Source organism: Phoenix dactylifera, chromosome 3, assembly GCF_051530095.1.
Source record: "Phoenix dactylifera cultivar Ajwa chromosome 3, Ajwa_hap1_PhDact_Kaust_v1.1, whole genome shotgun sequence".
NCBI classification, from domain to species: domain Eukaryota; kingdom Viridiplantae; phylum Streptophyta; class Magnoliopsida; order Arecales; family Arecaceae; genus Phoenix; species Phoenix dactylifera.
The window spans coordinates 48,047,250-48,269,680 of NC_143192.1; the positions used below are offsets into that span (position 1 = coordinate 48,047,250).

General features: G+C 38.4%; 18 protein-coding genes and 2 long non-coding RNA genes across 40 annotated transcripts; 13 read left to right on the plus strand and 7 right to left on the minus strand.

Moving 5' to 3' along the window:
- Nucleotides 1-2,958: 2,958 nt before the first annotated feature.
- Nucleotides 2,959-9,147, minus strand: LOC113463139 (uncharacterized). 4 transcript variants are annotated; one of them, XR_016399941.1, is made up of 7 exons: nucleotides 8,388-9,139; nucleotides 8,254-8,310; nucleotides 8,044-8,129; nucleotides 7,915-7,970; nucleotides 5,081-5,124; nucleotides 4,839-4,926; nucleotides 2,959-4,761 (listed from the first exon to the last, which is right to left on the minus strand). It is a non-coding gene; the product is annotated as an uncharacterized LOC113463139 (long non-coding RNA). The 4 variants fall into 4 exon arrangements; XR_015976537.2 differs by having other exon boundaries at nucleotides 5,044-5,124; nucleotides 8,388-9,137; XR_016399942.1 differs by having other exon boundaries at nucleotides 4,839-5,124; nucleotides 8,254-8,322; nucleotides 8,388-9,147.
- A 3,678-nt stretch (nucleotides 9,148-12,825) lies between these two features.
- Nucleotides 12,826-15,872, plus strand: LOC103713598 (transcription factor KUA1-like). Its single transcript, XM_008800586.6, has 5 exons — nucleotides 12,826-13,196; nucleotides 14,638-14,849; nucleotides 14,959-15,054; nucleotides 15,181-15,300; nucleotides 15,410-15,872. Exons 1-5 carry the CDS (start codon nucleotides 12,962-12,964, stop codon nucleotides 15,683-15,685), a joined length of 939 nt encoding a protein of 312 aa, XP_008798808.4. The 5' UTR covers nucleotides 12,826-12,961; the 3' UTR covers nucleotides 15,686-15,872.
- Nucleotides 15,873-17,267: 1,395 nt separating this feature from the next.
- LOC103713599 (RWD domain-containing protein) lies at nucleotides 17,268-34,018 on the minus strand. Of its 2 annotated transcripts, XM_008800588.6 has the most exons (7): nucleotides 33,703-34,018; nucleotides 32,101-32,139; nucleotides 27,547-27,684; nucleotides 23,566-23,705; nucleotides 23,389-23,480; nucleotides 22,681-22,796; nucleotides 17,268-17,969 (listed from the first exon to the last, which is right to left on the minus strand). In XM_008800588.6, exons 1-7 carry the CDS (start codon nucleotides 33,847-33,849, stop codon nucleotides 17,568-17,570), a joined length of 1,074 nt encoding a protein of 357 aa, XP_008798810.3. In that variant the 5' UTR covers nucleotides 33,850-34,018; the 3' UTR covers nucleotides 17,268-17,567. The 2 variants fall into 2 exon arrangements, with proteins under 2 accessions (XP_008798810.3, XP_038975802.2); XM_039119874.3 differs by lacking the exon at nucleotides 27,547-27,684 and having other exon boundaries at nucleotides 17,347-17,969; nucleotides 33,703-33,993.
- Nucleotides 34,019-43,234: 9,216 nt separating this feature from the next.
- On the plus strand, nucleotides 43,235-52,944 carry LOC103713600 (RGG repeats nuclear RNA binding protein A). 2 transcript variants are annotated; one of them, XM_008800591.6, is made up of 7 exons: nucleotides 43,235-43,653; nucleotides 43,754-44,063; nucleotides 44,152-44,220; nucleotides 44,336-44,471; nucleotides 47,337-47,498; nucleotides 47,592-47,654; nucleotides 52,383-52,944. In XM_008800591.6, the coding sequence occupies exons 1-7, from the start codon at nucleotides 43,455-43,457 to the stop codon at nucleotides 52,563-52,565; spliced, it is 1,122 nt and encodes a 373-aa protein (XP_008798813.4). In that variant the 5' UTR covers nucleotides 43,235-43,454; the 3' UTR covers nucleotides 52,566-52,944. The 2 variants fall into 2 exon arrangements, with proteins under 2 accessions (XP_008798813.4, XP_008798814.4); XM_008800592.6 differs by having other exon boundaries at nucleotides 44,155-44,220.
- A 1,108-nt stretch (nucleotides 52,945-54,052) lies between these two features.
- LOC103713601 (GTP-binding protein YPTM2) lies at nucleotides 54,053-61,911 on the minus strand. Of its 2 annotated transcripts, XM_088718743.2 has the most exons (9): nucleotides 59,809-61,865; nucleotides 59,548-59,682; nucleotides 59,107-59,179; nucleotides 57,437-57,484; nucleotides 57,299-57,346; nucleotides 55,101-55,172; nucleotides 54,866-55,021; nucleotides 54,431-54,534; nucleotides 54,053-54,343 (listed from the first exon to the last, which is right to left on the minus strand). In XM_088718743.2, the coding sequence occupies exons 2-9, from the start codon at nucleotides 59,586-59,588 to the stop codon at nucleotides 54,247-54,249; spliced, it is 639 nt and encodes a 212-aa protein (XP_088574869.1). In that variant the 5' UTR covers nucleotides 59,589-59,682; nucleotides 59,809-61,865; the 3' UTR covers nucleotides 54,053-54,246. The 2 variants fall into 2 exon arrangements, with proteins under 2 accessions (XP_088574869.1, XP_008798815.1); XM_008800593.6 differs by lacking the exon at nucleotides 59,548-59,682 and having other exon boundaries at nucleotides 61,508-61,911.
- A 3,023-nt stretch (nucleotides 61,912-64,934) lies between these two features.
- On the minus strand, nucleotides 64,935-72,936 carry LOC103713602 (monooxygenase 2). 3 transcript variants are annotated; one of them, XM_089929735.1, is made up of 7 exons: nucleotides 72,782-72,936; nucleotides 69,892-72,594; nucleotides 69,667-69,813; nucleotides 69,486-69,551; nucleotides 69,242-69,404; nucleotides 67,307-67,535; nucleotides 64,935-65,807 (listed from the first exon to the last, which is right to left on the minus strand). In XM_089929735.1, the coding sequence occupies exons 2-7, from the start codon at nucleotides 70,089-70,091 to the stop codon at nucleotides 65,284-65,286; spliced, it is 1,329 nt and encodes a 442-aa protein (XP_089785861.1). In that variant the 5' UTR covers nucleotides 70,092-72,594; nucleotides 72,782-72,936; the 3' UTR covers nucleotides 64,935-65,283. The 3 variants fall into 3 exon arrangements, with proteins under 3 accessions (XP_089785861.1, XP_089785860.1, XP_089785859.1); XM_089929734.1 differs by having other exon boundaries at nucleotides 69,892-72,586; nucleotides 72,679-72,932; XM_089929733.1 differs by having other exon boundaries at nucleotides 72,679-72,932.
- A 3,169-nt stretch (nucleotides 72,937-76,105) lies between these two features.
- Nucleotides 76,106-79,278, plus strand: LOC103713604 (HXXXD-type acyl-transferase family protein). The gene is made up of 2 exons (XM_008800597.6): nucleotides 76,106-76,866; nucleotides 78,413-79,278. Exons 1-2 carry the CDS (start codon nucleotides 76,390-76,392, stop codon nucleotides 79,055-79,057), a joined length of 1,122 nt encoding a protein of 373 aa, XP_008798819.3. The 5' UTR covers nucleotides 76,106-76,389; the 3' UTR covers nucleotides 79,058-79,278.
- A 1,786-nt stretch (nucleotides 79,279-81,064) lies between these two features.
- On the plus strand, nucleotides 81,065-89,337 carry LOC103713605 (dynamin). 7 transcript variants are annotated; one of them, XM_026807158.4, is made up of 8 exons: nucleotides 81,093-81,285; nucleotides 83,026-83,048; nucleotides 83,172-83,260; nucleotides 83,348-83,423; nucleotides 86,367-86,416; nucleotides 86,500-86,853; nucleotides 88,369-88,407; nucleotides 88,855-89,337. In XM_026807158.4, the coding sequence occupies exons 1-8, from the start codon at nucleotides 81,245-81,247 to the stop codon at nucleotides 89,041-89,043; spliced, it is 861 nt and encodes a 286-aa protein (XP_026662959.2). In that variant the 5' UTR covers nucleotides 81,093-81,244; the 3' UTR covers nucleotides 89,044-89,337. The 7 variants fall into 7 exon arrangements, with proteins under 7 accessions (XP_026662958.2, XP_008798823.2, XP_088574870.2 ...); XM_026807157.4 differs by lacking the exon at nucleotides 83,026-83,048 and having other exon boundaries at nucleotides 81,065-81,285; nucleotides 88,818-89,337; XM_008800601.5 differs by lacking the exon at nucleotides 83,026-83,048 and having other exon boundaries at nucleotides 81,065-81,285; nucleotides 88,838-89,337.
- Nucleotides 89,338-92,064: 2,727 nt separating this feature from the next.
- On the plus strand, nucleotides 92,065-93,315 carry LOC103713606 (mavicyanin-like). The gene is made up of 2 exons (XM_008800602.5): nucleotides 92,065-92,303; nucleotides 92,716-93,315. The coding sequence occupies exons 1-2, from the start codon at nucleotides 92,150-92,152 to the stop codon at nucleotides 93,129-93,131; spliced, it is 570 nt and encodes a 189-aa protein (XP_008798824.4). The 5' UTR covers nucleotides 92,065-92,149; the 3' UTR covers nucleotides 93,132-93,315.
- Nucleotides 93,316-99,688: 6,373 nt separating this feature from the next.
- On the minus strand, nucleotides 99,689-100,783 carry LOC149768127 (uncharacterized). The gene has a single exon (XM_089929736.1). It carries the CDS (start codon nucleotides 100,626-100,628, stop codon nucleotides 99,963-99,965), a length of 666 nt encoding a protein of 221 aa, XP_089785862.1. The 5' UTR covers nucleotides 100,629-100,783; the 3' UTR covers nucleotides 99,689-99,962.
- A 7,169-nt stretch (nucleotides 100,784-107,952) lies between these two features.
- LOC103713608 (putative glycerol-3-phosphate transporter 4) lies at nucleotides 107,953-113,624 on the minus strand. Its single transcript, XM_008800604.6, has 3 exons — nucleotides 112,347-113,624; nucleotides 108,546-109,100; nucleotides 107,953-108,425 (listed from the first exon to the last, which is right to left on the minus strand). The coding sequence occupies exons 1-3, from the start codon at nucleotides 113,326-113,328 to the stop codon at nucleotides 108,379-108,381; spliced, it is 1,584 nt and encodes a 527-aa protein (XP_008798826.2). The 5' UTR covers nucleotides 113,329-113,624; the 3' UTR covers nucleotides 107,953-108,378.
- A 2,035-nt stretch (nucleotides 113,625-115,659) lies between these two features.
- Nucleotides 115,660-122,113, plus strand: LOC103713609 (protein mago nashi homolog). Of its 2 annotated transcripts, XM_088718745.2 has the most exons (4): nucleotides 115,660-116,016; nucleotides 116,492-116,668; nucleotides 117,055-117,139; nucleotides 121,594-121,729. In XM_088718745.2, exons 1-4 carry the CDS (start codon nucleotides 115,795-115,797, stop codon nucleotides 121,599-121,601), a joined length of 492 nt encoding a protein of 163 aa, XP_088574871.1. In that variant the 5' UTR covers nucleotides 115,660-115,794; the 3' UTR covers nucleotides 121,602-121,729. The 2 variants fall into 2 exon arrangements, with proteins under 2 accessions (XP_088574871.1, XP_008798827.1); XM_008800605.6 differs by lacking the exon at nucleotides 117,055-117,139 and having other exon boundaries at nucleotides 121,594-122,113.
- Nucleotides 122,114-125,146: 3,033 nt separating this feature from the next.
- Nucleotides 125,147-134,452, plus strand: LOC103713610 (vesicle-associated protein 2-1). Of its 2 annotated transcripts, XM_008800606.6 has the most exons (9): nucleotides 125,147-125,285; nucleotides 125,448-125,527; nucleotides 125,634-125,704; nucleotides 125,878-125,959; nucleotides 126,086-126,201; nucleotides 126,313-126,456; nucleotides 126,605-126,631; nucleotides 132,832-132,906; nucleotides 133,900-134,452. In XM_008800606.6, exons 2-9 carry the CDS (start codon nucleotides 125,473-125,475, stop codon nucleotides 134,032-134,034), a joined length of 705 nt encoding a protein of 234 aa, XP_008798828.4. In that variant the 5' UTR covers nucleotides 125,147-125,285; nucleotides 125,448-125,472; the 3' UTR covers nucleotides 134,035-134,452. The 2 variants fall into 2 exon arrangements, with proteins under 2 accessions (XP_008798828.4, XP_008798829.4); XM_008800607.6 differs by lacking the exon at nucleotides 126,605-126,631.
- A 1,497-nt stretch (nucleotides 134,453-135,949) lies between these two features.
- LOC103710813 (Protein kinase superfamily protein) lies at nucleotides 135,950-151,222 on the plus strand. The gene is made up of 16 exons (XM_008796712.6): nucleotides 135,950-138,435; nucleotides 138,519-138,598; nucleotides 139,290-139,923; nucleotides 140,017-140,312; nucleotides 140,447-140,513; nucleotides 140,615-140,677; nucleotides 147,645-147,708; nucleotides 147,825-147,918; nucleotides 147,990-148,073; nucleotides 148,160-148,249; nucleotides 148,368-148,395; nucleotides 149,448-149,978; nucleotides 150,056-150,117; nucleotides 150,189-150,298; nucleotides 150,374-150,461; nucleotides 150,538-151,222. The coding sequence occupies exons 1-16, from the start codon at nucleotides 137,997-137,999 to the stop codon at nucleotides 150,799-150,801; spliced, it is 2,994 nt and encodes a 997-aa protein (XP_008794934.4). The 5' UTR covers nucleotides 135,950-137,996; the 3' UTR covers nucleotides 150,802-151,222.
- Nucleotides 151,223-153,282: 2,060 nt separating this feature from the next.
- On the plus strand, nucleotides 153,283-162,948 carry LOC103710801 (peptide methionine sulfoxide reductase A1-like). Its single transcript, XM_008796700.6, has 2 exons — nucleotides 153,283-154,010; nucleotides 162,557-162,948. Exons 1-2 carry the CDS (start codon nucleotides 153,474-153,476, stop codon nucleotides 162,806-162,808), a joined length of 789 nt encoding a protein of 262 aa, XP_008794922.4. The 5' UTR covers nucleotides 153,283-153,473; the 3' UTR covers nucleotides 162,809-162,948.
- Nucleotides 162,949-163,141: 193 nt separating this feature from the next.
- On the plus strand, nucleotides 163,142-164,198 carry LOC148714422 (uncharacterized). Its single transcript, XR_015976541.2, has 2 exons — nucleotides 163,142-163,274; nucleotides 164,027-164,198. It is a non-coding gene; the product is annotated as an uncharacterized LOC148714422 (long non-coding RNA).
- Nucleotides 164,199-170,944: 6,746 nt separating this feature from the next.
- On the plus strand, nucleotides 170,945-185,584 carry LOC103710800 (uncharacterized). Of its 3 annotated transcripts, none has more exons than XR_604675.6 (10): nucleotides 170,945-171,644; nucleotides 174,476-174,585; nucleotides 178,869-178,937; nucleotides 180,745-180,860; nucleotides 180,960-181,014; nucleotides 183,630-183,750; nucleotides 183,825-183,872; nucleotides 184,802-184,896; nucleotides 184,983-185,200; nucleotides 185,277-185,584. XR_604675.6 is itself a non-coding variant. In XM_008796698.5 (9 exons), the coding sequence occupies exons 1-9, from the start codon at nucleotides 171,572-171,574 to the stop codon at nucleotides 185,082-185,084; spliced, it is 789 nt and encodes a 262-aa protein (XP_008794920.1). In that variant the 5' UTR covers nucleotides 170,945-171,571; the 3' UTR covers nucleotides 185,085-185,204. The 3 variants fall into 3 exon arrangements, 1 of the variants encoding a protein (XP_008794920.1); XR_015976540.2 differs by having other exon boundaries at nucleotides 184,987-185,200; XM_008796698.5 differs by lacking the exon at nucleotides 185,277-185,584 and having other exon boundaries at nucleotides 184,983-185,204.
- A 659-nt stretch (nucleotides 185,585-186,243) lies between these two features.
- LOC103710799 (nucleoside diphosphate kinase B-like) lies at nucleotides 186,244-189,580 on the minus strand. The gene is made up of 4 exons (XM_088718746.2): nucleotides 189,408-189,580; nucleotides 189,163-189,211; nucleotides 188,826-189,057; nucleotides 186,244-186,586 (listed from the first exon to the last, which is right to left on the minus strand). The coding sequence occupies exons 1-4, from the start codon at nucleotides 189,456-189,458 to the stop codon at nucleotides 186,472-186,474; spliced, it is 447 nt and encodes a 148-aa protein (XP_088574872.1). The 5' UTR covers nucleotides 189,459-189,580; the 3' UTR covers nucleotides 186,244-186,471.
- Nucleotides 189,581-203,706: 14,126 nt separating this feature from the next.
- Nucleotides 203,707-207,164, plus strand: WRKY12 (WRKY family transcription factor). 2 transcript variants are annotated; one of them, XM_008796692.5, is made up of 4 exons: nucleotides 203,707-204,039; nucleotides 204,163-204,230; nucleotides 204,348-204,512; nucleotides 206,835-207,164. In XM_008796692.5, exons 1-4 carry the CDS (start codon nucleotides 203,797-203,799, stop codon nucleotides 206,995-206,997), a joined length of 639 nt encoding a protein of 212 aa, XP_008794914.4. In that variant the 5' UTR covers nucleotides 203,707-203,796; the 3' UTR covers nucleotides 206,998-207,164. The 2 variants fall into 2 exon arrangements, with proteins under 2 accessions (XP_008794914.4, XP_008794915.4); XM_008796693.5 differs by having other exon boundaries at nucleotides 204,351-204,512; nucleotides 206,835-207,161.
- Nucleotides 207,165-210,937: 3,773 nt separating this feature from the next.
- Nucleotides 210,938-219,528, plus strand: LOC103710796 (dol-P-Man:Man(7)GlcNAc(2)-PP-Dol alpha-1,6-mannosyltransferase-like). 2 transcript variants are annotated; one of them, XM_089929737.1, is made up of 4 exons: nucleotides 210,938-211,211; nucleotides 211,330-211,415; nucleotides 213,540-213,581; nucleotides 219,261-219,528. In XM_089929737.1, exons 1-4 carry the CDS (start codon nucleotides 211,157-211,159, stop codon nucleotides 219,339-219,341), a joined length of 264 nt encoding a protein of 87 aa, XP_089785863.1. In that variant the 5' UTR covers nucleotides 210,938-211,156; the 3' UTR covers nucleotides 219,342-219,528. The 2 variants fall into 2 exon arrangements, with proteins under 2 accessions (XP_089785863.1, XP_088574873.2); XM_088718747.2 differs by lacking the exon at nucleotides 219,261-219,528 and adding an exon at nucleotides 213,690-213,850 and having other exon boundaries at nucleotides 210,939-211,211.
- Nucleotides 219,529-222,431: the final 2,903 nt, after the last annotated feature.

Below are 222,431 nucleotides of genomic sequence, written 5' to 3' on the forward strand. Positions count from 1 at the left end.
GATGCGCATGCTTAGAAAGCCCTTGGTCTCATCCCCGGCTTAGAGTTTTGTCAACCACCAAAATTAAGATTAGGCAATCCTTTTTGTAGTACATCTAAACCCCCTTCAACTCTGGTGAAGGATAGATCGGAGGATCACGGCTTCATCCGGAAAAAAAAGGTAAAAAAAAATAATGTAGGATGGAACTTAGATGTTAACTTGTATCTGCTTATGCATGTTAGAGATTGTCTGAGGTATATGTATCTAGTTCATCTAAAGAGCAGAGTATTGTGGCAAGGCTTAAAAACCAAATTCTATCTAGTTTGGTCTACTTTTGGTTTTATCGTGCTTCTTTTTCTTAAGTAAAAATTGGATTTATTATACAAATCTATCATAAATATATTCATGAAAACATGAAAATAAAATATTTAATAATTTAGAAGGAATACCTAACATAGCCATCCACACTAGACATTTATCTCAAAAACCAACCTTCTTCGCTATCAACAAATTCTTTGGAAAAGAAAAAAAAAAAACTGGCTATGAGTCTTGTCAGTCCACTGGCCAAGCACTAAAACGTATCACTCAATGGTTAGAATCTCGCGAACTTCATGCGCGCACTCATCGAGCTCGTGCCTCCAAGCTCCGATCCACTCGCTTATTTGCACGTTCCCATGTGGGAGCAGATTTACACGAGTCAAATGCTTATGTTATGTGCATATGTTAGTGGGCAGGGGCAGAACCCACTATTATCAAAACCCATCAACTTAACTTTTGACATTGGAGAGGGTCATCAATTACTTGCCACCAAAAACCAGCCGAGCATGAAGTGGGTCCCCATCTGGGGGGTGGAGGGTATCTCTAGTTTGGCATGAGATTTGTAAGTTTGTGCCTATGATCCTATCTAGATGCAGGTGGTTGATTGGTGATAGCCAGAGGATGGATGTGGTGGAGGATGCATGGGTGGATGAGCTTCCGTTGCAGCAGTGGCCGACCTTAGTTAGTGTCGAGGTTAGGAATGGACTCCGGGTATGTAACCTTCTTCTTCCTAGAGGTGGGGGCTAGGATACCTACCGGATTGATCAGATGTTCGGGGAGCCACTTGCAGAGCGGATTCGGTTACTCCCGGCAATCTTGCCTTGATGTCAGGGTTTGGAGTGCATTCTGCACATCTAGAGTCAGAGTGGCCGACATCTCATGTGTTGTCCAGGATGAAGGATGGTCGACGATGGATTTCGACTGGATTTGGCGGTTTGGGATGCACCCCGGAGTGGCCTTATTCCTTTGGAAGGTCGCTTGGGTAGACAAGACTTCTGCTGTGTAGGAGAAGCATGAGTATCCACCCTCGGTACCCTGAGTGTCAGACTGATGAGTCGCTGGACCATGCCATCTTCCAGTGCCATCGGGCTAGAAGGGTCTGGAGGCGGGCGGAGTTCCCCACGGAGCTCTAGTGTTATGCAGCATCCTTTCTTCGGTTTCTTCGACGTTCGGCCAGGGCCTTGCAGTCTAGATCGGAGATAGTGTGGGCGACCTATACTGCTTATCAGATTTGGCTAGTAAGGAACGTATGGACATTTGGAGAAAGGTGCCCCCCACCGGGGGTTGTGGTGGAGCGGGCGTGGCTGTTGGCGGCAGAGGCCTCTGAGGCAATTCGGTCGAATAGACCTTTCATAGCTTGGGACATTTGGGGCTCCTTATATACTCGTGTAGCGTCTCGTTTGGTATTTTTCACCTGGGAGCCCCCACCTCCGAGTTTTCTCAAGGTCAACTTCGATGGATGTGTCATGCAGGGTGGTAGGAGGGGAGACACGGGCTTCGTTATTAGGGGCCCGGATTCTAGGGTGATTGCGGATGTGGGTTGCCCCTTGTTTAAAGCCTCAGTGCCAGGGGCGGAGTTGAGAGAGCAGCATGGTTTGGTTTGTGCTATGTATTACGTGCCTTGCAGGGGAGAGAGGTCTTTTTGGAGGGTGACTGCAATGATTATTGGGTGGATCCTGCAGGCTTTGGAGGGGGGTCGGCAATTACCACCTGCTGCTGAGAGACATTAGGGCCATGGGCCGTGATGGGTTGATGATCCAGGCGAAGTATGTGTTCAGAAAGGCCAATAGGATTGCGGATTGGGTTGCTTTATTCATGGCCAACTATTCGGGGGACCACCTATAGGTGGGAGAGGCGGAGTTGCCTAGTGCGCTCCAGAATGTTTTGCTTTTTGATTCCTTTGGTTGTATCTGTATACGTTATGTATGATACTTCTATTTTAGCAAAAGAAAAAAAAAACTACCACACAAGCTAGTCCTCGAGGTAAAAAACAAGCCCAACACGGTTTTATTATTTCACTTTTCTTTAGCTTTATTTTTGGCCGGCAAGGTTCTGTTAATTGTTGTTTTTTCTTGACTCCTATTCTTTTGTGGACCTTCTTTCAAAATCTGGCAATGGAATTTCCACACGGGTATGAACAAGAGAGAAGCTCGTATTTATTCAAATGTGTCGCTCAAAATTGACTGCCGCACGGAGCGGTTTGTTTGTCTAAGTAGTAATGACTTATAAAATAAGAGGATCCATGCGGACGTATGTAGAATAAAGGAACTCAAATAATACCTTCTGACTAGCCATTTTGGATAAGATCCTAAATTGTTACAAATGGTATCAAAGCGGACCCGGCCCATAACCTATAGATTAGGGGACACTGGGTTGATCCCTGATCGTGTGTTTGTGATTAGATTTGAATGAATTTGAACCCTTAGCCCGACGATGATGTCAGAGCTTAAATAGAGAGAGTGTGTGAGGACCCGTGCAGGCGTGTGTTTAGTCTCATATTGGTTATTCGCCGAATAGATCCTAAGTTGTTGCATAAAATATATATGATTGGACATGTTAAAGAGCAATCATTAGTTTTATTATTGATACTATTGCTTAGGAAGTTAGATTTGTTTGAAGGGGATATTAGCAATAATAAATGCTCAAAAACAAGAGGCTATCGCAGCGTATTGGTGGTATTGCTTTTTTTTTCGTGCTTGTTAATTTTGGATATCAGCATCATATATTACCAGGCATGATGAGCTAATTTAGTCCTTGGTATTTAAAAGTTCTCAGTTCGAATCAATTGCCACCAGTTGCTGCTTCACAGGTTGTAGTCTTTAGTAATGAATCCTCCTAGATTCACCAAGACAAGAAAACAAATCTGGGACTTCTTTTCCTAATTGGGACATCAGTCCACAATTTTATGTTGTCCCCATGCCAATCTCAAATTTCACGCGTTAAGTAGAGAAATACTTTCTAACACCCAGATTCATTAATTACATAATCGAATTTGCAAGTTCTAAACAGTTAATCTTTAACAAAAACAAGTAATCCCTTGGTGGAAGCACAATACAAAGGTTCCATCTATTCCAGCATCCATATATGATTCTCATCGAGGTAAGATTCTTTAGCTACCAACTACTAAGAAACAATTAATTAGTGGGTTTTACTTTGTCCTGAATGCCTCTAACCTTTTATTCATTAGTTTTATACAAAAAGGATATGTACGTTGATTACAAGTTGAGAAAATATAACAGAATCTGATGCTCAGTTTCAACTAATTACATATAATTTATTTGAAGATTCATAGACAAAATTATCCACCCATTATCTTCATTTCATAAGTCAAATAGTTGAAATTAGAGTTCCAACAGCCGGCATAAGCCACTAAGTAAACCCTTCTACCCATTAAAAGGAAAAGAAATTGATAAACAATGAAAGAGAAGGTGATCGAACTGACCAAGACACCACTAGTTCAAAAATCAATGCAAAAGGGACGGTGAAGTGCTGACGGTTTGTACCATTGCACATGAGAATTCTGGTTTAGTATGTAAAAACGCATTAATATTAAATAAGGCAACATCACACCTCAGAAGATTTTCTTTCCACAATACTTTTCTTTGTAACCTCATCATAAACAGGATCCAAATCATCAAGTGGCTACCATGACTGAAGAATAAAGAAGATTTACAAAATAATGATCTTCTATTTGCAGATAAGAAATTGATATATGATGCCAAGAAAATTTTATGTCTACTGCACTTTCGTTGTAGAGTAGTGTTCTCATTTGCATGCTGTATCAACTACCAACAAGAAACCCTCTGTGTGGAAAACCAGAAAGAAAAAAGTAAAAAAATATTTCTAAAATCGCCACAAATTTAGTAATATCATTATAAAGCTTCTCAACTATACCTCGTGTGTTAGGTTACATTATGGTTTTTCCAAACAAACCAATAACCAGTACTAAAAGAAATGGGAAAAATAGGTCTAAAATATTTAGATAATGTGTGTTTAGATTAATATACAGTCCAAAAAAGAGTCGTAAATAAAAATATCACCTTTAAGCCATTTTGAAGCAGCAAAATTCAGCTTTAGCAGTACAAAATCAATAGACCTTTCTTCCCACCCATAAATTCAGCATTGTTTTTTGTTTGAGATTAGGAGGGGCTAACCAGCTAATCCCCACCTTACTACTCTATACCCATGCAACCCACTGAGAGCAGAATCCAATGGGAATTGAAGCTCCGCTCCATTGCCTAAATGGCAAAGGTTGATACCATCCGACCAAGCACTTGCTGGTATCATCAGACCATTGTAACGAGGAGAAATGTGCATTGATATCAATTAAATCAAAGTAATTTCTTCTTTTTTTTTAAAATGTCAATGAGTTACTGTTACATGTGGTTCATAGTTAACTATATATTTGAGAAATCGAACATACCGATCATATTGATCCTGGAAAGTTAACCTACATAAACTTGCCTGCAGCAGAAGCAAAAATGAACAATAAAATTGATGACTTTATAATAGTAAATCCAGGGATCTTCCAAGATGCTTACCTCTAAGCAATGAAGGCTAGCTTTTTAGGCATAGACACGCGATCATCTAAACTTGGTTCTTTAAAAGCTTTCTTTGGGATCTATCAGACTGCAAGCAAACGGAAGTTTAAATCATTTCACTATATTTTGTAGGTTTGATGAACCACGTACTGGAGATGTTGTCAGAAACATTGAGTTTGAACGCATTGGGTTATAAAGCATTTACTGTTGCTGAGTCAGATTTATCAAAATAATCTCTAAACCTTAGATGTTCAACTGCTTCTAATTTCCAACAACTGTAAATGCACTGCAAAAAAGACAAAATAATTATGTTAAAAACACACATTCTTCTGAAACTCTTCTTAAAGTTAAGCAATAGGAGTTAGAAAGTCTGTAATCTTCCAATATTCCTAATGAAAACTGCACAGTCTATTCCATCCAGGGAAAGGCATCTGCAATATCTAGTAGCTGTACTAAGTTGATTGTATATAATGGCAGGCCAAGCAACATGATAATTAACATCATAATCCTGCATACAAGTAAAAAGGTTATTACGTATATCATACGAGGCACATTATAACTCCTCGTTATATAATATATAATTTTTTTCTCAAAATTGAGATGCACAGAAGCCCATTGCAATATCAGAAGACTCAGAACTCACTATAGAACAATACACTAAACTTCAATTCCGAGGTTACTGTTTCAGATCGATGTAGTTATAGTGCCAAAAGGATCTTAAACTTCAATATGACCAAACATAGAAGATATTTCAAAATGACAGAAGTTGCAGATTTCTCTCCAAGGTCATTCCAGATTACCAATATATCGTCCATCTAGAACATTCTAAACAGCAATGCTGCAAAAAAGATAACCTCAGGAATAAACGCGACCTTAAATAACAAGCCTTCTCTTCATTAGGTATAGAATTCATAAATTGATACAGGAAGTTCATTCATGAACATGAGTTCTAGTATAGAAATAATTAGGCCAGATTCAAGCCTGGACATGCCTAATTTCCTCAAGTTATACTTAAACTAACTAAGAAATAAATAGGCCCACATCGAGCCTATACCTGACCAAACTGAACACTCTTATCAAGCACAGCAAAAGCTTCATGTTGAGCAGGTTTAGGCCCTGTTTGGGGGAGCTTTTGGAGGGCCAAAAAGCACTTTCTGGCCCTCCAAAAGTACTTTTAGGTAAAAAAGAGTGTTTGGTAAAATTTTGGAAAAGCTGTTTCAGCTTTTGCGGGAAGCTGAAAACAGCTTTTTGGCAGAAGCTCTATTTTGGAGCTTTCCGAAAACGCTGTTTTCAGCTTTGTCGGGAAGCTGTATTTTTGACCAAAATACCTCCATTTAAAAGTTCATTTTTCCTCCCAAAAATCTCCATCCCACCGCCTCTTCCTCTCTCACCATCCCCCCTCTCTCTCTCTCTCTCCTTCTCTATCTCCTTCTTCTCCTCAATGTCGCCGGCCCTCCCTTTTTTTTTTTTTTTTTTTTGTTTTGGGAGGCAGCCCGTGGCTGCCCAGCCACCCGTGGCCGTGCTCCCCAGCCATTGCTGCGACCCACCAGAACAAAAAAAGAGGAAGGAGCGGCCATGGCCGCCGCCTCCCCGGCAGGCGCCGCAGCCCGCCGTCCCGGCCCCCTCCCGAGGCCCCCCTCCCCCCGCGGCCCGCCGTCCCGGCCCCCTCCCGAGCCCCCCTCCCCTCGCGGTCGCCACAGCCGGCCGTCCCGGCCTCCTCCCGAGCCCCCCTCCCCCCGCGACCCGCCGTCCCGGCCCCCTCCCGAGCCCCCCTTCCCCCGCGGTCGCCACAGCCCGCCGTCCCGGCCTCCTCCCGAGCCCCCCTCCCCCCGCGGTCGCCGGGGCCCACCGTCCCACTCCCCTCCCGGGCCTCCTCCCGCGGCCGCCGCGACCCGGCCCTCTTCCGGCGCCACCGGCCTCGCGGGAGAAGAAAGGAGAAGAAGGAAAAGGAGGAAGGAAGGAGAAGAAGAGAAGAAAAAAGAAAGGGAAAGAAAAAGAAGAAAAAGGAAAGAAAAAAAAGGAAAAAAAAAGAAAAAAAGAAAATAAATAAATAAATAAATATGTATATAAATGAAAGAATAAATAAATAAATAAATAAATAAAAATATTAGTAATTATTTAACTAATTTTTTCATCTAGCTAGAAAATTTGTTAGAGAAATAAATAGTCATCAAAGGAGTGAAAAATTAATTTATACTAATAATTATAATATTTTATACATTTATTATTGCATTATACTATAAATAAAATAAAATATAATATTATGTTATGTTAAATAATTTAATATTATATCAAATTATTATCCTATAGTATACAATGTTATAGTACTATGTTATAATAATATAATATTATATTACATTAATATTAGACTATATCATATATTTATGTATTAATATATATTATATTTTATTATGCACTATTGTATAATACTACTAATGTCCTTTATGGTCATTTTGTCATACAAAAGTACTTTCTCAGTTTGTTTACCAAACAAATGTTAAAGCGCCACAGCACTTTAGAAATGTAGTTACCAAACAGCAAACAGCTTTTTATAAAAGCTCTACTTCCAACAGCTCTACTTCGAACAGCTCTACTTCCAACAGCTCTATTGCCAACAGCTCCCCCAAACAGGGCCTTAAACTGGTAAAAACTGGCCACAGTACCCTTCCCAAAGAACATGAAACATAAAGTCAAGAAGGATTAAGAAAAAACTTTAGCAATGTTTATATCCTCCTCCATAGAAGAATGTCATCGGAAAAACCTGACCCTCCAAGCCTGACTAGCTAGTGACACAATCAGGAACTTTGAGCAAGCTGCACCAGCAACATAATCAATTTTTTTGATCCCTAGCTAAACTGGATCATATGCTTTTATCAACATGAAAAGATAATTATGCGATATATCTCTTTTTTAAATAAAGAAACATCCAGTTTCCATCTAAGCATCCGCCTGAGATAAGAAGAGTGGAGTATAGATAGATAAATAAGAAATATAACCACGGGATAAAAGTACATTCATATAAATTAAGCAAGAGAACGAGGAGGGAAAATTGGAGATGTTTATAGGGTTTTCATGCCTCTTCACATTCTATCTCATCTTTCCCAATATCCAGCTCGTTAGCAGTGCAGTCTCCTGCAATGAAAACAACAAAACCAATAGCAATAGTAGGTCCTCGAGCAAATGTAAATTAAGGACCTATATTTACCTTAATTCATTTGTACTGATCAATCTTGAGTAGACAACCTACTTAGGAGTGCCCTGCTGACCATCCACTTTCTACCTAAGCATCCACTTGCATAAGAGGAGAGACTAGATATATCAGTAGAAGACATAAACAGGGAATAAAACCTGTATTTAGATAAAACAAGGGGAATGGGAGGAAATAATTTGAGATGGTTATAGGCTTTTTATACACCTCTCCACTCTCCATATCATCTTTTGTTATCTCCAACTCGTTATTCATGTCAATCTCCTGCAGTGAAAACTATTGCAGTAGTCGTAGTTTGAGAAAAGATTGTAGAGGAGGAAGACATGGGAATTAGTAGAAACCTTTGGTGATTTCTCCATAAGAGGGCTTGACTGTAAAACAATTGCGAGCTGGAGAATGGAAGCGTGCGAGCAGTCGAGGCTTAGCGTTTCAGCGACAGAAGCCTGTCGCCTTCCTTTCACGCGAATTCACTGTTGCATCATCGATCGGCTGCTCGCATGCTGACGGATGAATGACAAGAGTTGGGAGCGCTTTGAGTGCTGTGCACAAATCATTGAATCACTCGTTGCACAGATCTTAAAATGCTTCAAACTCGGTCCTTCGTCTATCTGCGGAGCTGAGCTGAGCTGAGCTTCGGCACAGAAAAATTCAAATTTTAAATAAATTTAACTTAAAGTTCAAGTAAAAATGAATATGGTTTAAATCTAAAATTCGGCCTATGATTGGTGTTGCTGCAAAAATCATGTGGCTGATCTGATGTTGGATTCGTGCGGAAAAAAAAAGATGAGGTTTTTTTTTTGTGTGTGTGTGTGTGTGTGGCAGAAGATACAGTCCATTCCTTCTGATGGTTCTCGGCTCCCAGGCCATCCCTTTCTCCCTTTCTCCCCATCCATTATTTCATGCCTCCTGCTATCAATGCCTGTATCCCTTTATCCCATCCTTCCTAGAGCGACAGCACATTGTCCATTTTCCAACTCCTCTGATTTTCATTTGCCTTTTATGACTTGGCTTGCAACACGCGCCTCTGGCACCATCCTTGTTCGAATGGAGCAGAGCACCAAAAGCCTCTTTTATTTATTTCTTCCCTCAAGAATGAAAAGGTTTTTTCTCTTCAAGAGCTCCCTAAATTTCCAATATTTGCGATAAATTTACGTTTTCAATTGAAATTGACTGCTATGTCCTCTCACCGTCTTGTTTTATTGAGCTATGGGCTGTAGCTATGGTGTTTGTTGGGCCATCACGGTCCAAGTTGCGTATATACATTGAATCCATATATTACCAAAGAAAAAGGGAGCATGATTGCTTCCAATCAAACACATGTTAGCTTCAAAAACAGATGATTGTCATTAATATTTATTATGAGACATAGACTACCAAATAGGACCACGTCAGCATGCCTCCGATCTTAAGTTGAGTCAACTTAGGTGATATGATTCGGGTCCCAGGGCGTCAGCTAATGGGTTACTGCTTGCTCGGCACGTCACATCTTTAACTTATGCTGTTTTTGTGAGGATCAGTGGGGTGCATATTTAGTTCCACATCGATTATGCATTAAGTAAATCTTAAGAATTTATCTAAGCTAAAAAAATCTATATATTAATCTTCCAACTAATCTTTTTAGATTAAGTCATGAGTTATGGCAAATGATATCAGAGCAGGTCCAGCCCATGATCTATGTAAACTAGGAGACACTACAATATGATTTTATTTGAGCTGACCGCAGGCTGATTATAGTACATGTAATTGGATTTGAATAATTTTAGACCCGATGAGAATATCAATACTTGAATAGAAGCAGTATGTGACAATGTCTTTTTTCGAATATATCCGACGTGATTGTAATTAAAATATCATCAGCCTATAGGTTCTTGTTTCTTTTTTTGTTTTTGTTTTTTTTTTTTTAATGATGATGATGCCCATAGGTTCTTGTAACAACATAAACAAAACCAAATATTTTGTCCATGAAAATTTGTTAACATGCCAAACAATCACCTGGTACAAAATCAACTCATGATAACCTTCAGGAAAAACCCACACAAGAGAATCACAAAAAGTCTGCTGCCTTTTTGGCATTGTGCACCGGTTTCAGCTAGCTCCAAACGAGAAGCTTCATCCAGAAACATGTACATGTCTCCATCCTTAATCACCCTGAACGTTCCACCCATCTCCAAACTCATAAAATCGAATGAGCCCAGGCGGCACCAGTTCCCGTTACCCTTCAAGTAAAGCAAGGGCATAATTGTAAAACAACGCCCTGACGACCTTAGCTCGACTTGATGGCTACTCTCCGGGTGGTTCTATATACACCCCCCCTATTGCTAAGGACACCCCCCAAAAACCAAAAAAAAAATACCCAAACTAACCTTTAGTGTAATTACCATATTGCCCTTGAAATTTTCTCATACACCCCCCTTCCTCCTCCTCCGTTTCGTTTTGAAAAGAAAAAAAAAACACCCCTCAAACCCCCCTTAAACCCCTCGATCCATTTACATCGTTTAGGCGATCTTTGAAGGAGATTTAAGCCCCATTCGAAGCATGGACAAGCAACTAGTGATTTGGGACGAAGAATCGGCCGCAAAGGTACGTGTTCCACCTTGTTTCGAATTTTTTTTTTTTTCACGGTTCGTGCTCCGTTCGGCACTGGATCGCCGAACAAAAGGCTTCTGTTCGGCTGAACAGTGCCGAACAGAAGCCTTCTGTTCGGCAACCCTCAACCGAACAGATCTGTTCGGCTGCACCGTGCCGAACAGAAGGCTTCTGTCCGGCACGGTTCAGCCGAACAGAAGCCTTTTGTTCGGCGATCCAGTGCCGAACGGAGCACGAACCGTGAAAAAAAAAAAATTTCGGGAGAAGCCGGCGAGGTGGTTCCGGGAGAAGCCGGCGAGGTGGTCGGAGATCGGGAGAATGCCGGCGACGAGAGGGAGAAGGGGGAACGGGGGGGTTTTGGGCGTTGGCGAGGTGTTTTGGAGGGGAAGAGCGGGGTGGGGGGGGTTTGGGGGGTGTAGAGAGCAATTTAGGTGAGGGGGTGGGGAGGGTGGGGGTAATTTAGGAATTTTTAATTTTTTAGGGGTGTCCTTAGCAAATGGGGGGGTGTAGAGAGTATTTAATTTTTTTTTAATTTTTGGGGGGTGTCCTGAGCAATAGGGGGGGTGTATATAGAACCACCCCTACTCTCCACCCATACGTCGTCGAGGGAAACAACCGAGCTTGCATTCTTGGAAATGACGAAAGTGCCCTTACCGGCTCTCTCGGCCATCTCCCGAAACTAATCCATCCAATGCCCAACGAAAGAGCTAAGAAAGGGGAGAGAAGTTCGTAATTAGTAATAATAGCCGAGGCCATATCTTTGCGGTCCTCACGCTCCTATATCCTCGGACGTAGGTGGGTGGCAATATTGATATTTGATCAATGATCGTGGGTTTGTTTTTAATGGAGGAGGCTCCCCGCACAGCGGCGCAGCGACACGCAATCTGATTAAGATATCGCAGGCCTGACACTGGATTTTCGGCCGTTAATGGGAGAGAGCGTTTATTTCAGGATAGCAGGTGCCGTCTCTGATGGCATGAGGTTACCTCCCTCTTTTTTTTTAAAGATGGAATATTGGTCATAATGCGAATGCGATTGATTGCTGCTTGCTGCACCAAAGATTAATTCAATAAAATTTCATTGCGACGAATTCATAAATGTTTATGTAACATATAAGAATGTATCATTATTGCTGGTGCACCAACAGATAAGAATGTTAATTGGTTAACCTTAAATAAGCATATCCAAATCTTTTAATAAGCCTCACCTAATATCTCTATAGAGGATAAACTATAGAATCAATGTCTCATCATCTTTGGTGACATACTAACCAAAACTCAACCAACATATACGATATGAATAATCGCAATAGCACTTACCTTAATGGACTATTATTTGCTCTAAAAGAAGCATTTGATGGATGACTAAAATCCTATCAACTAGGTTTACTATGCAAAATCTTTTGCAGTGCATGTACTATAAAGTTTTGGAGAGATTGCACAAAGCTAATATTTATCAAACATAAATCGTTCAAAACCATTTTGTATTAGCATAAAAGAAAGCCAAAAAAATAGGGATGAAAGTGAATCGGATAATCGGATAATATCTATCTAAGTTTGTTTTTGTGTTTGAATCTTTCTAAATATGAATAAAATTTTTAGCATTTTAGTAATATTTATATATATATATATCCATAATCATAAAAAAAACAAATATGGATGTGGATAAATAACTATCCGATCCGTATCCGAATATCCGATATTATTTATAATATTCTTTAATTTTATATAACACTCATGAACTTGTAAAAAAAATAAATGAATATGTCAACATATTGCTAACTTGATTTATCTCTTATTTAATAATATTATTGATTCTATAGTCATAAAATTTAATTATTTAAGTTATATTTATATTTATATTCATATCCATATTTTTACTATATAATTTGTATTCCTATTTTTTAAATAAATATAAATATAATTTTCTGAATTGGACAAATATTAGTATCGATATCCTACTTTTTTTTTTTTAAGCAAAATAAATATGAAGACCGACGTACCCATGTCCCATACGTTTCAGCCCAACAAAAAAATCGTTCTAATATTCCTTTTATGCTCACCGGCCGGTCATGGCACCCTGCTTCTTACCTCAGGCTGAGCTAATCCGTGGGCAATCTACGTAATTACATCAAAAAATTCGGGCAGTTCCGCAGCGGAGATCTAATAGATTCCCATGGAGCAGAAAGGGATTAACTTGCCTTCCTCGTTCCCCGTTCCCCCTGGAGTCGCGTTCTCGATCTATAATAATAGGCCCAAAGGAGAAAGCGATAAGAGACCGAGGAAGAGGGTGTGCGTGAAGATTTGTGCTCGGAGGATTTTTTTCGGCCATGGAGAAAGGCCTGAAGCTCTTCGGGGTGAGGATCATGGGCGAAGGGGGAGCCGGGGAGTTGGAGTTGGAGTTGGAGGAGGAGGAGGTGATGCGGAAGAGCTCCAGCATGGGGAATTTGGCCTCCTGCACCGGGGGACCGGCCGGCGATCACGTTAGCGGCGAGCAAGGTTACCTTTCCGACGGTGGCCTCCACCAATCCTCGAGGACGAGAAGAAGGCACGAGCGGAAAAGAGGTTGGTGATCGATTGGCCATTTTTTCCCTCTATACCGATCTTTGTCTTATCGATTATTGGCCTTTTTTTCTTTGGGGGTTGTTGGTATTTCGGTAAGTTTTTGGATTTATGCATCTGTTCAGGTGATTTGCTTTTGTTGAATTATGTACTTGTCCTGTTTGATCTTGATGATGAAATGCTTTTTCCCCGCTTCTTTTTGGTTGTTTTTTTGTCGATTGGATTAAATTATCATTTTGTTTATGCGATCGGCTTTATTCATGAAAATCTTTTTTATACGAAAGATTTATTCATGGAAATTCTTACATAAATGCGTCAAACATTAGATTTTTGGGGGTTTTTTCATAAAACTTTTGATGTGGAAATTTGGTTGATATTGTGAAAAGAAATGAGATTGTGAAAAGAAATGAGATCGTTGCTCTGTGAATTGTGTTGCCAACTATGTATGTAAAGGCTTTATTTTTAGATTGATATAATGCATGATATCTTTTATTTTGATACATATCATAATTAACTATGCAAATTTCTTGTTACAATGTCATTTGGATGCCAGTTTTCTAAAAGTTTAACTGGTGATTTGGTCTATCTATTCCTGGAGGAGGAAACTCGGAAACTTCCTTTTTCTCTGCCCGTTTTTTAATTCTTGGATTAGCTATAGGTATTTTAAACGTTTATATAAGCATTTAGCTTATCTATCTGATAATTTTTGTAACAAAGGGAATGGAAAACCATGTTGCAAAGGGAATGGATAGCATGTTTGGGCTTATACCATGTTGCAAATGTTCTATTTTACTGGTTCAATATATGCTAAGAAGAGATGGAAAACAGGAAATATATGCAAGTGAAAAAAATAATAAATAGGATAGAGATCCATCAAAGCAATAACCAACTTCTAATTATGCTCTATAGGTTTGCTATTAATCAAAAGTGGGTTCTTTTCTCCTTTTCTCCTTATTCTTTTCTTCTGCAATGAATAGTATATCCTTGTTTTGTAAGAAAGCCTCATTAGACATGTGTGGCTGATTTGGTTAAGAACTATAAAGGTGCTTGGAATTGTTGATCGGGCTAACAAGGTTTGCACCATATATAGGATTCTGAATCAGCTTCTTTTCTTTATACGCTTATGAATTCTCTGAATTAATATCGTTATCATCCTGCAAGCATTACTGCTTTATGGCCTTCTATCCTCTGCATGTAACTTGATTCAAGTAGAACCAAAGAGTGGCTTGTATGGTTGTTCAGTCGAAGCAAAACAACAACTCCTACGTTATTTTTGTTTTGAAAAGTTTTTGACTTCTTTAAATGGAAGATCTCCGCTCCCTCGAGATTCCTTATGTTCATATGAAATCCTCGCCCTGCTTCTCATTTCATTTAATCGGCAGATGGAGGTTTAGCCATTTCTATGATGTTCTCTAAGCCGCTCAGCTGTTGTGCTCTCACACAGGAGTACCATGGACAGAAGAAGAGCACAGAACATTTTTGGCTGGACTGGAAAAGCTCGGGAAGGGAGATTGGAGGGGAATTTCACGGAATTTTGTGACCACTAGAACCCCGACCCAAGTAGCCAGTCATGCGCAGAAGTATTTCCTTAGACAGAACAATCCTGGTAAAAAGAAGCGCCGATCCAGCCTCTTCGACATGGTGATCAATGAAGAAGTAACCACTCCAAAATTTTGCTTTGGTTTCCATCATTCTGTCTTCCTCTGATTAATGCTATTGTAGTCTTTTCTTACTTCTGGATCGTGACTGATCGCCAAATTTGCAGGCTGCGGTCCCTGAAACAGCTTCAGCATTATCTCCGAAGAAGCCTCCTCGTGAACCCAAGGAAGAAACGAATAATCTAAGCCTGGAGGAACATATGGTAATCTCTTTCCCATGTACCATAGTCCTTTCCTCTCATGCGAAAAACAGATACCAGCGACCCCATGACTTCCTTCCTATAATATGAACAAGCTGAATCTGGTCAAATGGGGGGGCTAAATTGCAGGTGGGAGCCTCAGTTGTTGTTACCACCCCAGTGGCATCTCGAGGTTTCGAGGCTTCCTCAGTCTCACCAATGATGACAAGCCATGGTAGCATTACCAACTTCTGCGGTGCCAATCTCATGGTAAACCAATCACGCTATAATTCTGACATGCTCTGAATACTATACTGATTTCTGGAGCCATCCTCGAGATCATCGGTTCTTCTCGACCTAACGTTTGAGCTCTGAACAGGTTGAAATCTCAGGCCGCAGTGTTGGAGAACAGGTCATGCCAACCTTATCCCTCATCTCACCACTCAATGTTCCAGACCAGGTGGCTACAGTGTTGCAAGCCAGCACAACATGTGCCCCAAATCTTCTCAAATTGTCCTTGCCTCATCCTCCATCTTCTGCCACAACTTCGTTGGTTGAAAGCAGCGATTTGGAGCTCAGCATTGCACCACCTCGGCCACACAGTCTAGCTAAATTATCCTCTCAGGGTGTGGCTGGGGCTATTAGAGTAGTCTGATCGGTTTTGGATTATTTCTTTATGTTTGTAACTCTGAGACTTGTTCAGCGGTAAATGGATAGTTTTAAAAAATAGGCAGATTTCCTTTTGCTAATACTTCTGGAAAACATGGTAAATGTCAAGGATTTGTTTGTCTTCATATTTTGGAGGTGAAGCAATAAAAGAGGGAGGAAAGGTGGACGCTGTCCGTGATAAAGGTGTTTGATTGTTTTTTTCTCTCCCACCTCGGCAACGGTAAGAGCTGAGGCTTGAGTGGCTTCTTATGTCTCTGGATTTTCGGGATATAGTTTTAGAAGATAGGTAGCTGGGCTCCTGGGTCCCATGAAGGGAAGGTGGATTTTGCTGGATGAAGAGGAAAAGACGGGTGTGGAGGCCAATCACTCGCACCTCTTTGGAAAGACAGCAACGTGTGCGGCTGCCAAGAGGTTGGTCTCATGCGACTTTAGCGTCCACGGGATCTTTAGATCAAATCCTGGATTTTTGAGAATGGTGTGAAAGCTTTGCAGGATAAATAGGAAGAGAGGTGTAAACCGTGCAAATGGTCACCCTGGCATGTAAGCTTTACAGGATAAATAGGTATAGCCGAATAGGTGTGAACGTTGGAAATGGTAACCCTGGCATGTGAGCTTCACAGGATAAATGGGAATAGGTGTAAACGTTCGACATGGTAACCCTGGCATGTTTCACGAGTGAAGTTAGGATTACTTCTAACCTTGGACTTTCATTTCGTACGATGCTTCGAAGACTCTCCAACGGTTGGGTTAAAACATTCCGGATCAGGAAGGGTCTGAACTGATTAAATGCAGATTGACTGCAGCAACAATGGCAAATGGAAATAGATAGCAAGGGGTCCGGCTGCAGATTCTGGGGTTTATAAGGGGTACAACTTCAATTGTAACTTCTTGATAGCCTTATGTCCTACGTTTCCGAGTTTTCCTTGCAACCAAAATTTTAAGAAAAAAAAGAAAAGAAAAGCTTTTTAACTGAGCATTCGATCAAGGACACCTTCTTGATAGCCTGGATGTTACAAGGCTGATGCAACAATAGTGATAACCAACAATAAAACACCAGAGAAAAGAAACCTCGTATCACATTATGATTAATTTCTTAATGATTGAAGTCGAAAATGTTGCAAGTCATATCGAAGTACGCAATAGATAAATGCCAACTGTTACCAGAATCCATTGCCCTATTGAACTTGATTCTCTTTTCGACTTCTTTTTCTTAATAGCTGTTCAACTTATATAGTCCGAAAGCACCTCCCCAGCAAATTCGACATGAACCGTGCCAACTTTGCCAAACTTTGGACGTTTTCATTTCCTTGCGCAAAGTCCTAAAAATCCTTCAGAACAGAAAAACTGTTAAATTTCCAGAACATGGAGACCAGTAACTTAAAAACAAATGCTAGAGGACATTCGTATCCGCCATTACTGGAAAGATCCGCGCACAAACGTACATGATCACGGGCATGACAAAACGGCTCTATAAATGAACGGCTGGACCTTGCCTGTTCATTGAATAAAATACATTGATCATCTTTTACAGAGCAGATTGAAAAGGACGAGAAACTTGGGACAAGATATACTTCTTAAAAAATAGACAATTTGCATATAAATATATTTTCACGGTCTCTGTGAAATGTTCCCATTAGGAAATCTCTCTCACACACAAAAGAATAGGCATATAAATATATAATGAAGGCAATACTCAAACAAATACAAATTGCATATGGCAGCTCGATATGCACCACGATACACTAGTTCTGCCCATCAGGCATATGGCGCGTACATGCTTGCAATGTAACTTCTTTTTTCGAAAAATAAGGGTGGAAAACAGGGCTCTTATGTTCAGAGAAAAAGAAAGAAAGAAAGAAACAACTATGTCACTGCTCCGAAGTCTGCACTTCTTTCTTGATCCACTGTTTTCGCACTGGTTGTGCATGTTTTTGTTTTCTTGAATTATGAAGACTGTTCTTTCTCCTCATGCTTGTATTCTTTTGCTTGCTTGTGGATGCTTTGTTTATGGAGGTATTTGAATCAAAGGTTGAACGGTCAGCGGTATCTCCGCATAGTTCACCTCTGGTCTCTACAGATGTAGTAGGCAGCGAGAGAGGTTCAGGAAGAAACATCCCAGGTAATATCTGAAGGTTTTTTGTGGGTTCAATCAGACCGTTGTTTTCTTGCTGCAAGTTTAACAAGCCCTCAAATTTCTCCCTTCTCTTATTCTCCAACTCTGATTGTAGAAACAGTTTATCATCTTCATCTCTGTCCATTCCTGCAAATCTCTGTAAGCAAAGCAATAATGAGTGTTGCATTGTCGCATCATCTATGAAAATACTTGGATACACAGCAAAACTTTGGTCTCCAGTCGGCACCTTTCTCCTCAGCACGTGTGCTGGGGAGAGGTTCTCAGTTTGAACACAGAAGATAGCATGCCCATCGTGTTTCTCAAAATTAAAAAAAAAAATCAATTACATTAAAATATGCAATCCTCGTTTCTGTCATTGGTAGTAGTTGCACCAAGCATCAGCCAAAAGTCAAGAAAGACAAAAGAAGGGAAAACTACTTTAAATTATCTGGACATGTTGGAGGCTTCAGGGAGCCAATTAATAAAAAACAGTCTACCTCTAATAAAGATAGCTGCAAACAATGGGATGGGCTGCCAATTGTCTGAGTAGTATCACATGCTTCAACTCATATGTGACACCTAAAGCATCATGATTTGCCACCTGTTGGACCCCATTCTATATGTCAACTGGCGTGCGCCACCCTCTATCTCCATTTGCAGACACCAACAAGATAAGCCGAATTCCCAATCAAGAGAAGAGATTAGGAAAAACTTAAAAATGTAAGCCGAGATATGAGATGCTTGCTATTTTGGGGATCAGATCTACAAAATGAATCAATGCAGACGATACTTAAATGGTCCTTAATTGATGGTATAAGGTCTGTTCTTTGTGTATATATTAGGTTCCTCTAGTACTTAGCATGTGCTTTGCACGTGCCTATCTAAGAAGGAAGGGGAAGCATGCATGTGCCCCCGGGGGATGTTGACAGGGATCTCTCTCCCCTCCCCTCTTTTTTAGCAAGAAAATGGACCCCATGCAGAGACTTCTAAGAGTCTAGCCATACTTGCCCGATTCCAGAAGTTCCATTACATAATAAAATACAGATTTGCATAATCTTATACCATATTAAATACAAGAGTATTCCTTAGAAGATATCACCTGTCAAATTTTTTCCTGAAATACCCTACCATGTGTCCCTCAAAATCCATCCAAATATTCGGTGGATCTTCCCTCAGTCTGCCCATCTCTCTCACGCACAGAAAGGTCACATGTCCCATCCTTGTTGGGAGCTTTCTTTTTATTACAAAAAATCCAGCTACAAATTTTTATGTATCTTATTTTATTATGTTCTTATCATGGTTTGCTGTACCACCCGATCGGGGTGCACTATACCATACCGGAAGAAAACCGGTACGAAACTTAATTTTGAATCAGTATAAACCCCGTAGCGAGACGTACTATCCCGTACCGAGGTGTACCGACCTATACCAAGGTGCATACCAGCCTATACCAACTTGTATTGCGGCGTATTGAGATAAAAATTTAGAAAAATAGTTAGAGAGCCATTTCGATACAGAGATGTATCGTACCGTACCGTATCGATAAGGTTCCGATATGGTACCTGGTACCGAGATTACGGACCTTGATTCTTATGATGTATTTTCTAATTATATATAGTATTAATTTTTTAATTTATTTTATTAATATTTTATGGTTATATATCATCAATTTTATATTTTTGTTTCATTTTCAATCTTTATTTAATCTATTTTATAATACTTTACATATTATATATATATATATTTGTACTTTTCAAATCAACAGCTACAGATCTTGTATTCCGTATTTTCAATTCCTTTTTCTTATCTCTTTTAATTTGTTTCTTTTTTATTTTTTATTTTAGATTTATTTCCTTATTTTGTAACCTATCTTTTGTATTCAATTTATTTATTTTGTTTTAAACATAAATTAGTAAATTAATTTTTCTATTGTTAATGTACCTTTGCTTATGAAAAACAAAATAAAATTAAATTAAATAAAAATTAAGCAAAGTTATCCGACAACATTACGTCATAACAACCTCGCAATACTTTTAGCAACATAGATATGACAAAACTAAGCTCAAAACAAGAAAGAAGGAAAATGAAAGCATCTGAACCCAATTTGCACAAGTGACCCCTTATCATGATTGATTTTACAACTATTTCATAACCCATGTTTATGAGAAAGAAAGCAACAACATTATTGATGTGGTTCCTACAATCCTGAAACATCACAAGATCAAGGCTCCTTGTAGAACAGATTGCAACTTGCATCAAAGAAAAGCCCAACCTCAAGTGAGTCTCGGAAGAGGGAATAAGATCCAAAGCCTACTGTTTGGTGCCAAAAGCTTTCAGGACTTGCAAATTGGACTAGTCCCTTCAACTTCCCTGAGCCCAAGACACCTAAGGATATGCATAATGACGTGGAATAAGAGCAGATAAAGGTGCCTTAGTGGCTCAGAACAAATCGCAAACCTTCCTTAGCAGCATCCTGCCAAAACTCAGAGATATCCTCAAGCTTCAACAGCCTGAAATTTCAGTCAGGACCTAGATTAACAAAAGAAGAAGAAGAAATGGTCTCCTTGGAGTGAATCAAGATAAAGTGGAGATGAGGCTCAAAAACCTCTTAAGGGACTTCTTGCCGCCTCATGGCGATGCTTAGGGATTTACGAGAGAACAGAATTTAGGAGTCTAGTTTAGGATTTTGGAAGCTGGGGGAAGAGGAATTTCCAGGGTTATGGCTTTAAAGTGGAAGACAAGGAGATTGTGAGAACCATGAGAAAAAAGGAGGGTTGGGAGAGGGGAAGGCAAGAAGGTTTATGAGAGTGGATGCAAGAAAAAGATGGGAGCAGCAGTTAACCTGCACAGAATGGACATATGGCAGGTCTGAAGCCAAAAGATTGTACGAGCATGTGAGGGCACATGCATGCAGGCACATTACAACAGTCTATTCTGTAGACGAGAAGAGGAGGTTTACCAACATAAATGGTACTAGGCTGGAGAGACTACTAGCAAGAAAGGGGAGAGACATGGGCCCCATCAGATTCTGATCAACAAGGAATCCAATATTAGAACTAGCAATGCCACACAATTCTCTCTTTACTAACATGAAAAGCAATATTACAGATGGTGCTTAGATAGGGTTCCTCTAGTCTGATGCAGAAATGACAGTTTAGATTTTAAATATCAAGAGCAATTCATCATAAGTTTTATGTCTAGCACAGGAAAATTCGACAAGAAAATGGAGAGCGCAGTCCAGATAGTAATTTCGAGTAATTTTCATACCATAATTTATCTATCCATGCTTCTAGGTTCAACCACCTCCAAATATGTTCAACTACTCAACTATGCCAACTTCAAGGATGGACTTTCGAGACATGACAAGTGCCTCGACAATGTCTGCTGAAATCCAAAACTCAATGGAAAGAAAAAAAATCCAGCTTGTCTAACCCTAAAAGAACCATTCTTCACATTTCTCTAAACATATAACTCAATCAGCAATTATGGAGGAGGAAAGCACCATAAGTATTCATGCATGCATAGAGTGATCAACTTATTTACTTCGTTTTTTTCCTTTTCTAGCAGTTTGAAGTTCTGTTTAAAACTCTAAAATCGAAATTGAAATTTTCTAAATTTGTCTAGAAGATCTGAAACGAGTTCAGTTTCAGAGTTCCTACAGATACTAATTTCTGGGGCCTAGTCTCCCAGCGTATATGAGCTGGGATCCAGAGAGCCAGCATTAGTTCATGCTAAGCTCAGATGGTCAACCAAGCTAGCTTGAGCTCAGCTAATGTTCAAAACAATCCAAGACTATGGTCAGCCAAGCTAGCCAAGCTCAGCTAACGTTCAAAACAAGCCAAGACCAGCGAGCATGAAATTAGCTTGCTTGGAATGTAGAGTTAAAACGAAACACTCGCAGCTCAAACCAATAAACCATGAGCGAGAGATTGGGGAGGGAGGGAGGGAGGGAGGGGGAGAGAGAGAGAGAGAGGAGGAAAGAAGAAAGTTTTTCTCCCCTTTTTTTTTTGTTTTGGGGGGGGCATCACTTCAGAACCTAGTTTCTTTATATCCCTGCAGGATATTCCTACAATAATACCCAAATAGGCCCTTAAAGTTTCTTTATATTTTCCCCAAATTTTAATTAACATTTATTTTGGATTTTTGTAACTTTTAAAGGAACTTGGCTGAAACTAAAAGGTCTTTTTTCTCTTTTCTTGCAACTGAACTAAAAGCTAAGACCACCGAAACTCACGTGAAAGTAGACTGATGAATCTGGACTCCTGCATTTTGTAGTTTCAAGAAACAAAGATTTATTGAGATTCATTTATTTCTTCTTTCTCTTCACTGTATTGTGTCTTTATCAAAGGAACCATCAATTATGCCCTTCAATTAAAAAAGTCCAGCTACATTCAGATTATCTGGGTTACAAGAACTAGAGATGAATGGATAAGAAGCTATGGATAACATAAAACTAAGACCCTGACAAAACTAGTTCTAAAGAAGATATTTGCTTTCCATCACAATAGAATGTGCAAACTGCAAAAATCAAGCGCTAGACGAGATCAGATTGCAGAAACATAGCATGGATATCAGAAATCAAAAGGAAAGTGTATAATTATTAGCAAGATCTCCTGGTGACACTATGAGAATCTGAGACTCTTCAATGAGAACTTAACTGCTGATAATAAGCCATGCAGGAAATGGTTTAGTTGATATTAATTGGATAACTAGTCAAACAAGGTGTAAGCTGATGACTACAAAAGCATCCGCAACCCAAGAGAAGATCACACCACTCTAAAAGCCAATGAATGTATTGCCGTAAAAAAAATAATAATAATTAAAAAAAAACAGAGATCACATGGATACAAAAGGGAATGGATGCATACCAGTTGAGATAAATTTGTTTCAAGGTAATCAAGAACATGCTCAATATCCTTTGCATCAAACACCTTCCGACAAACAGGGCAAGTTCCTTTGTGTTGATTTACAGTGGCAGGCATATCTGAGCTGGACATCAGCAGTTCTCACTAAATATCATATGTTAGCAGTTAAAAGCATAAAACTACAAAAAAAATTTACAACTAATTTGATGGCAACCTGGTACAGTATTATTGTTTATACAAATTCAGTTTTATAAAATATATCTAAAAATAATTTCTTGAAAAAAAAGAAAATAATAAGGGGAAGACATGTCAAACTTTTGCCCAAGTCATTTGGTTCCAGAATCACTATAATGTTAACCCTCTAGAACTTACAGCCTACTTAAAAGAAATAATATCATGCAGATACCCTGTCAAATTGTCTTCCCAATAAGTTGACTTTGCTGGACTGGAAAACCTTAAGAATTCATATAATTATTCATGAAAGGTATGAAAACAAATATGGGATATCATAGTCAAGGACTAATTTGGCAGATAGAGAACAATGTTAAAAAAAAAAAAAAGATCACTCTGAAGAAAATAGATGTGCGAAGAAGAGCTCCCATAGCTGAGTTAGGCAAAAGTGAACACCAGAGAAATATCTTCACAGCAAGATTCCCCCTTTTGTCTGTTCCATGTTTTTTATAAATGAAGGAGCACATTAAGAAGAAATACCCCTTTGTTCTATAGCAGCAGCAGTAGTTTCCTGAGCTATTTTGGTGTCATTTTGCTCCTGGAGCCATTTCCACCACCTGATAATACATTCACTAACAAAGAAGGAATACAAACAAGGTATCAATCAAAAATAGTCCAAACAGGGATTCAAAACAGAAAAATAAGATAGGAAACCACCTGTGAAAGCAGTGATAGCAGGACATCAGCTTCATAAATGGCAAAGAAGAATCATCTTTATCTTGTGTGACCAAAGGATATAGACATAATGGGCAGTTTCCTTCAGGATGGTTCATATTAGAAAGAATCTCCACTGCTTCCTGCAATATTCAAACCAATCAGATTCGATGCAAACACAAAGTATTGTCTTACATATTACGTACGAATATTATAATAATTTTTCAAGCGTTCCAGGCTTCCAGCAATATCTATCCATCCACAAGAAACATCAAATTTATGTTTATCAATTTTTGGCACCATGATCTACGAAAATAACCTTTGCAACTAAATACCAAAAGATATAGTGCTTCATGGAGGCCAATTGATCATCTTTAGTGCACTTAAATGTGCTTTGCTTCAGCTGGGTTTGGAAAACCAAAGTCCAATGCAGAGTTAACACCAAAGTTCGCGGTCTCGGTACCAGACCCTATACTGGTGCCACACTAGCATAGTGTCAGTACGGTACGGTAAGCAATTTTTTGGCGTACCGAGTGTCAGTATGCCACCGGTACCCATACCGTACGGTACGGTACGGCATATCATGGTTAACATTGTTCTGATGGTAATCTGCTTGGGGAAGGTTACGATGCAAATCGTTCCTGCCTCCCAGGAGAGCTATAGCATTTTATAGAACTAAATATCTAATCAGGCTTCTTTGTCCTTAGTTAAAGGAACAATCAGTCCCAACATTATAAAGCAACAAATTCTGCTACAAAACATGGGAATATTAAATATACAGGCTGGTAATTTTGACTAGCCAGTTTAAAGCTTAAATTTTGAGGACATGCCACAACCCAGCTGATTGCCAACCATGCAACAAACTAGGCAGAGATTTGTTCGTTGTCTCCAAAGCTGGGCAATAGGATGATCATATCAACCCGACATTTACTCACCCGGGAGTTCATCACTCTATGCCACGCTCACAATCATTTTCAGGACTCCACTAAGAATGCCGACAATAAATGCAAAGCAGGTTTTGTTATTAGGGATCAAGGGAACCAGCTATATGTTGTCCCAGCCACACAACTGAATCCATGCTCAGCACCAACAATAGAGCTCCAAACAGCCTGCGAAGAGATCCATTACACCATCAAGATCCTTGAGGCTTCAAAGCTTAGGTTAGAGGGCGACTCCCTTACTAATGTCAAAATATTTGAGCACGGCACATCCAAGGACCTCTTTCTACCCCTCTACCGCTGCTTAATGGATATTTGTCTCTGGAACTAGGGGTTGCAATGTTTCCAGATTTACCCATTCGATCAAGGTGTCTAATCAAGGAGAAGGCTGGCCTGCCAATTTATGTGGCCGAACACCATATGATAACGGAGCAAACTCATGGGTTTCCACTGGAGATAGTGATTTGCAATAGCAGATTTTGAAGATTGCATTTACCGCATGGTTATGTAAGACTTACCCTCCTTTAAGAATTATTTATGTATATGAGTCAGGGCTCAGCAGTAGACCCAGCATAACTGCCACACCCTACTAAGTACTAACCCACGATAATTACATAATTTAACTGGATTATTCCGACCCTCAAAAATAAGTGTCACTTCTTTCATCCTACAGAACTCCTACCAAACCACTTTTACAAAGAATCCCAATCATGTGCCTTGCCCTTTCCCAATATAAAAAATGATCCTGAGCATAAAGTCAGCATATTCTCATGTCACATCTGATTGAATCAGCACTTACCATTAGATTATTCTCATCCATCTGAATTCTAGGTCAGGAGGGGCCTATTACTTCTACTAGAATCAACAGAACCTTTATATGGACCCACTAATTTTATGAGAGCCGAAACTAAAACCTCCAGAAAAACCTCCAAGCTAGCACAAGAGATGGAAATCATAGCACAAAATTGCATCCACCAAATTCACCTGTCTCAGAATTCAGTTTTACCAATGAAATAACACATATATACTAGTTCACATATCATATGTTCTACACGCTTGAGCTTATAGCTCACCTCTTTTTACATTAAGCGTCAGAAACTATAAGCAAAAGTGTTATGCTAATATGACTGCCCTTGATAAAAGAACTTTGAATACTAGAAGTAAGGTTTTCATATTAACCTTTAACCTCAATGCCAACACCTTAATAACAATCTTACTAATTGTCCTATTGTTCATCAGTATTTTCTGCTTTAGTACCATATGACAATCTTATGACTGATTAGATGGCAATATATAATAAGCAGAATGGAACCTGAGTTAACATCAGCAGCCACAAGATTGTCCGAGCATCTGCATTGTAGGCATGCAAATCTCAATAAGCACCCCTATCCACACCACCCCATCCTACAGAGATCCTTTTAAGCATTCCTGATCCTACACTCATTTTGCTTGTTAGTCTATAAATGGCATCTATTCAACTGAAACTGAAAGATTTAAACTAAGGTCATACTTAGGGCCATCCAAGGCCCATTCAGCACCAATAAATGCTATTCCTTGTAAGCTCAGTCCAATTCCCTAAAAGGGAAAGAGCATGAAGCAAGAAAAAAAGGATATTCCTTAAGAGTTAAAAGTCTTGAACTTCCTTGCCCACCATTTAAATCCTTTAAGAAAGGCCACTCCCTTCAGAAGTGTACGTATTGAAAATAGAGGCACTAGAAGTATACTGCTAATCAAAGGGAAGGTAGAATGACAACTAATTTGAAATCCTTGATGTTATTACAGTTTTTAAACCCCCTCCTCCCTTTTTCTCCTAAAAGTATACTGCTAATCCAAGGGAAGGTAGAATGACAACTAATTTTGTTCTTCTGAAAAATCTCATCCTAGAACCAATTCACAATATTAATCTAAAGGTTAGGGCCAGCAGAGACCTATTCAGCCCTAGCACATGCTAGTCGAATCCAGCTCTGTCCAGCCATGGAAAAGGAAAAGAATATGAAAAGTGGAAGAGAGATGGGATCTATCAAAGCAACAAACATTCCTCAACCACCATCCAGGTTCTTTAAGAAAAATTACTACTTCTAAAAGGCTACATGCAAAATCAGTAAAGTACACTATTACTAGAATTCCAATTCCATTATCCTGAACTATGGAATCTATGCTGTTAAGCGATAAGAAAACGTCATGTTAGTTTTACTTCTATATGTGGTATTTGGACATTTCTTAGGAATCCATCGTACACAATAGTATAATCAACACCAATGAACCGACCATAATATATCCAAACCTGACATGTTACTGTAGTAAGCCAAATTTTATGCTTCTAAGAAATAAAAAGCACTAGACCTCCTGAATTCTAGTCAAGCCAATCACATTGTGAACTAGGCTAAGGGTCCCATGAACTAGCATACTCCTCTGGAGCCATGTCAATATCCAGGCAGTTACTGCACAAACTATGCTTTAGAAGATTCATATCCCTGAATTGTTCTCCAACTATGCATAATAGTAACAGCACCACATAAAATAATAACCTGCACATCAGATGCAATACCACAGGACTTTACCTCCATGATGTAATCTGATGGTTTTCTCTCTTTTTCTTCCTTCCCATGATTGACACAGCCGATATCACACAGCTTGCATTTACAATTGTTTAATCAGTTAAAATCTGAGTAGGTAGGCTCTTTATGTCATGTTATTGACTTTCACGTATAGAACTTCAAGCAGTTGCTCCAACAAGAAAAATATATTTACATTATTTTTTTTTTTAAAAGATCAAATATATCATCTTTAGAACATCCTAGTCAATCATGGCAGAATGTTACAGATTCTATGTCTTTAGTTTTCAACTTGCTGGCACGCTGGAGGTATCAGATAATTGGGAAATTAGGAATAACATCAACACCCGACAAAAACTCATCAAAACAGGCCATGACACCAATAGGTACGGAACATAGCATATTCACACTTGCAGTTGAACAGGTGCATTAACTAGTCACCAACTCAACTATAAATAAAAACGAATCTAATGAATTCAACTGACAGCTACCTCGCAAAGGGCCACAAGCATCATGCATGAAGAGAGCTCCTGGGATTTGTTCTGTATGCTAGCAATCAAACGTGTTTGTCGATTCTCATCAAGGCCTTTCGTTTCTACAGCATATATATAAGGAGGTTCACTGGGATACTGCCATGACAAAGAAATATCAAGCATCAAGCATAGGAAATACTGGACCAAGCAAAATATTGATGACTATAGTTATCTAAATTAACATACAAAAGCTTTCATCTAACAAGGATACTTCAGCAACAAATTATACGGAATAATAATCAAAAGCCTCATATGAATGAAGCGAGATTGCACAGTATGTACCATGTAGCAATGCATTAGATCCACAGTTATGTAATGATACTTCAGCCTATGGCTTATATTGGATAAGCCATCTGTAGTAGTCACATATGAATTTGAAAGTATGTCACATGCCCTTAGGTGCATATGTCACACAAAGATATCTTAAACAAAATGTTTCATGTAATAATCCTTGCTTAACAAGCATATGTCCTCCATTTTGGTCCAAAAATACCAATTTTTAGCATTTCAGGCAAGTATCGTGATTTATTCTATCCATAATGTTGCCATATGTCATTCCAAGTTCTCTAAATCCCCATGGAAAATCTTCCTCTATATATAACTTTTGGTCAAATATATTGGTCAGAGACAAGGTCCGCCGAACCGGTACTGGGATCCGTACCAATCGGCGGCCGGTACGGTTCGGTACCAAACCGATACTAGTACGGTAGGACGTGCCAGTTCTGTACCGGCACGTCCATTTTTTTTGAGTTTTCAAGAATATTTAATTGGTAATCACTCTTTTTGAACTTTTTCAATGTTTTTAAATCTAATTTGATTTTTTTTTATGTTTTTTGGTGTTTCTATGATCCCGGTTTAACCCAAATGATGCATTTTATTATTTTAAAACGATACAAATCATAAAATAATTAGTGAAATGTTGCATGCTACAAGGAACAACATAAAATATCCTTAAATCAAATAGTGACGTAAAAATTATAAAATAATACAACCAATTACATACATTTAAAGTACAATATACATACGGATATCTAAAATCAGGTCGAGTGGCGATGGCTCTCGTAGATATCTGAATAATCAGCATAGTCAGAAGATACATCAACCCACCTCTCTAACCAAGCGGCGTTGTAGTCTTATACGTTCATCTCATAAGAAACGTGCGCCGGGTTATAAGTACTTTCGAATCTCTCGTGAAAGCTCTGGCTCTAAGAGTTGTCCTCTAATTGATAATACGGCTGTGGAAGAGCCCATCCGAATATGCTGGCAACAAAATCCAACCCATGAGATGCTTCGGACTGCGTAAGGTAGCAGCCACCGAAAAATACCTCAAACGCACCATATCCATATCCGTATCCGTATGGTCATAAGTTGCATGTAGCTATGGATAATAGAATTCAGTATATGACTCAAAATCTGATACGTGTATGGATCCTACTTCACGTCCAATGTCATCTACAGCTACGGATAATAGAATCCATTATATACCTCGCGGAGCCCGTCTTCTATATGCAATCGTATCCTCGCGGGCTCTACCAGATTGTACACCGTGGTCCCTATCCTGTGTAGCATGCATAAACAGAGACTCATCAACGAATCGAAAATCATTCTGCAGTTATCTCATAAACAGTGGTCTCCTGTCCTCCACTCTCTCTCTAGCGAGTAGATCCATGACCATCAGAACTATCATCACTGCTACTCCTAATCTCTGAATTTGTGTACTAACTCCTTGACACTCTCCATTGGGGCTCTACCAAAAAATACATCAAATTTATCTAATATATAATCCTAATTTTCATATTTTATTTATTTACATACTTTTAATAATTTTTAAATTTAAAAATATATTTAAATATCATAAATTCAGAAAAATATGATTTCTACCTCAAAAAATACTTCTGAATTATGGAATACATACTACTAATTTTTCATAATTTTTGACATTACTTATATATTTTTAATTATTTTTTAATTTTAAAAATAATTTTTAAATATTAATATTTCAAAAAATTAATTTCAGCTCAGATTCATATAGAACCCAATAATGTATGCTATATTTATTTTTTAGGCCCTCAGGAATTCATCAAAGGCTACTTATTTCTTAATTTTGTCTAAATTTAGACCTAGACCATTGTACGCATGATCGCATCAAAACTTAAATGAATGGACACCAAATTTTTATGGAGAGTAGCTTGCATGCCCTTAAATACGTTTCTGATTTTAATTTTTAAAAAAAAAAATTATTTATTTAAAAAATTATTTTTTAAACCAAAAATATATATTTAATTTTAAAGATTATATATAATCCAAAAATTAAAAATTTTTATTTCAGCATGTAGATCGCCCATAGATCTACAATATATAAAAAAATCAAGCCCAAATCGAAATTTTGGCATGATATTCCCTTGTTTTGCAATTTTTGAGCTATTTTTTCAAGCCTAAAAAAGAAAGAAGAAATGAGATAGAAGAGAGAAAACACACCTTATTTAGCCTTGAATCTTTCTTTTGATAGCCTGCATTGATGTTGTTTTTAGAGTATTTGGGAAGGAGAAGTGGCGGAGAGAGTTGTTGCTTTCAAATGAAGTATCAGTTGGCTCCACAGCAAGTCCACAGCGTCCATCCGGTTCGAAACCGAGTTGACTCGGCCGGTTCACACCAAGTCTGCACCGAACCGGCCGATTCGAACACTTATCGGCTGGTTTCGGTCGGTAAGGGACCGATTCCGGACGGCTTGGTAGGGGTTCTGACCGGTACAGGGCTGGAACCAAAATTATTAGACGAACCAACCCGGTTTTACACTGGGTCGGCCCGGCACTGCCCAAACTGGGCGGTTCAATCCGATTCGGCAGACATTGGTCAAAGATACCCCCGGCCTAACAGTGAACATGAATCTTAGATGATAAAAAAAGTTTTTTCTATAAAAAACATTCACAGATCTTTCTTGACCTCAAGATCCACATGGAAAAACGAGTTGGCATATTTAGCCAAAGTCAATCCCCGCAATTTGATTTGGCAAGCATGTGAGGAATTCATTATTATGAATGGATCTGGCATAAAGTCGCAAATTTTTATGAGTTTTGCAAGAAGAGATGAATGAGATAAAAGAAAATAGTGCTATAATAGACAGCACACCAAACACCATTGCGATGAATGTTACTACCTAATAACAGAGACAATTAGCCGTTCACAATGTTACAAAAACTGCTGCTTGAGCACTTAAAGCAGCCAATTAAACAGATACATAGTGCCTCACAAAGTACCCACTTAAGCCTAGTAGCCTTTTTCTCTGTTATTCATTTAAACGATAGCTTGAACATTTAAGTGGACATGCAATTTACTTAATTGTTAATCATAGTCTAGCAACTGAAGTAAAAAAACTAAACTTTGTCCAGATGTTAATAATAACATATCATTATACCAAAAACTAAAATACATTGATATGCTACCTTACACGATGTGTTGATTTTTTTTCTTGCTTCCTTCAAGACAATATGTAAACCTTGAATGTGTTGCATCTAAGACGTCTCAAGCAGGCTAAGAAGATAATTTGGCAGTCTTTTATCCTTGACACAACCACAAGTGCCTTTTCTCATTGTAAACAACGCATCCCAATGTCCTATCAATAAAGAAGTGCACCATTCATCCCTCCAATTGGTCAGCTGTATCATATGCCCCCCGGTGCCTTTCTCTCTCTGTTTTTTCTAAATGTGTTCTTTTATGATCACTAATCCCACCAAAAGTCACAAATTTCCCTCCTTTCCCATCATCATCACCATTGTCATCATCATAATAATTGCCATTCTTCTGTATTTCAATACTACTCAAGTGTCATTTCTCCAGTTACTCCTAGGTTTGATAATAATGTTAAACCATGCTTGCACTGACTAAAATACAGCTTGCAATTAGTCTTGTCATCTCTCCAGCTTGCTTAACACCAATCATATTTATTTTAGGGGTTCTCATGATCCAAATGCCAATGGACATATGAAGCACAACCCAAGAATATACTCAGTCGACTTCTTTGAAATATGAATCTTATCAAATACAATGAAAATTAACAGATTTTTCCACATGAACATGTTACTTTGCGTTTCAAATTTCATCTATGAGTCACACTCATCAGGTCCATATCAATGCAACAATATTCAGCATCACAGAATTCTATAAAGCAGAGATAAACACAATATATGAAACCCTATTTACTTGGTAAACTTTACAAGGACCTACAATAAGCATCACACAAGGAACGCATGGTAGCTTTTTCACTTAGCCATGAACAGAGAGGTTTGTAATTGACTAAATGCAAAATGACAAACTAGCAAAAAAATCAACTCCAGTCCAATAATTCCTCTCAGAACGATATTCCGTAGCCGTCATATCATAATAATGATTAATTAGTTGTCCGCATATTGTATGACAGAATGTATAGAAGAACATAAATAACGAAAACTACACTTGATATGAGCAGGCCAAACACAAAAGTGAAATTCTTCTTTATATTTCTCCAAGTGTTACCTGAGCACATGCTTTTATTCCAAGTATGACTTCCACAAACTGCAGGAAAACAATATGTGTCAGCACTCCAAGCTAACTTTTGATACTAGGACAAACAGTTGGTAAACAATCAGTCTTCAAAAAAGCATAGTAATTATAATCACCAATATAACTTCCTCGATGAATCTTCATTTTATCGCCATTAATCTTCCTGAAAAGTTCATGGGGATATAATATATTGTGGCAAAAGAAACATATTGCTATTTTTGATAAAGATTTAAACTTAATGAATCATGGTATGAAAATCTTTTTTTTTTATAAAAAAAGGATTCGCAGAGTCCAGAGAAGTATTCATTGGTTTGTCTTAGTAAATGAAATTCTAATTGCATGAACAAACGATCAACACTAGACGTGAAATTGTTTAGACAAGATAAGAAACCTAAGACTACAGGTGGGGTCAGTCAATTTCAAAAACATAATTCTATCCTTTTCTCTGTTCAAAGATTTAAATAACTCTGAAAATTCATGTTTTTTATTATGTGTTTGGTTGTTAAATACATGAAGATAAAAATGAAAAACCTAGCTAGACACAGATGAAAAATTACAGAACTTGAAAAATCCAGTCAAGCTACAAATTTCAATTCCAAGATTTTAAGAAATCTACGAATTTTTACTACAGAATCAAACACTCAATCATATAAGATCATTCCAGGTAGATTAGATTTATGTGCATCTCTAGACATCTCGTCTTATGCCATTCTAAAAGCATGAAACAAGAATTGTTACTCCATTAACGGTGTGACCATTCAAAACAAAGTTGATTTTCAGTTCCGTCTCTTTGTATTTGTAACGGTCCAAACCCAGTCATGATGGGTTTTGAGTAATAATTCATAGCCTAGGCATGGAAATAGACAAGAAGGTCAATAGTCATGAGAGCTTTGGGTTATTTTTATGCCACAAAAGCTAGCATTAGTTCAATTTAATCAAGTATTGATTTATATCACTTATGGTTCAAGAAACTTGATTTATACATGTGGCAGAGAGAAACACCCCATGTTTTATATATTTGTTCATTATGAATGTAATTTTCTTCAAACTCAGAGCATTCTAGGTGTTCTTCCCTCTACATAAGAAAGATTTTAGGTGACCCTCTTTTTCTTCCTATTCGTTCGCCATTCTTGTTGCTTCTACTAAATTTGGTCCACAAACTTCGAGCCCTTCCTGACCCTTGAGATAAAATCCTGAGGGGGCTATATAAACTGTAGTTGAATTACAAAGGTGAGGATTTTGGATAAGCACATCTCGCGAGCATTTGATTTTGAGGAACAACTTGAGAAGAAATTTAATAAACACAAAAGTTTGGCATACAATATTTTCCCAATCAATTCTCGAGTTATATGAAACTTCTACACCAATTTGAGTAGAATCGGAAAAAGAACATCGAGTTGCGAACCGGGATAAGAACAATGAATTGCATAAATTAACGCAAGAACATCGAAAACAAAGAACGCGCTAAATCGGACGGCTGCCAAAATTTTAGACTAGAAAGAACAAATCCAGAAATTGCGACGCATCCCGCGGAGGAAGAAACCCTAGTTCTTGGGCGGTTGGGATAGGGGATACCTGTTGCGAAGAATCGTCGGCAGTTCGAGGCCGGATGCGGACGTTGAGATGCGGCGGGAAGTCAAGTATCACACGGCAATCGTCGCCGTAGACGGCCTGGACCGCCTCCACTTCGAGGCGGATCTCCTCCTCCTCCACCATCGCCATAGCCCACGATCTATCTGGGAGAGCCGGTCTTTTCCCTCTTATTATTAGGACGACGGAGCCGGAGAGGAAAGACGGGCCCCGGAAGGAAAAGCTTCGGCGGCTACCTGGTCATTATGGTTGCACCGCTTCCTCGCGACGCAATCTCGTGGGAGAGCTGGATGGCCATAGCGCCCCTTTTACATCCAGGTGCCGGCTCGGTTGTAATTTTTTACACGTGCCAGCCACGTGAAAAAAAAATATTAGAAATTATTTTTTATTTTTTTTGCTAAAATAGATCTCTAAACATAACAAATTTTGAAGCACTCTGAGCAACTCCCTCTTCCCGACCCATATAGCCCTCCGGAGTTACTAGCCACATATAAGGCCATATTAGGCATTATTTTTACTATACAGGCATATAACGAACGATCTTGCATGGGGATTTAGACTTTGGAGTTTAGAAAAAGCATCCACACTTCAATTTTACTCCTGCAACCTTAAGTTAGTAGGATTCTATTGATTGGATGCTTAGGGTTTTGCATGACATAGAAAAGACATGTAAAGAATATTGATTTGGGATTTTGCGTATATACCAGCAAGATATAGGTTATTATATTTTTATCTTTTTGAAAATCATACATACATTGTTTCTTATTTAACTTCTTTTTTTTTTTTGGTTGCTAGCATGAGTAAGTTGTTATCTTAAATGTAATAACTCCATAATTTTTTTTACTTAGCATCCCTAAAAAAAAATTCCAACATTACTTTTTTTTTTGGCAAAGAGATTTTTTTTTTGCATAAGTAATTTAAAGATATTGAGACCAAATATCGATGTTAAAATAAAGTTTTATACTAAAAATTAATTATGAGACAAAATGAAGGGTATATGTATATTTAGATTAAAAAAAAATACAAACCAAAAGTGATGAATATCCCTCTTAGAATCTATAGATATTTTTTTTTGTTTTATAAACATAAACCGGTGAGCCTAAAAATAATGAATGCTCTTCATTCAAGAATTTATACATAATTTTAAGTTTACTAATTTTTATATACCAACCTTGGAATCATTGTGCGACTAACATATAAAAAGTGACATGCAAAATCAACAAGATGTCCATGGAAATTTTGTTCATAATATTTTAGGCTCATAGTTCATTTTTTTTATCTTGTGGTCTAAGTCACTATATGGGCACCATAGACTTTTAAATAAAAAATCTTCAATTCAAGTATCCATAAATAATTTTAGATTTTTTACTTTGACAGTTTGACCCTAGAATAATTCCATGGGCAACAAAATTAATAACAGACTATTTGGAATTTTATTGATAATTTCTTGATCCAAAATTTATATTTCCATATGAATATAAATGGTATGAATATGAATAATTTTTTATATATTACTAACCATCTATTAAGGAATGGATGGCTAGAAAGAGCTAATTAGGGACCTATATTCTAGTCTACATTCCAATAGCAAGTCCAGTAATTTAAAACAAGACAGAAAGGCTTGGTCAAATCCAAAGAGATGAGAAGTTGTCCTCTTTTGCCCATATAGGGTAGTTTAGAGAGGAGCATCCATGGCTGCAGGTACTCTCTTTCAAGACTTTGTCCATGCCTTTCTATCTCATGACTCGGCCTCTACGATGGTGCCGCCACTAAATCTTCCCTGGTTGTGATCGTAAGTTTATCATTCTTCTGTGGGTCCGGGGTTCAAGACCAGGTTTTTGCGAATGGTTGTTGCCTCCAATGGCGGTAGTAGGATATAGAAGCCATGTCACTGGCATCATCGAAGGGGAGATATGGAGGGGACGACAGAAACATCGAAACAGGAGCAAATTGGGTAAATGGGGGCAGTAACAACACTGAAACCAATAGGAGAAGGAAACCAGAGCGTGAGAGAGATGGCGCGAGAGCGAAGGTAGTGGCAGTCGCATACTTGGTGTTGCTGGAAATTGGACCCGGGGGCGGCCGCGAACCGAGGAGGAGGAGCTCCGGCGAACACTGGCGGACAGCGATCCGTCGGCGGGCGGCGTCCTCCGGGGGACCTGCAAGAAGCCGGTGGCCGGGCTTTTCCGGCGCCGGCCCTCCGATGCCTAAGTCAGAGGGGGGCTTAATTTTGGAGAAGGAGAGGGAATAGTATGAATCAGAGTTTTTTGTCTGCCTACCCGCCAGCCCCCCCCTCTGAAATGGAGTGGTTCTCCTTTTATAGAGAGGTGCTGGATTACCTGTGAGATGATGGAGCGAGGTCGTTGTACAGTTTGAGCATGCCGCACGATCAGGCGAATTAATGCTGTAGTGGGAGACCACGTCGGAGTCAGGGAATTGTCCCGGTTGATTGAACACTGCAACGCTGATTTGCCGTGGAGAACTGGAGGTCCGTAGGCAGCAGGCGACGTACGCATTAATTGTGGAGTAAGTTGGAGGTCTGGAGAGGCCACGCGCGATGATTGTTGGCGGTCACAGCAGAGTATGGTTCCTGATTAATATGTCGTGGCGTGGCCGGCAAGTAAAACATGATGCGGTAAGGCTGCTGCAGGGCATGGCCGCAGCATATAGACGACGAGGTCGGCCTTCTGAGGCCAGCTCAGCCTTCTGGTCTCGGCCTGCTGTGCTCGGCCTTCTGTGCTTGGCCTTCTGAGCTCGGCAGCCTTCTGGTCTCGACCTGCTGTGCTCGGCCTGCTGTGCTCGGCCTTCTGTGCTCGGCCTTCTGGTCTTGGCCTTCTGTGCTCGGCCTTCTGAGCTCCGCAGCCTTCTGGTCTCGGCCTTTTGTGCTCGGCCTTCTGTGCTCGGCAGCCTTCTGGTCTCGGCCTTCTATGCTCAGCAGCCTTCTGGTCTCGGCCTTCTGTGCTCGGCCTGCTGTGCTCGGCCTTCTGTGCTCGACCTTCTGGTCTTGGCCTGCCGTGCTCGGCCTTCTGTGCTCGGCCTTCTGAGCTCCGCAGCCTTCTGGTCTCGGCCTTTTGTGCTCGGCCTTCTGTGCTCGGCAGCCTTCTGGTCTCGGCCTTCTATGCTCAGCAGCCTTCTGGTCTCGGCCTTCTGTGCTCGGCCTTCTGAGCTCGGCCTTCTGGTCTCGGCCTTCTGTGCTCGGCCTGCTGTGCTCGGCTTTCTGGTCTCGGCCTTCTGTGCTCGGCCTATGCTGTGCTCGGCCTTCTGAGCTCGGGCACTTAGATGAGCTCGAGAGCAGAAGAGCTCAAGCACTTAGATGAGCTCGAGAGCGGAAGAGCCCGATCACTTAGATGAGCTCGAGAGCGGAAGAGCCCGAGCACTTAGTTGAGCTCGAGAGCGGAAGAGCCCGATCACTTAGATGAGCTGGAGAGCGGAAGAGCCCGAGCACTTAGATGAGCTCGATCTTGCTAACGGATTTGGGTGCTATAATTGCATTTGTGGGGTGGTCCATTTTTCCCCGAACACTACCCCCCGACTTTCGAGTTCGAGCTGCTTTTTGGCTCGGATGAAGGAAGTAGTCCAGTCGTCGATCATCCTATAATATAGCCAAATATGTATAGAGATATACGTGCCAAGTAGGGTGTACCTCTCATGCAGTTGGAGTTAAGTGCTCCAGGTTGACTCAGCGGCCTTCTTTGGCCTTGTCTGTTGGCGATCAAGCCGAAATCGAGCCGAGCTCGATAGTCGATGGAGATCGAGCCGAGCTCGATTAGTCGATGGAGATCGAGCCGAGCTTGATAGTCGATGGAGATCGAGCCGAGCTCGATCTTGGAGACATACAGGAGATGGACTTCATTCGTTGGCGATCGTGCGCCCTTATTCGAAGCGGGGCGATGTTGGAGATAGAGATACCCGTAGGTCGTTTTTTGGATTCTTCGACCTGAAAATAGATAAAATATTGAAATTATTTGAAGCCAAAGTGGCGTCCTATACCTTTTGGAGATATTTTGATGGCTCTCGAGCTCCAAAGTCCCTCAAGACTTGGCTCCTGCTTCTTTGGCTCGATTTTTTGGGAGGTGTTCTGCGCTCGGATTTCTGAGCACGGTCTGCATGAGCTCGGCCTGTATGAGCTCGGCGGGGGCTTCAGTGATGGCGACGCTCTGAAGGAGAGCAACGTCGCGGGCACCGTCCTAAGGACTTACGCCCGTGAGGAGGGAGTACATGCTGGTTTCTTGCTTGCTGCCGGAAGACAGAAGACTTGGAAGGATCATGGGATTTAATGGGGCTGTACCCTTTGTCACAGAGGCTTACAATCCCATTTTAAAGCTCCATAACTCTCCTTCTCCAGACCTCAGCTTTTATTTCTCTTCCCCCCAACTCGTTGACGTGAGACTTGGACTACTACTTCTCACTGGTTGCCCCCACATACGTTATTGCAGCGGGAGCCATGCCTGATTCGAGATGGCTCGGGAGAAAGTTTCTTCCTCTGCTTAACATGATCCCGTGGAGGCGGCACAGGAGGGGCCTCCACTTGTTGCAGGCTTTGGGCTGCAATGGCTAGCGCTTGGACTTGCTGCACTAGCGCATCGAAGTGCTCGAGTTGGACTCGTAGAACTTGATCTACCGGAGATCTTGGTGGTGAATTTTGGACTGAGCGTTTGGGACTTGGAGCATGATGCTGAGAGGCGTTAAAGACTCCTCTGCTCCTTAGTATCATGGCAGCAACTCGGGCCCTTCCTCTAGCGCCAACTGTTGCTAGAAATTGGACCCGGGGGCGGCCGCGAACCGAGGAGGAGGAGCTCCGGCAAACACTGGCGGACGGCGATCCGTCGGCGGGCGGCGTCCTCCGGGGGACCTGCAAGAAGCCGGTGGCCGGGCTTTTCCGGCGCCGGCCCTCCGATGCCTAAGTCAGAGGGGGGCTTAATTTTGGAGAAGGAGAGGGAATAGTATGAATCAGAGTTTTTTGTCTGCCTACCCGCCAGCCCCCCCCCTCTGAAATGGAGTGGTTCTTCTTTTATAGAGAGGTGCTGGATTACCTGTGAGATGATGGAGCGAGGTCGTCGTACAGTTTGAGCATGCCGCACGATCAGGCGAATTAATGCTGTAGTGGGAGACTACGTCGGAGTCAGGAAATTGTCCCGGTTGATTGAACACTGCAACGCTGATTTGCCGTGGAGAACTGGAGGTCCGTAGGCAGCAGGCGACGTACGCATTAATTGTGGAGTAAGTTGGAGGTCTGGAGAGGCCACGCGTGATGATTGTTGGCGGTCACAGCAGAGTATGGTTCCTGATTAATATGTCGTGGCGTGGCCGGCAAGTAAAACATGGTGCGGTAAGGCTGCTGCAGGGCATGGCCGCAGCATATAGACGACGAGGTCGGCCTTCTGAGGCCAGCTCAGACTTCTGGTCTCGGCCTGCTGTGCTCGGCCTTCTGTGCTTGGCCTTCTGAGCTCGGCAGCCTTCTGGTCTTGACCTGCTGTGCTCGGCCTGCTGTGCTCGGCCTTCTGGTCTTGGCCTGCCGTGCTCGGCCTTCTGTGCTCGGCCTACTGTGCTCGGCCTTCTGAGCTCAGCAGCCTTCTGGTCTCGGCCTTTTGTGCTCGGCCTTCTATGCTCGGCAGCCTTCTGGTCTCGGCCTTCTATGCTCAGCAGCCTTCTGGTCTCGGCCTTCTGTGCTCGGCCTTCTGAGCTCGGCCTTCTGGTCTCGGCCTTCTGTGCTCAGCCTGCTGTGCTCGGCTTTCTGGTCTCGGCCTGCTATGTTCGGCCTTCTGTGCTCGGCCTGTGCTGTGCTCGGCCTTCTGAGCTCGGGCACTTAGATGAGCTCGAGAGCAGAAGAGCTCAAGCATTTAGATGAGCTCGAGAGAGGAAGAGCCCGATCACTTAGATGAGCTCGAGAGCGGAAGAGCCCGAGTACTTAGTTGAGCTCGAGAGCGGAAGAGCCCGATCACTTAGATGAGCTGGAGAGCGGAAGAGCCCGAGCACTTAGATGAGCTCGATCTTGCTAACGGATTTGGGTGCTATAATTGCATTTGTGGGGTGGTCCATTTTTCCCCCAACACTTGGTATTGCTGGATGGAGAAGTTTTGTGTTCTTGGAGGGAGTTGGAACGTAACTCAGATTTTAAGTTAGAAGATTTCTCCTTTTTAGATCATATCTAGAAGGAATAGAAAGAAGGGTAAAATATAAATCAGTTAATACTTGTAGCACTTGCTAAAAAAAAATACCAACAACTGATTCTTTAATGCGAATTTTTAGGACAGATTTAGATCGTAAGAAAAAAAAAGTGGTCAACGAAAAAATAAAGAATTGCCTCATATTTGGTTGAAGTTCTAAAAAAAAAGATTAGAAATAGCGTTCCTATGGAAGTTAATTTCTTATATTTTCTAGAAAAAAATTCACGTAGAATATAGAAAAGTCTAACTCCCCCTAACTATGATTTAAGGTAATTATTTTTCTTAAAAAAAAAACTCTCAAGCTTTTAGATAGAATAGGGTATGATATTTCTTTTTATTAAGTGCATTACATACTTTACATAACTTTCTCTAAAATGTATATGCTCAACCAAATATAAGCCACTCTATAATGTGTCACTTTTTTTATGATCAACTAAACATATAAAAATCACTTTTCCAAGTATTATATATCTAGATATCAACTTCTCGGAAAAAAATATTTCAATGAAAAAAAATTCTTTCTGCCAACCAAACGAAAAATAGGCAATGCAGTAAGGAATATCACAAAAATTGTAAATGGGTTAGGTTGAACCTCATCATATCTGGGATCATAAAAAAAAACCTTATCATATCCAATAACGTGGTCCAACTACAAATTTGCTCAAGCTTATAGCTAGAGCCTGAAATTTTATACTTCAAACATATTTGGGTGTGCAAATATATGCAGGCTTCTAATACTTGTCCACCATGAGTGTGCTATTGGTAGAACGTGATGTGACTAAGGCCATAAAAGAAGGTCCAATACTTGGTAAGACATTGAACTAATTGACCCCAGTTAGACTGTCAATCTTGTAATCACACTAGTCCTGAGTAATTTCTTCTGAACATGACCTTCATTTCTGGTATCATATTGATCTTCGAGTTAAGCCTTGTTTTCCTAATACTACCTTCCAAGCCAATCCTCATTCTCAGACAACAAAATTGCCATGGCAGGACAACTCGACCTTTTGGTAACTAATACTTTCTCGTGCTGGCGCCGAACTAGTGAAGAGCTGACGCATGCGCTCATTGAACCTATTGAAAGTTCTTTCTTATTTATTAATTTATTATTTTTGAGTAGAATGGGGGCAATGTCGCAATGACCACAAGAAAATAAATAAGGGAACTAATGTCTACTATAAGAAACACCAATGTAATTAATAGTCACCATCCGAGATAACTATGCATGGAGGATTGATGTGGAAAGTCTGCATTGGTTCCTTTGCTAGCTGGTTGGTTTCTCGACTCATTCATTAAAAATATCATGTAGCAGAGGACGAGATTGTTGAGTTGAATTTACCTTATTAATCCAGTGAATCACAACCTCGGAATCTTTCCGATCCATATTTTTGGATTGTGAAATTTTTTTAGAATCTATTTGAACTTTTTTAAAGAATTAGATTGAAAATCTTATAAAATTTATCGATTAAGCTAGTGCAACCAGCAAAATCATGAACTCCAGGCTGAGTTTGGCAAAATATCTTTAATAGCTTTGGAATAGGCCAGCCTGAATCCAAACTACCTATAGCTCCACCTCTAGAACTGAATTGGCAATTGAAGGTTCCATTTCGTTTGAAAGCAATGTTTATACAGTGCTCTGATTTTTGAGATTCTGTTCCTCCTCCACCTTTTTTTGGTAAAACAGTAGTTCTATTGAAGAAACTTGCAACTGCAGCCCTACTCTTTTAACCATTTGAACCTGGATTTTTGTCTCGAAGCTATCTCTATTGCTGCAGTGCTTTCTCATGATCTCAATTTTTCTTTAACAAAATGGCATAAGCCTCCGGCTGCAACCCCCCACAATTGAAATTTTCCTCAACAAAGCTTTAATTTCTTGTTCAAGTCTTTCAGTTTCCGAAAAAGATTTCCCCATTCTCCCATTCCACCTCTGTAAAGCATTTGTAGTGGCTTTGAGCATTCAACCTTTTTAACTCCCGCGAAGAAATTACCTCCGACATTGCGTTACCCTTCTGACATATTCTCTAATCCCATCCCAAGTAAGCCATATTTCTCAAAACAAAATGGGCCAGATCTTTGAAAAATATGAGGAGAAGCTTTAATGATAAATCGACAGCGGTCAGAGCCAACTCTAAGAAGATGCAAAATTTCTGTTTTTCGGATTCAAACTTGTCGCACTACCTAGCCGATTGTCACACCATGCAAATGGACACCTAAAGAATCATAAATCAACAAGGTCATTGCTTCGAATAAAGCCTTGAATTTGTAAGCATATTCCATGCGGTCCACCGGATCAACACATATATTTGCCTAGTATCACAATTTAGGATCTCATCTAAAAAGGCTAGCTATTTGCATGAATCCTTACATACTTTCTCCATTTGAGCTTTAGCATCCTTGCCAAACTAAAAATTCAAATCCATTCAAATCTAATCACAAGCATCACTATTAGCCGATTGCCAATCCCCAAAGGCCAGTGTTGCATTATTTTCTAGTCCATGTAGGTGATAACTGGGTTCGCTCTGATACCATTTGTTGTAATCCAGAATCTCATTCAAAAAAACTAGCCAAAAAGTACTGTTTGGATTCATTGGCTTTGTATCCACTTAGTGCATAACCAATATGGGACTAAACATATATTCGCATGAATCCTCACATATAGACCATTGTAAGAATCCATGATGGAGTATCAAGCAATGAAATGATACCAAAAACCATACGTTTATTGAAACCGGCCAGATCAACTTGTTGTAAATATTTCTTTTAGAAAATCACCACTACTTCCGAAAGACCCTAAGATGGGATCCTTAAAAATTCACAAAGATTGCAAACCGGTTGATAAGCCGCATAAAGAGAGTCACCGTATAGTTATCAAGGTCTTGTTTCTTCATGATATTCCTCAAATTATTAAAGAAAGAGTGCTTCTATCGTTGAGAAGGAATAAAAGGCTTGAGGTTAGGGTTTACCCAATCATCAACAGCCACTTCCACAGCATTCGTGGGCTGCACACCTCCGGTTGAAGTACAAGTCACCGTGCGAGGAATATTTTCCTAGCAACCTTCTCAATATTACCTTCCGACACGGCACACTAGGCAAATATTTTCATTTCCAAACATGGCGTTGTTCCTGTGTTCTCACATGCCAAGCACGTGATAGCACGAACCCTGTATATAAGATCCAGCTCCGCTACCTATCTACCTATACCTATTTAATGAAAAGAACGGAGAAAATTTAATTCCTCTCCAAAATTGAGAAAGATTAAAAAATTATATAAAAAAGAGACTCTTGTTAATTATTATTTAAAATTTGTACACGTCATCTTAATAAATTTAAGAAGTCCACGCACAAAAAACTGGGGGAAAGAGGATTAGGTTTTCCGCGGCGTCTCCTTTCCGCTGTCGCCTTCACGCAAGAAGACACTCCCTCTCTCTCTCTCTCTACCCACTCCTCTCTGCTTCTCGGGTTGCTAGGGTTGGTTCCATGGCTCCAAACTAGGGTTTCAAGGCCTCCTCCTCCTCGCTTCCAAGACCTAGGGTTCCTATCCTCTTATCTATTCCTTCCTGGCCAATCGAAATGGCGGCGGCGACGGCGAACCCCTTCGATCTCCTCGGCGACTATGACCATGACGACCCCTCCACCCTTGTCGCCGCGCAGCAGAAGAAGGCGGCGGCGGCGGCGCCTCCTCGGGCCAAGAAGGCTCTACCCCCCGCCCAGCCCTCCACCAACTCGCTGGCCAAGCTGCCCTCCAAACCCCTTCCCCCAGCTGAAGCAGGTCGTGCTCTAACCCTTTAACCCTCTATCTCCATTTCTTTATAGTTCGATCCTACTGGTTTTAGGGTTTCTTGTTGTTCTTGGTTTGGTTCTTTGAGCAGCGAGGGAGGCGAGAAGAGGACGGGGAGGTAGCCGTGCCGGTGGCGGCCGTGGATCTGGCCGTGGACGCGGCGGATTCAACGGTCGGGATAATTACGGGAGCGATGAGAACGGGGTGCTCGAGAATGGGTTCCGGAGGCGGTTCGGGGCGTCAGAGGATGGAGAGGTGGAGAAGCCTTCGGGTGGCGGGTCTCGTAATACTTATCGCGGTGCCCGAGGGGGCCGTCCCCGGGGTTACCTTGATGGTGAGCCAGAGGAGGGTGAATGGCCTGCCAGGAGGCAGTTCGATCGTCACAGTGGTACTGGACGTGGGTCAGTATTAGCTTTAGCTTCATTCCATTGTTTGTTTCTTACTTTCTATTGAGATATCTTTGGGTTTTGGATTGTTTGATGGGTGAAGTAGTGGGATCAAGCGCGAGGGCTCTGGCCGTGGGAACTGGGGGACTCCGACCGACCAAGGACAAGTGAAGTGAGTTTGTTTTCTTTTATTACTCATAGTTTTCTTCTGGAATGTTTCCATCTAGCTCATGCATGATGGTTAGTTCAGAATATTTGTTTATATGGTTTGGAACTTGTGGGTACAGAAAACCAGAGGAGTTCATAAATTCAGTTAATATGTATGCAAAATTTGAAGAGAAGCCTGTAGGAGAGGAGGATGGTGTGGCGGTTGACAAGGAGAATGCACCGGGAGAGACTAAAGAGAAAGAGCCTGAAGATAAGGTGAACCCCCTTTCTGGTTGTATACTCTAATGAATTTGGTACTTTATGCATGTTATCACTATCTTAGAGGCCATATTTTTTCTGCACATAGCTTCTGTCTACAAGGCTGTCCATAAATTCTTAGTTGTCTTCTTTACTGCAAGTTAGAGAGTTAAATTACAGAATTTGATCGCTTGTCTGTTGATTTTAAAAGGTAACCTGCACATAGATATTATTAGACTAAGCCAAAACAATGTGTACTCTCCTCGGTGTACCTTTTCAGCAGTATTTCACATCCATGTACAAGATATCTCACATATATCAAGTGGTAGGCCTGAAACCCTCCTAATCTCTTAAAAATTATTATCACGTACTACTGCTGAAGTATCAAAATTAAGTGAGCAGAACTGCTAAGATGCATTGAGAGTAATAATAAATTTTAGCTGAAACAACATGTTCTATTGAAATGACATGAGTATTTTGATGGGCCAATGCATAACGCATACCAAAAGAAGTTTGGCCACATTTTGCACCCATTTTATGCTTGAAGAACTTCAGCCAAACTTGGCAGAAGCTGGATCAAAAATACGTGCATGAAGCTGAATCAAAAGATATGTTTGTTACACTGATGTATATTCAACAATCCCATGATGCAGGCTATTTCTCCTGATTATCTCTTGTAATGCAAATCATGTATTGGAGAAGGTAATTATCCTCCCTTATTCATCTGGACAATCTTTTATTCATATTTTAATCGATCCATCCTTTAAGTAAACCTGCACCTGATGGTGATACATTTTAAAAGCTCGACATCAGTTTATATTCTTCATGCCTGACCTTTAGTTTCAAACACGAGTAATGATAAAAAATGGTTTGTGGATTTACTAAATAAGTACATGCTAATGAAGAAGATATCAAGTTGCAATTGTAACTATAACATAACCAGCAAGCTTTTTGCTGTCTTATATGCCTTCATTATCCATCTTTGACTAGGGCAGAATTATCTGCTGAAGCAAATATTTCATAGTATTCGGTGCGGTACTTTTCCTTGAGGCTGCACTTGATTTGGGAATTAGAAAAAGTGGAATAGGAAAGTTATGCCTACCAGAGTAGCTATTCCTTAGTAATTCCCCTTTTTGGTCCACAACTCTAGGCTCAGTTTTTTGTCCATTAAAGAAAAGGAGGTAGGCTTTATTCTAAGGATAACTTGAAAGTTATAACAACTTTTCCTCACAATAGCTGTGCCTGGATAAACAAGTTTGACCAGGATAACTTGCTTATGCATGTTTCATGAGAACTGTTTGGCAGGTAGGCCTATTGCAACCGTGATGGTTGCTGTGTAAGGGTTGAGTTCTGATTTAGATCATTTGGTCTCTAACATGAAAAAGGAAAAAACCGATGAGATTTTAAAGATATGATCGCTGAGGTGTTAAAATATAATATGGTTTCTTGGTTCTAACAATATTTTGTTGCGTAAAATATTTATTCAACTTTTCCTTGAAACTAAAAATAACTAACCTGAGTTTCCCCATCATAAATTACATAGTGATGACAGTAAACCAAGATTCAAGGGCTGTTTGTCATTATGCTAAACGTTGGACTCCCCATTTATGATGTTCCATTTTTGAAAAAGAAAGGAGAAATATTTTGGTAAATCATCCTTCGCACTTGAGCTAGGAAGAGATTATCATGTCACTTCTCTTTGAAAAAAACATGGTATCAACTGGAATTTTGACAGCACTAGGTATGTCCACAGTTGACAGATCCTTTCACTTCAACATGGGGTTATTTTATGTTCTATGAATATGTTTTATGAATGCTTTCATCTAATTGGGTTCAGTTGTGTAGTTTTAATTTTTAACCCTCTGTTCCTATCAGGGTTAGATTATTATGATCCAATCTCGATGGTTGTGTTGGTGGACAAGCTAAGAGAGCCTGATCTTATTACTGACAAGAATTTAGATTGACAATAATTGATATGGTCAACCTATTTGGTTTGTTGGCAGTTCACATTACATAATTATGTGTTCGAACCATGGAATGCCGTACCGGCCGGTACGGGCCGGTACGTACTGGTCGGTATGGGCCGGTACAAACCGGTCCGGTCCTAGACCGGTACCGGAACCACAAGAAAACCGGTATTTTTCGGTTTTTTAGCTGTACCGGCCGGTTTTTTTTTTTTTTAGAATCACGAGGCGCTGTGGTTTTTGAAACCACCGCGTACCGGCCGGTACGGTACCGGTACCGGCCGGTATGTACTGGACCGGTACCGTACCGGTCCGGCCGGCCATCGGTACGCCGACTGGTACCGGTACGGCGGACCTTGGTTCGAACTTTTGAATTTAAAAAAGAAATTTGCGGTCGCATACTTCAGATTACAAGATAGCAAAAATGCATTATGCAGTTGTATTTACTCATGTAATGTCATTGTAATATTCATTATGATTAGATGGATTCTCCTCGCAAAGATGCATCATGCATAAGTTAACTAATCCAAGTCCAAACCCATATCCTTCTTTTCATTTTTTTCTCATTTCAACTTATCAATAATTATATAACTAAATAGATGCACGTAGGGACTACTAGGGAGACGATACATAATTTAGTAAATGCTGGTAGAAGAATTTGCATTCTGACAATTTCATCAAATCACTCACATGTCATCATGCCAGCCTGCCTGTGTGTTTTTTCCACGAAATTCTCGTTGAGGTTAATAGGACAAGAGTATTATAATTTTCCTAGGGTCAATGAGTGTGCTCTTTATGCTATCTCTCTTTTTTGTGATGCGCATTGAGGGTATTTTGGATTCATTTATCTAGAGCATTACAACATACATATAATTTACTGTTAAATATTTTTCTTAATTTTTGTGGCTTCTGCATGCAGGAGATGACTCTCGATGAGTATGAGAAATTACTAGAAGAAAAGAGAAAAGCACTTCAGGCACTACAAAAAATAGAGGAAAGGAAGGTGGATATCGACAAGGAGTTTGAATTCATGCAGCAACTCTCTGCCAAGAAAAACAACGATGATGTCTTTATAAAACTGGTGAATTTTGAAGCATTTTAATTCTACTTTACCTGTTTGTACATGCAAGTTCTAGCTATAAGTTCATGTCTTCCAATTAATTGCTGTTTCTAGGGTTCGGAACGGGAATCAGCCAGGAGAAGAGATGCTGCTGACAGGGAAGATTCAGCCAGGAGGGTAAGTGATCCTTTTTCTGCTAACACATTAATGAAAATTTATTTGGTTAATCAGTCTACTTGTACATGCAATCATTCGATATAAGATGGTTCACATGAGTCATTTAATAAAAAAGCATGGTGCTATGATGACAATTTATCTTCTATTTTATCACTATTCATTGTGATTATCAATGGTGTTATGCGCTTGTTTCTGAGCAGATTTTCTGCATCTCTGATGTTCTAAAGATTAGACAGTTGGTCATCTAATAACTGATATTCAGCTCTCTTGTAGAAAAATGAAGTGCATTTCTTGTTGCCAAAATACTTGATATTTTTGATTTTGTTCTTTAAGTTATTATGTGTTCATTTAAAATTGTTCGTCTGCAAATATTTAAAGGTTACAGCAAAAGAATGATGTCAATGTATGGTGTGCTATGAGAGAAAGCTTTAAGCCGCATTCTTTTGGTTATATACAGTATAGTCCTAAAATCAAAGGGAATTATGCAGAAAAAAGCCTTGCAGTTTTACTTGTTGCAGAAACCGTCTGCTTTGGCTTTCCTACTGGGCCATATGCTCTTGCCTTGAAAAGTAGTAACTGGAGCTGCTATGCTTATGAAGTCAGGAGCAATATGGTCCATTAAAGTCGAAAACATATTGTTCTTTCAGAAAAAAAGGGCCAAACTTTTTATGCAAAAATATGCAGAAAAAGGAAGAAAAGGGATAGACCTACAAAATTCTAAAGTCAAATGACATGATAGGGACCATTCTTTTGAGGTAGAACCACCCCCTAACCAAGCAACCCCAACTAGACCTGACGCCGGTTCCGGTTCCACAAAAACCTAGAACCTTAACCGGAACCGAAAATAGTCGGTTTGGTTTCGGTTCTAGAACCGCCGGTTCCGGTTCTAGACGGTTCTGGTTCTGGTTCTAAACGGTTCCGATTCCGATTTTTCAACATAAATTATATTTTTTTTTAAAAAATAGATTGTGTAATTAATTTGGAAAAAAAATTTAAATACATATAGATTGTGTAATTAATGCAAAATGATAATTTGTACCTCATTTTATTATTTACTATCAAAGTAAAATTTAATAATACAACTAGATAACATTATAAAAAAAATAATAAGTTACATTAAATAAATTTGGAACTAATTTATTTTATTATAAATGAAAAAAAAGAAAAAAAAAGGCTTGAACTTAATTAAAATTAAGCTGCCTATGTATCCTCTTGGGATTTAGAGGAATCAAAGCCCTCATAGTTCACTTACCTTCATGGTTGAGTAATTAACCCCTCTTACCTCAATGATCAATCACTATCATTGCTGCCGGCTGTAGACGATCCGCTAGTTCCAATGTCAAATAAGTCTTCACTGTCCTCAATTGTGTTATCTTGTAATCTACGTTTTGCCTTTCTCCAATCGTCAACACATGTTTAGGCTTTCAAGTTATTCGGCCTTAAACAAGATCGTCGCTCATCTAAGATTTGACCTCCAGCACTGAATGTTTGCTTAACAGCAACGGTTGAGCACGGGCAAGCTAAAATCTCCTTAGCAATTGCCGAGAGGACTGGGAATTGGTTTGAATGCTCCTTCCACCACTTTAATATTGGAAATTGTTGATCTGAAATGCTATCACCAAACTCAAAAGAAGTGGTTAGATAATAATCAAGTTCCACACTGGAATTTGATGAACTCCTCGGGCGCTTTTGGCGTTGCAAAATCATTTGCTGTGCAACGCTAAGATTTGCCGGTAAAATAGTTGTTTTTTTTTTCCGGTTCAAATCGGAACCGAACCGCTGGTTCCGATTCCGATTCCGGTTTGGTTCCGGTTCCGATTCGGTTCCATCAAACTTGGAACTTTAACCGAACCGTATTCCACAAGGCTCCAGTTCGGTTAAGAACCGTGCGACACGGTTCCGGTTCCGGTCCGGTTCTTTCCGGTTCGGTTCCCCGGTTAGAACCGGACCGTGGTTAGGTCAAACCCCAACCCCCACAAAAAGAAAAAGAAATCCCCATCATTGTATGTGTGATAATTGTTGAGTTCAAGGGATCACAAATACATAGGTGAGGATGGAAAATTTTTCATCGAGTAGCCTTGTTTGTATGCTTTGCCGGGTAAAGGAGAGGGAATGGTAAGTTGTCAGAGCTTGCTGCCTGGACACTAGGTGTGTGTGGGTGTGGGCTCCTATTTTAGCAACAATATAGAAGCCTGTCCTAAAATTAAGCTGCAGGATACATTCTTCTAATTAGCATGAGGACTATGAGTTAGGTCAGTTTTTGTCATCATTGTCTCTTGCAGGTCACCTCATTTTAAATGGCAGTTGCTGCTAATGCTGTAACGTTCATATCGACGTGCACTAACAGATAGTACAGTGCAAAGAAACAATACTTGGTCTTATGTTTATTGCACAACTCTGAGGACAAGAAGATCTAGGACCACTCAGAAATCTGTAAGATTCCTCAAAAAAGCAAAACACCCCTTTTGGCATTGAGCGCTACAAAATTTTGAGATTTGCACACCTTCGAGTCTCTTAGGAGCACAAAGGTGTAGGGGAAAGAAGACATCTTTAATCATTGTCAAGCATCTGATGCCCCATTGATATAGGAAAACTGGTTTCCCTAACTAAAATATGTATTTAAATATTCAATACCAGAGCTAATAAATTTATTCCTTCAAAGCTAATCTCAAATGAGCATGTATTTTGATAACGATAGTATTAATATGCTGTAAAATGCGTACAGTTTACCTTGTTTAAGCATTTAGAAGAAAATATGACTTATGATGCTAGTGTCTTTTGTTGTTATTCTTGATGTTAATGTTTCTAAGTAATAACAAATCAGCAATCATAGATTTCATGACCACTTTTTAAGGTCAATGAATCATTACCAGTTTTCTGATGATATGCCTTTTTTCAGTGTACTTCTGACCCTTTTTTCATATGAAATAAAGAAAATACTTGGTAATACAAGTTGATCAAATACAAATAAGTTATCATCAATATCAAAAATGCACCTGTCATTGTATATAAGATGAAAAACATATAAATATTGCCTTCTAATTTTTTTTCTTCTATTTTGTCACATTAAAAAATTATTGTGTAATTAAAAAATATTGTTTTCGTCATGGTTTGCCGAACCAGTCCGTACCGGCCGGTTCGGGCCGTATCAGACCGGTCCGGCCTGGAAACAGTATCCGAACAGCATTGAAACCGGTTCCAGGGTGTCTCGGGCCGGTACCGACCAGTACACATGTGTACCGGCTACGTACCGGTCACGTATCGGCTAGTACTGATGCGAATCGGTCGGTTCGCATTGGTACCAATTTTTTTTTTTAAGCACAGTGTGCGCGCTATGGATTTTAAATCAGAGCGCGTGCGCGTGGCCCGAAACGGGCCGTGCGCTCGCGTGCGATTTTCCGCCCCGCGCGTTCCGCGCGCGGGCACGATCCATGTGCTGGGAACCGCCGCGCAGGCGTGCTGCCCCGCACGGATCATAAATGGCCAGCCCCGGTGCGTCCGCGCATGGACTTGAACCAATTTTTTTTTCGACCCGCGTTCATGTGTGTCCGCGCGTGGACGTGAACCAAAAAAAAAAAAAAATACAAATAGAAGCCCGATTCGTACGGGACCGGTTCCGATCTCGAACCGGTCCGGTAGGTGACCGTACGCCTACTGATACCAGTTCAGTGTACCTTAGTTTTCCTCATGTTCAGCGCCCAAATCTGACTCCTGTATCTACAGCCATTCAACAGTGGTCCTAACATGCCAAATGACATGTCGATTTTTTTTTTGTAGCACCTTAATTCCATGCACATATGTAGTTTCACTTTCATGGAGTCTTTTGAGTTTCTTAGTAATTGATGATTATGAGTGCAATATTGGATTCATCCAGGAGTATATATTCTTGATAGTTATTTGTTTAGAGCATCACTAAGTTCTTTACTAAATGTATGATCTTTAGGCTATATATGTTATTAATATGGGATATTGTTTGCCTTATCTGTATTTCAATGATTATATTAATACCTGTTATCAGTTCTCTTGTAGCTGAGTGCTGTGTGAAGTTGAGACTCCATGTCTGCGGTTAAGTACCCTAGATTACGATAGCAATGCACAGTAGTGATCATCATTTGACAGTAAGTATATTTGGTAGGACATATGTACTATCAAATCACTTTATGACTTGTACTGTTTTAATTGTTTGTATTCATTGATTAAATGGCTAACCATGTTAATGAAGTATTAATGAAGTAATTAAATCATCATTGCTTCTGCCATAAGTATTAATGAAGTAATTAAATCATCAGAGATATTCAATGTACTATTGGACAATCATCCATGCATTCGGGATCAAGTGTTTGTCTGTCTCTTGCATATACTCGTCAATTGAACCTTCCAGTTTTCACTGGATTGTTATGGAGAATAGATGGCTTTGTGTGAAACCTTGTAGCTGTTGCTTGACTGGTGTAGGATGTTGGACAATTAATCTTGCAAATTGCTGGCCTGTTCTCTGGCAATTTAACTATAAAATGTTCAAGGAAAACAGTGATGTCCTGGATTTGTTTTGTTGGCTTTAGTTGCTGGTAGCTTGGTTTTGAAGTCTGTGACCATAAATTAGCCATGCAAATTTCTTATCCATTCTCGGTTAAAGAACTAATTTGGAACTTACTGAATTTATTAGCCAAAGAGCTAGCTGTATTGTTTTTTCTTTTTTGTTGTTGACTCGTTTTTGGTTTCGAATTGTAGCCTGCGATCATCAATACCTTTCTGAGACCTGCGGAAGGAGAGAGGCACTATAATCCTGGAGGTCGAGGTCGTGGGCGTGGTGGTCGAGGTGCTAGAGGTGGATTTGGCAGAACCGGCACAATGAACACTCCACCTCCTTCCATTGAAGACCCTGGGCATTTTCCAACGTTGGGTGGCAATTGAGAGGACTTAATCCTCCCCCTGTTACTCTCTTTGGTGGGCACGGGAGCCACAGGTAATTAGACGGCTAGTCTTTTGACTTCTTTGCTGTCCGTCTATGAAATGGACCATGCTGCTTATTCCTGGATCCTGTAATGGATTTGTCCTCTCTTTTCGATTTAACCTTGTCAATGTGCATCAAGGGGAATAGATGGTGCTTTGCTTGTTTAACTATCTGTGAGATACATTAATGGTGTTGTATGAATTTTCCAGTGGTGGTCGTTTCCCCAAGATCCTTTTTGATTTTGGGTGGAAAGATTTGTTAAATCCGTCGCATTCTTCATCATGATTGAAGCATGGAAAGGCGGGATGGTGTCAAATCTGAAACTGTTGGTTAATTGTATCCATAACCTCGTGCTGTGAATGCATTCTACTGTGAACTGCTGTATACGCTTCTGTGGATGTGGTCACGTGACCTGGCCTATAAATTTCGTATGGCATGCTTCGCAAGCATCCCTCTGGTTCCGTTATCCTCGAAGTCCTTGATGCGGATTGATCAAGGCTTTGCTGTAAGAGTACTGATCTTCAGTTTTTTCCTTTTTTTTCCTCTTGCTATATATTCTGTCAGAGTGCAGCAAATAAGTATTGAGTATACCGATGCTCAAAAAGCTACAAGAGGACTATCTGGGAATTCCTCAAACAATTTTTTTAAAAAAAAATTTAAGACTTGATTTGCAGAAAGGTTTTTTTTTCATTGAAATATTTTCTGTAGAAAGTTAGTGTATGGATATATGATACATGAAAAACAAATGTATATATGCCAAAAAATTGTATGTTTAATTGATCAGAAAAAAATAGTACATTTGAGGATGGTTATATTTGATTATATATATATATATATATATATATATATATATATATATATATATATATATATATATATATATATTTGGAATGTTATGTAAAATATTTGTTATGCATTTGATAGAGAGAAAAAGAATATTCATTCTATCTAAAAATTTAAAAGCACTTTTTTAAAAAAATATTCTAATTTTTATCTGATAAAAATTAAATTATTTTCATATCCTATATTTTTTTAATAAAATATAAAAATTTTATTTTTATAAAGAGATAATTTTTCATTTCGATATTATATCTGAGTGCGCCATCGTGCCGGTGGGGGCATAACCTTGCAGAATCACGGGTAGCACCCAAAACCTCTAGATTATAGGGGTTCGCACAACGCAGAAACATAGAGTCTCTCCATAGAGAGGTGTGTTCTTCACTGTTAACATTGTGCTCCCCTGAAAATTCAACATTTTGAGAGTCCGGGCACAGCCTATTATGCCATAATACAGGTTTGTTGTTAGAGCAGAGAGCATGTTCATTTGACTGTGCTACATTCATTACCTGACTCTAGTAATATATACGATGATTGAAACCCAGGCATAACTGTTTGTGCACATTCTTTTCCATAAGAACAGGGAACATCTAATCATAATAAATGAATGTGAAAAAAGAAATGCACTTTGTGAAGTTCCAACAATAGAAACATAACTAATACCCGGATCCCTGATTTGTACAGGCTTAAAAACAAACTACTAGAATGAATAGAATCATGCCATCGGTTTCAAACATAGGATAAAGCGTCAGTTCTGGATAAAACAACAGCCAATTTTACATGCCAAATGCGCAAACAATTCACTTAAGAAGAGCAGCAAGATGTCTTCTGATTGACAGGCTGCCCGCGGATTTGAACTGTTGGTGGCCTGGCATTGTTATTTGCTGGTTGGCTGGCCATCCTGCAAGCACCAATTTTAACATTTTACAAACATAAGACACGAAACAAATATAACAATCCAAATCTAAATTTGTTGAAGGAAAAATACCTGTTCTTGATCTCAGCAGCCATGGCCATGAAGGCCTGTTCTACATTAGTGGCATTTTTTGCACTAGTCTCCATGAATGGGATACCGATTTCATCAGCAAATGCCTAAAAAAAAAAAAAAAGCACACGACTTGGAAATTGAATGCGTACAAGCACGAGACTGAATAGAGCATAGTTAATCCAAAACAACATTTCATGCAGAGGATGTTAACCATCACAAAAAATCTATATAGGTGCGGCTGCAGTGAATTTATATGGCTTCATATTTCAAGAGCATCAATGACTAATATTCTTGATTATGATGATTGATATTCTCAATAATTTTCTTGGTCACACTTGTCTGCCATCCCAAAGATAACAGTCGCTGCACTGCAATTTCTGCAGACATCCACCAGTCAGCTATGGAAGAAGAGAATAGTAATGATTAAAGAATCACCTTAGCTGTCTCATAAGAGACAACTTTGTTTGCAGTAAGATCACACTTGTTCCCAACCAGAAGTTTGTTCACATTTTCACTTGCATAACGGTCAATCTCGTTTAACCATTGCTTTACATTATTAAAGCTCTCCTGGTCTGTCACATCATAAACCACCTGCCATTCAGAGGAGTATGAGCATCTGTTTGGACTCATTAACTTGCAAAAAATACACGGTTGGGAAAATTAAACTTACAATAATACCATGAGCACCTCGATAGTAGCTACTGGTAATTGTCCTGAAACGTTCTTGGCCAGCAGTATCCCACTGTGACCCGCAAATGAAAAATGTGAGGTTCAACATGAAGGAAAAGACATTATTTGGAACTGTTCATGACACAACTTGAACCAGTAATCATCAAAATCAACTATTTGAGGGCGTTGAGGATAATACCACAACAATTCAGACGAAAAAATAGAATGTGCTGCTGGGAATTAGTGCCTGATAAATTCCAGAACTTGACTGACAGCTAGCAAATATTTTCATTAAGATCATTAACCATCTGTTTGGGATCATCAACAGGGGGCCTGAACAAGGATTTTTATGTAGGGGGGCGGCAACCATCACAAATGGATGAGGCATGTGTCATGTTGACGACCATTCACATTAATTAGGAGTGTTTGATAGGTCACCCATGGACCATTCATGGTTGACAATCACACATAACAACATCAACAAAAAAGCTTATGCACTCTTCACTCCTGTGGAAATATTTTTTCCTCTAATGGGCAGTTTGGAACATTACAAGATATCACAATAGAATGTTCTCTCTTTTGTTTTCTTCTCCAATAAAGGTCTGTGATCAACATTACTTTATTGATAACTATATATTAAACTGATGCCATGTATGACCTTTTTTACACATATGAGCAACTGATAGTAAATGTGCTCATATTATTTTGAAAAACAAGGTAAATTAAGTAGAAAAAAAAGGAACAAATCTATGTAAATTAAATGCATTTTGTATCGTTGGAACAGTCTCATATTCTCATTTTTTGATAAAGTAAGAAAACCCAAGGACAGCTATCTACAAAAGCAACAAATCTATGTAAATTAAGTACATTTTGTATTGTTGGAACTGTTTCATATTCTATTTTTTTGATGAAGTAAGAAAACCAAAGGACAGCATTCTACATAAACAAAGAAACTAAACAATAGCAAGCGAGGCCTAACTTGCCTTCCATAAAGATAGATATAAAAGAATTAGTAAAACTAAATCATGCTCTTGGAAAAATCTTGGTGGTTTCTTTCAGAAGAGTGAGGGGGGAAAAAAGAAATAGCTTGACTTTCTCCACACCATTTTCATCATAGAGACGTGAAAAACAATTAACGACAGGACCATAATGAAGAGTACAAGAAGTCCAAAGTATCAAGTATCATTAGGAACATAAAAAAATTTCCTCTCCCTGAGAGATTGCCTCAGAGACATCGGAATATATAAAGCTTAGAAGTCACCCAACCTATCATGAAAATAAGACTAAATTTAGCATTTCAACATTTAAAAGTGAGCAAACATGAAATAAACCTACATAATAGGACATCTTTAATTAAGGGACTGAGCTCCCAACAAGCAAGGATTCAGTTTTGATACTCTTCTTGCTTGAATATCAACCAACCTCTTCCTTAAATAATCCTTCAAACTCTCAATATTCCTATATAACTGAGAAGAACTATAGGAGCCAATCCACAAAAGTCCTAAATCCAAGAAAAGCATGAAAAATTAAGGATAAGTTGATGGAGCTGTCTATATTGGTCTTGCACGCAAAAGACAAACTAGATTTTTAAAATTCTGTTGCCTCAATTTGAGACTTGAGGGAGGGGAGAGAGCATAATGGTCCAGTGGAGCAAGGGGTAGGACCGACAATATTAGGAGAATCATTTTGTCCTTTTCCTAAAGGTATGTGGAAGAAGACCGTTTATGTATCTTCTTCTTTTTTTTCCCTAATATGATGGGGCACACAATTAGGAGAATTCTTTCTTTTAAGGTCCTCCTATCTTGATGAAGGTATGCAGAAGAGGAACAATCTATCATCTTTCATTTTCCTGATTTGATGGGGTACAGCTGCTGCTGCTAGTACCAGTACTACAGCTCCTGCTACTTCAAGCTCCAGCCAACCTACAGGCCGAAAATATAAACCATGAGCCAGCATGGTTATATAAATCTCTAGGGTCCTCAAGACTAGGCTTTTCATAGTCTTTTCTTCGAGGAAAAAAAAGGAATCTTCAGTATCTTTCTTGTCAAGAGAAACAACTTTCTAGAACAGCAGCAAACTCAAATATTTGCAGAAAATATAACCCTGTTTGGTTGGCAGCTGCATAACATGCTTGCATCCAGCATGAAATTCATATCCACCACACAAATCAAATAGATGCCTCCTGGTGTAGGAACTTACAATTTGAAGTTTAATAGTCTTCCCATCCTGCTCAACAGTGCGTATTTTCTACAGGTAAAAAAAAAAAGCCATACGATCAGTGTTTCCACACTTCAGTCAAATAAATTATTAATTTTGCATTTGAAAAATAGTCCTTACAAAATCAACTCCAATGGTGCTGATGTAACTCTCCAAGTATGAATCATCCTAATCACAAGAAGCAAAGAAATGGTCAAGGCTATAAACACCGGTAAAAGAAAAGTCCTATGCAGACAGCATTTTGCGCATTAACATTCCATTAGACACCTCAACATACATATGAATTTCTATAGACATCAAAACTGATAATTTGTTAGTTTTAGTACATAAGAACTGAAAGATTCATTATAAACTTAATGAAGAACAACTTCTGGAACTAAAGATTGGTGAACAACATTCAACAAAGAGCTAACACATTATATGTACCAACTATATTCCAGTCAAGTGCAGCATATAGCAGCAGCAGAACACATGCACATAATGTGTAACAAATTAGATAAAAGCTCAAGAGGAAAGAAAAAAAACAACTTGAATCAGCGCTTTGGTTCACCTACTATATACCAACAGGATGCCACATAAGATCTCAAAAAGCATATTTTTTTTGGCAGCTCACATGCTAATAGCTATGCAGATTGTTATGCTACGCAGCTTTTTCTATGTGTATCAGTACTTCGCAAGAATTATATAAAGGTGAAACTCTTAAAAAAAGCTGCCAACCCAAGGCTTGTCAAGTAGATAAGTATAACAAACTTTTGCAGGTCTTCCACAAACACTTGGGAGGCTTCAACATCTCAGCTACTAATTTCATGCATCTACATAAGCCCTGTTCATTCCCAATACGTATTGAGGGAATACCTCAAGGTCTTACAATGCCAACTATAACAAAAGCCACAGTATCACTATCTTATGAGAACATGACTCCAAATATGTGGAAGAAAAACAGATGACGGTAGAAGAGGGACAAATCTATTAGGCTTCAGATCTCGCTTCACAACCATATGTATCCAATGTATGCTTGACGTAGACACTTTATACCTTGGTTTTGAATGCTGAAACTTTTGGAAACTTGGACATGACATGACACAAAATAAAGTTCCATGAAACTCCAAAAAATAAAATGTCCACGTGTCAGCATTTGGTACTTCTACCTGGAGAGTCATGCCAAATATCATCTTCTTGCAATTGATGATGCCTGAATTTCTTATCATATAACCACTGATTATTAACAGTAAAAAAAATCCCAGACTATTCCTGTTGAGTGTCACACTTATTTATTTATTTTTTAATGTTATAGTGGCATGAATATAAAGTTCTTTAATTAAACATGTTATTGACTAATCAAGTTACCAAGCCATCAATATATTCTCGACATGTTTATATATGCCTTTACTTTTATAACTTGTAACTAAATTAGTGATCCTATGTTGAGATATTTGGGGGTTAGTGTTGCACACTAGAGGATGCCCAGACACTTGGCATGCATGGGGAATCTTGGAGGTTCAAGTGCTGGAAACTTCAGGAATCACGATGCCTGGCACTTGCACTTGTGCCAAGTGCCCCCTAAAGAATCCCATTCTGATGACACTATTAACATAACCACCACCTTCAACCAGCAATTTTCCAGCATATCATCTCATGCCCCAGTATGCTATTTCTTATATAACATGGCATTGAGAACCACCCTTACTATGCATCAGAAAATTCATTGTAATTGCAGATGCAAGTTAAAAGCATGATCAGATGAAATATACAAATATGGTAGAAAATACAAAAAATTTCTGGCTCCTTACCGCAAATCTTAGTAGGAGACATGATTTGCCAACACCTGAATCTCCAATAAGCAAAAGTTTGAACAAATAGTCACTGCAAAATTTTTAAAACTGAGGTTAGATACGTTGAGAATCAATCTCAAGATATAAAAGACAAATCTAAGTTGAAAAGCTGCTTCTAGCCTTAGTTCGGTTAAAACAAAAAATTGTAAAAGCTGATTTTGTACAAACAGATTGTAAGAGATGATTGCCACTTTTTCACAAGATTAATTTTTCAGGCTTCATGAGCTGTCAGTTTCTTCAAAACCAATACTATGAAAATCAACAAATGGTGCTTTACACCCCACTTGTTTTAGGTTTACATCAACCAATTTTAGAAACCCGGAAAACAATGAAATCTATAAATAATGTATTTGTTACTTCCATGAAAGAAAAAAAAAACAACTGCAAAGCAAAAGGTACCCATAATATCTACATTCAGGAATCCCAGCTTTCCAGACCATATACAGCAGAACCTACTTGTGCCTGTCTAGGATCTGATAAGTCTAGTTTCTTATGCCTTCAAGAGATGAAGGAAACCAAAACAGAACCTGTAAACTAAGTATGCAGGGAAAAAATTATTACTAATAGACTGAGTCAAGGACACTCTTAGAAGGATAAGAAACATCATCAATGAAAGAATAGAACTTGCACCATCATTCAAATGGGTCGAACAATGAATACCTGATTTGTAATACTTTTCCCTACCATCGTTTGTCAGGTCTAACAAAAACAATTTAGCATTGTCAAAATATGCAACAATGCTTGGTAGTTCCATATACAAGCATATTTTGTTATAGGGAAATTAATAAATGATCAACAAAATGACACCTCAGCTCTCGAAAAGAACTAGGAGTGAAGCTGCCATTGGGCAAGCACAGCCAGGTGATTCTAAGAACAGCAAACAAAGGCAACAACTGAAAAATGGTTTATTCCTACATCTTTTTATCTTAGATTGAGGCTTCCTGATACTAAGTAATAAGCTAAACACTATGATACCCAGCAAGAAAATCAGATCAGAGATTAAAACAACAAAAAAAAAATTTATCTGCTCGCCAAAAAAAGGCCACTTTGTGGGACAGATTTAATATTATGTGTCAAAGACATACTAGCACAAAATGGCCCAGAAAGTTCATTCCTATCTAGCAAATTTAAAGGTCTAGTACACCAGTATACCTCTGGTATATTATGTGTGCATTATCCAGTGCTAGCCACATACGCACTGCATATGATTGCATGTCAATAAGTCTTTCTTTTTCTTTTCCAGAAAGAAGGAAATATCGAAAGAAAGCGCATCTAAAAAGCTCAGATTGAATAATAAAATAAAAAGGGAAGGAGATGAATGCTAGATCATTAATGAAGATTAAACAGTGTCAGTAGTTAACTTTTTACTTTTGCTGAATACATAAAAAAATCAAAATTAATTATATATCAAAAATAACACCAATGTGCAATATTTGTCACTAATGTCCTCTATGATGGACCAAAACACTTGTAGGGAAGAAAAACATTTCATCAGACCACATTTCCTGTATACAATCACATGCTCAACCAGCATGCCAGCTATACTTAAGAACGCAAAAAGACAATATGCTTTTTTAATGTGTGAAACTCTTACATTGAAAGTATCATGCCTTGGCAGCCTCACTCAATTCTAGCATTTGCTAAGTCACACACACACACACACACACACACAAACAACATACAATAAAAATAAAATAGATGAAATTAACAACAGTGATAAAAAACAATCACCTCATAGACGTATATGTTCGTAAGTGTCAAAAGAAAATCATGCTATAGTTCAACCACCAACCGGGGCAATTAAACTGAAATACCTCGTTTCTATATATGGTATAACCCAACAGCGACATGTTATGTTATCCCAATGAATTCCCAAGGAATAGGAATTAATAATCCAAGCTTATTAACAAGAAAATATTACATAAAAAAGAAACAAAAAACACTAAACAAGATCCAAACGTAACAACCGCGTCTATCAATCTCATTCCCCTCTATCTCCTATAATTTCACCATATCAGCTAATAAGTTACGGGTAAAATCTCAGATAAACGTTCGACCAGAAAAAAATTACCACTCCGGTAAGATCTCAAGCCAGACCACCGGATCTGGTCTATATGACTAGTTAACATCACCGATCTAAACCAAAAAGAGAACACAAGACCAAATCTCCTTCAGGAACTACAAGAACCCTGGTTTGCGAAGAAATTCAACAGGAAGCCCGGCGAGATCTCGCCATAAACCATAGCGGATCGATCTACAACTATACAGACAATAAATTGACCAACAAAACTAGGAGTTTCCCCATCCGAATGCCGCAATAGAATTCTTGAGAAGATCGATTTCAAATTCAAGAACTTACTACTCCGGATTCATGGCCGGAGATCGAAGGAACTGCTACTGGCGGTCCTCCCGGCGGGGCTATTGACGAGTTTTCGTCGGAAAAGGAAGCACAGATCCTGCGATTCGAGACGACGACCACCTCCGCTTCTAGGGTTTCGAAACAACAAAAAAAAAAACAACTAAACAAAATGAAGAACGAAGAGATAGAGGAGGGGCGAGGAATTAAAGAGGGAGCGAGGGAGAGGATTTCGAGAGATAGGAAGAGATCGCAGGGGGTGGAAATAAATAGGCGAGACGGACGTGGGAGGGGAAGGCGAGCCAGCTTGAGGACCGCGTTTCATGAGAGGCTAAAATAACGAAAATAGCCTCGTTCCGTTGAAGTGATCGGTATCGGTATCCTTTTTGTTTTAAGCTGTGAATCGCATCGGTATCGGTGGCGGCTATTACGGTAAAGAGATTGCGCCCACGGCACATCGACTTTGACTTCAATCGCCTCTAAACTGATTCACGACGAAGCTGCTGTTTTAAGCCTCGAATTGACGGATATGCCCCTGATCTTCCACTGGTTCAAGGTGTCACCACATCAAATTTCCAGATTCGTTCAGCAAATTCTGGCATGCAGCATCCGTCACGCACGAATCTCAGAGGCTGGCATGAATGATACCATGTGAAATTTCTTACTATTTTCCAATTTGAAATTCAAAAGTCAGTGTAATTTTCTGGTGCTAGGCTGAGCAATAAGAAGAGATCATTCCTGCTACGATAAGGTGAAATTTAGGGCTCGTTTGGTTTGCAGGAAGCATTTTCCTTCCTAGAAATATGATTTCTGGAAAACAAATTTCTAGGAAGAGAATACTTAGGAAAGTACTTTTAGCATATTTGGTTGACCATGAGAAAGTGACAAATTTCCAAAGTGCTTATGTTTGGTTGGCCATCCATTTTTCAGGGAAAGTTATGTATAATTTCTATTATGCCCTTAATAAAAATTAAGTCTTTAATGCCTCTTTAATGCTTCTTTAATGCTGAAGGGCGTTTTTGGAGGAAAAAAATAAAAATAAAGTGATTCCCACCCCATTGAAAAGTAACTTTCTCATGTTTCTCATAGAAAAGACTTTTCTATGAAATATGGGAATTATATTCCTATGGGAATATAACTTTCTCATCTCTCTCATTTGAAAACTCCAACCAAATAAGAGGCATCTCATTATTTTTTCGTTGACCACACTTCCCTCCCTTTTTTTCCCGCAAACCAAACGAGCCTTTAATGCTATTTCAAGAATATGCCATGGGCTACAAGCCTACAAGGGCCTTTAGTGATGAGCTAAGCATCTAGAATTGAATTTATTGTCCATAATATAAAGGCTATTTATGTTAGAAACATTTTGATTGAAGGAACAGAGCACTGAGTTACATTTGTTCAACCTATAAACACTATGACTAAAATTATATTAGGAATGTTGGGATGGAAAGATAGTTCTTCGATCCATCTTGCCATTGGCAAGAGGACTTGTTATGTGCATGAGACTGGCACCCTGTAATACTGCTCTTGGACAATGCTTAATCTCTAGCAATTCAATACAATATTTAATTACCTTTTGGTACTCTTTTATTGTTAGGAGATATAGTTTTACACTTGTTTTCTATTTTTCTTTTTAGTGGATTTTTTAATTCATATTTTATATTTATTTAAATTTTATACTGGAAATTTGATGTTTTATCTTTACTTTTAATTTTTTTATTTTTTTAAATTATTTTTAATATTTCATAAGCTTATTAGCTTGCGCTTTGTCAATATTTAATTGACATATTCTTCTATATATTTTATTATATTTACTTATTCTAATTAATTTTTCATATTTATCTAATATATGTTTATTTTTATTTAAAAATATTTCATACTTTTAATTTTAATTTTAATTTTTTTAGCATGCGTTTCACCAAGGTCACTTTCTACTTTCTAGATTATAATACATAGTAAAATTTTCGCTAACAATTGATATAATACTATAATACATACAACTTGATATTAATTTACATATCGAATATATTGTTTATTTGCTATTTTATTTCATAAATAACATTAGTTAGTTTTTTTTTATCAAATAGATTATTCATTTCTATTTTCTTGGGAATAACCAATCCTTCCATGCAAGAGTAGAATGGGTATTCCTTGTGTTTTCAGAATCGCCGTTCCCTCAATCGTGATACCATATCAAATATGGGAACGAGACCAAAACAGAAATCTCCAATTCATTCCGACGCTCAATCCAGTAAATCAAACATGACACTACAGTTCACAGTTCACAAAATCAAGCATCATCAAATCGTGTACTCCACTAAAACATTGCCTTAAAAGAGGATGTGAACCACTGAGGTGGTAGGACGGTGGGAACAAAGTTTTGACTCCACCGGAGTAGCCCAGGTTCGAAACGCGCGGGCGTTGATTAAATGTGGGGATTGAATGCCCTCTGCCTAGTTTGCCCGGTGGAGTCTTTATCTCGTCTGTCGGATGTTTAGATGGTACTGGTGTGACGTACTCACACGTGGATTTCCCACGGATCGGAAAGGGTACGAGTAAAATTTGTCTATTCGTATCGAACATTCTCCAGCAGGGAAGGGTAAAGTTCTCCTCACCCCCTCTTTCCTTTTTGGTCTAGCAAAAAAAAAAAGAGGATGTGAAGTATGATTGCCAAGCATATGCGAAGATACCGGGGGCTTTTCCATGTATATTTTTTTTTTGATAAAAAATAGGAGGGGAGGAGGGACCAACCCACCCGCATAGCAGCCCCCACTGGATCTCCCTTCCACCAGAAAATGTTCGATACAGGTCACAGGTTTCGCGTGCCTCCCCTGACCCGTGGGCTCACCGTCTCACGTGTGGATACGTTACCCCTGCGCTACCTTGATACAGATGGAAGGAAAGCATAACTGCAATGAGCCGTCCGGGCGTGGAGCATCCAGTCCCCTAATTTAATCGATACCCGCGCGTTTCGAACCCAGACAACTCATGTGAAATTATCGCCTCCTACCACCAGGCTACCACCTTGGTGGCTCCATATATAATTTAACTAGTGTCCGAAGATACTAGTAGAAATTAAAACTTCTCCAAGTATGACTCACTGTTTATAGGCTTACAAAGTAGTCCTCCATGCAAGAATCAAATAAGGCAATAGGCATCCACCTAAATGTATAGCATCACTTTTCTAGAATATACAGCAAGGAACTTTAGCTATACACTCAACTTTCCCAGATCACGCATATGAATTATGCATTGTCACGCTTGTGAACTCCAAGATGCTCAATAACTACTAATATCACATTTCAGCTAATCACGGCCACTTTCAAAACTATGGAACCAAAAATCTTAAGGCTCAAGTTTTAGCATTCAACTAGTGGCAAGGTCAACTAATCTTGAATTTAGCAAAACTACTCAGCACAATAAACGGTTAGAGAAGGATTAGAATAGCTTATCTCAGATAAATAATAAATGGTCAAATTTACAAAGTACAGATTAAACCCAGGGCAGACATGGATTCACCTGGTCCGTTGGGTCGTTTACAGATCCAATTCGGTTTCTTTCTTACTCTCGTCACATGATGTTTACAGCATCTACTTCATTCCCAAAGTATATTGAAAGTCTCCAAAATGGTATCTACATGAGCTATTATAAATTCAAGGAATCAATTATTGGGTGGACTTAGCTAATCACCTATTAGCAGAGAGAATGCACCTTCTTGCTTGCACTCTGCCCAGTTAAGCACGGGAGACTATAAGCACGGATGTACCAAAAGTAGACTAGGTTGATGCTACTGGTTCCAACGACTCACACTCAAAATTTGTGTGCTCCAAAAATGGCCCCAGCCTCACAAACTTTGGGATCATGATATTGTTCCTAAATGAACAGACGGCTGGATTTTCCCACTGCAACAAAGATCCCACAAAGTTTGCTCGAATGGTCAATGGAAATACACGAGCCCACCTCTGTTGGGTGTACTCTCTTAGCGCTCGGTCTACCAGTTCTCTTCTGCCACCAACCACACCTCCAAGCTTGCTCGCTAAAACCACTGCATCTTCTAAAGCACAGCAAGCACCCTGCCCGAGGTTGGGTGTCATGGGGTGCCATGCATCACCAGCCACCACCACACCACTTGCAGATGGTGGAGGACTGAAGCCAGGCCACAGCCACCGGTCTACTAGCGGAGTCTTGATGACAGCATTGTCTGGGGTCTTTTGCATGACATCCAGGAGCTCCTGAGGCCAGCTTCTTACGAGATCAAGAGCTTCCTTCTTCAAAACATATGGATTGCTGGTCCTCGGTCCTGTTTCAGAACATCAAAAGGTTTTGTTATTTCCATATGATACAGCAAAACACATTGAATAAGAAGCTAAGAACATAAGCCGAACAAGCCAGAAAAAGTTCTGATATTTCCCCACAAATCCACCGACCATGTTCATAAGTTAAATCATATCATTGCATCAGTTTTCATTCCAATGCCAAGTACACTTCTCATGCGGACAAAGTTCTAACCTAGCTAAATCATATCAAGCATGTGATTGACTGCAAATTTTATCTTTTGCACATGCAACCAAGCCAAGAACAAAATCAAGGTTTTCCCTCCAATTTTGTATCATAGCATGATGGTATATGGAATGCAAGTCTAAAGGCAATATTGATGGAGTCAGGGACCCAGATATCCCAAACAAGTCATCTATTTCGACCTTGGATTGATTTTTTATAGAAGGATAGGAAGTTGGAAGATATTTCCAATACCCCAATAATCCCAAAGTAAAGTAGATAAGCAATGCACCTTTCAAGTTTACACCAATGTCTAACAACATTAATGGCCTCACTATTGTGGGAATTAGAATGTGTCATGGTGGCAGTTGCTCTCCTTCTGTGAACTAGATATTGGATGCACAACTCTGCATTGTCAGGTTACCACCAATATCGCAACATGAATAAATCACCAGAACCCAAATCAGTAGATATGAACATATTGTTGGTTTTGTGGAGTTTCAAGCCACAATCTCTGAAAGTATTTGGCACTAGCCTCCGAGGTTTCATAGCAAGCACCTCTCTTGTCTCAAGTTGCCTTGGCCAAGAATATTGGCATCAATTACAGAAGGGACTGATTCAGATCAAAAAACAGAGCTACAACGTATTCAATTTTCAATGGATCATACAATGATCCAGGATAATGGCATATACTCTGAGTCAAGGCTTCTTGTTTATGTTTAAAGTCTAAAGTTGCTGTACGTATATCAATTCAGTTTTTCCAATATAATAAATTATACAAACAAGGCTCAAAAAAGCTGACCATAAATACACGGAATAAGGCATCTAACTATCTAAAGGTAATGTCCCATTTAGCCAGTCCTATCAAAAGAGAAGAAAGAGCAAACACAAAACAAGCAACGTTTCCGTGGTGTTATGAACCACGAAAAAGAATTAACCAGACACAACATATAGAAAGACAAAAACAAAAGAAAGTCGTGACGACAATCATATAACATATGCTCAATACTAAAACATTACAGGCCTAGTCTCCAAGATGCTATAACAGCTAGCCACAATGCAAGCACCAACTCAAATAATTGCAACTTTGATTCAATCATGATTCAGAAAATAACACAGACTATCAGTTGACTTATCTATCCACCAAGGAAAAAGAAAGAACTATGAACCAACAGACATTTTCAGATAATTGTCTCAGAGATTCAAGATATTAAGGTTGATCAAGACTGCAAATCATTTACAACTGCAATGGATATGGAAAAAATGCATATTCAGGTTATGATCTAAGCTTGGGGAACAAACCGGGTGATGGGCTATTGAAGCAGATGAACCAATAAACTTTAGTGGAGGAAACTGGAACGAAACCAGCACGCAGGCCCCTTCCATAGAAGTAGTTCACTTTTGGTTTGAATGGCTGACCATCAGGATATAGCCCAAGGCCACGGAAGGCACAATGTCCAACATAGTTAGGCTCCGAAAATCCCATCCATTTTGCAACTGGTGAATGCACACCATCACAAGCAATCACAATCTGTTACCAAGCACATGCCCGATATTGTAAGTTCTGATAGTAATTAGTGCTTACCTATTTGATCATATCTATGCTAGAAATTAAGTATTTTGCATATCTCCATAAGTATTTCGCATGTTTAGATAAAACATACTCAGCAGAAAGAGGCATGCATACATGCACGCGTGCGCACCCATACGCCGCACGCGGGCGGGCACCCATACACCGCACGCGCGCGTGCACACCCAGACATATAGATGGATAGATAGAGAGAGAGACTTAGTAAGGGTTTATGGTCCAAAACCACTCATGCAGAAACAGTTATTTTCAAATATCTTATATATTTATATAACATAAATCTTGATAGCCAAAGAAAAAAGGACCTATTATATATCTTGGAAAGATAATCTGTCATCCTTACATCATATAAAAAGTTAAATTAGATTATCTGGGAAGCTATTAGCAAGACAATGAGAAAATGCCTTTCCCTTCTATTCTCTTCACTCCATTTCAATCCTCTATCAGTCATGCATTTCAACCACCCAATTCCCCTTTCTTTTTCCACTATCCAGCTTATATAGTTTTTAATTAAAATTACTCCAGAGTTAATCGGGTAGAAAACTAATATGGTGCAGAAGATTTAAAATCTAGCAGTTATTTAAAAAAAAAAAAAACAGACATCACAATACTACAAATATAGAGGGGAAATATATACATGTCAAACAAAACAATAATAATAATATATCTGAAGCATTGAAAGGTTTAAAAACTAAATGCAGCATTAAAGTTTGCAGCTAAGAGTTACTTCCACAGATGAAATTCATAAAAACAAAATTCCAAAATCAAATGTTCAGCACAAGTGACACCTCAAGACACCAATAGTATTTTCTCCTCTGGACAAAACAATGAAGAATACCATCCCTATTAACTGAAAGCTGCATGAACGAATTACTGCTGTCAAAATCCCATGAAGGGAACATCATAAGCTGCCAACTATTAAAGAAAAAGGGAAGAAGATTACCTAATCTGCCTACAAGATTTGATGAATGCCTCCTTATGAGCTTTACAAAAATGAAAGAAAATTTAAGGCAAGATAAGCCTTCTAGAGCAGCGAGTAGCAGCCAACAAGAACTGATGGACAAGGCTGGGCATTTGAATACAATAGCATATTTTTCCCACTCCCACAAGCTATAATGCATGTCCATCCAACGGAAGTATTGCCTTTCCATAATGCTACTTTTTTAATCATGAACCAAAAACAACTTTAAACGAAACTAGATTTTGATAAATCACAAAAGAGTAAGTTATCCAAGAAGCCTAAAATAACTTCATATAAATTCACTAGAGATCAAATCTCTTTTCCGCCTATGCTTTGCGCTCGGAGATCAATTAAGAGAAAATTTCTATCACCCAACAACAATATTTTTAAATAAATACATGCTCTAAAACTAAATATTAAATTAGTGTCCACGACAATACTTGAGGTAATAGTACATATTGATAACAAAATTCCTTAGAACAACCTCAAAAGGCAAATGTATCTACTATCTAACCAGGGAAATTGAGCTAATAGTACATATCTAAGCAAATGGCAGAGCATATCTTACTTCCAAGAATTGCACTTCCTACAGAATACTTGGAAACGCCATGAACATAATTTTCCAAAAGCGATTGTCTCAGATTTCCAACTCCCAAAAATTTAATACATTCAGAGTCCGGCTATCTACCTTGGCAAGTATGCAGCTGCCATCATCAAGCTCCAGTAAAGTCCCCTCACTCCCTTGTCTTTCAATAGATTTCATCCTTGATGAGAAAGATATCGTGTTCGGTGGCAACCGACTAGCAAGAGTCTCAAGAAGCACTCTCCTTTCCACCGCTCGGACTTCTTGCCTGACATGATAACAGGAGACTATTTAATCCAAACATTCAAGAATCCCTAATCATCACTGGTATTACTAATTCTCTTATTACCCTGGAGCTTCTTCTTCGAATGAAAATGACCGGAGCTCCTTTCCATCCTCTGACCTCATCACCAGCCTGCACAGTGCTCATACCATCAACGATTTCAGAAAACCCCACACACGATAGAGAGGAATTAGAAAGAAATAAAGAAAGGCAATCCAAGATGGGATCTTTAGGGTTTTGCTCATACCCTTGGATCCCGAGGAATTGGCTCCTGAGCTCGTCTCCAACGCCAATGACATCCAAGGCGCGCCACCCGTTCTTGAAGAGCGTCAGCGAGGTCCCTCCAGTCCGGAGCGAGTCCCCTTGCTCCAGTACCACCGATCGCACCCCGAGCCTGCCCTAAAGCGGATAATTCCGTAAAATTGACGCCCGCCTGAGGCCAAAGTAGATGGAGAGGGGGGAGAGGAAGAACCTATGGAGAGAGAGAGCGGTGGCGATGCCGGCGATGCCAGCGCCGACGACGACGACCTCCTCCTTCCGTGTGTTCTCGCTTGGCCCAGCGAATGGAGTGAAGATTCGCCGCTTGGGTCTTCCTCCCGTGGGGCGAAGAGACGCGAAGAAGGGCGACGGTCGGAGGAGATGGAGGAGCGGAGACGAGGAGCTCACGGCCATTGCTTTCTTCTGGAATTTCTCGTGGCAAGGAGGGGATCGGGTGGAAAGACGGGAAGGAGGTGTGTTTTATGTATAAATACGACTCTATGAGCGCCATGAAAAACGAATGGCGCAGGCGCAGCAGAGCTTCTTCGTCCCTGGTGGCGGCGATTAGAGTTTCACTATTTGACACGGCTGAGACTTTGGCTGCGCTGACGACCGCGTTGGGGCGCCTGATATATGGTGACTCTATTTTGCTGATTGATACGCTAATCTTGGGAGGCTCCAGGATAGCTATATCAGACTTAGCCCTGAGTTTCTACTAAAAAAAAAACTTAGCCCTGAGATAAAGGTACCCTAACATCCATCCTTCTTTGTGGAATGATATTTGTTGCCTTTGGTAGATGCTGATTGGGTAGCATCCTATATAGTAAAGGAAGATGCCAGCCCTTTTCTCAATAACTTCATGATTTGGTTGCATCAGATGCTTATGATTGTATTTGCTATAAGACTTTGCAACGAAGCTGGTTCCAACAAACACATAAATTAAAATTAAAAAAAACGAATGGCGTAGAAGCATCATTGTTGGTCGCATCCTATTGGACTAAATAATCTATGAGATGGTATTGATTTTCTTCTTCTTCTTCTTTTTCCTTGGAGGGATGGTGTTATTTAATGTTTTGCAGGATAAAAGATAAATATTTTATGCCATGAGAGGGAATTTTATTTTAGAGAAATTGGCAATTCTTTTTATTCAAAAAAAAATTACAACGATAAAGTAAGAATTAGCCAAAATTTCAATATCTTAGCAAGAAAAAATTGGTCAAAGATCTCAGAAGATCTCAATTCCTTCACATTTTCCTATTTTTCGTATCGATCGAGATAAATTGAGATCATGGTTTATCTTAATCTCTGGCCACTAACCTAGATAATTAAGATATAGAGATTCAAAAAAACTTGGGTAGTTGCAACGAATAGCTAAAAGAAACAACAAAGCAACATCGTAGGAAAACTCTAAGATCTAATCTTGTCAATTATAACTGGCCAAAAATAATGTACAAGAAGAGCATCAACAAGACAACAACACAGCTTATTCAAGAGAAACTTGACCATGAAAACATCCTTTAGGTAATCATCCTTTAGGTAACCTCTTTATCTTTGTATTCTCTCCTTTCCTTATTCTTTGCATTTGTCATGCATCACCCTAGATGCTTTAGAACTAGTCATTAAAACTTGCTATTTCATTAAATAGTTTTTAATTAGCGAAAGGAGTAAGTATTTTATACTCCTCTTCCTCTCTCATCATCCCCTTTGGTATGTCTCAATCCATGGTACTATAATTACTTATGTATGCATTGTTCACCTTACTATGCTTCTATAGACTTATTCTGAAATATCCTTTTTGTAGTCATCCCAATGAAGAACCTTATATTAAGCATGCTCTAATTTAAGGAGAAAGAATCCATAATAAACTCTCGCAATCCAAAGGAGGCATCTCGATGGCTAATGGCTAGAGGGTGATTACAGAGGAGGGCCCAACACCAAAACCGAGTATTACATAAGTGGCAACCCTCCATCAAGAGTGGAAAGTGGGATCATATCACTAAGAGTAGAGAGCAGCACACCGAGCTTTACAACAACAAACGAAGGGCTATGACAATATTTAAGCTTCAAAGAATAGATCAACCAAATTTATTTTTTTTTTCCCAGAAAAGATTTAGACCGAGCATGATTCATAATCCGAAAAACATAGAAGAAATGGTTGAAGACAAAGTTGATGAGAAAGGTGAGATCTAGCTCTAGGGATAGCTTTTACATGATTATTCGTGCCAGTCACGACCATTTTAAAAAAGTAATAACCTCTCCTAACCAGGAGAGAAAACTAATCGAGATTTTGTAGGGACATGGCTCACTCAATTGATACAGAAGAAGAAAAATTGAGAACCTTATTTTCGCAACTCTTTTATTTCACATTATTCTCTTTGAAAGATACAAGTCGGGCATATCGAAGAAATTGATTTCCTTCTATTCCAATCAAATTAAAGAAACAGAGAGAGAAAGAGACTCTCAAAGATCTAAAACATCACAAATATATTCAACTAAAGAAAGAAAAAAAAAGGGACAAAAAAGATATTAATTGAAATTTGCCTATCTTGTACCAAATATTTTTTTGACAATACATTCCCCTTTTTGACATTTAATAAATGGCATGCAGAAAGGAAAATAAATTTATGATAAATATCATCAGCCCGATTTTTTTTTAACTGCCTCAATAAATCAACGTTTTTGGATGTCTCACACATGAGGCAGCCCTTCCCTGGAGTTCAACATCCATCTCCTACGAGATGTCCCATAAGGACTAGAAGTTGGAAAGCTGACACAACCAAAGGGTCACATCTAGTCTCGTTTCCTCGTAGTTGATCTCTTCGGCTTGGTCTTTCCCCAAAAACTTCGACTGCTGACCGTGCTTAGCCAAGAAAATGTCCATCATCGCATCCAAATCTTGGACCATTAACCTAGATTGCTGAAATCATGATTTTTTAAACCAAGATTACCCATTAAAAAGTGAAAAAAAATAAAATTGAAAGAGATCTTCTATCAAACTTACAAATAAACTGCTATTATATTGTGATATGCCGTCTACTCTTCTCTGATGGATCGTGACACATCCAATCATTCTCTACAAAAACTCTAGCCTTCGTGAGCCTTACCATGCACTTGGCAACTATGCCACAACTCTTTGGCTTCGGCACAGAAGGAGCATGATAGAGTTATGATAGTAGGGTGTATTTATGAGAAAATACAGCTCCAAGGAATTTTCTCACTCTCTAGAGAGTTGGGTTGCTAATTAGGACCCTATCCCTTTTATAAAGCTAAGCTAGGAACTAAGGTGGCTAGGATGATGCCATTTGTCGTGCATCTAATTGTTAGAATGTTCTAGATGCAAGATATTTATACAGTGCCAAAAATATTTTAGAAAACTCTAGAATATATTTAGAGCCCCAAAGAAGCCTAAACTCAGCTAAGTTATAGGGTTCAGACCTATCATAGACTTGCAAACGGCAAGCTTAAGCTATAGGGTGGAGACCCATAAAAACGGTTTTGGTCACTTCCTGTAGAGGAGGGGCCCATCCCTAATCAAACTTACATCATCTCCGATATCTCCAAAGACCTACATAACTGACAGTGCTATGATGCATTATGCTTCGCTCTGATACCACCGATCACAGACTTGCAGCCCAAAATCTTAAGCTATAAGGTGGAGGATGGTCTGGATTTATGAACATAATCTAATTGCACTATTTAGCAGCAACAACAATAATAACCAGCCCTAGGTATAAAAATAAAGAAAGAGATAGTGGGAATGGCCCTTGAGATTTGTTTATATATGGATATATGTTTACAAGCATGTGTGGAGAGGGGAACATAGATGGGGAGGAAATGGGGTTAGAATTTAATACACTTTTAAATAGTTTGTCCAAATTTCAACAAACTTTAAATTCAGTACCTTCGAGCATTGCATGGAAAGCTTGGGATGGATGCATATACTATCTCTTATTAAATTCTTAGCAACATATTTGTACCAATTATGACTTGGGAGATAACACACATGTAGGCCAAAATGTTAGCATCCAAAATTTTGTTTTTGTAAATTGTTGTACAAAGAGTGTAATAATTTGTCTTTGCCATGCCATGTTGGTTTAGATGAATAATTACAGGAACTGCAATTACAACTTATATGTAATGAGTAACATTATTATCGTTTTTCTATTTTTGGCTTTTAAAGATAAATGAGTAGCATTATTGTTTAAAAGAATAAATTTTACATTAGGATTTGACTTGATAATTCACTTAATGCCCATATTAACGGGTGTAATTCTTGTTGAGCATTAGTTGCTCAATTCAAATACTTGCAATAAATGAGTTATAAATTAGAAGAAAAAATAATATAATAATGTGACATTGAAATATATACAAAACAAAGAAATTTATATCAATTGCATGGTACATGTGGTAAGAAACAAATTTGAAGAGCTTAAAACGGACACATATTAGGTCGGGGGTTAATCTTTTTCAATTTTACATTTTACTAATTAATTTTTGTCGCATAGACAAATGTTATTTATCGAGAGAAACAATCATTCAAAATGGATGGTTACGATACCATTAGTCAAGAATGTTCAAAACAGTGTTCCCATGGCTTTCCTTTTGGGGAAGGTGGCTTGAACAATGGGAGAAAAGGTATCTTTCAAACAAATTTGATAAAAATATTCTCTATTCTGTAACTAGAAAAATATGTCCTTACTTAGTATGTATTTGTTTCTCTTTATTAGAAACTTTAGAGTGAATATGAAAGAATGTATTTATTAAGAAAAGGATGCATATATAAAGGAAAAGAATAGCACGCAATTGCCCGTAAGCAATGCTTGGGCTAAATACGAGTGACGGTGGAGAAGCCTATAGGTAGAAATATATTGTTCTAGGGAGAACAAATTTAATGCATGGGGCCTTAATATGCAAATCAAAACCTAACCCGGTTTAAAAGTTTTAAACGGTCATATGCATATGGAGACAGTCATGTCATAGAGAAAGAAACAAAGTGAAGTTTAAAAGCGTGAAGGCAGGAGCAGGTTTGCCTATTTATTCTCATGGATGGCAACAGGTTAGAATCTGTAGTTGTCCCCTCGATTTAGGGGTGGCGACCTAAATGAGATATGGATAGAATTGAATATATGATAGATGTTAGATCAAAATATGCCTACCCAAATCTGTCTTATTTATTAAATGGGTCAAAAATTTAGATCTAAATTTGACTATTTTATTAAACAAGTAATCTAGCTTGATGTGCAACATATTAAAACAAGTTAAATAGATTAAATAGTTAAGCATTGTTGTTCCTAGTGCTCATGCCTAACTATGGGGTGAACAAGTGGTCCTCTGTCTTCCACCGTTTTGCTTCTTATAAACAATTGCACGGTATATTAGAAGGCAAAAGGATACAAGATTATATTAATATATATTTTTATTTTAAATTTTTACAGTAATCTTTTGTGCAACTACCATGAATCCATTAGATGAATTCCTTCTCAGATGTCGCTATTTTTTGTACAACTGATTTTTTTTTTATTTTTTTTATGGGGTTGTTTTGATTCATTTAGAACCATATACAGTTGGCTAGAAGTCAATTTAAGACCAAAATATCAACAATGTTCTTGATAATTTTTTAAAAAAAGTACGATTTGAACTTGTTTGCAAAGAGACAACATTTTTCCTTCTTGAAAAGCTAGTTAAAGAGTGCATGTAATTAGATAATAATTTTGTGCAAAATTTATTTAACATTATGAAAGACTATATCATACTCTTTGTTAAGATTATCAGATAATTTGAGAGAGAGAGAGGGGGAGAGATATGTTCTTTATTCCACACCCAAAAAAAAGGACCAAGGTCATGGTCTCGAAATCTAATTACTCCTTAATAATAAAAATAGTTTGACACCCTCCATGATGTTACGTTGGCAATGTAAAACGGCTCATATAAGCAAAATCATGGAGATGGAGATGGAGATAGAGATAGAGATAGAGAGAGAGAGAGAGAGAGAGAGAGAGAGACCATTTTTTAATGATGGAGGCCAAAGGCCCAAAGTGTAATTAAATAAATGATGACGGTAACCAAAGATGATGCAGAATACTTAAACCCAATATAATATGTAGAGATAAGATCTAGTAATAGACTGCCAACTTGCATAACCTAAACATGAGATAGATTCTATCGACCCATAGGATTGGAGATGTAATCCTGGAATACATCATAGAAAACCAAATCATATAAATATATTCAACTCTATGGTATGTAATTAATGGCAGCTATAGAAATTGGCTGCAATCCAGTTACCAAATTAGAAATACGTCTTTTCTACGCGGTCCCGGTGCACGCCTGTACGCGCTCCATTAGGTGCATCAGGCCAACGACCCCCTTCTAATTCTTAATATATAACTTCCCCAAACAAATCCCCACACGAACCCAAGAGCGTAACACCACGACGGTTCACCATCCAATCGTCCAATAAATAGCCATCCGCGACCATTAACCCTACGATCGAACCAATCTATCAGCCAACGACCAACCAACAAGCACGTTGCTCTCATTCATTACCACAACTTTTGTGACCCTTGTTCATTTCTTAGTAATTTTGGGAAAAATAATTAATGTCAATCTTGGAGTAATCACCACCATAATTAGCTTTTAAATACCAAGGCAAGACGGCCTTTTCCTGCACCCATAGCATCCTCGGTACCTTTGTATCAGGCTTCTTCAGGTCATGGCAGCTCCCAACTCCACCCCAACTCCATCGAGGCTATTACACGTAGAAGCCATGCAGACGGTGACACCGGGAAGGATGGCGGAGGCCGGGCAGTCGCGCCGGATCTCCGTTGCCTCTCCGCTTCGGCCTGAGATTCTACAAAGCCGCCTTCGAATCATTCTTTACTATAAGAAAGCCGGGGAGGAGGAGTCGGCATCGGCAGCGGTCGTGGCGGCGTGGATCAAGGAGACACTGAGTGCGGCAATAGCGGATGAGCCGCTGCTCGCCGGCAGGCTTCGAAGGGACGATGAAGGCGATGGCTGCTGGGAGATCAAGTTCAATGACTCGGGAGTGAGGTTGGTGCAGGCCTCGGCGGAGATGACCATGTCGGAGTTCTTGGGCTCAACGGAGAGGGATAGTAGGGAGGGTCAGCTGGCCTATTGGGTGGACGTCGACAAGGAGAATCCTCAGTACTCGGCACTGTTTTACATTCAGGTGAATTTACTTGTTTTTCTTTTTGGCTTTATCTAATATGAAGAACATCAGAGGCACCACCATATTGCATCAAAATGATGAAAATATAGTTATATCAAACACTAAATCATGTTCGAAACTGGAACCAGCTCCGATGAGAAGAGTGAAGCAATCAGTAGGCTAAAGCTTATTTGCAGATTTCAGTCTTGTGTAGTTGAGCTGGGCACAAGTGATTAGGACTTGGCCACAAGAGCATCCAACTTGAGGTTTGGTTTTGGATTGGTTTAATTCTGGAAAGGATTAGAAAAACGTCGCTATATGATATAATTATGGTCAAACAATGGTCTATTTTGCTTTGTCAAGCCAGTTAGTGGATATTTTTACCTGTTGTGATGGAAGGCAATGATAAATTGACATCTTTGTTCAACTATGTTATTATTTGTAATATAAATACTCTTTTTGTAATGAAAATTTTGATTTTTTTTTCCCTTGGGATATTTTGATGAGCTAATTATTAGATAGAAAATTATATTGTTTTGAAGATTAGGAGGGACTAATCCTCATCTCTTTACTTTTATTCTCAGCCCACCTTTTGAGGTAGACTCTAATCAGAATCAAATCCTCAACCTCTTATCTAAGCGACAATAGGTGATCAGCCGAACTAAAGTTCACTGGTGTTGTATGACATTCATTATAATAAGACTGTGATTAAATATTTCCTTCTTGAATTGTCATCAGTCTTGCTGCAGCAATAACTATTATAACAAGATTATGACTAAATAATGCCTATAGAGGCACACATCCAATGCAATGAGAGGCAAAAATAATTACAACAATTGGAAGATGTGACTAAACACTAGCCTATTGAGAGGTTCTAGTCTTCCTTGGCATCTCAAGTAGAAAAGCACCATTTACGAAAGGTCTAAGACTTCTTGGGCATCTCAAATGCCAAAGCACCACTTGCTATGAAATGCGACCCTGGCAAGTCTAGCAAGCATTATTCAACCAAAACTGCAAAATTAATTAGAAAGCATATATTTTCTTCAAAAGTAGGAGGAAAAAGAAGGAAGAAAAAAAAAACACAATATGACGAGGAAAGGAAGAAAGTAAATAAAAATATCTAAAAGTCAATTTTAACGCGTATGGGAAAGGATAAGCCTCTTGCAAGTAAAAGTTCTAGGGTGATTTTTCAGAGTTATTCATACGCTTTTATGTTTCTTAGCAATGTTTAATTTTACTCATCTTCAAGTTACTCAAATCAATGTCAAGGACAGCTCCACCTAATTAACCTCCAAACTTCCTAAAATATACTTGGTATGACTAAGAAAATCTAGCCTAAATTTGAAGAAATTGACCTGAAATCAACGTCGCTAATCCAATCCAACCTGCCCATGCCTATCTCTTAATCCCCAAACAAATCCAACTTGCCCACCATTGAAGGACTTAAACCATTTCAAGCTGGATTAGGTGAAATGGACCCACCTAGAGAAAACCATCACCATCGCATTTGCTCTTTATCAACATCCGTGGCTTACAAGTTGGGATTCTTCTTATTTTCTTGCTGCAGGTGACCCAATTCCAGGGTGATGGATACTCCATCGGAATCAGCTGTAGCCTCTTCCTGGCGGATCCTCTGTTCTTAGCGCGGTTCCTCAAGTCCTGGGCCCAAACCCACACCCAAATGCTTGCCCAAGGCCAACTTTCCACGAACCCCATTTTTCATTTGGGCTACTTCCAAAGACCTGGCCGGCCAAACCGCATCAAGTCTACTCCACTTGACTCCATTCCGGCCAGCCCCGCCTCCACCACCACCATGCTCTTCAAGGTGGGTCGAGCTCGAGACCAAGGCTCGCCATCTTGCAATGAGCTTGCTATCCTCTGCCTCAAAGAGGCTACGCAAAGGATGGAGGGCAAGGACATCTCTAATTTTACCCTCATCATTAACGATCACGCAGGCGACCTAAAGGTTGAATCTTGCAGCACAAAGGGGCCGACTCAACTCAGCAAGCCCTTCAATGGTGCAATCAGTGTAGTATGGTGGGACGAGCTTGGCATCAAAGAAATGGCTTTAAATCAAGGAAATTTGCCCATCCACGTGTCCTATCGTGTCGTGTCATGCGCCGATGAAGGGCATGTGATGGTGATGCTACCCTCGGACGAGGAAGATTCTTCGGATTTGATGATCAGCGCAACAATCCCGAAGAAAATTTAGGGTTGTGATATGTTGCTTCATTATGTCAACACTTTGTCAATGTTGCATGCTTTGTGTTAGAAGTGTTTGGGGGTATTAGTTGATGGGGAGTTGGCTATGTGTAACTATATATTTATCCTGATAAGATATCTTTGATCTTTTGGATGTGTATATGATCTTGGTCCCTTATTGGGAACCTTTTGTTAATATTTCAACAAACCATACTTTGATTGGGTGTACAATGCATTTCAACAAACTACTATTTATCTACTTCCATGGAAGGCAAAGTTGTAATGTTTGAAAATAAAATAGGCGCTTTACTTTCTAAAAGCAGATTTTCGACTCTGCTTAATTCAGAAGACTTCTTTTTTTTTTTTTTTTAATTAGGGACCACCATATAGTTCTTTCATATGGTAGATGATAAAAAAAGATGGAGATTAGCCCCTCCTTTTTTTTTAAAAAAAAAATTATCCCAATAATCTCCTTCTGCAATGCATGCAACCTGTAATTTTCACAACTAAGAATATTTGCAAGATGCATTAGTCCCTGGGCGAAACAGACTAAGGTTCTGAACTAACACTTCCTCTAAAAAGAAATTAGCTTTTCCTCTAAAATAAAAGGCATTAGCATTCAAAGGCTGCCTTTTGTGCTTTTTGATACCAATTCTTAACATTTAATCTGAAATGAGTTGAGGATGAATCTAACCAGTAGTCATACTAGAATACTAGGTTGAATAAAAATTATAATGGGCAAATTTATTCTCCATCCGGTTGTTGGGCTTTCATTTTTTATAGTTCACAGGTGCTTGGTCGCCTTTAGTTTGAAATACTGATGTCACACTTATTTCACATATTTGTCATATTTTCTTCTATTAGTTGCCATCCTAACATTAATCCTCCGTCCAATCCACTAAAGCTTCGTATTTTCTTCTATTAGTTGCCATCCTAACATTAATCCTCCCTCCTAACCACTTTCATAGGAAAAAGGAAAAAAATATTCGGCAACTCGGAATCTCATCCAAAAAGGCTAGTCGGAAGATATTTTTTAGATTCTTTAATCCTGTATAAATATCTAAGATCTTTTCGGTGAATAAACGATATGGAACTAAACACACGCCCGTACGGATCCTCACATACTCACCGTATTTATGCTCGATGTCCTTGTCAGATTAAGGATTCATATCCATTCAAATATAATCACAAGTACCATGATTGACCCATGTTAACCTCTATGAATCTATGCTATACTATTCTCTAATGCATATAGGCTATGGGCCAAATCTGCTCTGATACTATTTGTAACAACCTATGACCTCATTCAAAAAGGCTAGTCGGAAGATATTTTTTTGGATTGCTTAGTTCTGTATAAGTACCCAAAATCTCTCAAACGAATGACTGATGTAAGACCAAACACACATCCGTATGGATCCTCGCAGAACTCTTAATAAGAGTCTATGGATACCGGCCATGATAGACTTAAACAAGTCCAACATCGCATTCAAACAGTTGTAGATCATGATAAACTGCAATTTATCAAGGAAAACTTGGGTAGACTCATGCAATGGATTGGATTGCCCATACTTGTGCTCTTTGGAAAGTCAGCTGCTATGCATGTCCTGTGCTGCACGGAAGGATGGCACATTGGGCTGTGAATTCATCCATGGTCAAAACCTCAGGTGCCTTCCATGTGGCTTACAAGAATATTACATTATTTCGGTTTCCCCGACGAGCTGCACGAAAATTAGGAAAGGGAAACGGGTTTCCTTTCACCACATTTGGGCCGGATTTTTCAGAAATTATATCATACACCGTGGGCACCATGTGGCCATACACCGGGCCAATCAGCAAGACGCATTCATTCGTATGGTCCCATTCATCGCTCGTCTAGTGGCTGGGCCACAGGAATGCGTCTCGCGTGGCGCATGACCGCGTTGGTGCACGGCTGGAGTTCCTTTCCCCGTTTGTAATTTTGTTCTGTTTTTGCTTGGGTCTCGGAGCCCCCCGTTTGTCCCCCAAATATTAAAAACGCCTGGGTACGGCTTGGCTCATTCCTTTATTCCGGCCGGCGCCATCAGCGCGAGGGCCGAACGAGCTTTTCATTTTTCAATCCAATGGACAGCGCCATAGGTCCCCGGAGAAGCTCGGCTTTCCGGATGGAGAATCCCTTCAGCCTCAAGGTTTTCCAGGTCTTTACGGGATTCGGCGTGGGATGTGGGATTGGTATCGGCGTTGGCCGGCCCATATATCTAGGTAAAGTACTCTCCCCACCCCCTTGAACCCCAACAAACACCTCAGACACTTCCATTAGGTGATGGACTCGGGAATTCTGTCCAAAGGAAAGAGCGACGAAGACTCACCCAACCGTACCGGGAAATGCCAGTGTATTGCTTGAATTGGTGATTGCCCTGGTCTTTTCTCTGTGAGGAGATTTCGCGAACGTGTTATGTGCATGCAACGAAGCTTGACTTACTTGACATTTTGTGATGTTTAAGAATGCATGTCGATTCATGAACGTGTATTATGGATGTAAAATTATGGTTTTTCGTGAAGTTGATTTATGTAAGCCAAGATTTCTAATGTGCAGGCAATCCCGTTTGTTAAGTCCATTGTTTGGTATATTTAGGCCATTAGCTTATGCTCAACTGTTTTTCATTTCATGAACGCAGCGTAATTATCACTAACCAGCTTCACATTAACCTCATGTAGTACTACGCAAGCAGAAGTGGTTTATTTGTTGGATTTTGTGTTCAAAATGATGGTGACTACTATGTAAACTATACAAATTTTTGACTAAATTTTAAAGGTCTTGCATTGCTTTAAAAGGCAAAATAAGGTGTTTTCTTTATTTGCTGTTGATGGCTTCTACAAATATTGTAATTTTATTGAACTATAAAAGCATGTTTTTCTGCCTCTGAATCATGGAAGGTACCAGCTTGATAAGATGGGATATAACTAACAGTGGTGTCAAAATTATGTGCTCATTCCATTACCAGAGGAAGCACTGAAGATCTAGTAGAAGATATTAGGCATGTTTCAGTTTAAATGCTCTGTATCTTCTATACATTCCACTATTACAAATGTATTAACATAGCTAGCAATATTTTCTTTCTGAATTTTCTGTTAATTTCGTCATATCTTCTGAAATATTGAGAGCCATTGTCATTGATTCTGCATATATTGACTATAGCTTGCACCACGGAAGGCATGGAGTGTTTAATTTCTATCATGCATTATATTGCATCAACAGTTGTTCCAATGCTTATTTTACTTGGACATTCTCCACTTGCTTCGTGTAATTGCTACAGAAATTTTTAATTGCTGAGAAGTTTCTGCAATTTCGTGATAACTTCTCATTTGGTATTCTTTGTGTAGATTGCGTTTCTGTAGGACATTGTGAATATATCTTATTCTTGTCATCTACATCTGCCTCTTTGGCTTATAATTTGTGTCTCAGAAACGTTTTCAAAGTCTGATATCAACATTGACATTCTTCCTCATCTTCTAGTTTATTTCCAAGGTCAGGAAAAATCTTGGAGGTTATCTGCTTGCTTTCTAAAGTGTAAATTTACTATCAGTAAGTTAGATTTCACTACCAGCCACATGGCTTTAGTTTTTAATATGGTACCTCCTGTCGCATCTCTTAAAATTAGACACCAATTCATAGCGGGTTGACATCAGATCAAAAGTCTGTCATGGAGGTCTGCTCAAGCCTCCATAGAACCTTTTTGATGTTGACTTTGCACCATGGTCATTTCATTTTTACAGGAAACCATTTGGTTGGTTCGTGCTTGATAATTAACTATACATTTTTTTATTAAATTATATAAGTCTCCAATTTATTTGTATTTTTTAATTTCAGTCACTTGAAGTAATTTCTTCTCTGTTTTTTATTCACTCAGAAATTCTTGCACTTTCAATATTTCAATTAACCTCTTGTTCTGTATAGTAAGTTCTAATCATTTATCGATTCTCTATGTTCCAAAAAAGCAGGTGGGATTTAGATATTTTATGTGGTGAGCAGTCCCATTTTACCTCCACAAACATATCATTGTGTTTATACTTTGATATTTTGCTTTATCATTTGGTACTGATGTGGTAGTTTTCCTGCAAATGAACATTTAACCTGTTTTGATCAGGTGCAATACCAGTACTGCAGCAAGTCATGAGTGCGACAAGCGGTGCAACAGATGCTTTTTCTGGAGTCGGGAGACATGTTAATGGCTCTGTAAGGGCATTCATCCAGTTCATATTTTTATTATATCTTTGTAGCTGAAATTATATAATTTCTCACTGTTTGCTACTTGTTGATCAGCTAAAGAAGTTGGGGATGAAGAACATTGAAGCAGGTATTGGATGTGGGGTTGGTGTTGGCCACGGCTTTGGAGTAGGTATGTGTTATATTAGGACTTTTGGTAGTCCATAAGTGCATGGTAGAAAATTTCTTGTAATCCCCTTTTTTCCTGTTCCCACATAGTTGTTCTACACGTGAAAATATTTTTTTCTTTGTTGACCCAATGGATTGATTTTGATGAGGATAAAATATTTGAATATGATACTAATGATTTTGTGTTTTCGGAGTGGTTAATTTGTTGTATGGGGAGATCAATGAGTTTGAGAGGTTAGAGAAGCATGGATATTTTTTTGAAAGAGTTTTAGGAGTTTCTGTAGTTGATGAGTTGACCGTTGAAGATCACGAATCGACCCCAGCATAAACGAGTCGATCCTTGAATGACCATAGAAAGAAAACAAAAAGCAGTCAAAAATAACTCTTTCATGAGTCAACCCCTGAAGATCACGAGTTGATCCCTGAAGAATTCGAGCCAACTCGTCTGCACTTGACAACAGTAACGACTAGTTTTTTTGCAAAACCAAAATGACTATATTCACTTTCAACGGTTATTTTAGCCTCTCTAACAGCTAGAAACATCTTCCAACTAGTTTTCGAAGATATAAATGTATGGGAACACCCAAAGAAGACAAGAAGAAGAGAGGTGATCAAGGAAAATGAGTGAAGGAGGTAAAAGAAAAGGAATATAAGTCTATCACCACTTTTGAGCTTCAACTTGAGGATCAATCTAAGAAGTGACTATCCTAAACCTCTTCCACTTCAAAGTGAGCTGCCAAATATCTATAGAGAAGAGAGCTTCAACTTTCCATCACTAAGTTTTTCCACAAGATCTAAAGCAAGCAAGAAAGAAAAAGGAAAAGTGCTGACTTCCATTCACCAAGATTCCAACTTTCAGAGCAATCAAACTTGAGCTTCAACGACATTAATCCAACCTTTGTAGAGGTTATATTGTATGTATTTTCTATCTCTCTGTTGTACCTCTAATCTCGTGTGGGGTTTGTGGTGTACTGACACCGTAAAAATTTAGTTGGCGTGTAAGGTTTAGTTGTATCCGTGAAACAGCTAGGTTGCGGTTGATTGTTCTAGAAAATCGACTAGGTGTTGGAACTTGGGTTTGGTTTTAGTTGATTGCCAGAAAAAATCAACTGAGTTTGGTTGTGAGTCCAAAAATAATTGAGCTATAATCCGGTTTATAGATTACGGTAAAATTTTCAAGAAGAAAGCTTTGGAGAGTAGATATAGGCGTAGAGTTGGTACTGAACTACTATAAAATCTTATAATTTGATTTGTTTGTGCTCGTTTTTATCTTTTGTATTTATTTATCATTCATTTTATTGTGCATACTTAAAGTTTAAATTAGTTTTATTTAATCATTATTTAAAGTTTGTAAAAAGTTTTGAAAAAACCCAATTCACACTCCCCTTGGGTTGTCATCTTGGGCAACATCCTTCACTAAGATACACACTATTAGTAATCTTTTTTTCAAAAAAAAAGGTTTTTTTTGTGCATATATTTGTGTATATTTATTGTGTATTTGGTGAGTTACAACTTAGTTGCATAGTACCAAGCATGCTTTCTAGGTAAGGAAAGTTTGACATCTCCTACTTTACAAGTGGCTCAAAGAATATATCATTTGCCGCATGGTTTGGACTTTAATTCGAGAAAGAAAGTACTTCTAGGTTTGTGAATCATTAAATGTTTTTGTTGATTTTCTATGGGTACAAAATGGATTTGGAATAAGCTTAGGATTTTCTGTTTTGCATATTTTGCTATTTCTGCAGTTTTAAGGTCGTAAGAGATCAACTAAAGACTTCTCAAATTGCCAAAAACAGATCAGATGATGAACAATAATGAAACTATTGCAGGAATGCTGGATCCTGCACATTTGATGTGAACCAATTGAAAATACTAGTCTAACTCTATTGCTAATTGATTTTGACTCTTTTGAGATGAACACTTTATGTTCTTATGACAAAATGCCTCTGTTTTGTAGAGCGAAATCTACAGGTAGTGTGGGCTGCTAGCATGGAGCCACACAAACTATATTTATGGAAGATATGAGTTTATAAATTAGAAATAGAGTTAGAAAAGAATAAAAAACTATGAAGTATAAACTACTTGAATCATTATCAGGAGTGACAAACAATAACCGGACACGACCTTTAATAAATCTGTGTTTTAGCAAGGGCTGTTGTTTTTTGGATTCAGAAAAATATTATATTGCCCAGTTCTGCTCTACATGGGACATTAACATAGAGAAAAGGAATTTGATTTAGAGAAAGAGGAGGTTTCTTAAACGTTACTATATTTTAAAAAATATATTTTTCTTAATGCAAAACCTGTGAATTAGTGATTTAGTATATCCAAAATCCAAAACAAGATAATATGTTTTAAAGTCATTTCTAATCTATTCTGTTGATTTAGTTTATTTTTCTATTACTTTTGATTCTTTTTTCTGATTTTAGTTGATATCTTTATTTTCTATGTTTAAAATGGACCTGCCAAAATTGGAGTCATGATCACCAAGCTGCTGAAATTGTCAAAAAAAAAGAAAAAGAAACTCATTAAGCTTGGCTGAAACTAAAAATGAGACGAAGTTGTCAAACATTGGTATGGGGTAATTTTCAAAATCATGATCACCATAACCAACAAGCCTTATCTCAACTCCGTGGGCTGGCTAAATTTATGATTTTTATGACTAGTGATATTTGGGATCCTACAGTAAGGTCTGTAATGCCAGCCCAAAAGGATCTTCAGCTAATAAGATGTCAGTAGTCAAATGACCAAGGTAGCAACCCTGTTGTTAACCTGACATATATTAATCTACTCATATGACCTGAATTCCCGTGGACATTTGATAGTGGCTCAGATGCAGCTGTGTTTTATTGTTTGCTTGCTTGCTAATACTTGTTTGAACTGATGCACCAGATGCCTAAGAAATTCTACACCTTTACAGTAGTAACTCTTGATGTGTTCATGACAGGACTTGCATTGAAACCTGGAATGGTTCATCTGATCCAATCTTCTCTTGAGGTGTCTACAAGTTTCCTGTGAATGTGATGCATTTCTAAGTGGTTCTCTATATGTTTCTATTAACAATCCTTTCATGCGTCCAGCAACTGATGTCTAAGATCATGATGAATGCGGGTTCTGTTCCTGGTTTACCTTCTGCCTCAAGTGTCATCCCAGGATCTGCTCAAAGCAGCAATACTATGCTAAGCGGGGCTTTCAATAAAAAAGTGCAATCCTCAAGCGGCGGTGTTTTGGATCTGGAATCTAAAACTACGGGAAACACCTTTCAACCTGCAAGATTTGATGAATCTCCCCATCAGGAACCTACATATAATTCTTATGAATCAAAAGGGACCCTGTCAGAAAAATCAATTGGAAGTCGCACTGAAAAGGTTATCAACAATTTCTTGCAGAATCCACTTTTCAGAAATGATGAGAAGATGGAGCTAAATGAATTGGTATGTATAAGATGGCATTGTTTTCAGCTTACACTCTCAATTTTCTATTACACCAATCGTTTTAACTCAAGTTATTCAGTTTTATATCCTTTGGATCTTATGCTGAGAGGTTTGATAAATTAAGGGCATATATAACAGGACGTAGGAAATATTATCATTCTGGTAGATGAGGCCCATGGGCAATTTTGAGCTGCAAACTTGGGGCAACCCTTAGTTGTTAGTACATCTAGATTTCCCCAACCCCTACCAAGGTAATATTGCTCCCAGGTCTCTCATATGGCGACCAAGAGAATTTGCCAGCAAACTAGCTGAAACCCTTACAAAAAGTGTGCTTATTTTAAGATTATGCTTTGGCTTGCTGTGTTCCTTAAGCCACCAGAAAATATTGGGGACAGTTTATTTGTTTCCTTCATCCGGGATTTAGCTGATAATATTTGCTCAAGTTGTCCTTGGCCAAAAACAATGTTTTCAATGTCTAAAGAGATTGCATTGCAAGTTCATCTAACCTGACATTAATTGATCGATGATAACTTGGTATTGAACATGAAATTATGTACATATTTAGAAAAGGATGAAGGCTTTACACTTGTAGAGAAAGTTAAATACGAAACTCTTAGTTTGGTGAATATATGTCTCACATCAATGTGGGTACCATAACCATATCTACAACCAGAAAACCTTTGTTTGTTTTCTGAGTTTATATGTTACTAATTGTGATTTGAGTATAATGTTTTCTCTTACTAGAATGCAATGATCATCAAAAATTTCCTTCTCATTTACTTTTCTTAAGTTAGTTACTTATGTCCAAATTTGCTCCCCAACTATGGGAAAAAATGACCACAAAGTCTGTTGGTTATGGTAAATGGAAGTATTCATGCATGTAGCTGTAGTACCTTTTCTTTGCTGATGTCATATCATGGAGCAAATAAAAACCCAGCATGCTTTCTATCATGACATTCTAAATTTCAAAAGGTAATCAGACCCAGCGCACAACTTCTTGATAGGCACCCCCTCTTTTGTTTTGCTTATCTCTATTTACCTTGTTTTCATTGTTGAGGGTCACCCTCTGGTGGTTATATTATCTGCTACCATCCTTGACAAATTATATAAGGCAATATCAGGCTATTTATTGTTTAAAAGGAAAAGGCAGTTTCTAAGAAAAAGACGAAAGCTCTTTTATTGTTTAAACAGTCATTACAGAACACAAAAAAGAAAAAAGAAAAAATATATTGCTGACCAAAATTAATGAAATAGGTTTCCACTAAATTTTGACTACATTAAACTGAGTAGACACTTATTTTTCTTTGCTTTTGAGATAACTTTTAGCTGATGTACAATAATTTAGTTGATCTGTCTGAACTTGTAAAGTACCCATGCTGCTTAAGGACCTCATAATTTGTCCTCTGTTTCTTGCAATTGGCATTTTTTGGATACATTGTCACTGGTAATTCTGGAGATAAATGTAATTAACCTTTGTCATGGCTGCAACATAATCTGACCAATGTTCTTTCATAGGCTGGGAATCTACGATCGGAGAATAACGTGCTACAAATTGTAAGTTTTCTATAATTGTGGTTTTCCTTATAGTTATTAGTAGACAGCTACTGGTAATTAAACTGGATAAGATATTCTAAGTCCCAGTTTCAAATACATCTGGCTACTTGCCACCTCAAAGTCTGCAGCAGAAGAAATCCTTTGTTTGCTCAAGACATTTGACTTTGCACGGCCCTTTTTTTAACCTTGCAAGTCTGGTTTAGTGGTTTATACTGTGAGATAACCAATCCATTGTCTCACTCGAGATTAAAATTCCGTAGGAGATAAAGTTATTTAAGTTCTGCCCTTTGTTGTGAAAGAAGTTTTAATTTCTTTTAGTTTTGTATAAAGGAGCTTATGCTAATAAAACTGACGATGGCTACTATGATTCATTTAAGAGTCATTTTCATCTTTCCATGTGGACTTATTAGTGCAAGCTCGATATATCAAGCTTTCTTTTGCAATCAGTTACTGAAACATCAACAAGTCATCGAGGAGTTGATGGAGGAGAACCAGAAACTGCGCCAAATACTCGTGGAGGACCTTAATGTTCCACCTAGCAAGCTCCAAATAAACAAGGAGAGCAAGATCAAAACTTACTACACATGTTCAGACTGCTTTGAATGCCGTAGAAGAGACAGAAGAAGAACAAGATGACATTAATATCCCCATAGTTCATGTCAGCAGCACATTCTTATCAAGTTTTCTTAATGTTTGTCAAGTTCTTGACGGCAGAGGCTAGATTATCATCACTAGCAGCCAAAAGAATGGCCATGGATATTTGATAACATTTGTTCTGATGAACATTCCTAGGTCGCTTTTTTGACATATATTTACCTTCACCCCTTTTTTTGTTTTGTGAAAATTAAATATCATTGTCTTCCTTCTCTTATTACAAGGTTCATGTTTTCTGCCTCTTTAATATGAATAAAAATTTTCACCTTTCGAATATATTTGACTTGTACCTTCTGAAGTCAATTTTTTAAATGGTATGCTCATTCATCTCATTATAGTACGTCCATAATAATGAGAGCATATATATGAATCTTATGCTTATATTTGATTATCTAACCATGAATGGTTCTGTCATCAGAGGAAACATAATAATGGACTTTTGATTAATCTGTAGGAGTATTAAATGTCAGTTCTGCATTTGCAAAAACTATATTGCCAAATTGAGTAATACTTTGATCTCAGGAAACTAGAGTTCACCAAGGTTTGGGTGGAAGGAGACGTGATCGTGGTGGCTCGGTTACAGTCTACCTGCTTAGTTTCATGAACGCATTTACCAATTTTTGGCTGCTATATATTAGTAGATCTACAGTTTGTGGTAAACAGCTTCTTCAAAGGAGCACATCACCTAATCAAATCCAGTGAGAGTTGAAAATTGTATGCTTCTTTTTCAACCAAATCCAAATGAGATTGAATTTTTTTTTTATATATATGGAGCTAGTTTGACCATACATCTCAATAATAGTTTTAAATATAAGCCAGTGGAGTGACAATACAAGACATGAGTTATTTTTATATCCAAGTTGGTAGATAGATTCCTTTGAAATAGGTTAGCATGACCAACAAAACAGGGCAATGGAATCAAAAGTAATAAAGAATGGATGAGATGCACCTCTTTACTGTAATGAAGAGCATTGGTCTTCTTGTCCCAGTTTGGTCCAACAAACCCTACCATTTTCTTTCTTTTAATGCCTAACAATCACTTTGTAATGGTTCTACTACTCCATTGGAATACTTTATGCATGCAGAGTTGGCTGCGCACTGCTAACTAACCCATGGTGGTTGATGGAGGCAATAAGATAATGTTAGCCATGCACAAGTTAACATGATTGCTTGTAATGATTACCTGTAAATGAAACAACGAACTGGCACAGATTGAAACCTGCCAAATGGTTGATTTCAAATTGTTCCAAACTAATGGAAAATAAATACTATGACAATTGATGGGGCAGGTTGCATAATCCATCGATCAAATTGTCCATATCTGCAAAGAAGCATCATTTGCTAGGTAACCTAAAGGGCGATGCAAGCAAAGAACATGGGACACTTTGATCTTTAGTTTTTAGTTCTAGGGAGACTTACATTGCCTTTGTTTTGTCAAAGAGAGAATACTCGAGTTGGACCTTCAGGCTGAGTTCGAAATATTTTATCTTGTGTCTTACATATCTAGTAATGGTATAAGCATGATCTAAGAATAGCCATTGCAAAAACTATATAAATTACTTTAGCACATAAAAGCCTTCGATCTGGTGGCTGCGGCATCTATTATCATTTTTTTTTCTCTGTAACATAAATTTCAAAGGAAAAAAGGGAGACCAAGTACCCTGTGCATATTCCCACCTCTATATTAGCTTTATTCTTACTTTCTTATGTCCAGGAAGGGAAATAAAAGGAAGAGTGTCTCCCAAAAGTTGAACCGTAGGTACGAAGTTTTGTAGATCATAGAACCATTTCTTGTTTTTTTTTTTTTGAACCCCTCTCCAAGAGATAACCTTTCTGTCTCTTTTTGTTAAGATAATGAAAGGGAATACCACATGGAAGAACTTCATGTTCAATAATTGGACAAACACCCTCCCAAACTCCAAACCGAAAAGCAACCCCACCATCGTTGGTTATAGCTCAATTCATATTACATTTTTTTTTTTGGTTTTCAAAATCAAATTTTATCTAATGCACATCATATGTGTTTGATAGTAGTGCGCATTGACCTATGGACGAGCACTAATCAAGCCAATTCCCTTCAAGGCTTAAGGAAATCAACAAGGTGCAAGCCAAACACAACTCATGGCAACTTTACCAACTTTATCAATTATATATTTCTTGTTTCTTGAATTCTTCCCAGATAGCAACTCTTTTAGTTCTGGATTTCATTAGCCACAATTCAGTCACTTCACAAGAACGATGGGGTTTAATTCTTTGAAGCAGTCCGGCAGAGAGTATCAATCACCTTTGAACTAGGTGTCTCTGAAACCTAAACTCGGACAGCTCACAAAAGGAACTCCCATTTAGCTACTCCTCAAACTTACCTACCCTGAAGGGAACCACCCCAATATGATCCAAGAACCCTCCAAGGCAAGCAATAGTGTGTCCTTTTCGTGTAAATCTTGATGTTATAATTACTTTTGTGTCAGATAAAAATTTTAAGGTGGATGCTTAGACGCTACTACCAACATGCAGGCGCCCTGAACTTAGAATTAATCCATGAAGCTCTCTCTCCTTTTCCTGCTCTCAACAAATCCCAACCATGATGACTCATGATAAGATGGACTCACGTAGAAGTCAAATATTAGGCTCGTCTCGTCCTCAGACAATCATTTCAGCAGCCATCCTTTTTCCACCACTGCACCTAATGACACGTACCATACTTTGGATGTTGGCTACTGGGACACCACCACCATTGGATGGTCCGTTTCATCATGCAATGCCGGATCACTGGTCCACCACACACTAATATTCCATCGAGAAACAATTGAGACAGCATCAAAGTGTTATGTATTATTATTAGGTGGACCCGAAGCAGCAAATTTTTCAAGTCAGTAGGTACACCAAAGACAGGGAGCTGGTGGTGGAATATGACTGACCCAATGACATGATAACGAGCCAACCCACCCAAAACAAACACTGGTTTGTTTAACTTGGTGGGATACGACAGCCTATATTACAAGGTGTAAGTCTCCAATCATTTCTCCAGGCCATTTGCCGTGAGCTGTTCGACAAGAACTAGAAGGTTGTCAAGAGTGCTGCAAGGATCATGGCTGGTGTAACAGCTCTCTTGGTTCTTCTCATAGCTGCTGTTCCGGCCTATGCCTCCGAGTATACGGTGGGGGACTCGCAGGGTTGGACGAGTGGGGTAGATTACAGTACCTGGGTTTCAGACAAGACCTTCAAGGTCGGCGACACCCTTTGTAAGTCTCATCTTCAGACGTACAAGACCTTCTTCTTCTTGTGTTTATCACTAAAATGCTGCTTTAGGAGTCATGCTGTGGCAGGTGGTTTAAGCTTCTTTTTTTTTTATCTTAAAAATCTCTCTCTATCTATCTTCTCTCTATTTGTAAAGTAAGATGAGCCTACATTTAGAAGAATTCAGTGGCTCTCCTTCAAAATTACTATTTGTTAATTTCCCCTTGACATAGGGACAAATCTTTAGATTGGTTGGTCAACAGCCCCAACAGTGTGGGATAGCGTTCCTGAACAATAGTGTTTGCGTACTAGAAATTGTTGGTCGAAAAATGACTGAGCTTTAAAGATGGTAGAATTGGTTGATATTTGTTTGGCCAAACAGCTCTCAGGCTACTTAATTTGTACTTGTTGCCACAGTGTTCCAGTATGGCTTCCTCCACAGCGTGGACGAGGTGAGTGAATCCGACTATAAGGCCTGCTCAACCAGCAACTCCATGCAAAGCTTCAGCGACCAGAACACCAAGATCGCTCTCTCCAAGCCCGGGACCCGTTACTTCATCTGTGGCACCTCTGGCCACTGCTCCGGTGGAATGAAGCTAGCCGTCGCCGTCTCAGGCTCCAGCACCAGCCCCAGCACCCCATCGTCACCCGAGGGATCGACTCCATCTCCATTGACACCGTCCACTCCTTCTAATGGCGATCAGCCTTCCTCCAAGACCCCAGCAACCACTACGACCACCAAGATCAATGGAGCAACGGGCAGCGGCTTCTACTGCGGGAGTGCTCTCTTGCTTGGAATGTTGCTAGTCCTGGGCCATGCACTTATGGGCTAGGGGAGAGGCAGTGCTTGAGTCAGAGATTTACTGGGTTTTTCCCTCTTATCGGCTGTTGGGTTTTTCCCTCTCTGTTTCTTTTCTATAGCGGATGGTCCACTTTGTTGGGGCTACTTTGGTTTCTTTTGTGAATTTTGCTATGGTGGATGTGTAAGATAATAAGATTTATGGTTTATTGTTATTATATTCGGCATTTGGAAAGCAGGCTCTGTCCTTGCTGGACCCTGAAAACCGATGGTCCTGAATCGATCACCACCTGCTTAATTTTCGAGATTTCAGGTAAATGGGTATTTTGTCAGGCATGAATTCTCATTGGAAGCATCCATATTCAAATCATCCTTCAGAACAATTGCAGAGCTCATGTTTAATGGAAATAGGATATAGATCAAGCTAGGGTAAGAGCAGGCTGTCTCTGTCTCCCATTTGAGAGCCTCAAAATCATATTCTAGAAAAATATTGGTGTTACGCACAATGACTTGACGTTTAGAAAAAAATTGCATCTCCCCACCATAGGACGGCCCGTGTTTATTGATTTCACTAATACCAATTGAAAGCTTGATAGCGTCTTTTCGATGCACCTCATACTTTCTAATCCCCTAAAGTCTTTGAAGATGGAGAATAAACCCTTGCGTGGCTGTCGCTAGATTGGTCATCACACAATAATATTTAGGAATACAAACTTTTTTTCAAAAAGAAATAAAGGAGGAGGAGGGAAGACAATGGTAATATGAATAATGGATATAAGATGGAAAGAAGTTAGTAGCTGTTTATAAACTACCAATAATCATGTATGAAGAGGAGCATCCTTTCACCATCATGTTCCTCCATCAATAGTCACTTATGAAAGGTGCATCTCTTCACCATTATATCCCCTTACCAATAGTCACTTATGAAGAGGTGCACCTCCTAATAGTTTACATCAAATGGCCACCAATCACATTCCTTCATCAATTCTTTTCCATACCGTGTATCCATTTTTCAATATTTGGATGCAATCACCTAGAATACATACTAATTATAGTATGATCTTGCACCATACAGCTAATTGATACACATAATTAGCATATGTCTTCAACACAATGATGTAAGGTTATGATTTCTTCTCTCTCTCTCTCTTTTTTTTTTTTCCTCAATTCTATTCATCGAGAGTTTAGGAGGTTGGATCCCATCAGCCAAACATGGGCCCAACCCAACATAGTATTAACCATGCCACTGCTTGTCTCAGAATTCCTCCTCCAAAACTTGAGCCCAGGGTGGTGAAAACATGAGAGTTTACCCATGTATTATGACACGCTTGGATGAGAGTTCGGGTTAACGAGACGACGTATCAATAGAGAGACTGTCTATTTAGCTTAATAAACACACCTCTCCCTTTAATGCGGGTTTGATGATTTTGTGGAGCCCTCCCTTAAATCACTCTTTTATGGTGTTTTTGTGGTACACGCATTGAATGGCAATTGTACAAAAATTACTGAGCAATAAAATTGTATAATGTACTATGAGCTCATGAAAAATAAAATCAGAGCTAGTCTTCTTCTGCGTCAGAATCTTTATTAATCATATGGACCCTTAGCTCATAAGAAAACAACATCTCCCCGATCCAAAGGTTCAGCCTTAGCTCATAAGAAACAACATACCGACTAGCTTTCTTATTCGTGCGAAAGTGGTTGGAAAATTAGGGCTAGCTTTGGGCTTTCGGAAACCATGTAATTAAACACTTGGGTTCTAAATTGTGGAGTCAGTGTTGTATGCTCGCTTTGTTAGCTCAACGCCAAAGTTTAAGATGACATTTTCAACTCGTATCAATAGTGGTGTTAGAGCTGCTTGACTACCTACCAATGGAATCAAACTCCACCAACCCCCACCCACCTTTTCAATACCTCCTTCATTCTCCACCAGCTTTCGGTCCAATCTTTCATTGATCTCCCAAAAAAGAGAAAACAGTAAAACAAGGAAGACTTTCTGGATGAATTGGGTTAACCAACACTTAATAAAGCTTCGTAAGGACACTTCTTGAGTCCATTAACTGGCCAGTATAAATTTGACAAACATGTTTGCATGCCTGACAAAATTATCTTTTGAACTTATTTACTCTTTCTAAACTCTAAACTAATGCGTCATGATTTTGCCAAATTTCAAATCTTTGCCCTCTAGCCAAATGCCACACTCGTGACCATGCTTGCAAGCTTTTGAAATTTAAACCTAAGATCAGATGTGCTCAATGTATTTGTAACAACCCAAGACCTCATCCAAAATAGCTAGCCGAAAGTTACTATTTGGGTTCATTGATCCTGTATAAGTATCCAAGATCTACCCAACGAATAACCGATGTGGGACTAAATACACGCCCGCACGGATCCTCACAGTGTTTCCCAAGCTTTTCTCGCAAAGATGGGTCGCTAGAAGTCTACATGGGTCTAACCTTTGAGCAATGGTCAAGTGCGTGGGCTAAATGAATGTTGAAACTAAAATCTTCGATTCTTAGCAAATTAAAATGGTGGCCAAGCCACCACTCGTTCCATTCATCAATGAGATAGAGGTACAAAAGATGGGCCTAGGAGGATCCAACCTCGGTTGACAAATAGATTTTTTTTTTTTTAGCTAAGATCGGCGATACACACCATTCTAGTATGAATATTCCCAAAAACGGTCAGAAAGTAAAATATTTCGAAGTACCCTCAAAACTTAGATCAAGTCAATTTATAGCACTGCTATGAATCAAACTACTGAGTCTCCGGTTTGCCTCAACAAATAGAATCTCTGGTTGTTAGACATTTACATTACCACCGCCGGCAATAAGTACTTCATCTGCGGCGCGTCTCCTTACGTTGCATGGGTGGTACGAAGCTTAAAGCAAACATCACGAGAAACCCATCAATGGCTCCGGCCAATGCACCGCAACCTTTCTGGGATTTTATCCTCGTCAGGCTTCTCCTCCAAATTAGTAGCCTTCCGCAACTTCTCACCTCCCTTTGCAAATGATTCTTATCATATTGCAAAGTGTTACATAGCTTTGTTATGAACCTTTGGTGCTCTTTTGTTGTAAGAGTACAAGTATGATAGCTTATGCGGCTATAACTTCTTTTACTTTCAAAGAAATATAAAACTTCTATTGGGAACTAATGGGGAAGATAGGACCCATGGGCCCATGACTTCGTAGGAAGGAAACTAATAACTAATTACTTAAATTTCAGGGGGCTTGTATACATATCAGCTATTTAAGCTGACATTTGGAAAGTAGCTAAAAAATCAAGGAACCTATAGGAAGACAAAACTGAAATTGGGACTTCTCCCTCATCTATTACATCACATCTGGGAGGGAAAAAAAAAATCCGTAAATCCAACTTAGAGTTTAGGATTTGTAATGGGCCTGCGTGCCTCATTCCAAGTATGCAAATGGGCGGAGTCGAGATTGAGGATCTGAAAAATTTCAATAGGCCAGGTGGGTGTCAAAGGCCGGCGGTCCACAAAAGGATCCATCCATTTCTAAAGAATATTTAGAATATGATTAGAAGATTTGATGACTTCCAGGTGGTTTATGTCCACCGAAAAATAAATAGTACAACCGACTAGGTTGTTTCTTATGTGGCTGAGCTTACTAGCCTTCCATCTTAGTTACGGGATATTTTGTTTTCTGATTTTATTAGATGTATCCATACTATAATTATATAATCTATCCATTCAACAACAAAAAAAAAAAAATATCCATAGGCTCTAAGACATTTGTATTTCTATCTCTACGCCCCCCTCCTCTTTGAAAAAAAAGACCAGTCATGCAAGAAGCCCATTTAATGATCGTCTAGAACTACACGCTGCCCTAACAGTAAGACTTGGCCTAAATTTAGTTAAACCTCGATTGATGAGCTTGAAGTATCCAACTCAAATAACCTTTGGCATATATGTATACATTCTAAGATAAATAATTGATATGTATGAGTGTGAATTTTGTACATATGGTCCACCATACAATGCAATACCCTATTACATTCCAATTTCATCCCCAACTCTTTTACTAAAATTTATATTTTATTAAAAAATAATATGTAATTGGTCTTGGCATTTTAAATGTTGTAAACTGGTGGTAACAAAGTTGATCCTTACCATATAAGAACTACCGTATATTTCAAAAGTCCAAATGATAAACAATATTAAAGTTCGAATCATATATAATAATGTCCATACAGTGTAATATTATAAAACAAAATAGAAATAGTAATACATAATATTTTTTGTATTTTGCAAGTAAATATTTATAAATTTAGGCATGATCAAAGCAGCAATCACACTAGTATTCTTGCAAACTACTTTGCAGCAGCAGCTTTTTATATAAGATATAGATACATTAACTATAGATCCACTTATCTTACCAAAAAATAAAAATAAAAATCTATAGGTGATATTAGATCGGATTAAGTTGAATGACTTTCCAAAACTTAGACATTTTAAAGTTCGAATTCTATTATGATGGAATTTATTAGATTTGTTGGATTCATAGTTTGGGTCCAAATATAGATGATTACCGAACTTGCACTCATCGCCCGGATTGAATCAAGTAGAAATCAGGTTCAAGTTGAGGACCTAGGGTACCATTATTTGATAAGCTTAATTTTATTTATGACCTCAAAATAATTCCTAGTGACATAACTACTGATCTTAACACAATATTTATATCCTATATGTGATAAAACGATGATATACGGGTAGTTGGCAAGACGGTACGTACCATTTGATTCACTTTTCAGCCCCTCCACACGTGCCGTTCTCCTGAGATGCCTCTTTTTCTAGTCATAAATCCTTTTTAGAGTTCCCTCCCACCAAAATTAGAAAGAAAAAAAGGGGGAGAGGCTTGTCGCATCCGAGAAAGAAAACAGCAGTGAGGGAAAAGGGAGCCGTACGTTAATCATTTGGAACCCCACCTCCCACCAAACTAGTGCTAGCCAGCTAGACTGATGATTTGGTGGAGCCCTCCCTTGGATCACTCTTTTATGGTGTTTTTGTGGGAATGGCAATTGTAAAAAAATTATGGAGCAATAAAATTATATAATGTCATAGTTTCATATTAACTAATAAAAAAGATGCAATATAAATTTATTAGTTTGGACCGATTCTCATCCCAACAGTTTAAATTTTTGGACTGAACCATGAGTTCATGACAAATAACATCAGAGCAAGTCTTATTGTACGTCAAAATTTTTATTAATCATATAGACTCCTCATTGAGGGATATCAATATCGAGAAAGAATCGGGCCATGAGTGAGCTCTCTTCTTTCGAATAGGAGTCAATTATGATAAAGGCATCACGAGATTAGGGGAGAGAGATTGTCCCATATTTACTAATAAAAGAAGGGCCACATGTGTTTATGAGCCTGGGCTGATCTTCCTCTCAACACGTCGCTTAAGCTTTTAAGCTATGAGCCTGCAACACTAGCCAATCCTGAATCCATACCAAACATACACTTGACCGAAGGGATGCATAATTATCACACCTTCGGGTCTTTAACAAATTCTTCTTTGTTTTGAATTTTTGATTATAACATTCAACATTCCCCATCTTCCTTTGAAATTTGCATATCTTGATAGTGTCATTTGTAGAGTAAAACTCGATTACTACTTGATCGTAAGAAAATGAACTGCTTGGGGCTCCAATTAGTGTTTTTTTTGGTACTACTGGTGACTCCAATTACTGCATTCATGGTTTTTTCCCGATATTTGGTTTTCTCCATTTAAAAGACGGTTTAATTTGTTGGTGCATAGCGGCATATAGGCAGGAAAGGTAGAACAAGCATTCTTATTTCTTGAGGATTGACTCACAATAGAGTAATTTGGGTTACTATAATTGATGCCAACATACCAACTCTATGCACCTTTTCCATTGCTCAGCATCTGGAAACATAACATGTAACAACAAAACTGAAAAGAGAAAAAAAGAAAAAGATACAGCTCTAAAGATCTTGGTTAGGCAGAAAATATCGGCCTTGGAACTCTATAACGTCATCAAATCCTGCTTTGAAGTGACGAGATCAGCTCTGTATCTCTTCAAGGCTACTTTGGCATTATAGATTCACATTCCCATAGTTCTTTCATAAATTGTACTATGATTTCCTATTCATTTTTTGAGTTAGACGTTGATGATGTTGATTTTATTAAATTTAAACTTTGAAGAATGAGTGGTTAATATGATATCAAAGCTTAGATGACTTGAGCTCAGTACTTGACATGCATAATCCTTAACCTCGGTCTTAATCGGCGTTGTTCCCAGAGCTGGCCCAACCCTTACAACTGAGGCGGTCGTCTTAGGCCGGTCCACTGCAGGAAAGGCCTCAAAGACAAAACAGAAAGGAAAAATGCCTTTTTTACTGAGTTCGCCTTCCTCAAATACATTAGGCCGCTCTTGGCTTTTTTTTTTCTTCTTCTTCTTCTTGTTATATTGTAGAAAAGAAGATGCAGCACATAAAGTCCTCCCCTCTGAAGCTTCTCTTTAAGCAGATTAAACCTATTTAGTTTGCAACAAACTAATCAAACTAAGTGCCAAGCCTTGAATGGCGCTCAATGCACAGACAATAATGGCCTCATCTTATTCATCTAAGTCAAAATGATGATACAAAAATATATGCAGCAGTCCTCAGGCCCCCTCTCAAATGACGTCCTCGAATTCCACAAAAAGAAAGACAAACAAAGTAAAGAAAAATATAAATGAGGGCTATCACAGCAATGACAATATTCCCAATCTACAAATAGGATCAAATTTCATCAAAAAAAGAAAAAAACATATATATAGGATCAAATCCAAATAAATGCATCGTACGACGGTCCAAGGCTGCAACGTTCCTCTAGAGAAGCATCACAGCAGCCCCAACCAATGCAAGCACCCCCATGCCGACACCATGCACACCGGCGCCTGAATCAGCTGTGGTGGACGACGCTGGCTCCGCCGCTGGAGTCAGCGCCGATGCCGGACCAGGGGAAGCCAAGGGGGACGGAATCTTCGACGGAGTCGGTGCCGAGGTGGCGGGAGCCGGTGAAGGGGTCGCCTTCAGAGGGGAGGACGCGGGCGTGGCAGCTGGCGGCGATGCTGGGGGCACTGGAGCGGGTGGCGGTGCCATGGGCGGCGGCGGCACGGCCGGTGGAGGGGTGGCGGGCGGCGGAGCGGCAACTGGAGGAGGGGTGGCTGGAGGCGGAGTGGTGACGGGTGGAGGGGTGGCCGGCGGCGGGGTGGCGACGGGTGGAGGGGTGGCTGGTGGCGGAGTGGCGACGGGAGGCGGGGTGGCCGGCGGTGGCTTGGCGGCAGGCGGTGGAGTGGTGACAGGGGGTGGAGTTGCGGCGGGTGGCGGGTTGGCGGCGGGGGGAGGAGAGGTGGTGGTTGGAGGGGGTGTGGCGGGGGTGGCTGGCGGGGGGTTGGTGGTAGCGGAGGGGGAGGAGGCCGGTGATTGGGCAATGCAGGTGGAGAGGAGGGCGAGGGAAATGGCTAGAGCTAGAGTTGGCGCATGGAAGGCCATGGCTTTCCTTTGTTTCACTTCCTCTCAAATGAGGAGAGGAAGGAAGAAAGTAGTGTTTGCTGTGTGTTGGATGCAATGGGAGAATGGAAGAGCTTGGTGATATATAGCGTGGAGCGTAGAGATCTACAGATCTAGAGAGAAAGAGAACGGGGCAAAAAGGTAAGGACGGTGGAGAAGTCAGTGATAGCTGTAAGGTTTTTGTGGTGGCGCCTCACCTCTTTTCTTTCTTAGAATTGGTTTGGTTGAAAAGATGACAAAAAACCTTTAAAAACCTTTTTTTTTTTTGTTACAAATATATAGTTTTTACTTTTTTAACAAAAAAAATATTAAATTTAGAAATTTATTTTAATTTTTATACACTTTTTTCATAGATTGCATTGGGACTGGACAGATCATTAGTCACGCAAATGGTGAAAAAAGCGGAAAAGGTCACCTGCATGGCCTTCAAAGTTCATTCCCTTTTCCGCGTGCTGAGGCTTTTCTTTTCATGACGCGGGGATTTGTTGTCATGCATACAGCTTCATACGTAAAGTTTAAGACATGATATGAAGCAACAGCATTGTAATATTACACAGGCTTGGAAGAAGATATTATGGCTGTTTTCTGTATGATTAAAATATTTTTATTTAGTCTTTTTTAGTATTTATAGCACAGAGTGCAACTTTTATGTTGATAATACTTTTTATATTGAGACGTTACCATGGAAGATGGAAAATTGCTCTATAATTAGGTTTTTTTTTACCCTTTTGGGTTAGAATTAATATGCTCTATAGATCATGAACATGTCACAATGGCAAGCACTATAAGCACCAAAAATTCTAATTTGGGATTGATTTGTCGATGGATTTGTTTATATCGTAGTAACTGAGAAAAATGAGAGGGGTGAGATGGGTTACATGTGATTAAAGTAGTAGTACTAAATGTTGCAAACCTTATTATATCAACGGTAGCTTTGCATATATTGATGCTGACACATTAACGTGTCTCCACTAAAATTTTAAAATAATAAAATTAAAAATCGACACTCTATAATTCAAGAGACATGGATCGGAATCTTCTTTTTTGCTAAAACCATCTGAATCTTCATAAACAAAAGCTAGTGCATTTGATGGAAGCAATAGCATGTTGAGGCTATCCTAGTTAAAACTTACGCTGCTAAAATAATTAAAGTTGTAAGTCAAGATTAGGAGCTAATTATAAATTAAAGATGAGATTAAGTGTTCATCTGACTCATTAATCAAATAATTAGTTAAGCAAACTTATGGCTGAGTCAAGATGAAGGATAGCTTTGTCATTCCAAGTTTGTCCGGTAACTTGTCATCATGTCAGCTTACCGACCAGAAGTATGGCAACTTCAACTCAACGCAACGCCATTCTTTCCAAGGGGGAGGCAAATCAAAACCCATCTCTTTGTACCCCTTTGCTATTCTTAAATGATTTGGGGAAAGGATTTGAAAAGAGAGTCTGACCTAACAGAAGAGAACATGCTGGGATCTAAATGTGATGGCCTCTTTCTTTCAGTTATTTTAGCTATCACCTTTTTAGCTGTGTTTCAATTATTTATGCACATTTGTGTGGAAGAATGTGGACACATAACATGTCAGTTAATGATGCAGATAGGAGGGTGGGACCTTTCATTAGAAGGAAAGCAAGGTACAGGCCTACCACCTTCCCTTTTCCCACCCACCAACATCACTCAAGCTCCCAAAGGATTGACAGTATGATGTAATAGGAGGCTGCGTTTTATATGAATGCCTCATAGAACTTAAAGATGACTCTACCAAGTATGTCATAGAATTCTTACACTTGAAGAGATAGATATCATTATTATTTGCAATTTGTATCCCATAAGCATCTGCCAATCTCATTTCAAAACTTTGCTTGCAAGTTTTTGTAGAATGCTTTAAGCTATATTGAAGCCATGCATGATCATTTTCTGGGACATTACAGCTTGTGCTTTTCAGTGCTGCGTAGAGGGCGCTCTATTTACTTAGACGTATTTAAGTCAGAGGCTTTGTTTGTATTAGATTTGGACTTATGCAACGCATTGCGAGATGATCTAATTTTGAAACATATTGCTAGGATTAACAAGGATTAGATGGAGAAAAATCTGATGAGGACGCAGTCTACTAGATATTCATAAATGAGGGAATATTACTTATGGTAAAGGTCAGATAAATCGCATAAGTTACATGTATCACAGTATCAGAAAATGAAGATCAAGTCAGATTGGAACTCGATTGCTGACAGGATAATGTTGTTCTCTCGATCATGGTTGTGATCATGATCGCCATAAAGAACAAGTTGCTTGGAGCTTGGATCAAGGACAGGTCTTTTAGAGGACACTAATCCACTTATCTAAATGAATATTACTTCTGTTTTTTTTTTTTAATCTTTTTCGGTCATATGAAGCCCATAGCTATCTATTTCCCGTTGGACAGGATAGAGAAATGCGCATTACTGCACCTCCTCGCCTCTAGAGGTCAAGAAAGGAGCCCTTCAGCCATTCAACTTGGATTTTATTTTTCTTTTTGCAGTAAGAAAAGATCTTAGAGATCAGCAGAGGAAGGATTTATAATCATAAGTTCGTTTTAACATGCAGGCTGCAATCTTGCCAGGACGTTTTTGTCATGCACTCAGCGGATCTCTCACTACCATATGCAAAGGGAAGCTAAAAAGAACGAAAAGAAAAATAAAACAGAGGTTCACGTAGCACTCTCAACGCAATAAATGGCTTCTCGATTGGCTCTCTCTTCTTGCTTTAACCCAATGAGACTTCAGAACCACTCATGAGATCTAGTCAATTAGTTATTACTTCAACGGAGTGCAACACCAAGTTCTTCACAGTTCTTGATGACAGCTCCTTTAGAAGATACATCAGAGGCTAAAAAAGCAAACTTGGGTTAAAGACCATGAGGTCACAGCAGTCTCTGTTTAATTGTCTGCGAATCATTTCCTAATGGAGCCCATTTGAATAATACTTAGAAGAAGATTACGTACTACATAGGATCCACGTACAGTGTTTAATGGTGGAAACAATGAACCAGTTTCAATACAATACGCCCTGTGAGTGTTAAGAGGGAGTACTCGATGGAATCTTATCACTAAAAGAGTGCTCCTTACCTACCCTGAGCACCCTTTCTAAGGCTTCTAGAGTCTAGACCAGCTGGAAAAATTGTAATCCACGCAATCCTTTCTCAGAACAGTTGTGTCAGGAGACAATGCCATGGGATTGCAGGTAACTTTTCCCTGATAACTGATCTGGATGAGAGAGATTTGTTGTTGGGTGGCGAGCACCCTCTTGTCTTGGCCGTGGCTTTAACAAGGCACTCGTCTTGATGTCCCAACTAAACTGGTACTGGGTCTATGATTTGGACTTCAGAACCGAGCTAATAGTAGGTGGATTTGGACCAAGTCTGAGTTGAAAGGGATGTCTTGGATCTTTTTCTCTTGATTCATCTCATTAATAACATGGATACCTGCTCTGATTGGAAACTGTGTCTAACTTCGGGACAATCGAATCTTAACTTGTGATATGCGTTGGATCTAAGTAGGACTGGAAGAAATTTGAGCCTAGTGTACCTGAGTCACCTGCAACACTACTTTTCTGCGCATCCTTTGTTCTAGTGGCGGTGTTCCTTCGTCCCGCAGAAGGAGAAACAAATCTAGATGCATAAAGGTTCATTGGTGATGGCTGAAGATAAGAGTAGAAAGAGAGAGAGAGAGAGAGAGAGAGAGAGAGAGAGAGAGAGAGAGAGAGAGGAGGGATTGTCAAAATTTAAGAGTTGGACAATATCCATGGAAGCAATTATGTAGGGATTTTTCTATCGAAGCAAACAGATGAAAAGCTGGACTTCTCAAGAAAATTAAGATTTTCAGGTTCGTTCTAAAGAAATTTCAGAAAACTATCCGTGTAAGGAAAATATTCCAAAAATATGAACTCCAATTCTTTGATATGACATAAATATACGAGAGCTCAGTGGATCACTGTGATGATAAATTTATATTTGATTAAGACATTTTTAATAAACTTTAGTGTTAGCTAAAAAATGCACTCCCACTTCTGAGGAAAACGTGCTAAGTGATCAAATTTATTGAAGATGCATTATGAAAAGAACCTTAACAGTATGGAGATGGATGATCCCATGGACTGTTGTTTTAGGTAAAAGTAGAGATTTTAGCAAACAATCAAATTAAATCTTAAGAGGCAATGAGCTTCGCCCATGCAACGTCAATGCTCATGGACCACTATCTCTTGAGCAGCACAAAAATAGCAGCATAGGAGCTTGGTTTCTAAATGAAAAAAGCTTCACAGCACCACTCCTACTAACTCTCCAGTTCTCCTATGTACTGCACCAATTTCCAACCACCATAAGGAACCAGTGTCTCCTATCTCCAACATTTGGACCATCATTCCCTGGATGAACAATACATGCTCATTTGATCATATGACTCAAAGAAGCAACCGGCTACCAGATCATGAAGACACATGTCTTGCGCCTGGCATATAAATGATCAAAGATGCCACAAATATAATTGGTGGTATTAGCGACCAACCCAGCCACTGTCAAATCTCTCACTCTCAGGAATAAAATGCACCAGTTACATGAGCAAACTAAGAAACATAGCCAGGAGCAATGGCAAAACGCAAGCAAAGTATCTCAATTGGTATCGGTAAAATAAATATATATCAACATGATGGGGAACTAGAGTGGTTGAGGTGTCCAATCATGTAAGAAGAAAAAAGGCTGGTTAATGTTGGAATGTTCATTACTACAAAAATTAGCACACATGATACCACTCCCATGCCTTTTTACTCAACTTTTGAAACCTGATCTGTTTAAACATAGTTCAGAATTTCAGATCTCTCTTGCTCATTGATCATCAGGAACAAGAAGATAATGGCTTAAGATGGGCTTAAGAGGAAGAGGTGTAAGAACACTGTCCATCTATGGAATAGCTATGGAACTTGGCCTAACATAAAAGTTCTAGGTGGTCTTAATGCAAGGCCAGATAACAATCAAACCTTGCTCGATAAAAAATTTTAGGATATGTAACTTACACTATCAAGTAAGCTAACAAAGACTATATCGGACATAAGTGTAGACTGGTTGCTGTTCAGTTCAAATCAATCACACAAAAAGTTAGTTGATTTTTTCAGAAATTAGCCTTGAAAGATTGCTCAAAAGCACATAAATTGTTTCCAACGTCGGCAGGCTGATTTGACAAATGTGGGGTACACCCCCTAGAATATAAGTATCCATCTCTATCCCAAAGAAAAGCATGTTACATTGATTTGAATGAGAAACCAATACAGGGCTGGTACCAACTAAAGCAGCTAGAGTTTTAACCAGTATTATAGTGCTGAATTTGATTATGAGAGCACCTAACCCAATCCTAGCGCCCCTAAAGCAAGCAGGGCAAGTCTTCAGCCAGCATTCTGGTGATGAGCTTAGCAGAGGAGACCCTGCTGTAGAGACATCAGTTGTCTGATCATATTCATGAACTGAATTCAAGAGAATGCTCAGATACCATACAAGCAAATACACAGTCCCAGACTCCAAACTGGTTATCCCTTCAATCTAAGAACTATGAAGCAGAAGCATAGAAAATGAATAAAATGATGATCATTTAGGGCCTGTTTGGTATTGGTTTTGTTTTTTATGTTGTTGTTTTCAAAAACACAAGAAGAACAATGAACTAACTTGTTTGATAAAACCTTTTTGTTTTTTTGTTAATTCTTTCTAAAATATTTAGAGCTATTGGCAGCAAATATTCGTTGCTTTTAAAAAACTGTGAAAATAAAAGCAAGGGATAAAAGAAGTTTCTGTGCAAATGTCATCTTCATGTGGTATTTCACTAATTTGTAGAGGAGAAAAAACACAATAACAATTACGATGCCAAATAGATCCTTTGTTATTAGTTTAAAGAGCCATCATTCCCCTACATGGCAGATACATATTTTCAGGGAAAATAAGGCCTTACAAAAACTATTTTGAATTTTTGCTCAAAGAAGCAGCGGCCTCGATGATAAACTACTTAACATCTTTTTGAAGATGCAGACACTGTACCTACAATACATTATGTGAATATCTGATAACTGCTAGCTTGACCCGTATATCTGATCATCGTATTTTGCACCATCTCTGTCTCAGTAATTGTGGGGACTGACCTTGTTGGAGATGGAGCAATACAATGGAGCAATTAGATACAGAATCAATTTCCAAAACAAAATACAAATATATCTCTGAGCATTGGAGTTTCTAGCACCAGTGACAATAGGTGTAGCAATTTATGTGTATCCGACCCAACCCAACCCTAATGGGGCGGGTTTTATACGACCTGTTTAGCATAGGCAATGGGAACAGGTCTTGATTTCAAAACTCAAAGCAAATCCAAGGCATGTGTGGATAATGGTAAAACCTTCCTTGAACTCAACCCAAATATCTATAACTCTATTAATCCCCTCCCACCCCTTTGCCCTAGCCACTCCCCTAGCTCGTTCTGTGACTCCCGTCGTCCAATCATCCCCTCTATTTTCAACCAAACTCTAGTTGCAGTCCCCAAGCCGATCAGATGCCAGCCGAACCGCCACTCTCCGTCTACACCTAGATTTCTGTCCACCAACTCGATCATTTAATATTTTCTATTTATTTTGCCTTCTATATTATGATCACGTATTCTTTTTTCAATTCCTATGGAACTTCTTGATACGATTACGGATTCTTACTTCAATTCTCACGGATTTGAGCTACTTTAATTTGTTCTTTATCAAGTTTTGACTTTCTAAAGAACAATATTTTTGTTTTTCGTATTTTCTATTATTGTTGAAAATTTGGTGTGTTATGTTCTATATCTTAGACTCTTACTCTGTTTTTTAATATATGAAGTGCCAAGATTTATTTTTACATTTTTTTTATTTGTTTGATTTGCATATTAAAAAAATTGATTTTTGCATCTTTATCTGACCCGATCCATCCAACCTATCCTGCCCCAAGACGGGTATGGGCACATGATTCCCAATTGCAAGACGGATCTAGGTAATGACCTACCCAACCTGTTGCCATCCCTAAGTGCTTATGCCCTCCCCTTCCCCCCTTCGTGCATGCATGCCACATAGGTCAATTCTGAACCTGCAATCAGCTCTTGGAACAAATGGCTGAACACTCCATGAATGCAGCACTAATATCTATTTGATATTATCAGCAATTGTGTTTTTTTTTTTTTTGATTAGAAACAATTGTGCTTGACTGTGCATGTTGCTTTTTTTCCTGTTGTCTTTCTGCATTTCGAGTAAAACTAAGTCTAACTTTCAGCAAAAATAGAGAAGACAGAGCTGTGAATTATTATTAAAACAAAGAGGAAGGCACCAATTTATACACTATAAAATATTTTGATATGTGAAAGTAAAAAGATACAGCAATAAAGTAAAGCAGGAAATCTATCAAAATCACCAATAACTTTTCGCATGTTATGTACATATGGTACAGCATGACTATAGCACAAAAAGAGTTTGTATTCCCCAAAGGGGATAAAACCAAAAAGGCTTCTTTTTTTTTTCTGGCCCCAAAAAAAAAAGTTCAGCATCATATAAATAGATCTACCCTGTAACTCGTGACATTTGTACTCCTTTGATTCCCATACCTTTTTTCTTTGTTTTGCATTCTGTAGCATCTTTTTTTTTCTCTCAATTTGTATGAATATCTAGACATTTGCAACCCTATATCTGATTGATTAGCCTGGAAGAACATCATTGTTGTCGAGTGACCCCTTCTAGAAGTGGTGTGACAACAGAACCTAAAGAGACATCACCAATTTGAGAAACTTAAGTGGAAAGAATTCAAAAGCCAATGTACAATGCATGATATAATGGGAGAATAGAAAGCTAATTAGGAGAGTTTGAGTTGGCTCTGTTACCTTCAGTTCGATACTGTCCTGAATGATCAGAACTGGTGTTTCTCCAATACTGGACCAACCGCACAATTTCTGCTTTAACTAGAATGGACAAAAGAGCACCAGCAATGAATGCCCCGAACATGAGCATCTTGAAAACAGAACCCCATCCACTACTTGATAGAAATCCGGTTAGAAGTGGCCCTAGAGCTGCACCAACTGATCCTGTCCCATCTATGATGGCAGTAACAGTTGCCAATGCTCGAGAATCTCCCTTAAGTGAGCTATGGGTTCCAAGGTCCGCAGAAACAGCAGTTGTTATGAGAGCATAAGGCCCATTAACAAATAAGCCAGTAATCATCATCAGTGCAATGTTCCCAAACTTTGAAATGCTTCCATATCTGTGATAGGCATAAACGGAAGGAATAGCCAAATACATGAAGCTGGCTGCTGTAGTGGCCCTAGCTTTGAGTTGGTCAGATATGAAGCCGGCAAGGATCCCACCGATGATTCCGCCCACATCAAAAAGAGTTGAAAGGTTTCCTGCAGACTTAACTGACATGTACTCACCCCCTATAGCTGCAATAGAATATCAAAAAATGAGATCAACCATGTGTCCAGCAGCCAAAAATATGTCAATGACTTGATATAGTCATTGCTTAGTTAAACAATATTCTGATATGAATCAAGTCATGGACACTCATGACTTCCAGATAACCTGAGTCCGTTTTCAATATGGATAGTTAGACATAGAGACAATTGATGCTATTGATAACACTTCAACTTGACATGTGGTAATAAAAGGCATGTAATTTTGCAGCTGTTCATCTGCTTCCCTTGCACTTTGCAGCAGAATGTGAAGACAATACAATACATTCAACCACAACAAAATGAAATGATCCTGGCACTGTAAAATCAGCAGATTACTAATTTGGCATTAGAAAGTCAATGGTTTCACAACCTCAAAGCTAGTCTAGTCCCAAGAGATGAGCTATACCATTTCAATTCCAAAAACCATTAAATGTGACATGTCAAACAGCAATAATACTCAACTAGGGAATAGAATAATTTTGCTTCCTAACAATTTGCTATTAACCTCTTGGCCTTACGAGGAGGAGGAGGAAGAAGAAGAAACCTGAAAGTTTATATGATTGCAAGCCAAGATACAATTTTTTGAAGTAATACATTTAGATTTTCTTCTTCTTTTTCTTTTTTTCTTTTTTTTTTTTTGGTCAAAAGTCTAGATGTTAGGATTAAGTCTTCTTAAACAGCCCCATACTAGTATAGTACAGTATGCCACTTCACCACACATTTCATATTGTTGAAGGCGGCACAACAAATAGTACCAAGTGTCAATATAGGAGATTACCATTCTCATTTACCAGTATAAGTACCATACCTAGATGGTACATCCACCCGTACCACCTAGTAAAGCATTTATAGGGTATCAAGAAAGAAGGTTTAGAATGCTAGATCAAGTATATTTCAGTTTACCAGATCCTTTCATCAAAGTCCCTTCCCGCCCTGTCACACAATTCTGTGGCAGACTCGATTTTACCAGATATCCTAACAGAATCAAATCTGATGATAACTTATAAGGCACTCTTCTAGCAACTAAGATTTTCCAGGATTCCTGCTCTCTGGAATAAAAGAATTGACTCCACTTAAAATGGTAATGGACTGTGATTATGATCCATTTATCCTATTTCTGCAAATTCTTCTTGATGCCTTCAACTTGCGCATTCATGGTCTTATATATTGAGTGACTTCAAGATTGCATTGAAAAAATTACAACTTGAATAAAAAACGGAATATGATGCCCATGCCAATTAGCTGTAATCCATGAGAGCATCGCAACCTTGGAGATCTACATTTGAGGGAAAAGGGGCTTTGCCATTCAGACTGCAAACATGGAAAGATAGCAGAGAGCTTCAGGATCTAAAAGATTCAAGATAGGTTTGAGGTTTCTATGGAAGTTTGGTTAAGCTTGTGGAAGAAAAAGAGAGAAAAAATCTAGAGTTTATTGTAGTTTTGCAGCTTTTGCTGGTGTAAGTTGAAATCAGAATTCAGATTGTATTTTTGATAACCTACTTGATGGATGTTGAAGTTCCATGCTTGCACAAATTGAAGAAGCCTAAAATGAAGAGACAAATACGTGAAGGGGGCAGTGTGCACAAAGGAAGTATTTTTGGAACTGTGAAGAATTTGCCCGACTGATACATCATGTGATACCATTACCCCTTCTGTCTCCCTACAAGTTTCATGGATTGCACATTCTAGAATTCTTGAAGTTTTTATTGTAGCCAGTAGGATTGGAGTCAAAACCAGTTATATTGAACCAAACTCATGAGATGTGCTATACATCCTAGGGAGAGGGATTTTCAAGAAAGTATATTATGAATAACATAATTTAAAGAAACCAATCCAGATTGTGCTACAAATATCAACTTCTAAAAATTTCTTAGTTTGACAATACAATTGAGGAAATAAATTATAGTTGCAAGAAACAACCTTCACGTAACAATTTGATTGCCAGGGAAACTCCAAATATTAGAAATAATTTAATATTATCATTAAGACTTGATGATGTGCATACTGGAAACAAATTTGAAGTTCAGAAACAACAGTGGATAATCAATTTTTTTATTCCTTGTTTAAACCCTTTTTTTTGAGTAATTTGTTTAAACCTTGATTAATACATTTGTTAACACATCCATTGCTACAAGCATCAGAATAGCTGCATTTAGGTCGTACCAACACTCCTTCTGAAGTCTAGTGGCCTTAAGCACCCTTAATTGGTGAGTTGTGACATCTCAGCAGTAACATCCCATCAGGTACCGGTGTTCTTCCTTCATTTAACCCAAATTCATGCCACTTGAAGCACTTTTAGTATGTTGAAATCACCCTTCTCTGCTGGCAACTTTAAGGATTTGAGAATTATTGCATCTGACGGGACGGCTGCCCTTGCTTATTTAAGTGGCATTAGGGCTTTTCATTCAATTTTTATTGACTTAGCAGCATCCCACCCAACCAGCTCCATCTCCCTAACTCAACCCAGTCCATCCTGATTCAGTTCTCCTAAAACACAAATGTGTTGAGATTATCGACCGTTGCATTCTTTCACTTGTTTATTCCTTAAGAATGTTACAACTTCCCTTTACAAATGCCACAACCTTATTCTTAGCAAACTTCTACCCCTTCCACCTAAAGTTGACATTCATGACTGCTCACAATGGTCGTGTGGTCATGCATCACCCTACACTTTCTAAATACTGATCCTTATTCCTTTTCAGGAGCTGATCATTTTATGGAACAACAGATCCACCCTTGAAATTCACCAAGTTGATAACCTCTCTTCCTAAAATTTACATCTCATATGCTATATATATGGCAGAAAATTATAAATTATAGCATGGAACCTCCCATTGCCTTCCCACCTCCAAGCCCCTTTTCAACACATTCCCTCCAGTATACACCTGACATGAACTTCTATGCCATGACCAATAAGAATCCTTTCTCCAACATAAAGTTCCTTACACCTATCCAATTATTATATTTTTACTCTAGATCATGGAGTCAATTCAAATCAAACTCTAGAAAGTGTCTGTCATTTATTACAACACCCTTATATAAAAAGGAATAGCTGTCCATAGCTTCATTTTTTGTCTACGTGAGCAACCACATTACTTTATCTACTCTGGTCAATTCCACACACTGAATATGTCATTGCACACGGAATTTCAATCAAGATTGCAGCTTCCATTGAGAGATTGTAACTTTGTAGCAGTGCTGAAATGCAAACAGGGGAGGTATAGGAACAATTACCAGTCTGGCTAAGGTAAAATGGCAGCCAGTACAAGAACGTATAGGCCACGAGCTTCGCGAAGAAGAGGCAGAGTGCGAATGGTATCACTCCGGGGATCAAGCAAGCCTTCACAAACCCCACAGCACTCCCTCTCTCCTCACTTCCTCCATCATGCACTCGACCCTCCTCCTCATCTCGCCCCCCTTGGGCCTTCTTTCGAGGGCTAGAAAACCCAAGATCCTCCGGGTATGCCGCCAAGAACAGGAACACAAGAACCCCAGCGAGGGCAATCAAAGCCCCCGGAAGAATGAAGGACCAGCCCCACCCGTACTGGAGCACACTGGCGGCGAGTAGCGAGCCGCCGATGTTCCCGACCGAGGTGTGGGCATTCCAGATTCCCATTATAAGTCCTCTCTTCCGCTCGCCGAACCAGTTGCCGACGACGGCGACGACGGAGGGCCAGCCGGTGGCCTGGAGGAGGCCGGCGAGCATCTGCATGGCGAGGTAGAAGCCGAAAACGTGGAGGTGCCAGAAGTAGCCCATGCCGAATAGGCCGACGAAGGCGCCGCTGCCGATCATGCCGGCGGCGAGGAAGAGGCGGAGGTCGAGGCGGTCGCCGAGATGGCCGGCGGCGTACATCCCGATGGAGTAGCAGGCGAGGAAGGCGACGTCGATCTCGCCGAGCTTGGCGGTGCCGTCGGTGCCATCGAACGGGGCCCACCCGTGGGAGTGGGGCCTCCCGAGGGGGTTGGAAGGGAGGAAGAGGGGGCCGAAAGGCCAAGGGAGAGGGAAGGAGGATGAGGCCGAGAGAGCGTAATCGCGAGCGGAGTGGGAGTCGGGGTCGAGGACGGATTTGACGATGCTGGTGGGCTTGCGGGAGGCGTGGTAGCAGGCGTAGGCGACGAAGGTGAGGACGAGGACGAGGCAACGGTGGGAGTTGCGGCTCCACTCCTTCGCCCCCAGGCTTCGGGCCAGTCTCATCCCCGGCGGCCTCCTTCTCATTTTTATTTCTTTTTACTTTTCCCTTCTTAAAACAAAAAACGGGGGCCAAAAAGAAAAACAGAGATTGAGACTAAATTTTAGACATTGGGTTGGGGGGAATTGAGCCAGATTTGTGTCGGAGAAGAAAGAAGGTACGGAGAGTCCAAGGAGAGAAAGGAGGGGGGGAGGGGAACTCGGGGGATCGCTCAGTGTGGCTCTCATGGAAAGGACGACCGAGAGTAAAGGAAGGAAGGAAGGAACGAGAGAGAGAGAGAGAGAGCAGCTACCGAGAGAGGTTGGGGACGGGAGGACGTGGCAAGCTGCGAGGGAGGGATGCATGCAGGTAGATGACACGAGGGCAGGTGGCTTCCGGGGAGGGGGGGAAGCAGGAGGTGGGGCAACGCAGGAAATTTACTCTGATAGAAACTCGTGATGCGTCCTTTTGGGAGTCAAAGATTTCCTGGTTTTTAATAACATTTGCTTGGATTTAGTAGAGGTATTGTTTTGATTGTGGTAAATACGTGTCGATCTGATGACCAAAGCTTTGCACGGTGGATTCACTAGGTCGGACGTGGTGGAATGGGCTTACCTAAAATAGATTAATTTCTTAATTTCAGTCATTTATGGTGGACATGGGTCGGACAGGGTGGAATGGCCAAAGATTAATTTGATGTTGAAATGGGAAATTTCGTGGTGGTGGTGATAAAAATTGATGAAACCGCCAGTCATTTATGGAGCTATTTTTGTTCTGATTATCTCGTAGATTTCTATGTTATAAAGATGATTTTTTTTTTTTTTTGGGACTGGAGAGGAAGAGAGAGCCTGTTCCTAGGCTTGCCAAAAAAGTATGGTACGGCAACAAAACTAGGAACAAACTCAGCCTCAACTGTCCAAAATGCAATCCGTGCCAACATTTTTTTTGTTATGTACTGAAGTTGATGCAATACCAAAAGTAACCCTATAAGTTGATTCTAATCCAGTGAGTTGTGCTCATTATGAGAATGATTTTTTTTTTTTACACCATGTTTGCCATTTTGGATGAACGATATGCTAATCTTTGTTTGTAAATAAAGAAATGATATGTTTGGCCTCCTAATGGACAGTTTTGTAATCGAAACATCAAAGATAGTGGATAGCCATTAGCTACTATGATCAAAATTTCTTAAGGCATAGATCTTAAGTGTCAAAATTTGTCTTGATGTTTCGCAGTGGTTGAAGTCTAGCTCCTATATCTTTGACGCTAACTGTCACTTCACTGTCCTTCATAATTTCAACCAATTTATTCTTTAGCGGAGTGAAATTTAATGTTCATTTGCTTTCCAACTTTTTAATCCAAAACAAATAATCTTAGTGCATAAAGATATTATGTACTATGATTCTACTTCACGAAGAGAAACACCCTAATTTTCTCTTACCAATATAAATTGACTTGAACTTGATTGTTATTCCCACTCACAACTGCAGGTAAAATAAAATCCCACATATTTTTAATCAAAAATGCAATATCCATATTTTTTTGCATAAACGAAATACATTGGATACTGCCATAGATTTGCAAAGACTTATTGATTGAAACACCATGAAGTCATCACTTTGCTAGGGTAAGAGAAAGTCTTATCCTTGCTAAACCAATTAATCCACACACAAAAAAAAATCCATTTGGCATATTTTTGCAAATCACATCCAGACAAAAATAAGCGAAGGATTTGCAACCTTAAGTACTTAGCTTTAACCTATTACCTGTATAACCATATTAGCTTGCTCTTTAGATGCAAAATACTCAAATAACAAGCACTGCCTAACTCTGTTCATACATCTATATATAAAGACTCTTCTCAATTTTTTCATATATAATTAAAAAGCCTTAGAACTAAGCATGTTTGCAGAACTTTAAATATTTTTATTATGAAATTATTTTCTTTAAAAAACAATTACTGCATGAGAGATCAAATGCTTCTATCTAACAAGTAGTCACCATGATAATCTCCATTCTTGTTTATAGAATGCGGCAGAAAAGCTGAGTTTTGCATAATATTGGCCTTCGAAGCTTTTTTTTTTTAAATTCTTTTGTTTCGAAAAAAATTAGATGTTTAATGGACTGAAGCATCACATCAAATCCTAACGCACAGTCAACGGAGCCAACACCCTTAGAAAAAAGTTATTTATGTATTTATATTTATCTTCTCTTATATTCGATACCGACGTACCGTTAGAGATATTTACCAAGTGCTCCTGATAAGAAGTGAGTCAAGCGACCCATGCTTTGACCCAACCAAAAACCCAATTCTCCCAAATTAGCACGGGCGAGGCACGTGTCTGTAGGTAAGCTTGATATTTATTTGTCGGCTAAAACGCCAATCTACCATCTCACCCTAAAAGCCCGAGGCCCGGCCGGAGGGAAGCCGTGGAACGGGAGAGAGCAGAAGCAGCAGGAGCACGAAGGAAGAGAGAGAAGGGCGGGAGAAGGAGAGGGAAAGAAGGTTGGCAATGGCGGGGAACAGCGGCGAGCAGGACGAGTTCTACCTGCGATACTACGTCGGGCACAAGGGGAAGTTCGGGCACGAGTTCCTGGAGTTCGAGTTCCGCCCCGACGGCAAGCTTCGCTACGCCAACAACTCCAACTACAAGAACGACACCATGATCCGCAAAGAGGTCTTCGTCACCCCCGCGGTCCTCCGCGAGTGCCGCCGTATCATCGCCGAGAGCGAGGTCTCTTCTTCTTCTTCTTCTTTTCCTCTCCTCTCCTCCCTTTCCCCTTCCCTCTTCTAGGGTTTGATCGGTTTCTTTCAAAGATTCCATCTTTTCTTTTGCTTATAGGGTAAAGATCTTGCACCGTTCGAGGTTTCGGGGATCTTGGTCGGGATTTTAGGGTTTTGCCTGGTCCTGAATCGGTTTCTTCATTGATTAGAGGTTCTCGTGTTGGGAGCAAAATTTTTGCTTACTCCGTTTCACGCAATTTTGGAGTCTGGATTTTAGTTTTTAATGGTACTGTTCGATTCATCTTATCGATTGCGCATCGGAATTCTGGGGTTTTAGCAGGATCTTTTGGATTCTGAATCTTGTACCGCTGGCATTTTAATGTTCTTTCCTCCTTCTAGGGTTTTGTGAAAATTGGGTTCATTTGCTTATTTGTTTATTGAGGAGTTAGAGGTTTAGAGTCTCTGTGGTTTGCGCTGGGATGCAGATAATGAAGGAAGATGACAACAACTGGCCTGAGCCAGACCGGGTTGGGAGGCAGGAGCTGGAGATTGTGACGGGAAACGAGCATATCTCCTTCACCACATCTAAGATTGGATCCCTTGTAGATGTGCAGTCCAGCAAAGATCCAGAAGGGCTTCGCATCTTCTATTATCTTGTCCAGGTTTGTGTGCACACGAAGAGAAAATCTTGTGTTATTTGGCTTTTTTACTTTATCTTCACGCTCATTATGCCAGATGTTGCGTGTAATATTATTAACATAGACCAATGTCATATGCTAGATGTTCTGAACATCTAGTAATCGGTTGTCTTAAGAGTATTGTCATATGTCTGCAAACATTAGGAGATTAAAAGCATGCGTGCTTGGTTATGGTTCAACAAAGATTGCACCGGACTGTGAATGATAGCATATTTCAGTGGTAACAGAATTGATTAGAATAGTGCTTGGTTCAGATAAACTTCCTTCTTCTTCTTCTTTTATCATTCTAAATGGAAGTCATGGAAGGTCTATTATGTCACCCAAGTTCGCTTGTCTTTTTTGCCTAGCAGGAAAAAAAAAAGAATGGCGCCAAAAAGATTAATGGTCATCAATCTCTATCTGTGTTCAAATCATATATTCTCTGCAGTTGGATAAGTAATTTCAAGCATCTGTTATGATAGCACTAGCTGGCATAGATGCATGCCCATAGATGCAGTATCCTTACTCCTTTGCTGTTGCTGCATTTATGGAAGGTTCACTTCTATATTGCAACCAAAACTGTGGTGTCCACCTTAGCTGGTATCATTCTGTGGACTTTCTATCATGTCAACACAAATTTCAACCTCTCTTTACTGGAGCCTACCTAATGTTCATTGAAGATGCCTGTGCTATCTTGGTTGGCAATTACTTTTTCCTTTAGTATAACTTTAATATCTTTTCTGATACTACCCATTTTTCATTCTTCGTAGCTTTATCAAACGCACATCCACCATTATTTACATTTCTAACAAATTTATTTTTTTTGCTTGGACCTTTTCTATTGTCTTACATGCTAACCCATTAGTGCAAAGATTTATTAACATAATATGGAATTTCTAGTCATCAAGGCATGTGTTGGTCAATCTTGCTTGAAGTACTGATTCCATTCGTAGATCAGATATCCCATATGCCTACCGATCTTGAGCTTCCTTGAAACTTACTACATGGTACCATCTCTTTCTCACCACTTATGCTCGGGAACTTATTTTGTTTCTAATTCCTTAAATTACATTATGTAAGCCTTTTTATGGGCTACTGATTATTAGATCCATATCTCCAAGGCTCTGTTTGGTTGATAAGAAAGTTAAAGAGAAGGAAGCTTGTTTGAAAGGAATCTTTTTTGCTGCCATTTGGTAGTAAAAAGAAGGTTCTACAGAGCATCAAGGAGAAAAATGTAAGGCCAAAAGTTTTCTCTGATGAGTGTAAGATGTTCTTCTCTGAATACTAATGATTTTGAGAGGAAATGACCAGAAAGCAAGTGGTTCAAGATAACTTAATCATGTTTTAACCATTTAATCGGCAACTTTCTCTGAATTTTTTATTTTACTTCAATCAAAAGATGGGAAATATCAAATTTTCTTATATATAATTTTCCTTTCTTTTCTTTTCTTCTTTAGTTTTTTATTGTGCATTTCTTTTATTCTTGGTAACCAAACGGAACCTAAAGTATTTCTTCTATAGTTCTGATCTAGCATTCTTCACTCAAAAAAAAGAGATCCGGCATTCAACCTTTTCTTTTTTAACCAGTCATGGTATATCATTTGCTGCTTATTTTTAATTTCCATTATATATTAAATATTTATTTGATATACTGTTTAACCATTGCATAGCTTCTCTGGCAACTATCTAAAACTGTAAACTTTGAAAGATATGATCATCATTAATTTCTTTTTCTAGATTTATTTTGTGATATGTAGAGTGATCTGGATTTTCATGAATCTTGCCATCATGGAAATTTTTAAAAATGAAGTTAAAGCATGAAATGCGGGCATATTGATCTTATTATTAGTGATGGAATCTGTTTTATGTGGCTTGGGAAATGCTTTTAAATCCTCATATCTGTAGAAAAATCATCTGTTGTATATTTGATCCAAGTATGTGAAGCTGGCCATATGTTTTGGCAGTTTAGCATTCTCTTATGTGTTCAAATGTTATTGCCATGCATCTGAACAGTATTTTAGTAGCATCATATTGGCTGTAACAGGTCTGAGCTCAAAGTACAAAATGACTTGCCAGACTATCAAACTTTAAGACTTAAACCATAATGATAATCATCGAGCCTGAGCCAAAATATCCAAGGTCTACTTTATGAATTTTCCATTTAGTCCACTCAGAGGCTACTTCTATGGTCTTGCTTTCTTAAAGTAAATGTTCCCTTTAATCCTTGATGGTTATGCTAGTCCCATCTGTATAGGATTTTCTTAATTTTGAGTTGTCTATGCGTGTTCCACCTTGTTGGTTCTCCCTTACTCCATACCCAGCACATTTATTTTATTTGAGAATTTAATGCTATTCCCACATGTCATGCATGATGAGGGTCCACTCTGACCCTCTTTATGATTATGTCGTGATTCTGATCTTGATAACATTGTTTTTGGGTTCTACTTGGTGGACCCACACTTGTGGTGCTCAACTAAATATTTAAAGAGTTGAACTACACACTTTCAACTAAGTCATTGAAATTGGTGCAAATGGATGCAAAATCAATGATAGCCACACAAATTGAAGATCTATGATTGTTGATCTTGATTTATGACACCAAAGATGCTTAAATATATATATTACAGTTTCCTGCTTGTTCATTAAGTACAAAATGGTCAGCACCAATAATGCTAGTGCGCTGAAATTTACAATAGAGCATGTTATTGAAAATCCATGCTGCTGGTTGGATGCTTTCAGATGATAGAATTTAGCATTAGCATTGTTTTTTGCTATTAAAACTGTTAATTTGTGTTAATAATAAACAGATTGGAGACCTCAAAGGCTTGTTCTCTTGTTTTCAAATATTTATGGTATTGTAGATTACTATTGACATTGTGAATTTTTCAGTTTGGATGATCCATCATTGAATTTGCTTTTGTTCACTCTTATTATCAAATATTAAATGAATATCATGCATTGTAGCTCTATTTGTTCTTTGTAATATCAACTCATATATAACCTAATATTACAACATCCTGCATGCACATTTCATACAAACCCTTCTGTGATTTTATTGCATATATTTTAATCTATTACTGAACTCTTAGTTCCTGAGATCCTATTTGTAAGAAGGGGAGAATAGCTTGCATGATCATTCTGCTCAACAATTTGCCTTTTGTTTTCTGGCATAATTTTTTTTGTCCTGTCCATCTTCTTTCATTGAAGCATCAAACTAGGTACATGTGTAATCGTTGGTATTAATTAGGGACCGAAACCTCGTTCTGAATATGCAACAATAATATGATGAATCTAAACTTAATGTTTGTTACACGTGATTGCTTGGATGCCTGGTGCTACAAGCAATCTGAAAATGCCGATGCAATCTTTGCTTGGTCTGCATTTGTAGACAGGCTGATGCTTGAATGTCAGTGTGATGCATCATGCTGGAGCCCCAACCTGAAAATGTTATGTAAGTGGCTTCAAAAGGTTTTTCATGTTTTGCATTGTATGCTTTGAAGGTCTTTCACTCAAACTTTTGACCTAAGCTTCTTACCTCAACAAGTTGTACAACCGAGATGCTCATAAGTCTCGACCATTTGAAATACAACAACATGGATATGTGTCTATATACATACATGCATGCATGCAACATGCAGCATGCATATATGTTTTTATGTTAAGATTAACATTAACTCAGTTGTATCTTATATTTTTTAATTAGTCGAGGAAACTGTTTACCTCATACATCTTGGGGCTTGTTTAAAATGTTAAATTGTTAAGAAGTAATACAAGTACCATTGATGTAAATTAAGCAGATTGGTCCAAGAATGATCAAGTGACGTGCAACTAAGTTTTCTCGGGCTATCACTTTCAGTAGTTGGTTAGGTACCCTGTTGGATTGCTGGGCTTGTTGACCACTATGGTTAGCCTATATAGCCTGAGGGTATCAAAGCCTATATAGCCTGAGGGTATCAAACAAGTAGGGAGGGTTGTTGCTGTTTTAATTTTGCTTCTGATTTTTTTGTAAATATTCAGGATACAAGATGAATGAATCATGCATTGTGCTGCATTATATTGTCATGATTCCTGTTTAGTTACTTTTTTTGGGGGCGGGGGTTGCTTTCTCTGTTTTTTCCTTGTCACTGACGTGCTGTTGGTCCTATGACCATGCATAATTTTGCTACATTTCCATAACCACTAGTTTGTCTTGTTGTTGCATATAGTAACCTGACGAGGGAGTAAATCCATTAAAAATGTTGCTCTTATTAGATCGAGTTACTCTATTCAATCTATTTTCTTGTTCCTAGTTGTTTCAAAGTAAGTTTACTTTTGTAATTACTCAGCATGAATAGGTTATAATGAACCGAGATTCAAGGACACTGGAAACCAATTAGTCACTCATTGAGGCCCTGTTTGGTTTGTGAATAAGGAAAACATAACTTCTTCTATTCCTCTGTATTCTTCTATATCTACTTCATCCCATTTTGTTAGGATTAAGGTCTGAAGTTCTGTTCGGTTGCAAAATCTGGAATATATTAGAATAGTTTCGAATGCTGTTTGGTTTCATAGGCAGTGATAATTGGTTAAAGGCCAAATTTTTCAGTAAGTGAGAGTAAGGTTTTCTGAATTCCTCCACAGGACGAGTATTATTTGGGCTAAAGTTGTTGTATACCAGTTGATCAGAGTAAAAGTACGTGGGTTAAGTCAGAATAACTTTTTGTTGCTTAGCCGAACTAGTCCATTTATTCAGCACTTATTTGGGGTTTATTTATGAATCAAACAGTTGACTGTTATTAAGAGGCTTTTGGTTTACGCAGGTCTGATGGTGCTAGGCAATTGATAACTTTTATGTTGAGCAAACATCCTAGATGTTACTTTTATCTGGTCGATTGCTGACTTGCTCACTTGGTACCATTTTTTGCTTGCAGGATCTTAAATGCTTCGTGTTCTCTCTAATTTCACTGCACTTCAAGATAAAACCCATCCAATCCTAATTGCTGGAAGGGTTATTTTTGCATCTTTAGTATTGAACTCCGCTTCATGTGCGAGGATGTGCACAATTAGTCTAGTGAGGTACTCATCACAGGCATCCTTTGGAATTGGGTTTTTCCAGCTGGTTAATTTTACGGTATGCTTCATTAAGCACAAATATAATCAGCAAGGCTTATTGTAACTTTTTCTCTGCATGCTTTGATTTGTCCTGTAATATCCGTAAAGCCTGATTGTTGCAAAGTGATGAACAATCCATTGTCTGGTGCTCTTTTTTTGTGCTGTGTCTATCAACTCAATCATCACTATCTGTATCCCAGTAGCCTAAAAATGATGTAATTTGCCAGGTGAGGTCTTTAGCAAGTCAAGCTTGCCTGTAACTGATACCTCCGTTTTTTATTCTGTAGTCTCCATTAGTTCAGTTCTGGTAAAAAAAATGTTAATGTCGATTCTTATTTCTCCAGTAAGGTACACGAGTACTATAGTTTCTTAAGCTGCAGAGATACTAATTACGTATGCTTTTTAAGAAAGAACATATGAAAGGTTAACAGTCGAATATGGATTATGACCACAGCGCAAACTGGTTGTAGCCCAGCGAATGCACTCCATTTGGAGTGGAGGAAGTGCAATTTATGAGGTGCTCTCCAAATGTCTGAGACAACTAACTCTGATCGATAACGTTCTCACCATTGCCTCAATAAAGATTTTGAAGGATTCAAACGACTTTGGTGTATTCAAATGATGCTGAACGGTGCAAATGACACTGAAGAGCCAAAATTCAATCAAACCAGTTCCGCTGCGATGGGGGCCTGCAGTTAGTTGCCGCCTCCTCGAGGGGTGCATGTCTTCTCATCAAAATCATAAAGCCTGACATTATCTCGCCCAGCGTCAACATGTTAGAAGCTTGTCCATTCGAGATTGGGCAAAATCAGACAAAAATCTAAGATATTTAGAATTTCGGTGGCACATCCATGACCACACCCAAATTGTTCAGTTGCAGCAATTTAAGTCAGCGATGATTTCATACGCGCAGGATCTCTAGGAGTGCCCCATCGCAGATCAATGCAATGGCACCGCCAGCGCTTTACCATGACTCGAGACATGTTAATCTTTATCTGGGTCTCAATTGTTAGATAATATTTATTTTTTTCTGTTGCTTTTTACTTGGAGAAATTTAATCATTAAATCTTACTAGTTCTGAAAACTTTATTCTCATACTTAAAAAATGAATACAAGTAGAGCTGCATTTAATATTTCTCCAGTAGGTGAAGTTCAGCCGGATACGTGGGCTTTTAGACTAGTAATCATACAAGCATGATCGGTCGGTGTTGCGCATATGCAAGCCGAACTGGCCATGCTTGTTTTTTTTTTTTTTTGGTACAACGGCGGCTCACACCCTACGGGTGTGGATACGGCCTGCAAAATCTGAAACAAGTAAATCAAAGAGAGACTCCGGCACAGTGTCGGGCTCCCGCAAAATAAAACCTCCAGAATGGTGAGCCGCATAGGAAGCGACCCAATCAGCTGCACAATTCGCTTCCCTGTAGACGTGTGTAGCCTGATAGGTTTCACACGCCTGCAGAAGACTGCGAATGTCCATAAGTAGCGGTCTGCCCTCACCTGCACGACCTCGGCCTCTCACCCAATCAATCACAGTGGACGAGTCACCCTCAAGAATGATCTGGGCAGCACCCAGTGTCCGTCTCGCATAAGATACGCCCTCCCATGCGGCCGGAGCTCAGCACATACCACCGATGCATCGGAGATCCGCTGACCCCCCAGTGCCACCAGTCTGGCATCATGATCTCGAATGACGAAGCCTACACCTCCACCTCTCCGGTCAGCTGCCATACTGCCATCGAAATTCACCTTCAGGAAGCCAGGGGGTGGGGGTACCCAGGATACGAAAACGTAAGTGGGCGCTACAAGAGCAGAGGGGGTACCCCAGATGTCCCTGGCCAACCCGGAAGGTGACCCCACAGCAGTGCTAAGAAACTCCTCTGCATGCAAAAAGGCCCTGGCCACCACCGCCCCCGGGGGCGTGCTCCGACCCTCAAAGACTCGTGCATTCCTGTCTAACCAGGAGTGGTAAGCCAGGTATGCAACCCGAGTCCCTCTCTCCATCACCCCGGGCCCTGCCCCCGGACTCTCCAGGAAGCGAATGAACTCAGCAATGGACGGCCATCTCTGCCTCGGGTCGTAGGCATGCTTGTTTGAAAACCCATCTTTGCAGCCTTTATGGGCTAACAACTAGTCTTTGGAGTTGTTGTGTCTTTTATCCCTAATTTATGGCCGTGGCCCAATCTCTTAGTGCTACGTATCCGAAAGCTCATTTTCGGTTTTCTTCACTTGTCTATTTCTACCACTGCTTCCACTATTTTTTTTCTATATTATATATAGTTTAAAATATTAATTTCTGATAATTAAAGAAGCCGGTCTGACCAAGCTTAGCCGAGCTAACATTGGTTATACCCAGAGAGGTATTGAAGCCATCTACCCTATTGGAGAGGAACAATACCACCCTTAGAATAGTGCCTAACGTAGCTTGAATACATATTTTCCTATTTTTTATTTTTTATTTACAAATTATTTCTCTTCTAGTTTTGCCAAGTGGATGAAAAGAATAGTCATAATGTTACGTGTAGCACCATTGGTGGCACCAATCCTCTCCAACCGTCAATTCCCATGGACACCGGCTTGGGACAAGTACCATGCGAGGGGTCCAATTACTGTTACTTTCACTTGAATGCCATAATTAATTAGCCAACCACTCGTTTCTTTTCTGCATGTTTTCTATTAAAATTATTATGTTGTATGCCTAAAATGTCTTGTTATTACGTATAACAAGTAATAAAACTTCGATAAAGATGCATGCAAAGTTTGCAATAATTATGAGGATAACACGTCCAGGGGACACCAAAGCATACGTAGTTGATGCCTGGGTTGGATAGCAACGTCATGTTGCGTTCCGCCAACCGCACCTATGAACGCGGTGGGTTCAGCTGTTATCCGCGCTGCGGCCTGAGTTCCTCTCGGATGGACTTCCACTGCGTCCAAGAAAAAAACAAAACAGAAACATTTTGTCTTCCCACCTTGTCCGTGGAGGATTCCCATAAGTTTCTCTTTTGTTTATTTCTTTTCTATTTTATTGAGATCATGAAATTAGAAAATTAGGGAGTTTATATAAAAGGAGAATTAAAAAAATTATACATTTCTTTGCATTTCCCCCAGTTACTGGATTAGAGCAATCTAACTGGAGAGCAGGAAATTCTGAAGCCAACAAAAAGCATAATTTTGCTTCAAATTCGAGAGATTTAGGTCAATTCCGACAAGGTTATTACGTAATCTGAAAGCGTCCTGCCCCATATGATCTAATTTCTTTCTTAATCTTCCACCACTCACCTTGTAGATCCGCGGGATAACCTAACGCGATTTTTTTTTTTCTCCTACAAAAATAATCAGGAATGATTGGTTGCTGGTAAAAAACCAAGCAGTGCTAACCCGTCGTTGTCGGTCCGCGAGCGAACTCCAAGGCATTCTGATCCCTTCCCCTCCTCTCTCTCTCTCTCTCTCTCTCTCGCTTGCTCGCTCTCTCGCTCTCTATTCCTTTTCCTCTTTCTATAACCCCGAGGTATTCGCCGAAGAACTCGTTCCTTTTCTTTTCCTTTTGTCCCAAAAGAAAATTCTTTCCTCCATTCTATGTCGGGCTTTTGGATTTCACCGTCTCTCTTCCCCTTCTAATTCGATCGTATATTTCACCACTGTTCCTCTTCGTTTTTCCGCTTTGATATAGGTTTTGGGATTTGCCGGCTGCAACGATGGGTGGCGGTAGCCAGTTGATCTCTGTTCATCCCGAAGAGCTCACTTTCGAATGTAAGCTAATATATTTCTCCAATTCTCCCCGTTTTATGCCTCAATTTCTTCTAAAACTTCGATTTTGCGTCCTGAAATCATGAAAATATTTTTTTTTGATGAGCAGTTGAGCTGGATAAGCCATCGAATTGCAATCTCAAGGTTGTCAACAATACCGAACATCATGTCGCCTTTAAGGTACAGATTACCGCTTCAATTTCTCAATTTTGTTTAGTTAATTATCTCTTTCTTAAATCTGTTTGTGCTGCTTTCATGATGGACGAGCCGTAATCTATCGTGTATATGCTTATTTTTGGGAAATTTTTGAACCGGATCATGCCAAAAATTGAATTTTTTTTCACCATGGGTAGGTCAAAACGACGTCACCAAAGAAATACTTTGTTCGGCCAAACACAAGTGTGGTACAGCCTTGGGATTCATGTACCGTAACAGGTGACTGCTTTGGCTGAATTTTGATACATATTATCCCTGCAATGCGGCATCTGATCATTTCCTGCCATTCATTCTTTTTTTTTTTAATTTTATTTTTCGTATAATATTGTCGTTTTGAACTTGTAGTCACCCTTCAAGCACAAAAGGAGTTTCCACCTGACATGCAATGCAAGGACAAATTTCTCCTCCAGAGCACGAAGGTGCCCCCGAACACCGACATGGACGAGCTCCCTCCGGATACGGTGACCTCCTAGTTCAATTGTTTTATTATAGTCAGTTGTGAAGTTTCTTGTTTTGCTCTCAGTTTCTTGCATTAAATTTTTTTTCTTTTTCTTTTTTTTTGTTGCATGAAGTTTAATAAAGATGGCGATAAGGTGATAGAGGAATTGAAGCTTAGGGTTGTTTATACGGCTCCATCGCAATCTGGCCATGGAAACTCAGAAGGGGATTTGGACCTTACTTCGAGAAGCTTGAAACAGGGTTCTGATAATCTCTCGGTGAGATGTTCAACTTAGCTTCTTGCACACTGTAAACCAATCTTCTCACTTTTTCTTGTCATGTTTGACTTTTCTTTTTCTTTTTTCTTTTTGACTACTGATGATTTTGTACTGCGAGTAACGTGCGATTCATTTTCTTAAATTGTAGATGCTTAAGAATTCAAGTATTGAAGAGGTGAGTAATGCTTTAAATTATCTAGAACTCTATTTCTTTTCAAAGATTATCCAGAACTCTATTAAATAAGTTCACCTTCTTTTCTCTTACCTCCCTTAATCATGAAGATGCTCTTCTATCCATATTGCATCAATATCTCAATTAAACAAGCAAGAGATTCTATGTTGTATGAAACATGATTTTGCTTATCAATCAAGAAATCCTATTCTTTCTTTTTCATTTAAGATTTCTCACAATAAACTCCATGTGGCCAAACTCATGAACTTATGGGAGGTTAGCTATTGTTGTAATCTTCTCCACCTTCTTTATAATATAAAGGCTTCGTTCCGTAGGTTGCTTCACCTCTTTCCTGTTCCAGATTTTTGAGGCTTTCTCATTCCTAAAAGCTTGCTGAAAAAATGAAATGGAAGAAAAATAGAGAAACTAGAACGCATCGTGCAAAGAGAAAGACTTTTAGCAAAAGCATTAAAGATTCTTCCAAAGAGTTTGCCTTCTTAAAATCCCTCCAGTTAAGTCCACTCGTTTCACCATCACTTCAATCTATTCAGATGAGTTTTGCTGGGCATATGAGATAAAATTATTTGAGGCCAATATTTATACTTCCTACAAACTCAAGGATGTTACCTACATTCTAACATTTTTTTGAAGATAAACACATACCCAGTTGGCAATCAAATATTTAATATATATCGCCAAAAGATTATTGTTATAGTGAATTGAGTAGCAGATCTTAAGCAAATGACTAGAGAGAAAGGAGAGTCAGTTGAATTGTCGCATTTAAAGCATTTAAATGTGCCTTTCAACTTACCTTGATTGCCACACAAGACCTTTGCATGATTTTTACCTCGAGCAATGTAACCCAAGTGTCATACCTCGCTAATTTCATAGACTTGGCACTGATTTCACAACATATTGAGCCCTCTTTAAAAGCAACCTAATAACAAATACCTCCTTGTTCCGGTGGCAACATAATGCGTATCCTCTTATCTAGCCATATTTGACATCAACTAATATGGATTTTGGGTTTGCTAACCCTGGGCTTGTGAGATGCTCAAATGCAAGCTTCCTTATCTATCTATCAGTCCTACCCACCATCATTGTCTTTATGTTTACATCAACTTTTTAGATGTTATACACCAACTTATCCCTTAAAACAAATGGATCAAGACCCATGTTAAGAATTTTCAGCTTGCCTACATGTTAAACTTTCTTGACAAGAAAGAGAACTTGCTCTTTGTTCGTACTTTATAGTCCCTAACATGTCATGAATCAAAAGGAAGCCAGTGCATCCAATAGTCAAAGATCATAAAGAAGACCCTATGCAATTTTTGACAACTTACATGAAAAATCATGCAAAATGTTTTCAAACTCGTCTACCTTACCCCGCTAGCTCACAAATCCTAGAAGATTAATCTCGCATCCACAATGCCACAATCCTCTCGAGAACGTCATAAACTCTTCCTTGTCCCTTGGCTTCGTTTTATAGGTTTTCCTATGAAATACATGCCTAGTAGAGGTTTCTTGTGCCCCCCAGTTTGCACATCCAGACCACATACATATTTGCGAAAAAAAATGATCTATCAGTTAGTTTTAACACTTTATGTGCCTGTATTTGGAGGGGCCACAATGCCCCCACACTCCACATGAATTCCTTTGTCAGGCAAGACCCCCCCCGCCCCCCCCCCCCCCCCCCCTCTTCCATTTTTTTGTTTAATAGAATATGACACCCCTATAATTTTCCTCAGGAGTCAATCAGCCTCTTTAAAATCCTAATTATGACTGGCTCCTCTCCTTGCTATATTCATGGAATAACAATAAATTGAAATAAATAAATAAACAAAACTTATTCCCTTATACTCTCACCTAACCAACCCTTAGAATTCCTCTCCTCTCATGTTTTTTCCACTCTCTTTCTCCCTAACCCATGAGTGACCTCTCTTACCAATTCTTACCATTGAAATTTCTAATAAAAATGCACTTTTTTAAATTAACTCTCCGTAAGGCATAGAAACAAGAGAGTCGCGTTAAACAAAAGTAACTTTGTCAGGTTATATAAAGGACAAGTGATGAAAATATAGATGGGAGTTACAAGGAGTCATTATAGCGTGTCTTGCTTCCTCTTAATCAAAACACAGTTTTAAGGGTTTAGCTTCAATGATTTTTTTTTTAAAATTAAAAAGAACATGAAATTGCGTTAAAGTTAATGCCAAGTTTTGTTACTCCAGTTTGGCACATCCACACGCAGCTATATAGTAATCTTGTTAAAACTTGTTTACGTTAGTGAAGCATGAAGTTATTATATTGTGGAAGTAGCTGAATGGATATCTTTTGTTATGCTGTGCTGGTTAAGCGTGATCTAGATTATTAAATTTTCATTCCTTGTATCCCTGTGTATCTCAAGTTAAAGTTGCAAGTAGGGTTCTCAAGATATTCTGGCTGACTTCTTTACACTTTCTCCAATCACTTTTGTTATTGCTCCAAAAATCTTTATTCGATCAATTATCCAGAAGTATAATTTTTTTTTTCTCTGCAACTAATATCTCAATTGCCACAAAGCTTATGAAAATTTATATGTATTTTGGCTTATTTCATGGTGTGATGTAGAACCGCATCACATATATAGAGGGAAGATTAAAATTTGACGTGCAAACGGTAGAACACCCATTTGGAAGTATCCATATTTATATGAATCTAAAACTGCTTTGATACTCCGTAACAAGACGCCATAAGTCATCACTTTGCAAGAACTATGTTATGTTAGTTTCTCTCTCTGTCGGGCCTACCTTTACTAACAGAAGACTTCTAAGGGCTGCAAGCTATGCGGCCATCTCAACCATAACAAAACTCTTTGTTAAAATTGTAATGGAGGATTCCTGGAGAAACCAAAAAGAAAAGTGGTTTTGAAGAACAATGATATTTTGCAGATCTCAATATGAAAAATGAAACTCCAATGTGTTGGTTGGCAGAACTATGCCACTTTATTGCTCTATATCTTCTCCAATTAAAGTAAAATATGGAATGTATCGATCTAGTTTACATGGATACATAGCGAATATTTTTTATGTAATAGCTGGTTTACATGCTGTCTCACATGGGAGAGGAGAAGAGGTAAAGAGGATTAGAGGTTCATGTAGATAGGCATTACCAGCTTGGACCACATGTTGTTGTCTTGACAAGGAAAAAAATACAAGTTTTATTTAACAAGGTCATAAATCTGAAGGACGAGAACATAGAGAACTTTGAGTATTTGCAGAAGGATCAGTCTGGATCGGTTGAAAGTCTAACTCTGAATTATATTAATTGGCAAAGAAATACATGAAGAGACTTCACCACCTTAAACTAGATATATCTTGCTAGTTATGGTTACAACTAGCTGTCTTCTTTGTTATACTCAAATTATAATAAAATTCTTATATAGTATATTAATTAAAAAAAATATCACAGGATACTATCTTCTTGGCTTGCAACCTTCGAGAAACTTATGTCGAATGGTAATTTGGTTCTACTGAGAGTATCGAGGAAGACATGAAGGAATACTTTGATGATAGTGATGGGAGAGGACCCGAAAACACATTCCACTTTGGGTTATTTGGAACTAGATGACGGACAATATGGTTCATAAAGCTTTCTGTTTGTTTCCCTTAAATATACAATATCCCCTTCTATCCATTTCTTACAACTAGTCAAAATGCACTGTCTGATGACAGGACTCTTCATTATGCTTAAGTATGAAGATTACATATTACCAAGTCAAGTTTGTTGAATTACTCCTCTTTTAATCTCCTGTTTTATCTTTTATTAACTGGGTTCTTACTTCCAATAGATTCAAGACCAGTTCTTCTTTTCCAGTATCTTTTCTCTTGGCAAATATTTGCTGCCAGACAACTACTAAAGAAGAAACTTGTTCAGTATGCCTATATAAGATATAACATGCATCAATAAAACCTGTTCAGAGATCAATAAGATATCAATCAGTGTTTGAAATAATGCAATTCGCTACAATACCTCAGTTTAAACCTTTGCATGTGCTTGAGCGCTTATTAAGGCTCAGTTGAATGAGATGCTATACGTGATCAATAAAGGTAGTCCATTTTTGTTTGTCTCTGAAATATTTCTTGATGTTATAGTCAAACATTTAAACTTTTGGCTTATGATTCATGTGAATAAGGTACCTGTTCTTTTGCACCAATTGGTGTTCTAAGGCAGACCTCTTTTGCCCAGATTTTCCTTGGCCAGTAATTTTGTCCCAAATTCTAGAGGGGTTGGCATCAGCTTGACAGATAATTGTATAGATCTACTTCAACCTTCTATGAAGCCTTCTCAGCCTTGTGCTCCATACCCAAAACATTTTGACAGCAAATGTTCTGTATGGATAATTCATTGTCAAGCAAAGAATATTTATGCTAATTCACCAGGTGCCCGTAGCATTTGAAATTCACATTGTATTAATTTCCTGTTGTAAATTTATATCAAATAAAGCGGCTACTCATATTTGATCATGTTTTTATTCTTTGTGTTCTGATTATTTTTTTTATAAAAATAAACTTGTATGTTCCCTTCATGTTTATGTTCGTGCTCTTTCTTCTGAGGGCGTAAAGTTTGATTTCGCATGCCAATACAACTTTTCTAACTTGATCATGCATACGTGCAACCTCCTTATAATGAGTGGTGGACTGAGGCACTTAAATTTAATTGTTGTTCCTATGTAGTACATGTAGGACATCATTCCCTGGAGCCCAAGAAGCAATTAGCCATTAAGACAAAAGAGGCCATCCAATTCTCTGCTTGACATTTTTTCTCCAAATAAGCAGAGGTAGAAGATAATCTAGGACGAGCTTCGGAATGAATTTGTAGGTTGTCGTTCAACTACCGTAGTAGTTCAACAGGTAAGTAGGTAGATAGGTTGCTGCTGAGTACATATGCAGGCTATTTCCTCTGAAAATCCCAAGCATTGCATGACACCCGAACAATTACTGGTCTGTTTATATTGCCCCCAAACGTGGCCATTGAAATTGATCTCAAGGAGTTGTGCTTTCAAATACCTGAGAACCTTAGTAACATCTAAAGAAAATTTATTACCCTGATTTCTTGATTACTATTTCTGGATATTTCATGTTTTATACATGTTGTTCTGATATTGGCTACTTATGCTATAGCCATACCAGCACCTTAAGAGTCTTCACTTATGCCGTAAGAGTCGCACATTATCAATATGTTCATAGGAAGTCTATTTCTTCCCTAATTGAAAATCGAATATGATGATTTATAAATCAAATATTATAATTTCTCTTCTTATTGAGCAATACCAATGAAATTTTGTTTTAAGTATCCTAACTGTTCAAAAGGCATCATAATACATGCAAGTCCTTTTCGGTTTGTAATAATTAGATTCACCTATCTATATTGAAGATTGCTGAGGCCATGGCTTGGTGCAATAATAAAAGGTTTGTGCCGATTAGCATAATGGCACGGTTTTGAGTCTTGGGGCAGCTACTTTGTGCAAAAGAAAATGCCAAAGATTATGTCTGTCCCTATTTTGCCCCTCCCAGGACCTTGGATTTTTAGGACCATATCTAGGTAATGGCCCTTACCTATGTTGAAGATTGCCATGAACATCACATTCTTGATTTTTATTGAAAAGATTTCCTTTCTAAGGTTGCCCAATGCCCATTCTGTCATGGCACACAGCTGCTGCAAATGGTGTGAATCTTGAAATTCAAAAGGAAGCTGGTTTGCTGTTGAAATATCAATCTTTTACTTAATTTGGGATCCTAATTTTCATGCTGTTTTTCCTGAACTGCATTGTGGAAACTGTTGAGAAAAGCTCTCTTGCTAAGACAGTCATTGTATTGTTTTAGTCCTTGATGCACGAAATAGGTTCGATATAGGGCATTCAGGTGCCTCCAAGTCGGGACTATGCAAGGAAAATAGAAGAAAATTGGAATGTGCTGTATCTGAATTTCAAGTACAGCGTGTTAGTCTACATTCATGCTGCATTGCAAGGTCCCTGTGTTTAGTTCATTATATATCAACTCTGTATCAAGTGGCACATGCCAGAAACACTATAGAGCTGCTTTCTAATGATTCTTGAGGATGATTTATTCTGATTTGTACCTTATCATTGAGTGAGTTTGCTTTGATAACACTGTTTTGCATGCTATTCTTTTCATTTTGTTTTCATCCGAGTTTTGCTTATGCAGATCCAAACAGTTCAGCGTCTGAAGGAGGAAAGAGACACCACTCTTCAACAGAATCAACAGTTACAGCGTGAACTGGTGTGTGGTTTTTGCATTTTGTATCCTCGAACTTGTTTCAAATGCCTACCGCCTTAAGAAGATATAGGCCTTTTACTGTTTATATTTGCCCTATGTTAAGTTTGTCGCGTTATAGATGATCCAAAATAAAACTAAGCTTCATAGATAGTATTGAAGTGGAAAAGAAGGGAAAAAAGAGTCTGGCATCTAAGAGAGCTTGGTTGAAGTTGTCAGAAAGAGGATATGAACCTGTATAAAAGTGGTTAGGCAAGATTTATATATCTATCTTGAAATAGGCAGTATAAATCTTACCATTTATGGATCTCATGTTTTTATACTTTAAATCTAAAAGTATTCATATATTGCCACCATTGTCGATGAAACAATATAAGAATAAATAATCACCTTGGTCCCTTTGTCAACATGTGATCTTTCGTGTGAGCCTTTTCTCCAAATTTTCCTTAGGTTCAATAAGGTTGTCCATCTGGTTCTTCTATCTTATCAACTATTTTCCTTTTGTTTCAACACTTGAAAAATATGCAGCTTATCCATGCATGGTGAAAAATGAAATATTTGTAATTCATAAGGTGACTTTATTAGAGGGCTCTTCTGTGACTTTATACAATATTTGATCTTTCACTTTTCCTAGTTCTGATGCTTCGCCATGGTGGATCAGTAAAGAAGACCTGGACATGAACCTTGTTCTTTGTTGGGCCTACAGTCTTCACTTCATGGATGAGGCAGTGTGTTTTAAAAATCTTAAATTTGGTTTTTTCCCATATATAGATTTGCATCCCATGCAAACATCACTAGTAAGAACAGAAGGAGAACAGAAAAAGAATGCTTCTTTTAGTCAAGCTATTGCAAGTATGCTTTCCTGGTTCTGCTGATATTATCATATTCGCCACATAAGAAACCACAAACATTCATTATCCTTTCCTAGAACAGTTATGCAACAATATTCTCCTTGCTCCACATGCTTCCTGACAAGTTATGTGGAAATAATTATTTCAGGATGTGCTGAAGAGGCGTAGAAACCGCAAAAGTGATGCTGGCTTTTCATTGACCTTCACTGCATTTGTTGGGCTAGTAGGTTTGTTGGTTGGCTTCGTATTGAATTTTATGTTTTCTTCACCACCTGCTGCATAAAATTACAGTCCGCGACCTTGAAATTTCGTATTACCTGTAGTGCTTGAGAAATGGATTGTTGGTATTTTGCTCTTCTTTGCAAACCTCACTCTGTGGTCCATGTTTCTCTCGGTTAGTTGAAGAACTTGGTTGCAAGTGATGTGGTCAATGCAGCCTCATCATCATCCCCTCCCCCATTCTCCTTCAGCTTAATGACTTGATATGTATTCTTTTGTTATTTGCCTTGTAACATGCTCTAAAAGAACTATGAAGGGTGTGACTTCATCACTCCATAGCTAATCCCGTGATTATTCAGTCTTTTCCTCTTTTTTTGGAGAGCTTTTTGCATACATATCACAAGTTGTTTGGGAGTATTTATTGTATTGATTGTTTGGAAACAAAAGCGATTGCTGTGCAAGTTTATCAACTTTTTGAGTGATTTATTTTGTCCAGCAAAACAAATTCATAAAAGAAAAACATTTCATCACAGTATCATAATACATTATAAACCAATAGGTGGGTTATGGAGTTCTTGAATTGCATCTCGGTGAAGTTCTAATTAGATTTGGTTAACCTATGTCTGAACTGGAGAATAAAGCATTGTGCTGCATGTGGAATGTTGTCATCAGCATTACTCTGAAACTAGCATGTATCTGGTTTAAGTTTTCATGGCTTATTGGGGAACTGGTGATTGTTGGGGACTAAAAGTTGAGAATTGCTATTAACAAAATATAATTCCTTATAGTTTTCTTTTCCATCTCTTTTGTGAAAAATGAGGGAGGTCCCTTTTCATATTACAATTAGCCAGGTTTAGATAACTTGGGATGTACATACAGCAACTTCAATTGCTGGTGGAGGGGTGTGACCACTAGGGTGTTCCTTAGCTTACAAATTTTGTTCCATGTTAAGAGTTGTTCTTGCTGCCTGGATGCATCTCAGCAAGCTTAAACTATTGAATGGAGAGTAACCCAAGCTTCTAAACCCACATGGCACTCCTTTATGACTTCGACAATTTGAACAACCACGTTTAGCCGTCATCTAGGATTGCCTCTGGAAAGAGGGAGGACTTCCATAGCTTGGGTCTTGGACGCACATTTGGCTTGGCTTTGATACCATTGATCGGTCATGGATTTATGATCCAAAGCTTAAACTATTGGGCGGAGGATTGGCTCAGGCTTTTACTCATGCGGCATTTTTTTTTTTGGGTCAAAACGGTATTTTATTTCATATACCTCTTTTTTTTTTGTCAAAACGGTATTTCATTTCATATACTTCTAACGTGAGTACAGCCTGCCATGTCAAAAGAGAATAAATAATACAAAGTGTGTGGAATGCAGTCTAGGCTAGTCCAGTAGACCTCTCCAGTGTGCCGGGCAATATAAGAGGCGATCTAGTCTGTTGCACCATTTGCCTTTCGATATACATGAGCTAACTGGTAGGAGGTCAACTCCTGCACCAATCTACGTGTGTCCCGTATCAGAGGGTGGCCATCTCCGTACCTGTCCACTTCTCGGATCCAGTCAATCATCGTGGAAGAATCACCCTCAAGGAATAGGCTGTCGGCTCCCAGCGTCCGTCTCGCATACAAAATGCCCTCCCAGGTTGTCCGCAGCTCCGCTCCCACGGCTGTCAAACCAGGAGTGCTTCGCCCTCTAGCTGCAATAAATCTGCCCCTATGGTTCCTGATCACAAAGCCCACGCTCCTAGATGCGTCACCCTTCGCCATGCCTCTATCGAAGTTCACCTTAAGATAACCAGGAGGTGGGGGTACCGAAGAGAAATAACTAAATTTGGACGCTGAGACAGCAGTACAGGTACCCCAGATGTCTTTGGCCCTCCTAGGTGATGTCGACGTGGCCATCATAGAAATCTCCGCCGTTTGCCGTAGGGCTCTCTCCATCATAGCCTGTGGGAACGACCGCCTGCCCTCGAACAGGCGGTCGTTCCTGTCCAACCATATGTGATAGGCTAAGTAAGCCGCTATGGTACCTATCTTAGCAGTGCTCGGCCTCCGAACAAACTCACTTAAATACTGAAGCATATCCTCCACCGATTCCCACAACAGAGGGAATGGCACAGATGTACATCTCCAAATCTGCACGGCTATAGGACATCGAAGAAGTGCATGGCTAAATAGTCTCCTCACCATCCAGGCAAACCTCACAAAGCAGAGCCATCCTCATCCCCCACCTGGCCAGCACACTCCTAGCCGGTAGGCAGCCCCAGGCCACCTTCCAAAGAAAAAGCGCCACCCGGAGATGCATCCTTATCCTCCATATTTAGCCACCATCAATCCGCCTATCGGGCTCCCTCCTAGTCCAAGCATGGATATCTCTGGCATGCACCCTCGACCGCCCGTCGGCAGCCAAACCAATCTATCTGGCTCCACTTGAAATGGGATCGGTAAGGCCAGAATCCTCTCAACCAACTGCTCCCCCAAAGCCTTCTGGATCAGATCCTCATTCCATCTCCCCTCACCTAGGACTAGCAAATCACAAACTCTGTCCCATCAACCTGCCCGAGTCCACCATGGTCGGTAATCTACTGATCGGTAGCTCAGTCGCCCACCGAAGGACATCCACCGAAGTTTTATCCCCAACGGCCCACCGGATCGTCAAAAACACCAATGGAGCTCTAGCACAAATCTCCCTCCAAATGAGGGAGTGGTTTTCGCCCTGCCCTGACACCAACCGATAGTGCACCATACTTAGTCCTCATTAGGAAAGACCATAAACTCTCAGGCTCCAACATGAAACTAGCTGCAAGCCGTATCACTGACGCCTCCCGTCTCACCACCAAAGACGACACTCCCAAGCCACCATGCCTGACCGGTTGGCAAACCCCCTTTCATGCCACTAAGTGGATACTGCCTCTATTGCCACACCTCTCCTAGATGAAATTCTGATGTACTTCTTTGTCAACCAATGTGGAACTAGGATATGTGGCTCAAGCTATGATATTTTTATGGTACTTTTGTTATGTCCAAATCACTTTTCTTTTGGATACATGGTTACACGAGTTGGAGCCTCAATCCAAAAAGAATGCGCTATTGCATATTTATTGCGCATTCTGCTAGCTTTAGCTTTATCTCTTCTGATATCTCTACAATACCTTATTTATCTAGAGCCACTTTCCTTCCAACAAATAGGCAAATTGGAGCCTCAACGAACAAAGAATATGCTATTGAAAAACATCTTATGCTTCAATATCAATGGATTCAGATGTCAGGCTATCATCCTTGGATTTGATTTGTTGCATTAGAAATTACTGCTCTCTTGTTTCTTGATAATTCAGCCTAATAGGCTAGATATAGGAAATGCCATGACCTACTTTGGTCCTAAGTCTTAACCACTAAATCCACTTAAAATAACCTCATCCCAAAACATGGCCTCCTAAAGGTTGGGTTTGTAATAGGGTTCAACGAATCAAATCTAGTAAAGAGACCGGATTGGACCGGACCGAACCGAACCAGTTGCCCTGCAAACAGCAAATTCCGTGAACAAACTCACACGTGTACATTTACCTCTCGAACATGCTGAGCGGTACAGGCGGAAAAGGCTGCCTCCTGTCCACGCGCGGGCAGCTCGAAAAGGAACCAAGGATGGCTCTTGTGTAATTCCATGATGAACACGAGTCCATTGTTGACATTATACATCCCACAATGTCGCGAAAAAATGGCGGGAAGTTGGCACGTGCCGTTGCTCGAAATCCACGCGAGCCAAATTCCCGCCTCCCTCCCCATCCCTCCTCCCTGGAACGAAGCCAAGATATATCATGGAAAAAAAAATGAAGAGAAAACCCTCACCCTTTTCTTGTCTTGAGTCTTGACCCCCACCCTGCCGGGTAATACTCTCTCTCTCGTTCTCGATCTCCATCCGCCATGAAAACCTCCGCAATAAATCAAAAATCCTAACCCTAGATCATTCGGAGAGCCCAAGTTCCGAAACCCTAGAATCATAGCAGCGTTGCCCCTCCGCCCGACCATGGCAGCGCTTCGCGCTCCGGAGCTCGTTCTGCCGACCGCCGCCCAGATCGAGCACGCCTGGCACCTCCTCACCGTCCTCGTCCGCTGCGGCCGTCCCGCCCGCCCCGCCGAGCTAGCGTCTCGGTGCGCGCTTTCCCCCTCCCCTTCGCCCGATGTCGTGGAATTCCTCTGCTGGATTCGTGGATCCCCGCTGCTGCTCACGGATGGTGGGTTTGTTACGGTCTCCGAGACGGCGATCACCGCTTTCCGGGAGTTCATTTCAAGCGCGATCGCTCCTTTGGTGTCGAGGGTCGCGGCTAGGGTTACCGGGCAGAGGGGAGCATGGAAAGATTTTTCCTTAATGTATGTGAGGAAGAGGAAGGCGCCGGCTTTGGGGGATAATACAGTAGTCCGGGAGCCGAAAGCCAAGAGGAGGCTATTGCTGCCTTCTGGAAGAGGTGCTTATGTGATTAATGTTATTTTCTTTGTAAACTTGCTGATCTTTTTCTTTATTCTAATCAAATTTGGGTTTCTGTTGCAGATGGGGAAGAATACATGAAAGGTGAGGGTGACTGCCATCAATTATTCATGGCAAATGGGAGCCTCAGTATTCCAAAGGAGGTAGCAATTTGAACTCTTGTTTTTATTTATTTTTGGAAAATTATTTGGTGCAATTACAGCGAGTTTGAATGTGGATTAGTTTAAAAAAGAAGTCACGACATAACTGAAATGGATGCCATAATCAAGAACTGCTTTTGATGGACATGTTATGATGTAACTAAGACATAAACGAGCTGACCCCTATACACTAAAGATTTGGTTATTGGAATGCTGTTCTATACCATGGCATATTTCTATATAAATCATAGTAATGCAGTTCGCATATGGAGTGGCTTTATCAAATTTATACTTTTGGAAGTTGGAACGCATGCTCAATGCTTTTGTCTCTTGATCTGGATTATGGTTTCTATTTTAGCCACATGAGGTATCTTGTGTTGGTTGCTTTCTATTTTACTTTTTTCCCTCCAAACAATATGTAGAATTTAACTTTCAGCAATATATGGTTTATATTGTAAACGCCAATATTTTTGCTATTGGGTGCTTCAATGTGAAACTATTGTATTCCTGCTTTCGAGTTTGGAATGTATGACCCCTAGAGGATGCCTGATCATGTTCATTCAACTCTAATTGTCTTTTAAAGCTGTACTTTTGTTAAAATGGTATTTAGCTTTTTATTAAATGAATAATCGCATAAATGGTTATTCATCTACTCTTTATTCCATAGCACTTCTAAACCTGTCTTGCTATGCAGGTACACTTTAGTGTTGCTGATATTTTTACCAAAAATCCTCTCTCAATTGGCACATACGATAAGGGACATAGCTCAAGCATTTTAAACCAGAGGTGTTCTTTGCCTCCATCAATTGGTACCTCTAGCATCCTCTTAAATTTTGGATCTAGAAATATTGAGCATGTAGGAGACTTTGAAACTGAAAAGTTATGCAAGAACACACAGGGCATAGTCATGCACGAGGAGTTACCAGATTTCCAGAAATGTAAAAATAATTACCTCGATATGGATATTAATTGTAATGTTCCTGAAGAAATTACTCTTGAAAAAATCAAGATCAGTGAACTGGAAGTGGCAATTCAACAGGATATGATGACAGACAAGCCTACATTACATAAGGAGATTTTAAGAGAAGCAAGCCACTCCCAAGTGGCTGCACAATTGCCTGTTATAAACGAATTGATTTTAACTGGGAACATTATTGTAACTGAGAAGGAACTGAATGTTCTTCCCCCAGAGACTGGCACTCTTAATAGTCTTGCTGCAGGGCTGATGGACAGAGCAGGAGCCACCGAGGCAATCTCTTGCCAAGCAGAAGATGCTTCACACAGTGCTTCTGCTTTAAGAATGGACCATCAGAATATCATACCCATTGGTAAGATTCTTCAATCATGCACATAACACGTAGGTTACTCAGCATTCATGAGTTGGATAGGTTGCAATGATGTATTTCCATGTCTATTTACAGATCAAACAGCTTCCAAATTGGAATCATCACATCCACGGTCTGAACCTAGAACCGTCCATAAACAGCAGAAAAAATCTTTTCTTAGACCAAGGAACATGGGTGGAGTTGGTACAACTGTTGGATTGCAAAGTCTGAATGGGTTATCAGAAAATAAAAGGAAAGGCAACTCTTCTAAACAGGAGCAAGCTAAAAGGGATGATGAAGGTCTTATCATGAAACAAAAGATGAGGAGAAGCCATAACCAGGTCATGCCTACTAAAGAAAATAGAGTGGATGCTGCTTCAAAAACTCTAAAGGTAAACTTCTTTGAAGTTATAGTCGCATGTCACACTTCTGTGTTCTCTAATCCTATTTTATATGGGAATTTCTTCCTGCAATTGTAACTTTTTCTCATCTAAATTATCATTTGAGGGTTAAACATGGTTTGCAGAGTCATTTTGAGCCCAAATTACTGCCGGATTTTGATTCTTTTACCATAGAAGAAGAAGAAGGTTCAGGTAACAAATCTAATTGGTCTAGTACCTTGCTCTCCCTAAAAGTTCTTTATCCTAAATCTTGCATTACACTCTCGTCACTTAATCATAAAATATATATGCAGGTGGTTATGGCACTGTCTACAGGGCTCGAAGAAAAACAGATAGAAAAATATTTGCTGTCAAGTGTATGTAAAAACAGTCAACTTATCTCTTAATCTTAGTAAACTTTAATTTAAACTCTGCAGGTTACCTGTTAAAGTACCAAGTTGTAGAGTTTAGGATTAAATTTTATAGTTCTCTGAGAAAATTATTGTTAATTTTTTAGCAGTTGCTGATAAGTCTAGTTTAATATAGTTTTGTAGCTGATTGATCCTTAATCCAACTTGAAGCATGCATCATGAGACGAATAATCTAGTATTATGATTTGCCATCTCTACTCTTTCCTGTATAGTTTCACATTTCAGTCATTCTGCACATGAGAAAGTTCAACCAAATTCATGTAGTTGATCAATTGATATTCTCATGGACAATTTGCAGTCATGTGTTTTGTGATATATAACATATTCTCGTAAAAAGGCGTTACATGACAGTTTTGTACAGCTGCAAAGAGAATTTGTGACCTGTGGTTGCAGGTTATGTTAATCAATACAAGTAAGGCACTTTGAATGCCCCTAAATTTTCTTCTTATTCTGTGTTGTATGAGCCCATTGTGGCAGAATTTCCTGGAAAACTCTTCAAAAGTAGTTTTCTCTTAGTTTATTAAGGCATGGTAGAATATCTCTGTGGCATTTCTGCTACTATTTTAGCTGTCAACAATTCTATTTCATGATATGTAAGAAGCCAAAATTGTGGGGCAGTTCTCACATGTTTGAGTCCATTAAGTTTTATCACTTGTATAGCTGATGTTTTTCTCTGTATCAAATTTTGTTCATGCATTTTACTTGATAGGAAACATGGAGGTAAGAGATTGAGATATTAGAGGATGTGTGCATTTATGGAAATCTGATTGTGAGGTTATGGACATTTGCAACAAACAAGATAGGTGGCCATTGGTGAGGCCTTAGGAGTGAATTTGGATTAGCATGGAACTATCAGGAGGGAAGGTATATGAAAACCTAGATGGAAATTGAATGAGAGTTAAAAAGTGCTCATGTTGAGAGGTCCTGATATCGCTTGGATCAATTTGCAATCCAATGGAAGTGGGAGAAAAGACAAGAACAATTTCTTGTGCAAGGAGGAAGATAACTTTCATTCAAAAACTTGGATGCCTCCTCATTATAATTGATGACTATTTATAAGCAAGTCATGGGTAACATGAAAAGACAAAAGAAAATGAAAGGTCAAGAGTCACTTAATATGGGTAACTCACACAATAAAAGACATCAAAGCCAAAACTAAATTCTCTTAGAGAATTTAAAAGGTCAAAAGACACCTGCCTCTTAAAATACCTATAACTTTCCAACCATAACTCTGATTTTAATGTTCTTAGGCTTGTTGAAAAGAAAAGAAAGAGACCTGAAACTTTCATCTAATAACTTTTCTAAATTCGGCCATTTAATGCCCTGAAAATGGTATGCAAGTTATATGACATCTATGCACCTGCATCATACTCCCCCGATTGAAGCTTAACTCGTCCTTGAGTTGTTCAATGCCTCTTCATCATCATGATATGGAATTAGATCAGAAATATTGAAGGTAGCAGAAACTCCATAGTCACCGGGAAGTTCAATTTGATAGGCATTTTCTCCAATACGCTTAAAAAACTCGAAATGGTCGATCGGCACGATCTTGTAATTTGCTATATCGTCCATGGGGGAATCGTTCTTTACGAAGATGAATCTATACAAGGTCACCTTCCTTAAATGATGCCGAACGTCGATATTTATCAGCTCTCTCCTTAAACTTTTAATTGCTCTTTTCAATCTTGGATCGAACTTGCTCATGCATCTTTTTGATTTCATTAGCCCTTGCTTCTGCATCACGCTAAATCGAACAACATGCGGAAGGGGAGCTAGATCAAGGGCGCCATTAGGATTGTACCATTGCTTCTTGTTGTTGCCCAAATAACTTCGAATTAGATTGCCAAGGCTTCAATTCACCACTTTCGTTTGACTATCGGTTTGTGGATGATGAGAAGAACTGAACTGAAGTTTGGTGTCCAATTTTGCCTATAGAGTTCGCAAAAAGTGTCCTACAAATTTTGGATCTCGGTCCGAAGTGAAAGTCTTTGGGATGCCATGAAGTTTGAAGATCTCTCGAAAATAAAGATCAGCAATTTTAGATGCTTCATAGGTCTTCTCGCAAGGTACAAAATGTGCCATTTTAGAGAATCGATCAACAACCACCATGACCGAATCCTTTCCACTCCAAGGGCGAAATCAATACTTACATCCTCCCATGGAGCTTGAGGTACAGAAAGAGGAGTATAAACGCCGGTGTTTTGAGCTCAGCTTTTGGCAATATGGCAGGTTTGACATAAGTTGACATGTCTCTCTACATCCTTTCTCATCTTCGGCCAAAAGAAATTTTCTTTGATAAGGATTAAAGTCTTGTCTCGGCCAAAGTGCCCTCCAAGTCCTCCATTGTGGGCTTCTTTGATGATTGCTTGGCGAAAAGAGTTATTAGGAATACATAATTGGTTACCTTTAAATAAGTAACCTTCTTGAATTGAATAATCTTCATGAGGAGCATCACTGCATCGAGCCCAAATCTTGCCAAAATAATCATCATTAGAATAGAGATCTTTGATGAAATCAAAATCGATTACCTTAATCTCCAAGGTTGACAACAAAGCATGTTTTCGACTAAGAGCATCCGCAACTTGATTGAGACTTCCGACTTTATGACGGATAGTGAAGGTAAAAGATTGCAAAAATTCAATCCACTTGGCATGCCTTGCACTAAGCTTGTGTTGAGTATTGAGGAATCGCAAGGCTTCATGATTGAAGTAGTGAACAAATTTCTTAGTCACAAGATAGTGCCGCCAATGATGAAGAGCCTCAACAATAGCATAAAATTCTTTATCATATGTTGAATAGTTCTTTCATCCATCTCCAAGTTTGGCGCTAAAGAAGGCAATAGGGCGTCGTTCTTGACTAAGCACTGCGCCAATGCCCACATTAGAGGCATCACAATCCACCTCGAAAACTTTTTTAAAATCCAGCAAGGCAAGGATAGGGGCCGTTGTCATTAATACTTTAAGCTTCTCAAAACTTTCTTGAGCCTCCATAGTCGATTGATAGGATCCACCTTTCAAACAATTTGTAATGGGGGCCATATTAGAACTGAAATGTCGTATAAACCTTCGATAAAATGTGGCCAACCCATGAAAGCTCCGGATCTCGTGAATGGTACGAGGTACCGGCCAACTAGAGATAGCTTCAATCTTCTTAGGATCAACTTTGATGCCGTTGGCGGTGACCATATAACCCAAAAATATTAGGCTATCGGTCAAGAAGTCGCATTTGCGAAGGTTGACGTAGAGCTTCTCCTTTCGCAACATCATAAAGATTTATCTAAGATGCTCCAAGTGTTGCTCTTGACCCCTGCTATAGACCAAAATGTCGTCAAAGTAAACAACGACAAATTTACTTATATAAGGCTTAAAGATTTGATTCATGAGGCGCATGAATGTGCTTGGTGCATTAGAGAGCCCAAATGGCATCACAAGCCATTCATATAGTTCATCTTTTGTCTTGAATGCCGTCTTCCATTCGTCATCCGGTCTCATACAAATTTGATGATAGCCACTTCGAAGATCAAGCTTGGAGAAGATGCAAGCTCCGGCAAGTTGATCTAACATGTCGTCTAGCCGAGGGATTGGAAAACGGTATTTGATGGTGATTTTGTTAACAGCTCGTTTATCAATACACATGCGCCATGTTCCATCCTTTTTAGGGACAAGTAAGGTAGGAACCACACATAGACTCATGCTTTCACGTACCAAACTGTTGACCGCCAACTCGTTTACTTGTCTTTGCAATTCATGCTCCTTGGGACTCATTCTATATGCCGTCTTGTTTGGTAAAGTTGCATCTAGTACAAGATTTTTGCAATGTTGAATTTTTCTCATTGGTGGAAGACCAGAAGGAATTTCATCGGGAGCCACATCTCAGAATTTCTGCAAAAAAGATGTAATCTTGGGTGGCAATAAATTACCCTCCGGGTTAGATTCCACCACTATGGGAGCATATGCTAGGAAGGCTTCTCGAATTTCAACTTCAAACTCTGCCATGGACAAAAAGGTACTTCCCTCTTCCTTAATGGGTTTGGGTGTGTTGTCCATTTTTGAAGGCCCAAGGATTTTTTTGACACCATCCTTTAAGAGTGCATAAGTATTTTTGTATCCATCATGAACGACCCTCCTATCAAATAACCATGACCTCCCCAAAAGTAAATGGCAAGTGTCCATAGGAACCACATCGCACCATATTTCATCACGGTAATTTTTCCCAATTGAAAATTGAACAAGGCAACGTTGGAAAATTTTTACCTAATTTCCTTTCTTGAGCCAAGAAAGAGAATATGGGTGGTGGTGAGGTTCTGTCTTGAGTTTCAACTTTTTCACCATCCCCATTGAGACGCAATTCTTGCACCTTCCTCCATCGATAATGACATTGCAAATTTTGCCATGAGCTATACATCGAGTATGAAAGATGTTGTGCCAGAGCCACATGTGATCATCTTCACTTCGTATTGAATTCAGGGTTTGACGGACCACAAGAGCTTCACCATGATCACTATATGTGATGTCTTCTTCAATTTCATCATATATAGAATCTGACTCATTTTTTTCACCATCACCTTCTTCGGTAAGAGAAACAACTCTTCTATTTGGACACATAGAAGCAATGTGCCCATAGTCAGAACACTTGAAACATTGAGGTCGAGATGATGTTGGCTGAGAAGAAGATGAGCATCTTTTTTCACCATCGTGGTTGGCTTGGATGTAGAAGACGAATGAGACTGCGATGCACTCCCCCGGTTAGGAATGCCCTCACACTTGAAATTTCGGCCTCCCGGAGCATTTTCTCACCGTTGTTGAAGTTGGCGTTCCACCTTAGAGCAAGTTTAATAACATCATTAAGAAAAATAAAAGAATGGAGGTGTACCATATCATGGATGTCACGCCTCAATCCGCTAAGGTAACGAGCTATTGTTTGCTCTTCAGGCTCCGCTACACCACAACGAACCATAAAATTATCGAACTCTTCAGTGTACTCCTCCATGGTTCGTATCTCTTGAGTGAATTGATACATAGTGAGAATTGCATCTTAAAGGTAATTTTTGGGAAGGTACTTTTTGCGAAGCTCTTTCTTCATTTTTTCCCCAAGTACGGATCTTGGATTTGCCTTCCTTTGCTCTTTGCAACTTGAGGCGCTTCCACCAGATTGATGCATGCTTTCGAAGCTTGATGGCTATGATCTTCACTTTAAGCTCATCAGGGATCTCTTTGTAGTCAAAGATCCGCTCAACAATGTTGAGCCCATCTAGAAAGATGTTAGGTTGCATTTTTTCTTCAAACTCAAGAATGTCTACCCTAATGTCTGGAAATCAAAATTGATGACGATGTTGGTGAGATGAAGAAGAGTTGCTCCTCCTACCACGACGTGAACTTTGGTCACGGAAGGTGTTGCGATCTTCTTTAGTGGTGTCGCCCTCCTCTTCACTCGGATTTTGCTCATAATGAGCCAACCTTTCAGTAAGGTTTTGGACTTGCCGCCGCAATTCATCATTCTCTATGTCGCAAAGATCTCGTTCTCTACGAGGTTTTTCATCGCTAGAAGGATCTTGGTTGCCTCGGCTCCCCATGGTTGGTTGAAGTTTGCGTCAACACCACCACGAAAAATGCGATAGGATTCCTCTCGAAACGTCAAGAGATGATAACCTCGCTTTGATACCACTTGATACTGCTAGGATCAATTTGCAATCCAATGGAAGTGGGAGAAAAGACAAGAACAATTTCTTGTGCAAGGAGGAAGATAACTTTCATTCAAAAACTTGGATGCTTCCTCATTACAATTCATGACTACTTATAGGCAAGAACAATTTCTTGTGCAAGGAGGAAGATAACTTTCATTCAAAAACTTGGATGCTTCCTCATTACAATTCATGACTACTTATAGGCAAGTCATGGGTAACATGAAAAGACAAAAGAAAATGAAAGGTCAAGAGTCAACTTAATATGGGTAACTCACACGATAAAAAACATCAAAGCCAAAACTAAATTCTCTTAGAGAATTTAAAAGGTCAAAAGACATCTGCCTCTTAAAATACCTATAACTTTCCAACCATAACTCTGATTTTAATGTTCTTAGGCTTGTTGAAAAGAAGAGAAAGAGACTTGAAACTTTCATTTTAATAACTTTTCTAATTTGGGCCATTTAATGCCCTGAAAATGGCATGCAAGTTATATGACGTCCATGCACCTGCATCAGGTCCCATTGTCCTTTATAGGAAAAAATGGGTTTGATTTAGTAAAGCTTTTGATGTTAATTGGTTAAAAGTTGTCTTTTAGGGGCATTGTCCTTCCATGTTTAGTCACACAGTTTATCAGGCCCAGCTCAAGAGGAGCAATATTTATTGCTGGGAAACAGCATGGCTTTTTTCCTTATATAAATAATTTTGTCTGAAATATTTTCTCCAATCCTGGATTTGCTAACATGTCAATTTTCTGGCTTCTGATTAGATGTGGCTTTGTTCAGCGATGCAACTTGAGGGGCTGTTGGTGTTAAAAGGTGTTGCATTATATGGGGTTCTAAGTAATGTAAAAGAAAGAGTGGGCCAGAAAAATATCAAATGCTAATTAGGCTTGCATAAATTTGTTACATTCACAGGCCAAGCATGTACAAAACTTTAATGAAGCATTTAAGGTGTCCCTTGATCTCCTCTGGTAGGGATGCATGTTTGTATGTTTGCTTAAGAGCCATGATTAACAACTCTCTGAAGTTTTTGATTTATCTTTAGTTGTTCTGATCATTGTGGCATGCTGTATAAACTGTTTGTAACATTTAATATTCTATGGTCTTGAACAATTTTTCTAAACCCAGAATTTTTGTTATTCAGACTTATCTGATAACAGCAAGCTTTACTGGTGACCAATAAGTTAGAAGGAAGTGCCTAGTTCTGATACATGCTTCTTTGCTTTCTCAGATCCTCATGCAAATGCTCATTCACATCATGTCAACAATGAAATGAAGATGCTGGAGCGATTTGGGTAAGTGTCAAATGTGCAAGGGCGGTCTCTGTGTTTTTTTTAAGGTGGCGTATTCCTTCTGTCATTTGAAAGTCTGGGGTTATCAGTTTAATTTGCAAGCCAATTTGTTTATGCAGAGGCAGGAACTTTGTGATAAAATATGAAGGCTCTTTCAGAAGTGGTGACTCTGAGTGCTTTGTTCTAGAGCATGTTGAGCATGACAGACCAGAGGTGACTGTAATGTATTTGTTATTTATATTGTTATTCCGTGTACAGACTAATGATCTTGATTTTAATTTTAGGTTTTGAAAAAGGAAATAGATGTATTTGAACTCCAGTGGTACGGTTACTGTATGTTCAGAGCCCTTGCAAGCCTGCATAAGCAGGTAAAAACATTTGAGGCTAAGGTTGCAAATTATTTTTGTCTGCGATCTTTTTGGTTTGCATTCTTTCTGATGTCCAATTTTTCCAGGGTATAGTGCATCGAGATGTTAAACCTGGGAACTTCCTCTTTTCTCGCAAACTCAACAAGGGATATCTCATTGACTTCAACCTAGCAAGTGTCAGTGACATTATGTTCTCTATTCTGCTGCTACTTTCTTTCTTTGTGATCAATAGTAGTATCTTGGTGATCAGACCATAACCATCGGTTTTCTTTTCTTTTTCATATATCCATACAGGATCTGCACCAAAAATTCTGCAGACATGGTAAGTTTGTGCCCCTCATGCATTTTTCTTAGTGATTGTGGAAAAATAGGTTGTTTCTGAAATATCTTCATTTACTTCATGAATTTTACACCTATATGCAATGTGGAATTATAGAATCATTAGAGCATGTGTCTAGATCTGTATAGATCAAGGTAAACACATGCCATTTTTGTTATTTGGAACAGGAATCTAGTTGGATAAAGTAACCCTAGTATGCAGTCGGGCTTACCATGTGTCCGCTTGCGCTCTTTGTATATCCTTGTTCTGCTACACTGGTCCCAAAAGTAACATGCCAAGTGTTTTCAGCTTTTGTTCTAATCAAGACATTGTTTCTTTTTTTAGTATACTTGTTAGACCTTGTGGTTTTGTCATGATTTCAGTTTGATCTGGAATATCAAATGACTCCTACTTCAACAACATTAATGGATTTACTACTTCCCTGCCTTTTCCTTTCTCCTTTGTTTTAGTTGGCGAGTGAAATGCACCTGATCTGTTTGTTATGAATCAGTGCTTCCTAAGATATGACCTACTATGATGGGAGAATATTTATTATGAAATGCTATTGGAATGAGTCGAGTTCAATGGCCTGACTTCAAGAGCCATTTTACGAATTCATTCTCACACCTACCTAATAGCGATCCTAATATCTGAAGAATGAACACGTGCTAAAGGGGACTGTAGTGCCACTGGTGCATTCCTAGCTTTATGTTTGGTCCCAGTGCTGGTGTATGCACTTTCTACAAGAGCATGCAATTATTAATGTGAAGAAGCTTTTCTTTTGTTAAGTTTTTTATCTATCTGTTACCAGTAAATATGATTCTTTTTGTTTTTAAAATCCTGGAGATTTATGGTATATTCCCAGGCAGAGCTTATGGAGCTTATAGAACTGTTTTCTTCTGCATTGAGTATTTGAGCTACTATTGGAAGACATGTTTATTAGATTAGGCTCATGCTTGTTTTTTCATTGCTGATTTAGTCTATTTGCACCATCCATGCCAGCATACGTGCCACTAGTAGCAGCTAACACTCCAACATTTTATTGATTTGAATAGGCAAAAATGAGGTCAATTTAAATGCAAACTTGGATCCAGTTTCTTTTCTCAGTGCGAAGTCCACCTCTTGTAACCAAGCTAACAGAATTGTAAACAATGCAATTTTGGACAATGTCAATAAGGAAGCAGCTAATGACTCGAAGAAGCATTTCATTTCCAAGAACATTAAAAAGAGTTCAAATCAAAGTTCATCAAATGCCTTACCGAAAATTGAAAACAAAATGTTATATGGAAGCCAAGCTGCTGAAGTTTCTGGCATAACCTCAACAAAGGATCCAACTAGCACCAGGACTCCTTCTGTGGATAGGCTGAAGCAGCCCATTCCTTGTAAAGGACGGAAGGAGCTGATAAATTTTCTGCATGAGGCAATGCAAAGTCCCAGTCAAAAGGCGACAACAGTTCCAGCTTCTCAAAGGAAGAGGGTAGCTGCACCTTTGGGCAAAGTGGATAGAACTGTAATAATGCTAACTCCTATGCCTCTGCATTCTGGTGGCAAAGCTGTTGCTGGTGCTGGCATGTTTAAGAACAAAGGTTTTTGATTTTTTAATTATGATTTGATGTTTAAATTTTTCTGTTATCCGAATGACCTGATGGAATGTTTCCTTCAGGAAGTGGGAAGCATAAGAGAGAAGGGCCCTGTGTTGGAACCAAAGGCTTTCGAGCTCCAGAGGTTAATCTTTGCTTTCATTTGCATAGTTTGAATCACCTTTTTTATTTTTTGATTTGATTTCATTTATGCAGGTCTTATTCAAGTCTTTTCACCAAGGTTGCAAAGTTGATATGTGGTCTGCTGGTGTTACAATACTCTACTTGATGATTGGAAGAACCCCATTCGGTGGTGATCCTGAACAGTGAGTTCACTTCAAACAATATCGCAAATGTTTTTCAGTATTATGTATTACTGATGTTGCTGCTCTTATCAATAGAAATATAAAGGAAATAGCGAAGTTGAGGGGCAGTGAAGAGCTATGGGAAGTGGCTAAGCTGCACAACTGCGAGTCCTTGTTTCCCTCGGTACCATGTCCTAGAACTTCACTGTTGCTAACAATATTACAAGGGTCTCTTGTGGGATGACATTGCCTTATTGCAGGAATTGTTTGATGTCCGTTCTCTACAATCCATGGAATTGAGAGATTGGTGTGCAGCTAACACTAGAAGACCAGAGTTCCTTGATACTGTTCCTGAATCACTCTTTGATCTCGTAGACAAATGCTTGACAGTGAACCCGAGGCGTAGGATCACTGCAGAGGAAGCTCTGTTGCATGACTTCTTTGCTCCATGCCATGAGAGCCTAAGAAAGCAGAGGATGCTGAGAAGGGCAGCCGGCTCAGAGTCTGGAAGCTCATCATTATGAGATGTTTGATTCATCTTGCTGGAACCATACGCTGCTAACAATCATGCTGTTGCTCTAAAAAGAATGGCTTGGAATATTTCCATAAACCATCAACGTTTCCTGACATCTGGAATCTTCTTACTGTTGTAAAGATTCCGCCATGCCTCAATTGTACATCCTCGTCTCAGCAGATTGCCCAGCTCTCTTACTATCTTTGTATTGCTTGTATTAAATTCATGTATTAATTAATAGAAAATCAGGAATTCAGCCATTTCAGCCATGCTAGATCAATCGTGGATTATGTCCTGCAAAAATAAAAAGGCCATCTTACCGTGGATCAAACTTGTGTCAGTTGTATGCTGTGGAGAGGTAATGCATTTGTGAACTGTTACAAGTTGATTGTTTGCATGAAATATACATTCTTGAGATTCATGGTTGCAAAGTGATATTCTGATAAAATGACTGCATAAAATGTGAACCTTTCAGCTTATTTTTTTGCAAAAAGTGAGTCTTTTAATTATATTTTGCAAAATGATTTGTTTTAGACCGCAGTGCACGTTTATACCCCTGCTCTCAAAGAAAACTACATTTAGCTCCTAGATATGCGCTAATAGTTGATACAAAAAGACTTTTAGAGGGATGCGTGCATGCATCATTAGACAACAAAATTCAAATCTCAAATGATGAGTCTCCTTAACCCCAGATTAATTGATAGAGCCAAATTATTGATAGCAATCAAACAAATGGTCCGGATTAGTGAAGCAGCAAAATTAATAGGTATTTTGGATCAACATTTGATCAGATTTTTCATGAGCTCATGTTTAGAACCCCTTCATGGTAGTATATGCAGCCTTCAGAAGTTCAATGTGTTCAGAAGATTCAATAGATATTAAATTGTGCAATTTATATACTGATTGAAGGATACCAACTTGTAAACTTAATTCCGGGATGTGGATTTCTAGTACTAGTTACTCTTTACTTTCAAATTATGGTGTTAATTTCTTGAAGTATTTTGCTAATACTTCATATTAAACCTTTTCATATTTTTAATTACAAATCGATCCACATAATATTAGATTTATTTGCAAAACGATCCTTCTTCTAGCTTTTCATCTTCCATACCGACCATGATCCCTAGTTAAATTACTCAAGGGTAGGAAATAACTATGTAAGTACGATAAATAGGGGTCCTTGATCCTCCCACAGTCCCACCCTACCCTGGCTCTCATGTCACAAGCCTGGTGCTCCCTCCCCGGCTCTTGCTCTTTGTCATCATCCGGTTCGACAGATTAGCTTCATCCATTCCCTCCCTCCTTTGCCCCGACATCTGCATCTCCACCGACTAATCTTGCGAGTTCCTCCTATACCTCATCTTTGGCTAGAACTCTACCCCTCTCCCTCCTCTGTTGCTCCCCAATGTTGGCTTTGGTTGCACCACCCTTCGCCTCGCCCATCCTTGGCAACTCCCTTCACGGCATCCCCCTCCTTCTCCATCCAGCTCTTCAATGTTTGCCTCCACCCTTGGTCTCTTCCCTCCTCATACCCATCGCTTAAGAGTTTTACACCATGGGTGCCCTTATTGGTTGGACCTATATTGTTGGTTGGTGCTTTCTGTTGGTCAACTCTCTCGACTTTGCATGCATTGCTTGGGCCACCATCCCCATGCCGCCGCTCCATCGCTGCGAGAAGTGGATGGATGGTAGCATCGTCCTTGTTGAGAGATTTCTCGTAATGGCGATCACAGTGGTGGTGTTGTGGGGGCTTGTACCAGTGATGCTTGATCTTGGATGGAGAGAAATTGAGGAAGGGCGAAGGTAATTTTGTTACCAAACTACCAAAAAAAAAACAACAATTTACTCATTGATCGCACTTGAGCCAATCCCAAGACAAGTTTCAAATAAATATAGCATATTTAGATCAATTTGCAAATAGAAATTGAGAGATGTTTGATTCATAATATTCGTAGAATATTGAGTATAATATGTAATATATATATATATATATATATATATATTATAATAATTAATTTTTAAATGGTGAAAGTTGCATGTTGCACCAAGCAAAGCCTCATCGTCTAGCCATATCTACAATAGTTTTTTCTTCACTGCTGGGGACAAAAGAAGGAACACAGATTTTTTTGCAGTGGCCGTTGTCAAAAAGATAAATATCCATCAAATAAAATAGTTTATGGACGCACGCCGTATTTTATATGGTGCATGTTGTTTGATTGCGTTGATCCAACGATATATGGCATTTAGGGATCTACGGGCCGGACATCAGTGGATTCTAATTCTAAAAGAATGATTCGGACGTTTGGATTTAGAAATTTTTTTTTTTTTCTGGCAAAGAGTGGAGCAGACAACGTTGATCATCCGATCTTCCGATCAATACACGTCATCGGATTAATATTAGAAATTGCTTCGTCGGCCGCGACCCCTGCGTGCGCTATCCAACCCGAGCGCCACCCAATACCTGAGCGAGTACACCCACCACGGGTAAACCCAAAACGCGAACAAACAGGCCAACCTCGTACTCTCCTAGTCTCCTGTCCAACACGTAGCAAGAAAGCAGAAAATATCCCGCATCTATCGCCACCTCCGGTGACCGGACCCCCCTCCCGGCCTTACCAACTCAGCTGTTTGGTTCCTCCTCCTCCCAGGATAACTTCTCCCCCACGACACCGAGAAACCATCATGCCCTCCTTCTTAATCTCGTCCTCTCCGCCTTCGCTCGCTTTGGTCTTCTGTTCTCTCTCCCGCTCCCCAAGAACCCTCCCCTTAAAACCCCCTATCTTTGTTCTCAATTCCAAACCCTTATCATCTTTCCCCTCTTCCACTCCGTCACCCGCTTCGTCGGGGCGGCCGATGAGTTGGCTTGGGAAGCTAGGGTTAGGGTTCCGGAGCCGAGGCGGGTTCTCGTCGGAGGCGTCGTCTGCGATCGCGCAGGGACCGGACGACGACGTGCCGGCGCCGGGGCAGGAGTTCGCGCAGTTCGGGGCCGGGTGCTTCTGGGGGGTGGAGCTGGTGTTCCAGAGGGTGCCCGGGGTTACCAAGACCGAGGTCGGATACAGCCAGGGGAACCACCACGAGCCCACGTATGAGGATGTGTGCACCGGGGCCACCAACCACTCTGAGGTCGTCCGGGTGCAGTACGATCCCCAGGAGTGCAAGTATGAGGACTTGCTTGAGGTGTTCTGGGCACGCCATGATCCCACCACCCTCAATCGCCAGGTAAAGTCTCGATTTTTGATGGGTTTGATTCCTATTCATGTTTCTGTCGTAAAAAATCGATTGTATTGGTTTGGTAGGTTTTTTATTTATTTTTTCTGATAAAAAATGATTTTTGCTGGAGATCCGGAAGGTTTATTGCCCTACGAGTGATTTCTGATGGGTGCAATTGCTGTCGCTATTTTATGCTGAAAAAGATATTGATTTTTGGATAGTTTGATAGAAGTTGGAATTTGCATGATCGTCCTGTAAAAGTACTTTTGGGAGCTAGCTATTTTAATGCTAGTTGCACGAAGTATTAGATTTTGAGTCGTTACATATGGAACTGGGAATTTGGTGCACACATGCTTTTCTAGTGCAAGAATGGAACCAGGATTTTTCACTGGGGAGGCCTAAATATATTCTTACAAGAATGAAATTTAGTATTACTGAAAGGCAACACGCACACACACAAGAGCTGTATTTTGCCTTTGTCTTCAACCTCATGCAATAAAATAAATAATTCAATCGGTATATATAGTATCATGATATCGTGTTATTGATGATGGAAACTAGAAGAAAAATACGACGTGTATAAAAAAGTTTCTGTGATTCCTTTCAACGAGAGGAACAAAATTGAAAAGGAGAAGAGTTTGAGATTTAGATTTTGCCTTCACTTTTAACATCATAGGATAAACTGTAAACTTTGGTTGCATATAACAATATGATGGCATGTTAAATTGTCAATGACAAGAAGGATTACCTGCATATCTTTAGAATAGAGAAGAAAAGATATGCCAATCATCTTATAGTACTTACTTCCCCTCTTCTTCTTCTTCAGTTAGAGAGAGAGAGAGAGAGAGAGAGAGAGAGAGAGAGAGAGAGAGACTAATGGATTTTTTTTTAAAAAAAATTCATTGAAGCTAAACCCTTAAAAACTGTGTTTTGATTAAGAGGAAGCAAGACACGCTATTATGACTCCTTGTAACTCCCATCTATATTTTCATCACTTGTCATTTATATAGCCTGACAAAGTTACTTTTGTTTAACACGACTCTCTTGTTTATATGCCTTACAGAGAGTTAATTAAAAAAAGTGCATTTTTATTAGAAATATCAATAGTAAGAGTTGGTAAGAGAGGTCACTCATGGGTTAGGGAGAAAGAGAGTGGAAAAAACATGAGAGGAGAGGAATTCTAAGGGTTGGTTAGGTGAGAGTATAAGGGAATAAGTTTTGTTTATTTATTTATTTCAATTTATTGTTATTCCATGAATATAGAAAGGAGAGGAGCCAGTCATAATTAGGATTTTAAAGAGGCTGATTGATTCCTGAGGGAAATTATAGGGGTGCCATATTCTATTAAGCAAAAAAATGGAGGGGGGGGGGGACTTGCCTGACAAAGGAATTCGTGTGGAGTGTGGGGGCATTGTGGCCCCTCCAAATACGGGCACATAAAGTGTTAAAACTAAGTGATAGATCCTTTTTTTTTTTTTTACAAATATGTGTGTGGTCTGGATGTGTAAACTGGGGGGCACAAGAAACCTCTATGAGGCATGCATTTCATAGGAAAACTTATAAAAGGAAGCCAAGGGCAAGGAAGAGTTTATGACATTCTCGAGAGGATTGTGGCATTGTGGATGCGAGATTAATCTTCTAGGATTTGTGAGCTAGCGGGGTAAGGTAGACGAGTTTGAAACATTTTGTATGATTTTTCATGTGAGTTGTCAAAAATTGCATAAGGTCTTCTTAATGATCTTTGACTATTGGATGCACTGGCTTCCTTTTGATTCATGACATGTTAGGGACTATAAAGTACAAACAAAGAGCAAGTTCTCTTGCTTGTCAAGAAAGTTTAACATGTAAGCAAGCTGAAAATTCTTAACATGGTTCTTGATCCATTTGTTTTAAGGGATAAGTTGGTGTATAACATCTAAAAAGTTGATGTAAACATAAAGACAATGATGGTGGGTAGGACTGACAGATAGATAAGGAAGCTTGCATTTGAGCATCTCACAAGCCCAGGGTTAGGGAACCCAAAATCCATATTAGTTGGTGTCAAATATGGCTAGATAAGAGGATAGGCATTATGTTGCCACCAGAATAAGGAGGTATTTGTTATTAGGTTGCTTTCAAAGAGGGCTCAATATGTTGTGAAATAAGTGCCAAGTCTATGAAATTAGCGAGGTATGACACTTGGGGTACATTGCTCGAGGAAAAAATCATGCAAAGTTTTTGTGTGGCAATCAAGGTAAGTTGAGAGGCACATTTTAAATGCTTTAAATGCGACAATTCAACTGACTCTCCTTTCTCTCTAGTTATTTGCTTAAGATCTGCTACTCAATTCACTATAACAATAATCTTTTGGCTATATATATTTAATATTTGATTGCCAACTGGGTATGTGTTTATCTTCAAAAAAATCTTAGAATGTAGGTAACATCCTTGAGTTTGTAGGAAGTATAAATATTGGCCGCAAATAATTTTATCTCACATGCCCAGCAAAACTCATCTGAATAGATTGAAGTGATGGTGAACCGAGTGGACTTAACTGGAGGGATTTTAAGAAGGCAAAGTCTTTGGAAGAATCTTTAATGCTTCTGCCAAAAGTCTCTCTCTTTGCATGATGTGTTCTAGTTTCTCTATTTTTCTTCCATTTCATTTTTTCAGTAAACTTTTAGGACTGAGAAAAGCCTCAAAAATCTGAAACGGAAAAGAGGCGAAGGATCCTACGGAACAAAGCCTTTATATTATAAAGAAGGTGGAGAAGATTACAACAATAGCTATCCTCCCATAAGTTCATGAGTTTGGCCACATTGAGTTTATTGTGGGAAATCTTAAATGAAAAAGAAAGAAAGGGAATAGAACAAAGGTTTTTGGACGACATCTTGCTCATCTCTTTTGCTTTGACTCTAGGGTTTTTTTGGGTGCAAAAGAAGTCCAGTTTTGTCCGTAAGGAGTCTGCACCTTGTCCTTCAGTGTTTTAGCTCTTTGAATTTATTTGGTATTCTTAAATGCATATTATTAAAAATGAAACAGAAGAAGTAAATGTGGTAAGGGTTGTGCTGTGGAAAACAACCCAAAATTGAACAAAGAATTTTGGTAAAAGCACATTTGATGTTTTTGATAGAGAATCTTAATTTTTAAAATTTCCAGGTTTGCTCCTCTTTTTTCACCATCACTTGTAGGACCTACAGCGATGTGTTTTTGTGGGTGTATGAATTAAAACTATTAGATCCACAGCAGTACCTCCTACAAACTCAATGCCGATGTTGTGCTGTAAGATTCTCAAAAAATAAATACACACAGGCAATGATTGTGCTATCAGAATTTAAACACAGGGTGTGCCTATGCCAATAAATATAGCATGTTGGTCCAAACTTTGGGGGCACTGTTTTCCACGGTTGTGGAAACCTTTTATGGACAACAACTGGGCCTGTAGTAAATTATGTTGTATGTGGTAAGCAAAAAGGGGAAGATGCTGGCAATCTCTTGTAAGCATTAATTATTGCTATAATGAGATTATGCAACGGTTGGTAAGAAATGAGGTGAAGGGTGAGAGAGCTTCAGGGCGACTGTTAGTTGAGAGGCATACTTTTATGGAAATCAAGGTAAACTAGTTAAGAGAAACCAGTAAAGCATTTGGTGACTAACCTCTCCTCCAATGATCAAACTTCTTATTGGCCATTCCTATCATTTGCCTCCTATCAACAAGCTTCTAACCATGCTACAAGCTTTGCCTCTTACCGACAAGCTTCTAACCATGCTACAAGCCATCATTCCCTCTATCTTAAACTCCTTCAATTTGCTCGCTTTTATCCTCACTTCTCTCTTGGTGGATGTCCCATCCCGGTCCTTGGCTCAATACTTGGGATTGTGCCTTGTCTTGACACTTGGGATGGTGGGATGTCTTGTTGTCCCACTGGGATAAATCCTTGGTGTCCATATCTTCGAAGTGATTAAGCAATTCTTGCACAAGAAATGCTTGTGCACGATGAATTCCCAGTTCTATATGCAACTACTTAAAATTTAATGTTTCTTGGCCAAAGTAGAACTACTCATGTCAAAAGGTAAATTAGCACGACATAACATGATAATAACATAAATTGCCCCAAAAGAAGTAATAAAGATCATGTCAAACCAATAAAAATCAATTTTATAGCAAAATTAACCAAACCAATTAAACCCATCAAAAATACAATCTTTACCTTGCGACTAAGGGTGGTGGGGTCATGGTGTGCCCAAACCCCTTTGAGCGGGTCCTTGTACTTGCACTTCCAAGTATCATAATAGACTAAGACGTCCTCAGAGAGGTTGGCGGCCCTAGTGCGTACATCCTTGTAGGTGGGTTTGTGAAGGTTCCCCCTTGTTGTGTCCATCTTCATTGTCTTGCTAGCTCTACCCCCTAGAAGTGCCTTGCCCTAAATTGCACGAGCTCCTACACCTGTGCTGCCGTGCTGGCTCGTAGTTGTTTGGCTCCTTCATGATCACCGACGATGCCTCTGTCGAGAGGCTTCTTTGACTCTCGAACCCCAGCCCCAGCTTCCCCAACTAACTCATTGGCCACGTCATCAAAAGGGGAGATAGCGAGAAAGAGGATAAGGGTTTGGAATTTTGAAGAAAGATAGGGGTTATGTGGGGAGGAGTCTTGGGGAGCGAGAAAAAGAGAAGAAGACGAAAATGAGCGGAGGCAAAGACGGTGAGGTTAAGATGGAGGACATGACAACTTCTTGGTAGCGCGGGAAGAAGTTATGTGGGAAGGAGGAAACAAGTTAGTAAGCCATGAGGGGTCTGGTCATAGTTGGTGTCATTGGTGCGGAATATTTTGTTGGATAGTTGCTGTGTAAAAGGTGATAGAGTGAGAGAGGGTGAGCTGGGTTTGGGTATTGGGGTTTGGGTTACCTGTTGTGGGTCTCTCAACAATCTGAGAGCTCCCGTAAATCCTATTGTTAAAAATTCTTTGGTCCCTAGCATGCCAAAGCGCCCACCTAGTATATGCAGCAACACATTTGGTTCTATCACAAGTACTTTTATCCTTAAGAAAATTTAGCATAACCTCAATTGAAGGATAGGTAATAACTCCTATGAGTCTTTGATATAGATGGTGCCAATTCTCCCCTGCAATCCTACACCGTAGAATAACATGTCCGACATCATCTAGAACATCCATACGAAGATCACAATTTGCACTAAGTGTTAAAAAGCCGCACGGAGCTAAGATAGCCTTGCTGGAAATTTTACTCCATGTTATGTTCCACCAAAATAGTTGAACACCGGGTCCCCCTTGTAGCTTCCAGATCCAAGAATAGTTAAGTTCCTCATGTTGCTGCATACAGGGCCTAACTGATGATTGGATTTTCTTTACCCTGATGATGCAATGGTTATAAGAACCCCAAACAGGACAAGTCTAACAGTCACTCTTAGGAATAGGGAATGAAAGAATAATTGAAACCGCCTCTCCAGGCAATATGGCCTTCAATTTTTGTTCATCCCACTGATGATCATAAGTTAGAAAGTTTGCAACTTTGAGGCCCTCCTCACAATTCTTCTTGTTCAGAGGACAAGGCCAGTGATTTTGTGGTATCTTAGATATTCAAGGATCTGTAAGGAAGTCTTTTCTGTCCATTTCCAACCACCCACATAAATCATCCTTGACTAAGTCAATCTTCCATCCTTTTCCAACAGCCGACATAAAACCATCCTTGACTAAGTTAGCGCCCTGACAAATAGCATTCCATATTGGTGAAGTGGCTCAACTCTTTAAAAATTATACTTCAAAGACACCAAGAACTCAATAGAGAATTTGGCTCAAGGATGATGTGACGAGCAGCTTTTGCCATGAAAAATTCTCTTCTGGTCTGGAGGTCCTGTAGTTCAATCCAGCTTCAGACCTTGGTTTGCAATTTTTGTCCCAGGACAACAGATGTAGCTTCTTCTCATTTGATTCATGCCCCCAAAAGAAGAACTTGAAAAACCTTTTAAGGGCATGTTAGGATATTCCTACAGGATCGAGCTGAAAATCTTGTAGGAATCGAGCCTATTGGCCCATCTAGCTTGCATTTTCTAAGAGCATGTTCAAACCGAGCCCAAGTTCTAGTCTTCGGGCTGCAGGAAGGTCTTTTTCTTCTTCCCACAAGACTTGGGCAAAGTGGTATTTATTTGATACAAGGCAATGCTTAAAAGGACAGCCCAATTCACGAATCCTACAGGATTTTTAGCCTAATCCTGTAGGAATATCCCAATAGGCCCTAATTAAGTCCATCACCCTAGGAGGAATTGCACAGTTTGCTATAAGACAAATAGGTGTAGGCGCTAAGACAGATCGTAGCAGAGTCAATCTACCCATCTGAGACAAGTAGTCTATTTCCAACTTTCCAAGTGTCCATTCAACTTATCGAGGAGAGAACTAAAATTACCGACCTTTAGTCATTTACAAGACAGGTGCAAATTAAGCTTCCATGCTTCTAAATGACTTTATAACAAGGATCAGAAATAATGCATGCAATTTTCCACAGGTGTTGGATACTGTATGTTGGCACAACTTTGTTAAATCTGATTGTAATGTCCTGCTTTTATTTGATACTAACACCATTGTTAAAATGTTTGTATAATACTCATGAAGCAATTGCTGCTTCCGCCTAACCTTTTTTTCCTAGGAAAGAATGTTCAGAGGGTATTTGGTGGTGGGTATAGGATAAATTTGAAGACTGGTGGTCACCTGTTTTTAAAAAGATTTTAATGGCTCCTAAGGAGGAAGAGGTAGATTGGTTGTTCGTGTCAAATGTAGAGGGATTGTTTGCAGTCAATTAATGAAACTTGGAAAAAAATGATTGGTTTGCATTCTATTTTTCACTAATGTGTCTTTTGTGTCATTTGACATTCTGTATTGTTTACTCTGGAGGATAAATATAACCATATGATGAAGCTCTGAACTTTCCTGTTAGCAGTACAAGCATAATTGATAGTTGCAGAACTTCTAGAGTAGCATCATGTCATTCATTACAAGTCTGGCAGTTATATTCAAGAGATGCATGCATCAGCTAGAAGGGCTGCTATTTGGTTTGTTGTAGGAATTCTACAATCACGGCAAAGATTTTGTAAGTGTGTGCCACATGAAGCTATTATTGGTTCAATATGGAGGTAGCTTCAGAAGTTAGAAGGTGCCCCACCCACCCCCTAAAAAAAAAGTGGACTTGGTTCATCGGATGGAGCCTTATTGTATTTATCATCAGCTAGAAAGCTTAAGCTGAGAAAACATCACTTCATGTTCTTCTAGTTTAAGAAGCACAGTTGCAGGTTGTAGCCATGTGTGTTGACTTTTTGTTGGATATACATGGGCTATTTTACATAATGGCTTTATTCTGGTAGATTTGATGCGAATAGTATTTACATTACTAAGATCATGAAGTTGCATATGGTGTTCTGAAGATCACACTCCTTGTCACTATTCAAAGCTTGTTGAGCACGGCCAAAGGACATTTGTTGGAAAACAGGGACAAGTTAGTAGTAACTACTGAATATTCATTAATGTACAGCAAAATAAGATCACATTTTCTCTGAAAAATGTTTAAGCAGTCAGATTGGCGATAAGTAACAGTGCTATCTTGCAGTAGCATACATGGGATTAGCCTGAATCTGACTGGAAAGAAATTCTGTTAAAAGTCTAATTCAGTTGGATTCTAAGACTGAAGTGGTCATTCAACTATATCTGACTCTTGTGCTTGAAACTTGCTGCAATTTTGGAGGAAGGGGTTGTGAAGTAGTTGGCCTTCAATTAGGCTGTGTAAACTTGTCTTTTAGTTAAATATGGTTGCTTCCAACTTTTTTATGAAGTTTATAGTTGCCTTGAGTTAATCCTGTTTATGTAATAAAGGATAACCTATTTGGCATCCATAATGGATGATTTTTAAGATGTGACTCATCTTTTTGTGGTTCTGTAGGCTTGACTTTTTATAGCTTTCCCAAATTCCAATGCAGTACCAGGCCAATTAACAAGGGCATATGGAGATTCTTACCTTACCAATGTCTAAAGTTTTTTTTTTTTTAATTATATTATCGCTCAGTCAGGATTGAAGGGGAAATGCTGCTTATTATCTCACATTTCTTTACCAAATATTCTTGAAGTTTTCCTGATTACTGAGCTCTCTTTTTTGGACTATTTGTTTTCCAATTACTTGAGGTTGCATATTATAAAAATGCAAGCAAGAAAAAAACACAGCTTCTTTGGATAACTAAAGCTTGAAAAATGAAAACTTCAGAAGTGGAAAGATCATTTAAGTTGATTAGATGAAAAGGAAAGAGGGTCTAATGCCCTTGGTTATAATTTTGAGCATGGGATACTTCACCTAGTCTGCAGTACAAAGTTGTGCCATCTTAGGTTTCATTCCTGAAAAACTCTGAATTCCAGGACTTTTGTAAATGATAATCTTATAATCATCTGGTTGCAGAAGTTTCTGGGTGAAAGATTAGTTGCAAATATGAGTTATCTTAAAGGTTGCTTGAATCTAATGTCCTGGTCTCGGTAGCATCTGCAATCCAGTTCCTTAACATCTGCCCCTGACGACCGCATGCAGGGAAATGATGTTGGTACCCAGTACCGGTCTGGAATATATTTTTATACACCAGAGCAGGAAAGAGCTGCCAGGGTATCTCTTGAGAGGCACCAGAAGGTCTTGAACAGGAAGATTGTGACAGAGATCCTTCCCGCAAAAAAATTCTACAGAGCAGAGGAGTACCATCAGCAGTACCTTGAGAAAGGCGGTCGCTTTGGTTTTAAGCAGTCTGCAGCAAAAGGCTGCAATGACCCTATTCGCTGCTATGGTTAAGACGGTACTACAAGCACCGTTTGGTGGTGCAATCCCTGGTTGTTTTGGCTGGTTAGAGCTATCAAAGGTTATGTTTCATATATATTCTTCCGAAGGTCTATAGATTATGTCCGCTTAATATATGTTAAGCTTTTGAGCGTTTGTGGCCTGTACTTATCCTCAGACATGCATTATGTTTCTGTTTATATCTTCTGGAAAAAAAAAGGTGGAAAGACTGTTTATATAGCATGATTCTTCACCGAGTATTAGCATGACTCTGTACTGAAATGACACCTTCCAAAGTGACATCTGGGAAGGTTGTCCGTCGAAGCCTGCTTATACCGGTTAGAATTTTTGATCCGCTAGTCCCAATCATAACTTTCGGGATGCGTGCTGGAGCTGAAAAGTTGCAAGTAGAAAGCTTCTATTGTTGGTCTCAGCTTTGTTGAACCTATTTGCCCCATTTGTTGAAAGGGATACATTTAAGGTGCGATTGGCATGAGTTTACATCTTTTTCAAAAATTTTAAATATAGAACAAATTTTGTTTCTATTTTTTTATTTTTAAAATATAAATATATTTAGTGATGGTGGAGATGGTGATGGTAGTAACAGAGGCAATGGAGGTGATGGTGATGCCAGAGGCAGGGTTGGTAGTGGCATGGCGGGGACTGTGCTTTTGTGGAGGTGGCAGTCATTGTGTTGGTAGGGGCACCAATGATATGCTGGTGAGAATGATGATGGCAGTAGCGATGTAATGGGGATGGTGATGACAATTATGGTGGTGGTGGTGGTGGTGATGGTGGAGGCAGTGATGGTAATAATAGCAGCAGCAATGGAGGGAGTGTTGGTGGTAAAAATATATAATTTTTTTAAAAATATTAAAAGTAAAAAAATTTTAACAAGTTGTGATTAGATCTTCTCTGTATTATTTATTTAACAAATTTATTTCTATTTTTTGAGTGCTATAGGAAAATGCTCGGAGGATGCCCATCATGCACACATGAAAAATTTGTGGAGCATATAACTGCTAATTTGGCAATTCTATAACTGATGAACCGCTGTATTTGGCAGCAAAATCTCACTAGTTGCACTGATCCCCAATTGCCGCATGATAAGAGAATTATTCATGTGCACGCAAGGGGAGCCTCTTTGTATTATTGCTCCTCTGTTTTTAAGATGAGAGCAAGAAATGCGCTTAAAGATTATTACAAATCTTCGCTGATACAGGATATTTACAGATGCATGTATAGCAGAGACAAGTGGATTCCGTCTGGATCGAGGAATTTGCCTCAATTTCAACCATATTCTGGTAAATGCTCCGTCTTTGAGGTCACACCGAATGTAATCAGAACCATCTAAGAGTCGAGATCATGTGGTGATTACAAGGGAAGGCTAGAACAAAAAATTTAATATGGCACCTCTTGCAAGTATGTCTACTTTAGTAGATGTCGGTCGAAGACGTAGTCAATTGCGTTCGTGTAATGACGAGAGTTTTTGTAATCCTGCCGCAGGCGACTCTCATCTCTGGAGAATCTGAGCGACCACCGACCGTTATGATGGAGCACAGGCTTGCTTCACTTTTTACTTTTAGGCGTGCCTTTTTATGTGGTCCAAAAAGATCGATCACATTCAGACATTTTTCCAAGAAGCAATCTATGAGAAGTAGTCTCCAATTTTTGTTACCAGTTATGCATCCATTAGTTCATATTGAGATATATGATCGTAGTTGAGAAAATGTTCTCTAGAATGTGACAATATTTTGAAACTCAAATCTCAATTGAGCCTCTGCACTTGTGCCGAATTTTTTTCCCCTCTCCGTTTCTCTCTCTTTTGCTTCTGTTCCTACTTTGTTTTCCTGTAAATATACTATGTAAATAATGCTTTCATTTTAATAAATGTTATCTACTGTGGCATTTGCCAGTTTGATTGATGATAGACAAGATAAGGAGAATGTTCTGGTAGAGAATAGAATTGATACCGTGCAGTCGGATTCTATAAAGCATCATGTAATCACATTGGAAGTGTTGCAGAGACCAGAACTGGGGGCAGTTCCATGATAATAACATGGCTAAAGTTAGGATCGCCGGGCTCAAATTTTGAATTAGTTCAACATGACACATAGACCAAAAGAATATAGAATTTAGTCTCTGTATATGTTGTTTCTCAAAGATCAAATCCTCTACGTTTAGAACTAGAATCTAGGACTCTAAGGACATTGCATCTTCAAGTTCCTTCTAAGTCTTAAACGAGTTGTTTCTTGGTCTCTGGGGCCCAAAGCAGGTCAAGGCCTCAAGGGAAAAAGGAGGCCGTCTAAGAGTAGGTTTCGTCCACTCATTTCCTCATCCCCCCCCTCACCTTTCCCCATCTTGCACTTGTTTTAGTGGAATGCCAACCCCACACACCTATTCCCACGCATGCCTGATTCCCATGCCATCCAACGCCATTCCCAGCCTGGGATGGATTTCTAGGAGCTTTGGAGAACGGTCTGCCTCTTAAAAAACTAGCAGTGGCAACCTTAGGGATGTGGAGGTATTATTATTGCAATCATCTCCATGCCTCTCAACAATGGTGTGAGGCACAAGAATCTAGCGTTGTAAACTCCTATTAATCAAGTGAGAAAGAGCTCTCTTGTGTTGGTAGTTGTCTGAATTCTAGCATATAGTAGCTCTCTTAAACATGTGTAAATTAATATTTTAAGTAATGAACAATGGTCTGATCTCTATCATGGAAGGCCATTTGACCTATGCGTGCTGCCTCGAAGACCATGCTAAGAATCTTTTGGAATGCTCATTGGATCCGATCTAGTTTGGGTCCCCTTTTGAGAAGCCAATTGGCAGCGAATTGGGCACCAACGGGAGCTAAGCGGTGGCATCCAAGCTGCCGTCGGAAAAGCTTCTAAAAAGGAGCCAAGTCCAAGCTGTAATACCATTTCGGATATCTAAAAAGTTGTGAATCAGTTGATTGTTGCTATCTATTAGGAAATATAGAAGGAGCGATATATTCGAATTTTCTTAAAGAAATCAAGTTCTATTTATTTTGTTTTGCAGAGAATCTTATCAACATTCTTTAACTGGAAGCATTTATGTTCAGAAAAGTTGCTTGATTCTCATCTCAAACTTTGGAATAACTTCTCAACATTGGTGCCACATATTGAGAGACGTTGATCTATCCTAGCTAACTCAAATCAGGATACAGAGTATATATAGTTGCACACTGAAGTTACAGAGATCCTTCAAATCACTTATGAGATTGTTTAGCTTGTTGAATAGTTTAACAGATCTACTTACCGACCACTATATTTTGTAGAAAATTTTATTGCTCTTTTATGTTTTTTTTTTTGTAAATTCTTTATAAATAGTTTCTGCAAATTTTTCTTTAAACATAAAGGCCAGGTGGCTTTGTCTCCCTCTTCATCAAAAACAAAAAAAAGAAAGAAATACAATCCCGGAGCACCCGAGGATGGAACAACAAGCCACCATCAGTTTTATATATCTGACAGTGGAACAAGCCACCATTAATATTATCTGATGGTAGAATAACCACCTTTTGAACACTTTCGATGACAGTTAGTTCACTGTTGGAACTATAATTCTAGAAACGTTCCTTCGACAAGAAGTCTTTAGTTTAAATACTATAGCTCTATTTCAAGTCTTCCAAGGACTCAGAGGACACCCAATCATCCGAAACGTGTCCCAAAGCTTACAAACACCTTCTATATAACTAGTTTTACAAAATAAGAATTATTCTTATGGATGCTATCTTGTTCTTTTCCTTGTGTCCACAAGTCGGTCGTGGTGTGCTCGCAGGCATCAGTTGGTGAATTTTTTGGTGCATATAGGCCTTTTGGCAGCGAGACAAAGAAGTTACTAGGTACTCTTTAGCTCTTAGATCTAATTTTCCTAATCTTCTAGTTTTTAAAATCGGTTTCTTGCTTTTCAACTGGTAAATTCAGATCATATCTTGCTTAGAATAATTAATTTTCTTGTTTGAAAAATTGTAATTTTTCATTGTTTCATTTGAAGTTATATCAAGCCTTCCCTACTTGTGTCACAAGCTTTGCTTCCAGTCATTGAGATCTAGCTATGATGACCTATTTACTTTATTAACTAATTTGTTATCACCAAAAGCTGATTCAAGACAGTATCATACAGATGAATGCTGCGCTAAAATGACATGGGAAACCCCAACTTCAAAAGGTACAAGGGCTTTCAACTATATTTTGTGATTGTATAGATCATAGCACTTGTGAGGAGTGAAGAAGTGGCATGGGTTCCTTCTAGCTGCATAATAATAATATCCCTAGAAGACAAGCACATGCAATCCACATTAACCAAAGGAGAAGATCTCAAAGGAATATGGGGACTTGATCCAATCCAATTTGAAGAAAAAGAATGGAGGAGTTGATGGATATATAGATGGTAGGTCATGCATGTGTGGGAAAAGTAAGAATGGTAGGTAAGCATGTGGAGTTTCTCTCAAATGCATATACATATATCTATGGTGGAACATAAATATGGAGATGCTGTTTGTTTCTCAAGTGCAAAGAAAGATCCAAAGTCATAACATCATGATGACAAGGATAACTCTTAGTTAACTAATCTCCAACACTGGAAACTACTAGCTCAAGCTTGTGAAGAGCTTTCTGTATCTTTGTCCTTGAAGGCTAGAATATTGTATTGTGTAGTGGATGGAGGAGTTGAGCATGTAAAAGGGCATTTTCTGATAGAAATGGTTTCTTTCATGAAAGCATATTTCTATGCAGCTTATCCACAAGTCATGGAAGCCTTAAGAAAAGAGAGCCTCTTCTGGAGTGATAATTAAACAAAAATAAACAGATTACTCTATTCCTTTTTCACAATCCACTTGCAATAATGGATTCTTATCAGTTCCCACTGCACTGCATCTTGAAGTACTTTGTTGATCTTGACTGTCTATACTTTTTAAATAAAAGGTATGGCACTTTTAATTTCTTTAAGGAGTGACCTAACATTAGCAAATTTTAAACTAAATTTCACACTACAACCTGAAATCCTTATTTTACAGCTGCATGTTTTTCTGACATCAACTCTATAAATTTAAATGATAAAAAGATTCGCATGCAGTACTAATTTAGCCTATCTCACGTTTCCACCAAAAATAAATAGATCTTAGCCAGCCAACTTTCCTCTCAAACTCGTGCAGCCATGCAGACAAAGGGCAACAGGTGCCAATATGCAAACAGGAACTTCATATATATACAAGCATCACTCTTCTAATAAGTGACGATATCGAGATTACAGAATAACTCAAGCCGGCACCATCATCTTATTAGTCTTTCAGCCATGCAGACTACTCATCAAACCATGTTATGTATACAATATCATACTTTAATCATGCCAAGTGATGCCAATATGACTTGATCCAATCCACTCTCTTCTCTTTGCAAGAGACCTCATATGCAATCTTGGATGATGACATGTTATTATATTTTTTGAGAACTACCACCATGGATTTGTTTTAGCTGATTAGCTCTCTCTCTCCAACTAAAAATTTTTAGTTGGACCGCATCCATCGCTGAACAGGCAGACCGATTTGAAACCAAATTGTCTCGATCCTGGGATATCATTGAGAAATAGGAATCCGTGTTAGCAAAGGATTTTCATAAAAAAAAAAAGACGCTTCAGCTCTTTTTTTTTTTCTTTCTATATTTAGCCATGTTTGTTTGTAGTTGGATTGGTCCACAAGCTTCGTGATTTGAGTATTTTAAATATAGATAGTGATGGTACTTTTATAGTTTTCATAAAAAAAATATTATTACAACCACATTATGCGGATAAAGAAATTTGAGAAAAATATATTATTCTGTTTTCTTTATAAATGATATTCGAAAATTATATGGACTCCACCTTATTGGAATCGGCGCACCTCCTGCTTCCAAGAAGTTGGTGCCAAACAAAACCTCACCCGTCTGCTCCCGCTTAGGCTCACGTAGCGTGACCAGATCCCCAATCAGATCGATCACCATCAGAGACGGACCCATGATTCCGGGAGTCCCGTCACCGCCTCCGCTCCCACCTCCGGAGAAAGCAACGGTGGGCCCACCACCACCGCCACCAGGCCCACCACTCATCCATGTGACCTTTTCTCGGCCCATAAGCAATCCAGCGGAGCCCCTCGATCAAAAAGTTGCACGGAAAAGGGGAGACACCCCACACTTGACCAATTCATTTATCGGTCGATCTGGACCGTCCAACTGGTGGACCCCGTCCTCCTCCCAACGTCCGTTCCGACAGCACGGAAGGATTAGGTCCGGTGCTGATAGAGATGTGCCCCGGTGATTGGACGGCCATGATTAGGGGCCCGCTCGAAGTGGGAGCGCCCCCATGTGTGAGTCCACTAAGCTGTGTGAGTCCTTTTCCTTTCCGGGTTGGGAGGAAGTTGACATGGCTCCGGCCAAGCACTCTTGCGCTCGCTAGGAGAAGTGATCGCAACGTGACACATGCCCCATTAGCCATTTGCCGGTTGCTCGGAGAACCGGTTCCATGGATGGACATGGAAAGCAAATAAGCTTGTTCTGGGGCCTTGGCTGCAGATGCTACCTTTGATCTTAAATTCAGTTTTTAAATCTTGACCTGGAAATCCATGTTTATTTTTACTGGATTGATGCTGAGTTGATAGTCAGTCGCAAGATCTACTTATTATTTCTTTAGAAATTTCACTGCTTGCCACAATATTAGTGTGCCTCAACTTTCATTCAAAAGCTCGGATGATGATGGCGGTGATGACGACTATGATTTTAGAAAAGTTGTATGTTTTTTTGATTAAAAAAAAGTTGAATATGATTATGACTTCTGAATTTTGACAAGATTGTACAAGAATATCTCTGCCATAGCTACATGTTTGCACCATTACAACTTTACTTTAAAGACCTGTATCAATCATTAAAATATTATTTCAACTCTCAAAAACTTTATTTGGACGTATGATGGCTTGAATTTATGTGAAAAATAAGCATACATTTTTGTCTTTTTTTTCAAGATCCTGATATATTATGCTGGCTAATACTTTGCATACTTCCTCGATAAAGTTATAAAGAAATTTTTAATTTTCCATCTCATTTTCCCATCATTTTGATTTTTTTTTTCTATGATATTAATTCAAAATAACTAGTTGACATGGTATGTGTTAGACTTGGATCCAATAAAGGATTAAGAACAGGCCTAATTAAAAGTACGAGCACAAAAATTTCAAGTGGATATGCATGCTAAGAGACCATATAGGCAAGCTCTTAGGAAGAGAAAGATTAACCTTAAAAAATGCATGCGTCCAAATGTAGATCCTACTTTCCTTTGTCTGATAAACTATGCTGGGTTATAAAGTTTCCTATGAAATGAAGCAATGCTTGCTACATGCATTTATTCCAAATTGATTAGGTTTTACATAAAGAAGGCAGGATCCACCATTTCCAAAGTTATTTTTGAATACTAGGTTTCTCTATGTTTTGAATGTCTTAAATATAAAAGGAAGATACCAAGTGGTGAAGTCTAATTAAGAGGATTTGCATGAGGGATTTGAATGGAGATGTACGATGATCCTGCTCCTATATTATAAAGATATTGAATTTTATCTTATATAATATTCTTTTTTTGGTGTCCTAATCCATCTGAAACATATGACGTTTGCATAGAATCCAAAAGATATCTATAAAGGAGATCATGACATTGAGATATCAGCTAATCAGGTTCCATCTTCCATAAACATCATCCCTACCCCACATAAAAGGAAATTGATTCCAATGGGCATAATCCACTCAACGATAAGGTACCAAAATTAGTCCTTGTTTACTAATTTATCGCCTCCTTTTTTTTTGAACGGCAACGCCATTAAGATGAATCCGCCACCTTTTTTGAAAGGTCACCGTCATCCACCCTGGAATAATTTGTTCACCAAAAAAAGTGCCCAAATCTTTACCCAAAAGAAAATATTGCGCCTAAATGCTATCGTCTGGTGAAATGTATTCTGGAGAGCTATTTTTAGCCCGAGGTGAGATCATGTTCTAAACCCGGACAACTTTATGTTTTTCCGTTCCCACCTAAGCGCATTGCAGAAACTTCTCATCTTCGTAATTAGTAAAATTCCGTAAACCCCATAATAATAATAATAATAATAAATTAAATAACTAAAAAAGGTCCGCCATCTCTCAAGAACGGTGAGGGGGAGGGGGAGGGAGAGATAACGAAAGAACCAGAAACAAAGCTATATTCGGAAAAGAGGAAGCCACCGCCAGACGGACCGACGGCGGAGCTCCAACCTCTTCCCGTCTCTCTCTCCTTCTCTCTTGGAAACCCTACCTCTCCAAGAAATCCTATACCTCGCCTCCCTTGCTCCTGTCCCCGTCCGCTGTAGATCGGCGGACCCTTCGCTCGCTCCTCGATCGCTTGCCCGAAGCCGAGGCCGCTCCGGTCGCGTTCTTTCGCCTGGATTGGAGCCCTGGACCCTAGATTTTCTCTTCTCGTGGTTTCTTTGGCGAACTGTTGGATTTCGAAGAGGTTTCGCTCGGTTTTTCCTTCCCTCGGCTTGGTTTGATCCATAGCGTGCGGCGGAAGACCTAGAATTTTATTGTTTTGTGTGAACTTTAGGAGTTTGGGAGGGAATTCTGGGGTGTTGATTGGTTCTTGGTTTGGGATTATGGGCATGTGCTGTCTCTAGTTTTGGTGGTTGATATGGGAGATGTGGTGAGGGTCCGGCTCCAGATGAGGGATTGTTTGGTCGGTTAGGGGAGGTGGGTGGTCGAGAGGGGGGATATGGATGAGAGCAGCGGGTCGTTCGTTGCAGTGAGGAGGCTTGATCAAAGCAGAGGTTGCCACTCGTCGCCTGGTATGCAGCAAATTTCCTTTTCTTCATCTGTGAAATGATGTGGTCGATCGATATGGGCATATGACTTACTGCATTGCCATGTTAGTCAATTTCCTGCTGTATTCTTGACTGAACGTTTGGAGATTACTATTTTGATTTCATGTTTTGCGGGTAATTTGCAAGTTTAGGTTGACCGGTTGGCTTCTTTCTTTCCTTTTTTTTTTTAGTGCTTATTTTTATTTGGCTCGGAACTTGTGATAATAGTTTCAAGCACAGTGTTGGCTTTTATTTCCATTATTTTGGATGCGAGTTTCATCAAAGAGATCTTGTGTTGCTAGAAAGCTGCTTTCTGTGCTTGATTTTATTATATTTGCTTCTAGACATGGAAAACCAAACAAATGGTAAAGTAGGGATGTAGATTCCATTTGGTGCCCATGAAGAATCAATTTATAGAAAGCTAGAGTGGATAAGTTTGAAAATTATTGGCTGAGGTATTCTAAACACATTGGGTTTTGGAAGATTCATTTGAGGATTGATGAAAGCAGAGGAATCCCTACCTTCTAAGTTTATAAATGCAGGGGTGTCTTTTGAACTATATGAGCACTAAATTATGATGGAGCAAATGGAATAGTCTGGCCAGCAAATTTATTCACTGAGATCTTGAGAGGCAGAGGGATTCTTGTTTTTTGTTGGTTATTTTCTAGAGGAAAGACATTGCACTAATTATTCTGGGTCAAACTTGTGAGTGAAGATATGGAACTGTGGTAGAAGAAATGTGATGGATATTGACAGAAGAAATAACGATTTCAGAAAACTAGTCATTGCTAGATATGGTTATTTGGTAAGACTTATGGTCAAGAATAAAAGGAGGTTGTTCGGTAAGCAAGGTGAATTGAAGGTGATGCAAATGGGCACGTTGACAATGTTAAAGGTATTTCTACATGAAACGTGTGTGCAGACTTACGAATGAACTGGGGAGCCCCTGATTTGTAGCTTTCAACATGCGTTTGCCTTTATGGCCCTGATTTTTGTAATTAGATGTGCTACTGCCTTGTATCCAGTACACCGGCCCTTTGTTGTAGGCTGTTTATCAATCGATGATTTTGGCAATATATTGGAATTAGAAAAGGAGATATTTCTGAAAGCTAAGGTTAACGTATGGATTAAAACAAAACAAAGTGCAGAAAATACAACACTAATGCCAAAATCTCAGCCATCTTGGTGGATGGCTGATACCTAGATGAACTGACATATCAGTTCTTGGCCAAGTGGAATGCTAGATAAATTCGAACAACATCTCGGCTGAGTATATTCACCGAGATATTAAAATAAGCTCATATCGTAAAATAAAAGATTAACAACATTTATAAGCCTTCATTTTAATATTTAATAATAATACAGTATAATTTAGTAAAGTAAATTTGAAATGACTTTGACTCATATCTCAATATTGCATCAGCTGATATCTCAGCTGTGATTTTGGCCATGATGAAAACATTGTTATAGTAGCAGCCAAAAATGTAATTAGTTGCATGAACTTTGCATCTGTTCTCTAAATGGAGAGATTGATGAGGATGTTTCTTATAGGATTCAAATAGTATCTCTGAAGTGGAGGTTTACCTTTGGAGCATTTATGTGATTTTCAGATACCATTGATAGTTAAAGAAAATGTATATGCAATCGTTAGAAACCTACTATACTGTGGATATCAGTTCTTCGGATTGTGATAGCTGAGAAGGGCCCATGAGCATGATAAACGGGTGTTGTTTTGCTATTTTCCCCTATTAGCTCACATCCTTATACCTTGCTGATTCATGCTTACCAATGCAAACCAACACTTATCCCTGTTTCCTGAAATGGGCCCCTCTCATGTAATTGGAACAACACAGTGGGATCGTGTAATTGTTCTATGCCGACACAATTCAGGCACAAACACAGTACTTCACTCCTTGTTCAAGATAGTCATTTTGTTGAAAGCTGTTAAATTTCAATTATCCTTTGTTTCCATAACCTATTTAAGAATTATCTTTATCTTTCAACCAACCAGTAGAATTTCAATTATCTTGTGCACGTATTGAGGTATAATTTATTGCAATACCTATAAATCAGCACGCCACTTGGGACTGGAAATGGTAGATGATATTTGGGTTAGAAGCATTACAGGTAGATTCACTTACAGTAAAGACAATGAGAAATCCCTTTGTGAATTATTCGATGTGATTGATGATATCAAAGGCTTCTGTCACAGATTTACTGCAGTCAAAGTGTATTTTATCTATAGAGAGCAAAACTGTGTAGCAGACAAGCTATCACCTGGAATATGCAAGTGATACATATAATGAAGGATCACATAGGCTAGATAGTATTGATCTATTTCCAGCATGCATGAAAATCCTCCATTCAGAGGATGTTGACTAGTTCTTTATGTTCAAGAATGAATTCTTTCTAAGATAATAATCCCATGTCTGCACTACTTGATCAAAAAATATAGAGGAAAAGGAGCAGAGTTGCAGTCTTGTATTTTCAATCTTGTAATTTCTCTGTAAGCCATCTATACTTTTTTTCTGTTGCTTTTTGGTGGCTAGGCTTCATAGCATACTCATGATGAAAGCTTATCTGGAATTTTTGAATTTTTTGGTGGACTTCAGATGTTATTGGTTGCTAAGTAGTAATCACTATACATGGTGATGCCATGACTTATTGCTAACCTTTGACATAAAAACGACATGTGTCTATGTGAACATGTATTGTTAGTTCATTAGGTAATAGAGGCACATGTTCATATTGAGTATGTCAAATTGGCTTTTTTATACTGCGAGAATCTGATATCAGTTATCTTTCATCTTGTATAGCTGAGGTCGTCACAGGATCAACAGCATGGATTGGGAGAGGTCTTTCATGTGTTTGTGCTCAAAGAAGAGAAAGTGATGCTCGTCTATCATTTGACCTCACACCTTCTCAGGTAATTATTGGTTGACAGCTTTTCCTTCTAGAATATGATGGGCAAGATAATAGAAATAACTAAAAAGATATTATGTGTATATACATGCACACGTTTTTCTCATTTAATTGGTGGGAGTGAGACCATTCCAGATCCGTTCATTGTTGTGCTGTTCTTATGCTGTAACCTTGGAGTGGGAGGACTTGTTGTCCTCTAATTTTAAGTATTTGTTAATTAATATTCATCTTGTTATTGCTTGAATTGAGCTTGAAGTAACTTGAAAGTGTGAAATACTCAAAACTGTTTAAGAACCATATAGTTGTTGGATACAATGGATAAAAGCTTCTCCAACTTAACCATTCCGTTGTGGTTGATTTTGATTAATTAGTCTTTATAGTATCATTTAAGATTGGATTGAATTACAATAGCACGAGCCTTATATCTCAAATGTTGCATTTGCATGTAACTAATGGAGATCTTGTTCCCTTATCTCAATGTTTGCAAGCTTTTGTTTTCTTTTACAACAAACTTTAAGCAATGCATTAAGATAGATTGTCATAGATAAATCACTGAAGAGATGCCTAGACAACCATCCATTAAGAATTTACAAACTGAAACTCTTATATTTGAAGGAAAGGATGTTATCATGGTAACTTAAGGCTGAAGGGGCGTTTATGTAAAATTCTGCGAGATATCATAAGTAGCAAGCCAAATGTTTTATATAATGTTGAACTAAAGAAAAATTTCCATGATGATAAATGTGACACTAGAAATGATATTTAATATGGACCTGCTTAAAGAATTATAAGACACATTTATGTGTGGTATGTATATATGTATGTTTATGTATATGAATATTTATGTATGTCAGTGCATGCACAGATGCACAAACACATGTATATCTGTAAGTAAGAGAACCTTAAATAATACAAAAGCAGGGAGTATAAATTCTATCATGGCATTGTCTTCTTAGGCCACATGATCGTGCTTGGGGGTGATCTTATGCAACAGTCAAAGGAATTTAAGGTGTGAATAATCGATACAATGTTGCGTAAAGCATTGAGGAGGCATAAAACAAGTTTTTGCCTGAGAACTGTTGAGATAAATACTGACCAATTTAGGAACTCAACCATCTAAGCTGACCCTACTAGCTTAAGAGTTCTCAAGTGGAGTATTTGCATTGTGCTGGCTATGTGGGTTGCATGGTTGTATTTTCATGGGATTTGGTCTTAAGGCTTTGTAATTTGGATTATATTTAAGTTAGGTTGGGTATTAAAGAGTTGCAGGCTGGATTTTAGTTAGGTTGGATTGGGACCCCTTTTATAGAAATTCAAGTTAATTTTTGGTGGCCTAAGCTTCAATTGGAATCTAAACTGACCTCAAGTTGAATTATAATTATCCAACTCAAATTAACCAATTTTAGGTACTCATTGGCCTAACCTAGTCTATGGTTTGCGATGTCTTTCTTTTGGGCCAAGCTAGCCTAAGCTGCTCCGCTATGTAAATTTGGCAGTATTATCAAAACATACCTAGGTTGAGCACCACAAGGTTATGAGGAGAGCAAGGAATTCCAAGCCACAGTAGAGAAAGTGGTTTTGTTCCTTCATCCTAGATGTAGTTGAACCAAGTGTCTATTGCTTTTGGGAAGTACACCTTTAATAGTCATTTAAAAATCAACGTGAAATCATAAATGTTCGCAAGTTTGTGAATAGAGCATGTCACACCTTCTTCCCTTTTTTTATGAACTCTTTTCAAGTCTCTGTCGGAACATCTGGGTTGTCCCCTGGATGCATGGGCTTAAATTGCATAACCAAATGATGGGTCCTTTGACTTGCCAAGATAGTCTTACAAGTGTATGTGTGTGTGTGTAGAGAGATATAGTCCTCTCGAGAGGAGAAGGTATCTACTACTCTCGACATCAAAATCAATAATGGACCATGCAAATTGAAGATCCAAATCGTTGATCATGATTCATGCCACTAAAAATGTCTAGAAGACAAAAATCAACCTATTCATCAAATGGATGTAAAAATTGAATGTTTAAAATGATATAAGAGCATGTTTTGCTATGATGTAAGCATTAAAATTTATTGATTGTCAATCTACATATGTTCTAACTTGCATAGATCATTATCAATAAGGTAGATTCTCCATTTAAATACTTCATCATGTATTTTAGCATACTAGTACAGTGGAAACCGTCCCCTTTTTCATGTCTCCATGATGCATGTGTTAGAGACAACCAAAATACATGATATTTGGATTCTAGGCATTTTTAGTGGTATAAATCATGATTAATGATTTGGACCGTCAATCTGAATGCCTTATTGCTGATTTTGGAATTGAGAGGAGTATATATCATTTCCTCTCGAGAGGAGCATTGTCCATCCCATAATTAAATGTATAGTATATAATAATATCAATATACATGCAATCATACATACATATGGATGGATGGAATTCTATATAAAAAGAGGTATTAGCAGAAAGTTTTTTACAAAAAACTCAGATACAAAATATTAAAAATGACAAAGAAAAGGACAATAATTACATTATTACATGCAAAATTAAGCATAGAGGAAGAAAAATCAACAATTGGGGCTACCAGGGAGGCGCGAAAAACAATAGGTAACATCATTAATGTATAGTCTGCAACCATTTCATTAAATACTCATGAATAACTTGTGAACAAAATAAAATAAGAAGTTATAGATAATTTCTGTATTATTAGATTATTTATTAGTAGTTCTGAGAGCCATTTGGCTGACATGATTTCTGAACAATTAAAGAAAATTTCAATAATTTGAAGAATATTGTTGCTGTACCATCAAGTTGCTTTCGGGGTTTAAATTGGACTATCATAGGTAACTCTCTTGCCTATTTCTGCCTGCAGGAATTTGGCACCAATTTATTGTGAGCTGATGTTATTTTTAATTTGTTTGTAAAACATTTTTAAACTTGAATTAAACATGCCTTAACTCATAAAGCTGATTCCATGTTGATGGAAAGAGGCTTGTTCATCGAACTTATTCTTGTATCTTGATTATGAGGATATAAAAGACATGATGAATTTGATAAACAAGGATTAACAATGGCTTAGTGGCACTCATACCTCAACGGAATCAGAATGTATCAGGGAAGGATAATGAATTTATACTTACATGCTCACAATCAAATCGGAATGAAATTCCTCTTGATTTTGTGGGTCGGTTCATTTTTCTTGTGGGCACTTTTATACTTTATGTGAATCATGGACGAGAAAATAAAGACCTTTTAGCACATGAGATGCCCATGAAGAGGAGTGGATGACTTTTACTTATTTGTAATGCCTAACTTCTTAGCTTAGGGGGGAAATCAGGGTATGCCATACCGTACCGAACCAGGCGGTACGGGACGTACCATACCGTACTTGTTCGGTACTGGTATACGATATGGAAGGCGTAGCGATACTCGGTATGCCGAACCGGCCCCATACTGGGCGTATCAATACAGTAACAGGGTGGCGTAGGTACGAGGCCCAGTACTGAGATGACGTACCTTGAGGGAGCTTATCGGTGTGTTGAATTGATCTGGATGTAGAAAAGCCGAGATTTTACTGCGACAAAAAAGGAGGGCACTTAGTGATTGTAAGTTTTAATAAAAGAATGAACAAAGGTAAGGCAAAACCACTAGAGAAAGCAAAATGTGTACCTTAGAAAAGATCTTTTGATAAAGATATCCACAAATGCTTACATCAAGAAAAGAATCCTAGATAGCAATATATTTAACATATATGTTACATTATTATCTTGGCATGAATACTCTCTAAACCCTATCTCAGAATAATTGAATACCTAAATGTTTGTGTACGGAAACCAGTTAGATGCTGTTCTTGGCACATTGACTAGCATGCTGCAAAATATCAGTTTGAAAGTGAGGGTCTCATGTCGTGCTGAATATTTGCCACCACCAACAAGGGAGGAACAGCTTCACTATCATGCTATTTGCTGTACAATTTATGAAATATATATGTGATGCTGTGCCCCTGATATGTTTTTTTTTTGATGGTTCATATTATGAATTTACATGTTTTAAAAATTAAAACCATCTGAATATGATTACTTTTTTTTTTTGAGAATATTACTAAGGCACATTATGCTTGGAAAATCAAGAACTGATATCCAAATATTATTACGATGAAAAACAAATATTACAGAGAAAATAAAGTCATTTCCAGATTCGTTTTGAAGAAGTGATGTGCATACTCTTATTAACTTAATTGAAGTTGCTTACAAGGATGATGATTTCATGTGTTTGTGTTTTAGGAGGAATGCTTGCAGAGGCTACAAAGCCGCATACAAGTTGCTTATGATGGTTCAAAGAAAGAGCATCAGGTACTAGATTTAATATCAATGTTATTCTAAATTAATTTTGAGGTTCTACTGTAGTTCCCTGGTACCCTAAGTTACGATGTTTAAAGGTAGTACAGTGTTGCAATAAGCATGAGTTATTGAAGTTGGCTTTTGCTTTCAGTCATGTTTCTTCAACTTTTTCAGATTGTTTACACTTTATATGCTTTCCTATGGTTCATGTGACAACGCAAACTATATCTAATACAACATTGGGTTAGTGATGGACGTGCTTAGTAAACACAATCAGTAATTTTGCTGACATTGTAGATAATTCTCTTTCCATTTTCCTTTTTTCTTTTTGGTCCATTTTGTGAAGTGACAGAATGTCAATGGTCAAAGAGACAAATCAAAAAAAGAGAGCTAAGGAAAACTGTATTTATCAGGAAACTGATGAAAGAAAAAGAAGAATAATGCCCAAAAGTATAAGGACCTCTTATCAAGAATTTCTAAGATAGTTCTCTGTTTAAACGAGAGTTTGCTTCTTGAGCCAAAATCAATTATTATATGTGACCAACTTAGATAAAACTTAAGAGAGCAGTTTTAGAAGATTCTTCTGTTCTTCCTCTGTCTCTTGCCTTACAACATAAGGGAAATTTCTCCACACTTCTTCGTACTTAGTGCTAGACAATGTATGTTTTGAAATCACAAGCATGTCTCTATTAATACATTTTAAAAATAGTGATGAAGCAAAGATTAATCAAATCTCAACTAGCTGAAAGCTGTTGGCCGCTCTCTAGATTAAGGATCTGTATCCTTGTCCTATCAGATGGTGTTGTATTTCCACGTGTATGTCAATAAAGATTTCCTTTTCACCAGACAATTATATATTTGCTGTACAAGAGGAAGGAGGGAGGAAGCTGAGCTGTAATTTGTTTAATTTCCATTAGAGTGCAAGAAATTATTTTGGTTGCTACATAGGAACTTGCTCACGATAATCAAACCTCTGCATACCTTTATTTACCTTCTTGGTTCCTGCTCTTCTCTCTGCCACCATACGTGTACATATACATATACATATATTGTGAAGACCCGTACGGACATGTGTTTAGTCCTACATCGGTTATTTGTTGGGTAGATCTTGGGTACTTATATAGGATCAAGGAACCCAAATATTACCTTCCGGCTAGCCATTTTGGGTGAAGTCCTGGGTTGTTACAAATGGTATCAGAGCGGACCCGGCCCATAACCTATGTGGACTAGGGGACACTGCAACACGGATCCATTGGGGCTGACCACGGGCCGATCGTGGTGTTTGTGATTAGATTTGAATGGATTTGAACTCTTAGCCTGACGAGGACGTCAGGGCTTGAACGGGGAGAGTATGTGAAGATCCGTACGGGCGTGTGTTTAGTCCCACATCGGTTATTTGCTGGGTAAATCTTGGGTACTTATACAAGATCAAGAAACCCAAATAATACCTTCCGGCTAGCCATTTTGGGTGAGGTCCTGGGTTGTTACATATATATACACATGTTTTTAGAATTTAAGTATCATGCGGAAGAACTCATATTCTTAATTGTTGTGATGTGGAAATACTAAATGGCCTGCATTATATGATGATACATAAGTAGCACAGCAATTCTGAAATTTTCTGCTGATTATGAATTGCAATATTCCATCCTATAGAACTAACAGTTCGTATCGTATCCCATGCAAGAAACTGGAATTTATGACCATGTACTGGGAGTGTGCTATTGACATCCTGTAGTTAGTGCATACATGCAATTAATATTTGATCAAGAAATACTCCCTTATATTTTATCACTTTCAATTACTGGTGTACTTTTAGGAAGCCTTAAGGGCCCTTTGGTATGCTGCTTATCCTGGAGTTGAACTCCGTGGATTGATATCTGAACAATGGAAGGAAATGGGCTGGCAAGGAAAAGATCCATCTACAGATTTCCGGTATCTATGTTACCTTTTCCTCCTTAAGTGTATATTAGCAGGAAAAACCTACCTGAATTGAACTGAGATTTATAAGGGGTTTTCTTGGCTGGATTGCAGGGGCGGTGGTTTTATATCCTTAGAGAACCTATTATTCTTTGCAAAGAACTATCCTGTAAGTTTTTATTATAACTTTTTTTGGTGTGGAAGTTGGTGAAGTTGTGTTGTCAAATGATCATGGATTTGAAATTCTCAATCAAAAAAGGAAATGATTTTAGACTTTCTGAATTTTGTTTTAACTAATAATTTTGGCATAAACAAAATGAGAAACCTAATGGACTGCTGAATTTACAAACAAGAAAAGTGATATCTCTTTTGTTCATGCATTTATTTTGCCCATAAAGTTGAATTTCGGACCTAAGAAATTGAGATAGATCAACTAATTTTGAAGGTATGATAAATCAAAAGACCCACCACAAATGGAGAATAACTTAGTCTCTTCATGACTCTTCAGATTTTCTTCTAAAAGAAAATGTTTGCAGTGAAATTCTTGAATAAAGAAAATATGTGTTGTTTGAATCTTGAAGAATGCGATAAACTTAGATATCTAACAATAATGATATCATGTAATTATGTATCCTAAAGAAATTAAAAGGCTTAATAACTTAAGTAGGTTGTAGTTATTTGACAAATTTAAAGGTTTTGTATTAGTCAGTTAAAGAGTGTCATTGATGATTGTTTAGTTCAGTTTACTGGGGTTTAAGGAGAACTATCCTGTTTCCTCTACATGTAGTTGTAAATATTATGGATTCTACAACAAAAAAAAAAAGAGTCATAGTTCTCCTATGTAGTAGATAGGATGGTTATATTTTGGAATATAGCAGATGCTTTTCTTGATGAATAGAAGGGTAAGAATTGTAAAAGGGGACAATTACTTTTAACAAATTTGACCCCAGAAAACCATATGCACCCTAACCTTTTTTTCTTTAATTGAAAAATGTGTAGAGTGGTTTTATCAATTAAATGACATCAACTAGGAACATACAAGGCTCTTCCTTCGAAACCATCATGCATGCTTTGCCATCTTGTAAGCAGCTTCTTTTGCTTGTCTTCTAACATGACTAAATGCACACTCTTTATAATGTTTACTTAATATTCTAGCGTCCTTTACTATCAAACCTGTCTTCAGGAATACATTCAGAATATAAGAGATTTAATCAACTTAATATAATGTCCTTCCAAATCATATTGCAGTCACTCTAGTTTTAAACTTGTAAACAAAGTGCTCACCTTACAACATCAAAACTTGATTTTTGATTCGTCTATTGAGGCTTTACTGGCATTACGAACATGTGAAGTTGAACATTACGATCTTGCTCAACATTTTCTTGCATGCATAATGATGACTTTCAAAAGTCATATGCACAGGTCGGAGTTTTTGTTCTCTGTCTTGAAACTTTAGTAAACTTTTTGACCTTTTTCTTTTATATGGCGTAATCAAACCTTGAAAAGGAAATAAAAAACCTGTGCTCTGCTTGAGTCAACCATATGTAGCAGTCAGAATGGGCTTTTGGAATCAAGCCATATTTCCAAGCATAGGCACAACTCATATTGCCAATCAGGGAGCCAATCATGTTGTGCAGCTTCCTAGATGTTCTTATCTAGCTCAAAATATTAGCCGTGCTCATATGGCTCGTAATTTATAAAGATTGAGTCCTTATCATTTTATTCAATATTTCTCTTAGTTAAATTTTTCTTGCCTGCATATGGTATGGTTATGGTGGGAGGTTACTCTCCTAATACTGATTTGAAAGGAAGCAACCTGCACATCAATATAAAGTGATCCTTATTGGGACATTAGTCGGGCCTTTGACCTCTTAGTTTCTTGCAAATTAGTTGCCCGCTCAGCTTGGAGCAATGTGGGTGTTCCAGTTTATACAATGATGGGAACTTGAGATAGTATCAAGCTCTATATGGAGTTGGAGCTCAGATTATTATTGAAAAAAGTTATTAGCCTGTCTGAAGACTAATTATATCAACTTTTCCTATGGAATTGTGAGAATGATTTTCTAGCATACAGATTACATTTTTATAAAGAAACAAACCATTCTTCAAACTGTTACCTACACCAACAAGCCTGAAGAAAATATATGGAGTTGGCTTGACAAGTTAAGTCGTGATGTTAGAATTGTAGAATGTTTTATGACTGGCTTTAGTCTCAACCTAATTTCAACCTTTTAAATTGCCGCCATATTTCATGCATCTGATTGATATGATCATCAATTAATACCCAGCTTAGCATAAACTTCTTCTCACTACCATATTTCTGTCAAAGCTGACAAATTATTTTGACTTACATGTTTCATCCAACTTGGAAGGGGATTCCATGACACCTATTTTAAGCTTAATATCGGATTAAAATTACTCATATATAAAGTCTTTGTGTGAAAATTATCTTGAGAAATGTGAACCATCATATTTTGATGTACTACATGACTAGGAAAATTTATTGTTATGTCCAATCTTCATTTCATTTACCTTTAAGCATGTGTAAGATGTGATTCAATGTTTTGGTTAAAGACGTTATTTGAACTTTGAGGCCAAAGAATTTAAGGTCTATTGAGCATTTCTATAATTCAACTTATTGGCATCTATGAGCACGTGATTCAGGTTAGGGGTTGATTTTGTTTTATTTTATTTTATATTAAATACTCATGTTTATCACGGTATGCATCTCTTCTTGGCTTGTAATCTCCTTGTTATCAAAAGCTAACAAACCTTTCTGTGCAGAAATCTTTCCAGGATCTTCTCCGAAAGCAGGAGGGTGATCGAGCCATGTGGGAGTATCCTTTTGCTGTTGCTGGCGTGAACATAACGTTCATGCTCATCCAGATGCTTGATCTTCCATGTGGTTAGTGCCTTTTATTCCAGCTAGCATGTTGACTATCTACTGAACATCATTAACTAGCTACTTGATAACTGCAGCCAAGCCAAGGACGATGATGGGAGCAATTTTCTTAAAGCTATTCTCAGGTATATGTCAAAACAGATTTAATTCTGGTACTGTTTATTTGCAGGTTAAAACTCAAACTATTTAATTATGATGAAAGGGGGGGGAGGGGGATATTGTGGCCGGGTAGATTATTTCTTATATGTGGAGTCTAAGATTTGAAGTAAAATTATCTGATTTACCTGGCATGCATATTGTTTGCTATTACAATTTCTCTATATTTGCTTATTAGCTGATTCAGCAATTGTAAACCTTTAGTGAACTTTTCTGACAGGACTAATGGTAACTGTGCCATGTAATTATACATATAAGTATAGGATCATGAAGTCTAGGTCTTTTATTGTGTAATGGGTTGGTTTTGGTATGTTAGATATTTCTCAGTTGATTTCCTGCTCTCTCTCTCTCTCACTCTCTCTCTCTCACACACACACACACATACACAGAGAGTTGTATTGGACAGCTTGTTTTTTTTTTTTTTTTTTGATAAAAGACAGCTTGTTTTTTACTGGGGAGTTGTTGTAAGCTTTTTTTTGTTTTATATATTTAATTATCCATAATCATAATCATGCAGCCTTTTCCTAACTATTTAAGGTTGGCTTTATGGATACTCATTTGCTATATTCATGAAATTATAATGATTTTACATTCAAAATATTATAACTAATTTTAGTTTACTCATGAAGCAACCATGATCATATACATGGAGGGCTCAATCATCTGTCTTTTTCTCTTGTTTTTATTGAACATAAAAGGCAACCCTCATTTTTGTGCTGTGATAAATGCCTAGCCATTTGTGGACAAGGAACTCACAATTCAATATCGTGCAAAGGATAGTGGTTTTGCACTGATTTCAAAATCAAAAATCTAAGCTGCCTTTTTAAATGTCCTCTTCCTCCTTTAATAATTGTTCAATTTTTTTCTACTGTAAATGCTCCTTGTATCTTTGATGCAGAAAATGAGCGAGCTTTTGACTTACTGTACTGTGTAACTTTCAAGCTGATGGATCAGCAATGGCTTGCTATGCGTGCCTCCTACATGGACTTCAATGTATGTCGATTGCTCTCCTGCACGGCTGCCGTCAAAGTTTTCTATGTACTTTGTTCTAACTTCATGCTCTCTGTTTTCCCATCCAGTCAGTTATGAAAGCGACGCGGCGACAGCTGGAACAAGAGCTACTGCTAGATGACATCCAACGCATTGAAGACATGCCTTCCTATAGGCTTCTTACCCGTTAGCAATCATCTGTGTTAATGCTGGTTTTAGTAGCGAAGACATGTTCAGTTGTTCGTGTTGCATGTCCCATGATACTCTTTCTTCCCAATGTCATTGTGGAATGCCAGTGATCCTGTTGGTGAGATCCTATTTGAGCTTGCAAATGAGTCAAAATTTTCATTCTGATCCATTCTAAACTAACGCATCTCCTTAAGCTTGCTGAAATCATTTACTGACGGAGAAGAGTGGAACTGATGGAGCTTTGGCCTGCCTGCGGGTTGGGCGCTTGGCGGTTTGCTTCCGAGTGGAATCTGATGGTACCCCAACCGCCGGCCATTATCCTTATCTAAATAAAAGTAAAAATGGGAACAGGACACTTCAAATTGGAAATGATCAACCGGATGTGGAAAATCTGGTTCGCTTGCGTCACATGATAATTCAGTAATCATACTTAAACAACATATTTTTTATAGCTTTCAATAACCGTTTTTATGAATCCAATAGGTGCTGTCGTATTTCTTTTGAATATGTTATTGACAAGTTAGCTGAGGATGCCTTGGAAAAGAAAGAACCATTACTTTTTCCACAGGTCAGGTATGTATCAGCCAATATGCCTCCGCAATTTGGCCACCTTGAGGAAGACTTACCGCAGCAAATGTACCTAAGGCAAAACGGGTCCCAGCCCCAACTACGCCCATGCTTAATTTTATTAGGCATCACTCTTTGAAGCTTTGACCCGCAAAATCAAAAAAGTCAAGCAACTTGATGAAAAAAACAAGTTTTAAATTGCTCCTCTACTTCGGCATGACGGGATGGGCAAATAGCCAGACGGCGGTCCGTTGCCGACATTGCACGAAATCACTTTCTGGGGCCCAAGATATGCACGACTGCCTACCCTTGGTTTCATCTTCCCATAAAATCCCTTGCTCAAATTTTCCAAGTCGCCCAAGTAAATCAAATTTTTAGCTCTGATCAGATCGCCCAACAATACATAAGTCGATGCATGCAGGTAAATCGGTTAGGTGGATTGAAAAATTGTTCGAAAAAAAAACTTATCGCGGATCCATCCCTAAATTCTGTGCTTCCAAAACCAGACATAAATGTCAAAGCCCTATCGAATGGTGCATTCTCTTTGGAACTCATTTGCTGGATGCCACAAATTATCTAATAAAAGCTCAATGATAAACAAGGACATAAAATGACAGCCATGCAATGATCTAATGTGATACAAGTCCAATAACATCTAGATTTTTGAAATCCACAACGATGGCCGATGCAGCATAACCAAGCAACAAGCTCCAACCGTAACTGGGACTAATAAAAACTTAACGTCAAAATTCAAGTTTTATTCACTGGAAACAACATAGACGACTCCTCTAAATTTTTCGCAAAGAAAGCAGCAGCAGTCATCTACTCGTAAATCCAGGGGTGGAGGTTGCTCTGCCAATCTGCAATGCCTTCGGGAAACCACAGGGCAATCTCCTTCCTTGCACTTTCATTTGAGTCACTGCCATGAATGACATTCCTGTACCAAAACATATGATCCCTATGTCAGATACCATTTATAGTCTAAGAAAAAAAATGGTAAGAATGCAAATCAATAAGCATCTATGATTAAAAAGAAAACATTATATTAAGACACAGCGCATAGTAGATGGGAAACATCCTACTTCGTTATTTGACAACAAGCATTGTCACTGATTCTCATAATCCAAGGGCAAGAAACTATTTTCAAGTTGCCCTGTCACATCAACCAGATGCCAATTGCAACCTGTTTGCATATGCATTAATTAAGCTATGAAGAGTTTCTAATACAGTCATATAGGGTCCACAACCTGTGGGCATTATTGTCTAGAATTTCCAGACAACAAAAGACTATATCAACAGCTGATAGGTGCAGCAAACACCAAATGTACTAGCAGAAAAACCAAAATGCACATCCAAATGAATAAACTTGAAAAATGTACCCAATAGAAGCACATGGACCGTGCAGCAAAATGGATAAACGCTGGTAATAGCTACACACCTAGCAGTTCAATATATATAACTTCTGAAGACTCCACTTATATTACAACATCAGAACTCATGACTAATACAAAAAAAGAAAGAAAATAAAATCTGTTTGTCGGCAAATTTTGAGACGTCCTGACATTCATTCGCTTTAGAAAATTCTGAATAGGCATCATGCAAAGCATACTTTAACCCACCATTTTTTGAAATGAAACATGCTAATAACACATTATATGTGAAGTGCAGGATGGAGGAAAAGCAAGCAATTTCCCAACTGATCCAGAAACTATCATGTCCTTGTACACCACCAACTGTTCCTTTATTATCTCCTTCAATCATCTAACTTCAAATCTACTGAGTACATAACAGGCTACCATGATATAGGAGGTATAATGGAGTGAGATCACAGAAAGTGGAGACGAGGATCTAGATGTTAAGGGAAAAAACTTCCCACTTTCTTTTAAGCACAACTCTAGGCTTAACATAAAAAGAAGCATGTAATCGGGGGCATTTGTATGTCCAAATGCTTTAAGCAGTACCTATCAAGCAACACCAACCAGGTGGTAGACAAGATGTTTAGGATTCAAGTTGATACGTCTGGTGAAGTCAAATGACCCTTTCTATAAACAAAGAACAGATACATGCTTCCATGACCATACAAGACAAATGAGTACCATCCATACAAGGTTACTTGCATTTGCAAATTGGATACCTAGAAGCAACATAACATTTACCTGCCAATGAAACTAACACCACAGCAATCCTAACATAGCATAACTACAAGTAAACCATCTTACAGATGAAAACAGTAACCAGAACAAAATAGTTGCCTAAAATACCAGATCAATAATCCTAAAAAAAATATAATTCAATAATTCAAATTCATGATATTTATAATAAATAAGCACTTGTTCAATCCAAGATGATCTTCGAATTCGATATGGACCACTTTGCCCACTATAGATAGATCAATATAGAGTTATGGAAGCAAGATCCGCCACATCCAAAACTCAATCAAGTACCATAATTTTGGAAAACCATAACTTTTAATCCAGAAAAAAATTTGGCAATGTGACAAGATATGAAGTTGATATTGGAGTCAAGATCTAACTTCTGCCAATTTTTAAAAAATATTTTTTTACTATTTTTGTAATTTGTATTCTCTAGAATCAAACTCATAGAATAAAAAGGAGGAGGTTTCATCCTCTTCTAACTAGAACAGAAACCCAACTCAAACAAAAAGAGAGGACTTGAAAACTTGTACTTTTTCTTCTATTAGGTAGAAGAATAATCCAACTCAAATAATAAGTACCTCACAAACGTAATATGCAATAGTTTTGAGAATAGGAAGACGAATGAAAGTGAATAGCATAGACCCTACTTTTGTGGATCATAAAAAATTAATGAAGACCAAGGGCTTATAGATCCGCTTTCTAAAAAAAGTCCTTGTTACGTATTATTTTATTTGAGAGATTTGAGTCCAATGGGTGGAAGGAAATCCTTCCTTCTCCCTGACTGGAATATTGTTGCTACCTATCAAAAATATGCACATCAACAATTGCTAACCTGAAGAAAACAATACTTGAAACAACACAGCTGTCAACTTATCAAAGCCCTAATGCCAAACCATCTTCATTATGGATTGAATTGAAGATAAAAAAGAAAACTATACAGTTCTTACATAATTCTAATTTCTAAACAGTCTATGTTGGCTTATAATCGATTGAATCAAAAATAAAAGAACAAACAGTCACCTGCCGATCTCGATGGCAAAATCGCCACGGATCGTGCCTGGAGCAGACTCTGCAGGGTTGGTGGCCCCAATAATCTTGCGGCCGGTTACAACCACATTCTTTCCCTCCCATACCATCGCGACCACAGGGCCGGAGATGATGTACTCCACCAGCCCAGCAAAGAAGGGCTTCGAGGAGAGATCAGCATAGTGCTTCTCAGCAAAGGCGCGTTCCACGGTCACGAGCTTCAGGCCTAAATCAATCAGCCCCAGTGCACCATGATCCAATCTTTCTTCTTTAAGCAACCAAAACACTAAATAAAATACCAAAAAAAAAAAAGAATCCCCAAAAAAATTACCTTTCAAATAGAAACCCTTCTGCTCAAATCGGCTAATGATCTCGCCCACCTGATATATGAATTAGGCAAAAATTAACCAAAAATATTTCGTCTACAAATATAATGAGGAAAGATCGATCAATCCAACATCAAAATCGATCGGATATATCTACTTAGAACTTCTTCAACAGAAGCTAAACATCTAATTACGAGAAAAATTAACAAAAAAAAAAATCCAATAGAAGGGGACAGAGGGAAAATAATACCAGCCCTCGCTGAACGCCGTCGGGCTTGATCATGATGAAGGTCAGCTCCATATCTGAATCCTTGCGTTTCGTCTCCGACGGCGCTCAGAAAAACCCTAAACCTAAACGGGGAAAGGGAAAAGCGGGGAGGGGCGCTTATATAAAGAGCGAGGAGTCGACCCCAAAACCCCACTTGGCCGCATTTCAGGCGAATATCTTTGATAATATTCCACCGACTTGCAATCCTGCGGTCGATCTCAACCGTTGGATCAGTTTGATACAGTGGGCTGAGTTGGGCCCAGGTCTAACCTGACCGAGATTCGAACTGTACCTTGCTTTGCGTCCACAGTTTATAAGATTTGGATTTTACCCTTTTTGTATGGTGGGTCAGGTGATCAAGTCAGGTTGGGTTACTGATGATTTTGTTAAAAATTATACCTATCGTTACATACTTAAGCTAGATAAAGACTTAATTTCCAAATTTTTCAAAATCTAAAAATGATCAAATTATTTTATTTTATTGAAGATTTAAAAAATTTATAGTAAATCTAATTAAATTGATTTTTGAAAAATGTAAAACACACGTTCATGTACTTTGAGATAAAATATGATTCAACAAGTTAGGCTTGGGTTTGATCCCAACTAGCATTGGGTTAACATTGTAGACCTATATTTTTTGGTGGCATGAAAGTAGTAGGTTTTGTTTTCAGGTAGGATCCAGGCTATCTTTACTTATATTTTTTTTTCAATTGAATGTGGCCGTGCACGACGAGTTCCATTTGGGTTAAAAATTATGTTGGCTGCAGCCTGGCATTGTTCTTACAGAACCTGGCTAGAATCAGGTCTTGATTTGGGACTTGTGCTTAATCGGGGGCACGAACATTGGTTATAACCTAGATCACATTAGTTGCTGGTTAGATCTAGTTTGGTGTAAACTATTTGACCGATTACCCATAACTGGAGTAATCCGAACTTAGGATGTGGTTGGTTCACGATGGAAATTGAAATTGAAATCGAAATTGGAATAGGAATATGTCTGATCCATGATCGAAATTAAAATCGGAATAGGAATGAGATTTGAATACCGGAGAAAAGAGGTAGGTTTGGAGTCTACTTAGAAGTGGTTCGGCTTTTCTTGGGCCGAAGCCACTTTGCGGGTCACATTTCCTAAACTGGGCCATAGGAGGAACTCAGTTCAGCTCCACTTTAGTGCACCCGAATACCCAAAATGGACTTCTCTTGGTTCAAAAACTGAGTTCGGATGCTCGATGGAGAAATGACTTGTAGTGGCTTTCAGGCCGAACGGATCTCTTTAGCGAAGCGGGCTCCCACTCGGCCTATTTAAAAACCCAACCCAACCGGCTCAGAAGATTTTTTTTTGATACTAAGGGAGGCAAGAGCCCCCAAAAACTTTATCAAAGGAATTGGTATCTACAGAGAGCGTGAGTTAGAGCCTAGAGGTCTTGCAGAGGGCTCAGAAGAATTCATAAAAAGATCAGTGAATTGGTTGTCTTGGCAGCATATTTATTATGCTGGTCGTCTGGTAGTCCTTTTTTATCCAGTTTAAGTTTATCTACCCAAACAATGGAACCTCTACTTAGCAACTGCTGTAAGAATGAATAACAGAAGCGAAGTCTTGCAGAGATTAGAGGTCCGGGCTTACTGGATGTTGCATCTTGCTAGAACTCCTGGATTCAACAAGGAGTTTATGTTGCAGCCAAGTTATGATTTATGCTGCACTGCACCTAGTGTGACATGTCACCTATGATCTTAAACATTCAAGAGATTGCTGGTCATTCGAATGCTCATGACGTTACATACTTATGAAGAAATAAATAATTTGGAATTTTGATTTGGCCCGTGAGAACTTGGGTGTAGCTGATTCTTTGAGGCATATATATGCAAGAATTCAACTAAAATCATCATTGCTGTTTTATAAAGAAATATTGGACTCGTTTGGGAGAGGAGGGAGAAAGTGTGGTCGGCCGAAAAATAGAGAATATCTCATATTTTGTTGGACCTTTTAAAGAAGACAGGTAAAAGAGTAGCCATTTTAACGAAAATAAGGTTCTCATATTTTATAGGAAAAAAAAATACAAGTCCAATTCCTATTGATTGGGAACTGAGGGTTTTTTTTTACCAAAAGTAACCTTGAGCTTTTAGATAGAATAAGTAAGATCTTTCTCTTTATTAAGAGGAAAGTAGATAGTCAACCAAATATAAGTCGCTCTGAAATGTGTCATTTTTGCACGGTCAACCAAACATGCAAAACAACTTTTTAGGTATCATATACTCGGACTTCAGCTTTTTAAAAAAAAAAAAACTAATAGAAAAAAATTCTCTCCGCGAACCAAATGGCTAGCTAGCTAGTCCAAATACCAAACGAGTCTATATTACCGATATCTCACAACATCCATGTAGGAATCTTTCAAGTAAAAAAAAAATAATATAGGGAAGGACTTCCTAGCTCATACAGTTATTGTGCCCTCAAAGCCTTTTTTTTTTTTTTTTTCCCTTCCCATTTCTTTCAATTTCCCCAGAAGCTTCCCCATACATCTCTCTCTCTCTCTCTCTCTCTGGTGAAACTGCCTGGTTTGGGAGATGTGAGCGGAAGATGGGGAAACAATGAGTTTTCTTAGGGAGGACAAACTTGCCGCACTAGTCATCAAGCTCTGAATAGCGAAATTCTCAAATTTCACAAACTAGTGTTGGGTGCAAACTGTTTCTAGAAAAATAACTCCCTTATTAAAGGCCTAAAAAGTTATAATTTTTTGCATAGCAACCATTGCTTAAGCATGAGATTTGCTGCTTCAATTTTTTGTGAAACCATTCCGTTCTCCCTATGCATAGGTCTGCACCGGTACTTATAGTTTTTCTACCATGCTAAAGCTTCTCCAAGCAATTATAAGCTTTTCTCAAGCTTCTTCAAGCTATTCTAAGCTATTAGAGGCTATTCAAAACGCTCAGAAACCTCTTAAAAGGCCCGGCTAACTTAGCCATCGGAGGGCCTTTATCGGAATCCTCGGTCAAGGCTTTGTGCATGTGCACCAGAGCACAGGAGGTGGCTCGCTCTCTTCGTCCCAGCCGGCGTCTTCTCGGCTTCCTTCGGCGTGGTCACCCTCAGGCCGAATTTCAACCACAACAAGTCCCAATAAAAAAAAAGAAAGAAAAATGAAAGCATGTAATAGGCCTTTCGCAGGTTTGACCTAACTTATTCTCCTATGTGACAGTTGTCTAACTTGCAACCACTGAAGCATACCCAGAATCTCGCATAACTCCTTCCTCTATCCTCATGTTACCTTTTCAAATACATCCAAATGGAAAATGCCAGCCTAACAGGGAAATTTCATACGAACAAATCTCTTTGAGATCCTAATTAGATGCTTTTAGAAAGGAGACTACAAACTCAAACTTGCTCATTTTACAACGAAATAGTGTCCCTACATACTCCATCAAATATTCTACTATTAGGTCTATCTCCAGTTTGTCCCTCCTAGGACCTCGGATTGCTACAACTATAATCGGGTAATGTAATATACTCTACTTTTATCTGCTATCCTGGCCGTGCTAATTATTTAGAGAACTGGAACATTAGATATTTTAGTAGAGATGAGAGTGAGAACAAAAGCAAACAAATAACTATATGGTCGCCCGTCTAATATGCATCCCATAACGAAGATAGTCGCATGAATTCTTAAACTATGTATTTGCTGGAATTTCACATATTATATAGAATGCCTGTCCAATTCTGCAACTGAGCATCCAAGTTGTGGGTAAAGGATCAGAAACTGACCTATTAAAAAGCATCCAAGTAATTATTCTCATCTCAAGCTACGGTCATAGTTGCTGTGGCATCTCCAAGTCAGGCTGCTCCGGTCTTATTCTTCATCCTCTAGCTTCTTGCAAGGCTTAACAACACACATAAATGTGAACAGCATCATCAAGTAAAATAGATGAAGTTGGTCCTGGATCTTATGTAGAGTGTAAATGATGAAGATGGAATCATCTGGAGAGAGGACTTGAGATGAAACCAAGACCAAATCTAATACAAAGTTAGAGTAAGATCTTTTGAGCAAACCACAGATTGAATGACCGGCTAGTTTCCATCGGAAATAAACATTGCTGCAATATTGATGCTGTAGGAGGACTTGGCTGAAAATAGTCCGATCATGCAAATTTGAAGCAGTCACGGCGAGCCCAGTGCGGTGACTAGTTTTTTTTTTTTTTTGGTACAGTGATTAGTTCAGACTTAAGAAAAAGAAGTATTACATATAGCTCCCTATATGATATGAGTATTGCGTATGAGTTCTGTAGGTCCCGTCCGGTCCCCCAAACGCCGGAAATAGCTCAATCCGTACGTGAGCGTTCGTGGCGGTCGGGTGGTAGGGTAACTAGTGCAAATCATCAAAAGTAAAAGACTCGACTGTAAAATTGACACCAGGCAGTGACTTTTATGAATAATATCTACGTGAATATCTTAAGGAGTCTCATCGCTAAGGTTGCCAGGGCTAGTTCAGTCTGGGGAAGGAAGTACTACAGGGAACCCCCTATTAGAAAGAATATTATATATAAGTTACTTTAGATCGAGTCCCAGCTAATTTCGAGGTTAATGTTGGATAGCATGACTACTACTTAATATAACTAAAATATCACAATAATGTATAAATATTATATAATATAATAAAATTATGTTCAAACATTGCTAATTTAGCCCGATCTCGAGATCGAATGCATGGGTTGGCCCGACCCGAACCTGAACTTTTATTATCAAGGTCTTGCCCCACCAACATGACTTCCACAGTCGTACGTAGGTGGTGGCATGGGCAAAGAAAACAGGGTTGGATTAGTATATTTAGAGCAGAACGGGGGGCCAAAAAAGAGTTTCAGTTAGCACAGAATTACAGGAGAGAGGACCTTAGGTCTCACTTTCACCATATGCAAGAAGGAACAGGGTGCTGATAAAAATAAAGGACCATTCGTCTAGAAGCATATTTGAAAAAAAGAAAAACATATTTTGAGAATGATGCTCCAACTTTTCTCAAAAAGAGAATGATGATCTAACTTGAAGTCTTCTATATCGGCTTGCGGACCCATGGAATTCAACGAATTTAATCGGTAGAACTAAATAAAGTTATGGATTCTGCTATATGGCTTACCAGAACTAAATTTTAAGCAACCACAGTTCTGCAATTCTTTTATGATAATTCTCATAGTTTTCTTTGACAACCTAAGGAAGGTGGAGATGCTGTTTTGGCTTTTGGTTTTCAACCAATTATAGATGGCATAATGATAATATTGGTCAGAGATGCAAGTGCCAAGTGGGTTAGATCAAAGCTGGATAACTTGACTCTATTTCCCTTACTCAGACCCTAACCTAACTTGTGACCTAACAACTATTTCCTGAGAAGATTACAAGATATCCAACATTGTGCCAATCATCCTAATTGCCATGGATCATTTGCCATCGCCATTGATCAGTGTTATTGGAAGGAGAGAGTTGAGCTGGTAAGGCCATGATAAGGACATCATGAGATGGAGGTAGGTTAGATATCAACACCTAGACCCAACTAAATAATACTTGCTCCTCTTCAGTTATCCGTATAGCTGAGAATATTTTCACCTACCCCATATATATATATATATATAGATACCTACCGAGCAAATCAAGATAACCGCATAAATATATGATAACTGCTTGAAACTTGAAAAAATATTCCCTGTCGAATGGCCTCGATGGAGTGGTCAAAATACATACTACCGACATCCTAATTAGTCTTTCTTTTTCGGCAGAGAAAGAATCTTAAAAAATATATGTATTTTATTACTATAAAAAAATAAGGCATTCCCAATGCATAATGTGTCGGTTATTTCAATGCTTCTAATTATGCGTACCAAAAAGTGTTGATAAAACTTTGAGCTCCATTGCCAACGTTTTTAACTGTCGTTATTTACAGACGCTACTAAAAAGCATTGGCAAATTTTCATGCAGGACACAACTTATCGACATTTTTTTCTATAGCATCGGTAAATAACAGTTGGGATTGCTTCTTATTCATGTAGTGCATGTATGAGGTTGGGATGGAACAATTGAACTCTTGCTGAGCTTCCCGACTTGCTCGATGGTTTGGATTACCGTTTTCATCGATCTTGTATAATCCCTGTTGTTTTGATGGCAAGGATGACTGTGAATGGTTGTGTTCGTTTTAGTCAATGTAATGGAGAAACATTGGAGCTGATTTGATCCGCAATCAAATCATGAGTTGCAATAATTAAGCATTGATCAGATGTTACAATCTCAATAATTGAAGATGCTTTGAAAGATGTATAAGAAGGGACGCGCAGGTAATCCAATGAAGTAAATCTTGCGTACGACTTGTGTGCCGGGATGTCCACGTAAAGTTGTTGCATTCAAATCTTGATTGGATTATTTTATGGACAAAGGGATTGTTCATGTTTATTGCAGGGTAAAATTTTGAAATGATTTCATGCAAACTAATGGATGCGTGCCCATGATTTGGACCAACACTCAAGACTCCTCCTCCGACTTATTTTAGGCTAGGGTGAATTGAATTTTGTTGAAATTGATCTGGACAAAATATGTAATTTCTAGATGTACAGAATCTTGTCTAATTTTTTGGACCTTCTAAGATCCTATTTGGGAAGTTGTTGGCAGTAAAGCTTTTGGAAATAGAGCTTTTATAAAAAATTATTTGTTTTTTGGTAACTATATTTTTAAAGTGTTGTGGCACTTTAACATGTATTTGGTAAAAAAAAAAGAAAATATTTTGGTATGATGAAATAATCATAAAGGATATTGCATAGTATTATACAACAGAGCATAATAAAATATAATATATATTTATATATAAATATATAATATAATATAATATTACTATAATATAATATAATATAATATTATTATAATATAGTAATATAATATTGTATACTATACCATAATAATTTAATATAATATTAAATTATTTAACACAATATATCAATTTATTATGATATAATGTAATATAATATTATATTTATAGTATAATACAATAATAAATGTATAAAATACTATAATTATTAGTGTAAATTAAATTTTCATAATATAACATAATATTAAATTATTTAACATAACATATTAATGTATTATGATATAATGTAATATAATATTATATTAATAGTATAATACAATAATAAAGGTATAAAACATTATAATTATTAGTGTAAATTAATTTTTCATCCTCGTGCAGATTTTCAGAATTATAAAGAGATATTTTGTGTAATTATTATATTTTATCACGAGTATTTTGGTCAAAAAAAAACTTTCCCACGGGGCCTAAAAGTGATTTGCCGGAAAGCTCTAAAATGAAGCTTCTTCCAAAAAGTTGTTTTTAGCTTTCTGGAAAAGCTAAAATAGTTTTTCGAAATTTTTACCAAACATCCTTATTTTATCTAAAAGTACTTTTGAAAGGCTAGAAAGTGCTTTTTGGTCTTCCAAAAGCTCTCCCAAATGGGGCCTAAGATTAGTTAGTGTTGAGACGTGTAATAATGCTTAGATAAAGAAGAGATCTTAGTGGTGCTTATATACTCATAAGCTCGTGCACCTGCTAACTTTTAGCTTTCTTAGGTTGAAATTTAGAGTAGCTAGTATCAAAGCACACAAACCCATTTGCTGGCCGATGCTCCACACAATCTCACTTCCAATCCACATATCATTCCTCTCTAGGTTCCATTGCATGCAGTGCTTACATACTCATGAACCCATCTATCTATTGGTTTAAGCTTTTAGAACGAACTTTAACAGGTATAACAATTTCTAACAACTTTAATTTTTTTATTATGGAAATAGAACTTGATATACATGTTGAAACTCAACCCAACCTAAAAGTTTAAGCACTAAACTTCAGACCTAATTACCGGCATGATATTGAGGACATATTAAGGATGCTTGCCAACTCTAGTTGCTTCTTGCAGAAATAATATATTTAAAATAATAGTTGATGCCCCCAAATTTGGCTCAATTACATTGCATGCATCTCAAGATGGATTAGCAAACATGAAGAATCAATATAAAATACTTGGAGTTGGATCATGTGCAACCAGAACCAGAAGCAGCAAAGATTCTTTTGTGATTTTATTTTTCTGTATTAGTATTATGCAAGTGCTATGCACATATTTTTTATTACAAAAATGAGGCTTTTTTTTTTCTTGGGGAGTTCATGAGATTTTTGTACTAATCTTTCAAGATTTTCTCCAGTAATTAGTATTATCTACAGACTTCCTTCCAGCTTCTTGTGCCCAACTCCAAGTGTTTCTGTTGTATATTATAGTATATCTTCAACATAAATTTTATATCAAAAATTTTAGAAATCTACTACTTATCTACTTTGTTATATATAATGAAAACTGTTGAAGTTGATCATGTGACAAACAAACTCCAAGGGTGAAGTTTTTAGAGTCCTAAATAACAATTATGGAAGAAAGAAAAAAATGCAAAAAGGAAGAGGAATCTCAAGGACCATGTCATTACAAGGCATCCGACATAAGTATTATGTCCTAGCATAATACTAATGCAACATAGCTTTTGTTTAACAGCCATCCATAAGTACTCTCATAGATGCATTTGACATAATCAACACTAGTCAATTATAGTTAGGAAGTAAAGCATTAAGAAGATCAATGAGTGGTAGCTTCAATGAGACGATCTCACCCTCTAGGCAAGAGGTCAAGGGTTCGAGTTCGAGCATGTCACTCCTCTGCTTTCGGCTACTTATTTCGGAATTTTGTTGCGAGGTTTAATGCAGACAAATAAAAAGAAAAATCAAGAAACAGATTGTCAACATATAATTTTTTTCACATTATCAGCATACAAATATGTTACTTAGGGTTAATACAAGGCCAAATACGTCTCTAAGCTAGTTGTATTCCGAGGAGCAAATGTCGCCCGGTCATCCACATTTGCTGTCTAAGATTAAATGTCTAAACTAAATACCTTGCTTTCTTTTGAGACGACACACATATACGGAAGAGATAACTGTGCAACTAATCGAATGGAAACTTATATGGTCAGTAATCATACTAAAAATATATTGTCGTACCCTGTAACATATCTTTTTGTTCAATTTTTGAATATTTTATTTTTTGATTCTCATGCAATGTATGATATAATACCTAAAAAAATAAACAAAAAAGGGGTTGTCACAAACCCAGAACCTTATCAAAAAAAAAACTAGCCAGAAGATATTATTTAGATTCTTTGATCTTATATAAGTACCTAAGATCTATTCAGTGTATAGATAATATTAGATTAAATGTACATCCGCACAAATTTTTACATACTTTTCCAGTTTAAACCCTGGCATCTTTGCGAGGCTAAGAGTTCAAATCCATACAAATTTAATCATAAATACCACGATCGATCCGTAGTTAGTTTTAATAGGCCTATGTTGCAGCATCACCTAGTCTATCTAAATCATGGATATGACCCGCTCTAATATCATTTATCTCAGCATCTCATTTTTTTTTTAATTTTTTAAATTTTATATAAATATTTAAAACTATTCAATTCAATGCACAGCCAATACAAGCATCATAGGCTTCCCTAAAATTTTTGGGAAGTCACAACTGTAACATCCTTTCTTTTTGTCGAGATGTTAAATTTGAATAAAATTTGAAGGTACAAAGCTGTTTTCACGGGTCCATGCCCCATCCCCAATTTGTGGGGCCCATGAGGCCCAAGTCTCGAGTTGACACGGCGAAGGTGTCAGAACGCATGAGACAAACAATGTGAACCGCGGGGTCCACGTAAGAGAGGGATACCTAAAAGCACCGACCCATGGCATCATGAGACACGGGATGCAGATAGTGGGGCTTTGGCCATGATTACCCCCATGGAATTCAGCAGGCCTGACAGCAAGGCCGTGGGCTTAATAGCAGATGCATGTCTTCCCCATGTTGCCGCCCACTTTATCCCCCTGACCGAAAGATGCCATCTCATCTCCACATCTCCAGAATGCTCATGACCTAAAACATCATAGATCCTATTTTTATTATAAATTATCCATTTAATTCATGTTTGTAGTTGTATTTATTATTTGATCATAATATTTTATATGTAGGTCTACCTTTTTTTTCCTTATTAATAAAGGCCTAGGAACTGAAAATTAAAGGATTTTTCTTGATAATTATCATATATTAGCTGTTTGATGTGGTCTGTTGGTGTGTTTATGCATGTAATTTCTTTTGTTTCGTATATAATTACTTTACATGATAATGCTATTAAGGAAGTTGATTTTTTTTTTTGAAAGTAAAAAATGTCAGAATATACCATTCGCATCTGTCATCATGAGAGATCTTCGATATTGGAATTTATGTTGTTCAAGATATTATTTTGGTTTCAAACACTATTTCTTGTCACTTGAATTACCTACCTAGAAAAGTGATTGACCATAGTTGGTGAGAAAAATCTACTATTCGCTCAGAGAATCCATTGCAACTTGATGGATAGAGACAATGAGGGATAACAATCCCCCTAATCCATTGAATGACCATTTTGCCATTTCTTTAATCTAGAATATTGAAATCCAGACTTGTTTTCTTATGAACTCCTTCAATAAAAATATTATATTCTGCATCACATATACTAATATGGCTGTGCACCATGTCAATCATCTTAGTGTATGCGGTGCAGGCCTCATTCATCCGGCCATGAGGAGATGAGGGGAAATTATAAGCTACACTGCATGCCACATGTGATTGGCATGGTGCTACACCGACATGGTGAATGTGGTGTAGGGTATATTTTCTCCCTTCCATGACGCCACCAATGCCCTCTTCCATAGTGCTTGCTCAACTACCGCATGCTAATGATATCCTCCATATTCCTTCATATTAATTGGGTCAAGAAGGGGGTAGGGGAAGTAGAACACATTATTGAAGCCCTTTTAATCAATATATCAAGATTTTCTTGATGCAAATTTATACAAAGATTTTTGAGAAGGGATTTTTGCCAAATGACCCATTTAAATTCTTTTTTTTTAAACCTGAATGGTTTGGTATTTTCAGATGATGCTATTCCAGTACTTTTCTTAAAGAAAAATAATGCAAATGATCTCAAAACTAAATGCGCATGCTTGAATTGAGTATACGATGTATACACAAGATGGGGTGTATATGTGAAATTAGGGGCAGAAATGTCTGGAGTGTGCAGAATGAAGCAACTCTTACAAATAAATCAAAAATAAAAATTGAGTGCGTCTACAAATTTTCATTTTTGGGGAACTAAAAATATGCATACTCACTATAGCAAATATTCACATTTAGCTCAATTTAGACATGCATTCACAAATCTAGGATTCAAGATGTCCGAAAATAATCTAGCTGGACAAATCCAGCAAAATGAATAAAAATCATCCGAAAACTCTAAAAAAGAGAAAATAGAATAGGTTGTTTTTGCAAAATGCCTATTTCAATATTCAAATATCTTGGATCACAACTTATTGATCTCCCTTCCTCCTCTCGTTAGTCAATTCTCACACAAGTGGCAAAAATTATATACATATACACACAGTAACCATGCATCTATGTGACCCCAAAAGTGAATTCTTTTTATTTTCCCGATGAAGGGGGACCCAGTGTAGCTACGTTTAAGATTCTTGGTTAAACTTTTCATGCGTGCCACTGAGACTACTATGATTTCATTGAATTAGAAAGGTGACCATGGCCGTAAAATAAATAGTAATAAGAAAATAACTATCTTGCTTGGGTGATTGGCTCAAAATAATTATACTAAATTCTCAAGATATATACATCGAGCTCTACCAGATCAAATTATGCCACTATAGAAGCTCTCAAACAATTTGAACAAACTCTTTTGGAGCTCTCTTTGGTGCATAGTAATGTGTAACGTTGTGATTATATATACAAAGATGCATGTGTTCTACCGGCCAATCCAGGGAGTACTTGAAGGGTAGAGTAACTATACTTGCTCATAGCTTTTATTATCAGGAGTGTTATATTGCTCATTTATACTCAAGAAGTTGAGAAGTGAGTAGACTAGCAGTTATATATAAGTTGAGGGAGCAGTGTCAGACCTCAAGTTTATATGAGACCACAATCTTGTTATGATGTCTCAAATTCAGGTAATCGCTGGATTCCATTGTCTGATTTCCTTTAGAATTTTAATAAAAAATTCCCACTGGATGGAGTTTCTTTCAGGAAAAAAGATAAGAAAAGAAAAGAAAAAAACTCTTTAACCTCTCTATTCCTTAAACTCATCAACTATTGACTCCTACAATTGTTATCTTGGATAAAAATTACATAATAGTTATCCCTAGAAAATTAATAAGAAAGTGCTTTCCAATCACAGGAACTTAACTGAATGTCGTTCTTCCTGCTGAAATGCGCCGATGCTTGTGACTAAAATACAAGCTTTTTCATAGCAACAACCTGCACTTCTTCATGTATTTTTTTTAATCACTCCCCGTGTTGTCCTATTCTCTCATATAAAAGCATGTAGTAACCTTAATGCAGACGTACTGCAAAGCAAGCAAGCTTTAGACTTTCTTCATGGCATCAGAGATGGAAACTTCAGCAAAGAGAACCCACTTGTAAAGGTGATAACCTGCCTAAACCTTCTTCTAATATTATAGGAGCAACCATATCTACTTTATGATTCCTTGTTATCCAAAAGGGATGCATAAAAGATCCTCGGAAGACCATCAGTGAGGCATGGACTGCAATACAAGTTCTTATCAAGCTATATATCTATGCCCCAATCGCATTTAAGGTCCCTTCCAAGATAAAGGTCTGCATAAAGGTTTAGAAACTGAGAAGTTGCCAATTAAGAAGCGAACACAAGGAACGGCACATAATTAATATCAGAAGCCTGTTTTTTGGAAAGGGTGGTTTCACCTTGGGGTCTAGACGGTGGAAGGTCTAGGTGAGAGAGTGAGTGGAAAGGGAGAGGTTCAAAGAAATGGATGTCATGATAGCCTCCTCTGCAGGGTGGTCGAGTGGGGAGAAGCATCGATTGGAAGACGATCTGGAATGATTCGAAGGGCTCATGATTTCGGGGAACAAGGATAGGTATATTCAGAAGCAGATGGACCCCCCCTCCCAGCACTCATTCTTCAGAGGAATTCTAAGTGCAATGGATAATGATACTGGTGTAGGTAATAATGGCAACGACAATGACGATGACAATGAAAGCAACAACTGCAGTAAAAGTGAAAGAGAACAAGCGCAATGGCTGACAAGATCTGCTCTCTATTTTTCTTCTCATTGTTGACGAGAAAATTTACAGCTCAATAGTGCGTGCAAGAATAAAGGCAGCAACAACCATGCTTAACCGTTGTTACATGGTAACTTAGGTAGCAATGGAGCAAATACTTTCTAGAATTCTTGGATTAGGAGAAAAAGGGCTTTCTGGGGCAATGAGGAACACCATAACATGACCTTTATGCGATTCTTTATATAATGAAACAAAAGTCTTGCAATGATTTTTTTGTGACCATGTAATTTGTCGATTACTCTTTTCATCTGAAATGTCCAACTCTACATTAGAACTGGATATTATCTTATTAAATCTCTTTTCCAGCCATAACAAGCACGAATGATATATATCGATACATCTACAGCAGTTATAGGGTAAGCGAAGGAATGCCTTTTATCAGAGCGTTCATTATAACCATTAAAATAGAACTTCCCTTAGTCGTGGGGTGCTCGCATCTGAAACGATCCGCTTTAGTGCATGTAGAGGCAGCATGCATATGGAGTTCAGTTCCAGTGTACGTTAGTTTTTAATGATTGAATAAGACAAAGCTGGTTGTGATTTTTAGATGGAAGAAAATTGGATTCCATCATTCCGGACAGAAACTTTTCCTCTTTGAACTCCTTCCCTCTCTGTGCAGTTAACCTAAGAGCTCAAAGCGTAAAACACCAAAACAAAACCCATTGCCGACATTAATGATTGGAGATAGCAAAAACCAAGATTTAACTTCAGGTTAATTGTAGTTCAGATATTTGTATCATCCACCATTTTCACAAAATCATGCACATCTTAGGCATTAGCGATATGACAAAACCTATCTGAATATAATAACTTCTGTAACGTTAATACACGTAAGATGTAAACTGGAAAGAAATAACTGCTGCCACTGTCCATATATATGTCTTTCTCCGAATGACGACCACAGAGAACAGGGAATATTGTGCAGCTCAACCTTCAACCGGCTTTTACCGGTCGACAAGTGCCGTGCAAGGCACCACAAATCTCACCCCCTCCGTTACTGCGCACCTTAGATGCCTTTCAAATATGCTTTATGGGTTTGCAACAGGTTGCGGTGGAGTGATTAGAAGAAAAGAAGAAGAAAGTAAAGGAAAGGTGTAGAAGAGCCATATAGATCGGCCATTACTAATGGAAGGAAACCGAGGAGTTGGTGCTTCACGCTCTTATGTTCTGGAGGTCCCTCCTCTCTCAAGCCCCCTTACCATGCATCAAATGGAATTTGGGCAAGCAGAAGAGAACCTCCAAGGTTTAGGCTTCATGGTGCCATCACATGGCATCTCGTTTCCGCCTTCGACCGCCGGTCTTCCCTTTGATAACCCCACCGCCGTCAACAGCGAGAAGCCTGCTTCCAAGCCTTGGAGCAACGAGGAGGTATGCATATATACATCTATGAGTAGAAGTTTTAGAATATCAGAAAAGTAGCTGCACTTCTTTTGGCATGCATGGCTTTCTTCACCTCTTTCATCTGGATCTCTATACCAAATTAATGATCAGGTGGGGACCTCGGATCCCAAAGTTGGCAATGATCAAAATAGCTCTGGTAGAGATGGTGCTGATTCATGGTATATACCTACCCCCTCCTCTCCCTCACTCCCTCCCTCCTGTCTCCCCCTCCCCCAAAAGAACACACACAGTTGGACACACGGAACTTCTATTAGATTAAGATGCATATATTAAAGTAGGTGGAAGAGCGCATCATCAGAGAAGAGCAAGGTGAAGGTGAGGAGAAAGATGAGAGAACCCAGGTTCTGCTTCCAAACTAGAAGCGACGTGGATGTCCTAGATGACGGCTACAAATGGAGGAAATATGGACAGAAGGTTGTGAAGAATAGCCTCCATCCAAGGTACAATCCAAACACCTCTTTCAACGCCAATAAAGTTCTCGAAGTAATGGTAAAAAATGCAAAATAATGAGGTTATATTATTAGATGGAAGTGCAAAGACTTTGAGCTTATCTCGTGATTTCTTGTACAAAATAACAAAGCTGATCTGGTGAGATTATTGTTCCCTTCTTTTTGGGGGGTACATAAATTATTGTTCCATTTGATGAGTGCTAAGCAACATTATACGTTGCCGTGCTCAGCCACTGATAGCATCAGTCATTCCCTCCTGATTCAGTCTCCTGCTCATTGATCCTTTTTGTTTGTTTCTCGTAAACTCGAGTGCAACTTTAAGTGTGTGAAAACTGTGAAGTTGGTGCAAGAATCCTTCAAATCATCGCCAGAGATCTTATGAAGCCAATAAAAAAGTAACTTGGAGTATCAAAAGCCAAGTACTGAGAAGCCAACAAAACCGAACTTCTGATGTAAAGGAGCAGCCTCCTTTCAGACTAGAGTCTCTTTATCTTTTTTATTGCATTTCAGCATTGCTTTTTAAATCTTTGATTTATGTAAGTACAAAATTAATTCAGCATACAGCAAGATTCTTTTAAAGTTTTGTTTAAATAAAAAGGGGAAATAAAGAAATTATTTCTCGTATCACAAATAAATTTTCAATTTTAGAACTTTGCTTGTTTGTATCGTAAAGTCAGCTCTTATCGGAAACGTCCTAGTAGTTTTATTTGTTAGGAGCTTTTAGTGTCTAGACTTTATCTTTTGCCTTTTTGAAAACAAAGTATAGACTGTTAATTTGAACCTAATTGTTCCCCAATTCATATATTTCACCACATACATTGTCACTTTATCTCTACCAAGGTAATAATCTTATCCATTTACATTTTTTAAAGACAATTATCCATTCACTAATCGGCTGTTGCATGATGGACAATATGGTTCTCAATTTATGAGCTGGAATTAATGTTTCTTCCAATGGTTGGATTCGGATCGATATGTATGGTATCTTGAGACTCTCTCTCACCATGGCTTGTCAGCACACATTCAACTTACTAAGTCCAATCCTTGCATATTAAGAAGCTGGATCTTTTAGGCTTAGCATATGAATGTAAAAACTAGTCACTTGAAACACAACTATTTATCGAGTAAAATGGATCATCCATTTTCAAAAATTACCATGCTATTATCATTCCACCATGCCCTATTACTATACTATAAGTTTTTATTAATTAGTTGGTGAAAAGAATAATTGTATCTATAATGATAAATTATGTGTCAGTTAAGTTTACTCGTCCATACAACTTGAGGATCCTTTTATCTCTGGTTGCTTAGATAATATTAATTCTTACTTGGTCCTCATAATTAGATGAGGATCACAATCACACTATCTTATATTTTGTTATTGGAATAACTAATGTATTCTTGGAAGAGATGGTAATTAAATTTGATGAATTTTACAAAAATTATAAGGTGGGTATAAAAATTTGATAAACTCTACGAGCATTCAAGTATCAAAATTTAAGTTGATGTGTGAAATTATAAGAAAATATGAAAGGGCATCTCTTACTGTAGATAGTGGTTGGGAAACAGGTGATAAAGATAAACAAACTAATAATATATTGTGCCATGTGCATCCCATCTTTCCTATATTCCTAGAGAGTATATTTCTAATAAAAGGCACATATAAATTGTTCTTTCTACATATATACGTATATGCATGGCTTCTCTTTCCTCGATTCATTCCATAGTTGCATCTTGTTGATTATTTTTTTGATAATCTATACATTAGTTATTTCGATTTATTGACTAGAAAAGAGATAAAGAGTTATATTATTCACAAAAATATACAATATGCAACTTTTTATATATATATAGCTTATAGCTCTTACCAAGTCATATTCACAAAAAGGAAAAAAAAAAAGAAGCTAAAATGGGTAATACAATTTATCACTATAATATGGATAAATTTTTAGGTTTTGAGGTGTGAGATCTATAAGAAACATCTTAATCTAACTTTTATACAACATTACTTAACTTTTCTATTTTAATAAAATATAAAGAACACCAAGAATGGACAAAAAAGAAAACATGGTAAACCTACAAAAATTTTAATAGCATATTAGTAAAATATGAACACAATATTTATTTTAAAGTTAATGAAAGGTATGTATAATACATGTTTCAATTTATGTTTCTATCAAATGAAGCTATAAAGATAATTTATGATCATCAAATAAGAAAAAGAAAAGTCATGAAGGCACCTTAAATTTGATTTTGTTATTATAAATCTGCTATGGTAATAAGTTTCTCTCTCTCTCTTTTTTTCCTTGACAGAAGTTATTATCGTTGCACCCATAGCAATTGTCGAGTGAAGAAAAGAGTTGAACGATTATCAGAGGATTGTCGTATGGTGATCACCACATATGAGGGCAGACACACACATTCTCCATGTGATGATGCAAACTCATCTGAGCATGAATACTTCAACTCATTTTGATGATTTACAATAGAGTGATGCTATCGTTTGTCATGTATTTTATCAAAAATTAGAGAATATGTAAACATGTATTTTGACATTATATTATTATACATAATTTGAGAAGTTTTTATTTTCATGCCGAAAATTGCCATTGTGAAAGTATGTTCCCTTTATATGATCTAATACTCGTGCCTTTCTATGAAATTTATATTATCATACAATTTTAATAGTATTATATCTATATTTTATTTATATTAACTAAAATTTTTAATATTATATTGTTCCATAATCAAAAATATTATATTGTTCAAACATGTACAAAATTGAATGAAGCATAGAATCTTAAACCAACTCTTATAAGATATTTATCATTAATGTACCTTGAAAATTGTACATTAGTAAAAAAAAATTATTTATGTTCAGGGACCATATATATAAGAGCATTTAAAAGAGTTTCAGTGCATTCTATAAAACGTTGTTATATTATCTCTTAAGGAGTATAATTGCTTTATGTTATCTTCTATTCGACCGTCTCAAGTAAACTAGCTTGTAGAACTGAAAATCATTCATCATATTTTATAGAATTTGCAAACTTTCTCCGCTAAGGTAAAGCTCATATTTTTTAATCATATCTTATATTTTGAACCATTTAAAATAAAAAATACATTGAAGATAATTAATATCCTCTATTTTAACAACACTAATGTTTTATGCTATTGCCTATGAAATACAAAAAATAAATATATAAAATCTCAAAATAAAAATAATTTATAATTACTTTTAACACTAATATTTTATGTTACAAACTATGAAGTACAAATATAACACTCTCAAAATATAAATAATTTATAATATTTTTTTGGAACATTGATTAAAATAAACAAATGCTGGAGACTATTTGTTTTCGTCATTGCTTATATCATTTGTAAGCTCTTATCTATATCTAAATTGATGATTGGTTATGACGTACTTGAATGGACAGCTTCTATACATGAATCCCTCAACAACCACACTTGAATTCTAGCAGGCACTATCCTACCCATCCTCCAACAACCGTACATAGGTTTTGGCCGATACTACCGCTTCTCCATATACCACACGAATCCCTGATTGTTACATATGATTGCAAACTATGCGGTGATAGAAATAGGAGATGGGCGGGATTACTCTTGCTATAGTACTCTACTCAATGGCCAAATAAACTTAGCCAGATCAATTTAACCCAATTTATGTGATTTTTATTTTGATAGAGTATGAAATATATGCTTAAGATAAACCTATTGATATTGAGTATCAAACGAAGATATAGATGATAGTTAGTAATATCAATATAATATATTAATTTTTTTTATAGATGATAAGAAACATATAAGAACTAAAGCATTTTGAAAAATATGTAGATATATCTATGTATATATAGGTTCAATTGATATATGTTTTTGTATTGCATATTGTCTAATAATTAACATATCATATATACTAAATTTTTTTGTAAAGGACAAGAAACAAACACTTTTCATATTTGCCTAATTAGTTAACATTTGAACTAACCATTTTAAAGTTAATATAAGACAATAAAAAGATGGTGCAAAATACATATATTGTAATTATAAAAATACTTGATATAACCACTTTATACAATGACAAATACTATTTATCTTATAAAAATATAGAGTTAGTATCAGATGTGCTCCAGGTACAAATAGATGATGCAAGTGAGCATTTAAAAAACTACGAGCATTCTAATTATATTTCATTTATAATATTAAATTAATGATTATAAAATCAATATTTATAGGAAATATGACTCTTTAATTTAAATTTAAATATCAAATAAAACATCTATAAAACTTATAAACATAAAAGGATGAATTCTAGAAAATTTTTAAAAGATGTCTGTATGACCAAAGGGGGGGGGTTAATAAAGAATGTGTTTTATTTAATCTATATTCAATGAAATTTATATATTTAAAAATAAGAGGAAAAAGAAATTGATTAGATATTCATCATTGTATCTTCATTTGATAACAATAAAATACTGCTAATGTAACTCAATTTTTTAATTAAAATGTTGGACTTGAACCAATATAATACCATATCATATATAGTTTTTTTTTTTATCTTCGACAACTGATTGTCCTTGATGTTATCATCTCCCATATCTAATTTAAATCATGTATTCAATTCTTAAATTTACATGGCTTTTGGAATAGGAGAGGCCATTAGAAGTTAAAAACAAACCATTCATTGAATGATAAAAAACATTCAGCTAGAGAGTTAAAAGCATATTTAATTGAAGCTCATTTCTTGCATGCAAAATCTATAATGGTTACCTTATAAAATCAAGCCTCAATGATTTTTTTTCCAATAATGCAAATATTTTAGATAACAAAAACCATTTTTTGAATTGATTTTGGCTTTGCTTTGATGACCTTTTTTTGTGTTTTTTTTTTTTTTTTTTTTTTGGGGGGGGGGGGGGGTAACTTGTTGTCTTATCCCATTCCTTAAAAAACTTTCTATTATGAAAATAAAATGCAAGTTAATAGGTACTGCTTAATTGTATTGCATTCTTTTTGTGCCATTATTGATAGTGAACTATCATTCGATAAATTATCGAACATGAAGAAAAAAATATCAGTTGATTGTGCATTTTATATGCATCACTAGCCATATCAATTTTGGGTAAATTACGTGCATATTAATAATGATTATTTCATTGCGTGAGATAATTGTATCTAATCTTTGTTAGTCTCTCTTAAAAAGAGAGAAAAGGTCATGGATAAATAACTCAACACGCCAACACTATTTAAAAGATATTGGCCAAAGGGAAGACTATATCATAAGCTCATTGCCACTCATGATGTAACTATTGAATGAGATAACCAAGAACTTAGGGTAGAGTCAAGGAGGTTTAGTGTGCAAAGGAGAAAGATTAAGAGAAAGAATTTATCATCATGAAAATAAAAGCTGCAAAATCATAATAAAAGTTAAGACTTGTTTATTTTGGAGATCTACTTCTTACTACATTGCAAGAATAGTTGTGTTCTTTCAAACTTCCAAGTTCTAGATGGTACTATGGTTATAATATTCAATTGGCGCATTAATAATTATATTTTATAAAAACAAATACAAAATAAATGATTCCATGGTTCAAATGCTACATATCACACAAAACTTTGAACTAGTATAATGATTCTAAAAAACTAGCGGAATTATATAATATATTCAGCAATTGATTTCTTTATTTACTTAGAAAAAGGTTGAAAATTAAATTATTTATAATTATGCCACAAATTAATTAACTTATAATTTAGTTTCAAAGAGCTTAAAGTTAGGGAAAAAATGTATATTACTGGTGTCAAATTTAGCAGAAATTTCTTTGTGTTATTATATCTCTAATTTCATAATTATGCAATTTTGATATACATATTTTGTGTATGACATATATGTACACTTACATCATATATAACTTTGATATTTAAATAATAATTTATATGTTGCACATAATATATTGAAGAAAGGAAAATTAAACAAAGGGATTAAAAGTATATTCAAGAGATCTATGTTCATAGACTTAAATTAGTTAATTTCATAACTCGTACTCTCATGGTTAGTTTTTACCTAGCCTGGTATAAAGATTAGCTTATTTAGAAATCAATTAGTCCAAACAATACTACTTCGTAATTTAATTTAATTTTAACATTTCAATGATATCATTATCTCGTGACAATAAACCCTACGAAAATTATTATTCGTCACTATAATGGTTGCAATAGTTATATTTACCCTAAAAATATGTTTCAAATTGTTATCATTAAAATAATGATTATTTGTTTTCAAATTTAACTATGATTTTTTTTTCTTAAGATAGTGCAAACTCTTTTTAAGAAAAATTTGAATTTTGCAAAAAAAATATTATTTTACTAAGAGAAGTGCAACTAACAGCCGTTGCAGGTGCTACAATGGGCCGTTAATAACCCGTTACGGCCGGCATCTAAAGCCTTTCCCGGCGCCTGTGCTCGGACCGGCGGACAGCGTCGACGGCACGCGGGCCTGTTTTATGACCGAGGGAGGAGCCGGCGGGACGAGAGATGGGAAGCGAGAGCGAGAGAGTGAGGGAGGGAGTGGGAGAGAATGGTGTTTCGGTTTTAGGGTTTTGAGCGTGGATCGATAGGCGATGACGAGACCTGCGCCCTCGAATGAGAAATCTTCCGGATTTCTTCGTAACCACGGTGACATTTCTTACCCTTCTTCCCCTTTTCTTGAATCCAAATATCCGTCTGAATCGATCGATCAATCCATCGTTCCCATTAGGGTTTGGTTGCTCACGGAAGCGTGAATTCGTTGCAGGTTGGGATGGGATGCTGGGAAAGATCGCCGCGTTCTATGTAATCATGGTTCGCTGCACCAAGGTAGAAGAAAGCTTCAACGTTCAGGCGCGTTTCCAAACCCTTGATTTCGGCAATTAGTTTTTATCTTTCTATCGGCAGTATAGCTTTCAGATTCCTATGTGAGATCCGTATATGTTGTTTAAATGGTGACGAACTCTTTCGTTTCTCAAATCTTGGGGGAAAAGAAGAACTTTTTGCTTTTTAATTGATGAAACAATTAGTCCTGGTTCGCTTACCCAAAGGCGAGGAAATCTTGGTATCTCATGGGTAGTTGTCTCACTTGAAACTTCATTGGATACCGACTGTTTCCGTTCTCTAGTCTAAACCTAATCAACTTTTCGGTCTACCTTAACCGTTCAAATAAGTGGAGAACAGTTTGACATTAATAAAGAAACAATTTCTCTATAAACCTTGCAGGCGTTCGACAAAAAATCCTCATACTCATAAGCACTTATTTCTTGATATTCTTAAAGGGATGCATTTGAGGGCAAAATCAAGAAGTCATATGGATCGGTACAAAATAGCTTCTTTCCAACCCATCAGCAACAAGATGTTGCCTTTTGCTTGACAAACCATTGCCAGCAAGATTCTACTTTATTGATATCCCTCTCCCAATCTATGCTGAACTCAACTTATCGAGGATTTTTCAATAGTTGACTGGCCTAAGCACTTTTGTTGGATCCTTTTGTCTGAATTGAGTCAGACCCCTATTCTTGAAAGAAAACCTAGATCCGTCATTCATTCTCTTGTCAAACGTTCACAAAATCCCACCCATGATAGCTTGACCAAATGGGAGAAACAAGAAAGTATGCATGAAGACTTCTTGTACACTGCTAAACACGCCGCTGGGCCAGCAGTCTTTATTATATCTGTTTACAGGAAAAATAACTGATATAATGGAACTTTAATTCCACGTACATTTTGTGATACCAAGTAGATTATTCCTAAATGGAAATATGCAAAAGTTAGATCTGTCTCGTTTTAGTTTCTTTGCAAGAGGAAATAAGTCTCCACTGTCCTTCTGAAAAGAAATACCAATTTTAATGATAACTAGCTTTGCACTAGAGACAAGAAAATGTATTTCTTGCAAGAAAAATCAATGAGGTGATGCTTTTGTTAGATGCTAGAAAATGGAATCTTAACTAGTTAAGTAGTCTTAAACTTTGTGCATACTTTACTTATATAACTTCCCCTTTTAAAACTCTTTTTTAATCTCAAATAAACCATCCACTTCCTCTTTGAAAGAAAGACATGAAGCTTCTTTGTTTGCTTTTTTTAATAATTCTATGTGTTGTATAAGTTATTAATACCTAGAATTTGAAATTATAGGGATTGCAATTCCACCTTTAGTCATCATCATTTTGGTATGTGATTCGAAGATTGGTGTTCATTGTGAATAAAGTAATTCCATTAGGGTCTGTCTGCTGGTGCTCTTTTAAACTTGAAATTTTCTTCTGATGGACTTTGAGCCTGCAATTAATTATTCCGATGTTGGCAACCTCTCCTAAGACCTCAAAAGAACACAGAAGTAAAGGCTAAACAAAGAAGGTAAAAATTGGATTTTCTGTTTTATGCTATATCTGTAGTGCAGTCATGTTTGTTTCTTCAAAGGTGAACCTACCTCAACACCAACCGGGAGTTTACCTATCTTTTGTTTTTATATTTGATTGACTCAAACAGTGTTCGTATTGGTTTATTCTTCATTTCTGTTTTATCACATGTAGTTTATTTCTGTCGCCAGTCTTTTAAGTGATCCATATGTGGAATGTAATTTTTCTTATTGATGCACAAACAAAAGTTTAATGTCCATTGGTATATTAAGATGTTAGTAGAAAATCAAGTGCTTAAATCAACATAAATTCCTTTATGTCAGTTCTTCTGAAGTTGCGAGTCTTCTTGTAGTATTTCTAATGTATCTGATCCCATGTTCTACTACCATCCTCTGTTTCAGCCTGTTATCGATATTGGTGTTCTGTTCTACTTCTATCTCCATTGCTATGGCAAGATTGTTCTATATGTTTCCCCTCCTTTCTCTACTAATGAAACAACATTCTGAACTATTTAGCTTTTTTGTGCATGTGGGCCTTCTTCAGATTTATATTATTTGTCTTGTATTCACACAATGTTTCAAATATTCAATTAACTGGTGCTCTATTTTTCTTTGTTTAGGCAATGCACGATATGCTTTACCACCATCATCACATTGAGAATGTAAGTTTCAGTGCACATTTTGCTTGCCAGATACTTGAGATCCTTTATATGGTGTTAATTGATTTTGTATATTTTTTGAATGGAATAAATTTTATATATTGCTTGTAGCAATACGACTATTTGGATTTTCCTGGTGTCATTCCTCGCACTTTTATGGGTAAATTTTCTATGCTTTTAGCAATGCGGTATTGCATTTATGGAGGTATAATGTAGCTTGAGGATGTCTGAAAACAGTTCTTTAATGGAGTTTTCTTTTATTTTTCTTACCATGTTTGGGGCTCAAACCTTTATTTGTTTGTGCACTGCTTTCACATGTTAACATGAGTGGCAGTTCTTTAATGTGGTTATACTATGAGTAATGTCGTTATATTATGATGATATTACAATGTTGAATTTCAAAATGATTTTGATATGAATATTTGGCTGGCTAAGTTTATTGTTTAGTTACCTGACCATTGTGGTCCATTCTGTAGTTAGTATGGGAATTCAAAGTGAGCATCACATATTAACTCGAATATTGTACCTTCGTATCTTGTTTAATGTGTCAAACAAACCCTGATCGCTGGTTATTTACATTTTTTGTAAAGTAGCACATGAGGTCAGAATAAATCATTCTATCATTTCTGTAATTACATAATCATAACTGTAGGCAATTAAACTTAGTGTTAGCTTTATTGCCACCATCATTGTGATCATCACCACCATCACCACGTCGTCATTGCTGTCATCATCATCACTGCCAATCTCTCCTTTTATAAGCTACCTCCTCTTTTACTGCGAACTTATCTATATCCTTTTTCGCAACCTCTATCGATGCTATCTTTAGATATTCCCTTCTTATTCTTCACCTCGAACATAAATCTATTTCCCTAAGCATCCTCATTATTGTCTTCGTTGCACATTCTGATGGCATATGGTTTACCATGAATTTCCTTTATTACAGGAAACCATCAAATTGTTGGTAGTATAAATCAAATCTATCCACTTTACGGGCTTAAGATCCATAATAGATCTTTTCCTTTGTAAGATATCTGTTTCCTGAAAGCTCTATGAAACCTAACAGCTCTAGGAGGTACCATGCATCAAGTCAATAACTGTATAATTTTAATAGATACCCTTATTTGCTTACGTTGTTAGCTATGGTGATGCTACTCCAATTTGACAGCCGGGAGGTTATGCTGATTTTGATTGAACTTACCTTTTGTTGAACTGTTTGGTGCTTAATTGAATCAGTGCCGGTTAGCCCAAGTTACCAGTTACAAATAAAGCTTACTATCTAAGTTATATGATGATCCTTGATTATATATTTTGTTGGTGCTATATTATCAAGCTGGTAAAGTTCATGGTACTTGGACCAAGTGGCCTGGGATTAAACTCCATGTTCATCAAGGCTTGGAGGGTTAAGTGTTTTTATATGTGTGTGTGCGCATATATATATATATATATATATATATATATATATATATATATATATATATATATATATATATATATATATATATATATATATATATATATATATCCCATTTTTTGCTCCGAGGCTTTTTAGTATTAAGACTAGCTACTATACTCGGTTGAATTAAGAAATGGAATACTTTCTGGTCTGCAAAAAGGAAAAAAAGAAGATATATTTGACATTCTTTTTCATGCGAGGGAAGAAAGCAAAAATAAGCAATTAGTGGAAGGAAGATCAGCTTGTAAAATTGTATAAACGAGAAACAAAACAAAATCACGGCATATTACCTAGTCCGCCGATTCCCTCCTTGCCTGGTTTGGAGTCAACATCGTATCGAAAACCTGTTAGGCTTGGCTCATAAACTCATAATAAATGGAATAGAGGGGTTCGGCTTAAAAGTTGAAACGGCTCATTGTCAAATGTCAGACATGAGCAAGGCTCCAACTGCCCGTGTAGGTTTTGGCTTGTAAGAACCAAGAATTGTCGTCTTGACGAGGTTGGCTTGTTCAATCAATGACTCAAGCTTGAGCGAGTATTACCAAGCTCTGCTTTAGATTCAAAAGCAAGAGGTTTTTTTTTTTTTTTTGAAATATTTTATGAATATTGCATCTTTTCCAAGAGAATAAAAAAAACAAAAAAGAAAGAAGAAAAAGCATTACCGTTGAAAAATATACGACTTTGATGTCAATTATTTACGTTCACAAACAAGGTGAGATTCAAATATCCATTTCGGCCAAATGTCTGAAGGACAGCTTCTCTAGCCTTTTCCTTATGTAGAAGAGTAGTTCTCTGAAAAGAAGAAAATTTTTTAAAAAAAAATTGGTTCAAAAAATGGTTGAAACCTCCTCCTCCTCTTCTTCTTCTTTTTGGTTAAATCTGTGGTCAAAACCTTTGTGGCCTCCCTTGTGGGCGAGTTGCGATCAGCCCAAGTGGTGAGTGGCCACGCAACCGCAGGCAGGGTTGCCTGGATCCTGGAGGCCTTCGAGACCCCAATGTATGGGCAATTAGGCAAGGGCTGCCCTAGAATTTTTGCCGCAGATAGATATGTCTGATTGATCCAAGCATCTCAAGCTTAGCTCTAGCACGGTTTGAAATAAACTCAAATAGGCTCATGTTGAATATAATTGAGCCGAGTTTAAACTTGGTTCGTTCCCGAAATTAATTTCGAGCGAGCCAAAAAATAAACTTGGCTTGATCAAGCATAGCTTGATAAAACTTGAGATAGTTTTAAGATGTTCTAATGTAATCAACTGTTAAGATGAAGTCCAAACGTGACATTTCACCTTTTGTTAAGATGAACTTAATTCAAGCTTGAGCTAACCTTAAACCATGCGTGATTCTTGGTAAGCCCAAGCTTGACACTAGCTTGAATTGATTCCAATTTAATTTAAATTACTCCCCTTTTTGGAGCGGAGATTCCACATGCAATGTCGGTGACCTGGAGAATAGGGTTAGGCATATCAAGCCGATTAACATAGATTGGCTTTCAGCTTGGTTTGTAAATAAGCTCAAATTATGCTGGATCAGACAATAAATAGGCCAAGCCCAATCTTGAACTTTGGTGTTGAAAATAATTTCAAGCTAAGTTTGATCAGACTTAGGCTTCATCAAACTGGGCTTAATTACAACCCTAGTTGCAAAGAGCTTATGCCTTGGAACGATGGATGAATGTATCTCTCCTTTTTCAAACAGCTGAGGCAACAATACATATTGTTGTATAAGTTTTACAGAGTTTTTTTATCATTTTTTAAATTTTTTTATCAGGAATCTAGCTAGCGGCTCCAACTACATATAAAATTAACGCATGGATCATGGAAGAATGGCTACAAACAGCTGCCAGCTCTCTCATATTTAGACGATCCATCCACTCATTAGGGTTGTAGATTTTACATTTTAGATGCTGTTATTTCATTGCTTCTTGACTGATAGCTGGGTCCACTAGGCAAGAAATTGGAAGCATAGAACCGGCAATTTACAACAACGCTTCAATGTCAAGACTCAAGACACAGATTTCAATACTTAGAACTCATACTAAGGAACTTTGTCACAACTCTGATGTTTGAGAATAATTTGGCTTGATATAATAATTCAAAAATCAGAAAAAAAAAATGAAAAAGTCATCAAAATTTCAAAAAATAATCAGACAATAAAGAATAGAAAATTATAAAATTATAAACAAGATGTTTCTTAAAAATATTTGTAAATTATTTATTGAAAAATAAATATAAAAAAAATGCTAGCAGCGATACGTGGTATCATTAATTTGTAATACATAAAATTTTTTAAATTCGTTATGATTAACTTGTGAATAAATCATAAAAATTATGTAAAAGTCGAGATTAATCGAATCGATTTATTTTTGAAGAATGATTAATTTAAAATTTTTAACAATTCAGAGAATATTGCAACTATCCCAGGGAAGTGGTTTGCGCTGAACAAGTGAAAAACTTAAAAATATAAAATCCTCCACCATTGTCGAGGTAAATTTTGTAGCGTTATAAAAAACAAAACCACTTGATTCTCGGGTTGTAGGTGGTCCAATGGTGTCGCCATTGCCCACTACTAACAACGTCAGAGGCCATATCAAAGTGCCACGCGGCCATCCATGATTGCAAAGCCGGCGCTCTTAATAAAAAGGCTTGGGGGGTTATCGCTTATGTCAATCTCCTTTGGGCCATTCAGCTTTTTCGCCAATGGACTATAAATTTACACCTTTCAAAAGACCTCCCATTATACATGTGAGTCCCTCACATTTGGAGCACTATAAAGTAGCATTAATCAGAGCCATTCAACTTCCACACAAGTGTGGCTAACCTCATCCTAATACTGGACAAGTTCCATGGCAAAAGCACCTGTAGAAAGAAAGACTCCTAAACATTCCTCCAGGTGCTAAGATTCCTAGAGCCCACCAGATGGCATTGGATACCTGTGTTGTGGTTTCACACCAAAAAGGATAACATGGGGTTGGGCGTGCGCCACCCGCTGCTCATGGTAGGCTATGATCAGTGGTGGGATGGCCGTGCAGGCGAAGCACGTGTATCGTAAGACCAACGGAGCAGCAGATTGGGTAGCCTCGTATGTGGCTAATCATTTTTGGAAGACCTGTGGCTAGGGGAGAGGGGATTATCCGGTGCATTCCTGAGCTTGTTATTTTTTGAGTTTGTTGGGTGTATTTGTATCCAATATGTATGATACATCTGCTTCAGCAAAAGGGAGGGAGGGAGGGAGGGAGAGGATAACATGCTGCTATTCAAGCCCCTACAAAAATCACAGATGAGAAGCATTCTTAGCTCCTGTAAATAATGCATTGTGTCTTTCTCCTACAAAAGAAAATATTGTAATGTTTTGTGCCAGAACTGAATGAATACCAAGAAGAAAGAAAAACAAGAAAAGCCCAAAGTTGGCAAATCAGAGCGGTACAGAAAATTAAAAATAGCTGACATCATTCCTATTCTTTTTTATTTAAAAAAAAAAGGTTACTGGAGAGAGTAAAGGAAGAAAGCGAGCAAGGGATCATGTGGGTAGAAAAGTAATGGGTAAATGGGGTCGGTTGGGGAAGGTGAGAAAGAGATGGATTACATTTACACATGTGAGAAGAAGAAGCATTTGCGGGACAACCGTGAGCAGGTTCTCAAGATTAAAAACCAACACCCACCTATGTATGACTACTTCGTAGTATTGAACTACTTTAAAACCAAAGGAAACAGCCAACTGAAGTTGTTATGCCATAATTTTTTTGTTTTGTTTTGGTTGCCTTCTGGGCTGTGTAGAGGTGGCATCCAATGGTTGATAGGGGCTATTTGTGGTCTAATTTTTTGCAGAAGACTTGAAGTAAACAAAGTTGAACAGATCTCCAGTATGGATTACAGGCAACAGTACTTTAGCTGCCTCGAATTGTGGCAAACCATGCAAGTCGCCGTGCATTATCACTGATATCCAATTTAATTGTTTAAGCTCGTCAATCTAACCTTCTTATGCTGTTTGCTCGATAGACACTTGGAAGACTGATATTTTAACTGTTTATTTTTGAGATCATGCATTTCCTTCATTTATGAGAACCTTGATGGATTGCAAAATTAACAGGACCCTGACTTATAGTTTGATGACTGTTGCTGCAAATTAAAGCACAAGATACAGCATCTTTCAGAGCTCAATCTGCTATTTGCAATTTAGTTTCTGTGATTGGTATCAAAAACTAAGTTATCTTCTTTCATTTCATGCAGGATAAATCGAGAACTTACCATTCTTCCTCGTATGGAAAGAAGGTGGGATGGTTCATTGTTGTCTATGATTTTATCAGCTAAACCAACTGAAACCAAAAAATATATATATTAGTTAAAGTTTTTATATTTTCTTCAAGTGTGGTTATATATCTTCATTATTTCTTGGTTCCTCATGGTGATTTAGACTTAGAAGAACTAGAACTTGGCACTCATAATACACATGAGAGGAACACTGATGTGATTTGAACACTCAAAGGAAGGTATTTGATAGATGATCATAATTATATATTCCAATGTAGACCAATCAGAATATTTCAAACCTATAACATTTGCTGTCAAACTTATAACATTTTCCTCCCTGCCATGTTTTTCATAAAAAAAGGGGACAACAATCTATGAGACATTGGAGTGTGCCAACTAATATACTTGGCGAAGTCTTTGAGGGTCAGCATCAAGGATCTAGGTTTTGAGTCTTGCCCTCACCTGCACTTCAACTAGGTCTCTTCTTAGTTCTCGGAAAACAATCTTTGGACACTACGCAATCTATACTCAAATTATAGCAATACAAATTGAACAAATGGCTAGTTATCATAGATTAAATTATATATAATTATTAAATTATGTTCGACTCAGTTAGTTGGATGCAGTGATCCAGACAACCTACTACTCTTGCAACTATTATATGCACACACCCTTTCTCACTTGTATGAGAATACAAAGATTGAAAATTAAAATAAAGAGATGAGTCATCTCATTTTAGAGGCAGGACACATGTGACTCAATGAGGTTCTTTAAATTCCCTTCATGCTCTTTGGTGGGCATATCATTTCCACAAATTATGTTACAAATGGATACTAATCTCTTGAGCCCCTTAGATATTTTGTCCTTACATGTGCACCCTAATTGACATTAAGTTAGCCCTACATTGGATCTCGCCATCCAAAATATCGGTATGTTTCGAATATGGTTTTCTTGCAATCGATCGAGTTCTATGTGCCAGTTCATCTTGTTGGTTGATCATTTTAACATGATGAGTTTTATACAGTTGCATAAAGATATTGGTTCCTCTTGGAAATTCAATCCAGCCCTTCAAATGGAAACGGAATAATTTATAAAAGAAAAATGAAACATAATAAAAGAAATGCATCCATAAATCCTACCCCCAAATCAGTTCTTTGTCCTTTGCTAGAAGGAAAAAAACATTTTAGATGTTTAAAATCTTTAGCACCATCAAGTAACACGGCATGTGCAAACCTGTCATTTTGATATCTATATTCGGACCAACTTTGCTTATAAAGCGCAGCAACACCTAGCCAAATAGCTAAAAGGGATGTGTTCTCTTACATCAAAATGCTAAAAAGACAAATCAATATTAAAACTTCACAAACAAGCATAGGAATACATCAGGAACATGACTCGTCAGTACCAAATACAGATAATTTGCCAAACCACCCTCTCCCTCTTGCGTGTGGACTAGGAGGGCCCAAGTCCATGGAATTGCATCTAATTATTTTTTGCAGCAAATTTCTTAGATATCTATATATTGCAACCTAATAGTCAGAAATAGACTCTTTAACGCCATCTACCAGCAGCATCTGTCTCATTATTAGCTTTTAGATTATGCTATAGAGTAATGCTATAGGGTAATGCTATAGGGTAATGGTTGGTCCCAAAAACTCTGGGTGTGTTTGGTTCGCGATCAGAATCGGAAAGGCTATTTCTTGATGCGTTTGGTTCGTGACTAGAATGAAAATTAAAATGAGATTTGAATACCAGAAAAAAGTTGGGAATGGGTTTTGAAGGATGGAGATATTTCCATTTCCTCCTGAAATTGAAATAGGAATGGGACTCCTTCCAACCAAACGGTTGGAAGAAGAGTCATTCATTCTCACTCCCATTTCAGTATTTGAAACACTACCAAGGCTCACCTCCCCTACTAATTAAAAGCTCTTCAGGACATTAGGCGAGAAACAACTATTTCGTCCATCCACAACTATTATGATGATAGAGAACTCGGGATGCAAGAATCACCTCGAGAGAAACACTATGCACCAGGACTTAACCAGAAGGGAGAATGACATCCATCTAGCTGTAGCTAGGAATTCGGCTGAAACCACCAACATTTGAGTTGAGCAGAATCACTTTATCTTATTTATTTATATCAATATTATTATTATTATTATTGTTCATTGATATAAATCCAATAATTATACAAGTCTTTATGGGATAATTTTTTTCTCATGTACAAAAACATTTTTCGTTCTATCATTTCCGAAAAGCTGCATGGCAAGAGCTCTTTCTTCTAGCGCCCTTCTCAAGTTGGTTGACTATACAGACCCGTAAACTTAAATGAGCAGCACGAAAACTTCACCAAAAGCTTGATAACCTGATGCGACAGCAAGGCGCAATTTGTGCGAGCTTTCGGGGCATCAAACATACCTTTGATGTTAAAATGGGGTACAAAAGATCAGAAAGGTGCGTTGCATCGATATGACTTTTTAATGAGGAAAATTTGGTGGAATCTGCAGGAAATGCATGCCTTGAGAAATCTATGTGCCTTGGCTGATGGGATGACAAGGGGAGGGTGGAATCATGATGCGATGCCTTGCCTTCCTAGTTCCTTCCCCCCCCCCCCCCCCCCCCCCAAGTCCCAACCCTAAGACAAGGAAGGACTCGCACCTTAAATAAAAAGGCCCTTTGGTGGCCAATACGCATCCATCCATGCCGTCTCAAATCGTGCCTCAATTTTTATTTTATAAGAGTCTTCTGATCTCTTCCAACCTCCTTTAGACGGCGATTTCAAGACCCGGAAAGTGCTCTTCTGAGTCACAGACACACAGTGGGAGATGGAAAGGCGCTTTTTTTAGGCCTCTTGAGGCGTGGGAGACGTGCTGTCATGTTGGGTTTGGGTGCGGTCGGTCGAGCGCTGGAATTATTAGACTTTTCCCTTTTGGCAGTTGTGGAATGGACTCAAAGCACATGGATTAGCGATTAGCAAAGCTCGATGGACGGACCGGTCACGATTTTTGGACGCAAGCAAGCAGTCGATGTCAAATACGTTGGATGCTATGGATATTCGATTTCTGGTGACACGCCTGGATAACTATCAAGTTGAATGAGTCAGCAAGTAGAACGGGTTTATTCACGCACACAAGAAAAAGGTTTTACCCG

Coding starts and splice junctions, on each gene's coding strand:
- LOC103713609 (XM_088718745.2), top strand. CDS start 115,795: ATGGCGGGGAACAGCGGCGAGCAGGACGAGTTCTACCTGCGATACTAC. Junction 116,017..116,491: donor GTATCATCGCCGAGAGCGAG/GTCTCTTCTTCT, acceptor GCTGGGATGCAG/ATAATGAAGGAAGATGACAA. Junction 116,669..117,054: donor TCTTCTATTATCTTGTCCAG/GTTTGTGTGCAC, acceptor TTTGCCTAGCAG/GAAAAAAAAAAGAATGGCGC.
- LOC103713608 (XM_008800604.6), bottom strand. CDS start 113,328: ATGAGAAGGAGGCCGCCGGGGATGAGACTGGCCCGAAGCCTGGGGGCG. Junction 109,101..112,346: donor ATTTTACCTTAGCCAGACTG/GTAATTGTTCCT, acceptor ATTCTATTGCAG/CTATAGGGGGTGAGTACATG. Junction 108,426..108,545: donor AGGACAGTATCGAACTGAAG/GTAACAGAGCCA, acceptor ATGTCTCTTTAG/GTTCTGTTGTCACACCACTT.
- LOC103713601 (XM_088718743.2), bottom strand. CDS start 59,588: ATGGTCTGGAAAGCTGGGATTCCTGAATGTAGATATTATGG. Junction 57,485..59,106: donor GTCTCCTACTAAGATTTGCG/GTAAGGAGCCAG, acceptor TCTTGTGATTAG/GATGATTCATACTTGGAGAG. Junction 55,022..55,100: donor GAGGTGCTCATGGTATTATT/GTAAGTTTAATT, acceptor TCTGAATGGCAG/GTGGTTTATGATGTGACAGA.
- LOC103710800 (XM_008796698.5), top strand. CDS start 171,572: ATGGATGAGAGCAGCGGGTCGTTCGTTGCAGTGAGGAGGCTTGATCAA. Junction 180,861..180,959: donor GATCCATCTACAGATTTCCG/GTATCTATGTTA, acceptor GCTGGATTGCAG/GGGCGGTGGTTTTATATCCT. Junction 183,751..183,824: donor GATGCTTGATCTTCCATGTG/GTTAGTGCCTTT, acceptor TGATAACTGCAG/CCAAGCCAAGGACGATGATG.
- LOC103713602 (XM_089929735.1), bottom strand. CDS start 70,091: ATGGCCGTGAGCTCCTCGTCTCCGCTCCTCCATCTCCTCCGACCGTCG. Junction 69,405..69,485: donor TTCGAAGAAGAAGCTCCAGG/GTAATAAGAGAA, acceptor TTATCATGTCAG/GCAAGAAGTCCGAGCGGTGG. Junction 65,808..67,306: donor CTTCAATAGCCCATCACCCG/GTTTGTTCCCCA, acceptor GTTCTGAAACAG/GACCGAGGACCAGCAATCCA.
- LOC103713604 (XM_008800597.6), top strand. CDS start 76,390: ATGGCAGCTCCCAACTCCACCCCAACTCCATCGAGGCTATTACACGTA. Junction 76,867..78,412: donor CGGCACTGTTTTACATTCAG/GTGAATTTACTT, acceptor TTCTTGCTGCAG/GTGACCCAATTCCAGGGTGA.
- WRKY12 (XM_008796692.5), top strand. CDS start 203,797: ATGGAAGGAAACCGAGGAGTTGGTGCTTCACGCTCTTATGTTCTGGAG. Junction 204,040..204,162: donor AGCCTTGGAGCAACGAGGAG/GTATGCATATAT, acceptor ATTAATGATCAG/GTGGGGACCTCGGATCCCAA. Junction 204,231..204,347: donor AGAGATGGTGCTGATTCATG/GTATATACCTAC, acceptor CATATATTAAAG/TAGGTGGAAGAGCGCATCAT.
- LOC103713600 (XM_008800591.6), top strand. CDS start 43,455: ATGGCGGCGGCGACGGCGAACCCCTTCGATCTCCTCGGCGACTATGAC. Junction 43,654..43,753: donor CCTTCCCCCAGCTGAAGCAG/GTCGTGCTCTAA, acceptor TTCTTTGAGCAG/CGAGGGAGGCGAGAAGAGGA. Junction 44,064..44,151: donor CACAGTGGTACTGGACGTGG/GTCAGTATTAGC, acceptor TGATGGGTGAAG/TAGTGGGATCAAGCGCGAGG.
- LOC103710813 (XM_008796712.6), top strand. CDS start 137,997: ATGGCAGCGCTTCGCGCTCCGGAGCTCGTTCTGCCGACCGCCGCCCAG. Junction 138,436..138,518: donor ATTGCTGCCTTCTGGAAGAG/GTGCTTATGTGA, acceptor TTTCTGTTGCAG/ATGGGGAAGAATACATGAAA. Junction 148,074..148,159: donor TTGCAAGCCTGCATAAGCAG/GTAAAAACATTT, acceptor CAATTTTTCCAG/GGTATAGTGCATCGAGATGT.
- LOC103713598 (XM_008800586.6), top strand. CDS start 12,962: ATGGAGAAAGGCCTGAAGCTCTTCGGGGTGAGGATCATGGGCGAAGGG. Junction 13,197..14,637: donor AAGGCACGAGCGGAAAAGAG/GTTGGTGATCGA, acceptor GCTCTCACACAG/GAGTACCATGGACAGAAGAA. Junction 14,850..14,958: donor ACATGGTGATCAATGAAGAA/GTAACCACTCCA, acceptor CCAAATTTGCAG/GCTGCGGTCCCTGAAACAGC.
- LOC149768127 (XM_089929736.1), bottom strand. CDS start 100,628: ATGGCCTTCCATGCGCCAACTCTAGCTCTAGCCATTTCCCTCGCCCTC.
- LOC103713599 (XM_008800588.6), bottom strand. CDS start 33,849: ATGGCGATGGTGGAGGAGGAGGAGATCCGCCTCGAAGTGGAGGCGGTC. Junction 23,481..23,565: donor TGCTATCACTGCTTTCACAG/GTGGTTTCCTAT, acceptor CTTCTTTGTTAG/TGAATGTATTATCAGGTGGT. Junction 17,970..22,680: donor AAACAAATTTATCTCAACTG/GTATGCATCCAT, acceptor CTTTGCTTACAG/AGATTTGCAGGAATGGACAG.
- LOC103713610 (XM_008800606.6), top strand. CDS start 125,473: ATGGGTGGCGGTAGCCAGTTGATCTCTGTTCATCCCGAAGAGCTCACT. Junction 125,705..125,877: donor AACATCATGTCGCCTTTAAG/GTACAGATTACC, acceptor CACCATGGGTAG/GTCAAAACGACGTCACCAAA. Junction 126,457..126,604: donor AGGGTTCTGATAATCTCTCG/GTGAGATGTTCA, acceptor CTTAAATTGTAG/ATGCTTAAGAATTCAAGTAT.
- LOC103710799 (XM_088718746.2), bottom strand. CDS start 189,458: ATGGAGCTGACCTTCATCATGATCAAGCCCGACGGCGTTCAGCGAGGG. Junction 189,058..189,162: donor GAAGGGTTTCTATTTGAAAG/GTAATTTTTTTG, acceptor TGATTGATTTAG/GCCTGAAGCTCGTGACCGTG. Junction 186,587..188,825: donor TTTGCCATCGAGATCGGCAG/GTGACTGTTTGT, acceptor GTTTTGGTACAG/GAATGTCATTCATGGCAGTG.
- LOC103713605 (XM_008800598.5), top strand. CDS start 81,147: ATGGACAGCGCCATAGGTCCCCGGAGAAGCTCGGCTTTCCGGATGGAG. Junction 86,417..86,499: donor TGATCCAATCTTCTCTTGAG/GTGTCTACAAGT, acceptor TCATGCGTCCAG/CAACTGATGTCTAAGATCAT. Junction 88,408..88,854: donor AGAATAACGTGCTACAAATT/GTAAGTTTTCTA, acceptor TTTTGCAATCAG/TTACTGAAACATCAACAAGT.
- LOC103710801 (XM_008796700.6), top strand. CDS start 153,474: ATGCCCTCCTTCTTAATCTCGTCCTCTCCGCCTTCGCTCGCTTTGGTC. Junction 154,011..162,556: donor CCACCACCCTCAATCGCCAG/GTAAAGTCTCGA, acceptor GACCGCATGCAG/GGAAATGATGTTGGTACCCA.
- LOC103710796 (XM_088718747.2), top strand. CDS start 211,157: ATGACGAGACCTGCGCCCTCGAATGAGAAATCTTCCGGATTTCTTCGT. Junction 211,212..211,329: donor CGGATTTCTTCGTAACCACG/GTGACATTTCTT, acceptor AATTCGTTGCAG/GTTGGGATGGGATGCTGGGA. Junction 211,416..213,539: donor AAGAAAGCTTCAACGTTCAG/GCGCGTTTCCAA, acceptor TTCTTTGTTTAG/GCAATGCACGATATGCTTTA.
- LOC103713606 (XM_008800602.5), top strand. CDS start 92,150: ATGGCTGGTGTAACAGCTCTCTTGGTTCTTCTCATAGCTGCTGTTCCG. Junction 92,304..92,715: donor CAAGGTCGGCGACACCCTTT/GTAAGTCTCATC, acceptor TTGTTGCCACAG/TGTTCCAGTATGGCTTCCTC.